This window comes from Sus scrofa, chromosome 2 (genome assembly GCF_000003025.6).
Source record: "Sus scrofa isolate TJ Tabasco breed Duroc chromosome 2, Sscrofa11.1, whole genome shotgun sequence".
In the NCBI taxonomy this organism is placed as follows: domain Eukaryota; kingdom Metazoa; phylum Chordata; class Mammalia; order Artiodactyla; family Suidae; genus Sus; species Sus scrofa.
This window is the reverse complement of record NC_010444.4, coordinates 26,573,026-26,785,865: the sequence shown is the minus strand read 5'-3', so window position 1 is coordinate 26,785,865 and position 212,840 is coordinate 26,573,026. Positions and strand designations below refer to the sequence as shown.

Sequence of the window (212,840 nt, the reverse complement as noted above, 5' to 3'; positions counted from 1 at the left end):
CACGTGGTGGTTCATGTGCCTTTTGGAATGTCTGATGGTATCTACTTTGCGGTCCCAAATCCGATAGCAGGTTCTTGAAGCCTTGGCCCCGCAGGCCCTCTGCTGGTTCTGTAGGACTGTTGCTCGCCCACGTCACCGAGTGCTGGCAGAGCTCAGCGTGGAAGTGGGCTCCGTGGTCCTCGCATTCTGACCGCCTCGCTCCCTGCCTCTGCCTGTGAGTTGATGCCGATCTCATCGCAGCTCCCTGCCCGTGTCAGACTTTAGCTTGTGTGTGTCTCCTTATTTTTAGTTAAAATGTTCATGTGGTGGCCTTGGTTACTGATCTTTGTTCTTCATAGACTTGGAAAGGACTGCTCTTCTGTGAGTCCAGATAGATCTTTCCTCAGCCCTGAGGGGTCATCTGGTTCCTAGAAGTCAAGCGCGTGGATGAGGAAAGAAGGGGAGCTTCTGGACCACAGAGGATTAAACGTGCAACTCCCAGGACAGAGGCCCACGGGGAGAAGATCGGATTCTAACCACTGCACTTTTCCTCGGGGCCTCCTGCCTGCTGCATCTTTGGCTTCTTGCGACTTTCCTGTCAAAGGGAAGACCCCCTGCAGGAGAATTTAATGAGATGGAAAATGTTTTTCACCATTTTTTTCTCGGCTAAGTGCCTGAGCCTGACTTTCGAAGAGGATTTCCTTCAGGAGTGGCTAAAAAGCAAATGCACAGTTCCGAATGGTCAGAGCCGGATGGCATCTTAACCTCTCCTGCCGTGTCATCCCACAGGTGCAGCTTCCAGGTTGGTGGAGCCCTCGCTGGGTATTTCTAGCCTGATGTCCTTTGCTCTGTGCGTGGAGCAGGGGAGGGGCTCTGAAGCCAGACTTCCTGCTTGACACTGGCTCTGCCTGGCCCTTGCTGTGACCTGGGACACACCCCTTCCTCCTCCCTGCCACCAGGTCCACACCTTGTCTAAGAACTGTAGGTGGCAAGGACAGCACCTCCCTGGCAGGCCACTGTCAGGAGCTGAGAGCGGTGCCCGACGTGCAGCAGGCGCTCTCCAGGCCGCTCTGGGTTCCGTGGCTCATGTCAGCACTAAGTTGTACCGAGTGACTGGCTTTGTTCTAAAACCACAGCCTGCGCTCACGGAGTCCTACCAAGGAGCGTGTCGGTCAGACCTGTCCAGCTCTGTGTCCACGGACAAGCGTCTCCCCTGACGGGGCCTTGGGCCTTCCCCTCTGCGCACTAGAAGGAAGTGAGCATTTCACCTACTGGATACAGTCCTGGCTTTTTATTTGCAAAGCGTGTGTTCCTAAACAGGTGTCTGCACTTCGTGGTTGTGATCTTGGGTTCTCCTCCAAACCCAAAAAGGCAGCGCCTCCCCTAGACCTCACCATCTGGCCCCCAGACAGAGCGACATCTGTAAAGCTCGCTGTCTCAGGAAATCTCACTTGCAAAATGAATTCAGATAGGCCGGCTCTGAATGCTGTCGCCGGGCTGGGAAGGTGCTGAAGAAGCCTGAACAAAGAAGATTCCTAAATGGTCTCCATCCCACCACCCCCCCAAGCCAGGAGGGGGCCAGGGCTGGCCTGCTTCAGCGCTTCCACTGCTCATCTGTCCCCCATGGTCCCGGAGGACGACGGAGTGACCAGGAGACCACACAAAGGGAGCTGTTGAGGCTGGGGGAGGGGAGGAAATGAGTAACCGTCACCTTGGGAAAATGTAGCCTCATTATCTGAGGCCATTGCACCAGCGGCTCCTCGGGCCTGAAGGGGGCGGAGCTGGCACCCCCCCCCCCCCCGCCCGGGGCAGGTTTGGGGGGGCCGAGTAGGCGCTTCAGGCTCCAGACCTGGGAGCAGGGCTGCCCTCCCTGCTATAAACAACTGGTGGAAGTTGAAAGGTGGTGTGGTCTCTGCAGAGGGCTGGGGGCGGCAGGAAAGGGAGATGCTGAGGCTTTTCTTGTGTGGCCTGCACCGCTTCTGCTGTGCTAATCCCAGCATCTGGCTGGCGACTGGACTGGCGGGAGCAGGAAGGGCGGGGAGTAACAGAGGAGGAATGTGGGGGGGGTGCAGGGGTAGGCACCGCAGGACGGCAGACTCAGTGGCAGCCTTGGTGGCCAGCCCAAGCCGGACTTGGGCTCCCTCCCGTCTGGGTGGGTTTCCTTTAGACCCCCAGCCCGGTCAGCCTGGCTTAGGGCTGCCTGCGGCCCAGCTGGAGCAGAAGGAAATCCCGCCCGTTTCCAGGGACTCCTGCTAAGGAGACGTTCGTTCCCCGCAGCCTGCTGCTGGCCGCTCACAGCTTGGAGCAGGCAGCAGAGGAGAAACGGCCCCACACGCTGGAGCCCTGGCCGGAGGAGGTGGCCCAGTCGCCGGGGCAAGGTAAGGGACCCAACATGCCTTTTCCTCGTCCTCGCAGCCCCTGGGGAGAACCTTTTTTTTTTTTTTTTCTAATTAGATTTAAGTGTCGCTCGAGAGTGTGTTCCTGCTACACGCGGGCTCAAAGGAGTCCCATCCTTCCCTTGTCACCGTTCCTTTACCCTCCCCCAGTCCTCCTTGCGGCCCCCAGAGGGCGCTGTAGGTTCGTGCCAGGCCCTCTCCCTACAGAGGCCAGAGCCCCAGGCTGGGCCTCAGGCAGCCGGGCCTGGGCCCCACCCTGCAAAGCCGGCAACCAGCCTTTCCCAGGACTGACCCCTTGAGGTCTCCTCCGTGTGCGTCTCCCACCTCCTGAGTCCCGGCTTATTGGTCACTGAACCACGGCCTCTCAGGGCAGTGTTCCCAGTGACCACAAGGCAGGAAACATTTAAAAAACCCTTTATTTCTGCCTGGACTTTACTCCTAAGACAAACTACAACTGACCCCAGAAAACCCTTGGGCCTGAGTTACTGGCTCCCGGTCCTCCCTCCTTAGCAGGTGGCACAGCCAGCTCGAGCTCCGCAGGTCCTGGAGGCAGCAGCCACGGAAGGAAAGGTCAAGGGTCCACTCATCAGACCCTCCCCTCACTGGGCCACACAGGTTTGGACTATGAGAGGTTTGCAAACAACTATTCAAACAACCCCAAAGACAGAGGCAGATCAGGACAGCCCCTGCCAGCTGCCTTATTCCTGTCACTGGGCTCCTGTCCTTCCAGCCCAGCTTAGTGGCCCTTGAGTGCTTATTAACAAAGGGAACTACTTCACATCAGCTACCCCATTTTTCTGGTGGGGGGTGGGGGTGTCTTTTTAGAGCCACACTCATGGCATAGGGAAGTTCCCAGGCTAGGGGTCAAATTGGAGCTGCAGCTGCCGGCCTATACCACAGCCACAGCCATGGCAGTTCCAAGCCATGATAGCAGCCTATACCACAGCTCATGGCAACACTGGATCCTTAACCCACTGAACAAGGCCAGGGATTGAACCTGCGTCCTCATGGATGCTAATCAGATTCGTTTCTGCTGAGTCACAACAGGAACTCCCAGCTCCCCCATTTGACAGAAAAGGAAACCTGAGGCCCAGCAAAAGTCCTATCTGGATGCAGGTCCTGCGTGAGGCAGGGCAGGGGGCTGGTGGGTGACCACAGCCATTTTGGGTAGGAAGTTCTTTCCCTCTGAGACGCGGCTGTCCTACGTAACTAGGGCATCGGCTCTGGGTTCCCTTCCTGGTCCTAAATGGGCGGCTCCCCAGGTCTGACCTTTGAGTAACCCTCTACCAGCTGCCATGACGAGGCCAAGGTCATTGTTAACGAGTGTTTATTGTTAATGAAACCGTAGTACCTTTACAATAAGTGACAACGTGGAATGTACAGTGACAGTATCATACAATATTACAGCAATAAAATAACGCCTATTCCTTTGTACATCCAGCTGAAGCAGCTAGTCGAAAATATTTTCCAGGGCTGCGAGCCCCTGGGGGCTTTTCAAGGTGACCGAGGCCACACCTCCTCAAGTGCCCGGGGCTTCTGTTGAATAAATAATTTCTAAGGTACGGCCAGATAGCTGAGGGCTCCGTCGGGCACAAGCTGTGGGGAAGTCACCCCCAGCCTCCGGTCCATAAATACGAGTGTCCCAGCCCCGTGTTGCGTCTCACCCCAGGAGAGGCTGGAGCCGGGGGAGGTGTAGGGGAGGAGAGGGGCCTCCTTGCTCAGTCCTTCCCCTCCTGCCCTGCCCTTTACACCCCAAGACCTGAAGCTCCCAGGGCACAGTGTGGGTGGGGCCCTGCTCTCCGATCCAAATTAAAGGACTTCCACTGGAGAGACTAGACCCGAGGGAGGGTTAGGGCGCTCTGCTTCCCGAGCCCGCAGAGGCAGCCGACATCTAGGCGTGGAATTTCAGAATGGACCCCTTTACCTTAACCCCTGAAAACAGCAGCAGCAACAAAAGCTCAGGCCCCCAGGCTCCTCCATCGTACCTCCTTGGCTCAGACGGAAAGATGTGCAGGCCGAGCTGCCTCCTCCCGCCGCGCCACCCGAAGGGGGCCTCTGTAGATCCAGACACCAAGTAAAGGGAGGCCCAGGCGCCTGGAGGCCCACATCAAGTCTTTGAAAGGCCTGGCCTCAAAGAGGCTGAGTTGGGGCAGGCTTTCTGACATGACGTGGAGGAAAAGTATCAGCGTTTGACGGAAGGGACCTGGGGCCCAAACAGAGCATACATTCTATAACCTTCCAAAGGGTGCCCACAGCCCCAAGAGCCCCCATGAGGACAGTCTGAGCTCCCTGAGCCCTGGGATGGGGTAGCAGAGCCTACAGAAGCCACATAGAGCAGCACTGAGTCAGGATTAGTGCTGACCTTGAGAAGGGGCAAAGGGGCACACAAGGCTGAGTGCCTGGCAGCCTCAAGGTGGAAGCAACAGCTGAGGGGTCAGGGGTTGGGGAAGGCACCTGCCTTTGGCCCATGCCTGGTTAAGCAGATGGTTAGCTCTGGGGCTGCCCCATGACAGGTGGGCTCAGGGCACATCTGCCAACCCCTGAATTTGGCTCTAAGAGGGCCTGTGACCAGCCTCCACCCAGCAAGGCTCCAGTTATGTGCTGGCCCAGACACCCTGGGAAGCACCTGTGCCTAACCTTTCCCACCTGCTGGAGGCTGAGCGACAGAGCCGGGCCCAGAGCAGGCTGGGCCCACCCAGCAGCCGCCCGCTCCTCACACCCGGGAGGTGACATAGAGAGAGTGCACGCGCTCGGCCAGGGTGCTCTGCAGGTCCTGCAGGGGGTCCAGGCCCTGCACCTTGCTGCTGCGGCCGTAGATGAGCTGCCGGAAGGAGTCCTGCTCCAGCAGGGCTTTCATGTGCTTGAGGAAGAAGCCTTCACAGAACAGGGCCAGTTCGGGGGCGTTGTGGATCTGTGGGAGCAGGAGACACGGTGAGTGAGACCCACAGCTTCAGCACAACCCCGAGCGAAACTACCCCCTGGCCCTCCCTCCCACAGAGCAGCCGTGGGCTAAGGCCCAGCTTCAAGCCTCAGCCTCCCCCTTCTATGAAATCCTTTCATAAGCGTCTCCTCGGGGTTAGACTGATCTGGGTTCAAATCCCAACTGTGCCTCCAGGAACATCCCTGGATCTTATTTTTGGCCCACGTCCCGCTGGTGATGGGTTGTTCCGTGGCAGTCGTCCCCACTGGACTGGAAGCCCCCTTACTAAGGACGGAGACTGTCTGCTCGGGTGTCCAGCATCCAGCACAAGGCCCAGCACGTGAGGGGTCAGGGGCAAGAGGCTCCTAACGATTTGAGTTCAACAACCATCGCGGGCCTGCTCTGGGCCAAGCGCTGGGTGCAGTCCCGAGGCCAAGGTCGCAGAGCTGTCTCAGAGCTGATGTTCTAGTTCAGAAAGACAGAGAAGCCTAGGGACGGCAAGGCCAGGCGGCCCTGGATGGTGGTCAGTGCTGTGAGGGAGTAAGAGCGGGAGCCGAAGCAGGGAGGTCAGGGGGCTCGGAGGAACTTTATGGAGGAGGGGATGCTGGGCACCAGTGTCCTGGCATACGGATGAGGAGAGAGGGATGAGGGCTGAGTGACTGGGGGAAGGGAGAGGGAGGCATCGGAAGGGAAATGAGGGCAGGGTCCTGAGAGCCTTGTAAGGGGTGACAGATAAGGGGCTACGTTTTATCTAGTTTGCAAGCAGGGGAAAACCTGGAGGGTTTAAGCAGGGGAGTGATGTGGTCTTTACAGTTTTCAAAGAGCCTTGAGGATCGCAGGGCGCAAGTCAAGCAGCAGGGTGGCCAGCCGATGCAACCGTCCGAGAGGGGACAGCAGGGACAGAGGGAAGGGGAGGGACTGCTGATGCATTCCGGGGGTGTTTCTAGGTGTGGGAGAGGATGGTGGCACGCAGTGAGATGAGGAGGCCTAAGGGGGCCAGGCTCAGAGAAAAACCAAGCCCTGCCTGGGGAACTGATTTGATCAGAGAGGCACAGCGCCTCGCCCCAGGCCTCACAGCCAGGGATCCACTTGGCTCAAAGTGCGGCTCCTAAGCTGCTCTGCTGCCTGCTGGGCGGCAGTGACCCCAGGTTGCTGACGGAGCTCCGAACCCTCCCTCGGCTCTTTACACTGCCCTTCACGGCTGCCCGGCCAACTGCATTTTCTAGCCAGGCCACAGTGGAGCCAAGTTCACAAGCAGAGCACATGGCAGGAGGTGGCGGCGGGCATCAGGGTCCTCACCTTGGCATACTTGTAGGTGCTAACGGCGCTCTCCACGCTCAGGGTCTGGGAGCACAGGATCTCGCAGTGCCGCTGCAGGGCATCCAGCTGGAACAAGCTGGCAGCTGACAGCAGCTGGCGGAGGCAAAAGAGGCTGTGGGCAGGCACGGCCAGGCCCTCGGCCCAGGCAGCAGGGGACAGAGAGCTGCTTCGGGCTGTGCGCCCTGCTTCCTCCCAACCTCCAGGGCCCCGCCCGCTCCCGGCAAGTCCAGTGGCCTTGACTTATTTCTGTTCTAGGATGTCTAGGTATTTGCTGCGATGCCACAGGAGGTACCAGATGAGTGACTGGGTGACGGGTGCTGGTTGGGATGTCTGACAGCAGGAGACCTTCAACTCTACGCGACATACGACATAACCTACGTGACCCGACCAGCTCTGGGTCCTTTTTCTAAGCAGTGACGTGATGAGGGCAAGGCCCCGCTGCCTTCTGAGCCTCCTGGGCCTTCCTCTAAGCCCGAGGGGTGGCCCAGGAGGCTGGGCTTGGTGGGTGCACAATTTCTCCCCATCTCAGAATGGCCCTTCCCATCCCACGAAGGGGAAGGACCAGCAGGAACCAGGAGGTCCTTGCTAAGGCCACGTTCCTTCTCTCTTTATCTCTCCCAATGCTGCCTTCCTGGGAGTGGAGTTGAGACCTGGCAGATGTCTCAGGCTGGAGACAGGCCTGGAGAGAAGGGGAACTAGGCTCCCAGGCTCTCTGCTCCTCCCCCCACCCCCCCGGGGGGCCCAGGGGACCGGCCAGGCCCTCACCTCCAGGATGTCACCGGTGGGGATGTCCATGGATTCCGTGCCCCCGTAGTACAGATACCGCATCATCATCTGCAGGGAGAAGAGGCCCGTGAGAAGACCTGATGCACTTGTGCACCTGGCCTTGGCCACCCCCCAGGCTGCAGTGCGCTCGGCGCCATCGGCTCCCAGCCTCTCCCCGCCCTCTGGCCCCTGTGTGCCCGGATCCCCCAACTCTCATCCGTTTCTGTGTTTGCCCTGGAAGGCGTGTGGCAGGCGTCCTTCCACAGAGTGGGTTCGCTTCGATCCTCACCGACCTGGCGCCCTGGAGGGGAGCTGGTATTCAGAGCTGGGGAAGCTGAGGCCAGGCAGGGAGGCAGGACCCCTCCCCAGAGCAGGTGCCACACGACGCAGTTCTCCCTTGATGACAGTTCTAAATGTCTAACTGTTTACCCTCAGCGGCCTGACTCTTAAATCCCCATCTGGCCAGGCCTCCGCGTGGAGCCGGATCCCTGCTTCCTCCTGGATTTGCTCCCTTGGAAAGAAAGTGCAGAGCAGGGACAGGGATCTGGCCCAGGGGTCACCTCGCTGACCAGCAGACCAGCCCAGACCCCTCTGGGTTCTTGGGGGCAGAGGGCCCGGGGACACTACAGAGGTGGGAGTTGGGGGCTGCCTTTAGTTCCTCTGAGGTCTAAGTTTTACGAGCTCTACCATCACGCTGGAGACGGGGAGGGTTCTTCCCAGTTGGAAAAAGAAAGATTATTCTCCCCGGTTGGCTGAAAAAAAACAGCTCTAGCAAGGAGCTGGCAAGTGTGTAAGAAAATACGGTTCCAACTGCTACAGTTGGGCTGTTAGGACTGGCCCCCGGGCTGGAAGAGGCACCAGAGCGGCTCGGGGAAGGAGCCCAGCCTTGCAGGGAGAGGCCCCCCTGCCCAGCCTCATCCAGGAGACACGGGTCCCTCCCCCAGAGGAGCCGGGGGGGGGCTCCCATAGGCCCCACCCAGCCCCTGCCAGAGCTCGCATGGCCAGCTTACAGTGACACATGTGTGTCCATGGGTCCTTCCACCCCAGGTGGTGTGAGCCTCAGGCCCAGGCCTGCTTCCTCCGCCACCCCTGACACTGGGCGCAGCACCAGCAGGACAGCCCTGGACAATCAGGGCCTAGGCCCAGGCTTGTGGGTGCATCAGCTCTCCCAGGTTCTTGGCTAAGGGATGGTCCCCAGGGCAGCGAGAAGGGGGCCCAGGGCTGTGAGCTGGGAGACAGGACAGCTGGCAGCTCCCTTTCCTGGCCTGGAAAGTAGCCTCCTGCTGCATTTTGGGAGCTGGTTCCAGCCAGGCCCAGCCATCTGTGGCACAGAGATCTCCCTGAGGTCACCTGAATGCATATAAGTCCACAGATATCAGGGAGAATTGCTCCCGTGGGGCCTTGCGGAGGGAGCTGGGCTGCCAGCAGACAGAGGATTCATCTCCCATAGCCGGCAGCCCCCAGGTGGGACGTGGGTCACCTGCCTCCCAAAGCAGGCAGCCGAGGGGCCCCAGGGAGGACCAGCTGCAGGGGCAGCCAGGCTTCCTTCTGCCCAGAGTGGACCACAAGGAACGTGACCACAGGGAGGCCACTGATATTGCAGGGACAGGGACAAGGGTCACGCAGCACATCAGAATGGCAGGGCAATTCCCCCAAAGGCCTGGGTTTAGTCAGCAGTGACCCTGGCAGGTGCCTCGACCTGTGCCGCCTAATGCAATAGCCACTGGCCGCATGTGGCTTTTGAGCATTTGGAACTTGGCTGCTCTGAATTAATACGTGTAAAAGAATGTAAAACATTTTGTTCATTTTTTTTATATCTACCACATGGTCAAATGATAATTTTGGCTACATTAGGATAAATAAATTAAAATTAATTTTATCTGTTTCTTTTTACTTCTCCCTGTGGCTATTAGGAAATTTTAAATTACCTGGGTGGCCTGCGTTATCTTTCTATTGGACGGCACTGCTTAGACCTCCTGGGGGCCCCGTTTTTCTGCTGTAGAAAAGAAATAATGACCTCCACCCTGCTCTGCAGGCTGAACAAGATGCTCGGGGGCTGCCCTGAGACTTTCAGGTTTTGTTAGGGAGCCCTGGTGCTGAACCGATGGCTTCATGCTCCCCCCTGTGATGGCACAGCTCTGTCCCCAGAGAACCCATGGCAAGGCCAGTGGCTAACACTTCCCAGGCCCACGTGCACCCTGACCATAGACCTGCTGGCCCCGTCTACCTTCTCGAGCACGCTGAGAAGTCCTCAAGGGTGGCCACCCTGACCTGGCACGGCTGTCCTCCCCTGCTGAGTGAATGCCGCCTTCATGGCCGTGGTCAACCGTGTTCCACATGTGCCCTTACCTCCCACTCCCGCCCAACCCCTGCTGCCCTTCTCAGACCCGTCTCTTGTGTCTGATTGTGACCCCACCTCATGCTCCAGCTCTCCTGGACTTCGGGCTTCCCAGCCAAGCGAGTTTCTAGAGCTTGGAGTTCGGATCAAGGGATGGGAACAGGGGAAGGGGAGGGACCCTCCGCCAGACCCTGGCCTTCGCTCCCACCCCCTCGTCGGTCACCAAGTCCCATCTTCTCTCCCCTCACCCACCTCCTTCCATCCCGCTGCCACTACCTTGTTGCCAATATCACTCAGCTGGATTTCTCAACAGCCTCCTGATAGTCCCCTGGCTGCAGTCCTGGCCCCTCCAATCTCTTCCTCACCCTCCAGAGTGAGCTAGGTAAATGCAAACTTGACCGCTCCACACATCCTAAGAGTGAATCCTGGCGCTATCACCTCCCAGCTGTGTGACCTTGGACAAGTTACTGAACTTCTCTGTGCCTGTGACTCCTCATCTACCAAGAGGGGATAATACTACACCTGCGCCTCCTAGGACTGTGCTGTGAAGCTTAACTGATGAACAGAAGCAAAGCACTCAGTACCGAGCCTGGCTAAGTGTCAGTGATGATGCTGACTTTTTAGTAGTTTCCAACTGCCTTGGGTTAAAGGTCAGGCCCTTCACACTATGGCTCCTTAGGACAGCTTCAGCCTCGTTTCTGGACGTCCTTCGAAATCACTGCCACACCAGGGGGTGCGTTTCCTGAACAGGTCACGCACGGTCTCTGGCTTCTGGGCCCTGCGTGCACTGCCCCCTCCTCCCGGAGCTTCCCTCGTCCTCCGGGCAACTTCCCCCTCTCAGCCCTGGGTCAGAGGCCCCTTCTGCCCTCCCAGTGCCTTGGCCCACACCGACCGCACTCATCCACAGTCCTGTCTCCGGGAGCGCAGGCTCCCTGACCTGTTTACTGCTGTCTCCGCAGAACCCGAAAGTGACTAAATGCCAAGAGAGACTAGAAAGAACGTGAAGGAGGGACTTAAACCCTTCTAGGCGGTGGCTTCTTGGAGTTCCCGTCATGGTGCAGTGGAAACAAATCTGACTAGGAACCATGAGGTTGCGGGTTCGATCCCTGGCCTCACTTGGTGGGTTAAGGATCCGGCGTTGCCGTGAGCTGTGGTGTAGGTTGCAGACGCAGCTCGGATCCTACATGGCTGTGGCTGTGTGTAGGCTGGCAGCTGTAGCTCCAATTCGACCCCTAGTCTGGGAACCTCCATGTGCCCAGGGTGCAGCCCTCAAAAGCAAATAATAATAATAAAAATAGATGGTGGCTCCTCGTGCGTCTGTGAGACTCTCTCCCATAAAGTCACAGGTCTGTCCGGCGCAAGGCCAGGTCCTGGACCCACACACCAGCTGCCTTTTGGCCTCAGTCTCAGCCCCTAAGGGGGTCACCCTTGCAGCCTGGAGACCATTTTCCAGAAAGAGCTCTAGGGCGGGGCTCAGCTTAGATCCCAGCCCTTCTCCTCAAGACCTCGCCCACCACCCCTGGAGGCCGGCCTGCGGGGTTTCCATTACACAACCTCTGAGGTTCTCTGCAGCTTAGACATTGAAAGCCCTGACCTTGATCTCCAACCAGGATGGGCTCATCCTTTTCTGCTTGGCAGGGATGGTTGGGGTCTGACGTGCAGGAGAAGAGACGCTGCCTGCACCAGTGCGTGCGCGCATCTCCCTCCGCCCAGGGGGTCGTGTTAACATGTGGGGGCGTCTGGGACAGGGCCTGATGCTCTGCATTTCCAACAGGCACTCAGGTCAAGTCTGTGCTCTGGGAGCTCGCACTGAGCAAGGGCTCGCACACTTCATGTGAGGTGTGTGCCTGTCCTCGCACGTCCGTCAGTCTGTCCAGACCCCTCGCCCGGTGGTGAGGGCTCAGGGCCCATGAGAAAAGGCTCTGAAGCTACAAACCCTCAACAGAGTGGCTGCCTTTGCCCGGGAAAAACTCAGGTGCCCAACGCGACCACTGATTCTGGCAAAAACACAGACAGCTTTGGGGATGGAGTGGAGATTATGACGGACTCACAGCCACCACCACCCAGATGGACAAGCCCAGGCGGGGCTCCTGGGGGAGGGGCATCCTTCAAGAAGCTTGAGCAGCAAGGCCCACACACCTGAAAGATGTGGTACTTCATGTCGCTGATCTCAATGGTCTTGCTGCTGTCGCCATCTTGTTCTGATTTGTTGGTCATCAGCGTCTTGAACCTGGAGCAAAGGAGATGAGAGAAGGTGGGTCTTGAACCCGTGGCAATGGCGCCATCCATCCCCTGAAAGTAATAAGCGGGAGGCAGGGACATTTTAGAAACTACTGCTGTGCTCTCAACACAATCCTCGGTGGGTGATGTTTGACGTTGTCCTGGGCTGACGGCTGGGCTGAGCCCTGTTCCGACCATACAGGCAGACTGACCTTCCTGCCAGAACATTCGTGTTTTCTAGCAATCAAAAGCACTAACCTAACCAGAAAGAAGACAGCCTGCGAGCTCCACCTGGAGAACCCTGGGACCCAGGTCAATGGTTCCCTCTGTCAATCGGCCTTGGGCGCATTATGTGGCAGGTGGGGGCTCGGCTGCTCTGTGACCACCCTCTCTGGTCCAGCCTGTCCATCAGCGCGTCTCTAAAGGAAGCTGCCCTGCCTCCCCCAGGGGCCGAGACCGTCCTTATGCGGGGCAGCCTACCTGTTAGACGCCGTCACCAGCAGGACTTTATGTGCATAAAACAGCTTTCCCTCCACGAGGAAGGTCACATCCGACATCTCCTTGTTGTTCAAAAAGTGAGGATCTGCCAGGTGGGAAGGAGAAGAGGATGGCGGAGGAGCCCGCCTGGCATGGAGCAGGTGGGGGCAGGGGGCGGCAGTTCTTCAGGGTGTGATGGGGGATGTGGGGCGGGGGGTGAAGGGCAGAGAAACCACGGCCAGGCTGTGGCGCTTGGAAGAGGAAGGAAGACAAAGACGAGAGGGAGACGGAGAGGAGAGGGGAGGGGAGGGAGGTCCGGACAGGGCGGGCGGCTGGGCAGGCAGGCCTCACCTAGCCTGGCGGGCAGGGTCTTCCGGAGCTCGGGGATGCTGGGGATGGGGCTGCTGCCGTAGCAGTGCGTGAAGATGGTGGCCAGCTGCTGGATGACGGAGTCGTTCTGTGGGGGGACAGGCAGGGAGGGGCCGTGAGCTCATCCGCACCTGTGGCCGTCTGTTTGCAGCAGCCGATGCGGTGGCGGCAACTTCAAAAAGTCCAGGTCGGGCAGTTCCCATTGTGGCTCAGTGGTTAACGAGTCCAACTAGGAACCAGGAGGTTGCAGGTTCGATTCCTGGCCGTGCTCAGTGGGTTAAGAATCCAGCGTTGCCGTGAGCTGTGGTGTGGGTCTCAGACACAGCTCGGATCCTGCATTGCTGTGGCTGTGACATAGGTCAGCAGCTGTAGCACCGACTGGACCCCTAGCCTGGGAACCTCCATATGCCGCGGGTGCAGCCTTAAAAAGACAAAAAATAAAGTCCAGGCCAGGATCAGAGAAGCCTCTGCTTTTTGCTCCTCCTGGATCTGGCTCAGTGAGGGATGCCCGTTTCTTCGACACCGATTCCACATTGCTTTTTTGGCCAGGCTCCAGCCCGGGCAAACCCACGGCCTCCACGCAGCCAGGCAGTGAGAGTCTGGGTGTGGGGTGGGCGTCCACCTGCGTGCCTGCGTCCCTCTGTTTGCGTGGGGTGTCTGTGTGTCTGCCTGAGTGTCCGTCCGTGTGCCTGTCCCGTGGTCCGTCTAGGCTGTGGGCTCTGGAATCTGGGGTTCTCTGAGCTTGGGCCGGGGACCTGCCTGGCGACACTCACTCACCTTGCTGGTCTTGAGGATGTCGAACATGAGCTGCAAGCCCTCGGTCACCAGCTCCTCATTGTATTCCTCCTCCTTGATGGAGCTGAAATCCCGCAGGAGGCTCTGCACCACGGAATACCGGGACTGGGAGAAGGATGTCCTCAGAGACTCGATCCAGACGTGCAGCTTCCAGGGGACGCCTGGGCCCGGGCAGGGGGAAGGAGAGGAGGGCAGTCATCCCCTGAGCCCACCCCACAACGACCCCCCCCCTTTATTTCTGTTTTTCTTTGCTTTTGAAGGCCACACCCACAGCACATGGAAGTTCCCAGGCTAGGGGTTGAATCCGAGCTACAGTTGCCGGCCCACACCACAGCCACAACAACTGGGGATCCAAGCTGTGTCTGCGACCTATACCACATCTCATGGCAACGCCGGATCCTTAACCCACTGAGCGAGGCCAGGGATCAAACCTGCATCCTCATGGTTCCTAGTCGGGTTTGTTAAGCACTGAGCCACGAAGGGAACTCCCAGTTTGAACTTACATTTGCCAGTGCAACAGCTCCTATTTGCAACCACCATTTATGTGGCCTGCACCACAGACACAGCAACACAGGATCTGAGCCATGTCTGCGACCTACACCACAGCTCATGGCCATACCAAGCCTTAACCCACTGAGCGTGGCCAGGGATTGAACCCGCATCCTCATGGATACTAGTTGGGTTGGTAACCCGCTGAGCCATGACAGGAACTCAACAGCGACCCCCATTCTGAAAGGCTCTCTTGTGATGGCACCCAATGTCTGCTGAGCAAGGAGCACCAGCCCCGCTGCCCTCCGCCACCCATGCTGAGGGACCCACTTTTGTTCACCCTAACAGGCCTCCCTGGTTGATGAGAGGGGATTCCAGGTTCCCATCGGAGAAGGTGGAGGAATGGCTCCTGGCCAAGTGCAGGGAACCTGAACTCTGCAAAATCCACCGCTCAGCCTGGGGGGCTTCAAGTGACACACCAGCATCCACACTGACCCCACTGCTTTTTGGCCCTGGAATGACTTACCGAGGAGAACCTATTGTAATTATGAGGGGTGACCCAGGATACCTGAAGAATATACAGCGCGCTTGAGGACATGGGGGCCCCTGTGGAGAAGCCTGAAATGCACCTGTCCTAGTGCAGAGGGCCTTTCCCAGCGCCTGGCTCCCTGGTCTGTTCCTGAACACCCAGTGCTGGGTAATTACTATTTACCAGCTTCCTGGAGTGTGTCAGTAGGGCCACAGAGTAATTTAAACTACTTAAAGGGAATTCCCGTCGTGGTGCAGTGGAAATGAATCCGACTAGGAACCATGAGGTTGCAGGTTCGATCCCTGTCCTCAGTCAGTGGGTTAAGGATCTGGTGTTGCCGTGAGCTATGGTGTAGGTCGCAGACGCAGCTCGGACCTGGCGTTGCTGTGGCTGTGGTGTAGGCCAGCAGCAATAGCTCCAATTAAACCCCTAGCCTGGGAATCTCCATATGCTCTGGGGTGCAGCCCTAAAAAGACAAAAAGACCAAAAAAAAAAAAAAAAAAAAAAAAAAAAAAAAAAAACTGCTTAAAGGTCAGGACAAAAACCTGATAATTGGAGACATCACTTCATACCCCCCAGCCCCACTGAGTTCACAGAGAAGAAGGCGGAGGCTGGCTGCTGAAGAAGGATGTTGGCCTCCCGCTCCCCCTGCCCAGCGCTGGGTGTTCAGGTGCTGTGGCCCCAGGAGGGCAGCGATGCCGCCGTCAGGCACTGGGTGCTCTTGGGGAGCTGGCACCCAGCCCTGTGCTGCACGTGAGGACATCACACTCAGAGGAGGATCATTGGCACTGGAGAGCATGCACAACTGGGATGTCACCCAGGCCTGCCTGTCTGAGCAGCCACACGGGAGGAGAGGAGAGGGCTGCAGGTTTGCAGACCCATGGAGGGGAAGGGGTTGGCCGGGGACTGGAGGGCATCTCGTTGACCAGAAATGTAGACCCCTAGTGCGACAGACACTCCCAGAGCCCCATGTCCCAGGCTGTAACCAGGGCAGGGCATTGAGGACCTCAAGACATGTCCCTGCTGAGGACTGTCTGAAGCTCAGGGAGCCTCCTGTCCTGGTCGTCAGCCACCAGGCCCTGGGGGGACCAAGCCCCAGGATGCTCAGTAGCTCCGTGGCCTGCCCAGCTCTCTGGGCCTGAGGAGGGAGCAGCAGGACGTATGTGTGCGTGCATGGGCATGCATGCCACATGGCCTCACCCAGCGCCCGCAGCTCCATGGTGATGTCCACATAGCCATGCTCCGCGCTGTAGTACATGGCCTCCTGCAGGGCCTTGGTGCGCGTCCGGCTCAGCCGCACGGGCCCCTCGCTGCCGCTGCCCTGGCTCGACGCATCGCTTTCCTCCACGCCCTCCGCCAGGATCTCCTCCAGGGACAGCACGTCCGCCTTGGCCTGTTGTGGCTGCGTCAGGAGCTTCCTCAGGACGTTCCTGCGGGGAAAGGGACAAAGGAGGGTGATGCCCGAGCCCCCCACCAGGGGCAGGGTCTGCCGAGCTGCCTACTGGGGCATCTGTGGGCACAAAGTGTTCACGGTCCTCCCCTCCCAGGCAGGTGGGGCCAGGGCTCCCAGGGACCCCACCCCCCGCCACTCGAGCAAGGCAGGGGAAGGTATGGGGGACCTCCCCCCTCTGCCATCCAGGGACTGCTGAGAAGTCATGGGCTTTGGGGCTAAGCAGGCTCTGCCATCCCGTGTGACCTCAGACAGGCTGTCCCACCTCTCTCAGCCCTGGCTGCTTTGTCCTCTGCAGAACAAGGTGTCAGCATCATCCTCTCTTGGTTAATGGGAAGCATCAAATGCAGAGTCAGATACGCAGCACCCCTAACAGCAGCTGACTTTACACACATAAAAGTGTCTGGGAATTCCTGCTGTGGCACAACAGGATTGGCAGCGTCTCTGCAGCACCAGGACACAGGTTCGATTCCCAGCCCAGCACAGTGGGTTAAAGAATCTGGCACCACGTAGGTTGCAACTTCGGCTCAGATCTGATTCCTGGCTGCGGAACTCCACATGTGTGTGTGTATAGCGGGTGGGGAGGCATGGCCCACAAAAAACCCCCAAACAACAAAATAAAAGTTCCTGAAACAAGGATGTGCTTATACTCATTCGTTCCTTTCCTCTCACTAATAAGAATGAAGTAAAGATGCATCTTGAACAACAGTCATTCATATGCATGGACGTGAGAACACTGGATGCTCCACGAAGCAGGTTCCCGTGCACCGCTGCATTAACCTCACAAACCTCGCCATTGACTACACCTCGTTCAAGGTCATGCTGAGCAGGATGCAGCCTCAGACCCAGGACTCCAAGCCTGAGCCTCGTTCTGTCCCATCCTGTGACCTGGGACTCTGGGATGGCTATAGCAGGGGCAGGAACCTCAGGTCACCTGGGGGCTGAGCCTCCTCCCAGCAGCCCTGCCCATTCCCGCAACCCCTCCGCGCTCCCTGGTGTAGGCCAGGCTGTGCCAGGCGGGCACCCCCTCCGGGGACCTGGGCCACCCTGCTGTAGCTGTGTGAGCTCAGCCAGGTTCTAGAGCACTTATTCTGGCGTGGGCCAGCCTGTGAAGATGAGTGACCACGGTGCCCGTTCTAAGGAGCCATGTTCCAGAGAGAGAGAGAGAAAAAGGCAGATGAGCAGATGGGCAACCTTCATGTGGGGTGAAGAGGCCGCAGTGGGGGAAAGAGGGCCCTGGGTTGGGTTGTGAGGCCTAGCGGCTGTGACCCGCAAGGTGGTGCCTGAGGGCAAGGCTGGCGGTGGTGTGAGCGTTGGGGCAAGGCGCAGAGGGTGTGGAGGAGGGGCACGCCAGGGAGGGCACCACGGTAAGGGCACAGTCCCGGTTTGAGGTCGCGAAGTAGGTACCTCACTTGCCTTCCCTGCCTCTACTGACCTCTGCTTCCCTCTGCCCCATGGCTCTGGTCTCATCCCTGCCCTGCCACCCGCCCTGGGCAGGCCGAGCCCCCACAAAGCAAGGTCCGCCGTCTGTTCTTGGAGCAGGAGGGGATTTTCTGCAGCGCCAGGAGTGACTTCATGGAGGAACCATATGCAGTGTGGACGGCCTTCATGTTCTAGGTGGCTGCGGGCACTGGAGGAGCACCCAGGCCTGAGAAGGGATGGGGTCCCAAAGCAGCCCTGGGCAGCTGCGGGTTGGAGAGTCTTTCGGGGAAGTAGGAGGACCTGCTCTGGGCATCAGGAGCTCCAGGCTCCAGGCCGGGTCTGCCGGGAACTGGCTGTGGGACTTCTAAGCAACCCAGCACTGCCTCTCCAAGCCTCCAACCTCTGGGTCCCTGTGTTGGCTGTATCTTCTTTCTGGTTGGCTTGCCTACAGCCACACCAACCCCCACCCCAGGAAGATCTCCAGGTCCAGCTCGTCTGCTCCCCATTGGGGAATTGAGGCTCCTTGGGCTCAGTTGAGGCTCCAGCGCACATGGGGCAGGATCCCTGGGTAGGTACCTGTGGCCATGGGCGGCCGAGTGGCTGAAGCAGTTCATATCCTCGTGAAGGGAGGAGGCTATACCGTTGGCCTCGAGCATGCTGAGGAGGGGGTCGGCGCCTCGGCTGAGCAGCAAGCTGACCAGCTCGTAGTTCCCTGAAAGACACGACAGACCAAGGATGCTTCCACCACGCCGTCACCCTGCCCCTTCTGCTGGGCCTGTCAGGGTACTGAGTGTGGCAGAAGCTGACAATGAGGTGAGGGGAGCCCCCGGGGCCCAGAAGGAGGGGTCTCAAGGTTTGCCACAGGGGTCTTCGTGTGCAGATCAGCCAGGCTGGGTGACCCTGAGGGGCGGGACAGGTGGAGCTGGAGAGCAGTCGGGGACCCTGGCTGGGCAGGGTGGCAGTGCACCTACCAGCTGCAGAGGCGAGCTGCAGGGGCGTCTCGGCGAAGCTGTCCTCACCGCCGTTCACGGCCGAGCCCTCCACGTGGGCTCCGGCATCCAGCAGCAACTGCCAGGGCACAGGGAGGGCACTTCAGTAAGGCGGGGAGTGTATGGGGTGTGGGCGGGGAAGGCTTGGGGGAGGGACATGTAGGGCCCTCCTGGCATGCGACCAAGACCCAGCTCACCTGGGCAGCTGAGCGACTAAATCTTAAGAGCTCCAGGGTACCTTCACTAAGTGTCCACTCTTGTGGCCTTGGACCAAGCCCCTAAGCTGATGTGCGCTCTGAGCTATTTCTCTCTTTCAAACAGTTTCCTACCCAAAGGCCACAGCGATTTTCCTAAGAACCTACACGATGAGCAGAAAAGAAAGCACCTCCTTCACTCAATGGGGCAAAAGTCGGGGGAGAGGTGGCAGAGGTGTTAGAGTCAGAAAGAGCCGGGCAAGCGCCAGTGCTGGCCACCCACCAGTGGGTGGCCTGGGGCAGGTACCTCAAAGCTCTGAGGTTGGGCTTCTTCATCTGGAGAATGGGAAAGAGGCTGTCGTGCTGCATTGAGGGGCGTTATGTGACACGGTGCTCAACATTCCATGGGGCTCCATAACTAGAGGCTTGGGGGGTTCTTGTCATAGAGGTTTGGAGAGCCCCCCAAGGCCAGGATGTGGGGGCTGGGGCAGAGCTTCCCTGTCTGGGGCACCAGGTGGCCTCTCCCCATTCGGACAAGGGCGGGCCTTATGTGGGACAGACAGGGCAGGGTTAACAGATACCAGGCAGTTCCAGCCCAGCCGGCTTTGCCCTGGGGCAGGGGTGGTGTCTGGACTACAGGAGACCTGAGTTCCTGCTCACCTTTTCAGCAGCCTGCTCTAGAGGGAGCTGCCTTCTGACCTTCCCAGGTTTCTGGAGACCAGAGCCTCCTGAGAGCCCATGCTTGGCTGTACCTGCCCCTCACTTGGAGACGAGGTGCGAGGGGTCCAAGCTGACCTCTCAGCCTCCCCACAGTGTGGGAGACTCTCACCAGTCAGAGATCGGTCGTGGCGCCAATGCCTGAGCCAGTGCACCAAGGTGGCAGAGGAAGAGGCCTGCTGGTTGGGGTGAAACTGGGCACCAATCCAGGCAAGTCCAGGGCACAGCCCTGCAGGCCAGTCTGGGTTAGGGTAGGACTCACTCAGGGCCTCCCAGGGGACAGTCACCAAAAAGCAGGCAGGAATGTGGCAGCCAGCCTGCTGACCACCGCCATCTACAGAGTCCCTCCTATAGGCCAGGGCAGGGTGGACAGCAATGGCCAGCCTGGACCTGACCCTTAGCCTCAGAGGACTGCAATCTAGCAGACGGCAATCGTGTCATTCAAACTCCCAGGAAGGAGGGCTGGATCCCGTAGGCCTGTAGCCTGAGGGGTGGCAAGACTGGGAGCCAAGTGGCAGTGTCACTGTGTCCCGTCCACGGCTTCCACTTCTAGGCCTGAACCCCACCTCACACCAGCTACAGCTACTGGGCCAACATGGGCACGGTGTGGCTTGGCTTGACAGGTGAGTGTGCCAATATGAGTCCTGTCTCAGGAACTGGGAAGCCGAGAGATGAATCCTGCTAATGGTGAGGGAAGAAGCGGAAGGACAGCATGATACGGAGCCGCTAGACTCATGAGGGAGTAGAGAAAGCTAAGGGGGGAGTTCCCGTCGTGGTGCAGTGGCTAACGAATCCGACTAGGAACCATGAGGTTGCAGGTTCGATCCTTGGCCTTGCTCAGTGGGTTAAGGATCTGGCGTTGCCTTGAGCTATGGCGTAGGTTGCAGATGTGGCTCGGATCCTGAGTTGCTGTGGCTGTGGCGTAGGCTGCAGCAACAGCTCCGATTAGACCCTTAGCCTGGGACCCTCCATATGCTGCGGGTGCGGCCCTAAAAAGACAAAAAAAGAAAAAGCTAAGGGTAGGAAAGATGGTCAGAGGAGAGAAATGAAGCTTGTACAGAGTCCAAATTCTAGCACGCCCTGGGACTCGCCCACAGATGCAAAGATGCCAGGCAGGCCTGGCACTGTTGGGCTTGTGTCCTGCTCCCTAAAATCCCACACATAGCCTCCCATGAAAGCCTACTCCTTGAGGCAAACCAGGTAGGTCTCTGCCCTGCTGACCAGGTGAGGCAGCCTTAACCAGCACCTCTGGCGTCTGATCCAGGCTGCTGCCCACACGGGTGAGGCTGCGACTGCACGTGGGGCTCTGCTCATCTGGCAAGTTAAGGGCACACTGCACACCTGGCAGGAGCTCACCTGGACCACAGAGATGTGTCCGTGCAGCACAGCAAATGTCAGTGAGGTCCAGTGCCGGCTGTCAGGGTGGATGGAGGGGTACCTGGGAGAGTTACTTGGAACCTGAAAAAAATTCCACAAATGATCAGTGTTTCCGAGGTGAGTGACATTCCTGGGTACATGACACAGGCTCCTGAGCTAAGGGGAAACTCTGCAGGGATAGTGACTAGGAGTCAACTCAAGTGCTTTCTACATTTGACTGTCAATGTCTGCCTGGAATACCATGTAGATGGGGCTCAAAAGGATGTTCAATTAGTGATGTCTGCCCTGGGCAGGGAGATGGCAGAGAGGAAACACTTTATGCCTCAGAGGGAGGTACAGCTAGAGCCGGCGAGGTAGGGATGCCTGGGGATTAGGGTGGTAAAGGGGAAAGGGGCTAAAGTAACAGAATCATGGCCATTCTCTCAACTCCTTGCTGAGATCACCTCCTCTCTGACAGAAAGCCCAAACAATCTTGAAGAAAAACCCTCTTTGCTAACTGTGATCTCTGTGCATCTTATATTTCCTGTCCTCTGAGACACGTTTACCCGGTTGTCCAAAACATCGTACCTGGCATAGATTAAGAAGACCTTGGGGTGTTCTCTTGCTGGGCTGGCAGCCCGGTGCAGCCCCCTGGGGCTTTCTCACCTGGATATCCAAGTTTGCTCCAGCATCAATCAACATCTGGACCATGGCTTCGTCCCCAGCAGCACAGGCATACATCAGCGGTGTCATACCCTACGTGAACCAAAGGCAGATGCTAAACTGGAACAGAACTTGAGAACACAGCTTCCACAGGCATCTGCCCCAGAAACCACAGATCCAGGTCTCCCGCTTTAACCATTTTGTGTCTTGTGCTGGACAAGACAGCCAGCCCCTCCTAGGCCCACTGGACATACGACACCTGAAGGATAAGTAGGGGACATTTCCATGAGCATTGCAGGTCACCAGAAGGGTGAAGGGCACAGACCCTGACTTGGTACAAAGGCTACCTCTGCTCTAAACTTTGTACAAATTACCTGTTCTCCTTCGTGCCTCGGTTTCTATTTATTTATTCATTCATTCATTCATTCATTCATTCTTTTTATGGCTACACCTGTGACATATGGAAGTTCCCAGGCTAGCAGTTGAACTGCAGCTGCAGCTCTCAGCCTATGCCACAGGCACAGCAACGTGGGATCCAAGCCACATCTGCGCCTACATCATAGCGGAGGGTAACACTGGATCCTTAACACACTGAGCGAGGCCAGGGATTGAACCTGAGTCCTCATGGATACTAGTTGGATTACTAATCGGCTGAGGCACAACAAATAACAACAGTATCTACCTCGTTGGGTTGTTGTAAAGAGTAAAAATTACCATGTATAGGCAACAACCTAAGTGTCCATTGACAGAGGAGTGGATAAAGATGATGCGGTACATATACACAATGGAATATTACCCCACTGTTAAAAGGAAAGAAAGAACAGCATTTGCAGTAACATGGACGGACCTAGAAATTATCACGCTAAGTGAAGTTGGTTGGACAAGGAGACACCAACATCAAATGCAATCACTTACATACTCAATCTAAAAAAAATGAAATTCTTTGCAGAATAGACACTGACTCACAGACTTTGAAAAACTTATGGTATCCAAATGAGACAGGTTGGGGGGTGGGGGGGATGCACTGAGGGTTTGGGATGGAAATGCTGTAAAATTGGGTTGCGATGATTGTTGTACACCTAATAAATGTAATAAAATTCATGAAGTAAAAAAAAAATAAAATCAAGCATGTCAAATCAAAAATAAATAAATAACGTAGTATATCAATGTTATAAAAACCCCTAATTACCATGTATAAAGTGCTCAGTACAGAGGAGGCTTACCTTGATGGAGCTAACTAATGAGAGGAACACAACACCACCACTGCTACGTAGTTATAGGTCTGCACCCACCCCAAGCCCCCGCTGGTAAATAATTGGGGAAGCATTTACACGCATCACCTCATTTAATTGTCATAACATCCCTATTGGGGAGGTTGTTCGTATCCCCCTTTCACAGATGAGGAGCTGAGGGGATGAGCCTGCCTCACAGCCACACGAGGAGTAAGAGGACCAACTGAGATGGAACCCAGAGCTGCCTGAGCTTCGAAGCGCCCCCCCGCCCCACTTCACTGTGAGGGGCGCCTCCCAGAGGGGGGAGTGGTGTGTGCCTTTACTGCTTGTGCTTTGAGCCGTTCTGAGCTTCTGCAAAAGCCGAGGCCCCGTGCCTCCCGGAGCTGAGGCGTGCGGTGAGCAGCGCTGCCTCTCTGGCCGGGGATCTTCCTCCGTGGCCAGCAACGGCGAAGGCAGTGGAGGGAAGTGTTTGTTATTCCACAGCTGGATCTTGGCAAGCGTTTCTCTGGAGCCCCGTGATGTTATTTATTAGGTTATTTGTGTGTAGACAAGATCCCCTTACCTCATAAATCCTTGTCTAGTGCCCAGAGATAAAGCAATGGCCTGAGATTAATCATAGGTGAGAGGCCTGTTTACCCACAGATCATTCTGTAAACACCAAGGCTGAGGGAACAAACAGGACCAAGCATTTAGAGAAAAGGCCACTGCCAGCGAGTGAGAATTTGATTTTGTTTTATTTCCCTTGGTACATGCTGGACTTCTTTTTTCCCCACACATCTGCACACAATTCGGAGTGTAAACCAGGTGACAAGCCTTGTGAGGAGAAACGACTTTTTTTTTTTTTTTTTTTTTTTTTTTTTTTAACGTTGGTCCCTCCTCACTGCAGGTACCTAAAGAGGCTAAATCAAAAGAGGCTGGTTAGAAGTTTCCGTGTTGGCTCAGCAGTTATCGAACCTGACTAGTATCCATGAGGACGCGGGTTCAATCCCTGGCCTCACTCAGTGGGTTAAGGATCCAGCATTGCCATGAGCTGTGGTGTAGGTCACAGACATGGCTTGGATCCCGCGTTGCTATGGCATGGGCCAGCAACTCAGCTCCGATTCGACCCCTAGCCTGGAAACTTCCATATGCCGTGGGTACAGCTTTAAAAAGATAATAATAGTAATAATAATAAATAAAAGAGGCTGACTAACAGATTTCAGGGCTAATTATCATCATATTGACTAAAAAAAGGCAGGATGAACATTTACTGAGCATCTACTACGTGGGTGCTGCGAAAGCCTCAAAATAACCCGGTGGACAGGTACTATTATCCCACAAGTTAGAGATGAGGAAACAGGCCCAGGGGGTAGAGTAGCTTGTCTAAGATGCCACAGCTGGACGTGACAGACTAAACGCCAGGTCTCTCCGAGGCTTGTGTCCATGGGCCTCCCTACTGTGCAGCTGGCGGAAGATGACTCCCCTTGGATGAAAGCTCGCATTGACCGAGGATCTGGGGGGATCCAACACCCAGGCTCTGGCCTCCTGGAGCCTCAGGGTCTCCCATCCCAGCACATGCCCTCCTGTTCCGCCTTGACGTTCTGATCCCAGCACCTCCCAATCCTGGAATGCCTTCCCCGCTGCTCTCCACGGATCCAATCCTCCCTCAGCTCAGCGCAGACCCCCCCAGAAGGAAGCCTGCTCCTGCTGCTCCTGCCCAACCTGTCGGAGTGCACTGCGGCTTGGAGTTCCCACTGTGGCTCAATGGGATTGGCGGCATCTCTGCAGTGCCAGACCCAGTTAGATCCTCAGTCCAGGATAGTGGGTGGAAGGATCTGGTGTTGCCATAGCTGTGGCAGAGGTTTCAACTGTGGCTCGGATCTGATCCCTGGCCTAAGAACTCCACCTGCCACGGAGTGGCCAGAAAAGAAAAAAGCAAAACAAAGGGCATTGTGGCTTGGGTTCGCTGGGCTTCATTCCACCCTCTGCGATGCTGTCATCTCATCTGAGACTGCTGCGTGACTCCCCTAGCTGCCATTTAACTTCCCCCCATGCTTCTGTGTGGGTTTCTCCACCACGGGGCCATGACTTACACTGCCAAAGCTCACAAGAGAATCAAATAAGCAAACTGGATCATCCAGAGCGGAGAAGAGCCTGGGCTTGAACTGCTTGGGTTTCTTCTAATCTTAGCTCTGCTGTTTACCAATTATGTGGCTTTAGGTAAATCGACTTTTTTTTTTTTTTTTGGTCTTTTTTTGCCTTTTCTAGGGCCGCTCCCACGGCATATGGAGGTTCCCAGGCTAGGGGTCTAATTGGAACTGTAGACTCTGGCCTACTCCAGAGCCACAGCAATGTGGGATCCAAGCCTCGTCTGTGACCTACACCACAGCTCATGGCAACGCCGGATCCTTAACCCACTGAGCAAGGCCAGGGATCAAACCTGGAACCTTATGGTTCCTAGTCAGATTCGTTAACCACTGAGCCAGGATGGGAACTCCTAAATCGACTTCTTATAACTCAGTTTCCTCATCTATAAAATGGGGAGGAGAGTAATAGCCATTTCATAGGACCGTGGTCAAGATTAAATGAGTTAATCTGTGCAAAGTACTAAGCACAATGCCTGGAATACAGTAAGTGCAATATAAACGTTAGTGATTCACTGCAAAACAAATAAGCAAGCAAGCAAACAAACAAACCCAAAGCAAACCAAGACTCAAGTCAATTCTACCTAAAATTGTAAATCCCCTCCAACACTTCTATCCCCCCTTCTGGCTGCATTGAATTCCCTAGCACTCTTTACTAACATGCCCTGTGTATTTTATGTGTTTGTGTTTCTCAATAACTGTCTCCTCCTCTTGAATGTTAATTCATAAAGGCAAGGATTTTTATGGGACGGGCATGTGCATGGCACGGAGGATGCTCTAATGCAAGTCTCAGGGATTGCTGTCCGTAGCTCGCTATCAAGCCGACTCCTCTGGACTTTTTCCCAGCCCTGCACCATAGGGGACAGCCTCCAGCCTTGCAGTGAGGGGATGCACAATGCTGGTTGGAAAGGTTTTCCAAGGGGGGTTAGGGAAGTCTCTGAGCTGACATTCTATCTGGACGGCAGGGGACATGATTTAGGAGGCAGCCTACATCTCAGGAGCCCAGAGCTGAGAGTGTGGGTCTCAGGTTCGGGACAGAAGGGACTGTGCCACCAGCTCTGGCAGTCATGAATCCCCTCAGACTCTGGTCCTGGGCCTGGCTGGCAGGGGAGCTGAGAACACACCTGGTCGTCCATGGTGTTCACCCCGTCCGGGCCCAGGGCCTCGATCGCCTGGCTGATGAGGTCTGTCCTGCCGCAGTTGAGCATGCGGAAACCCAGGTCCTGGTTGAATTTTTCAGTAGCCGCTCGGGCATCCAGCCTCCGGAAGGAGCTGAAACAGCACTCAGGTCTGCATAGAAGAGAAAGGGGCATGTGAGCATGGCTCTTTTTGCTAGGACTCTGCCTCCCTATGAGAGGTGACACAGCAGGGCGAGGCTGATATGTGGCATGAGAATCGGGTGGGAGGTGAGGGGGAAGGACTGGCCTTGCCATGCTCAGTGACATGAAGAGCACACATCAAAGAAGGGCTCAGAAGTTCCCATTGTGGTGCAGCCGAAACGAATTGACTGGGAACCACGAAGTTGCGGGTTCAATCCCTGGCCTTGATCAGTGGGTTAAGGATCTGGCATTGCCATGAGCTGTGGTGTAGGTCACACATGCGGCTCGGATCTGGCATTGTTGTGGCTCTGGCGCAGGCCAGCAGCTAAAACTCCGATTAGACCTCTAGCCTGGGAACCTCCATATGGTGCGGGAGCGGACCTAAACAGATAAAGATTAAAAAAGAAAAGAAAAGAAAAGAAAAAAAGGGCTCAGAGTGCTTGGGAGCTATCAATTGTCAGAAACAATTGGTTGTTGTCTCTCAACAGACTGTACCAAGGAGGGAGGAGCTCCAGCCCGGGGCCACTGCACTCAGCTGTGTAGTTTTTGTATGGAGCTGGCTGCACTCATTCTCTGGAATGAGCATCAAGGCCAAATTCCAGTTCCAGGCTCTCCATCATCTCCCCTCAGTGCTTCCCGGTGAGGCTGAGAATCCCTGCAGAAGTGGTGGAGAGTGGCCCAGACTTCCATTGCAGCTAAGCTACCCTCCCAAGGACAGTCACAGAAAACCTGTATCTGCAGAGGGCACACCACTGGCTTCTGATAGGTGGCTTTAGCCTAGAGCCTTGGTTGGGTCAAAGAGCAAAAAGGACACGCCACAGAAGAAGGTCCTGGCATTTGCCATGGAGATAGAACAGGCCAAAAAAAAAAAAAAAAAAAAAAGGCAAGGCTCTCCCAGGTCAAGAATGGCCATAAGAATTCTCTGGAACCACTTCAGGAGGCCAGTCCAATCCAGGGGAGGCACACTGGGAAGGAAATTAAGAGCTCGAGCTTGGGGCCAATAGGGCCTGGGTACAAATTCGAGCATGGTCACCTTGCAAGCTGAGTACCTGTGGCCAAGGCCCTGTTCCTGCTGATCCTTAGCTTCTCTACCTGTCACATGGGCGTTATAGCCCCCCTCCTCTGAAGCTGTCAAAGGGACCAAGAAAATGCACGGAAGGAGGATGGGCTCAGCGCCACACCCGTGGTGGTGATCACCGGAAGAGAGAGCCCACTTCTGCTGTGGACCCCAAAATATCCTGGAGAGTCAGACTGTGAGAGCTCTCCCACCCAAATGCAAACAGGAGTCTGCTGTGTGCGCCAGACCAGTGGCTGCAGGAGACGCATCAGAGAGCAGCCAAGGTCAAAAACAGCCCAGTTCTAACAGGTGGGCTCTGCGTCCTTAGAGCAGCTCGAGCGAACGGGCTGCGGCCCCTGCTTGCTGCCCCCTCTTGATCCAAGAGGAAGAGGGAGCAGAGGGTCTACCCAGGGCTGGGCATGGAAGCTGGGCCCCCCGCCTCTCTCCTCCCGGTTCCGTACTTGAGCTGCCGGGGCTCACAGTCCAGGCCGGGCAGCAGCAGCCGGGCCGCCTGCCGGATGTCGCCGCTGTCCACAGTGAGGCTGCGGCGGTGCTCTGCGTAGGTGATGGCCACGCGCATCCACTCCATCAGTGGCGGCAGCAGCATGAAGGGCCTGGAAGGCAGCAGAGAGAGAGGGTCAGGCCTGGGCAGGGTGCTCGCTGAAGCACAGAAGGGAACCCCCTTCAGGGGACAGGTGTGGAGGCTGGGGGCTCAAAGCCCTCAGGCCACGAGGTGTGGAGGGGACCCGACCTTTCTCCCCACAGAGACCCCAGTCTGTCCCATTCTGTAGACACTTGGCTGTGAGTCAGAGGGAATTCCTGCCATGGCCCATGAGCAGAGCCTGGCGGGGGAGAGGTGTTAGGTGGCCAATGAAAGAAGGGGTTTGGCAGCATGTGGAACTGGGGACTCCTGCCCCCTCCAAGGAATTCACACGGGGTCTCCAGGTCCCCTCTCTGCAGAGGGGAGAGGCTGCCTGCCTCCTGGGTGGTGGGCTGTGGAGGGGAGAGTCAAACAGACCCAGGCTGCAAACCCAGCTGTGACATTGGCAGCTGCGCCCTTTCATCACTGCAGACAAACACCTCGAGGCCGTTTTCTTCTTCATTTGCGAGGCAGGGCAATCCCCATTTCTCAGGGTCGTTGTGAGGCCAAAAGAGACCATGCATGGGGAAAAATCCAAAAGAAAACAAACAAAAAAAAGGAGACACCATGCATGTCACACTACAGGTGGGTGGCTGATAGCCACTCCCTCCGCACCTGGCACACAGGCTGAGGTGGGCCTACATCACTTCCTGTGCAAGGCCAGGGTGGCCCCGGGCCTGGTGCTTCAAGTCCTTCCGGGAGGAATGGTCCCAGGACTGTGTCACACCCGGAACCATGGCTACGGTGTGGGGCGGCTAGGAGAAGCCAGGGGGAGGGGTTCGGCAAGGTCTCCGAGCGACACACTGAGGGGGCACCTGCCACAGGTGTTCTTTGTGTCAGTGGGGCATCATTTGCACAGGAGGTGACTAGTGCCCCCTGGTGGTGAGCAATCCTGTGGCACTACCACTTGGGGCATGTTCCTCCCCTCTCCAAGCCCCCATCAGGCTGGACTCCTGCCCTCCTCCTGTTCTGGCAAGTCTCCCACCATAAAGACCTCGGAAGACCAGTCCAAGCCTAGCAGATCCCAGGCCGCAGAGGGGTCCTGACAGCTGGTCCTGGCTTCATGCCTGCTGCCCTGTCCATGCTTCCTTTTCAACTCGTCCAGGGGCTGCAGCTGAGCCCCCTCCACACGCCACTTCCGCCGATACCCAGGGCCTCTTGTGTTTTAGGCCCTTCTTTCCCCTAGACATGCCAAGAGGTACCCTGTCCAGGAAGACGACGTCCATTCTCTCTCAGCTCCTGAGTAAATCGACTGCAGGGAGTCACCCAGAGACTGCTCTCACGTGACTTGTCTCGGATTCCAAAAGCTTAGGGCATCCTCAAAGTGCTCAGAGCTTCTCTCCTTGAGGGCAAAGGATGCTTTCATTTATTTATTTTTCAAACAAAACAATCGGGAAATTCCGCTGTGGTGCAGCAGGTTAAAGATCTAGCATTGTCACTGCATCAGCTTGGGTCACTGCTGTGGCAGGGGTTTGATCCCTGGCCTGGGAACTTCCACAGGCTGTGTGCACAGCCAAAAAAATAATAACTAAATAAATAAACAAACAAAATAAACAGTCAGATGAGATTCTTGAAGGTGGTTCATTTGGGAGTTATTTTGATGTTCTGGTCCTGTCATTTCAGAAAACATACCTAAGTTTGAGTCATGTCACTGATGTGCTCTGTATACCAGTCGCTGTGGTGACGAGACAGCCCCAGGCTGGGAAAGCCTCGAAGCCCTGACCTTCAAGGATGCCCAGAAACTCACCCCAGCCTACTTTCTAGCCCTGGCTCATACCTTTCATCAGAACTCACCAGACAACCAGGCACTCATGGTTTTCAAGTCCATCCTGCCTGTTCCCTCCTCTTCACGAGAACGCCGCAGCTCTCACCTCTGCCCGTCCCAATCCTCTTTACCCTTCAAGGCTTAGTTCCCATGTCACTTCTTTCTAGAAGCTTCCCAGATCCCTTCTCCAAAGAAAATGATCCCTTCCCTCTCCAAGATCTCTTAGAACTCTATTCCAGAATGCATGTGTCTCAGCTTCCTGACTACACTTTCCCTCTTCAGCACAGGATCGATGCCTTCAGCATCTCTGATTCTCCGAAACATGCCCGGCACGGGGCCTAGACACCACAGACCCTCTATACACCAAAAGACTGCAAGGATGGCTGAGCATCAGGAATGCAGCATAACGCACCCAAGCTTTCAGTTCTCTGAAACTAACGTCCCGTTTCTGCCCAGAAAAGAAGGGCACATACTTCTCAAGGGCACAGAATGGATTTGGAGTGGGAAGCCAGGACTCTATGGGGGGAGCCTGTAGACTCCAGGAAGGAATAATAACCCATTTTGGAATTACCCCCCCTGTTAACAAGATCTTTCAAATGCCCGCTTGAATTCCCCCCAGATAGTTTTACATTTATAATCTGTACACTGCAACGCTACAAGGCAAGCTCAGAGACGTATTTCTACATATCAGTCCTTCTGATTCAAGGGGAAGCCTTTATCTAAATCACTAGCACTGAAGACTGAAGCATAAACAAAAAGACAGTTCGGGGATGTGCCAGCCATCCTTCCCTATTGTGGCCAACAGCCAAGACAAAGAGCCAAGTGCAGCCATGAAAGCTCTCAGCAGCATCTTCCAGCTGCACCAGGGGAAATCCAAGAGGGAATTCAGGCAACCATGAAGTCTAATCAGATGGTGTCATGATTCATTTTCCTGCCTTGTGCCTCTTACAACTTGGCACATGAAAAAAATGCATTATTGATAATTGGTGGGCAGTTTACTGGGGCTTGGTTCATTCTGCCTCCATTTTTACCATCTTAGTTGGGAACATGGAAAATGGAAAACTACATTTCCCAGACTCCTTTGCAAATTAGGCCTCATCATTAAGACACAGCCACACGAGATCTGGTAAATGGATGTGAGACGGAGGCCACTTTTGCAAGCCAAGTCATAAAACATGAGGTCTTTTTTTCCCCTCAGAACATCCCAGGGTCTATTTTCTACCTTTTTTGACTCCTTCAGAAGCAGCAGTACTGCTATGGAAGGCCAAAGCAAAAACTTTTTTTTTTTTTTGTCTGTTGTCCTTTTCAGGCCGCACCTGTGGCGCATGGAGGTTCCCAGGCTAGGGGTCTAATCGGAGCTGTAGCCACTGGCCTACACCACAGCCACAGCAACATGGGATCCGAGCTGCGTCTGCGACCTATACCACAGCTCTCGGCAACGCCGGATCCTTAACCCAATGAGCGAGGCCAGGGATCGAACCCACAACCTCATGGTTCCTAGTCAGATTTGTTAACCACTGAGCCACGATGAGAACTCCCAAAGCAAAAATTTCTTGATTCCAACTTCAATCCTAAAGGCAGCTCCCAAGGTTATCTCAGAGGGTGTAGCCCCCCTGATGACAAGTTTTGTATTGTCCTCAGAGTCATTCCTGGAGGTTCAGCCTTGAACCTGCTCCCTGAGCCCTTCCAACGATATCTTTGGCACCTAGTTCCCACCTTAAATTCCTTCCTGGAGTTCCCACTGTGGTGCAATGGGATGGGAAGAGTCTTGGGAGCGCTGGGACGCAGGTTCAACCCCCCAGGCTGGCACAGTGGGTCAAGGATCTGGCATTGCCACAGCTGTGGCTTAGGTCACAACTGCAGCTCAGTTCTGATCCCTGGCCTGGGAACTCCATATACTGTGGGGCAGCCAAAAAAAAAAAAAAGAAAAAGAAAAATCCCTTCCTACTTAAAAATTCCTAGGGTAGTTTCTGTTTCCTGAATTGTACACTGGTTAATATCCTCAACATACAAAAACCTTGCAGGGTTAAGACTGTCTCCCTGCTTCTAGGGTGGCGGCTGGTACCCACCTGTCCATAAACAGGGCTATGCTACTGCAGCCCCCAAAATGACCTCCTCTGGCCTTCCTTCTTGGCCTACCCACCTTCCTGACCCATGGCCTATAGGAAGATAAAATGAGAAGCAATTCATGAACTTTCTCAGTTAATATCCTTCCCTTGGCCTGTGGGTTCCAGGCTACCACTTCCTTTCTGATAATTTCATCTAGCCCACCCGTCATGCTGAGAAGCTGGCCTGCATTACTGGACATTCTGGAAAATCCCTAGAAAACTCCCATCTGCACCAGTCCTGGCTATGTCCTAAATACGGGGTGAAAAGACTCCAGAGAAGCAAGGCTGGAAATGACTGATGACACATGGCCCCCAGGGTCTCTGCTTGGTTCCTTCCCAGGGAGAAAGGGCTGTTTCTCTCTTCTTTCCTCCCCTGAGGCTGAGTTTGGCTGCAAGCCACTGATTTTCCCCTTTGCTGGGCCTGGCACCTTGGAATAGCGGCTCTCAAGCGCCTTGGTCTCAGGACCCCTTCTGTACTCTTACAAATGACTGAGGCCCCCAAAGAGCTTTTGTTTATAGGTGTTGTTCTATCACTAATTACTGTATCCGACATTAAAACAGAGCGTTCAAAGAGCAGCAGAAGCTCTGAATACACAAGCTCCCATCCCATCAGCCATCAGAGTGATAATGGGCCCGCATGTCACATGGCCTCTGGAGAACTCCCCTGGACACTTGTGAGAAAATGAAGGAAAAGGCAAATAAGACTTTATTATTATGAAAATAATTTTGATCCTGTGGATTCCTGGCGTCCCCAGACCACACTCCGAGAACCACCGCCTTAGATAAACATAGCAGATCCCTAAGGCAAAGCTGCTCCCAGGTGCTGGGCTGGGATTCTGCCCCCGTCCCGACAGTTCTAGAGTGATGCATGGTTTACATGCATGTTCTTGGTCTCAGGCTCTGAGGATCCTACACGGATCCTCGCTGGGAGAAAGTCTGAGTTTCTGGAAGCAACTGAACTGGCTCTATAACCTCGGGTAAATCATTCCCCAAGGTTATAGTTCATGAATTTCTTCTCATTTTACCTTCCTATGGGCCTGGGTTTCTTTTTTAAATTATTCTTATTTATTTTTTATTTTTTAAGGCCGCACTGGTGGCATATAGAAGTTCCCGGGCCAGGGGTTGAATTGGAGCTGCAGCTGTGGCCTAGGCCACAGTCACAGCCACACCGGATCCTTAGCCCACCAAGCGAGGCCAGCGATTGAACCTGCATTCTCAGAGAGATAACCTTGGGTCCTTAACCTACTGTAAGCCACGATGGGAACTCCGTGTTTTGCTTTTTTAAAGATTGGGTTAAATCAGTGGTTTCCAGACACTTTCCATCATGAGCACCCCTTTTGCTGTGATTTCACAGCCCCCACATGACAACAGCTGTACCTACTGTACCGTGGTCTAGACCATGGGCTCTGGAGGGTGACTGCCTTAGGACGGAATCCAGTATACACACAATGAATTAAATTGTGATTCTCTGCAAGTTACCTTATTCCTTAGCCTCAGTTGCCTCATCAGCAAAATGGGTATAAGTAATAAGGCCACCTCACAAGGCGGCCGCAAGTATGTATATAAACTACTTAGCACAGAGTTTGGCACCTGGTACGTCATCGGTAAAGGTTAACTATCACTACCATGTTAGGGTCTGTTGATAGAGAAACATAATAGCAGGAAAGACTCTAGGAATCTGGTCCCATTAAACGCCTCAGCTCCAGCCTTCTTCAAGTCCAGCCAACTCCCTCCCCTCCCCCCTACCTCTCCAGCAAGTATAAACATGTAAAGCTTGCAAAAGCCTGCCAGCCAGCTGCCCACCACCCACTCCACCCCAGCTCATAAAACGGAGCAACAAACGCCACCACTATGTCAAATGCGATCACTATGTGATCTGGAAACTGTTTCTGGCAGTGCAGGCCCTTGGCCTTGACCGTCAAGAACCTTGAACAGGGGAAGGGGCGAGGACAACACAGACCCAGGGGCTGCTGGGTCAGGACCATGCAAGGTGGTGAGGGGGTGGGCATGAATGACTTTGAGGGACTTGTACCCCCAAGTGCTGTCGGAGGCCAAACCTCAAAACCACCACACACACGCAGGCCAATGCATCAGTACGGGCTGCTATTCTGACAAACAAAGCCACTTAAAAGGGTCACTGACTGGGAACATTTGTCTTTGTGTGCATAAAATAACAACTAACGTCATGGGGGGGGTGCATAAAATACACCAAAGAAAAGGGGTCTTTAACAGGAAGGGGAGTGAGAAGAGGAAATAGAAACCCAGTGAGGTCCAGTGTCTTCCCCAAGGTCACTGAGCCACTGGGCAGCAACAGGCCCCCGCCCCGCCCTGCACGTTGTGACTCAGTTTCACTTCCTCTCTCTTGAAATTAATCATTTAGATAAGTCTGAGTATATCAAGCCAACAGTCTCACAAGATCCTTCAACAGGACCAGGCCTGCAAAAGCCATTTTTTCCCTTTTAAAATAAAAAAAAAGAAAGAAAGAAAGAGAGCAAACTTCTTAAGGTTTTGGTTTTAAGAGGTCCCTGCAGCCTGGAAAAAAAAAAATAAATAAACCCTGCCCCACTCAGCAAGCGTATGATTTACTGGGATCACAGTCCTATAAGCGGTGTCTTAACAACATGAAACAGGAAACGCCTCCAATTTCCAGCTCAAAGCAGGCTCTGTTCTTCCCCGAGGTGGGTAGGGGCCTCAGGGAAACAGTAAGGTTGGCAGATGGGGCACAAGCCTGTAACCAGAGGCCCAGGCACGAGAAGGCTCTGTCCCTCTGTTCCCAACCAATGGGCCAAGTCTGGTACGTCCCCTCTGTGCCCGCCCATGAGGACTGGGGATAAGTCCTCAGACAGGCAGACCCGGGAGGTGCCCACCAGCTGGGCGGGGCCTCGAGACCCAGCCTGAGCTCAGCCCTGAGAAACCTGGGCAGTGGTTTCTTTTTTCTTTTCTTTTTTTTTTTTTGCTTTTTAGCTCTGCGCCCAAGGCATATGTAACTTCCCAGGCTAGGGGTCCAATTGGAGCTGCAGCTGCCGGCCTGAACCATAGCCATAGCAACTCGGGATCCGAGTGGAGTCTGTGACTTATGCCACAGCTCATGGCAACGCCTGATCCTCAAACCAATGAGCGAAGCTAGGGAGCAAACCTGCGTCCTCATGGATGCAAGTCGAATTCGTTTCCACAGTGCCACAATGGGAACTCCCTCGGTTTCGTAATTTCCACTGTTGGCTGGGAGCACAGAGGGGTCTGGGGTGCCAGCCTGGCTCCCAGGGCTTGGGTTTGGGGAGGTCCATGATGCCTTAGGCTTGCTCCCTAAGGAGACACTTCCATCACCCTGTAAGCTCAGTTCACTCCTGGTCTAGAAAAGGAATCTAGACCAGCTAGACAGAAGCAGATGATGGTCAAGGGAGGGGGTGGCCAGAATGTCCCCTACCTTCAGCCCTAAATTCTTCCACCGACCCTGCCCCGCCTTCACTGGGAGCCACTGCTGAGCACTGGGGTTGGGGATGGGGTGACCTCTCCCCTAATCCATCCTTTCAGAGACCTTGCTGGGAAGCTTGCTGCTCCCACGCCCCTCCTGGCCATGCTGTCTGGGCTGAGCCTGGCAAGTGGCACCATCAGGAAGCGGCCAGGATTTTCCCAATCAAGTGACAGCGCTTCAAGAAGAGGCTGCTCTGGGAAGGTCAAGGTCAGCTCTGCTGTCTCAGCTCGGAGGCCCTCACCACCGGGCCCCCGAGATTTCTGGAGGCCACGGTGGCCTAACCCCAAGCCAAACAGGGAGAATGAACCAACCTTGTCCCAACCGAAGTCAGATTCCACTCCCAGCACAAAGGCAGCGATTCTAGTCCGGTTCACATCTTGGACTAATTACTTTTCTAGAATTGCTTGGTAAACCAGAATGGTTTGGCCCAGCTTGGAGTCAGAGCTGGCAGGCATCTCTCTCCTGACCCCGAGGCCCATCTTCTCTGGCAGCCTGGCTGCCTCAGACCCCGCAGCTGAGCCCTGGCAGAATCTCTGCGTGGGGTCAGGTGACTTTTGCGAGAGGTGGGGCTTCGGGGTTTCTGTGGGAAAAATACACTTTTCTTATTAAAACCCATCTGGTACAGATTAGAGGCACTAGAAAAACCTCCACTTGCCCAGATATGCATATGGATATAAATTTAGATGGCAACCCAGTCGTGATTAGCTGTCAGTGATTTTCCTGCCGCCTTCTAGTGGCTGCCCCTCAGGGAGCCTAAATGTAAGCTGCAGGATTCGAGGCAAGTGGGTGACAACTGGGGCATCCTGGCCTGGCTCCCAAGGCATCCAGGACTAAGAGGACAACACGACGAACGTGTACAGAGGATTTCCTAAGCACCTAGCACTGTTTAAGCCCTTTACATCTGTTGACTCAATTAATCCCCATTTCTGGGGATTATGAAACTGGTACTATTTTGTTTTTGTTTTTTGTGTCTTTTAGGGCTGCACCCGCGGCATATGGAGGTTCCCAGGCTAGGGGTCCAATCGGAGCTGAAGCCGCTGGCCTATCCCAGAGCCACAGCAACATGGGATCTGATCCGCGCCTGCGACCCACACCACAGCTCACGGCAACACCAGGTCGTTAACCCACTGATCGAGGCCAGGGATCGAACCCGCATCCTCATGGATGCTAGTCAGGTTCGTTAACTACTGAATCATGACGGGAATTCCTGAAACTGGTACTGTTATTACCCCCAGTAAACACATGGGAAACGGCAGGCTGGACAGGTCACACACCTAGTAAGTGGCACATCTGGGATGTGGTCCCAGGCAGGGTACCACCTGTGTCCAAGCTCCCAGATAGTACACTCTACTGGCACTCAGCCTAGTGAGCTGGCCCTAGCCTTCATTTTCCGGACCCTACCCCACCTATTTCATCTCAGGGGTGATGAGTTTTAGGCACAGCAACCATGTCATCTGTCACCCATGCTGGACCACTTTTGAGAGGGAAAAGGAGGGCTATTACCAACAACACTGGGACAGGCGTAAACTCTCAGTGTCTCCAACAAACACAAACACCTCGGCACCCTGGCACTTGGGTAAAGCACCCCTGCCTGGCTCATGTGTCCCCTCTGGGCGGTGGGAGGGCCTCTCTGCCCACTCGCCCAGGGCCTGCTCTCCATTCTGCCCTCAGCATTGCACCCTCACGGCACCTGCCCCACTTGTAATCATTTTGCTTATGTGGGGTTTTTTTGTCTGCTTTCTCAATCAGATTATAATTTCTCTGAAGGCGAGAGACTGTTTTACTCACCAATGGTGCCCATCCCTCAGCACAGAAGCCTATGTTAGAAACTCAGTCTTTGAAGGAGTTCCCGCTGTGGCTCAGCGGGTTAAGAACCTGACATAGTGTGTCCGTGAGGATGTGGGTTCGATCCCTGGCCTCGCTCAGGGGGTTAAGGATCTGGCATTGCCTTGAGCTGTGGTGTAGGTTGTAGACGCGGATCTAGCATGGCTGTGGCTATGGCACAGGCTCCAGTTGCCGCTCCTAGCACCTGGGAATTTCCATATGCCATAGGTGTGGCCCTAAAAAGGAAAAAAAAAAAAGAAACTCAATCTTTGAATTCAGAAATGCATAGCGCGGCATGTTTCTCTCTCCTGGAGGCAAAGCCCTCTGGCTGCTAACATGTTTTCAGGGGTTCATTCTTACCCTGCAGGGCTCCTGAGCTCTAAGTTAGGCGAATGAGTGTGTGACATGGGGAAGTGTTTTGTCTTCAATTCTTAGAGGCTGGAGCTGGCTTGGGCATTACGGAAGGGTTCTCTTTGGGAAAAAAAGCAACCATTCTGATAAAGAGATAACCATGTCACAGGAGCATTTTCTACCGGCGAAAGGCTGACTGGGGCAGCTCAGCTGACTGGGGCTAAGGCAGTTTCTGGGAGGGCAGAGGGGATGGTGGGTGGAGCTGTCTCTGGGAGGGAAATGGCAGGTGTGGTTCTGCAGATGTCGATGTGGCCTAGCGCCACGATGGAGCGGATACAGCCATCTGTCTTCGGTAACCGGGCCCGACTCCAGGGTGGCATCTTATGTGGGTGGGATGGTACAGATTTCAGGGGAGACTGCATGTGGGCCACCACCCCTCCTGCCCTCCCCCAGGGCAGGGAGGGCTCTGGGCTCTTCAAGGTCCAGGGCATCTATCTGGCCCATTTCTCAGGCCAAGGCTCCCTGTGGGGTGGCCAGGCTGGCAGCCAGCTGGTCCAGCAGGCCAGAGGAGCGCTGCTTCTCACGCACCTGGAAGCAGCGCTGTGAGAGGGGGGCCTCTCCCCGCTTGGCTGGGGCGTGGCTCCCTTGGCCTACCGGCCGCACCTCACCCACAGGGCTCACTGCGGCTTGAAGGTGCAAGAGCCTCCGAATTACCCAGGCTTGGCGTCTGTGATGGTTGACAAGAGACCACAGCCCTCTCACCATGCAGCAGCCAAACAGGCGAGGGCCTCCAACCTGTTCAAACACAGGTTTGAACGCCCCTTCTTTTGAACACAACACTTTCACAAACACGGTGAGGGGACCTGCCACCACCCATTGGCCTCTGCCAACAAGTCAGGCTTGGGAGGACCCATGGTTTAGCTGTCCTGCTTCATTGATCCCACATACACCTGCTGGGTGGGGTGGGGTCTTTCATGGAGAGTCTCTGAATAGCTATTCCTCTCTGGATTCAGCTGAGTATAATCACATGGCATTGGCTTTCCCCTAACCCTGCAATCTAAGGCAGAGAGGTGAGCCATTCACACCATGAGGTAGAGTTTCCAGAAACTTCTGGGAGGAGCCTGGGGCTCCTGAGGCCTGACAGAGATGCACAAACGTAAGGGTGAGATTTCCGACTGGTAATGAGTGGTTTTGACCTGAGCCATGGAAGGTGGTGCACGACGACCCAGCCAGCGAAAAAGGCTTCCAGGACTGGACCCCGCTTTCTGCACCCGCAGCCCAACTGCAGCTGCAGGGAATATTCTAGCACTGGCTTCTGAGCAGCAAAGCCACATTGCTAAGATCTGCTGAGGGCCTACTATGTACCAAGTAAAGTTGAGGCCATTCTACAAACATTATCCCCTAATACAGCCACCCTACAAGGAGGCCTAATTATTAGTCTGTATTTTACAAATGTGGAAACCGAGGCTTTGAGGGGTTTGGACACACATTCAAAGCACATAGCCAGCCAACGGCAATCTGTCTAGCTCTAAAGAGAAAGAGATTCTGGGAGTTCCCGCCATGGCGCAGTAGAAACAAATCCGACTAGGAACCACGAGGTTTCGGGTTCGATCCCTGGCCTTGCTCAGTGGGTTAGGGATCTGGCATTGCCGTAAGCTGTGGTGTGGGTCACAGACATGGCTCGGATCTGGATCTGGCATTGCTGTGGCTGTGGTGTAGACTGGCAGCTGCAGCTCCGATTAGACCCCTAGCCTGGGAACCTCTATATGCTGCAGGTTTGGCCTTAAAAAAAAGACAAAAAAGAGAAAAAAAAAAAAAGAGAGATTCTGGAGTCTTTCCTGAGACCAAACTGCCACATATGTAATGCTCTGAGCCGGAAGGCAGGCGCAGGGGAGGAGAGGCTGCCCCAGTGTGCCACTTCCCCGCTCTGCACAAACTCCAGCTTTTTTTTTTTTCTTCTTTTTTGGCCACCCCATGGCATATGGCGTTCCTGGGCCAGGGACCAGATCAGAGCCGCAGCCGTGACCTCAACCCACTGTGCCAGGCTGGGGATTAAACCTGCATCCCAGTGCTCCCAAGACACCACCGATCCCATTGCACCACAGCGGGAACTCCCAAACTCTAGCTTTGGCACATACAGCTTCATCAGTCCTGAAGGCAGCAGGGGCGGATGCTGGGCTGGGCCCCAAAACCCCAGGGGGACACTCCAGAGCTCTTAAGTGCCTTCTTCCCCCAAATCTCAAATATGAAAGCAGCAAAGGAGGCGGCTATCAGAGGCGGTTGGTCTCGTGGGCGGAGGGAACTCTGGAGAGCTGGCTGGCAGGCAAGTAGGAGCAGGCCAGAGACCAGCCCAGCCTGACTCCAGACAGCGCCTGAGCTCCTCTCCTGTCCCCATCCTCAGTGTCTGGCAAGTCCACAGCTCGGCCTCGGAAGACGCCTTTGCTAAGAAAGCAAAGCCTGTTCCCTCTGAGTTGGGACTTCCCAGCACCGAGGCATTCGGTGCAGACAAAGGGGATTGTGGCTGCCCCGTTACAAAAATACTCCAACCGAATGAAGCCCCTGGGCCTGGCAGTTCCCACCTCTTCTCCTCCTCTGTGGGGACTGGTGGGCGCAACAATGGGACAGGAAGTCATATGCAACAGGCAGCCCCTAGGGCACTTGTCAACGGCTGGGTTGAGATCCTGTGCTGTCTCCAGCCCCTGTTATCTGGCACTGCCACTTCCTTTGTCTGCCCCCAGCCCTGGCTCGCTCCTTCTCGGATGCTGGACAGATGCCACCTTTGCTGGCCCCCGAGAGCCAGCGAACTCAAGTCTGATGGGGAAGAGGCCCCCAGATGCTGAGAGCGAGCAGCCCATGTCACATGGGGCAGGGGGCTCGGACAGAGAGAACAGCTTCCAGGGTCTTGCCCCCTCCCCTGGGAGGCAGGAGGAAGGTATCTCCCTGGATGCTGTGAACTCAGTGCATTTTATCATTGGACCTCCCTGCCCGTGCCAGATCTGCCTGTTCTAGCTGTGACCCTGGGTGCCCCTTTACCCTCTGAAGGCCCCAGTCTGCTCATCTGTAAATGGGAGTGGAAACCGCTTCCTGAGAGCTTGGGAGGACCTGCTGGACTGCTGTGTGTTTAAAGTGCTTTATGGAGTTCGCATTGTGGCTCAGCAGTAACGAACCCACCAGGATCCATGAGGACACGGGTTCGATCCCTGGCCTTGCTTGGTGGGTTAAGAGTCCGGTGCTGCCGTGAGCTGTGGGGTAGGTTGCAGATGCAACTGGGATCCCGCATTACTGTGGCTGTGGCGTAGGCCAGCTGCTGTCGCTCCAATTTAACCTCTAGCGTGGGAACTTCCATATGTCACAGGTGCGGCCCTAAAAAGATCAAAACAAAACAAAACAAAATAAGTGCTTTATAAACTGGAAGGCTTCATCCAGATTCTTCCAGACCATGTAAAAAGACGTCAAATCATATCACTCCCATGCTTAATGCTTGACCGTGGCAGCCCATGATGTGTAGGCACCGTGGCCAAACCAGCAGGCGAGAGGCCTAGGACACAAGTGACGTCACTAACTTCAGCGTGTTTGACTCGCTGCTTGGGCTTTGAACCAGTGGGTGGATGAAATCCAGGTTTTAGAGTTCTTTGAGATCCGTAGGGGGTGGGTTGCAGTAAACCCAAAGTTTGTACATATCTCTGTTCAAAACAGTCCTCACCCAATTAGTCCTCTGTGACATCTGGTCTACCCCATCTTCTCTGTCGCTTGCCTAGCTCCCCGGCCACGGTCAGGGGTGGGGTGAGAGGGAGTTAAGGGCAGAGGCTGAAGGCAGTATATAGAGAGGGGAAAAAAAAGACATGCATTTTGAGTAGATGTGATTTTTAAATTCACCCTTGTTTTTGGTTATTATGCATTAAACACAGTTTAGTCCTTCCACTGGTTTATGAAAATAGTAATTATACGGATAATAGCAGCCACCACATATGAAGAGCTTACTCTGCGTTAAGTCCTATCAGTGGATTACCTCATTTGATCCCCACAAAAATCTTTGGAAGTAGATCAAGCCATTTTCCATTCAAAGCTGGGGAAACTGAGACCTGAGAAATTAACTTGCCCATCGTTACACAGCTAGTAAATGGCAGAGCAGACCCCCCACGGGTGGTCTTTCTGACTCCAAAAGTCCAACTTTAGGTGCTATAGTCTGTCTCATTACTGGAGAAGATACCTAACTGCCTCCTCTGTGCCAGGGGACATTCTATGTGCTGGGGTCCCGGTGGGAACACTGACCCACTGTGCTTATCTTCTAGGGAGGTCAGGATGGCGCAGAAAAGGCAGTAAACAAAACAGACAAGGTAATTTCAGACAGAGGAGGGTTCTCGGAAGAAAAGCAGATGAGGTGATGGAGAATGACTGGGGTGGGAGCGACTGGTCCCTGTGTGCACCGCAGACTGCAGACAAGTCCCTTTGGAGGTCGCTGGACGCACCAGCCTGGGAGGTACATGGAAACAAGTACTTAATTCACCCAACAGCTACTTTTCTTTCCTTTACTTCTATTTTGGGTAAACAGATGGAAATTTAATGCACAAAAGGGGGGAGTGGAAAGAGAAAAGAGCTTAACATTGCAAATCTTCTTGAAATGGTATTTAAGGGAACCAGAAGTCAGTAGCAGAAAGCCACCACTGCCATCATCTCTATTATTTGATAAGAAAACACTTTCGCAAGCTGAGCAAAAGATTAACGAGCCCACTTCTTCAGACTGAACGCAGAGCTTATCCGCGGGCGCCTCCTATTTATGTAAAGTGCTCATCTGAGGGGAAGCATCCCCCTCCTGCATCTGGACTGCAACAAAGAGGGCCTCTCCTCGCTGGGTACCTCACATGTGAAGGGGACCCGGCCCCAGAACCTGGGGGGCTCCCTGGAAGTAAGCATGCTTAGGTCTTCACTCCACATGGGAGGAAACTGGGGCTCAAACGGTAAGAAGTGTCCAGATCACAGAGCTGCAGGAGGAGGGGCTGTTTGACCCTCACACACAGGCACCTCTGAGCACACATCTCCATGGAAAAACAGCTCGAGCCCACCTAGCATTTGCCTAGATAAGCAATAATCAGCGATGACTTACAAAACAAAACAAAACAAAACAAAACGTTTAATTCTGTGGTTCTGATATGTAGATCCATTTATGCTGTGAAATATATAGTTGTTGCTGTGGTTCTGATATGTAGATCCATTTATGCTGTGAAATATATAGTTGTTGCTTTTTTTTTTTTTTTTTGTCTTTTCTAGGGCTGCACCTGCAGCATATGGAGGTTCCCAGGCTAGGGGTCCAATCGGAGCTGTAGCCACCGGCCTACGCCAGAGCCACAGCAATGCGGGATCCAAGCCATGTCTGTGACCTACACCATTGCTCATGGCAACACCGGATCCTTAACCCACTGAGCGAGGCCAGGGATCGAACCTGCAACCTCACGGTCCCTAGTCGGATTCGTTAACCACTGAGACACGACAGAACTCCCTGAAATATGTACTTTGAGGTAAGAAAAATCCCTTTGTGACTTCTACTGCCCACGCTTCCCCACTAGTCTTAATGTCTCAAGGTTGTCTGGAATATGAGGAGGAAGAAGAGGAGAAGAGAAAGAGAAGGAGCAGAAGGAGGAAGAGGAGGAGGAGGAAGAGGAGGAAGAGGAAGAAGAGGAGGAAGAGGAAGAGGAGGAGGAAGAGGAAGAGGAGGAGGAAGAGGAGGAGGAGGAAGAAAAGCAGGAGGAAGATGAGGAAAAGGAGGAAGAAGCGGAGGAGGAGGCGGAAGAGAAAGAGGACGAAGACAGCTGACATACCGCGTGCCAGGCACCGGTGCTTCATGTATATGAACTCCATCCCCGTAACGCCCCTCTGAGGTGGGCACCACCAGTCGTGTGCTAAGCAGCAGCTGAGGCACAGAGGCCGAATGACCCGGCCACCCAGCTCCTAGGTGGCAGAGCTAGGATTGAATCCAGGCTAGTGGCGAGGTCTGAGGGTCAGCCGAAGGCAGTGTCATACAACCAAGCTTCCTTTTGCGCTGTCTGTTGGTTTGTGCTCCTTTTCCCCGCTTCTGTCTTGTTTTTGCCTCTCTCATGAGCGTGAGACTCAACCACATAAGCCGCTCTTCCTATTTGTCTTACCTCCCTTCCCGGCTGATCCGCAGAAGTACAAGAACTATGAGTCAGTAAGTAAAGCACTTAAGATGGTATCTGTCACTTAACATGCGCTCTTGAATGCTCGCTCTAACTGGCAGGGGTGTTTGTAAGTAGGAGTAATATTAGGAGCTGCTTTATTATTACTCTTGGTAGTGGCAGTGGATACATTAGTAATATCAATAATGGTAGCAGTAATTGCCTTAGTAGCAGTTGTGTTACTAACCCAGATGCTACTTTTTTTTGGTTTTTTGTCTTTTGTCTTTTTAGGGCCGCAGCCACGGCACATGGAGGATCCCAGGCTAGGGGTCCAGTCGGAGCCACAGCTGCTAGCCTATGCCAGATCCGAGCCTTGTTTGCGACCTACACCACAGCTCATGGCAACACCGGATCCTCAACCCACTGAGCGAGGCCAGGGACTGAACCCCAACCCCATGGCTCCCAGTCAGATTCACTTCCACTGTTCCACAACGGGGACTCCCCAGATGCTAATCCCCAGAACCATATTTTAAGAATCGCCATCCTATAACAACAACAACAACAACAAATAAATCTTTATGCAGTTTTATAAAAAAAAAAAAAAAAAGAATCGCCATCCTATATCAATGATGAGAGACTATTCTGTGTCAAGCACACCATCTAAGCGGATTTATGACCACGTTGACAAGAGGGTTGGGGAATGGCACCCACCGTTTGTAAGGACTTTTATGTGTCAGGCACTGAGTGAAGTGCTCGCCTGTATTATTTAACCCCAGCAGACACCTTGTTATCGTCACCACTTTACTGATGAAGAAACAGGCCTAGAAAGATGGGCTGATGTGTCATGCTGCTAGAAGGTAGCCAAGAGATGCCTCTGGGATGACCTGAGAGGCTGGTGGGATCCCCCTATCCTTGGGCCAGACCGAAGACACAGTGTGGACTTCAGGTGGAGTGGGTGGGACCTGTACAGGGTGACACCTTTGCTAAGTCCCGCTCTTCTGAATTCTGTGCACATAACCCAGGAACTGTGGGAACCCTCTTGGCCAGCACGACACGGATCAAGACAGCCAAGACCTGGGCCCACATACAGCATCTTCTGCCAGGATCTTACTTGGTCAAGGGCTTGGATCTCTGAGCAAATACAGCTTCAGGGGAACAGGGATTAAGATTAGTATCAAGCCAGCCCTCTAGGCCCCTTGTCCCTCCTGAATCTGCCGGAGGTGCAGGACCTACCAGCCAGGTGGGCCCTGGCAGCAGGAGCACCTCTCCTCACAGCGCCTTCATTCTCAGAGAGGTCCAGGCACTGAGAAGGGATGTGTCGGGAGAGGGCAAATGAAAACCAGCCAATCACAGAAACCACAGAGCTGGCCGGGTGGGGCCTCTAGGCCACAAGCTCCACCCTCCCCTCCCTGTTTTGGCCCCATGGAGGTCCCAGCTACCTCGGGCATCACACTTGTTCATTCTCTCTTGCAGGTACTGGTTCTCTCTTGCCATGTGGTCTCAGCATACCCTATTCCTTCTGCCTGATATTAATCATCATAGCAGCTGATACTGAGCGTTCACTGTGCCCAGGTACCATTCTAAAAGCGCTATTGATAGTAATTCTTCAGCGCTCACACCTTACAGTGGCTGTGAAGTCTAAATGTCCGCTGTCTATAGAACCTGGGCTCTGGGGAGGCTGAAGCTTCTAAAATCAGAGAGCGATAAGTTAGATCTCAAACGCGTGTTTTTGAGTCACCGTTCTCCCCTCGGATGGGGCTCCCCTGGCTGCGAAACATGACACCAGATATTTCTAGGCTCCGTCCCAAATCAGACTCTCCCCCTGGCTTAGTGTCCTGAACACCAGCAGACCCCAAGCCCTGGGAGGGTGCTTCTCTCCACAAAGGGGCACCGAGCAGGGCTGGTGAGAGGGAAGCAAGGGACCAGTGCTTGACACCTAAGCCAGCGGGCTGGTTTATGGACGTGTGGCCCGCCTTCCCTGCCAGTATTCCCAGATATTCCGCAAGGGCCTGGCTTCTCTGCTGCTGCCGGCAGCACGGCCTGGTGAACCTGATCCCCCTAACACCCAAGGTTCTGAAGCAGAAAGTCAGATCAACCCCTGTCTACCTCAGCATCCCCTACTGCTCTAGCTGCATCTCTCTCCCTCTGTGCTCTGCTGGATGAGGTCTCCTTCCAGCAGTTTGCTGGTGAGCCAACAGACCTCCCTCGGCTCCTGCACGTCTACAGAGCCTTCCTTTCCACCTCCCCACACTCCTCATTCCCAGGCGGACGATGTCCTCTGCCCAGGAGGCTATCCCAGCTACCCACTCCTCTGCCTCCCGGCACGACAAAGCAAGGACCACAATTGGCCAGATGGCTGCCCATTCCCCTCTAGACCTGGGGGAAGGAGGCTCCCCCCGATCTCCCTGGGTAACCCTGGATCTCTGACAGCAAGTTCTTTCACTTTCTGAGCTCAGTCCCGGGTGATGACATGCCTCCAGGGCGGCAGCTGTGACTAATCCTGTGTTTGAGATCCTGCCTGGTGCCTTGATGCAAAGCTGCCAGCAAGGAAGGGATCCTGGGAGGGGTGTGGGGAGGTTCCAGCTGCGAGGCTCTCCCAGGGTGGCAAGGGAGGCGTCCTGGGAGAGGAGAGGCACAGCCAGGAGGTGACCCAAGGGCCAAGACCCACCCAGGTTCTTAGAGCTTTAGGAGTGGGTCTCAGCAGCCGAGTGGAAAGCTGTAGCCTGGCTTGGTGAAGGGCGAGGGCTTTCAGGTCAGAGAGACCTGATCTGAATCCTTGCTCAAGTCCTCAGCAGCTAAGTGCCCCCAGCCTCATGCCCTGATTTGTGATATGCAGGTAATGCTAGTACCCACCTTGCTGATTCACTGTGGGCACAAAGGAAACAGAAGCAGATAGAAATGCCCTTTAAAAGGAAGATCTGGCAGAGTTCCCGTTGTGGAGCAGTGGAAACAAATCCGACTAAGAACTATGAGGTTGCAGGTTCGATCCCTGGCCTCGCTCAGTGGGTTAAGGATCCGGTGTTGCCGTGAGCTGGGGTATAGGTCACAGACGCGGCTTGGATGTGGCGTTGCTGTGGCTGGCAGCTGTAGCTCTGATTAGACCCCTAGCCTGGGAACCTCCATATGCCGTGGATGTGCCGTAAAAAGACAAAAGACCAAAAAAAAAAGGGAAGAGCTGGCTCATTTCACATGTTATCTTGCTTCACCTTCCCTGATGGGGTCACTTAGCCCCATTTTACAGATGTGGAGCCTGAGGCATGAAGGCGCCTGAATGGGAGGCTGGATCTGAGCTCAGGCCTCTGCTTGGAAGCCCGCAGCTTTTCACGACTCACTGTGGTGGCAGATACAGCGTGCCTCCCTGTGCCTGCAAAGCTGCCCCTTGCTGCCCAGAGCTCCTGCTGCTTCTACAACTCCCTCCTCCCTCCCACACCCAGACAGGAGGCTCTGGGGAGAATGGTCCTTATGGAGAGATACTGAGGCCCTCATGACCAGCGCAGAGGTGGCATGGGACGTTGCAGGGAACCCAGGATGCGCATCACACAGAGGGATGAGCCATCTGCCCTTGGTCAGCATGCTTGTGGTCATGCAGCCCCCAGGGGGAAGAAAGAAAGGTAATTTCTTCAAAATCGAAATCTATGAACACATACTGGAGTGGTACCAAAATTGATGCCGTGGGCCAAACCCAAGCCACAAGACTGAGCTCTTAGGCCATGTGTGCGAGGCCATGGAGAGGTCCCTTCATCCCAATGGACCAGACATCCCCAAACCATCGAACCTCCAACAGAAGGCCTCTGGGCCCCACACCCACCGTCACACCAGACATCAGAGGCTCTCTGGCTGAGGGACCTGACTCCCGGGCTCTGGTCATGGGACAGAGGGAGGAACTTTAAGGGAATGAGGTGGGGGAGGGGGAGAAAGAGACAGACATCCTCAAACTCACAAAAGCAAAGCTTTGTCACGGTGGGGCCCTAGCAAACTCCAGCTCCTTTGTGCACAGAGCTCTGCTGAGGGTATGGCAGTGGCGGTGCCTCCTGGGGTCAGGCAGCCCAGCCTGCAGTGGAAATGCTGGCCAGGCTGTCTGAGGCCTTGTCACAGTGAGTCTGAGCAGCCAGGAACCCCTCCACCAGATCGCTGTTGGGCTGTCTGCAGGCCTGGGTATTTTTAAGGGGTCCTCCATCTAGTGCCCAAATCTAAAATCTGGGGATTCCTTTTTCCGAGGGGTAGTTCCAATTTCCCATGCGTCTAATACTCATTTGAAATGATTCATGGAAAAATGCCTCGGGAGCCAATTACTCTGAGCCACAGACAGTGCGGTTTGTAAATAATGAGCCATCGAAACATGGCCTCGCGTCTCTGTGACCACTCGAGCTCAGCCATCACAATCACAGAGAGACCAGCAGCTCGGGTTACACCGAAACCCTGATGCCGTGGTTTAGAGCCTCAGGAGCTGGGAATCCTCGTGGGAGGAAAGCCAGAAGGAAGCCACAAAGAAGAAGAGCGTCTCCCGGGCCAGCACCACAGCCATGGTCAAGCTGGCAGGTCAAGCAGCCCTGCCCAGGGCAGCGGGTCCAAAGAAGGCTCCTTGTCCTCCTCTCCCGGCCACCTCTGCTTGGATGGCCCAGCCTTAGGCTCAGTCTAGCCCCTTGGGGAAGCAAGCCTCCTCTGCCTGTGCCCACGTCCTCCAGATGTCTTCCTTGCCCTTTCTCCCTCCCAGCCAGCTCTGGCGACCCCAGCAACTTCTCCACAAAGCAGAAACAGCTGGAGCATGGGGCCCGTTCTTGGCCTCCACCTCCCCAATGGATGCTGCTTTCAGGAAACCCGGGGCCACCACCTGCCACCTTTGTTCTGTGTCAGGCCCAGGATGACTGGTCTTGTCCTGCATTTACTGTCTAGATCCCAGAGAAATAAGACAATGATGATCGAATACTGATACCATAAATAACAGAGCAGTGGCAGCATTTACTGGGAATCTACTACCTGTGTGTACTGGGCCACTATTGCTTTCTATCTCTTGTAATGACAAAAGGTATGGTACCCTGGTCATGAGCAGAGCCTGTGTGGCCTTGTCAAGGCACTAAATCTCTCTGTGCCTCCACTTACCCATCTGTGAAATGGGGTTGCAAAGAGCACTTATTTCCTGGAAGTGTGAGCCCATGTGTAAAGTGCTCAGCATAGCACTTGGCAAGCAGCAAATACTCAATAAACGTGACTGATCCTCCCTGAATCGTGACAAGTGCTTCATTCTGCCCTGTGTTGACAGCTGAGGACGCTGAGGCTCAGGGAGGTTAGGAACCTTGCATAAAGTTCTCAGGGTTCATGAATGCCAGAGCTGCTATGTGTGCCCAGGCCACCTGACTCCTGGGCATCTCCCCCTTTCCAGTTTTTGCAACCTGTCTGCAGGATTGCCAGTGTTTTCATGATGGCTGATGGCCATGTGTGTGCCCGACTCATGCCCCTCTCCTTGAGCAGTGTCCAACCTACACATCTGTTCTTAGTGACCCTTTCGCCAATTAGGAAAGGGCTGGGACCTTGTGGAGAGCCCTAGACTGGAGGCCAGCAGGCCTGGATGCTTGGGCTCTTCATCCACGAAGCTGCTAGAGCCATGATATTCTCAGCTGTAAAATGAGTGGACAGGGCAAAACATGCCTACGATTCCTAACGAGGATGATGGTAATAGTGACATCACTGTCATCCAGAGAGGTGACAGCTGCCACTGATAGAGGGTCCAGTTATCACTCAGACACTCTCTGTTTTAAGTGCTTTATCTGAAGAGCACTAGCTCACTCGATTCTTACTACCACTTTTCTTGATAGGTGTGAATAACTCATTTTATAAAAGAAGCAACTGAATTTCAGCGAGCCCAGGTAGGGACCGCTAGCGCTGTGAGACAGGCCAAAGCCCAACTTCTGAGCCCCAGTGACCTCACACCACATCAGGTTAGGGTAAAACAAATCCCACTGCATTCCAGGGCCAGGGCTTTTTTTCTACCTTGTAGGTCACTCAGTCAGTCAACACACGTTGGGTAGCTTGGCCCACCGGGGGTGCAGCCCAAGGTAGATTCCTACCGTTCATTGTTCAGGGCCATCCTTGGGGGGTCCAGGTTGGGGTTCTCCATGGACTCCATCTGTGGACACCGCAGGAAGTAGTAGAGCGTGTGGAGGGCATCAGGGGACCAGGTGATGGGCTGGGGCGGCTGGCGGGCCTGGCGGGCGGGGCTGGAGCCAGGACACAGGGGGTGGCGCCCCTGCATGTGGTGCATGGCACGGGAAACCAGGTCACCTGGCAGGGAGGGCAGAGAGGAGGAGGAAAAAGTGAGAAAAAGTCTCAGTTCATAGCCCCCATTCTTCCAAGGATACTTGCGAAAGAGAAGCAGCTCCTAAACCGCATGCAAAATTACTGTTTACCCAGAGGCAGCAGGCGGAGGTGGAAACTGTCACCCAGACACACGATAGCAATTTCAATTCCCTTTCACTTGCAGTCCTGCCTTAAGAGCAGAACGAAACCCTTGCCAGGGCTGGGCTCCACCAGAACTTATGCTAATGTGGTTTCTCTTTCAACATCCTCACTCTCTCCACCACCTCACAGGCTTTCCCCAGCTCTGACTGCGCGAATCTCTCTGGACCTGATCTCCCAACCTCTTGGTCCGGCGCCAGGCTGCATGGTGATTCTTGCCCCGCCTCGTGCTGTCAGGTGCAAAGCCCAGGTACGTCTGCAGAAAAGGTACCTCCCTTCTTCACGGCCTCAAGAAAAACTCCCACCACCGCCCCACCACCATGGATGGGCTCACTATGTGCCAAGCGTTCGGTTTCCTAGCAACAGGATTTAATTGGCTGGGTCCCAAATATTATCCCTATTTTACAGATGAGGAGACTGAGGCTTAGGTGGTGAGCAAGCATTTACTGACCCCAGGCATCTCCCAGGTCCCTGGGATGCCTCGGTGACCAGAGGCTAAGTAACGGGTAGAGCCTAAATCCGAATCCAGGCTTGTGTGGCGCCAAGGTCCCTGAATGGAACTGCGACCCAGGCTGTGGCCTTCCCTCCTGAAGTCTGTGGGGTCCTCGGGTCCCCATATCCTGTGTTGTGTTTCTGCCCAAGTCAAGTCTTTTCAATAACCCACCAGCCCGGGACAGGAAACATCCCATCATTGTATGAGGCCACAATGCTGAGGAAGGATGGCGGAAATGGTCCCGGCACCTGTGGGCCCTGGTGCTAAGAAAAGTGGTGCCTCCTATTCTTCTCGGGTCTGAGAACTCAGGTGGGGGGGGGGCATCTCCTGTGGGTCAGCTTCCCCCCTACCCCCTGCCCCCGTGATAGCCCCTTGGAGGGAAAGCCTCTGGACAAGGCTGGTGCTAAGGTGAGAGAAGTGAGTAGGTTTTCACATGGTGAGGGAGGTGTCATTTGGCAGGAGTGAGTCATTCACTGACTCGGTTAACCTTCCCTGCCTGGCGTTGGCCAGCCTGGTACCCGCTCCATGTGTCCCTGGAGCTCTGTGCAGGTTCTAAGGCATAACAGGTGCTCAGCGAACTTTTGGAGCATGACAAAAATAGCCTTACACATTCCTTTCTGCCAAGTTGTCCCACGACAGCCACAGCAACGGTGTCTGGCTTCCAAGCAGGGGCAATGACAGCCCTGGAATCGGGCTCTCCCCTGGGAGAGAGCCCTCCATGCCTCCCACCTCCAAGGCTCACTCCTGTCTGCGCAGTAGACCCCACGCATCCTGTAGCTCTGACTCAGCTGCCTGGTACCTCCGGACAAACCCCAGCACCAAGAGGGCTGTGGGCACTGAGTTCCTGACCCTTGGTCCCCAGCCCCCAATTCTGAGTTGATTGGTCTGGGGCAGGACCCAGGAAAATCTGCATTTTGTAAAAGTTCCCTTGGTGAGTCTAACATTCAGTCAGGTTTGAGAATCACCAGGTAAGTGGATGCAAGCATAGATTCCCGAGTCAGACCTCGTTAGCTTCAAATCAGGGCTCTGCTACTTCCAACTCTTATGTAAGTTACTTCTCAAAGGCTCATCTGTAAAATGGGAATAATCCTTTCTAACCTAAAAATTCTAAGGGTTCAGGAGTTCCCATTGTGGCTCAGAGGTAATGAATTGAACTAGAATCCATGAGGACACGGGTTTGATCTTGGCCCTGCTCAGTGGCTTAAGGATCCAGTACTCCTGTGAGCTATGGTATAGACAGCAGATGTGGCTTGGATCCAGCTGCGGCTGTGGTGTAGGCTGGCAGCTGTAGCTCCAATTTGACCCCTAGCCTGGGACCTTCCCTATGCCGAGGGTACGGCCCTAAAACAAACAAGCAAACAAAATTCTGGGGAGTCAAATAAATAATAAACATAAAGCACTTAACATCGTGTTTGGCACCGAATGAGTTCCCGCCTGGTAAGTTAAATACATCACCGTTATTATTACTGTCCTATTGTTATTATTCTCTACCCTACAGAGCGCCTACCCTACCCCATGGTGCTCTTCCTTCTAGGACCTCTGCCTGCTGTCAGGCACTGCCCCACATTTCCCAGGAAGGAGGAGTCCAGCCCTGAAAAGCCAGACCCAGCCCTGCCCTCGGGCTCCTGGGTGGTAGAAACTGGCCTCAACCACCCCGGGCCAAGCCGCCGCCCAGCAGCCAGTTGTACAGCGCCATTGGCAGCAGTAAGTTGAAACCTGGCTCCCGTTTCTCCAGGTCTAAATGTCCTAAGTGTTGGCAAGACCACAGGACCACAAGGAGGAGAATTCAGAGTCCTCCACTCCTAACATCAAGGAAATCTTGTTGAAGTATCATTTCAAAGGCTCAACAAGCAGAAGTCATTATCATTAATTATGTTTAAGGCCGTTTCACTGTTACTGGTGTGGAATCCTTGGCAGCACATTTCCAGCCAGGATACAAGCAAGAAAATCCAGGAAGGAATAAAAGTGTCTCCCGAGGGTTCCCAAAAGGGAAGCCAGGAACAGAGGGGCCTCTCAAAGGTTTGGAAAACCGTGAAGGCAGCAGAATGGTCACTGGAGATGAAGTCCCTGGACGCTTTGCTCCAAGACCAACTGTGGGCTGTTAGTTTCCCTCAAAGACCAAAGAGGCAGATGCCTGCAGATAACTCTGATCAGGCGTCTAAAAACTTACACTGTGCTGCACCCCTGGTTACAGCTAAAGGCAGCTGCTTGCTTTGAATGTTCTCCCAGAGTGATTTTCCTCCCAGCCACCTTCTATGTGCGAGGCTTTGCGATGGACAGAAAAAGATAGACGGAATCTCTCATCTTTACAACAACCCTGTAAGGGAGGCATTTCCATGTTACAGATGAGGACACAGGCTCAGAGACAGTAAATGATTAGTCCAGCTGCATGACAAGCAAGTGAAGTAGCCAGGACTTGGGCTGGGTCCCTGGGTCCCAAATGCATGCCCTCAACTATTGCGACACTGCTACTTGAAGTGTGGTTAGCGAGGTGGGACAGGTCTGTGACCTGGTGGTTACTAGTTCACAGATTCATTTCAAAAACTGAGTCACCTTGAAATAACTTCCAGGGCAATCTGACAGAGTGACTTTAAGCCCATTTAGTCTAATACTAATTTTAAAAAATTGGCTCGCATCTTACCTGTTCATTAGCTCATATTTCTATATGTTTCCTTTTATTATATTTTATAAAAGTTGCAGTGTGCAACAGTGTTGGGGGGATATAATCACTGGCCTGTCACCCCAGAGAGTTTGAGAAGCTGTGGCGGAAGGGGCTGTCTTGGTTTGGTGCAGCCAGGAGGCGTTTCTGAAGTGTCCTTGTGCTTGAAATCAATTGATCCTAAGTTTGAGGAGACCTGAGTCAGAAGCCCAGAAACACTGGCGAGCGTGAAGAAATAAGCCCTCTTGCTTGTAAATCACAAGAGCCTTGATCGGAGGGGCTACGAGTTCCGCCTGGTCTGTCCTACCTGCATCAGGAGCTACGGAATAAAAGCAGCAGGGGAAAGCCTGGAATTCAGCACTGTCTCCAAAGTGAGGCACCCATACCATCCGGCTCCCTTCAAAGAGACATGTTTTGTTTATTTCTTATTCCCTCCCATTTACGTTCTCAGGGCAGAGAGCGACAGAGGAAAATACAAGTGCCCAAGCTCCTTTGCAGCTGGACTTAAAACAAGAATGAACTCCTCAGCCTCCCTGGCAGGCTGGCCTTGGGAGGTGCAGGGGTGAGTATGTGTTAGACCTGGTACGAGGTTTTAGGTACGAGGTGCTCAGTACCAAGTATCACTAGCCTCATTAAGCTCTCCAGTCTCGGAGAGAAAATCTGCAGTCCCTTCCTCCACCTTCGTCTCCTCCCTCCCTCCCTCCCATTAGCAAAAACCTTGGTTTCAGGGCAAGGGAGCAAGTGCAACTTGGCACATGACACAGCCTGCTTGGCTGTCTGGGAAAGATGCAGATGCTCTGGGGATGCTTCTTCCCCTTGGCCGGAGGAGCAGCTGGACCAGGATGGGGACCAAGCCTAGGCAGGTTCCAGGAGGAGAAAGCTGGATGATGGAGAACTCATTCCTACACACCCACCCCACCCCTCAGGTACTGTTCTCATCACAATGATACAATACAGCAGGGGACACAGATACAGCCTCCATTCTCATGAAGCTGATGTTCTAATCACATGAGAGAGATGACCACCCACAAGTCATCATGCAATAAATCCCAAACATCGGCTAGTACTTTGAACAAACCAAAGCCATAAGGTAGGAGACAGAGGAACAAGGGTGGGACCCTTCGTCTCTGCAGGGTGCTCAGGGAGGGCCTGTCTAGCAAGTCATTTGGGCAGAGACTTGAAGAATGTGAAGGACTAACGTGTTTGGGCATCTGCAGGAAAAAGGCAGAGGAAGAGCTGGTGCAAAGGCCCTGGGGTTGGAGGATCTTGGTCAGGAGCCCGGGGTGGCTGGAGCAGGTCAACAAGAGAAGAGTAGAAAGTGATGGAGCCAGATCATATGCCAGATCTGGGATTTCACTGAGGGTGCTGGGAAGCCATGGAGGGAATGGAGGGGATACTGAGCAGCCCCCGTTTGGGTGGAGTTGGTAGCAGTGAGGTGATGAAGGGAACAAATTAAAACGTAGAATATTTTTAAATTTTATGATTATTTTTACATTTTTAGGCCCACACCTGCAGCACATGGACGTTCCCAGGCTAGGGGTCGAATTGGAGCTACAGTTGCTGGCCTACACCACAGCACAGCCTCGCAGGATCCAAACCTCGTCTGCGACTTACACCACAGCTCGCGCCAATGCCAGATCTTAGCTCACTGAGTGGGCCCAGGGCCCCAACCTGCATCCTCATGGATACTAGTCAGGTTCATTACTGCTGGGTCACAACAGAAACTCCCTAGAAGAGTTTTAGAAGGTAGGACTGATAGGACTCGGTCCCTAGGCTGAACGGCAAGGACAGGGTGATGACAAGACCTTCCCCTGAAGGAAGTTTCTGACTGCTCCCCTTGGGCCTGACCGTGGATTATGAGGGGCACAGAGGCCACTACAAGAAAAGGCTCTAGGATAAAAGCCACGATCACACTCTGACCTTGACCTCAGCTGCCCTGAGATGCTGGTGGCTGGGTTGCTAGCCACATCTAGGAAGCCCACAGCCCTAGGTAAGTAAGACCTTTGCTAAGGCCAGACACAGCAGGAGACAAGCCCCCACTCTGATTCTTCCCATTAGCAGTCTGACTTGGGGAAAATGACTTTTTTTTTTTTTTTTTGCTTTTTAGGGCTATACCCTTGGCATATGGAAGTTCCCAGGCTAGGGGTCCAATCAGAGCTACAGCTGCCGGCCTCTGCCACAGCCACAGCCACGCCAGATCCTAGCCTCGTCTGTGACCTACACCACAGCTCAGGGCAACGTTGGATCCTTAACCCACTGAGCGAGGCCAGGGATTGAACCCGCGACCTCATGGTTCCTAGTCGGGATTCGTTAACCACTGAGCCACGACGGGAACTCCAAAAATGACTTTTCTTCTCTGAGCCTCAGTTCGCTCATCAGGACATGCCGCGCTGAGTTGCTCTGCAGAGTAAAGGAGGTGCTTCATTCCCACAGTAAGTGCTCTCGTAATGTTCAAAATGCAAAACAAACCCAAGGTGATCTCCAGGGGACAGAGGGCTAAGTGTGTCCCTCACTGTCCTCAGGGCAGGAGAGCTCACCAAACAGACTGTGTAGGACCCCAAACACAGCTCACTGTTCAGGAGGCATTCATCTCAGGTGGAGATCAAGCCACACACCCGAGTCCACTTCCTGCAGGGTCCCCAGGGGGCAGGGGGCCCAGGTGGCCATGCCGTAATGCCCCCAGGAGGCAGAGAGCCCGGAAGTCCCAGCTTTATTACCAATCTGCTCTGTGACCTTGAACCAGGCACCTTCACTTCCTGTCTTGGGAAGAGGAGGAAGACTGGGGGGAGGGAAGGAAGAAGCTGTGTCCTGAAGAAACAGAAAGGCTTGCCAGTCACTATTCAGGGGCCAGAAAACTCAAAGAACTCATGAGCGGAAAAGGCTGGAGCAGAGTGAAACTCCATCTGCTTCCACACTGCGTGCTGTGACCCCCACCCCCGCCCGGGGCAGGCGACTCACCCTCCGCTGGGGAAGGGGGGTCTCAGGACACCTCGAGGGAGAACGAGGAGGCGCAGCGTGTGTGGTTTGATTTCTTCAATAATTGGAATAATGAGAAGGAACGATGGGGAGGCGTGGGCAATCTTCCGCCTCCTGACACACTCTTTTGAAGCAGCTGTCAAATGGTAATGGCCTAGACCCAGGGGTTTCCCGCTGTGTTCCAGAGTGTTCTGAGGTCCTGGGAGGTGCCCTGGCCACTGCACGGCTGAAGCCACAGACCATGCCCTCCTGCAGCCAGAGACGCTCTGCTTTTCTCTTTTCTCTCTTTTTTTGGTCTTTTGGCCTTTTCTAAGGGCCACTCCCATGGCATGTGGAGGTTCCTAGGCTAGGGGTCTAATCGGAGCTGTAGCTGCCAAGCCTACGCCAGAGCCACAGCAACTTGAGGTCTGAGCTGCATCTGCAACCTACACCACAGCTCACAGCAACACTGGATCCTTAACCCACTGCGCAAGGCCAGGGATTGAACCCACAACCTCATGGTTCCTGGTCAGATTCGTTAACCACTGCGCCACGACAGGAACTCTTCGTTCTTTTTTATATGTTGAGGTTTCAGGAGGTGACTTCTTTCTAATACCGACTATAAATGTAGAGTCTTTGGGGCCAGGCAGGGAAAATAACTGAGACAGGGCAGCTGTGGATACCGAGGTATGTGACAATGTAAGGAACGCGTGCTGTCCCTTAGCCGCTGCTCCCCACCCCTACCCCGCATGACTGTCACGTAGGAACAGGGCGCAGCAGTGCCAGATCATCTGATGTCTCTAGAAAAACCAGAGATATCTGGATTTGGATGTGATTAAGTGCACGGCTGGCCAAAACCATCGGTGTTTATGGGCTGCCAGTTGGCAACCTCTGGCCTTGAAGGATGAATGGAGCTTTCAGAGAAGGCAAGGAACATACAAGAGGGGGAAGCCAGGACCCCAAAGGTGGGCTCTTCCTTGTCTGTCCCATTAAGGCAGTGGGATGTGGATGCCTCACTTACTCAGCTCCGAGATGCTCCCCACGCAGGTGGCCAGGAGCGACTGCTCCAGGGTCCGGAGCTCCAGCTGCGCGTAGGCGTCGGCTCGCTCATCATGGCCCAGGGACCCGCCGTTGTAGGGACTGAAGTACGCAGGGAGGGACAGGACACCTGTGGGGAGACAAGGTGGGCAGGTCACCTGAGGAAGGATGCAAATTCGGCGGGTCACGACCCCTCCCTGTCCAGTCAAGAGCAGTCCTTGGGCAAATCTCAAGGCTCCACTGAGGACAGCTGACTTTTCACTGTGAACAGTGCTATAGAAGCCAGAATCAGGGGTGGCCCACCTGCAGATTTTTTTTTTTCCTTGCTTTTTAGGGCCACACCTGTGGCATATGGAAGTTCCCAGGCAAGGGGTCGAGTTGGAGCTACCGCTGCCAGCCTACACCACAGCCACAGCAACGTGGGATCTGAGCCACTTACACCTGTGACCTATACTGTAGCTTGTGGCAATGCTGGATCCTTAAGCCACTGAGCGAGGCCAAGGATTGAACCTGCATCCTCATGGATACTAGTTGGGTTCGTAACCTGCTGAGGCACGAAGAGAACTCCCTGTAGATGTGGGGTTTTTTCCTTTTTTCTTTTTTGTTTTTCTCTAGGGCCACACCCACGGCATATGGAGGTTCCCAGGCTAGGGGTCGAATCAGAGCTGTAGCTGCCGGCCTACACCACAGCCACAGCAATGCAGGATCCAAGTGACATCTGCAACCTATACCACAGCTCACGACAACGCTGGATCCTTAACCCACTGGGCGAGGCCAGGGATCGAACCCACCACCTCATGGTTCCTAGTTGGATTCGTTAGCCACTGAGCCACGATGGGAACTCCTGTGGATGTGGTTTCAAGCAAGAGGGGACCATCCTTTCTTAGAGCCGCACAAGGAACTGGCCTCCAGAGGCTCATGGGCCACAGAGGACTTCATTACTTCCTTCCCTTCTTCAATCGCTAAGTGCCCCACTGGTCTAGGCACTGTGTTGCCTTCAGCATCCGGGGGTGACCAAGAGACCTGGCTTTGTCTTCACAGAGTTCAGGGGGTGGGGAGTCAGAGACAAAGGCCTCCCTGCCCACCCCAAGGGCAGCATCGCCCTCACACACCTCTCCCTCCCTCACGCCGCCCCCTTTCCTCCTTCAAGCCAAGGACGGGACTAGGAGAAACCACAGAAAAACACAGGCTGCCTTCTCCACTCCAGGAAGGGGAGCCTCCCAGCCACTGGCCAAGGCCAATTAGTGTTTTTCATTAGCACTTCAACAACAGAGGAGCAGCGCTGTCAGAATCAATCCCAGAGGGTGACAGCCTGTAAATTTCTCCAACTCACTGTGTGGCTTCTTAGAAAGCACCAGAAAAGCAACATCAGACTGGCTTAAAATGACATGTTGGTGTGTAGGACCTGTGGCTACAGAGATTCCCAATTTTTGGTAACGGCTGTTTCTTTGATCAAGGCATCTTTGTCTAACTTCCTTGAACTTTTTTTTTTTTTTTTTTTTTTTTTAGCCAAATACACACAGGAATTGAATCAGTCACTTTTGGGAAAATCTCTTAAAATTCCTTGAGATAATGGGAGAGCCCCTGGGATGTGGCCAAATCCGGGTTAGAATCCCCTAACCTGAACACAGAAACGTCACAAGGATGACAACAGCCATAGGTCATAGAGCAGAGCAATTAAGACAGGGCCATAGAGCTGCAACGTTTGGGTTCACGATTCTGGCCCTGTCACTTAACCAGTAGTGTGATCTTGGGCAAGTTACTTCACTTCTCTGTGCCTCAGATTCTTTGTGTGTTAACCAGAGGTAAAGGAAGTTAACTAGCTTCTGGAGTGGGAGTGAGGAGTAACTAGTAACTGTTCTTCGGGGGCTGTTGCCTTTATTTTCACCATGTGCCGGGAATGCTGGCTTTATTTCCACCGTCTCATTTATTCTTTCAACATGGTAGGCACTGCTGTCTCCTTGTCAGATACTGGGCAGCTGACAAGGTGAATAACTTGCTCTTCTAAGCGGCAGAGCTAGGATGCGAACCCAGGTCGAATTGCCTCTGGAATGTATATACTTCACCCCCCTGTGAGCCCAAAGCTAAGGACCATGCCACAAATTCCCCTACTGCTGCCCGAATCAGGCTTGTGCACACGACAAGACTGCTGCAGTGCTATTCCCGCTCGGTTCACCCATGGCAGCTTTCCTCCTGCCCAGATGCTGGCAGCTTCTCAGGCCACTTTATAGGGTCAGCTGACGGTCAGCCCTGCCCTTCCCTTGACCCAGCCTCCCTGCCCTCCTCAGTGCTGCCTTGCTGCCCTGCTGCGTGGTTGAGACGTGCCCCCACCACCCCCAACACATCCGGGCATCAAAGCACTTCCTCAAAGCTCTGTTTCCAGTGGAAGGAGGTGGAAGGCTTGACGGGGTTCCCCCTGCCCGCAGCCCTACTCCCCAAAGTGGCACCTCTCCCTGGCAGCTGAGGACCCAAACACCTTAGTCTGGCTCTGAGCCTTCATCCAAGTAAAACAAAAGAGAAACCCACCCCAACCCCCACCACAAGCTCAAACCCACGGACATCCTGAACATTTGAAAAGGTTTCTCTCTTTTTACGTACAAGTCCTTAAGCAGGCCCCCGACTTCTTCTCCTCTCCATGATTAATCCGCAGAAACAATGCTGGGGACATGTGGACCGAATTTACAGCGCTTAGGGCAAGGGAATAGGAAATTCAGCTGAATTGTCAAAGGATTCCCAGAGAGAAATATTATGTCAATGGATCTAGTAACAAGAGCTGGCAGCTCCATTAATAATAGTTCCCATTTTCCCCGTCATCGCCCACCCAAAGGGGCTTTCACTTAATACCGTGGCAAAAGTAATTATGAGCCTATTATTAATAATAGTAATTGATAGCATCACAGCTTTTGCATAACACCTTTTGCTTTTAAGAGACTGCTAACACCGAGTGCGTAATTTATCCTTCTAGCAAGGGAGAGAGGGCAGTCACTATCAATAATAGCCACCGCTGACTTTTATAGAAGGCTTACTATGTGCCAGGACTGTGACAACTTTATATGCATGATGACATTCAATTCCCAAGACTACTAGCATGAGGTGCTATTAGCACCCATCTTATAGGTGAGAAAACCAAGCCCTCCGACCCCCAAAGTTAAGTGACTTGCCCAAGGTTACGGAAGGTCAGAAACTGAACTGGGGCTGGAATTTCCATCTTGTGGATTCTCAAGCTGTTGAAATGAAAGATCCTAACTTTGGCCACCTTGTCCCTTAAAGAGCATGAGGATATTTGTGAGAAAAAGATTTCTGTTTTGTTTGGGACTGGGGTCTGCTAGGAGGAAATATAAAGAAGGATCCAGAAATATATCTTTCCTTTTTTTTTTTTTAATTTATAATTTTCTTTTCTTTTCTTGCTTTTTAGGGCCACACTCTTGGCATATGGAGGTTCCCAGGCTAGGGGTCGAATTGGAGCTACAGTTGCCAGCCCACACCACAGCTACAGCAACGCAGGATCTGAGCCACGCCTGTGACCTATACCACAGCTCATGGCATATGTCCTTTTTTTTTTTTTTTTTTTTTTGGTCTTTTTGCCTTTTCTAGGGCTGCTCCTGTGGCATATGGAGGTTCCCAGGCTAGGGGTCGAATCGGAGCTATAGCCACTGGCCTACCCCACAGCCACAGCAACGCAGGATCTGAGCCGCATCTGCAACCTACACCACAGGTCATGGCAATGCCAGAACCTTAGCCCACTGAGCAAGGCCAGGGATTGAACCCACAACCTCATGGTTCCACGGCGGGAATTCGCATATGTCTTTCCTTTTAATGTGTCTCTAGGCACGGCCTGCCAAAGATTCCTGGAGGTCTCACATAAAACTCTATAGACAGAAGGGTGTCTCTCTTATTCCCTCTGATCCTTCCAGCTTGTCTTTTGAATCCACCCCTTAAGAAGGCCTTTTTTTATGTCAATCCGAAATTCTTCTCTCTCTCACATAAGTCTGTTCCTCAGCTTCCTCACTGGAGACGGAAAATATTTGCCTTAGGTCCTCTCAATACTTCAGTGCCGCCTTTGCCCCACACAAATCCCCAGCTTTATGAGATGGGCCCAGGGCAAGGCCACTCTGGAAAAGGGATTTCCAAAAAGACAAGGGAAAAGATATCTCTCTTTTTCCCCCTGTTTACTAAAATCCTCAGGAAAAACTGTTTACTCCTATCATGATGGAAAAGAATGCATGCTGGAATGAAGCCTTTATCTCTTTCTTAGCTAATAAGGACAGCCGGAATCAACCCCTGCTGAACTCTGTAAACGTTACACCCGAATCAACCCCTGCCCAACGTTACAAAGAAAACCCGCACCCATCACTCAGATCACTGCTGTGAAATGAACTAGCGAGCAGCAGGCATGATCGAGCAGCAGGCATGATCGGGGCATTCTCTGCCTCCCTCGGCTATTAAATGGGCCTTTCTTTCTTTCTTTTCTTTCTTTCTTTCTTTCTTTTTTTTTTTTTTTTGTCTTTTTAGGGCCACACCCAAGGCATATGAAATTCCCAGGCTAGGGGTCGAATTGGAGCTACAGTTGCCGGCCTACACCACAGCCACAGCAACGCCAGACCTGAGCCATGTCTGTGACCTACACGACAGCTCGCAGCAACACCGGATCCTTAACCCACTGAGCGAGGCCAGGGATTGAACCCGCAACCTCATGGATGCTAGTCAGGCACGTTAACCGCTGAGCCACGATGGGAACTCCTAAAACGGACATTTCTTTTGAAACAATGTTCCATGCCCATGTGCTGTGACGTAAGAAAATATTCGAACAATTGCTGTCAGAGAATGTTTTGCCTATGTTCTCTTCTAGGAGTTTTATGATGTCCTATCTTATGTTTAAGTCTTTAAGCCATTTTGCGTTTATTTCTGTGCCGGGTGCAAGGGTGTGTTCTAGGTTCATTGATTTACATGCAGCTGTCTAGTTTTCCCAGCACCATTTGCTGAAGAGACTGCCACCCCAGGGTGCTATGACTGTATATGAAGCCTCTACATTTCTCAGTCTATACACAGAACCACAATCTTCCATCGCTCAATTTTTTTCTCAAGCTGGTTGCCCAACCCTTGAATCTTGGAACTCATTATCTCATTCCCCGACGCCACCTCCTCCAGTCCCTTCTGAGTGTAGCACCACATCCACCCAGTTGCCTGAGGACAGAGCTCTGAGTCACTCTTATCACCTCTCCCTCTCCTCCCCCATACATCCCATCGGCCCCCAAGCTCCTCCTCTTCTCACTGGCTTCATAGCTCAAAACTCCGTCACTGCCAGTTCAGGCTACTGTCTTCTCCCAGTGCACACTGCAGCAGCCGCTCCGCTGTGCCTGCCTGCCTTACTCTGCTCGGGGTCTGTTCTCTGGCTTTAATAACTCCCTACCACCCTCATGAAGGGGTTCAACCTCCTTTCCGGAGATAAGAATAACTAATAGTCTTCTTTCTCTCTCTGAAATTTAGGGACAAAAAGAATTCTGCCTGTAAGTGGGGAGATTTCCAGCACCCCTCAAGGAATTAAGAAGAATTCAAGAATTCAGAAGCCTAGGCATACCTGATCCTGGTTTCTGCAAACCGTTTTCAGAGTTTGGTCACTTGGCTCTGCTCCAGCCCTGGGCTCCTTCCCAGGTGATTCTCCACCAGTGCCCAGAGAGGGCGCTGTTGAGTCAGATGGGAAACCCAGTGCCCAGAAGCCTGGGAACCCTGCCTTTTGGCTGGTGATTGCCAACCAGGAATTCTACTTGGTTTTCAGTTTGCAGAAGTATCAGCTCCTCCAAGCAAGCAAGCAACATACCAGAAGCGGATGGACTGCCTACTGGGTTGACAAACCAGAGTTTCAGTGGTAAATTTTTCAGAAGTAGGGCTCAACCCAGAGGCCACGTTGATGGGGATTTCATTCTCTTCTCTGTAAAACATGGTGTCAATCAGATGGCCTCTCAGGTCTAATCCAGCACTGGGATCTTGCACCCCAATTGGCCCTTCTAGCACTAAAGTGCACCCCTCAAAACCTTTTCCACTACTTTCATTCCACTGTTTCACCTCTTTTTGTTTGTTTGTTTTTGTCTTTTTGCCTTTTCTAGGGCTGCTCCTGTGGCATATGGAGGTTCCCAGGCTAGGGGTCGAATCAGAGCTGAAGCCCTGGCCTATGCCAGAGCCAGAGCCACGCAGAATCCAAGCTGCATCTGCAACCTACACCACAGCTCACGGCAATGCCAGATCCTTAACCCACGGAGCAAGGCCAGGGATCGAACCTGAAACCTCATGGTTCCTAGTCAGATTCATTAACCACTGTGCCACGACGGGAACTCCCTCCACTGCTTCACTTCCGAACTGTCAACAGTGGAAACAAACAGACCCTGTTAGTATTATTTCCTGTGCTTTAATTGTAGATGTAGGAGTTCCTGCTGTGGCATGGTATGTTAAGAATCTGACTGCAGCAGCTGGGGTCACCACGGAGGTGTGGGTTCAATCTCTGGCGTTGTGTAGTCGGCTAAAGGATCTAGCGTTGCTGCATCTGCAGCATTGGGTCACAGCTGTGGCTTGGATTTGATTCCCAGCCTGGGAACTTCCATATGCCATGAGTGTAGCCATAAAATAAAATTTAAAAAAATGTAGATGTAAATGTGTCCTTTTTTGGTGAAAACTGGATAGATTGATAGTTCAGTTTTTCTTTTTTTTGGGGGGGGTATGGGCTGCACCCACAGCATATGAAAACTTCCGGGCTAGGGGTCAACTTGGAGCTGCAGCTGCCAGCCTACACCACAGCCACAGCAATGTGGGTCTCATCTAAGACCTATACCACGGCTCACAGCAATGCCAGGTCCTTAACCCACTGAGCGAGGCCAGGGATTGAACCTGCATCCTCATGGATACTAGTCAGGTTTGTTACTGCTGAGCCACAATAGGAACTCCTATAGTTTGGTTTTTCTGACCAGTCATCCAAATGCCATCAAGACTATAAGGTAACTGTCCCCCAACTCAACAACCCATTCCCAGTGCTCTCCCTAAACTTGCAAATGTTCTTTTCAGGGCGCTGTGATGACAGTTGGATCAGATACCTGTGCAAGCCTGTGTGCCTCGCACCCTCTCCCAACTCTGCCCCCAGCAGTTCCCACCAGACTCACTAGCCACTCAGCTCAGGGACGCTCCTTCATTAAGGCAGCAAAGGCTACCGCCACCTGTCTCCTATTTCTTTAAAACGAAACCCAGGATGCAGAGGACTCCTCTTTTACTGCCCTTGAGAGGAAACTTGGCAGGGCATCTCCTGCCAGTTTTCGTTGGAGCTGGAAAGCTTGGGTAGGGTTCATTCCATAAGCTTCTGAAAATAAAAATTATATGGCCCCACTGAACAGTTTCCAAATAGCCCACATAACCCAACCCATTTTATTTTATTTTTTTAAGTATTTCCAGTCTCTGGCCTGGAATTTTATATATAGTACATTTAATGCCCAGTTGTTGTCTATTAGTCATACTGAAACAAAGTGCTGAAGAGTTAAAGCAGAGAGACTCAGAGGGAGTATCAAGACAGTCCATTCTAAAAACAAACAAACAAACAAACAAACAAACAAAAAACAAAAAACCACAATCTACTTCACTGAATGGTATTTGTCCAAAGACACTGGAGCAAGGGGAAGATAAAGGAAATAAGGAGAAAAACCTAGACGTGGAATGAAATCTGCCAGACTTGATGAACTATCATCCATGAAGGCTGATCCATCAAGTGTAATTGAGGAGTTTTTCTATGGCACAGCAGGTTAAGGATCTGGTGCTGTCACTGCAGCACCTTGGGTTGCTGCTGTGGCTCGAGTTCCATCCCTGTCCTGGGAACTTTTGCATGCCAAAGGTAATGCCAAAAAAGAGTAATCCCAGGAGTTCCCATCATGGCTCAGTGGCTAACGAATCTGACTAGGAACCACGAGGTTGCGGGTTCGATCCCTGGCCTTGCTCCGTGGGTTATGGATCTGGCGTTGTCGTGAGCTGTGGTGTAGGTTGCAAACATGGCTCAGATCCCGCATTGCTGTCACTGTGGTGTAGGCTGGCAGCTACGGCTCCGATTCGACCCCTAGCCTGGGAACCTCCATATGCCATGGGAGTGGCTCAAGAAAAGGCAAAAAGACCAAAAAAAAAAAAAAAAAAAAAAAAAATCAGCTGGAACCCACTACAGAGGAGACTGGATACTATGAGGCCCAAGAGTTCAAGTTAGGAGCAAATATTGGGAGACAGGAAGAGAGAAGAGCGGAGGTCTAAATTGAGTTCGGGAAGCAGGTTCCAACCATGGGTTAACAATGAACGGAGATGAGCTACCTACACCCAGCAGTGCTCTGGATAAACCAGCACTGGAACCCACGTGAAGGCCGAGCGGTGGTCTCATTGCCATCAGCTAGTACCATCACTAGCCCTGCTTACCAACGAGGGATGCTGAGGTTTCGATGGACTGGGTCGCTTGGCAAAGGTCACAAAGGTAGAAAATGTCCAAGATGGGATTCAGACCCAGCTCGTCCAATCCTGGAGTCTACACTGCCTCCCACACGGGGCTCTGCTATTCAAGCCCAGAAGGCCTCCCTCACCCCTCACCAGCCCAATGAGCACTGCCCTTTCCCTGTCTCCTTCAAGGTCAGGAAATTAAAAGCAAACATAATCACGCTCTGGTTAACACCTCATTCTAAGTTATCAGAACCCCACTAGCTGGAGGTGGTCTTCCGGTTAAGAGAGGCCCAGAGGGCCAGGAGCTTACCATTAAATGGTGAAATAGTAAGGCACATTTACTATGGCCCAGGGAGCCAGGGGCCAGAGGACCCAGTGCGAGATTAAAGGCTGCTGAAATACAGCATGATCCTTGCCAGCATCCTCAATTCTCTTTACAAAGATGGGTCTTTTTTGTTTGTTTTGTTTTGTTTTTAAAAAGAAGATGGTGAAAAGCAAACCTTACAGTGAATCCAGGGCTGGAATTCATCTCTCTTTGGAATCCTTGACAGTCCTGGGCCAGCTAGGGGTGGACGTGCTTGGTGAGCAGGCCTTGGGGTGCCTCTTCCCCTCTAGCTGGCAGCAGCACTGCTGATCTCAGGTCCAGCTCATCCAATTCTCAGGGGGGCTCAGACAGGCAGAGAGGAGCCACCATAAAATCATAGCCCAACAAAGCAGTGGGGGGTGAACCCAGAATCTCCACCTGCAATGCTGGCTTACTGGCATTTCAGTCATTTGTTTAATTAAGGTTCACTTCAGTTCCATCATAGACCCAGCGATGATTATGTCTGTAAAAGAATAAACTGGTAGAGAATGTGGACTGCTGCTTAATTTTTTTGAAGTTCAAAAAGACCCAGCAAAATGAAGCCTGTTCAGTGCCATTTCCCCCCTTTGCAAGAGAGTAAAATAAAGCCTGAGTAACCAAGCAGATCAATTTCAGGAAATTAAACCTAAAGGTGAACTCTGGAAAACCCGGCAATAGTCACAACATCGGGCAGAGTGTGGGGCAGAGAACTCACACGTGGACCACTGAGCTTTTTCCAGTGGAAAAAAGACCCCTGTGGTGTTCAGAGAACTTTTTAAGAGATTCTGGGTGGCCGCCCTCCAAAGCATTGATGTAACACATCAAGAACTTGAGTGACCCAGGAAGCATGAGTCTTAGAACTGCTGCCTCTTAAAAAAAATCCACCGCATGACCACAGTTCTTTGTCAAATGCCGTCCTTGACCCAGGCTGGTTGAGCACACCAGGTCCTGTGAGCCAAGGGCAACATCGAGGCCCTTTTGTATGAGGGCAACACCGTCAAAACACAAACCCAGTCTTGATCCCAAAATATCAGCCCTTCCCCCAACTCATGCATATAATCACCTAGGTGAGAGCGCTTCTCTCTATGCTGGGGCTATAAATATGTTTAGAACTACTGTGCTTTCTAAACTTCTTAAAGTGAATATGATTTACTGGTGCAGTAAAAAGTGATTGTTATAAAGAAACGGGATGTGATGGGGGAGATGCACTTGGAGCAGAGGGTGATAAAATGTTTCCTCTGAGCATGGGAATATCCATAATTTCAAAAATGACAGAAAAGTAGTTAGCTCAAATTAAAAAAATTTTTTTGGCCATGCCCATGGCATATGGAAGTTCCTGGGCTAGGGATTAAACCTGTGCCACAGCAGTGACCCTAGCACTTCAGTGACAATGCCAGGTCCTTAAACTGCTGCACCACAAGAGAACTATGACATTAAATTTTTATATAAGAAAACAAGGGGAATGTTTAAAAAAAAAGTACTATGATCTAACTACCTACAAACTCAGAATGGAGGTCATCTAACATAAAAGATAGTTATTTCTGCACGGGAGAACTTCAGATGACTTTTTTCTCTATTATTCTTCACATCTTTTTTTTCCTACAGAATAAATAATGAACACGCATATTTTAATAGGATTCATTTCCCCTGCACCACAATGGGAACTCCTAAACAAAATCATTATTACAACATTTTTGTGAGCTCACAGTGGCAAAAAAAAAAAAAAAAAAAAAAGGAAAACTTGTTTCCTATATAGACAGTACTTTAAAAAAAAGAAGAAGAAAAAAAAAAAAAAAAAAAAAACACCAAGGGAAAGAAATTCAGGAAGTTCCCGTCAGGGCGCAGCAGAAATGAATCTGACTAGGAACCATGAGGTTGCGGGTTTGATCCCTGGCCTCACTCAGTAGGTTAAGGATCCAGCGTTGCCATGAGCTGTGGTGTAGGTTGCAGACGTGGCTCAGATCCCAAGTTGCTGTGGCTGTAGCTCCAATTGGACCCCTAGCCTGGGAAACTCCATTGCTGCGGGTGTGGCCCTAAAAAGACAAAAAAAAAAAAAAAAAGAAAGAAAAAAAGAAAAAAGAAATTCAGGCACAAACTGTCCTATTTCCTAAGCAGGAGGTGAGATTTTTATCTGCAGGTCTCATTCCCAAATCAGCCCCTCTGAGAGCCAGCCCATTCACCTGGCCAGATGGTGGTGACTCAGGGGCCACCTCATGGGGGGTGTTGGGGGGACACCCTTCCTGTGGCATCCTGCTGACACTCAGCCCAACTGCATACTCACTGCGTTGAGCCTGCATGATCACGGCGCAGCCACGCAGTGGCCTGGACCGCCAGTACGGGGGCAGGGTCAGGCTGCAACATACTGGCACTGAGGACAGCGAGAGCCAGGGAAATCCTCATGCCACAAAGCCCAGTGTCACCAAGCATGAAAAGGTGACAGTGTTGCCAGTGCTGGGGGTTGGGAATACAGGTGGGTCTGGAGACGGGAGAGGAGGCAAAGCTTGTCCTGGGAGCCAAATCTGAGCTACATCCCCAGGGAGAGCAGTGCTGCTGGCAGGAAAAAGAGGGGAGCAGAAGTCTCCACGTGTCAACCCAGCAGAAGGAGAGGGTAAATGAGCCCGAGCACCTGTAATACACACACGTCACTCCTTGGGAGTTAAAAAAAAAAAAAAAAAAAAAAAGAGGCAATTATCACAAGGTCCAGGGCAGGAGGCCAAGATATTTATTAATAGAACATGAGTGCATTAGTCAGAAATGTACTGTGCTAGAGTCCTTCTAACAAACATAACCTGCTTCAGTCAGCTTTGCTTCCCATTCCAAATGGCTCTGGCTATTAGACACTCCAGATGATTTAATAGCATGAGTCAGAAGGAAGAAGGTTCAAAACTTAGCGCTCAATCTTATTGGCTGTGTGATGTTGGACTAGTTACTTAACCTCTCTGAGCCTCAATTTTTTCATCTGTATAACAGACCTAATAATAGTTCATAATTCACAGGATTATTTGAGAATTAAAAGAAGCAAGCATTTAGCAAAACATTTCATAAATATGTAGTAAATATCCTTCTATTGTAATATTCATATAAGTGGCCTGATTCCCAGGGCCAGTGCCTCTGGGATAAAGCCATCAGATATCATATAAAAGTATTTATCAGTATCCAGAGGAAGGGATGGACCCGATACTAATCTATCCTATTATTTCCTGAAGGTCTGTGCTGATAAAGAATCATGCTTTGCTCACCACGCAAGGGTCATTTATTCTTTACTCACTCACTCATTTCTTCAACTAATGAGCCAATACTCTGCTAGAAGTGGCTATGCTCTGAGGATAGAAAAATGAACAGGCCATAACAGATCTAGCCTCTTGATGTTTGCAGTCTGGTGAAGGAGAGCAAACAGTACACAAGCCAAGTCAATAATATGTGCAAAGGGCCACATGGAGTCAGACCAAGGAGCCCAGGAGGGTCTCTAAGCCAGACTACCTAGGCCTAGTAGTCAAGGAAGGCTTCCTGGAGGAAGGGACGTGGCTGATGAATAGTTATCAGTCTGGCGAAGGGGTTGTTCCCATGCAGAGGAAGAGCCTGTATAGGGAGGTTCTGGGACAGTGATAGGTTGGGGAGGGGCCCCTGGGCTTGTCACGAAGCTGTGTTTGTAGAGTCAGCACATTATTCAAACTTAGACTATGTGTTTATTTGGGGCAGCCTGGGAGGTGGCTGATGGAGATCGTTGCCCTCTCTCCACCCACGCTTAGAGCCACTATAAAGCCAGGATTAGCGGACTCTTCCTGCAAAGGGTCAGAGAGTAAATATTTTTGGCTTTGCGTGTCTCTGTCGCAACTACTCAACTCTGCCAGCATAGTGTGCATTTGAACAACAGATAAACAAAGGGGCACAGATCTGAATTTTACATCATCTTCATGTCTCATAAACTAGTCTTCTTTTCATACCTTTTCAACTGTTTAAAAATGTAAAACTAACTTTTGACTCGAGGGCCATATGAAAACAAGTGTCAGGTAGGATTTGGCCCCAGGACTCTGCTGGCTGCCCCTTGTCCTAATCCAGAGCCCCTCAGAGGGATGGAGAGGGGGTAGCTGGGACAGAGGCTAAGGGGCCGGGACTCTGTCCTGACAGCAATGAGGACTCACTGAAGGGGTTTCAGCAACTAAGTGACAGGGTCATAGGTGCATTTTGACAGACAAATCCAGCAGCAGTCTGGCAAAGGAGCATCTAGATTAGAGAGTCCCACTGCTGCCTGAAAACTTTTTTTTTTTTTTTTTTTTTTGGTCTTTTTGCCTTTTCTAGGGCCGCTCCTACGGCACATGGAGGCCCCCAAGTTAGGGGTCCAATTGGAGCCGCAGCCACCGGCCTACACCAGAGCCACAGCAACTCGGGATCCAAGCCACGTCTGCAACCCACACCACAGCTCATGGCAACACCAGATCCTTAACCCACTGAGCAAGGCCAGGGATCGAACCCGCAACCTCATGGTTCCTAGTCAGATTCGCTAACCACTGCACCACGACGGGAACTGCCTGAAAACTCTTCTTTGCTGAGGAATTCACAGTCAAAAAATTCACTTGGGCCACTGCTGGGCTCTTATTTCTAAAAAGCTGTCATTCCTTTTAGCTTTTGCCCCAAGCACTTAAACATCAAAGACGGAGGTGGCAGATTACATTTTTTGGAGCTAAAATTCATTGAGGGATCATTTTAAAGCCCAAATAAGTGAAAACCATGTTGCTACCTTTCAAATTGGTGATGTTCCTGGATCGGCATAAAACCGTCAGCAAATTTCAATCTCAGTCTTTACGGCTCAAAAAGGTCATTCACCAAGAATGGGAGAAGTCAACACGTGCCTCGAAATCTGGGCTAGAAACAAAGACACCCCAAGGCTAAGTGCGTTGGGGACACCAGAGTGCAGAGTTTAAGATACTCCCTTTATTGTAACTCATACATGGCACATATGGACATATCCTTGAACCACACTGCCCCTGCTCCCACACACAGAAAGGGGGGCTGGCAGGCAGTGAAATCCTGCAGACAGAGAGCACATTCTCTAAGGCTGTGGGACCTCTTGTCCCAAGGTTGACGGATGGCTTCAAATGTGGAAGAAGTATCTGAGCAGGCTTGGGACATCTGAGCACTCATTCACGGATCCCATCATTTACCTACTCAAATATTCATCACATGCCTATTAATTACACTGAAACTCGTGCCGAGAAGATAGAGATAAGGCTCTAGAGGAGAGGAAAAACAAGTAGAGACAGATAACGGCACCCTAAGGAGTGCTGAAGGAGGGGTCTGCAGTAGGTATGAGAAGCTTGGGAGGAGTCTGAAGAGAGGGCTTTGGCTATGTGCTGTCATCAGCAAGGGAGGAAAAAATAACAGGATGTTTCAGAAAACCCCGCTCACTCCAAGGACCCCACAGGGATTGTACAGACTTGATGAGAAGCAAACGGTCCCTGCTCATCTCACACAACACCGGGGTGGGTTGAAGAAGGGAGGGGGTGCAGGGGCAGAAGCTTACTTGCAGAAACCAAGTACCCGCAGAATGTTCATTCTCGGGATGGGGACATCCCAAACCTCCCTGTGTCCCTCCCAGGACACCGTGACCTTTCCCTGCAAAGATGTATGGAAACAGCCAGCCTGAAACTGCGCCCTTGCTCTCAGTGACCTTCCCTTCTCCTCTCCTGGCGCACAGAACCGCGATGCTGCCTGGAGTGGCTATGCAATAACGAGCCCTGGGGGGCCCCTTCCCAGACTCCCTTACAGCTGTGCAACACGGTTGTGGACGATGGAAAATAAATTCAAGACGTCGGGGGTTCTGGAAAACGGTGCTGTTCTTGATCTAAAGGGACAGCCTGTCCAGCTGGCAGGGGCTTTGTGCTTCTTACTGCCTCGAATGTGATACACTGGCTGAAGAAAGTACAACAGCAGCCATTCTGCCAGCAAGAGGCAGGCCCCCTGCTGTGAAAGCTGGAGTGGGGGTGGGGCAGGGGACATCTGGGGCTGCCATTCAGGGGCCAGAGCGGTACTGGGGGACAAGGGCACCATCAGAGCCAAATGCTAAGGAGGGCAGAGAAGCAAGCAGAAGAACCTGGGTCTCTGAGGGTCTCACCGAGCAGCCACCCCCCCTCCCCGCCCCCCGCAACGAAATGCTTATCCTTGAACTTCTTGTTACAGGAGACAAATGCCACAGAGCAAGTGGCTTGAACAATAGGAATTTCTTTTCTTGTGGCTCCGGAAGCTAAGAGTCTGAGACGAAGGTGTTGGCAGGTTCTTCTGAGGTCTGTCGCCTAGGTTTGAAGATGGCCACTTTCTGTGTCTCACATGGTCCTTCCTGGGTGTCTGTGTCCTGATCACCTCTTCTTACAAGATCACCCATTGGACTGGGTTCGGGCTCATTTGTAAGGCTTCAATCACCTCTGTTACCTCCTCAAAGACTGTTTCCAAATCCAGTCACAGGCGAGGTACTGGGGTTTAGGACTCCCATCTATGAACTTGGCAGGGGCACCATTCAGACTATAGCGCTAGGGTTCTCTGCCACCTGCAGATGAAGCGATTTCTCTAATACAAGATAGTTTCTATAAATCATTAGGTTCCCCCCCCCCCCAATTTTTAAACCATAGAACGCTCTGTACAGGGAGTTCCCGTTGTGGCTCAGCGGCTTATGAATCCAACTAAGTATCCATGAGGATTCAGGTTTGATCCCTGGCCTCCCTCCGTGTAAGGATCTGGCACGGCCGTGAGCTGTGGTATAGGTCATAGAGGTGGCTTGGATCTGGAGTTGCTGTGGCTGTGGCACAGGCCTGCAGCTGCATTTCTGATTGGACCCCTAGCCTGGGAACTTCCATATGCTTCTGGTGCAGCCCTACAAAGCAAAAAACAAAAACAAAACCAAAACCCTCTGTTGAAATGGAATCACATGGAGAATGAGACGATAAAGCTGTCTTTCGACTACCAGGGCTCCCATCTCTCCATGGAGGCTGAAAATGTGTGCTCACCACCCTGGCTCCAGGGCGGCTGGCAGTGGACATGCCAGACTCTGGACGCTGCCGAGAACAGAGCCGTTCTGGCCCATGAGGCCAAGTGTCCAGAAGGCCTGGGGTGCTAGCAATGATTCCAGCCCTCATTTTGCTCAGCCCAAGGGCTGGAAGCTCCCTTCATGGAGCAATCTTCCTGGCAGATTTGGTTGCTGCTGGGTGAGTGTCTGCAGAACACCACTCACGGTCTATTTTAACTGGGGGAAAAAATGCATTTAGGCAAAAGGAGAGAATAAAAATAGTAATTTTACTGCCCTGAATCACCATGGACATTCTGGTTTCATAACCTTTCAGACTTTTGAATATGCACCTCTGCTTTTGAGTGGGCATCCGTACTTCTAATTCAGGAACTTAATACCGTAATGACCTCCTTTTCCACTTAATATTTCACAGACATCTCTCCAGGGCCCCAAATATCATTTCTGAGTGTTGCTTTCAGTGGCTGCAGCACCCTCCCCTTCTGCAGGGTCACAAAACCCAGCGCTGCAATTTTGGGTGAGTCAGGAGGGCTCCGAGTCACATCAAACCCAGCGCTCCAGCACTGAAGGGACCCCTGCTTGCTGTCCCAGCCCTGGAAGTGAGCCCTGGGCAACCATGTGGGAGGGGAGGCCCCTCGTCTCCCACCTGGGACCTGCTAGCGAGAGGTGACCCTAGTCGGCCCCTCCATGTCATTCCAAATTGGAAATCCAGGTCTCACAAAAACCAAATTCAAGACACAGGAAGAGGGGACGTTTCTTTGCAGGTGTCTTTGGGTCACAGATTCTTGCTCCCAGTGGCCTTGGAGAGCTGCCAGTGGGGCTGCCATCCAGAGAGGGGGCACCTGGGCTGCCTGGTCCACTGATCTCCAGACTCGGACTTGCACTCAGGCCCACTTCTTTCCTCCCATCAGGAAGGCCAGGATCCTCTAGTGCTTCTCAGACAGAACCAGATCAGGAAGGTCTCTTGCTAAGTCTCCAGGGGTTTCTGCAGGACACTGCCTGAAAAGGGAGGGGCCTGTCCTAGGGTGGGGGGCGGGGGGAGGCCTTCACCCCGCTGCCCTGGGCACTGCAGAGTCTTGGCCCATCTGCCGAGCTCTTTGTGACCCTGTGTGCTTCGATGGCAACTTGGGGCTTTGGCCCACGTCCCTGTCTGTTTGTTTTACCAACTCCTACTTAGAGTTTCAAATTAGGCTCATTAAAAAGCCAGCTCCCCGTGGGGCTATAAACGTCACATAGACATAGTGGAGAGTGAGTTTATGAGGCTGGCGTGTGATCTGCCCACCAGGACGGCCGGGACCCCGTGGAAATAGGGAACCGGCTTGTTTGGGCAGCACCCCCTCCTCGGCTGAGGCTGTGTCGGCCACAGGCCAGAGAAGAGGCGGACTGTGTGTGTCCTTCCAAGCCAGCTGCGCTGGATCTTTCTTGGATTTGAGGAGCATCACTGATAAAGAGGGGGATGAACTGCCACGGATACGCTCTGCCCCCTCCGCTTTTTCTCCCTTTATTTACAGCACCCCAGCTCCATGCACTCCCCCCCGCCCCGTAATTTTTAGGCAGAGGCTGCTGCCCACGGCACAAGCCCCCACATTCTCATTCAGGCCCTGAGCAGATTATCTTTGCATGGGGTGTTTCTCCTGCCTGGGTGGCCTCCTTGGCTCCCAATCTAGCTGCCGTGTTGCTTTGCAGCTCATGTCCCTATGAGGGGTGGTGCCTTCAGGGGCGAGGCTGGGGTGAGCGGAGGGAGGGGGAAAGTAGTCTCCTCTCTGCAGCATCAGCCTCATTACTGGAATCATCGATTAGTCAGCATGCGCCAGATTACACTGAAGCTGAAACAGTGTCACCTCGGAGATCTTACCATACATCCGCAGGCACCTGCCAGATGGTGAAGGTGGGAAAGCATCACAATCCTTTAACCTCCTGGACTAGGTTTCAGGAGGTAACCCCTCTGTCCCAGGGCTTTACTAAAACACACACAAACAGCATCACTTCCTCCAAACCCAGGAGAGCCCAACACATACTGATACAGCCAAGATAGAAAGAACTACAGAGATGACACAGCCTCCGACTCTTTTCCTGCTTTCCCATAATCCATCGTTATTATTTTTTTTCCTTCCAGCCCAGCCCCTCTTTTTTTTTTTTTTTTTCCCTTTCTTTTTTAGGGCTGCACCTGCAGTGTACAGAAGTTCCCAGGCTAGGGGTCAAATGGGAGCTGCAGCTGCAGGCCTACACCACAGTCACAGTAACACCAGATCGGAGTTGTACCTGCAACCTATGCCACAGCTTGCAGCAACCCTGGATCCTTAACCCACAGAGCAAGGCCAAGGATTGAACCTGCATCTTCATGGATATTAGTTGGGTTCTTAATCTGCTGAGCCACAACGGGAACTCCCCCCCATTGTTTAAGACGCTGCCCCCGTGCTATCAATATTCACCACACCCTCCATTACTTATGGCACTCTCAGTTTTTATTTATTTATTTATTTATTTTTGGTCTTTTTGCCATTTCTTGGGCCTCTCCCGTGGCATATGGAGGTTCCCAGGCTAGGGGTCCAATCGGAGCCATAGCCACCAGTCTACGCCAGGGCCACAGCAATGGGGATCCGAGCCGCGTCTGCGACTACACCACAGCTCACAGCAACGCCAGATCCCTAACCCACTGAGCAAGGGCAGGGACCGAACCCGCAACCTCATGGTTCCTAGTCAGATTCGTTAACCACTGCTCCATGACAGGAACTCCCTCAGTCTTTTTTTAAAACTGAATGAATTTGGAGTTCCCGTCGTGGCCCAGTGGTTAACGAATCCAACTAGGAACGAAGAGGTTGCGTGTTCGATCCCTGGCCTTGCTCAGCGGGTTAAGGATTCGGCATTTCCGTGAGCTGTGGTGTAGTTGCAGACACGGCTCGGATCCCGCGTTGCTGTGGCTGTGGTGTAGGCCGGTGGCTACAGCTCCGATTAGACCCCTAGCCTGGGAACCTCCATATGCCGCAGGAGCGGCCCAAGAAATGGCAAAAAGACAAAAATAAAGAAAATACTGAATGAATTTATTACATTTATAGTTGTACAACTACACAGCATTTCCAGCCCAAACCCCCAGCCCATCCCCCCCCCCAATCTGTCTCCTTTGGAAACTGTAAGTTTTTCAAAGTTGGTGAAGTCTCTGATGTTTGACACTCCCTCTACCCTAAAAGGATGCCGTAGGGCACAGTCTCAATGACCAGGAACTCACTCCCCACTTATGTGCAGCTCCAACTGCGAGAAGGTTCTTATTTAACCCAATCTGTCTTATTGCAGCATCCACCCCACACCAGTAAACCTAACCCCCTGCCTGGGGTGGGGAAGGGAGGGAGGGGGGCTCCTACATCCATCACAGGTCCTCACGTGGCGTGACCCCACCCTGCTTAAGTCTGGGAGCCCAGGACTCACGCACATCCCGGGCTGTGTGGTGTGTGTGTCTGTCCTGATTGGTTCAGAAGAGGGAATGGTCCACACGCCTTTCCGGATTCTGAAATGCTCATGATTGCAGCCTCCACATTGGTGGTGTCCCCCACCTTTGTCCTTCCTCCATCTACCCAGCGACTAGCAACACCTTCTTCCCAGAGCCTCCCTGGACCACAGTGCAGTGGTTACAAGATCAAGTTCACATGTCAGGAAGACCCAGCCTCAAACATGACTCCACCACTTGCTATGCGGCTTTGGACATGTGACACTTTCTCTGAGCCTCAGTTTTCCCGTCTGTAGAATGGGGATAACACCTGCTTTCAGAGAGCGAGAGTGAGGAACAACTGAGACAACACGAATGCACAGTGCCGGGCACAGAATAGGGACTCAAAGGACAGAGGGTGTCACTGTCAGTGCCACTGTTTCCACCAGCTCCTTGTGACTGCTAACCCTCACTGCACCTGGCCCCCTCCCAGGGCTCTCAGGCTCCAGATAGGAGTTATCTGCGATTGCAACAGCCCTTTTACTAGGTGACTGGCTTATGAAGGGCAGACACTATGTTTTTCATTTTACTCCTTCCTTCTCTGCCATCTCTGCAGTTCCAAGAACATGGTAGATGCTTAATAAGGATGAAAAATCCATGTTCAGAGAACACAAATTTATTTTAGCGCGAAGCCTTAGTAAAAACACTGGACAGTCTTAATACTAGAGCAAACCACAGGGATGGCTTTGGCTTCAGATGGCGTGACAAGATAAAAACCGTCTCTGTGACAGCAGCCTCCTCCAATTGCCTGGTTAGGAGACGGCCGTCTGGGAGGTAGATGGCGGAGGGCGGGGTGCTGACTGCTTGGGCACAGGCAAGAGGGCAGAATGGCAAGAGGGCAGGTGTGTCAGCCTGGCCTCCAGCCTCAAGTCCCCCCCAACCCAGGCCTGGCCCTGGTCCATAGATGGGCTGGAGTGGAGCACGAAGGTACATCGCAAGGCCCTGCGCAGTCAGGATGACGTCTCTAAACAACAGCTCTGATTCTACACTGTGTTTGCAGACCGCAGAGCCCAGCCTCAGCTCCCTTAAAAAGGAAGAGAGAGAAGAGGAGGAAAGAAGGAAAAAGGAAGAGAAGAAAGTGCTTGAGAAATAAATGTGCTATACGAGTGCCTTAAGCTCAGAAGCCCAGTGACACGTGCATTAACTGAACGTTTCTGAAGATGCTACTGCCTGTTGGATTTTTTTTAAATTTTTTTATTTTTTTGCCTTTTTAGGGCCGCACTCAGGGCACATGGAGGTTCCCAGGCTAGGGGTCTAATCAGAACTACAACTGCCAGCCTACGCCAGATCCAAACCACGTCTGAGAACTACACCACATCTCATGGATCCCTAACCCACTGAACGAGGTCAGGAATCGAACCTGCAGCCTCATGGTTCCTAGTCAGATTTGTTTCCACTGTGCCATGACGGGAACTCCTCTGCCTATTTGATTTTATTTCTTCAAGCAAACACTGGAGACGGCTTGACAGGAGGAGCCATCACGACCCCTCCTGACCCATCCCCCCGCCCCCCAGAAACCCAGTCTCTTAGAAGGGGAGGTTTAATGGAGGGGCCCTCTGTGGGAGTGGGATGCAAACCCAATATCCCCTTAGATGAATGACAAACCACGTTCTTAGGGGGCAGTTAGCAGCAGCAGATTAGAGGAGGATGGGAGAAGGGGTCTGAACAAGACGCGCAAGGACACTGGAGTCACAGATACGGCTTTTTTTCTTTAACTAGTAAGGCCATCTGGCGCCAAAGCCATTCTTATGGTTTGCTTTCCTATTGAAATTATCCAAGATGTCCCAAGAAAACTGACTCTAACAGGTTAAGCAAATTGCCCAAGATCACACAGCTAGGAAGCAGCAGGGCCCACTTTCTTGATTGCTCCATTTCAGGGAATCTGGGCCCAGCATTTATAAATCTGAATTGGGAGACTTAAAAAAAATAATGAGCTAGGGGGCTCCCTCTGTGGCACAGTGGATTAGGAATCTACCTTCTGCGGCTTGGGGTGCTGTGGAGATGTGGGTTGGATCGCTCGGCCTGGCACAGTGGGTTAAAAGATCTCAGATTCAACCCCTGGCCTGAGAACTTCCATATGCCACAGGTACGGCCACTGAAAAAAAGAAAAAAAAAAAAAAAAAAAAAAAAGGAGATAATTCACATATCTTTAAATCTACCCTTTTACTATATACAATTCCATGGTTTTTAGCATATTTACAGCATTGTGAAATCGTAACCACTATGTAACTCCAGAACATTTTCAACAGCCGCCAAAGAAACGCCTTTCTGCCTCCAGACCCGCCAACCAGCAATCTGCTTTCTGTCTCCTTGGATTTGCTCATTCTGGACATTTCATGTCAATTGCATCACGCAACATGCAGTCTTTTGTGTCTGGCCTCCTTTGCGTGTGTGGCACAGTGTGCTCAAGGCGCATCCGTGCTGTACCGTGTCACTACCTTACTCCCTCTTCTGGCCGAATGATCTTCCCTGGTATGGACAGACCACACTTCATTTACCTCTTTGTCAGCTGGTGGGTGTTTGGACTCTTCCCACTTTCCCGCTATTGCAGAGAATGCTGGAGTTTCTGGCGGCCTAGTGGGTTAAGGATCTGGCGTGAGAACTACTGTAGCGAGGGTTCGATCCCTGGTGTGGGAACTTCCATTTGCTTCTGGTGCATCCGAATAAATAAATACATTTTGAAAAATGACAAAAAAGATAATGCTGCTGTGAATACTTAGCTAGAAGTTTTACGAGTACATTCATTTTCATTTCTCTTAGGTATAGACCTAGGAGTGGAACTGCTGAGTTGTATGGTAATTCTACATTTGACTTTATAAGGAACTACCAGGATATTTTTGACAGTGCCTGCTTCGTGTTACTTTTCCACTAGCAGTGCATGAAGGTTTTGATTTCTGGTTAAAAGCATCCTAGCGTGTATGAAGCAGTATCCCACCATGTGATATCTCTCTATATAATTATTTATTCTTTGGCAACGACTCTATGCTAGAATACACTTCCTCAGAAGGAGTGCCATCACAAAAGACATGAAAGAAGCACAGAGAAAAGACAAACAGATCTAACAAGAACTCAGTCCCAGGAGACTTAGGATGATCCTAAGAATGAAGCTTCCTCACCAGCTTCACGGTAAGTTACTTTTATCATTATAAGAATAATTAATGCAAGCTTACTGCAGAAAAATACCGAAAATATCATCAAGTGCAAGGTAGAAAATAAAAATCACCCATAAGCCCACCATTTAGAGGGAGGTACTGATATATTTTTTAAACAGTGTTGTATCATTTCACCTATACGCATTTTTTAAATGCCATTAAATGTCTTTTAAATAGGCCTTTAAAGCTCTATGCAGTCACTGCTACCTGTTTCAGGTTCTATTACTAGCTTGGCATTTGCTCTTCTACCTGTGCTCACTTTCTTCTAAACTCCCCATCGTTCTGCTCAGGAAGCAGGGTCTCTGGTTGGATACCCTACCTGCCAGGGAGGGGGCGGGAATCTGCGAAACCCTAGGGAGCCTGACACACACAGCCTTCCCTTTTCCCTGAGGTGACCATTCTGATCAGAGAAAGCCGAGAGTGTTGACCTATGAGCTTGGGGACACAACAATCCACTCAAAGTTAGTGAGTTCACAAACCACATTAAGGAGCACTCAGCTCAGTGAAGGAGAATCCGAGAGCCCCACAGAGGTGTAAATGCCAGGTGCACCACTTACCAGGGATGCTAGACAAGTCATCAGTCTTTCAGCAGTGAAACTGGGCTGAATAGTATCCACTTAAAGTTGTTGATTGGGCAAAAGGCTTGGAGACTGCCTCTTCCCTCTCGTTTTCATCACAAAACTTCTGTATGGGAGTTCCCACCGTGGCTCAGTGGGTTAAGAACCTGACTAGCATCCATGAGGATGCAGGTTGGATCCCTGGCCTCGCTCCGTGGGTTAAGGATCTGGTGCTGTGGTGAGCTATGGTGTAGGTTACAGACACGGTCAGATCCTGAGTTGCACTGCAGCTCCGATTTGACCCCTAGTCTGGGAACTTCCATATGACAGGTGTGGCCATAAAAAGCAAAAAAAAAAAAAAGAAAAAACCATAAGACTTCTGTACAGATTTGGCTCCTCTTTCCCTCGTTTCTGAAATTCCTCTTTCAAAACAAATGTCCCAGGCTCCCCAGTAGCAACCAGCACATCCCACACCCAGATCCTGGCTTCTAGGACCCTTCTCCAACACAAGGACCCAGAGCTCCTTGGAGAAATGGCAGATTCTAGAAAAGGGGCAAGAAACACACAAGATGAGCTTGGAGCATCTTGTAATGCCAGGAAGTAAGACGGTGCTCAAAACACCCAGAATGATGGGGCATGTCAAAGGAAAGAAGGAGCCAACCGAAAGAGTCCCCCACAACCCAGGCTGGAAAAACGTAAGCCGTGAAGGACTATAATCTAAAGCATAAACTAAAATTGGTGTAGCCATATGATTAACAATGACGGAATGACTGAATAATTGACTAAATACATAATTGAGCGGAAATAGACAAATCTTTCACACAAATAACGCCAACTAATTTATGTAGACTCATCCCCCTCAAGTTGCCTTTCCCTTAAGTGTGGGATGCACAAAGTGAGTTCATTTTAAGGAGTATAATACAAAAAAGTCCAGAAAAGGCAGGTGGAGGAGGGGGAAGTACATTTATAGCAGAGAAGCCTGACAAACATCACAGCCAGGGGGTCAAGGTCAACCTCACCAGTGCTAACATGTCAATAGCAGGTACCCCGGACGTGACGAGATGGGAAGGGCATTTCACCTCTGTGGTTATCTTCCCCCAGAACTCCACAATCCCAACCTAATCATGGGGAAAACCTCAGATAAACCCCAATTAAAGGACAGTCTACAAAAAATACCTAACGGGTATAACTGTCAAGCTCACCAACAGCAAGAGGAAGGCTGAGAAACTGTCATAGCCAAGAGGAGTCTAAGATGACAGGACTAAATGTAGTAACACAGGATCCCGAGACAGAACAAGGACATTAGGTAAAAACTAAGGAAATTCTAACAAAGTACAGACTTTAGTTAATAACACTGTATCAAAGTGAGTTATTTGTTGTGACAAATACACAGTGTGACAAATGGAAGATGATACTAGGGGAAACTGGGTTTGCGGTATTGGGAACTTTAATATTCTTACAACATGTCTACAAATCTAAAACTGTTCTTGGAGTTCCTTTGTGGTGCAGGGGGTTAAGGATGTGGTGTTGTCAGCACCGTGGCACGGGTTCGATCCCTGGCCCAGGAACTTCAACTAGCTGTGGGTGCAGCCAAAAATACATACGTACAATAAAATAAAAAAGAAAAAGGCTGAGAACTAATATTAAAAAATATAAAACTGGAGTTCTCGCTGTGGCACAGCAGGAGCGATGGCACCCTTGGCCCAGCATGGCAGGTTAAAGGATCCAGTGCTACTGCAGCTGCAGAACTCCATATGCCAAGGGGTAGCCAAAAAAAAAAAAGTATAAAACCATTCTTAAAAATTTATTAAATTTTAATAAGTAAATCCTTTAAAAAAAAAAAAAAAGGAATGTCTCAGAAATAGCATCATTCCTAATGGACTTCCCTAACTCCTAGTGAAGTGATCTTTCCTCTAACCTGCAGACACATACCTCACACAGCACTTGCAATACTTGATAGCATTAAATCTTTTTTTTTTTTGGCTTTTTAGGGCCACCCTTGCAGCATATGGAGGTTCTCAGGCCTGGGGTCAAACTGGAGCTACAGCTGCAGGCCTACACCACAGCCACAGCAACACTGGATCCAAGCTGCATCTGCCACCTACACCACAGCTCCTGGCAATGCCGGATCCGTAATCCACTGAGCAAGGTCAGAGATGGAACCCACAACCTCGTGGTTCCTAGTCGGGTTCGTTCACTGCTGGGCCATGAAGGAACTCCTACATCTTTTGTTGAAATAACTCTAGGCCCAAGATGGAGCCACTCCAGCCCAGGATGCCACACCAGCACACCAAAACTTTGATAGCTTTTTGTCCCTGTAAACGCTTTACTTGAACAGAAACAGTATATCCAGTCAGCTGATTCACAAACTCCAAGCCAACCCTGGGCCTTTTCATCCCCAACAAGGCTGACTCTGGGGCCCTGGTCAATCAGATACCTTCTATTTTTCTCCTCCGTGTTCTTTAATCTTCCTGCCCTCCATCATATTTTGCAGTTCTCCCAAGAACTGTAGGCTTCACAAAAGGCTAAATTTGTTTGTATCACCCAAGTCGTTCATTATTTTAAATTGTATTTATGTATTTAATTTATTTATTTTTTGGCTGTGCCCATGGTGTGTGAAGCTCTGAGGCCAGGGACTGAACCCACACCGCAGCAGCACCCGAGCTGCTTCAGTGACACTACCAGATCCTTAACCCACTCCTCTGCAAGGGAACTCCTTTCATGATTAAACACTATTCATTTACATATCCATTCCAAATAAAACATTTTTATTAAGCCCTCACTGCAGGCCAGGGACTGTGCAGAGCTCAAAAGATGCACAAGTCCAAAGAATGGGTGTTTTCCTCTCTCTGCTGTACTGAGGCCATGAGGAAGTGGCTTGTTCTGTGGTTAGGGAAACAGCTGATGTTTGTTGAGTGAATATTAAGTCCACCCCAGTTACCTGAATTTAATGGTCACCCTTGAGTAGTTGCTAGGCATTTAACAAGCCTGACACCCTTTAGGACACTTGGACTTGGTTTATTAGGATTTTTCCACTTTTTTTTTTATTATAATGGTACATGTGGTTACTATTTAAAAATCAGAAAGGCAAAATGAATAGTTTTCTGTAATCTAATCTTTCAGAGATAACTACTGTTTCATATACACACACACACTAATATAGTATATATTTTTTCTTCAAATAGGGTTCTTTGTGCATAAATTAATCAATATTTTTTCCCTCACAGATAGGACTCTAATGACATTGTTTTTCACCTAACATTGAATCCTATGCTTTGCGGACATTTTTTCAGGTTAATACATTTTACGATCTGCTCAGTTTTCTGCTGCAATTGCCTCCCTAAATTTGAACTGTATGCACAGCTGACCCCCGTCTCTCCAATATCTAGAAAAGCTGCCAGCTTCCAGGTACCTGAACCAGAGCCAAGTTGGGGCTGCAGGTATTTTCCAGGCAGGTGCCTCAGTGAGGGATTTTCCCCTTTTCCTGGCTCCTCCCTTGCGGGGCTGGGGGCAAAGGTAGGAGCCTCTCCCCAGGGGAGATGCCCACAGCAGGCCATGAGTCAGGCAGATGCGCTTCCGGAATGCAGTCACGCTGGGGAGCTATTTGTAGACACCCCAGCAGGGCCAGCTGAGCGCTGACTCAGTGAGGTGGGAGGGGGGGCTCCCAGCTCAAAGTGGGAACGGGTATGAAACAGCTGAGAATGAGAACTGTTGGGTTCTCCCCTCCCTGGCCTTCCTAGAGCAGGGGCTGTAACCAGATCATCAGAACCACAGTAAATTCCCCAGGGCTTCCCCATGAGGGGGATTCCTATGCTACTTTCACTGATAACCAGACTATCTACGTCTAGTGTGAGGCTGGGCAAGGGTGGCACCAGGGCTGGTCCCACCTTGCGGAGGAGCGACGCAATTCAAAGTTCTGGCATCATTGTGGGAACACCTTCGATGCCAGCTCTGGCTCTCATCGAACAAGGCATATAATCATTTCCTAATGCAAGCACATGGCTACCAGGCAGTTCTAAGCCTAGGGACATTCAGGTGACTAACTCTCCCTAGGTTACATACAAGGGGGTGCGGGTGATTCTTGCCAGCCTCAGAGTTCTGGGAATCCTGCTCTGTCATGAAGAGAGCTCTTTTAGTTCCCATGAAGCACTTACAGAGAGACTGCTGGGTCGATTTATTTGCTTAGCCATTCAGTGCCTGGCGCGCCCCTGCAAAATACAAACTCCTTCTGGAAGAGGTTTCCTGAACGATGTCCGGCACATAGTAGATGTTCAATAAATGTATTTTGGGGGAAAAAATGATTGTCCTCCACTATCTGTTTGATCGTGACCTGGGTAAGTTACTTGACCTCTAGACCTCAGATTCTTGAGCTGTAAAATGGTCGTGATTTCTTCTCTCTGGTGGTTAAAAAGGGCAAATGCACACGAAACCCTAAGCCCGTGCATGCCTGACCCATGGCAAGAGCTTATCCATCAACCAATAAACGGATTCTCTCTGTCATCATCATCAGAGGTGAGGAAAGGATCTGGGACCCTTCAGGAGACAGCCACGTCTCCAGTTTTTTTAATGAATTAAGCCTTTGTTCAACCAGTCCCACAGGAAGGGAGTGGCAGAGGGGAAGATGAAAAAGACCGGGTGCCTGTGATCGCTGCATCCTAAAAGGATGTGCCTATCAGCATCATCCAGGGGGGATCCAGCAGTGTGGCTGGTGAGCCACGAGCCACGGGTCCTGCTAACATCAAGCAATCCATCACTAACTGTCATTTGGCACAGCTTTTCCTGATCCAGGCTGCTCAGGACAGGGGAAGGCACTAATTGGCTGCAGGAGGCCGGCTGTTGGCTAATTGAACAGTCTTTGTGCCCCAGGGAACCGACAGAGCCGGGAAGGCAGAGCGGAACCCACCCATCTCCCCTTGCTATGAACCTGCTGAGGAGCAGAGCCTTAAACCGAGAAGACGGTTTGGCTGAGGCAAGAGCAGCACCCCTTTCTCCACTGCCCAGGTCCTGAGCAGGGTCCCTTTCCGGGAGGGGAAAGAAGTCTGGCAGGAGAGGGCGCCCGCTCGTGCGGACAGCTCTGCAATGGAGAGAAGAGGTGCCAGTGCGAAGTCCCTGGAGACCCTTGTTAGGAGAGGGAGATTAAAAACAGAAAAGGGGACAGGCTGGAGCAAAGGAGGAGGGAAAATAATCAAAAGAGAGCGAGTTCGTTCCCTTGAAAGAAGAGGTCATTTGCAACAGTCTCTTCATCTGAATTCTTGAAAATGCATTTTGAAACAGCTGAGAAAATATGGAAATTTTCTCCTTCCTTCACTCTCGCAGTACAAGTTTAGAAAATTCATGCTTCCTCCTCTGGCCTTGTGTGAAGGGTGGAAAATACAGGATTCAGTTCAATAGGCTCTTTAAGAAAAACAACAAAAAAACCTCTTCCTGATTGGGGCTGATGCATCTGATGGGTTTCAGAGACCTGATTTCTAGGGCTGCAGGAGGACTTTTCGCTCCAGATTTCCCTGAGGGCAGCTCCTTGCAAGTGGGGAGGGGGAGATCCTCTCCCCTCATCTTCAGGATAAGGAGCAGACTATGGGTAGCTGGAAGCAGAGAGGACCCCATTCTCTTTTGATCCCTACTCTGCACCCCTCCCCCCAATTTACTGATTTACTCTGGGAGGCCTCAGGGCCCACGGCCAGGCCTTGATCTCCAGGGGAAGCAGAAGTGATTGAGATGCCAATGCATCAGGCCCGTGTGCAGGGCCAGGAGGGGGTTGGAAGGAGAAAGAGACAAAGAGGAGAAAAGCGGGGATAAACGAGTTCAACATCGGCAGCAAAGTGCCTCTCCCCGAGGGATTAGCCCCTTCCCATGCCCTAATCATTCTGGACGGCCGCTGTGTCTTGGGCCAGTTGGAACCATCTGGGACCCCTTAGGGATCCAGGCTCTCGGTTCCCTGGAAATACGTTGGCAGTTAGGACCTGTGATCCTCAAGTTTACAAGAAAGCTGAATGTAAACATAAAGACAAAATAAATCATTTAGGAGTTCCCGTCGTGGCGCAGTGGTTAATGAATCCGACTAGGAACCATGAGGTTGCGGGTTCGATCCTTGCCCTTGCTCAGTGGGTTAACGATCCGGCGTTGCCGTGAGCTGTGGTGTAGGTTGCAGACGCGGCTCAGATTCCATTGCTGTGGCTCTGGCGTAGGCCAGTGGCTACAGCTCCGATTCGACCCCTAGCCTGGGAAACTCCATATGCCGCGAGAGTGGCCCAAGAAATAGCAAAAAGACAAAAAAAAATTTTTTTAATTAAAAAAAATAAATCATTTAAATTATAAGAAGGAAGCAAGCTGTTTAGAGGTATCTTTTTTTTTTTTTTTTTCTTTTTGAGGCCGCACCTGCAGCAATGGAGGTTCCCAGACTAGGGTCGAATTGGAGCTGCAGCTGCTGGCTTACACCACAGCTAGATTCCAGCCGCATCTGTGCCCTACACCACAGCTCATGGCCATGCTGGACCCTTAACCCACTGAGTGAAGCCAGGGATTGAACCCGCAACCTCATGGATCCTAATTGGGTTTGTTAACGGCTGAGCCAGGAAGGGAAATCCCCTTTAGAGTATCTCAAGTAGTGGTAGCCAAGGGACTTTGGGATCAGATCACTACCTCTGAATTATTCTGGGCAAGTTACTGAGTGGTGTGTGTGTGTGTGTGTGTGTCTGTCTGTCTGTCTCCCTCCTGTAAAACAGTCCACAACACCACCTCTAAAGCATTGTTATGAAGATTAAATGTGCTAATGGATACAGAGTAAATCTTCAATATTGGCTGTTTTGATATAACAATTGCTCCAACTATACCCGCATGATATTCTGCATGTTCTAATTTCAAATTGTTTTTCTGTTCTAACACCCCTCTGGCCAGGCTATGTATAGTTGTCATCACGGTCAGAATATGCTCTTTGTAAAGGACAGTCTCACCTCCTGGACTATGATTTGTGTACAGGTGAACTCGCCCGGCTCAGGCTGGCTGAAATGGGGACCCAACTCAAGAAGAGTCCAAGGCCACACAGGAAAGACGCCAGGGGTCTTCTAGAGGAAATTCGGGATCTGTGTCTCCTTCCCTAAATTAAAGCTACGTGTGGGGACAGGGTGTGACCACAAGTGTAAACAGCTGTGAAGGCTCGGAGAAGCCCCAGAGAAAACAGGGTCCCAGCCAAAGGAATGAAAGCTTGCAAACACGCCTTTTCTGAGGGGTGATCCAGCCCACCTGTACTCCTATAACCCACCTGTATTTCTATAACTTTTTTCTTGTTTGGAGAGAAAAGGGTTAGTTTTAACTTTCTGAGCTACTCAAGGCAAACTGGCAGGAGCCAGGACATCCCAAGGTCAGGGCGCTGTGGTTGCCATCGACTTCCTCCGATCTTGAGAAAGGTCAGGATGGGAGAGAACAGACCACTTCTACCCAGAAATGGAGTCTCTTCCCCACGAGGTCACTTTCCATCCTCCAACCTTTCCTGATGCCACCTGGTCCGGGAGACTCTCCTCACTCACCTGGCTTCCCGCAATAGCCACGCGGATCCCGCTGCTTCTACCTACTCCATTCCCAATAGAACAAAGAGAGGGATCCTGTTCCCACCAAGAAGCCAAGTCGAGCCTGACACTCTTCTATTCAAAGCCCTCCTGTGCTCCACCTTCTGTGCACCCACCCTCACCCAGCACAGCACACTCTGAATAAGTCTTTCAATTGGCCCCAAAGCCCTTTGTCATCCCCCACACTCCCACCTCTGGGCCACGGCACACGGGCCTCCTTGCGGTTCTCAGATATGCCAGGCATGCTGTGGCCACAGGGCATTTGAACTGGCTGTTGCTCTTCCTGAAATGCTTCCCAGGTACCTGCCCTGGCTAGCTCCCTCGCTTCTTTCGGCTTTTCACAACTGCTGCCTCTTCAGTGAGGTCTTCCTTGACCTTTATCTGCCCACCTCTGTCTCTCCCTATTCACATGCCCTTCATTATCTGTCTCTATAATACCACTCACCAAATATGCTATGCATTCCTCTTCATTACTGTATCACCCGAATAGGGTATAATCTGTAAGAGGCAAGGCTTTTGTCTGTTTTATTCATACTTATATTCTTAACATCTAGAACAATGCCTGAGGTATAGAAGATGCTCATAAGTACTTGCTGAATGGAGATTTTCCATGGCCATATTCATATTCATTCATGCATTCGTATAAATATTAATCCGGTTCCTACCATATGCTAACAGTGTAACATCTATAATCCTAATAAGCCTTGCAGTAGCCTGTGAGGGGAGATCTGACCCCTACTTTACAAATGATGAAACTGAGATGTGGAAGCTGAGCTGGGCTGGTCTCTTCCATTGTGTCTGATCTCATTACTCACCTCATCCTATTGTGATCATTGGCATTTGTTTTCCCTGCTGGACTGGAAGCTCTGCCAGGGCTGAAGCTGTGTCTGACCTGTTCTCTTCACTGCATCCCTGGTGCTCAGGACAGCGCCCTGTACCCAGGAGGTGCTCAGAAAGTGCCCATGGAATCCATCTGATAAAAAGTGGGGGTGTAATTCACTGCCCGGCCCTTTAGCCAGCTCCTGGCTTTGCCTTCCTACCTACAGAGTTGTGTAGAGGCATGTAAAAGAGTTTGCCCTGAGGCTGAGCCAAGCCAAGAATACATCTTGGGCCTCTACCTCTTTCCTCTCCCACCCACCCCCACCCCGGGCTTTCTGCCAGCAAAGAACAACCACCCAAACAGACTCTCAGACAGGCCTTTTCCTGTAACTCTGACTCTGCACTAGTACAAGGTGGGTCTATGGGAAGAACTTGGGAGTTCCCATCGTGGCTCGGTGGAAAAATCTGACTAGCATCCATGAGGATGCAGGTTTGATCCCTGGCCTCGCTCTGTGGGTTAAGGATCTGGCATTGCCGTGAGCTGTGGTATAGGTCGTGGATGTGGCTCAGGTCTGGCGTTGCTGTGGCTGTGGCCAGCAGCTACAGCTCCAATTCGACCCCTAGCCTGGGAACCTCCATGCTGTGGGTGTGGCCCTAAAAAGACCAAAAGAAAAAGAAAAGAAAAAAAAAAAATCTAGGGGAAGAACTGATGTTTGGGCAGCAAACAGCTTATCCTGCCCCCCCCATCTCCCCACCTCTTGGCAAGGATCCACCAGAGACTCACTGCCATTCTAAGGGCAGGAAGACATTCTCTCCTCTGAATTGACCCTTTCCCAGAGAAGCAATCTGCCTACCTCCATGGAGGTCCCCCACCCCCTCCCAACTATTGGATAAAGAGCCAAGAGCTTGGGGAACTGAGCTCTCACTGAATAGCCCGGTGGAGTTTCTTATTCCAGTTACACGATCAATTTCCTCACCGCAAAAAGAGATAGTTAATGGACACTGACGATTTGACAATTCGTAGGAATATCATCATAACCTCAACTGCCACTCATTACAGACCCTTACTTTTGTTTCTGGGCTTCTGAGAACAAATGAAAAAGATGGCATGTGTGACCGCCCCCCCCACCCCGGCCCCCGCAACTTAAAGTCAAGAGAGCTCTCAAAGCACAGCCTCCTTCCCACAGTTTCCGAAACATTTCCTCTTGATGACCCAACTCCATCCGCTTGGCAGCGAATCCACGCTGCTGACAGCAACAGCTCCAAGGCCAGAAGAAGATCCAACCTGGCCAAAACATATGGGGTGACCTCACCACTGAGAGGGGTCCCAAGAACAAACAGGGCTTCGCTTCCTTCATTGCCAACCACCCCTAAGAAGGGTCCCCCGCCCCGGCCCCAAGCACTGCATAAGCAGCAACGGGAGATTTTCTCATAATAAATCAACGGTGCAGCCATAGATGCTCAAGTCACTCTCATCTCTGTGCCCGGTCCTGGCTGAGGGGCCCGACTTTGACTGCCTGGGTTGAAATCTTCAGAGAGGCCAAGTTCTCAAGGTTCAGGGGCGGGGGGACAGAGGGAGGAGGAGTTGAAGGCTTTTCCATCAGAGTTTCCTTTTTTCTAGAGGAGCTGCATTATGGCATGGTGGTTAAAAGGATTTTGAGAGCCTGCTGGTTTGCGGTCCAGTCTCAGCTCTACCCATTACCATGTGACTCTGGGCAAATCACTTCACCCTCTATGCCTCAGTTTCCTCATCCATGCAGTGGGAACAACAGTAACCCCCTTCATGGGGTGTTAGGAGGATTAAATGAGTTAATATTTCTGCTTCTAGAGCATAAGAGAGGGGGACTAGAGAATGTAATTAAACATCCCCAAATGCATTTCTGGGATAAAGGAGGAGAGTGGAGAGGGAAGGTGGCATCCACCCAGGGACAGCCTACTTTGTGCTCTGAAATTCCAGCCAGATGACAGCCCTGCTGCCTGTGAACCATGGAAGCGGGGAGAGTGGGACGTATTGAAGGACACATGAACCACAGAGGCATCTCTTTGGGAGTCAGGATTGAGCCTGGAAAAGAACCACTGAATGAAGGCAAGCGTTTAGGATCCGAGGTTGAATTTAAATACAAAACAGGGAGTTCCCGTCATGGCTCAGCAGTTCGCGAACCCAACTAGCATCCATGAGGACTCGGTTTCAATCCCTGGCCTTGCTCTGTGGGTTAAGGATCCGCATTGCCGTGAGCCGTGGTGTAGGTCGAGGACACAGTTCAGATCTGGCATGGCTGTGGCTGTGGCGTAGGCTGGCAGCAACAGCTCCGATTGGAGCCCTGGCCTGGGAACCTCCATATGCTGCGGGTACAGCCCTAAAAAGATAAAAGACAAATAAATAAATAAATAAATAAATAAAACCAAACAGGCCACGGCTCCCAAAAGGCTGCTGTGGGAGCTAAACCCTCTGACATGGCTGGCGACAGTCCCACAGGAGGATCTTCCCCCTCAGCCCCTCGTCTGCGTTAATAAACAAGAGACTCACATAGAGGAGGATACTTCCCCCGGGCCGGCATCTGAAATCTCTCTGCAGAGTCACAATTTACCTTAAATCCTCCTGGAGCTCCCCCCCACCCCCAACTTCCAAGACTTCACGATGATTCTGTGTAGAAAGCACGCGCTTTGCCTTTTAAAACATTTTATTTTTTTGTCTTTTTAGGGCCGCACTCATGGCATATGGAGGTTCCCAGGCTAGGGGTCAAATCGGAGCTGTAGCTGCCCGTCTACGCCACAGTCATAGCAACATGGGATCCGAGCCAAGTCTGTGACTTACGCTACAGATCCTTAACCCATGAGCGAGGCCAGGGATCGAAACTGCGCCCTCATGGATGTTAATCAGATTTGTTTCTGCTGAGCCACGATGGGAACTCCGGCTTTGCCTTTTATAAATGGAACCAGGATCCATTCAGGTCTAGTGATGCTGCTTTCTTGTTAGGGCTGCAGATAGGTGAAAGGTGTCCGTGTCACCCTTGAGTCAGACCCTGCCACGCCCTCCTGGTCTAAGGTGTTAGTTACTGAACTAAGGGGCCAAGAGGCCAACATCTCCCATCCGGAGGAACTCCCGGGCTTATGACTCTTGGAACTGTGAGGTCTGGTCTCTGAACGAGAGGATGACTGGCAGTTTCTCAGTCCAGAGTATCTGACACTCGGGAGTCACGCTGAGGGTGGTGATGATGGGGGGGGGGGCGAACACTGGCACCAGGCAACCAGCAATCCCCGAGGCGCTCAGGGAGTGGGAGCTGCTGCTGGACTGGGTGTTTATTCCTTGAGGGGAGAGGTGGCAGAAGGCGTAGGCACACTGGAAGAGGGCTCCGGGGCAGCTGTAACTGTACCAACTCCGAGGAAGGAGAGGGATTGATGTCCTGGGGGAGCAGGCTGTGGACTTGTGGGAAAAAATGACCAGTTGGAACCTTCTGGCAAAAGGCATATGATGGAGCCAGCCCATCACCACAGGTTCTGAGCATTTCTGCAGCAGGCTGAGCTGAGGGCTTTACCTCAGGTGTGGCCCCAAGGAAACCAAGGCTGGGAGGGACCTGGGCTCCTCCTCCCCTCCCCTCTCCTCAGCCCTACCCCCACCTCTCCTCATCTCCCCCCCACCTCTCACTTCCCCCCACCTCTCCTCATCTCCCCACTCCCTACTCAGCGCACAGATGTCCTGTCAGGGATCCTGATGAGGAAGCAGAGGCCTGAGGAGGGACATGCCTGCTGGCGGAATTTTCTACCTTTCCTCTCACACCCAAGATAACATCGGCTTCTCCAGAACACTTTGTAGCTGTAGGCAGGGAGGCTGGTTATCACCCCACTGAAGGGGGAAGAGAGGTGTGAGATGCGGGCCCTGTCAAATCCTGCTTCTGCTAAGGACAAATCACTTAACCCTTTTAAACCCCACTTGCCTCATCCAGAACCACTCCCTCTCCCTCCGCCTCCAACAACAGAAATCACAAATTTTGAATGAGCCTTTAGTTCATTCTAGAACCCTTGCTAAATATTTCCCTTCCATGGCTCATTTAATCCTCAAAAATAATCCTAGGAGACAGGCTTTAGTCTTATGCCCATTTTACAGATTGTTACAATTTGTAAGAATGAGAACAATATTGATTCTCTTAGGAGGCTTCTATGAAGACCCAGTAAGATGGATCATGGAACATGCCCAGCACAGACTCCGTGTTTGAAAGGTGAAGACTTGAAGCCCAGGGCCAGCCCTAAGGTCAAGCATCAGGTCAGACCGGAATGGAGCCCTGAGGTGTCCAGAGTTGGGCTTTCTGCAAGGACACACCCCAGCCCCAGGTATCGGTGCAGTGACTCAGCAGAGGGCATTCCGCTGGCTTCTATGTAATTGCCCTGGAAAACCCTGCCTGCCTGCGGCCAAAACCCATCTGTTTGTGGCCAAAACCCTAGGAGAAGAGTGGGTGCATCTGGAGACTGGATGGCATTTGAAACTTTGGATCCTAAGTTAACACTGCTCTGTGGGGCTGTAATTCACAAGCCACCTCTGTTCCTTTCCACGCCTGTCCCGTGCCAGGCACTGCGCTAGCCCTGGAAATACAAAGGGAAACCTGATCAGCTACTTTCCGGACAGACATCCCGGGTACCACTGGCCACAGCACACCTGCCCTGGGAGCCCAGATGCTGACCTCTGGAGATGTCACTGTTGGCCCAAAGAGGTCCTTTCTATCTTTTTAAAAAATCACTTCCAGTTGTTAAATGAATAAACAGCTCTAAGACGCTTCGAGATAAGGGGACATTCTATCAGGACTCCCCTGACCTTTGAAAGCATAAAGTGAAAATGCCATCAGGCCTTGGCTGGCTGGCTGTGGTAAAAGCAGATAACCGGCAGTTTTACCAGCAACAAAGAGACTGAAAGCCCTGCAACATTTTTAGCCTGTGACTAGAATACCCCACAGCTGGGCCCCAGGCACCAAGTGCAGGGTAATAAAGCGGGTGCCGCAAACAGTGGGACTTAGCATGGAGGGAGGCTCACTTTAGGTCTGTTCTAAGCCTTTTATGCAAATCATCTCAGTTAACTTCATCTAGTCCTCATCACCGTGTCCATGAGCTGGGTTACAGTCAGTCTGGCTGTGTTAGTCTAAATGTTCCCTCCTGGCTGGGTGACCCTGGGCACCGTTTTTAACCTGTTTAGGCCTCGAATCCCCATCTGTAAAACTGTGTTACTGTAAGACTGCTTTTGTTTTGTCCTGTTTGGTTTTTTTGTCTTTTTGCCATTTCTTGGGCCGCTCCCACGGCATATGGAGGTTCCCAGGCTAGGGGTCCAATCGGAGCTGTAGCCGCCGGCCTACACCATGGTCACAGCAATGCAGGATCCGAGTCTCGTCTGTGACCCACACCACAGCTCACAGCAACGCCAGATCCTTAATCCACTGAGCAAGGCCAGGGATTGAACCCACAACCTCATTGTTCCTACTTGGATTCATTAACCACTGCGCCACGACAGGAACTCTAAGACTGCTTTTTTTGGTTTGGTTTGGTTTAGGGCTGCACATGTGGCACATGGAGGTTCCCAGGCTAGGGGTCCAATCGGAGCTGTAGCTGCCGACCTACACCACAGCCACAGCCATGCAGAATCTAAGCCGCATCTGTGACCTACACCACAGCTCACGGCAACACCGGATGCATCACCCACTGAGCGAGGCCAGGGATGGAACCGGAGTTCTTATGAACACTAGCTGGGTTTGTTACCGCTGAGCCACAACGGGAACTCCTGTTAAGACTGTTTTAAAGATTAAATAAATAAATCCACAGAACCTAACTTAGGATGTGGGACACAGTCTTCCAGAAGTGTTAGCTTTTACTGTTGTCACGATGACTGTTGAACAGCCCTGTGACTGGCTATGCGTCACCTCTATTTTACATATGATGCAACTGAAACTCCCAAGGTCGGAACCAGCTCAGACTCTGCAGTTTCCTCTCGGTCATGATGCTCGTACCCAGCTCACCTCCCTTGGAGACGGCGGGTGAGACCATGGAAGTCACCTCCCCACGAAACCTGCCTCGAAGCCAGAGGATGGCTGATTCTTTGGGTTTTCCCCTTAGGAGATCACCTCTTAAGTGGGACGCCGCTGGGGGATCCCCTAGGCAAGCAGACTGCAAACCAACCACCGACAACGCGTGCTGGGCAGACCTGAGGTGCTGAGATGCCTGAGGAACCGCGGTGTCTGGGAGAGCAACTGGTCTCCAGTTGTACCGGTTTCTGTTTGTTTTTCTCCTCCGATCCAAAGAGGGCTGGGAGAAGCAGGATGGGCAGGAGCTGGAGTCAAGGTTACTCACGGGGAGGCCTTTTTCTGGCCACAGGCTGCTGCCTCCTCCTGTAGCTCCTCATACACGTCTACACGCCTGGGCTCCTTTCCAGGGCATGAAGGCTCGTGATGAAGACAAACAAATTTTCTGGCAGACTGGTTCCTCTGCCCTGAACCCTGGGCCACACCTCAGTTGCCACTGGCGGAGCCCAGAGCCCTATCCTTAAGATGAAAGCCCAGGATGCTGCCCTCACCTCCCCGTTCCTATCATATGTGAGACCACAGGCCCCAGCACAGCGCCCTCCATTCATTCACTGCAAACAAAGGATGGTCTGCCAGCTGCTGGCATTAGAGCAGCAGAACGGGACCACAGTCTGTGCCCACAGAAGGTCTTCCATCTAAGAGGAAAGAGATGTGGCTCAAGAGATGCCAATGCGGTCATCCCACTTCTAGACTCAACAGAGCACTCAAAATTACCCTCCCGACAAATACTGCAGATCACATTACCCCTCTGCTCAAGGGCCTCAGGGGAGCCCCATCTCCCTCTGAGTCCAAGGCGAGGCCTCACTGGCCCTGCGACGCTGCCCAGAACCCTGCAGATCTCACTGCCTGTGTCCTCTGGAACCTGTCAGGCCTGTGGGCTGTCATGCAGGCTGTCCCTTTTGCCTAGAATATTCTTCTCCCATTTTTCCACACGGCACAATCTCTCCCCTCCCTCCAGCCTGTGTTTAACAGTCATAAGACCCACCCTGACTACTCAGTCGCAAACCCTAACACCACTCCGCACACCCCTGTGCCCCCAACCCACCTACCGTGCCCAGTCCCCCTTTCCACCCTGTGTTTACTGTGGATCGTCTTCCCATCTCCCCCAGCCCCACCTGGGGGCGAAGACAGAAATGTGCATGTGTTTTAGTTCCTTATATATCCAGGCACCCCAAACAGTGTCCAGTACATCATAGGCGCTTGGTAAATACACGTTGAGTGAATGAATGAACGAGTGAGTGAATGAATGGGCACTAGGAGAGGGGAAGCAGCGGGTGCTGTGGGCACTCAGAGCAGGAGGGCTAATTCAGTGTAGGGGTCAGGAAAACCCAGGGTCTGAGGGGTTCAGGGAAGAGGAAGGCTGGACTCCCAAGAGCTAGTCTCTAGAGTGAATGCAGCGCTGCCAGTCCCTCCCCAGAGGGGCGATTCCACCTGCAGGGGGTGACACCCAGGCCTGACACTGGTCATCCCAGGTGCTTCTGGCTGTCTGGGTGCATTTCCACTTCAGAGCTTGAAGATCCCTCTGGAGATTGCTGCTCTGTGAAGCCTGGATCTTTAAAAGCTCTTATCAGCCAAATCCCCACTGAGGTTTCTCAAGTCAAAGAATAAACCAAGTCGAACGGTGGCCATGAGGTTGCAGGCAGAATGGAAGCACCAACAGAAAATTAAAAATAAATGGTATTTACTGAGAGCACATTATGACCCAGGCACTACTATAAATTGTTAATGTGCTTAATTACTGAGGACTTGGCGATAGGCAGATAATGACAGGACCCACCTCCTAGGCTGGTTGTGAGGAGGGCAGGAATTCAAGTACGAAGGACTTCGAGCTCTTTGTCTGTCACCATCCTCAGCTTACAGGTGAGAAAACTGGGGCACAGAAAGGTGGCATAACTTGGATGAGCTTTGCCAGCTAACTGGAAGCCAAGCAGCAAGCCAACACAAGCCATCGGATTTCAGGACCAATTTCCTTTTTTTCTTTTTCAGGGCCTCACCTGCAGCGCATGGAAATTCCCAGGCTAAGAGTCAATTCGAAGCTGCAGCTGCCTATATCACAGTCACAGCAACGCCAGATCTAAGCCACATCTTCGACCTACACCGCAGCTCATGGCAACGACAATGAGTGAGGCCACAGATCAAACCTGCATCCTCATGGATACTAGCAGGATTAGTTACTGCTGAGCCACAACAGGAACCTCCAGGCAGGGCTGATTTTCTCTACCCTTTACTAGAGTATGCCCAGAAATCAGGCTCCTCATAGAACGCTTCTTCCTAAGGGACAGAGAGGCTCCCCAAGCAGAGTTCTTTCTGACAATTAAATTGTGCTTGGCCTTATTTGTAGGATATTTGTAGGATATTGATCCAACAGCCACGGGTGGATGAAAAACCCAAGACCCATCAGCTCCCTTCCAAGCTCCCCCCACCCCCACCCCAAGTGTCAGGAGCCCGAGTATGATCCTGGAAGGGTTAAACTAAGGAAGAATCCTAGCCCTCAACACTGCAGCCGCAGGAACACATACACCCCAGCAGAGAAGAGAGGCCTCATCCTGGGACCACAAATGTCCGTCACTTATAGGTTGGTCTTTGCTGACAGTTCCTGGCAAAGCATGTCCACCAGTAGCTCCGCATACAAATGGCAGTGGAGGGGCTGGCTGAGTGCCCAGGCTTCTTGCTCCCCTGTCCCCAACATCCTGAGTCAGATGCCCTCACCGCTCCTGGAGCACCTCCCGCCTAAGGCTGCCTCGTTCATATCCACACCCTTGGGATCAGCCTTGGTGTGGCAAACAAGCCACCAGACACACTGGAAGCTGGGTAGTTTGTAAGTGTCCCCGATGCCCCCAGCAGGACTGGCACAAACCCTCAGAGGACTTGAGGGGTATGGGTGGGGTGTGCTTGACCAGGCAGGACTTTGAAGGCCTAAGTAGCCAGAGTCACCACTTGGTTCTCAACTCTTCTCTCCCTTCCTAAAAGGAGAAGATTCTGTTCAAATGAAGACTCTTCAGCCAAACAAAAAAGCAAGAAACCAGAAACACCATCAAGGGGGTTTCTTTTCTTTTTGAATCTTTTTTTCTTGTTTCTAAGGCCGCACCCGCAACATGTGGGAGTTCCCAGGCTAGGGGTCGAATCAGAGCTGCTTTTGCCGGCCGACACCACAGCCACAGCAACGTGGGATCCTTAACCCAATGATCCGGGCCAGGGATGGAACCTGCATCCTCATGGATACTAGCTGGGTTTCATAACCTGCGGAGCCATGGTGGGAACCCTCTTGTTTTTCTTTTTAGAAGATGAATCCGCTATGGTGTAGGTTGCAGACGTGGCTCGGATCCTGTGTTGCTGTGGCCCTGGTGTAGGCCGGCAGCAACAGCTCCGATTTGACCCCTAGCCTGGGAACCTCCATATGCTGCAGGAGCGGCCCTAGAAAAGGCAAAAAGACCCAAAAAAAAAAAAGATGAATCTGCTGTCTGTGACCTTCTCCGTATCTGCATACCTAGCCATGCTAACTTGCTTTGCATCCTCTTATGACAGGACATCTCACTTTTTTACTTTTTTTTTTTTTTTTATAGAGTTCACATCAATATCACACAATTGAATTTCTTTGTATTGAGCCTCGGTACGCTCAACAGATCATTTTTTGTCAGAATTTCAATTTCTTAAAAGCTGGGCCAGTGCCTCCTGTGTGAATCCACCAGTGGACCAGCTGGAGCTATGGCCACGTGGTCGTCACAGGCTGCTGACCGAGTGAGCTTCTCCCACCACCCCTCACCCTGCTGCCCTCAACAGCCCTGAAGGTGAGTCCTACAGACCCATCATCCATCTGGGGCTGCAGAGCAGGCCCAGAAATCTTAGCAAACCAGAGACTCTCACCTCCAGCCACAGCAATAGCTGGCGGGGATTATGCATTTGCTGCAAAGCGGATGCCCTGCTAAGCACTCCAGAAGCGTCACTTCATTTAACCTCCTGACAACTCTGTGAGAAAAGCTATTATTGGCACTATTTCGTAAGTGAAGAAGTAGGTGCAGAGGCATAGGGGAGAAAGAAACTTAAATTGCAACATCTTATCTCAGAGTGTTATGCTAGGAGAAAGACACATAGGCACTAAGGGTGAACACAGGCACAGAGAAAGAACCACACCTGGGAGCTGGGTCCTGCTCAGCTAGGAATTGAGGAAAAACCCAAATTTACACAATGGGAATGCCAAGGAGCAATGCTTCATTTTTTTTTAAAGGGTAACTGAAAGTTTCCTATAAAAACGAGACTGCTTCACTGCTTTTTTTTTTTTTTTTTTGCTTTTTAGGGCTGCACCTGCAGCATATGGAAGTTCCCAGTCTAAGGGGTCTATTCGGAGCTGCAGCTGCTGGCCTATGCCACAGCCACAGGCAACGCCAGATCGGAGCCATGTCTGTGACTGACACCACAGCTCATGGCAACGCTCCTGGATCCTTAACCCACTGAGCGAGGCCAGAGATTGAACTCGCATCATCATGGATGCTAGTTGGGTCTGTAACCTGCTGAGCCTCAACAGCAACTCCCTCACTACTTTTAATTAGGACTCCATTTTCATTCCACATTCTTCAATCCCAAGACAGCTGTGACCCAAAGTAGGAATGACAGAGAAGCAGCATGTGAAACAGATTTGTGGCCCAGTCCACTTTGGATGTGGCTCTATCTTCAGAGACAACCTGAAGGCTCTGCTTAGGTCCCTGATGTGATCATAACCCCCTCCCCTCAGCTTAAGGGTGTAAAACAAGTGAATATAGTGCACAAGTGTGGTTTCCATAAATGAATGCAAATGAACAACTTTTTTTTTTCTTTTTAGGGCTGCACCTGTGACATGAAGGTTCCCAGGCAAGGATCGGAGCCGCAGCCACCAGCCTACACCACAGCCACAGCCAAGCCAGATCCAAGCCACATCTGGGACCTACACCACAGCTTGCAACAATGCCAGATCCTTAATCCACTGAGGGAGGCCAGGGACCACACCCACATCCTCATGGATACTAGTCAGGTTCTTAACCTGCTGAGACGCAACGGGAACTTCAAAATGTACAGCTTTTTTTTTTTTTTTTTGGTCTTTTTGCCATTTCTTGAGCTGTACCCGCGGCATATGGAGGTTCCCAGGCTAGGGGTCGAATCGGAGCTGTAGCCACCAGCCTATGCCAGAGCCACAGCAACATGGGATCCGAGCCGCGTCTGCAACCTACACCACAGCTCACGGCAATGCCGGATCGTTAACCCACTGAGAAAGGGCAGGGACCGAACCCGCAACCTCATGGTTCTTAGTCGGATTCATTAACCACTGCGCCACGACGGAAACTCCAAAATGTACAACTTTTTAAAAGGGAGATATGTTGAATGGGGGGGGGGGTATTTCAATTGCAAAACTCATTGAAGGAGTCATAATATAACGTGTATCTCAAAGCCTAAAAACTCGAGCACACGGTAGAAATGTAAGACACTTGCAATGCAAATTCACCCCAAGGTGTCTGTGACTTGCAGGTCCGTGGATGTTGGCCACAGGCCAGGGTCGGGACCCAAGGACCAGTGCTGACTCAGTGATGGAGGCTCAGCAGGGCCTCACCCCTGTGCTGACTGTGCCTTTACGGGCGAGTCTGAGTCTGGCCCCTACACTACAGCAGATGGAATGTCACATAGGTTATCAGCAAGCAACTAAAAAGTTGGGGAGAAGAGGTGAAATACTAGTTTTACACCAAACTAGCCATTCTTGGGTAGACATTTAAATCAAATTCTACAAACCAGCTTTAACTGTCTTTGACCAGAATAACACTCTGAGGCGTCTCAGGGTTCTCAGGGCGTCAGAAGCACTTTGGGAATATCTCTAATATGAGGAGCCCTTACAGCTGAGACCCAGAACACTGGCAAAGGAGGGGGCCACCTGGGGAGGTCACGTGATGCCCTTCTGAGAAAGGCAAGGCCAAGGCCTTTTGAGCCCGACCCCACCTGAACACCTAGCTCAGAGCTTTGTTCCAGTTGGGAAAATACTTCTTTTTTTTTCATTTTGGTCTTTTTGCCATTTCTTGGGCCACTCCCATAGCATATGGAAGTTCCCAGGCTAGGGGTCTAATCGGAGCTGTAGCCACCAGCCTACGCCAGAGCCACAGCAATGCAGGATCTGAGCCGCGTCTGCAACCCACACCACAGCAACACTGGATCCTTAACCCACTGAGCAAGGCCAGGGATCGAACCCACAACCCCATGGTTCCTAGTCAGATTCGCTAACCACTGAGCCACGATGGGAACTCTAGGGGAAATGCTTCTTAAGCACCATCACTGCACACCATCAGCAGAGCTGAGGTGGCCCAACTCACAGGCCTATATGGCAGGCGGGACAGATCTCATCAGGGTCAAGGCATATGCGTGGCCCCAGGAGAATAACTCCCGTGGTGCTCAGTGGCCGGGACAGCTTCGTGGCGGACTCAACAAACACTTGAGCTGGCCCTAGGAGAAGCGCTGGGAAACTCAGGCAGACAGAGGCAGGAGCAACCGCAGCCAAGTGCCAACCGCCCTGGAACAGAAAGAAGGGGGATCTTGGGGAGTAAAGCGCCTGTGAGAGAGTCAAGCAGGAAATGCCAGCAAGACAAGTGGAGGTGGCAGGCACCAGGCGACAAGGGGCTTGTATGTCACCTGTGGGCAACAGGGAGACACTGAAGGTTCCAATGCAAGAGCAGGGTGTCCAGGTCTCCCGAGAGTGCCTTCCCAAGCCTCCATGGAGGCGGGGGGCTCAGTTCCAGCACCCACAAAAATGCCTGGCACATGGTACACACAGTAAATGCTTGCTGAATACAGTCATGATAAATGTGAGTCTAGAATGCCTTCCCTCCTGGCCCAAGGAGGAAAAGAGGGGGGCTTTCTAGACGTCAAATGACCCCTAGGGTCCGCTTTCTGCTCCGTGGGGATGAAACTCAGTTCTGGGAGAGGAGGGATGGATGTGGAGAGTGAACGGCTGGGGCACAAAGGCACTGCATCTTTCCAGTCTCCACGCCAGCTCCTCTCAAACCCCAGTGGCTTGACTGGAATTCCCCCTCAAAGAGGGACAGCCCCAACCCCAAGCTTCTTTTGGCAGCACACAGAGCAGAGGCCTTCCTTCATATATCTGCAGCTGCCCATCGTGACACCATAGCGTGTGTCAGCACTGTGCAAATCACCCTCTGCTCATTTAATCCTAAGGACGATGCCACGAGGTAGATACCACCATCCCCATTTTATAGATGAGAAAACTGAGGTTCAGAGACATTAAGCAACGTGTAAGGCCACACAGCCGGTTGAGGGGCAGAGTGGGACTCATACTAGTCTGCCATCAAAGTGCATGTCTTCCACCTCTATACTCAGCCCTCCTGAATCTCGGACACTGCGTCCAGGAGGAAGCGGAGGAGGGCAGATGCCCATGCACTGGCGAGGAGAAGCTGGCGGCTAAGAGGTGCGCTTGCTCTGCTGGCAGGAGCAGGGGCCAGCCTGGCTTGTGGGAGGGAAGGTAGGAGGGGCCTGTCAAGAGGCCAGGAAGGTGGCTCCTCCTTTCTTCTATGACAACCACACCACAACAGGGGCGAGGCCGGCGGGGGAGGGGTGGGGGCAGGGGTGCGCATCACTCCCAAGTGAATCATGCCTCTGAAGGGCGAGGCGCCCCAACAGATGGCTGATGCTACGTCTGCTCTGCCAGCGTGAGGGCCGGGCTCTCTGTCCACACTGCGAATACAGCCAGAGATACCCCTGCCCTCTGCCCCAGGCACCAAGGGGATGTTGGGGTGACCGGCTTTGTGGAGGATGCTGTCTGCCCTCTTCCCCTTGGTCACTGCTGACCAGGTGTCCACTCCCACGCCCAGCAGGGTGTCAGGGGCTCTGGGGGAGCCCCATACCCTCCCCAAGCCGCAAGAGACTTGGCTGTGCTAGAGGGATACCGCCTTTACTGTGTCTTATGCCACACACTCCTCCAGCCCCACCCCCTCCCCGGGGACCCGGTGCAAGGCAGACAGGTTAATATGATCTTCCAGTCGGAGCACTGCAGAGAAATAAGGCACAGGCCAGAGGAACCAAAATGGAGTTGAGGACACAACGGTCTCTAGTGAAATAACTGAAGGACAAAGATAACTACGGTGAAACAAGAAGTGACACGTTGCAAATGCAACCAAGATGGAGAAACAGTGAACTGTTCCCTGGTCATCATGCTTGTGTTCATGGGAACTCGGGAGCCAAGAGCACCTGCCTCACCCCGTCCCACCCTGAGCGCTCACGGAGGGTGGCGTGCAGGGCACCGGGAGATCTAAGAGTCCCCAGTCACCCCCTGTACACAGCTCCATCCCCCAAGGGGCTCACAGCCCAGCGGGGGACAGGAGACTTTCCTGAGAGAAGGGCCCTGAGGGTCAGTCTCAGGTGGCTGCTCCAGGGCCCAGCAGGAGGCGGCGGGACACCCACCTCAGGGGACCTGGTCCCCTCGCGGGAGCCCCAGGACAGCACCCCTGGGAGGTGATGACTGGGGCCGCAGTGAGGGGCCGGGCACCCCAGCCGTTCCCGAACCTTCACGTTTCCCCACTTTTTTTTGGTCCGTCCTTGAAGTGGCCACGTCTGCGCCCTCCCTCGCTGGGGCCAACTTCCCTTAGGGGGAGGCCCTTTGCGGGGGTGTGGGCAGCTCCAAGGGACCCCTGCTTAACTGGCCCTCCTCGGCCACAGTGGGAAGGTGCCATCTGGAGGGCAGAACCCAGGCCCCACTGGACCGTGGGTAAGGCACTGACCCTTCCTGGAGAATGTGGAATGGGGACCCGGGGAGAGGGACAGGGTTCCTCAGAGTGCATTTAGGGCACCCCCGCCCCACCCTGCAGCCAATCCCCGAAGAAGCTCTGGAAGAGAGGGAAGCAGAAAGGAGAGGTGGGGGTGGGGGAGAGGGGGTGGGTGCGTTATCCTCCCAATCCTTGGTCCCCGTGCTGACCCTGCTTAGTTTTCCTGACCTCTGGCTCCTCCTACTCCTAACAGCCCTCCTCGCTTTCAATCTCCACCTTGTACTCCAGTACGTTTTTCATAATTTGCAACCACAAGAGTCCTCCCTAATCTAGTGCCAGGGCCTCTGAAACTATCAGCTGAGCCAGAGGAAGCTGGGTGGTCTCCAGGGACCCATAAGGTGACGGAAACTGGACATCTGACCTTCCCCCCCCACCCTGCCCCCAGCCACCATGACCTCACCCCCAGGGGGATCGTCGCCTGGGCCAGGCACAGCTCAGGGCCTGGCTCCATCCCTCCATTCACAGGAGAAAGAGCTGCCGCCATGGGTGGAAAAACCTCCTATCAGTGGCGGCCCTAAGTCCCCGCTCCCCGCTCCAGCAGATCCCACGTCCACCCTGGGGAAGACCCAGCCCCGTTATCTCCTCAGCATTCTTCCCAGATGACTGCAGGGCTTGCCTGCTGCCTGGTCAAGCCCGCCCACCCACCCCGGCCCCTTCTGGGCTGGGAGGCTCACTGCTACTGTCTCTCATCTCAGCACCTGCTCCAGGGTCTCGCGTGTGCCTGGAGGCCTCACCTGGACCAGGAGACACGGGTGCCTAAGATTCTTCACTTCCTTCCCTCAGAAGACTGGGGGCACAGTGACACAGCCATGCCCCCGCTCCCCCGGCTGCCGCTACGCACTGCAGGGGAGCCGCAGAGGAAGCCGAAAGTCCTGGTTATCTCGGCTTCTTCCTGCCTGGAAACAGGGCCTTCCCTCCAGCTCCCACCCACTGGAAGGGAGTTCAATGCCTGAAGGATGGGCTTCTTCTCTGGTTCAGGAAGAGACGAAACTGGAGACAAAACTGCCTTGTCTGGCCATCACCCCCTTGGGCTTAAAACTACAATGCTTCCTCCTTCATTCTCCCAGAGTGAAGTTCACGGTCCTTCCCTGGGCAGAGCGTAAGGACAGCGACCGTGTAGACTTGTATTTTCCCATATGGTATAGAGGCAGAGTGACAGCAGCACCCACAGCTTAACAAGCCACGATTTAAATAACTTAAGATATCACCTGAGTACTTACAAAGCACCAGAGACTGTGTTTCAGAGGAAGGAAATATTATTATCTTTCCTGTGTTACCCATGAGGAAGCCGAGGCTCAGAAAAACCAGGTAACCTCCCTTGGCCTGTGGTGGTGACAGACCCACCCCAGCTGCCATGCTGAACTGCCCTCAGGACTGTAAGCTTCCCAGCACCCATTCCTTCTGACCCCAGAACAAGGGGAAGCTTCTACTGCCGTTCAACATGTCTGTATGATGGCGCTAGTGAGCAGGGTAGCCACCAGCCACTACCTAGCACTTAAAATAAGGCCAGTGAGTACCAGGAACTACATTTTTACTTTTAATTTTTTTTTGAGGGGGAGGGTCTTTTTAGGGCCACACCCTCAGCATATGGAGGTTCCCCGGCTAGGGGGTCGAATTGGAGCTATGGCTGCTGGCCTACACCACAGCCACAGCAACGCCAGATCTGAGCCGAGCCTGTGACCTATGCCGCAGCTCATGGCAACACTGGATCCTTAATCCACTGAGCAAGGCCAGGGATCGAACCTTCGTTCTCATGGATGCTAGTCAGGTTCGTTAAGCACTGAGCCACGACAGGAACTCCTACTTTTGCTTAATTTTTATTTTATTTTACTTTTGTCTTCTTAGGGCTGTAGCCACTGCATATGGAAGTTACCAGGCTAAGGGTTGAATCAGAGCTATAGCTGCCAACTTACACCACAGCCACAGCAACTCGGGATCTGAGCTGCGTCTGCGACCTACACCACAGTTCACAGCAACACCGGATCCTTAATCCACTGAGCGAGGCCAGGGATGGAACCTGCAACCTCATGGTTCCTAGTCAGATTCGTTTCCACTACATCATGACGGGAACTCCAATTTTAATTAAATTTTAATAGAGACATGTAGCTAGTGGCTACCACATGAGAACATAGGTATAAAATTATATTTTTGTATAAAGTACTTCATTACATACCATAACATTCAACTTTAGCGAAAGCAAGGCAGGTTATATTCACCCCATTTACAGATGAGAAACCTGGAGCTCAGAGATTTGCTCAAGTTCAATCGAACCCTTCACTCTCGAAGATTCCAAACTATTCCCATTGCTCGGCCTTTACGTGCAAACTTGACTTTGACCTGAGGGCCAGGGGAGATGGTAAATGGTGGAACCCCACCTGGCTCCACCACTAATGTGATGGTTGCTTTCTCACCTTTCCCTCCTCTAGACTGAGAAGGAACAGGTTCCAGAGAGCCTGGGGCCTGGTCCCCTCAGACCAGAAAGGCAAAGCGCTCAGGATTCAAGATCCTTCTAAGCTACTGTGTGGTTCCAAGTTTACTTTTCTAAAAACAAGGAAAGTGGGGAGTTCCCACAGTGGCTCAGCAGGTTAAGAACCTGACTAGTATCCATGAGGATACGGGTTTGATCCCTGGCCTTACTCAGTAGGTTCAAGGATCTGCCATTGCTGTGGCTGTGGCATAGGCCAGCAGCTGCAGCTCCGATTAGACCCCTCGCCTGGGAACTTGCATGTGCTGCAAGTGTGGCCCTAAAAAAGGCAAAAAAAAAAAAAAAAAAAAAAGGAAAGTGGGGCAGAAATTAGATAAATTTCCCCACTATTGTCCTAGGAGTCTTAACTAAAGGGGAGGAAAGACAGCGATACCATACTGGCTTCAAGGACATGCCAACATCTCCTTAAATGAAACTCATTTCCTGATCATTTCCTTATTTATTTATTTATTTATTTATTTTTGTCTTTTTGCAATTTCTTGGGCCGCTCCCGTGGCATATGGAGGTTCCCAGGCTAGGGGTCGAATTGGAGCTGTAGCCACCGCCTACACCAGAGCCACAGCAACGCGGGATCCAAGCCGCATCTGCGACCTACACCACAGCTCACGGCAATGCTGAATCCTTAACCCACTGAACAAGGCCAGGGATCGAACCCGCAACCTCATGGCTTCTAGTCGGATTCGTTAAGCACTGAGCCACGACGGGAACTCCCCTGATCATTTCCTTTAGAGTCAACCCCAATCCCCAGGATACGGCCATTCCGCCAAAAATGGTATTATGCACTGAGTGGGCATTCAGCCCTTACCAAACACCCTGGCACTAACCCAGTACTCATCCCATTCCTGTTCCTTCATGAAATCCAGGTGATAAGTCTCAGCTCGTTGTGAGGCCCATTCTATTATCAGTTGATAATCTTCTGAGGGGGTTGGGGGACATCCAGAGGCAGAAAGAAATCACACGAGGAGAAGTCAAGGGAAAACTTGAATTTAAGGAGTTCCAACTGTGATTGGCGGCATCGTGGGAGCGCTGGGATGCAGGTTTGATTCCCGGCCCAGCACCGTGGGTTAAGAATCTGGCATTGCTGCAGCTGCAGTTTAGGTCACGACTGCGGCTCAGATCTGATCCCTGGCCCCATACGCCTCAGGGCGGCCAAAAAAGAAAAAAAAAAAAAAAATCACGTAGCTAGAAAACTTGAATTTAAGAAAACACAGACAGAAAATAAACCACTAGCTCAGCCACTAGTGACCAGTGCAGTGTTATTTTTTTTCCCACTCTGGTCCCTGATGAATGCCCCCTAATTCTGGGAAAGTCTCCCTTTCGTCTTCGGAGTCAGGCTTGAAGGAATACTGCAGTATTTCAGCCTTGGGTTTCTAGCAGAGAAACAAACCCAGTTTTGTCATATAATTTTCTGCACCTCTCCTATAACAACACATCATTTGTGGATCTATGCTAAAGCAAACACCATCTGGTGGCTGTGTAAAAAGCTGTCCAGGGTTCTGACCTTCAAGATGTAAGGGGTTTGTTTGGGCAAAGGGGGCTGGGTCAGGGGCGGGTGGGGTGGGGGTGGGGGGAAGAATCCAGGAATGATTCAGGGTCGGCAACCTGTAGAGTGGGACATTTGGAGGCTAAGCGGAGAAAAATGAGGCTGGTGTCCCGTTCCAAAGACTCAAGCCAAAATCGCCGAAGAGTCTTTTTTTCTCTCCCAAGTGAAAAATGTTGCCAGTCTATTTTCCCAGGCTCTGACTCAACACACACACACACACACACACACACACACACTCCACACACTCACTCATAGGAGAAGAGAGGGTACAGGGGAGCCACTGGCTCTCCAAAATGAAAATGACCTCCTGAAAAACCGAGCTCCTGGAGTTCCCGTCGTGGCGCAGTGGTTAACGAATCCGACTAGGAACCATGAGGTTGAGGGTTCGGTCCCTGCCCTTGCTCAGTGGGTTAACGATCCGGCGTTGCCATGAGCTGTGGTGTAGGTCACAGACGCGGCTTGGATCCTGTGTTGCTGTGGCTCTGGCGTAGGCCAGTGGCTACAGCTCTGATTCGACCCCTAGCCTGGGAACCTCCATATGCCGGGAGCGGCCCAAAGAAATAGCAAAAAGACAAAAAAAACAAAACAAAAAACGAGCTCCTGAGTTCTCCATATCATGGACTGTCCCAGCTGTGCAGCTGCAAGAATGAGACAGACTCTGCCCTGTCTGCAGCCCAGCACGTTGCTCTGAACCACGAGTACACCACGGTTACACGAGCCAGGTACAGGGCACTCCTAGAACTCAACTGCCATCTCAGGGGCTGAGCTGCTTACACCCAAGCTTGTTTAAAACGTCTAAATGCAAAATAAAACTCCATTATTCCTCACACATGAAATGATCTCCAAGAGTTAATAGGAAGGGCAGTTAGTCCTAGTTCCATAAGCCGGCTTTTCATGAAGATATATCTTGGCACTGATCTCTGAATTCTTTTTTCTTGCACATTTACACATCTGTTTTTTAATTTGTATTTTTACATTTTTATATTGGGGTAGAGTTGATTTACAGTGTTATGTTAGTTTTAGGTGTACAGGTGTGTTAGTTTTAAGAGATATGCACACATATCTCCATTCTTTTTCGGATTTTTTCCCATATAGGTTATTACAGAATATGGAGTAGAGTTCCCTGTGCTTTACGGTCAGCCCTTGATGGTTACCTTTTCATATATAGGAGTGTGTATATGTTAACCCCAAACTCCTAATTTACTCCCCCCATACCACCACCGCACCGAACTCTGAATTCTGACTTATAAGCAGAGTCCATTCTGAGCAGACGTGGAGGACAACTGCTCCAGGATGAACTCACACCCTTTGAACCCTCAACATGGGAGGGAGAAATTAAAAGGAAGTGAACCCAAGAGCCACATACAGCTTAGGAAGACCTGGTTCTATAGCATCAGAGAAGAAAACACATGACTGAAATATTTAGAACTGGTTAATGGGAAACAACATGGAGGTTCCTCAGAAAACTAAATATAAAATTAACATATGGTCCAGTAATTCCACTCCTGCACTCATATCTGGACAAAACTATAATTCAAAAAGTATGTACACCGCTATGTTTATTGCAGCATTATTCACAATAGCCAAGACATGGAAACAACTTAAATGTGCACTGACAGACGAATGGATTAAGAAGATGTGGTGCATATATGCAATGGAATACTACTCAGCCATAAAAAAAGAATAATGTCATCTGCAGCAACAGGGATGCAACCAGAGTTTCTCATACTGTCAGAAAGAGAAGAACAAGTACCATATGATATCACTTATATGTGGAATCTAAAATATGGCACAAATGAACTGTTTCTACAAAATAGAAACAGACTCACTGATACAGAAAACAGACTTGTGGTTGTCAAGGGGGGGAGGGGGAAGGGACTGGGACGAACTGGGAGTTGGGGTTAGCAGACAGACGCAAACTACTTCACTTAGAATGGATAAGTGATGAGGTCCTACTGTATAGCATAGGGAACTATATCCATGATGAAAAATAATGTATACATATTAAAAAGGAATGTATAAATATGTATGACTGGGTCATTTTGCTATAACTGCAAAAATTGGCACAACACTGTAAATCAACTGCAGTTCATTTTATTCTATTTTTTTTTAGGGCTGCACCCGCAGCATATGAAAGTTCCCAGTCTAGGAGTCAAATCAGAGCCATAGCCACTGGCATACACCACAGCCACAGCAAAGGAAGGTCAGAGCCTCAACTGTGACCTACACCACAGTTCACGGCAATACGGGATACTTAACCTACTAAGCAAGGCCAGGGATCGAACCCTCATCCTCATGGATACACTCAGGTCTGTTACCACTGAGCCACAACAGGAACTCCTAACTCAACTATACCTTAATAGAAAATTAAAAAATGAAAATTTAAAAAATAGAACTGGTCAAAATTAACTCAGAGCAACTAAGTCTCCAGGATGCCTCTGTGACTCTAAGAGATGAAGCGTTTTTAGATTAGAAGGGGCCACAGAACCCAGTGCAGGGAAGAGCAGGCTTGCTGTCATAAACCCAGAATGAGGCAACTGCTAGAACTTTCTAGAAGGATGACCATGTTCCACATCTGGGCTGTCCAACGCAGTGGTCACTAGTCACATTTGACTACAGGCACTTGAAATGTGACTCATGGAATTCCCGGCGTGGCACAGTGGTTAACAAATCTGACTAGGAACCATGAGGTTTTGGGTTCCATCCCTGGCCTTGCTTAGTGGGTTAAGGATCTGGTGTTGCCATGAGCTGTGGTGTAGGTTGCAGACGCCGCTCGGATCCTGCGTTGCTGTGGCTCTGGCATAGGCTGGCAGCTACAGCTCCGATTAGACCCCTAGCCTGGGAACCTCCATACGCCACAGGAAGTGGCCCTAGAAAAGGCAAAAAGACAAAAAAACAAGAAAGGAATGTGACTCATATGACTGAGGAACTCAATTTTTAATTTTATGTAATATTAATTAAAATGTAAATTGAAACAGTCACAAAAGGTGAGTGACGACCATATGAGATCAGACCGCAAAGCGCTCTTTAGGAAAGAGCCCAGGAACTCTCTCCAGCAAAGCTACCCGACAGTGATCTTTTTCCTTCTTTTTCCCCTGGGCCTTCGGGTCCGCTCAGTCAAACCCACATCTCCTAACGCCAGGATGCCCAGCCCAATCCCCAGGGGGCTGACTCTGATGTGCATCCCGGAGGAGACATTCTCTACCTGGGGGTGCTACCAGTCATGTGAAGCCACCAACTCTCCCCAGAGCACATCCCAGGGACCCACGGGCCATGCTGCCTCCCCGAGTCCCTCTGAGAGCAAAACTGGAACAGAGGCAGCACCCGGCTTCATTCACAGCTGGTAGGCAGAGAGCTCTCACAACCCTAGGAACCCCAACCGGTTTTGTCCCATAAAACTCTCAAGGTTAGAGATGAAGTCCCGGGGTACATCTTACGGATGGTCATGCTGGCCTTTGTGCGACTCATGCTATAAGTTATCAATCATTAGAGCATACCCTTTACATGCCTTCCCCACAGCACATTCATTTGTTATTAGTATAACAAATTTCTGTTTCATTTTTTCTTTTTCAGCCACACCCACAGCCTATGGGAGTTCCCAGGCCAGGGATCAAATCCGAGCCGCAGGTGAGACCTGTGCCACAGTGGCAGCAATGCTGGATCCTTAACCCACTACACTGGGCGGGGAATCAAACCCTCATTGCCTGAGAGACAATGCTGGATCCTTAACCTGCTATGCCGCAGCTGGAACTCCATCTGTCTCATTTTCTCTTTTTTTTTTTTTTCCCCTTCATTTCATCCTCACACTGAGAGAGAAGCAAAGGGAGGTATGCTCACATCTGTTTTGTAGGAGAGAAACACACGTGTCAAGGGTTCATAGAGGTGGAGGTAGCGACCCAGCAGAAGACTAAGGATGATCTTGGGTTGCTCTGGGCAAGTCACTGAACCTCTCAGTGCTGCAGCATCACCTGGAAAATGCGAAGAAGCAACACCTGCCTCTCGGGGCTGTTCTGAGTTAAGGGTATGCACAGCACTCAGCACCAAGACAGCGCTGCAGAAGCACCTGCTCTTCGTGAGGAGGCTGTAACGTGTGTGTGCGTGGAGGGGGAAGAAGAGGGCACAACTGGATGTTTCTACATGTGGTTGTAGAAAGTCTTTGAGGCTTCCCGAGAGGCCCCGAGGACCAAGGAGGAGGACAAGTGGAACCAGGAGAAGCAAGCTGAATACAAAACGAGGATCTTCTGAATTCAATCACCCAACTGATCCCAGTCGATAATAAAGCACCTGCCCTCGCAGGGCGGAGTACTTCCTGAATAATACATGCACGAGGTCACCACTGCTGATGGCAGCGTAATCCAATAAGGGGTCTCAGAAGAGGACACATCAGTGTGCGCTGAGGTTCCGGGGCCTTGAGCAGGCAGGATTTCCAGGTCAAGGTTCTCCTCAGACCTCTGTCCAAAAACATGCCTGTATCCTTCCAAGGATAAACGTGCACTGATAAGGTTTAAAAATTTTTTTTTCTTTTGTCTTTTTGCCTTTTCTAGGGCCGCTCCCACGGCATATGTTGATTCCCAGGCTAGGGGTCTAATCGGAGCTGTAGCCGCTGGCCTACGCCACAGCCACAGCCACAGCAGATCTGAGCCGCCTCTGCAACCTACACCATAGCTCACGGCAACGCCGGATCCTTAACCCACTGAGCAAGGCCAGGGATCCAACCCGCTACCTCATGGTTCCTAGTGGGATTCATTAACATTGCGCCACAATGGGAGCTCCTTATTTTCATTTTTTGCTTTTTAGGGCCATACCTGAGGCACATGGAGGTTCCTAGGCCAGGGGTTGAATCGGAACTCTAGTCACCAGCCTACATCGCACCAGCCACAGCAATGCAGGACCTGAGCCATGTCTGTGACCCACACCACAGCTCACAGCCACGCCAGATCCTTAACCCATTGAGCAGGGCCAGGGATCAAACCTGTGTCCTCATGGATGCTAGTCAGAATCGTTTCCGCCAAGCCACGGGGGGGAATTCTAAGTTTGTTTTTTTTTAAGGGACATTTGGCTCAGCATCAGCTCACTGGAAGAATTCCATAGGAGTTACTTACTTCATGGGTTTTCTTAAATACTCAAATCCCTCATGTTACAGATATAAAAGACACGTTCAAACCCTCTCAGTTACCCTCACTCAGGTTTAATAACCTGAAAGATTTTTTTACAGGAAAGGTGTAAGTTGATATGAAAACAGAAATACGGCTGGAATGGCTGACCTATTGACTTGCGCACATAGTCCGGTAATTGTGGAGGTGAAAAATCCAGGTTTACCTACACGATGAATATACATATGCGTCTTTGCTTTACAAAACTATTTACCATAGGATTCCAATGAGAAGCCTGTTTTCCCCATGTGTGTGGAAGGGGATTTAACCTACAAAAATCCTCCTCCCTCTAACAGTTTTGGGTTTATACCAATTGAATCATGTGGAAAATGTCCTTTTTTTGCTCTGGCCTGACTTATTTCTGAGAAATCAAGGTGGTGATAAAAGGATTATGAAGGAGGATGATTCCTGACAATGATTAGATTCCCATCTCCCAGATTAATAGAGAGGTCGGAATTGAATTAGAAACCCCGGAAGAGAAGAGGCCGCAAGGAAATCTGGTGCCTGCTTGGCTGTAATGAGTTATCCACGTGGACCTTACGCAGCATGGCCATCATGATACATTTATACTTATCAGCATTTTCAGTCTTTTAAAATGCTATCACCCATTCTCCTCCGGCTTCTCCCACCCAAGGCACAGCCATTTTCACAGATGGATGAATAAGCCACAGTCTTCTGGTTTTTAACAAACACCGCACAGTCTGCCCCCCAAATTAAGTCAGACTTGTTGCCACACAGCTGCAGCGACGGGCTGCCAGCGTCTCTGGAGGACAGCGGGACTTCCGACTTGGCAGGACGGGCTGCTGGGTTTGCACAGAGCCTGTCCAGCCCTGAAATGCCACCACACCCCTGGTACGGCAGTCCCGGCACCCAACAAGAAAACAACACGGCCCCACAGCCTCATCTGAACAGCGTGATAGCCGTTGTTCTGGCAACCGCTCTCTTCCCGAGAAGTAAATCAGGTCCAGAAACGCAGCAGGCCTGGTGCCTGGCACACAGTCGTCTCTCAATAAATGGTGGCAATAGTTACAGCCCAGCGTTGCATCTGGGACTTTCCTCTAAGTGATACGTATAAGGGCCTTCTAGCAAGTTTTCTGGTTTGGGCAGCTGTTATTCCCTGAGCAACTCGAGGGGCTGATGCCCCCATGATCTCTGATCTGGGGGCTCACCCACAGGTGAGGAATCAGACTCAGAAAGAAAGGGACCTCAGAATTCCTGCTGTGGCTCAGCAGAAATGAACCCAACTCGTGATCCACAAGGCTTCGGGTTTGATCCCTGACTCTGCTCAGTGGGTTAAGGACCCAGCATTGAGTGAGCTGCGGCATAGGTTGCAGATGTGGCTTGGATCTGGTGTTGCTGTGGCTGTAGCGTAGGCAGGCAGCTGGAGCTCCAGTTCAACCCCTAGCCTGGGAACTTCCATGCGCTGCACCTCAAATAATAATAATAAATTAAAAAAATAAAAACTAAAAAGAAACTTTTTTTAAAATGAAAGAAAGAAAGGAACCTGTTGTGTCAGAAGTAAGATTTAGACCTGGGTCAGCCCAACTTTATCCTCTCTCTTTTCAGAGCCTGGGAGGGGCTCAGATCTGGTAGAAATAAAGACAAAGGAGGGGCTGGAGACATTTCTGCAACAAAGCGAATGCGGATGCCTAGTGAGACTGTGGGCATCTTCCAGTTACACCCTCAACAACTATAGCATCTACGGGACCCGCCCCCACCACCTCCCCATTGGACTTTTGTCCCCCACCAGCCTTGATAGATTACAAGTTCCCACAACAGGGACTGTTTCTTCCTCTCGGCTTTGTTTGGAGCATTGTTCTAGCAAGGCTCAAATAAGGGGCCATTATTAATAGTGATAATAATGCAACGCTCTTTTCTCAAGGGCCTGACAGACCAACAGCATGCTGCTTCCTGCCGCCTCTCGCTGGCGGTTTTCACCTACGAACCCTCAGCTGCCCGGGCAATAGCACCCAGCATGCCCTCTACATCATGCTGCCTGAATGCCATCTCATCAGATTCTCCAGGGCCCCGAACACTGGGCAGAGGCCCGGCAGAGGACGGACGAGACAGCCACGGGAGACACAGCAGGCCAAGGAGATAATGGGCCCCAGGTTTGTTTTGAACTGAGCTCACTTTGCAGCCCAAGGCCTAGAGCCACACAGCTCTGGAACGGGGTCAGCTTCAGGAATGCTCCGGGGAGCTCTGGTTTTCATTAGACACTTTGGGCCCGTGGAAGCTGGGACCAGTTAAGGGTTCATCTCTTGAGAAAGGCTGCTAGTCGTGATGGAGTGACTCAGAGGGAGCCCCTGTGTGTTGGGGCTCAAGCATGGGGCCCCATGTGCATGTGTTTCCATGAGAGCTGGGCTCATCCTTGGGGTTCGGGCTAGACATTCATTCAAGGCTCAGTGGAGGAAATAAGAAGCTTTAATGGCCACGAAAGCAAAGGGCAGGGTGGGGCCGGGTTTAAACAAAAGCTCTTTTGCAGGTTCTCAGATTTTAATTAGCATGCCCCTGGGGACAGAGAACTCACTTGTACCCCCGGGGTTACAGACATAAGGCCTGCTCAGGTGTTACTGCTACTGTCCCCTGGGAAGGGCCCAGGTAAGCAAAGTTAATCTGGGTCAGAAGCGCTTGGCTCTTCCCTGAGGGTCTCATCTGTGCGGCTGGCCTGTTCTCGGAGAGGCTGGAAAGGCAGGAGGACATACGCGCCTTCGGGGACTCACATTCCGCTCATTCCCCAGGAGGTCACGAGCTCCCGCTGTGGACAGAGTTCAACTCCAGAGCCAGTGTGGAAACAAAGATGCATGAGCCTACATCTGGAACCCTCTTTGAGTCCAAAGAGCAAGATCACGCATCTGCCGCGCACAACACACATGGCCGCCACCCTGCTACACCCCAGCCTCCTGCTGACGTCTGTGCGGGAGGCTGTGATCTGGGGGCAGGACTGTGAAACCACCTTGGTAAGGCTGGTGTGGGGGTGTTGTGGGCCCGGGCAGCTCTCCTTTCCATACTGCCGTCTTTATGGGGTCTGCTGGTTGATGGGCTTTGCTCTCTAAGATCAGCCGTCTATTAGAGAAAGCCTCCCAGCGTCTTCTCTGAGGGAAGGTCCTGATCAGGCTTCTCCAGCAGGACCAGAAGGGAGGGAGTCCCAGCTCCATCAGGCCACCAGATCTTTGAGCAGCAGCTTGGAGGGAGCATAGGGCCCAAGGTGGGGGGGCCTAATCTAGGCTGGGATTCTAATCTAGACTCCCCCTCCTCAGCTCTCTCAGTCCTGACCTCTTCCTCTGCTGCCCGTGTGATCAAGAGCACATGGTGACACTGGGACATGGCTCCTTCTCTGGGACTGTGGACAGGGAAGAGGCACAACCACTTCTACAATAGGCAAGGGAAGCAAGAATGGACTGAGGCCCTTGGAAATCGATTAATGGCCCAAATCCATGGGAATTTGCCCACTACTCCAAGAGCTTTCAAACTGGCTCAGGAAATCTGATTTTGTTTGACTTTTTTGCCACCAACATTTACCTGAATTGGTTGGTGGCTCTGTTTCTTTCTTTCAGTTTTACTCCTTAAAGCTGAACAAAGAAACCCAAATAGAGATTCAAAGCCAAGAGTTGCTGCAATGCTCTCCCAAAATAGGAGCAGTGAGGGCTGTCATGGACTGGCCATTCTTCAGTCCCTGCGGACACTGAACTATTCCAAGTATGTCCCAGGGTACCATCCTGGGTGGGGTGATGCTTAGGCAGGACTGGTACTGTAGGGTACTGACTGGAAGGCCCTGGACCAGACCCTTCCCATCTGGCCCATCCTCAGAATAAGGGTCTTGGCTTCACTTGCCTTTGAATCCTCTTCTAGCCTGCAGATATCACAACCCCTCCACCCTTCCATGTCCTTGGTCACCAAAGGGGGGTTTTAATGCAGCACGACGGGCCAGGCAAGAGGCAATGAGCATCACAGACCCAGTTCCTCCCTGATGGAACCTCCCCCCCAAGTCCTCGTCCTTCCTGATGATTCATGAGCTTCATTTATTTTTTATTTTATTATTTATTTAGTCATTTTGCCTTTTCTGGGGCCGCTCCCGCGGCATATGGAGGTTGCCAGGCTAGGGGTCAAATCGGAGCTGTAGCTGCTGACTTACACCAGAGCCACAGCAACACAGGATCAGACCCACGTCTGCGACCTACAACACAGCTCATGGCAACGCCGGATCCTTAACCCACTGAGCAAGGCCAGGAATCGAACCCGAAACCTCATGGTTTCTAGTCGGATTCGTTAACCACTGAGCCATGACAGCAACTCTGGGCTTCATTTAAGAATAAGGGAAAGGGCTGCCTGATCCGTTCCCCCCAAAACAGACGCAGGGGTGAAAGAGAACAGAAACAAAGGCAGCGAGTTTCTGAGGCAAGCCTTTCATACTCGCCTGCCATCCTCCACTCCAGCTGAGTGAGAAGACAGAGGGAGAGGCTGGACCTGCAGTTCTGTGGCATCCACAAAGCAGCAGGTGTGTCCCTCTGATGGCTCAGGGTCGCCATGGCCATACAAGAGATGATGCCCTTAAAACCCAGACATAGCCCCCAGGGGTCCCTTATTCCAGCAACTCTAAGCAGACTTATCACCAGAAGAAAAACGCCCTTTTATTTTATTTTGCATTTTAGGGCCACACCCTCAGCATATGGAGGTTCCCAGGCGAGGGGTCAAACTGGAGCTGTAGCTGTGGGCCTACACCACAGTCACAGTAACACCAGATTTGAGCTGCGTCTGTGATCTACACCACAGCTTATGGCAATGCTGGATCCTTAACCTGCTGAGCAGGGCCAGGGATTGAACCTGCATCCTCACGCATACTAGTCAGATTCATTTCCACTGAGCCATGGCAGGAACTCCTTATTTTATTTTTTTGCTTTTTAGGGCCACACCCACAGCATATGGAGGTTCCCAGGCTAGGAGTCCAATTGGAAGTATAGCTGCTGGCCTGCGCCAGAGCCACAGCAATGCAGGATCCGAGCTATGTCTGCGACCTACAGCACAGCTCACAGCAATGCCAGATCCTTAACCCACTGAAGGAGGCCAGGGATGGAACCTGCAACCTCATGGTTCCTAGTCAGATTTGTTTCCATTGTACCATGATGGGAACTCAAAAAAATGCCCTTTTATTTGTCTTTTTGCCTGTTCTAGGGCCGCTCCTGCAGCATATGGAGGTTCTCAGGCGAAGGGTCTAATCGGAGCTGTAGCTGCCAGCCTACACCACAGCCACAGCAACGCCAGATCTGAGCCACATTTGCGACCTACACCACACTCACGGCAACGCCAGATCCTTAACCCACTGAGTGAGGCCAGGGATTGAACCCGCAACCTCATGGTTCCTAGTCAGATTCATTAACCACTGAGCCACGAGGGGAACTCCAAAAAATGCCCTTTTAGAGTGGGGAGGAGGAAACACTGACAGAGCAGTGCCAAGGCCTGGAATCTAGTCCCTCCTCTGCCACAAATTCACCCTAGGGCCATGCTGAAGTCACGTGTCCTGCCTGGGTCTCGGTTTCCCCACCTGGAGCCGAGCTATTTGATCGGAACGATCCCTTCTCGCTGGCACCGCGCACTCCTCAATGGAGCGGGCAAACAGTAGTGTGTCTTGTTGTTTCTGAGCAAAGGCCCTGATTGTTCTCTACAGCATGAGCTTTTCTATCTAAAAACCACGACCTCTCCCCTCCCTGCCTCCCCGCAGCCGCCCCCTTCCTCTGAGACCCACAAGACTCTCACAGAACATTCATTTATTTTTCTTCAGTGCTCGGGCTGAAAACGCTGATGACTAAGCCATTGAATTGCACGGTGCTACTGTGCTCCTTGGAGGATCCCTCCCCTTCCCCAGCCCCCTCCCTGTGCCCTGCACCCTCCTGGACATGTGGTAATCGTTAGGAGCAGTTTGATGGCGTTTAGGTTTGCAGCGCAAAGGAGGGTCGGGGGAGGGCTGGTGGCGAGGCATGATAAATGGACACAACAGTCCAGAGAGCCACTCCAAAAATAAACATAAAGCTCCTTTTGAGTGAGCCCACTAAAAACAAATTCTAAAAAAGCCTTTTCCCCTCTTTTTTTTGGGGGGGGGGTGCAGGTCACAGTGGAGGTAAGAGAGGGAAGTTCTCTTGATGTAAAGAACTCTACTCAGAGAAAGAAAGAATTCTCTCTCTGGGCAGCCACCAAAAGAGGCAGCCGCCCTCAGAAGAGCCGGCCAGTGCTGGCAGATTCCATGGAGAAACCTGGGTCACCACTCAAATGGCCAGGACTGCCCCACTTGGCCTCAGTCTTGCTGACTTTTCTTTCCCTCTTTTTACGGCCGCACCTGCAGCATATAGAAGTTCCCAGGCAAGGGGTCTAAGGGGAGCTGCAGCTGCCGGATCCTTAACCCACTGAGTGAGGCCAGGGATCAAACCTAATTCCTCACAGACAAGATGTCAGGTTCTTAAGCCACTGAGCCACAACGGGAGCTCCATGGCTGGCTTTCTAAAAGCCCCTCAAGGTCCAAGAGGACTTCCTCAAATCTCTTCCTAGACCCCAACCCCAGGCTCTTAACTCTCCCAGTGGCATTCCTCCCCCAGCCATAGCTCTGTCCACATAGTTTAAAACCTCTAGACCTGTACTCTGAACACGAATTGGGTAGCATGGGCACCGAAGACTCCCTATTAACGGGTTAGGCATGATGATGACGCTGTGGTTAGTAAAGCAAGGGCGCTTTTCTAGAGAGGCCTGCTGCAGCAGGGGGCCCAAGATGACATGGGCTATGCTTTCCAATGCTTCAGCAGCAACAAGGATGATGCACTAGCTGAAGTGGGGCAAAATCCCCCTAAGCACTGTGCCTGGCCAGTGGGTAAGTGGGAAGTCTTCATACAGTGCTTTACTCTTTTGTCTGTGCGTTGGAAAATATTTAGAATTGAGAAAAAGACCCTCTTCGAGGAAACCCCAGACTTTTCAGGGTAAGATTTCCCCTGCAACCTGAGTTGTATGGGCTGGGCTCCTTCAAGGAAGTGCCCCTGTGGAGAGAAGCACAGCACCTCAGGAGCTCTGGGTGCTGATTTCATTTAGGGGCCACACACATGAGCTTGGCCAACCAGATGCTACCTGAGAAGGAAGGATCAATGTTCTCAGGCTTTCCAGGAGGCCACTGGAGACTTCCTTTATTAAATCGTCTTCCACGTTGGAGTTTTCTGTGTGCCTTTTCCCCAAGGATCTCTCAGGTGCATTCGTCAGATGCACAGTAAGCTGGCTATGTGAGGCAGGAGGCACCTCACTCTGGGGGCCAGCCCTTCCCTCCCTAAGGATGCTATGGACCAGCCAGAGCAAGGCTCTTTCCTGGATCATCCATCGTAGCAGCTTGCCTGGGTTTCAATCGTGCTCTGCCACTCGCCAAAACCTCAGGCAGGGCACTGAAACTCACGGCACCTCTGCGGCCTCTTTTGTCCAACAGTGGTAGCACCGAGTGCTTTGAGCAGCATTCGAAGGCTGCACCAAGGGTGGGCAAGCTGCCTGTATGAGCTTCCTAGAGCTGCTGTAACAAAACACCACGCATAAATTTGTTTATTTATGGTGGCTTTAAACAACAGGAATGTATGCTCTTACACTTCTGGAGACTGGAAGTTGGAGAGCAAGGTGTCAGCTGGGGCATGCCTCCTCCAAGGCTCTGGGGAAAATCCTTTCCTGCTCCTTCCTAGCTTCTGGTGGTGGCTGCCAATCGGCATTCCTTGACTGGGGTGTCTCTGACTCAGTGGTTCAAAGTTCCCTCTTATTATAAAGACGCCAGTCATTTGGATTTGGAGGCTACCTACTCTAGCAGGATCTTGTCCTTAACTAATTACACCTGCAACAACCCTATTTCCAAATAAGGTCAAGTTCTGGGGTGCCAGGGGTTAGAACTTTAATGTATTTGGGGAGGATTGATTCAGCCCGGACACTGCCCTTGCACGCAGTAGCTGACCCCTGTCAGTCCAGGGACTGCAGGAAGCTGTGCTGACCAGGCCTGTTCAGTGGTTAATATGCTGGAGAAATGCCCACTGTGACAGGAACAGACTCTTCTCTTTTTGTGGTTGCTGCTAAAAGGAGGATTTGTTTTTAAAAAATGCTGTGGTTTTCATCAGGAAGTGCCCCTAGCTAGAGCCCAGAGGATGGGAGTGTTGCTCCATGCAAGTTAAATCCAGAGAAATTCTTGGTTTTCCACCTGAAACCATTCCTTGGGCCACTTACTGGCAACAGCACCGAGTCTGGGCCGTGGAAGACATGAAGAAAGAGTTGGAGGGTCTGAGTCACGGCCCCTCTAGGAACCACCCTAGAGGTTGGCAATTTTTTATGCAAAGGATCAGAAGGTAAACACTTTTATGCTCTTTAGGCCATCTGGTCTCTGTCACAAATACCCAACTCCGCTATTACTTCGTGAAAGCAGCCACAGACCACACTTAAGCCCAGGGATGTGGCTATTTTCCGATGAAAATTTATGTGGACACAGAAATGAGAACTTCATAGAAATTCTATGCGCTATGAAACGCTATTGTTGTTTGATTGTTTTTCAACTGCCCAGTTAGCCAGTGGGAAAGTCAGACTCAAACAGGTCTTCTGACTCCCTGTTTGGCACCCCAGCTAATATTCCACATCATGTAACTATGCTCCAAGACAACAAGCATGCACCTACAGATTAAGTTCGTACCCACGACACCCCAAGTTCATCACGGGTCGTCCTCTCAATCGCTTCTTTCTTTTTTAAGGTTGGTTTATTTTTATTTATTTATTTATTTATTTATTGGTCTTTTTTAGGGCAGCACCTGGGGTATATGGAGGCTCCCAGGCTAGGAAGTCCAGTCAGCCGTAGCCGCCAGCTTACGCCACAGCCACAGCAATGCCATATCTGAGCCTCGTCTGCAGCCTACACCACAGCTCACGGCAACACCAGATCCTCAACCCACTTGGCGATCATCCCCATGGATGCTAGTCAGATTCATTGACAACTGAGCCACGACAGAAACTCCCTTGATCACTTTTCCAGGAAGTCTTACACCACTTGGGTGCTGGTACAAAGCCAAGAGCTCTTCTTGAAAATGCCCAGCTTCCTAACTAAGACGACTAAGTGTAACATTGACAGAATAGAAGGATGGACAAGGCGGTGCCCATTGTTCTGCTGCATCCACACGCAACAAGGAGCAAAGCCTCAGGATCAGCTGGGACCAGTCAGCTCCTGAACCACAGGCTGCACCTTCAGAAAGAGATTCCTTTATCTAAGTCAGGAGTTGATGACTAGATGCTAGTGGGTGCCAGGCATACAAGACGAATGAGTGACCTTGGGGGATGAAGGCTTAGAGCAAAATTTTTTTTTCTGCTTTTTATGGCCACACCCACTGCACATGGAAGTTCCCAGACTAGGGGTCTAATCAGCGCTGTAGCCGCCAGCCTACGCCAGAGCCACAGCAACATGGGATCTGAGCCACATTTGCAACCTACACCACAGCTCATGGCAATGCCGGATCCTTAACCCACTGAGCAAGGCCAGGGATCGAACCTGCATCCTCATGGTTCCTAGTCAGGTTCGTTTACCACTGAGCCACGACGGGAACTCCCATCTTAGAGCAAATTGGAGAACATTTATTCCATCTAAATGGGGCAGATACCACTCAACTGTTGCCAGATCTGGAAATCTCCTAATTGTTTAATAATAGCCTAAGAATTTTGTTTTTAAGACTATTGGGTCAAAAGATATCCGCAGGTCCCTTCACCCTGTGCAGCTTCTGCCTTGAGGTCTCTAGACTTCGAGCAGCACCTGTAGTGCTTTCCTAACTATGCTCATTACTGGAGATGGGTACATTTTGGGGGAAACAAGCAACCACATAACCCTGAATAAAGCAGTGCAGGAGCTAGAAGGCGGGGAAGCGTGGTGTCTCGAAGTAGATGGACCCTGAATTATTCAAGACAGGTTCAGCCTGGGGCAGAAATAGAAAATAAATCCTTGCTGTGTCCTGATTCAGACTAAATTGAACTTGACGATCCCCTGTCACAAGACACCTTTGATGGAAATGAAGATGATCATCACCGGTGCCATCCAACATGGTGATTGATCATGTTCCCTCTTCCAAATCGCAGCGATGTCCTTGAATCCAGGAAGGGGCCTGGCTCCGGTCCAACACTCAGCCTCTGTCTGGATCCAGAGGAAGGCTCGGTGGGCGCCCTCCCCCTGGTTCATTCTCTGTAACTATTTGGAACTTTCTTTTTGCCCCACGACCCATCACATGCTCCTTGATGGCAGAACCATAGCGTAGTTGCCCCTGTATCCCTGGCAGCCTCTATGCCAAACCTCAGCAGAGGCTTCGACGGGCTCATGCGTACTGGGCGCAGCGCCTGGCAGGGCTCAGTGTTTGCTGAGCAAGCACGTGGAAATCAGTACTTAGGGGCATCTGTGCAGCTGGATATTTGTAGTAAAACAAGGAGGTAGGTTATTATGCCTGGGTTTTACAGCCTTTTTTTTTTTTTTTTAAAGTAACTTTCTCAAAGTATAAAAGCTCGTGAGAAGCCCAGCTAGGCTTTGAATCCAGGTCTGAACCCAAAGTCTGCGCTTCCACTGAGATGTGAGGAACACTTGCGATTCAGCCAGAGAAACATACCCCTAGGGCTGCTGAGCTTGTATGGAAAGCCCGTCCTTCAGGGACCCATAGGCGGAGGGGCGGGGAAAGAGAACAGATCCAGATGATGGCAAGTGACTGACTGGGTGGATTCCTTCTCAGGTCTGTGTCACAGACCAAACAAGGTCCCAGGGCTGCTGTCACCTGGGGAACTTGACCCTCGCTACGGCTGAGCTTGACACAGAGCTGGCCCCCACGTCCGCGCATTTTTAAATATTCATACATCCAAAGAAGCATGATGAGTTCATGTCCTGGAATCAGAAAGATCCAGTGGCCTCACCACTTTCCTTCTTTTTTTCTTTCTTTTTTGCCGCACTCATGGCATGAAGAGGTTTTTTGGGCCAGGGGTTGAACCTGCGCCACAACAGTGAACCAAGCCGATGGAGTGACAACGCCAGATCCTTAACCTACTGTGCCACAAGGGAACTCATCACGTTCTATTGACTTTATACAACCTATTTAATCTTGCCGACCTTCAGTTTCGTCCTACCTGAAGATAACAAAGCACCCATACTTCCCTGAGCTGCTGGGAGGATTCAATAAAATAATGTGTAAAGTGCTTATTAGCGCAGTGCTTGATGTACAATCCAAATTCAGTACAGCGCTGGCCATAGTTTGTTTGTGGGAACCTTTTATTCTGAAATAATTAGAGATGCAGTGGGAAGCTACCAAAATCATATAGAAAGCGCCTGTGTACTGTGCCTTTCACCTAATTCTCCTAGGTGGTTATGCCTTACATAACTACGGTACAAGGGCAAAACTGGGAAACTGACCTAAGAAAATTGTGTATTATAGCTCTCCGCTTTTTAAAATCACATGTACATGTAGTTTATTTTTTATAACTATAACTATAATTTATAACGATCATGGAGGCAGTACAGGGCTGTGGTGAACACGTGCAGCGTCTAATCCCAGACTGGGTTCTAAGACTGATTTGGCCTTTACTAGCTGGGTGACCTCCAGCAAAGTTACTAAACTCTATGCTCTAGTCTCCTTACCTGTGGAAGAACAACAACAGTAATAGCACTTCTCTGACAGGGTTGTTAAGGGGATTAAATAATGTATGGAAAGTAGCAGGTGGGCACTTAAGTACAACTCCATGATTTTTAGCTACTAAGAGGTTCACTATTTTGGCCATTCCTGGGACCTGGGAAGGGAGTGTGGAGAATAATTTTCATCTAATTTTCTGTCTATCACAAGGCTCAGATCTTTGTTTCCTTTGGTTCACGGTTGTGATGCTTTATAGAAGTGAGCCAGGAAAACACTGGGGGGGGTCTGCTTTTGTTGTTTGGTTTTGGAATAAACCCAAGTTGCTAGTGGAAGAGAAAACTCAGGCAGTCCAGGCCCGAAGAGCCAGCTCTTGGAGGCCCTGGGGTCTCTGTTGGGGTGCCTCGGCTAATCCAGGTTCAAAGTGTGGGCTGGCAAGGGATGTGGGAGGGGCACAGCTGGCTCTGCTGGCCTCTCCACCCTGCAAAGGCCAGTGCTTGGCCCCAGATAACACTACCCCAGAGTGCTCACACTTTAAGACTCCTCCAATCCATCTGAATGGTGGATCTCACAGCTGCGCAGTCCTAGCAGAGATGGATGAAACTGGACCTGATTCTGCATTAGGCCCATGGGAGGGAAATGACAGTGGCCACAAGGTCTGGCTTCAAGGTCACAGCTCCTAAGAACTTATATGCCCCTATGCAGTGGTATCGGAGAGAAAAGAGGAAGGAAATCGACATTCAGCTGCATGGAGGGCATCACCCCAAAACAGGCTGTTGCTATGGGAGAGTTGATGACAATCATTATGCCAGCAGCTTACAAGTAGTAAGGGCTTACTTCCTGTTAGGCACACTCACTTCTCAGACCAGATTATGGTTGGTACCATCTATTTTTTTTATTTTTATTTTTATTTATTTATTTATTTTTTGTCTTTTTGCCATTTTCTTGGGCTGCTCTCGAGGCATATGGATGTTCCCAGGCTAGGGGTCGAATTGGAGCTGTAGCCGCTGGTCTACACCAGAGCCACAACAACGCAGGATCCGAGCTGCGTCTTTGACCTACACCACAGCTCACGGCAACGCTGAATCCCCAACCCACTGAGCAAGGCCAGGGATCGAACCCGCAACTCCATGGTTCCTAGTCGGATTCGTTAACCACTGAGCCACGACGGGAACTCCAAAATTTTTCTTTTTTGGGGTGGGGGGGCGCACCTGTGGCAAATGGAAGTTCCCAGGCTAGGGGTCGAATAGGAGATGCTTATGTCAGCCTATGCCACAGCCATGACAATGAGCTTTGCGTGCAATCTATACCGCAGCTCACGGCAGCCCTGGATCATTAACCGACTGAGCGAGGCCAGGGATGGAACCTGCATACTCATGGATACTAGTCGGGGTCTTAACCTGCTGAGCCACAATGGGAACTCCTAAAAATTTTTTAAACTGAAGTATAGTTGCTGTGCAATACTATGTAACTTACAGGTATACAAATAGTGAATTCACAATCTTTAAAAGTTATACATCATTTATAGTTATTATGAAGTACTGGTATATTCCATGTGTTATACAATATATCCTTGTAGCTTATTTTCTACTTATTTGCTAAGAGTTTGTACCTTTTACTCCTTTACCCTCTACTGCCCCTCCCCCATCTCATCTTATAATAGGGGGTCAGAAGGTTGGAGAGGCCAAGGTCACAGCCAATAAGCCACAGGGCCAGGATTCAAACCCAGGCTCATGGACTCCCAGGTTGGAGCCCTTAGCCACCAGGCTACCCTCTCCACCTTAAGACCACGACTCCACTTAGGCTGTGCTCTCACGGTGGCCCTCATTGATGCTATGATTCTGTTTTGGTTACAGCCCGTCTAGTGTGATCTTATGCAGCCCTGCATGAAGCAGTACATTGGAATGGTTATACTATATATTTAAAACAAACAAATGACAACGAAATGCACATCTCAGCTAGGTAACATTTCAAAAGAAAAGAGCAAGGTCATTTGTTTTTTTTTTTCTGGCCAAGCAGGTCTCTGTTCTGGTCGGGAGGTACAAAGTCAGACCAGCAGATGTGCAGATCCGCATTTCAGTCTGGGATCCCATGAGACACGTGTCAGCCCGCTCCAGCCCGGCCTGGTGCAACACAGAGCAAACGAGCCTCGAAAAGCCACGACGCCTTCCCGCTTTGAAAAGTTCTTGCTTCCCACTTCCAGCCTGCTCTCCTCCTCAGTCATCCTCCACTTCAGGCAGCAATGATGTCAGGGGAGAGAACTGGACCAGCAGCCTTGACCGTCTGCCTCCTGCCTGGGGCCCCAGTCCCGGCACCGCTGAGCCGGGCAGAGCGGACGAAGGTTCCCCCGTGGCCCTGACTCTCCCGCGCTCCACACCGGCCACGCGCAGCCCGGAGCCCCATTCCACGCGTGGGCCTTGAGCAAATGTGAAATAAACAAACAGGGTAGCGGGGGGAGCTAATTGCACCACACACTGACTCCCTCACCTCAAAACCCAACAGAAAACAGCCGATTCCATCATTTGGAATCTGTTTGGCTTGGAGCCAGGACAGCATTCCTTACTCAAGACCTGCATCAGAACACGGCGGGAACCCACAGGCTGAGGCTCTGTGCAGGAGAGTGAGATGCAGGCTTCGTCCTCCTCACCCTCCTGGACTGAGGGCCCTAAGTTATGACAAGAGAAAAGCTGGTAAACACCCAGTGGAGCCGTTCTGCACTGCCCGCTGCAGAAACAACACATGCTAGACTTTCTCCAGAGCCCTTTGGTGCGGGGACCACGGCACGCTGCAAGCCCCCCCTGAACACTCGGCCTCATTTCCCTCTTACTCCGCCCTCAGAGGGGCTAAAACAGCAACCCCATCTTGGGTTTCTTGCCTGGAAATAACTAGATGGCATTGGTACCAACTGCAGCCATGGCTTTTATGAGTAGCCAGGTCCACCAGAAATCACCCCCATGTACGGGGAACCCAGCTCGGTGCTTCTTTGTATCATCTGTCGTCTGCTTTTCCTGGCTGGCATGGCCAGTTTTCGCCGGGCTTCCAGCTCTAGTTAAAGGTGCTTGCTAATTACACTCGGCAAGCTAGGGACTAACAATACTTTCTGCCAGCTTTTCAGGTCAAGGACACCAAAACGTCCAACCCCAAACCACCTGTCAGGTGAGCTACGTGAATTATTCCTTTGAGGTCAGCTGGACAAAACTCTGTGGTTGTCTTTACAGGTGGGCAGGGCCATGGGCAGGGAGAGTAACTGTCCCACTGGAGGTGGTGCCAGCGGCCATTGCTGGGCCAAGCAAGGCCACCCTCACACACCTGAACAGAGACCTTTTCACGTTTTGTTTGTTTGCTTTTTAGGGCTGCACCCGCAGCATATAGAGGTTCCCAGCCCAGGGGTCCAGTTGGAGCCAAGCCACAGCAACACCAGATCCAAGCCACGTCTGCAAGCTACACCACAGCTCACGGCAACGCCAGTTCCTTAACCCACTGAGCGGGGCCAGGGATCAAACTTGAAACCTCATGGTTGGATTTGTTTCCACTACACCACAACGGGAACTCCATCTTTTCACATTTAATTCAGCAACTCACTGAGCTTCCAGAAAACAGAAAGGCAACTGGGCATTACCAACACCGGGAGGGCTTGGAACTGACAGCTCAGGGGTCAAAGCCTTTGTTTCTTAGGCCTGGGCGGTGGGGTGGGGGGCAGGGCTTTTGAACGATACCAAGTGCCCTCTAATGAGAAAAAGGACATGTTCAAATAGAAAAACAATTCGACACTAAAGAGAGCCACGTCAAACATCCTGCCTCAGTGTGACTAATAATTCCCACGACCACACCACACCGTTGGAGGGTCCTGACCAATTTTTAAAGTTTTAAAAAGCACTTAAAATAGATCATCTTCCTGCTCCCCAAACTTAACCGGTTATTCTTGGCTGTGAATAAAACCGATGCTGGTACTTACTTAAAGCTATACTTCATAATCCAGTTATTATTCTTAAGGGAAAATATTAATACATAAAGTCTTTCTTGGCTCTAGATACCATGCAGAAAAAATATAGGGCAACAGGATTCTTACACACACACACACAACTCCCCCACCACTCAGCTCCCTCCTCCTCCCCCGGGCTGAGCCTGCCATTTCATCTCCTCTTTATTGGCATGCACATCTGGATTACATAAATTTCAAGTATGGTTTTCAATATTAGTACCGCTTAGGGTTACAATACTTGACAAATCTCGAATGCCAGGATGTCAAATCAAATTAGTTTGACCAGCCGCAGGAGCGAGGGGACGAGAGGGATGTACAATTGGAGGCCTTTAATAATAAACAAGGGCTTGCAGCGGATCCATTGTTTCTTGTTGAGTTGGCACAGAGGTTTTGGAGGTGACCTAATGAACTCTCGGATCCAGGCATAACATGTGACCTGCAGCCCCATGCTTCCATTCCTTATCAGAACAGACTGAGCAAGTGAGCAGTGAGGCTTCTGGGGAGGGAAGGGTGGGCGGGGAGGGGGTGGGGGGATGGCTCTGGTCATCCCCAGATCCATGGTCCAGGATTACGAGAACACTCTATTCTCAAGTGATTCTTGTCAAAGCAATTCCGTTGCAAGACAGTTCTGTGGATGAGTGCCATTCCCCAAAGACACAAAGTATATGAGAAATATTTTTCAGGATAAGTCGACAACCCTGAATGTTTCACCCTGCTCCAATCTAATACTGCTTGATCTAGCTCTTCCAGCTAGGTCAGGGGCAGGCTCAGGAGATGCCCACTTAGCTGAGAAAGTGAGTTCAGAGGTTCAAATGAAACTACTTGAACCAACAACCCTAGTTACTAACCCAGAGTCTCTTAAAGAACATCTTTGAAATGCCATTATTTTACCTTTATTACACGTTCAAGTCTTACCCCCATTGGAAGCATCTTCTAGCAGGTCATGACCCTGGTATTTCAGGAGGGCTGCAGGTTGATGAGATACTGAGTATTTTAGGGTCGAATGTAAACGTGACTGGCTACCAAACAATAAACCAACAACAACAAAAAAAAAAACAACAAGAAGCACTTTTAATTCTATTTTCTAAATGTCTTATTAAAAAAATAACAAATTCTCCTTTCCTAATAATATTCACATGTCGCTTGTTAAAAACTCTTTTGTGATAACCAGATATCTTCAGTGTTTTTACCTAGCCCCTAGGGATATTAATAGATGTCACGAGAAAAAAAAAAGTGTGTTCACAGTGAATTTTATTTGGGCATTACTGTGTTAAACAATGTTAAGTTTGTTCCTTTACTGCAGGACTTCTCAGAGCCTTGATGTGCAGAAGCGTATTATAAAACGCCAAGAAGGAAAGAGAGTGTAAGGCATTTTCTGAACACATTTGGCCATGGAAGCTTTTCTTGTGGTGCACTTCACATGAGCAGCATTCTGAGAATTACTTGGGGGATTAGCTGATACTGAAGTTTTCTATTCAATAATCACCACCCTGAACTCACAGAGAAGCCAACTAAAGCTGTCCAATGTGCTGGCTTCCATTGTGATGCACTAAGGGAATGGCTGAGTGTCACCAGCCCCTGTGGGCACACAGTGGACAGAGTCGGGTCCTCAATCTGACTCCACCTCACCCCCAGCTTTCTGTAGGGTCAGAGCTTCTGAGTAACAGAGCTCACTACCTGCCAGGTCTCCCAAATGGCCAACACCCTGGTGGGAGCGGACATGGCCCAGGTACCTCCGTGAGAACTAAATCACCACACACACAAGGCTGTGCATCGTAATTTCCAAGCAGGACCCTCGGCACCACCTTGGAAACAGGAAGGTGCTTCAAGCCAGGCTATCACCACAAAGAGGTTGGGAAGATGCCCAATGATCCTGGCCACTATGGATGCCCAGTGAACTCCAAAGGCCACAGTTAACCCCAGGGTGATCTGATATCTGATGATGGCTTTTGTGTGAAAAGTACATACAGAAATGCAGCTCTGGGGAGTTCCTGTTGTGGCGAAGTAGATATGAATCTGACTCGGATCCATGAGGATGTGGGTTGGATCCCTGGCCTCACTCCGTGGGTTAAGGATCTGGTGTTGTCGTGAGCTGTGGTGTAGGTTGAAGACATGGCTCAGATCCTGTGTGGCTGTGGCGTAGGCTAGCTCCGATTCCACCCCTAGCCTGGAACTTCCATAGGCTGTGAGTGCATCTCTGAAAAAGCAAAACAAAACAAAACAAAAAAACATAAAACAAAACAATGCAGCTCTCTGGGCCTGGCTATGAGAGGTGGGAAAGGATGCCTTTAGCTCAGGTGTCCTGTTTGACTTGCTACATTCTGACAGTCACTGGGGAAAACTAAACAGAAACCAGCAATCATCCTCTTACTGCAAAATGAAACCTGAAAAAAATGCACATAGCACCTACTTAATGAGGTAGACCGAGCATCACTGGGGCACTATTGCCCTCATCAGCAATGGCACCACTATTTCCTGAAAGCTCACTACTGTCATGTATTTACATGTGTCTAATCTTCACTAAAACCTCAGAAGAGTCTATTTTACTTCATTTTGCAGATGAGGCCGGAGAAGTCAAAGGTCCACAGACGGGGGCAAAGTTAGGATTTGAACCCAGGTCTATCTGGGATCCTAGCCTGAGCCTCCAACAAATATTTAGGAATCCTTACTTTGTGGGGGTTAAATGGATCAGACAGGATTCTGCTCTCAAGAAGAAAGATGCTGAGATGAAAGGCCTGAGGCAGACAGACAGCATTAGCGAACACTGATAAAGAAAATGCCTTCTATCAGTTACTACTCTAAATGCTTTTTGTAAATAAACTCAATTGAACCTCAGCGAGACCCTATGGTCTCTTTTATTTATTCTTCTTTCTTTTTAGGGCCCTACTGGCGGCCTATGGAAGTTTACAGGCTAGGGGTAGAATCAGAGCTATAGCTGCAGGCCTATGCCACAGCCACAGCAATGCCAGATCCAAGCTGCGTCTTTGACCCACACCACAGCTTATGGCAATGCCAGATGCTTCACCCACATCCTCAAGGACACTATGTTGGGTTATCAACCCTCCGAGCCACAGTGGGAACTCCCTGGGGTAGGTACTATGGTCCCCACTGTATAGATGAGAACTGAGTCACGACACGGTTAAGGACTTGCCAAAAGTCACAAACAGAAAGGATGAAGCCTGGATGGGACCCTGGCGTGTGCAGGGTTGACCAATGGACTACACAACGCGGCAAAAGGAAGATGGGGATGAGCCTGGAGCTGATGCTGAGGCCAGGCCAAGATCCTGGGCAGTGAATCCGCCACCTGCCTGGTGGGCTGTTCTGGCTCCAGCATCCAAGTCAGAGAGGAGACCTTCACTGGTCCTCCCTGTGCGGGTCAGAGGCCTTCCTCAAGTCTCCAGTGACCCAGCAACTTCCGAGCTCCGATAGCTCCCCTGGAGCCCTCTCTCTCTCTCCTTGTGAGAAAGGCACAGCTCAATCATCTGTTGGCCATGACTGTCTTCCCAGCCCAGGTCTGGGAGGCAGGAGGCGGGCTGGCTGTCCTAAGCCTTTTGGCCTCAGGGCCCCCATTATAACCTAACAGGCATGGCTAGTGGGATCTGCCCACAAATAACGATCCATCAACTCTTACAGACTAGACTCATTAAGTCTTCAATAAAAACGGGCAAAGAGTTCCCGTCATGGCTCAGCGACAGCAGCGAATCCGACTATTATCCATGAGGATGAGGGTTCGATCCCTGGCCTTGCTCAGTGGGTTAGGATCTGGCATTGTATGAGCTGTGGTGTCGATTGCAGACAGCAATGCTCAGATCTGGCATGGCTGTGCCAGTGGCGTAGGCCAGCAGCTGTAGTTCCGATTCATTCCCTAGCCTGGGAACCTCCATACGCCGCGGATACAGCCCTGAAAAAGCAAAAGCAAAAAAAAAAAAAAAAAAAAAAAAAAAGGCAATTTAAGCTTACTATCCAGCTAGCTACTTCCGATGTCATCACTTCTCATCCTTACAACCACCCTATTTTATAAATGAGGACCCTCAGGCTCAGAGAAGTAACCTACCCAAAGGTGAGTCAGTAATTGGAGGAGGCAGCAGGCTAAGTGAAGAGCTTGGTGGACTCACAATCCCTGGCGGCTGTCCCTACATCATCCTGCTTTTCCGGAGAAAATAGAACTACAGCACATAACTAATCACAGCATAGTGAAGAAAATGGGAAAGCCCGGGTTGTGCCACACATAAAGCAACACTGCAGAGGCAACACCTCCCAGCCAGGAAGAGGTGGTGGCATTTAAGTGGCCGGAGCTGCCTTCTGGAGGGGAACATACTGCCGCTAAGTTCTTGGCACTCCAGGAACGAGAACCTCCACCCCAAACCACAGGCTTAGCAACGGCAGGACACCCAGTAGACTCTCTGCCAGGGCAGGCGTGGGCATCTAGGTTCTGATGTTCCTTCCGTGTACAGGGGAAGTTCTCCAACACCTGCCCCCCTCCCCCACCTGAGACAGCAGATCTTGGTTCTACCCAGGCTAGCTCGTGAATCCTTATCTACCCTTGGTATGGAGGCCATGGCCCTCTTCCATCCTGGCTGCCAGCACTGCCCTGGCTAGAAACCACCTCTAGTTCCCCTTTTCGCATAGCCACCCACACCACCCAAGCCTTGGATCGCTTCTCTCCAGGGTTTGGCGTCAGCACGTATCTATAGCGTCATGCTTCCCAGTCACTTACAAGAGCCTCTGTACCTCCCCTGGTCCCTTCTGTTGAGACAGTCCTATAACTATCACTGATGCCTTGCCAACCAGACTTTGACGTTCTAGCACGGCCCTCTGTGGCTGCCTGCTGGGAGGGCCACTGAGCTGCAGAACCCAAATAATTTGTTTTCTTCAGAAAATCCAGATGACTCCTAAAAGCCATCTGCCACAATGAAGCTGCACCACCTCATTCCAGTATACTGGGGGCTTAGTCATCTGAGGTTGATGTTAATAGACACATAATAAAGCTACATCTCAGGATGGAATCGAGACTCATAGTCAACCTTCTCGTTTTTGGAACATTGTCTCTCTATATATATATGTATTCAAAAATTATTCTAAATAAATCATGAAGACCATTTGCGAATATTTTGCTACAGATGAAGTTCATGGCAATGCTGATGTAACAGAAAACACTATAAACCCAAATGCCCATAAGTGGGTGATGAATTATATAAATCCATTAAACAGAACATCCTGTATAATGCAACACTTTGTAAGGCATTAAAAATGAATATGTAGGGAGTTCCCTGGTGGCCTAGTTGTTAGGATTCAGAGCTTTCAACCGCTGTGGCCTGGGTTCAATTCCTGGTCTGAGATCCCACATTAAGCTGCATTACACTGTGGCCAAAAAAAAAAAAAAAATGTAGAAGAGCTCTATTTCATGACTTGTAAAGATACTGATAACATATTGAGCAATATCTTGAAGAAAACCAGGTTCTAAAATGGTATGGAGAGATCACATTTTTTAAAGGTTTTTTTTTTATTATTATGCATAACATAGATAAAATTATTTAAGTCAATAAACTTTTAAGGATTCTCTTTGCACTGCTTTCGCCCATGTTTTGGGTCCTTTCAATACTTCCATCATTACCTTCAAGGTAGCCCCTTCAAAAAGAATTTTTGCTCGGTGCATACATGAACCACATGTCATGTCAGGCCACTGTTGTTTCAGTGGGGCTTCTTTCGTGTCAATGATCTATGGACCCACTTCAAAATTCCCCACTTTCAAACATGCATTCAGTTCAAATCATATTCACTCCTAAACTATCACACCCTGCAACAGTACAGATCCTTGGGATAGGCCAGTACTCAAGACAAAAAAGGTTTCCCTGTTAGGTTTTTTGTAGTTTATTTAGCAGCTGTCTTGTAGTTCTTCCCCACAGATCTAACATGTAGTTTAGTTCTATGAGTAAAGGAAACCACAGAGTTGCACTATGAGGTGTTTCCAACGATGCAGGTTTATAGAAAAAGCCCCGTCGGGATAGACCTCAACAGGATCACAATTTGTAATGAAAACCTCTGTACTTGCCCCAGCACCTTGAAGACACTATCTTCAACTGTGAGAGTAGAGACGACTTTAGTCTGCTGGGGTTTTTTTTGTTTTTTTTTTTTAAGAGCCACACCGGAGGTATATGGAGGTTCCCAGGTTAGGGGTCAAATGGGAGCTGTAGCCACCGGCCTACATCACAGCCACAGCAACTCAAGATCAGAGCTGCATCTACACCACACCTACACCACATCTGCACCTACACCACAGCTCATGGCAACACCGGATCCTCAACCCACTGAGTGAGGCCAGGGATTGAACCTGCAACCTCATGATTCCTAGTTGGGTTCGTTGACCGCTGAGCCACAACAGGAACTCCAGTCTGCTTCTTTTTTGATGATCCATATTTTAAAATGGTGTCTACCTTAAACATAGTAGTTGTACAATAAAAGTTACTTAAAAGGCTTTCTTTTGGTTCAGGAAGCAAGGAGCAAATTCCATTTAGTGTATGTTAAAATACATACTGAGGGAAAAAAAAAATACCATCCCATAAACCCAAGCTTCAAAGTTTCAAATTTAACCAAAGGCAAGTAGTAGTCATTTAAGGCATGGGTCAAGACATAAAAATCGTCACCAGCCAAGCCAGAGGGTACCATCCAAGCTGGCCCTAGAGGACACTGTTTCTCAGATGGTCAAAACGTTTCCTTGAGAATAAGGAGAAACTGCCAAGAAATGTAGTCCCGGAGGCCCAAAACCTGTATTTGGTTCCTTAATCTTGGCAAACACTACAAACTGGTTGTTTCCTGACCAGGTCCTCCCCCAGCCAGAAGGAAGGGAGAACTCTTCACCAGCCAGTTTGATGAAAGTTGCTGAGTTTTCTCACTTCTTGGCAAATCCAAAGGAAGGCTTCCTTACCAGACTTATGTCCTGGTACAGAGTTTCCCCAACTGCAGTAAACACACGATCCCTGCACGCAACAGAGACTCTGAGTCAGGAGGTCTGGGGTGGGGCCTGAGATTCTGCATTTCTAATAAGCTCCTAGGTGATGCTGCAGCTGGTCCAGAGAGCCCACTTGGAGCAGTAAAGCCCTCCCCATGATTCTCAGAGAACTCGGCTTAGCCCAGGGATGCTGAGGTTAAATGAGGCGATGGGCCAAACCCCATCATCCAAGAGGGCAGAAATAGCCTGGCCTTTGGAAAGCTCTTCACCTTCTCTCAGGCTACTGGTGATCAATTAGCAAAAGCCTAAAGGACCTCGCTAATTTAATGTTCCTATCAAAATGGGCCATTTACCTGAGGGAGCTGCCCCACTGCTTGGGCTGCCTTCCAGAAATTCTGTGTAGAACCAGAAACACCCGTGGGGTGCCGGAAAAAGACAGGCAACCCCAAGGACTCAGAAGCAGAACCCTCGTCGCATCAACAAATCAACCCCCAAACAGGAATTCTGACTGGCTGCTCTGAAAACTGCCCCTGGAAGAAAGGTGTGAGGGTGGAAGACAAAGGTGAGAAGCCACAGTGAGGATGGATTAGAGAAGCATGAACAGGAAGCAGAGAATGGGTAACCCGAGCAGGAACGAAGGAGAGAGGACAATGAAAATGGTAAGAGATGGACCCAAGCAACACTGCTGCAGCTGGACACCTGTCCCCGAGGGCCCGAGCCATGGCAGCAGGCACTGGGCTTGCACACACCCCACTTGATACTGCCTGGACCCCGAGGGGCGTTAATGAGGCTGGGTGGCGAGGCCGGCTCCATTTTTCATCACTGACACTCAGACGGTGGGTCCTCGGCCCAGGACCCTGGCCAGTCAATCAGCCCCGGGCTCGGCTGCGTATAAACACCTTCCCTCCTCAATCAGCAAGGGAGGCAGGTGCTGGAGATCTGGTCACGGTCAGTTGGACAATCTGATAAAGCCTTCCTGGGGTCGCCAGGACCCGAGAATAGAGCCGGCATAATTAGACCGGGCGGAGAGGCTGTCAGGCAGCCCAGGCGGAAATAACAGGGCCTCTGCCAATCAAAGGGAAACCCCACCACGGTGGCGGTGGCGGGTGGGGAGGGGACATTTGTTGTAGAAGTGGACAGTGGGGGAGGGGAGGCTTCCCCGAGGCAGGCTGGCAACCCTGGCGGGGCCGCACAGCTCATTATGCGAGCCCCAGAGCTAGGCGGCCACTATCGATCACTATCGGGGGGTCTCTGAGGACCTGTCATTATGCAGCGGGACCCGGTGTGTGCTTTGCTCCGGCGGTAACCAGAGGAACCCGGCAAGGCATCCTCGCTAATGGAAAAACAGGTTGGCCTTTTCTTACTCCCCTCCTTTAATGATCGTGCAGGCCTCTTAACCAGGAAGGTGCAGAAATGGACAAGAACAATGAAAAGACCGCAATAGGTTTGGGGCTTACAAAGTCGTTCGGCACACGTGATCTCAGAGAGGCACGAGGAGGGTGGGAGCTCCAGAAGCAGAGGGGCTCACGGCCCCGCCCTTCGGTCCTGTCACACTCAGCCCGTCACACATGTGCACAAACCGCTAGATCCACTCAGGGAGTCTGGCTTTGTCGAGAACTGGCCAGAGCTCACCAGCCCTTCTCCCAGCCCAAGCCAGCAGCCCGGCCGGCCTCTCACGACTTTTCAGGAATGGGGACCCAGGTCACAGGGAGGCAACAGTGCTCCTCTCCTTTTAGTCCACTGTTTCCTGTTTAAGCCAAAAGTTGCCCCCCCCCCCCCCCCGCAGCTTGTATTTTGGATGGAATGGAACCCAAAGCGCAGCCTTGGTCCTGGACTCCCGTGTACCTGGCAGGAGTCAGCCCTGTGGGCACGTTCTCCAAATAAATTCAACTCCATAACCCAACCTCCTGTACCCGAGGTTTCTTGGGGGAAAAGCAAAGATTGACACCAAACCTTTCCAGGAGACAGCTTGATGCAACCTCCCATTCCACACCAGGTTCATTCTCCTCTCATCCTTTCCCCAGTGCCCACCTCTGCGTCCCCCACTCCTGTTTTTGGTTCTCACCATCAGTTGCCATTTTCATGCTGCCTTTCCCCTGCTTCCCTCACGCCCAGAAAAACAAAAGCTATTTGACTATCATTCTCAACATGCCCTTTGGGGCTTAAAAACATATTTCGTGGGCACTGTGCTACATGAAAGAAGCAAACCTCAAAAAGTTACACACTGCAGGAGTCCATGTGTATGATGCTTTCAAAAGACAGAACCACACTGATGGAGAACAGATCCGTGGTTGTCTCGGGTGGGGGAAGGGGGTGCTGTGACTATTAAGCCTAGCAGGGGGAAGCTTTTTGGGGTGAGGGAGCTGTTCTGTATCTTGACTGTGGCAGTGGTTATCCAAATGTATACAATAGAACAGTATAAACGTCCCCCAGAGCCCATTTTACTGTATGATAATTACAAAAATATATGCATCAATGGAACTGAGCTCCTGGGATGGGGGTGGGAAAATTCTACAGCTATGAATGATCAGCTGACCCCAGTCACCAAATAGATCTTTTTTAAACCTCTTCCAGTGTTTGGAGACAGTTTTTATGCAACACACACAGCCTCTCTGCCCAAGCCAGGGCCCTAACATACATTATTCGACTTTGGGGACCCTCAGTCGTCATTTGCAAGGTGAATGGTACCCTGAGGTCTGCCCTGCAGGAACCGCACCTGCACCCCCGCCCCCCGAGCTTGGCTGCCTCCTGAAATTGGAAGAACATTCCAATTCCATACCTTGTAAGCCTTGGCTACCTCCCCTGACCTGTCTCTCAACCACTCTCCTCTCACCCACTGGCCTTCTTTCCTTCCCTCCGGTCCGCTAGTGTGTACCGCCACTGGGCCTCTGTGGAAGCTTCTCCCCACCTGTGCTGTGCCCCTGCCTTCATCCTTGCAAGGCTAGTGCCTCCTGGTCACTCAGATCTTGGCTCAGATGCCTCTTCCTTGGAAGGGCCATTCCTGAACCCTCAGTACACAGCAGCTCAAGCCCCCTCCTCACTCTGTGTTTCCGTGATCATTTAAAAAAATTTTTTTTCTATAGAATTTTTTTTTTTTTTTTTTTTTTTTTGCTTTTTAGGGCTGCACCCGTGGCATATTGAAGTTCCTAGGCTAGGGGTCGACAGCCCGGGCCAGCTGACACCATAGCAACAATGGATCCTTAACCCAATGAGCAGGGCCAGGGATGGAACCCAAGTCCTCATGATACCAGATACTTCATGAAACCACTGAGCCACAGTGGGAACTCCACATAGAACTTTTTTCACAAGGGCTTGTCCGATCTGCCCTCGAAATAATGAAAGCGCATGTGTCCCACAGTCAGAGGACACTCTTGCCACTATTGTATCCACATCACTTAGAACATGCCCCCGAGTGTCCCTAACAGTGACTAGGCCATGAAGACAGAACTTGAAAACAATGGGGAAACCATGGTGGAGGGTGGGAGGAGATGTGGAATCCCCAATTCACAAAATCCCCAGAGTTTTTACACCCGAACACTTCATCTCATTTCCAACCACATTCGATTATTAAAATCTTCAAACACACAGCGATATTGAAAGCATTTTACAATGAACACCTGGATAGCCACCATGTGGACCAGAGTTTGTCCCTTACATTTGACTATTCGTATTTATCACACATCTATTCATCTGTCTGTCCCACTATCCATCCTTGAACCCATCTGACTTTTTCTCCACCAATTTCTAGTCCCTCATCTAAAAACACCTGTTGCATAAACAAAGCACACGAGCCAGAACTGAGGACACAACTGGGGGGTGTTCTAAGTGCAAGAGTCGTGAAAGATTTCCAATAGCTGGTTCCCTAGAAGCCAAGTGCCCTTTCCAAGTTCTGTGATGGCTCTGGATCAGGTCTGTGGGAAAGGAACAGAGGGACAGAGCACTGGATGCGGTATTTTCCCATTGCCTCATTAATCTTCTGAGTCATGTTTTCAGCCCAGGGAAGGGTGACATGGGAAGGGGTGGTTAGGGACTCACAGGGGCACAGGGGTTGACTGTGAAAGACAACCCTCAGCCATGTGCCCAAGGCCACTGCCCTAGGAGCCGGGCTTCCACGCTGCTGTAGAAATCCCCCTCCGGGTGCACAAGGGAGGTGGAGGGAGGGGTCGCAGCACCAAACACCAGAAACGCTCTCCTGTATGGCCCCTTCATGAGGCACAGCCTTCCTCTTCTAGACGCTCCTGCATCTGGTCATAACATCAGCAGTGACCGTCACAGTCCCTCTGGGGTTATTCATCACATACCCCTGCCCCTATCCCTGCCTTCAAATGGAAAGCCAGCAACACGGCCATTCTTGCAGAGGTCACGTTGGCTGACTGAGAATCTGCTTTTCCAATTCTGACATCGGCACCGCCTGGAAAACTGGCTCTGCCCTTGGAGAAAGTGGGTCAACTGCATAAATCTATGATCAGTCAAGTTCTGACGGGGATGGAAAGAACGAACCAAACTCGACTTTGCCCTTCCAGGTCTAGGAGGCCCTGCGTGTCAATTCGTCAACCTCTGGGTCCTGGGACAACTTCCTCAGCAGCCCTGAACACCAGCGTCCCTACGCTGTCGTGGTCTGTGTTGAGAATCTCACGAAAGGTAATGGATCCTCTCCCCAGGAAAAATAAAGTGCACATCAACACAACATTTTGCCATGACTTGTAGGAGTATCCACCATGGCATGTCCACAAGGTCTCTAAGTCCCAAAAGCTACAGGGCTGACCATGTGCTGGGCTCTGAGCTGGGCATGTTCCCAATCTCATGAAAACCCTTTATCCTTCTACCACTCTCAGAGGTAGAAGGCGAGGCTTCGACAGGCAAAGCACTTTGCCTCCTGCAGACATACAACTGGTAAGCAGCAGAGCTGGAATCTACCCAAGCCTGACTCCAGGACCACCAGAACACTCATGGCATTCTTGAGACCCCACAAACCCACGCTGCTCACGCTCTAACTTGAGGCTACCCTGACCCCAAATCTTCCTTCCTATTCAAGTGGTTTACTAAAGTCAACTGATGCGATCGATGGTCCTTCCTGGCAGGAGCCAGAGTAGGGCCCGGGACATGAGCCAGGAGCACTATAGCCTGGGGCCTAAACAAGGCAGGGGGCAGGGGAAGGTAACTAAAACCTGAGAGATGGCAAAGGCAAAGACTATCCCAACAAAGGACCATGGCTTCAGAGGAGATGTCAAATTGCACCTATGAGCCCAATTCAAACCAGGTAAGTGTTGTGTGGCCCTCCCAGCTTTGGTTTTGTTAAAGTTGAAATGAGAATGGCCTTTGGGCAGGGCCGGCAGCTGACTCCAGTTTCCACTATTTCCAACCGCCTTCCCTTCAACACCTTCATGAGAAACAAATTCCCAAAGATGAAAGGCCTAGACCCTGAAGACCTTTGAAAAGGACTCCTAAGTCACAGCAAATCAGTTGTATTGACTTGACTCTACGATGGAAATTTGAAAAAGGCCCCCAAGTTTGTACTATAAAAATTTTCACGAGTTCCCATCGTGGCTCAGTGGTTAATGACTCCGACTAGGAACCATGAAGTTGCGGGTTCGGTCCCTGCCCTTGCTCAGTGGGTTAAGGACCTGGCGTTGCCGTGAGCTGTGGTATAGGTCGCAGACACGGCTCGGATCCTGCGTTGCTGTGGCTCTGGTGTAGACCAGCGGCCATGGCTCTGATTAGACCCCTACCCTGGGAACTCCATATGCCGCGGGAGCGCCCCAAGAAATGGCAAAAAGACCAAAAAAAAAAAATTTTTTTTTCATACACAAAAACAGAATTGAAAGATGATTCCAAACGGATTCATTGTAACAGGGGTTAAAACATACCGGGTCGAATAGAACAAAACAAAGCCCAACCTAGTCTTCTGCTTTAGCCTGTTTTAGTCCCTTGACATTAAGAATTAAAATATTTATGCAGGTTAATAGCTTTTTACAAAAACCTAGCAAGAGAGAGAAGCCATTTTCCATAAAGAAAGCACATATAATATGATCACACTTGTTTTAAAGGTGCATCTCCACAGACATAAAGACAGGAAGGATATACAATGACCTACCCATCCAGACGACTACTATCCAAAAATCAGCTGTGCAGCCCGGGGAACTATGTCTAGTTGCTTATGATGGAGCATGATAATGTGAGAAAAAAGAATGCATACATGTACGTGTAAAAAAGAAACTGTATTGGGGAAATAACAATTAAAAAAAAAAAATCAGGAGTTCCCGTCGTGGCGCAGTGGTTAACGAATCCGACTAGGAACCATGAGGTTGCGGGTTCGGTCCCTGCCCTTGCTCAGTGGGTTAAGGATCCAGCGTTGCCGTGAGCTGTGGTGTAGGTTGCAGACGCGGCTCGGATCCCGCGTTGCTGTGGCTCTGGCACAGGCCGGTGGCTACAGCTCTGATTGGACCCCTAGCCTGGGAACCTCCATATGCCACGGGAGCGGCCCAAAGAAATAGCAAAAAGACCAAAAAAAAAAAAAAAAAAAATCAGAAAATAGCAAGTGTGGGACAGGATGTGGGGAAAATGCAACCCTATGTGCACGGTTGGTATGACTGTAAAATGGTACCACCACTGTGGAAAATAGCATGTAAATGCCTCAAAATATTCAAAACAGAACTACCATGTGCTCTAGCAGCCCCACTTCTGGGTATACCTCCAAAAGAACTAAAAACAGTGTCGGGAAGAGATTATTTGCATATCCATGTTCATAGCAGCACTACTCTCACAATAGCCAAGAGACTGATACGACCCAAGTGATCACCAGTGGTTGAATGGATAAGCAAACCGTGGCCCATACATACCATGGAATATTATTCAGCCTTAAAAAGGAAGGAGATCCTGTCGCATGCTACAACATGGATGAACCTTGAGGATGTCAGGCTAGGTGAGATAAACTAGTCACAAAAATGACAAATATTGTCTGATTCTAAGGTATCTAAAGTAGTAAAATTCATAGGAACCAAGTAGAGTGGTTACCAGGGGCTGGAGAGAGGGCAGAAGGGGAGTTGTTTAATAGGTATAGAGCTTCGGATATGCCAAATGAAAAATTTGTTTGACACAATGTGAATATATTTAACACTACAGAACTGCACACTAAAAATGGTTAAGAAGGTAAATTTTATGTGTTTTTTTTTTTTCACCAAGGTTCAAAGTATATATTGAGATATGAAAAAAATCATAGAAGATGAGAAGGATGAATATTGCTAAAGTTTGGGGGTAGGATCATGGAATCCAGTTGCACCCTCTGGGGGTAGGATCATGGCATCCGGTTGCACCCTCTGGGTTGCTTGAATTTTTTACAATGATTGAATATTATCAGGCAAAATAGGTAGAGCTATCCCTTAACAGAAGGGGAAAAAAAAAAAAAAAAAAAAAAAAGGACTGTCATGTGTAATAAGGTTCCAAGGATAGGACATGGAATTGTACATTCATAAGGGTTACTTAGGTGAGGTACTGCTCTGTTTGGGGTAGCTGGCCTAAGAGGGTTCACCTGAGACACATGGGCCAGCCTGCTGGCCACTGAAGTTCTGCTTATTTGAAAGAGAGTGAGAGCAAGAGAGAGCCAAATACACTCATATTAGGGTATAAACATACAAGTAGCTGGGACACATGACTGATTGTTGGAATGAATGAAGCATTTTCTTAGCCTCTTCCTCCCTTCCTTCCTTATAATTAAACATCTTAAATGGTGTAGAGATCCTAATGATTCTATTCCAAGCTTTATTTTGGTTCTATCTTGAACCATACTTCTAAACGTTCCATTTTCTAGATTCAGAGAGGGCTCTGCAAATTCCTAACTTTTGTATAGAACCATGATGTTCTTGTCTTGAGTTTTTGCATTTCTTGTGTGTGTGTGTGTGTGTGTGTGTTTGCCTTTTCTAGGGCCTCTTCCTCGGCATATGGAGGTTCCCAGGCTAGGGGTCCAATCAGAGCGGTAGCCACCAGCCTACGCCAGAGCCACAGCAATGCCAGATCCAAGCCACGTCTGCAACCTACACCACAGCTCATGACAACGTTGGATCCTTAACCCACTGAGCAAGGGCAGGGACCGAACCAGCAACCTCATGGTTCCTAGTCGGATTCATTAACCACTGCATCTTCTAATTTCCCCAAAGTAATACCTAAATCATTGTTTCAGACAAATGGCACCTATACTAAAGAAATACTGGAGAGCCTGTTGTGGCTCAGGAAAAAAACAAAACAAAACAAAAAACTGACTGGTATCCATGAGGATGCAGGTTCATTCCCTGGCCTTCCTCAGTGGGTTAAGGATCTGGCGTTGCCATGAGCTGTGGGGTATGTAGGCTGCAGAAGAGGCTCGGATCTGGCATTGCTGTGGCTGTGGTGTAGGCCAGCGGTTACAGCTCCTATTCGACCCCTGGCCTGGAAATCTCCATATGCCACAGGAGCAGCCCTAAGATAAAAAAAAGAAAGAAAAGAAAAGAAATACTATGCTAAGTGCAGTGCTGGGAAATTCAGTGGTACTTGGCTGCATATTAAAAAAATTAGTAGTAACACGTAATGTGTGTTTGGGGAAAAAAAAAACAAGTTCATCACAAACTTAGTGCTAAGGATGGAGTTTCAGAATAAAGCTGCATTTTGAAAAATTAGAGAATTAAAGTATAGAAACAACTGGGAGGGGTGGACATGTGTCCTTGCAGAATGGGGTTGCATTTGGGCGGGAGTAGCTACTGTCTCTTGCCCAGTCCCATTGAGGGCAGTAATCTGCATTTTTAAGAGGGCAGCTGGATTTCCCATTGTGGTTCAGCAGTAAAGAACCCGACTAGTATCCATGAGGATTCGGGTTTGATCCTGGCCCTGCTCAGTGGGTTAAGGATTCGACGTTGCCATGAGCTGTGGTGTAGGTCACAGAAAAAGCTCAGATCTGGCGTCACTGTGGCTGTAGACCAGCAGCTGCAGCTACAATTCGACCCCTCGCCTGGGAACTTCCATATGCCAGGGGTGTGGCCCTAAAAAGCAAAAAAAAAAAAAAAAGTAGCTGGAGTTAGAGGTTCCACTGTGGACTGGGAATAGGGAAGGCTCAGCTATCTCTTGTCAAGTGAGACACAAGAAAAGTGTGCGCCAGAGAGCACAGAATAATTGGGACTTAAACACAGATGGCTAAGTGTCTCCAGGAATTCCACAGTCGGGACTAATGGCTAAAATTACCAGCTTAAACTATTTCCCATGTTCATTCTCTGAAGTGCTATAAATGGAAACTTATACATTTCCCCCCAATAAAATGTTCATATTGTTCTTTCTAAGACGCAAGAGACTAACACTCGCTTAAGACCAACTGAGGAAAAACAGCATTTGACAGCCACTGTACGAACCCTGAAAACCTTCATCTGCGGCGTAGACAGGAAGTGAGCGGTGCCCAGCTTCCCAGGCTCCCTGCAAGTAGGAGAGACGGGGGTCTGTCAAGATGTGTGCATATCAATGAGCTTCAGATCTAAGTCAATGCCACAGCGATCCCCAAGGAAACTGGCTCAGTGTTTATAACAGCCTGCTAACTTTGGGAATTCAGAGAACAATAGTATCCTTTTCTAATTGGATCAGAATCCCCTTTGATGTCTTCATCCCAAGTGGACCAGCTTCTACTTCCTGCCAGCCTCTTCCACGGAGGGTGAGGGGCTGTAGGCACATTTGCAGCCTGGAAGGAGCAAGAGCTGGAGACCCCTTTGTGGGCTGAACCCGTGGGCTATAAAGCTGGCAGGTCTGCTCTGCAAGATCACAGGCCAGGACAGTGACGGCTCTGTGCTCTCTGGGGCTCGGACACAGCAGTGAAAACTGTTCTCAATTGTTTTGAATAATATTTAACGCAAGTTGGCTTTTAGTTGGGCAAAATGGTCTGCAAAGAAACATCCCTCCTAGTAACTAGCATTTTTTTTTTAAGGTTTTGAGCGGCTTACACAAATAATACAAAGGTACATTGAAATGAATGCACTATGCATCTGAGTGCCACTGATTTGCACGCCTAAAACACAAGCCATAAATACTGATTTGTTGAGTCCCAAACCCAGCCCATATATCTTCTAGATCTAATGAACGGGGGAAGGTGGGAGGCACATGGAAGTTGACATTAAATCAAACAGCTACTTCATTCTGTGTGAAGCCTGGCCGAAAGTCCACTGGATCGGCACCAAGGCTGCATTCCTTCTCTTCATCCAATAATCCCAACTCCCCGCACCCCACCCCCACCCCCCAGTAATGAAGGAAGGAAAAGCCACAGTGTTCTGAGGACGGACTGAGAACTTAGGAAAGACTTACTTGAAAACTTTTAAAACAGTTGCCAGAAGCGGCGTGCCTTGTGGCACAAAGATGATCTTTCCTACTTTGCAAATTGGTAAAATGTTGCCCTTGACCTGAAACCAGCCCGTTTCCTGGAGGATTCTTTTAGTCATGGTCTGGGACGATGGCAGCCTGGCCAGGGCCACTGGTTTCTGCTCTTCTCAGAACCCAGTCGGGCCTCAGGCCTTTGCCCCACTGGCAAGTGGAATACGTTATGGAATGCTTCCTATGTGCCAGGGCGTTTGCTCGTAAGCAGAAGTCCTGCCTCGAGGGCCTGAGAGAATATTAGCAAATACATAGGGCAGATGGCAGGTGCTGATATGAAGAAAAATTAAGCCCGGAAAAAATGGAGAGGCATGGAAGAGCAGCGCTCTCTCAGAAGGAAGTCAGGGAAGGCTTCTCGGAGGAGGTGGCAGGGAAGCAGACATCTGTACCAAGTGAGGGAGCCTGGGATGGGGCCACCTGGGTGAAGGTACAAAGCCCTGAGGGGTGTTAACAAAGGGGTCACCCAGGAAGGCAAGGGCCAGATCACCAAGGACATGGAGGCCATGAAGGACCTAGGGTTTTATCCTACGTGTGATGAGAGGCCTTTGGCCAGGGGAAGGCAGGGGACACTCTGGTTTCCAGGGAACAAGAGTGGGGGCAGGGACACAGGTTAGGAGGATGCAGGGGAGCAGAGAGGAGACATGGTTTAGATTAGAGAAAGAGCAATGGAAACAGAGGGGTCTTTGAAGGTAGAGCCAACAGGCTGGCTAATGGATTGGGTGTGGGGTGTGAGAAAGAAGAATGGAGGGTAACTGCTGGGTTTTTGGCAGAGCGACTAGAATGTGCCATTTGCTGATACGGGGAGGCACCGGGCAAGAAGCAGGGTCTGAGAAGGCACAATCAGGACCTCAGTTTTGGGCGTGTGACATGTGACAGAGACCTAAGGAGGCAGGAGGAGAGCCTGAATTTGAGGGAGAATGTCCAGGCTGGAGGGATAAAGTGAGATCTCAGAGCCAGTCACGATTCTGCAGGGGTTCAGCACAGACGAAGAAGCCCCAGGGCTGAGTGCCAGGGAGCTCTCCCAGCTCTGAGAGGAGGAAGGACTCACAAAAGGGACCGCGAGGCAAGAGGGTGGTGCCCCAGGCGCCAAGTGAAGGAACAGTTCCAAGGAGGAACAAGTGACCAGCTGTGTTGAATGTTGCTGAGACACCCTCCAAAGGTGCAGGCACACACGCGCACAGCGAGCGATGGATGGAGGGAGGTAGGGATACAGCAAAGGTGGCAAAATGTTAATTAACAGCTGAGGAGCTAGAGGAAGGATATAAGGATTTTTTTGGTTCTACTCTTATAACTTTCCCTACATGTGAAATTGTGTCAAAATAAAAGTTAGAAGAACACGACGCTTACGAGAGATCTGGTAAGATGAGCACTGAGAATGGACCAGTGTCTGCCCAGACAGAAGTTGCTGATACCTTAACAAAGGCAATGTCAGCAGAGGGGTGCGGATGAAATCGTGACTGCTGATGGGTGCTACCAAGAAAGAGGAGGGAGAAAATGACAACAATAACTATTGACGATGCTTTCAGGAGGTTTCACTATGAATTGGGAGGCAGAAATGGGAGGGGACGGTGAGCACGGGGTCGGTGAAACCAAAATTTAAGATGACACTTGTTTAAGATGGTGTGTTTGTCTACTGATGAGAAGATCTTGCAGAGATGAGGGAATGGCAGGAGCAAAGCTCTTCCGTAGGCTGGAGGGGGTGGGAGGTTGATGCACAAATTGGGGGCTGGCCATAGCTAGGAGGAGAGGCAGGTCACCCACTGGAGGGGTGGCAGGGTATATGGGTTCAGATGCTGGGAGATCATTCTGTTTGGCAAAAGAAATTATAAGGAGTGTCCCTTCTGATCCTTCTGTTTTCTCAGTGATATATAAAACAAAGGCTGCAGCTGAATGTGAAAGAGAGAGTAGGTGTTTAGGTTTCAGAGAGAAGAGGAGGTGTGGGAAAATAAAGGAGTGAGCTGATGATGGAATGTGGTAGGTTTGCCAAGCAAAGCAGAAGGCTCGGTTGAGGTATGTGGCTATAAATTTAACATGAGTCCCATCAGCATGGTTGTGTGAATGTCCTTTTCAGCCACACTGAGCTGCTTGGGTGATGGCGTGGAGAAGGCAGAATTGGAAGTTAAAATCTTCCAGACAGTGTAAGATAGAGTGAAAGGCCAGGCAGCGGTTACAGTAATGGGCCATGAAATCTAAGGCGAGTAGGGAAGGAAGAAGAGGACGAAGGGTCTTCATGGGCAGTGGGGTCAAGGGGTTGGAGGTCCCACAAGAATTAAGCTGGAAAGACAGGAGGCAATGGTCAGAGAGAAGGAAGCTTAAAAAGATGATTTCAGGAGTTCCCGTCGTGGCTCAGTGGTTAACAAATCCGACTAGGAACCATGAGGTTGTGGGTTCGATCCCTGGCCTTGCTCAGTGGGTTAAGGATCTGGCGTTGCCATGAGCTGTGGTGTAGGTTGCAGACACGGTTCGGTTCCCGAGTTGCTGTGGCTCTGGCTGGCAGCTGCAGCTCCAATTAGACCCCTAGCCTAAGAATCTCCATATGCTGCAGGAGTGGCCCTAGAAAAGACAAAAAAAAAAAAAAAAAAAAAAAAAAAAAAGATGATTTCAGAGAGGATGCAGTTATTGGTCATAACACGGCTCAAGGTAGCCCCTGGGAGCGGGTGTCCGAAGTCAGATAAAGACCCTTGGCAGTGAGGAGGTGAAGGAACCCAAAGACCAGCATCCTCTGTTGATGATGATGCAGCTCAGGATGAGCTGGAGTTAGCTGGAGAGAGGTGGTAAGGCAGGGCCAGCATCTCCAAGGAGGGGGCTGGGGTGGGATCTGAAGATGTACAGGGACTGAAATAAGGGGGGAGAGCAGGTGACATAACCTGCAATGCTGTAGGCTTCAAAGAAACTTTTTTTTTTTTTTTTTTTTAAGGAGGGGGAAATGGTCTGGAAATGACAAGAAAGAGCAGGGAAGGGTCCTGACCTGTATCCAAACCCTGTGTACGTAGACTGTGGGAGAAACACACAACCACGGCTTGAGAAGCTGTAGGGGCAGTAATGTTCTCCAGATTCAGGCAGATTTTGGGTTCAGCAAGATGGGGAAGGAAATGTTTCAAAACAACAACAACAGAGGCCTGGATTTGTGGAAAACTTGCTCACAGACCTTGAAAAACTCACCAACTTTCATACGGAGTCTGAGGAATACTTTCACTAACTTAGGTTTTTATTCATATATACAAATTGGCTGTGTGTATATGGCTTACCATGCCAAAAACAAAACAAAACAAAACACCCCCCAAAACCCCTGGCATATGGAAGTTCCCAGGCTAGGGGTCGAATAGAAGCCACAGCTGCCGGCCTATGCCACAGCCACATGTCTACAACCTACACCACAGCTTGTAGCAACACCAGATCCTTAACCCACTGAGTAAAGCCAGGGATTGAACCTGAATGCTCACGGATTCTAGTCAGACTTGTTTCTGCTACACCACAATAGGAACTCCCAAACCCATGTTTTAAAAGTATTTCACTGGGGTGGTCGATTGTGGTTCAGCAGTAACAAATACAACTAGTATCCGTGAGGACATGGGTTCGAACCTTGGCCTCGCTCAGCTGGTTAAGGATCTGGCATTGCTGTGAGCTATGGTGTAGGTCACAAATGCGGCTCAGATCTGGTGTTGCTATGGCTGGCAGTTCCAGCTCTGATTAGACCCCTAGCCTGAGAACTTCCATATGCCATGGGTGTGGCCCTAAAAAGCACCCCCCCCGCCCCCGCCCAAAAAAGGTATTTCGCTAAGAAAGATAGACTTAGTTTTGGTCATTTATGTACCTACTCATTTTATATTCCCACTTGTTCACCTCATACTTGGCATAGGTGCTCTGTGACCTTAGAAATGAGTTTGCTTTTCCTGAAAGGTCTCTGCCTCTCTGAAGCCTTCGAGTCTCGTGTTTATTCTCTCTCCAGTCTTCTCAACTACACATTTTTTTAAGTCGTTAAAGAATGCCAGCCAGATTCTGGTGAGCTTTTCCTATCTAAACATGAAACTAACTACACCAGAGAATGTGCAAGCTGAGTGTAAACAGACCATCTGTCCTATTTTTATCATCTCACTTAGACTCGTAGAGGTTAAGGGACCTATCCAAGATCACACGTGGTGTGTAAGAAATGGAACCAGAACCCAGGACTCTTGGCTACCAACTACTCCAATACACATCATGAAATACGTGCCCACGTTTCACTGCAACATTACTGACCAGACTCAATCACTCATGGTGTATCCTTGGCGTAAACTCGTCTTAATTTCTACCTTTAAAATACAGAAGAGGGAGTTCCTGTCATAGTGCAGCGGAAACAAATCTGACTAGCACCCATGAGGACGCAGGTTCGATCCCTGGCCTCGCTCAGTGGGTTAAGGGTCTGGTGTTGCCGTGATCTGTGGGGTTGGTCGAAGATGTTGCTTGGATCTGGTGTTGCTGTGGCTGTGATGTAGGCCAGCAGCTACAGCTCTGATTAGACCCCTAGCCTGGGAACCTCCATATCCCACAGGTACAGCCCTAAAAAGACAAAAAAATAAAATAAAATAAAATACAGAAGATTACAGGGGGAACAACTCAAAGGGGGAATCTCATTTCTTTTCTTTTAAACCAATTGCTTTTAAAAGCCATTTTATTTTCTGGTCTTTCCATAAAAAAGTTATTTGCCTTGAGTACACCAAAGCAAAAAAGGTTATAGAGTTTCCTACTTACAACTGGGCCTGCATAAATGTTTAAGTTAATAAAGATCCCTGTTCTAATTTTATTTGTGGTGCTTCCTCACCTTCTTTCAAATTCTGGTCCTTGAATGGTTCAAGTGATTGAAGATGCAGCTTAAAGTTTCATAGGAGCCTCTCAAGGCCGCCTGCATTAATCCTCTGCTCCATACAATGTAGAAAACATTAAGTAAAATTGTCTGAAGTTAAAATATGTACTTAATTCCCACTACAGGGGATAGATCTTTTCAGCAGATGTTTTTCTGGAATGGCTGGTGATTGTACAATAGGAAGAACTAAAAGAATCAAAATCAAAGCAGGTAAAGAGGATGGATTGGGCAAGGGTTTGGACTGGGAGGCAGGAATGGCACATCAATTAAATTTCCAGACTACTGCTTATGAAAAATAAGCTGTCTTCAGATCATTTTTAGGACACGGCTATACGTGGTAGCCATGGACCGGAGAAAATGAACCCAAATTGATGTTTAAAAAAAAAATCATTTAAGCAAGACGGTCCTATGCTGTTTAAGTCAAGATCTCCGAGGGGACTGGGTTCCCTGGTAAAAGGACTGCATGTTTGTTTGGGAAGCCTTCATGGTGTAGCCCTCACGGAAAACAATGAAGGCGGTTGTCTGCAAAGCCCAAGGAGGCCGCAGGTCTGCAAATCCTGCTCCACCGGGGACCTGCCAGTCCACCACTCCTAATGGGAGTTTCTGGCCAGCGGAGGAACCCTGTCTGAGCCTGCAGGGGGATAGGCCTTTTCATTTGCAAACCGACATTTGTTCCCAGGCTCAGAGTGACAACAGCTATGCTTTGGGCCCCGGTGCCAAGGGCATTCAAATTTGCTCATCTGGGGCTCCCACTCTGCATGGCTTACATCAGGAGTAAGAGAGAAGTGAGCCACCTGGGAGGGGCAGCAGATTGTGGTCAAGGTGGGCATCCTGGCTCCATCACTTACCAGCTCTAACCTCTGAGTTCCAGCTTCGTCTCTGTAAAACGGGAATAACATTACTGCTGGGAAGATTCAATGAGACAGGAATAAAATAGATGGCACAGTGTCCGGCCCCCAGCCAGCACTTCTCCCTCTTATTCATGAGGTTCGGGCAGGTGGTTTGAAGGTGAGGGATGCAGGCACCTCCAAGGTGAGGAAGGGGCTTCCTGTACAGCTCTTTAAAATGTATTGTTTTCTTTCAGAGGAGCTATTACACAGCCCACTGAATCTAAGAGCCACGCTAGCTCAGCTTGAATACCCTACATTAAGAATCATGTCACACTTGTTTCACGAGTCTCGGAAACCCAAATCAGACTGCATTCAGCATTGGGGAGTGGGAGACACACTGAAAGCCTTTCAATTTCCCAAGCCATGATCGGAATGAAATGTTCTCGCATCAGGCGTTTCACATTTTAGAATTCAATTATAAGACCCTACCATTTAGCCTGTTAGGCTGGCAGCCCCACCCCAGAAAGAGTGACAAAAGACAATCTTTACAGCCAGCCTGAAAGTTCCAGTGCTGTAAATCACTGGTTATAGGATGGTATGGAACTCATTAATATAAACGAGAAGTCTGAAAGGCACCCATTAGCACGCTATTAATTTGTTTGACGATCTACGGCGTGGCAAGAGCTAAAATCGTTAGGCTGGGCACTACGGCGTCTTGTGCAGAAGAATAATCTGGTCCCATTAATTTTTGTCTTGGGCTTGCCAAATGTAATTGGGCATAATCAGGGCTCATACATCTCCTCAAAGCTTTTTCATCCTTTCTTTCAAAAGAGGAAAATCGGGGTGGGGGGGATGAGCTCAAACTCGGAGGACTCAACAAAGGTAACCTACGACAAGAGGTCTTAAGTGGCAACAGCCCTGTTAAGGACTCTAAGGGCTTCGACCGTTCTGTTTTCTAGCCTGCCTTGGCTCTGCCTGTCCTGTGTGTTTGTTTCTCATGAAATGAAGGTGAGTCACAAACCCTTTCCCAGGCAGGTTAACTTTACTTAAACATCCATCCGTCCCAATTGGAAAGGGAGGAGGGGAGAGCCCATTCTATCCCATCGTATAGATAGGATTGTCGCCAATCTTGCCCATAAAGAGGGGGGCAGGAGGGGAGTTCCCAACATGGCTCAGTGGTTAATAAATCCAACTAGGAACCGTGAGGTTGCAGGTTCGATCCCTGGCCTCTTTCAGTGGGTCAAGGATCCGGTGTTGCCAAGAGCTGTGCGTTGCAGAGAGCTGTGGTATAGGTCGCAGATGCAGCTCAGATCCAGCGTAGGCCAGCGGCTACAGCTCCGATTAGATCCCTAGCCTGGGAACCTCCATATGCTGAGGGTTCGGCCTTAAAAAGACAAAAAAGGGAGGGGGGGGCAGGAGGGAAGGAGCAGGGGTGAAGGAGCTTATCTACCTCTCTGTGATCTCATGTCCTTCCACCCAGTTAATTCAGGATATTTCTTTCTCTCTTTTTTTTTTTCAGGCTGCACCCATGGCACATGGAAGTTCCCAGGCTAGTGGTCAAATGGGAGCTGCAGTTGCCAGCCTACATATCACAGCCACAAGCAATGCCAGATCTGAGCTGCCTCTGAGACCTCTACCTCAGCTCATGGCAACGCCAGATCTGAACCCACTGAGCAAGGCCAGGGATACTACTTGGGTTCATAACCCACTGAGCCACAACGGGAACTCCCTGCAGTCAGATTCTTAACCCACTGTGCCACAGCAGGAACTCCCTAAAACATATACTTTAATGGATGCTAATAATGGCCACACATCATTGTGAGTGTACCTAATGCTCCAGACGCTACACCTGAAAATGTTTAAAATGGTGAATTTTATGTATGTTTTACCACAATAACAAAAACATACAAAAGAGCAGTGTCTTTTGTGTGATGCCATTGCACTCCAAATTTTATAAACATATGCAGTTTTACGTTAAAAAAAAAAGGTATTCTTTAAAGACTGGATATATATCACCATATCCAAGTCCTATGATTAATTTAACAATTCTCAGATGACAGACAGGATTTTAATCTCTCCCTGGCTTCTTAACTAAAATTAAGCCCTTCCCTTCCTATCTGAAACACATGACCAAATTGATTCAAATCCATCAAGGGACAGTCTACTGGGGAAACTCGACAGCAGGAATTCTTGCATAAAAGTCTCTGGCATGAGAAGGCCTGCTGGTTCCTCAAGCCACAGAGAGACTCAAGCTACAGCCAGAAAGGTTATCAAGGCCTGAAATCACTGTTGGTCTACCTGCTATTTCTGTCACCAACTGGTGCCAGTGTTTGTGTCCTTGCAAAACCATGGGGCAGCAAGCAAAGCCAATGCAACCAGCCAACACTAAGGAGCCTCCAACCCTGCCACAGGGACCCCTTGAACCCTTCCTGTCCTGGAAGCCCCAGTCAGAAGGAGAGCTGAGCCATTCCTGGCAGTTTGGTTTATGACCCAGAGGCATTATAGATTCACCAGGGGGTTCTGAGCTACTCAGGGGTCTGGAGCGGTCAAGCTTCCAGATGAAAATAGAACCTAATCTCTAGATCTGTATCTTGGGTTGATGGTGCTTCTCTGGGAGGGTTAAGATCAGCACCTGATAAGACACCTTTGCTTCCATTTCCTGCCTCTGGAAGATTCATTCCTGATGGGTTTCACTCTCGACATTCCTGTCCCTTGATTTAAGGCAGAGGCCCCAGGACACTTTCTTAGGTGGGAGTCAAAGAGAGAGACCACACAGCTAGCATCTCCTTCTCCTATCGGCTTTGTGGTACTTAGGAAGATGACACTGGTCAGTTCACTTCACTGGGCAAGAGCAAGAGCCACAGGAAGAGGGGCAGAGGTCACCTCCTGAGCTGAGCGCTTCCTCAGAGCAGCACCCAACCAGTCAGCCAGCCATCACCACTGACAGCTCACAAAGGTTTCCTTCCTAACTCCATCTTCCGTTTTTATTATCATCGTGTTACTACACGATGATAAAGAGGGTCAGAAATGGCCTCCCCACACCTAGGGTGACCTGACTCAACTGCAAGGAATACGTGAATGGCACAGCATGGATGCTTCCTGTCCAGAGGAAGAAGAGATCAAATGTCTGTCTGTCTGTCTTTCTTTTTCTTTCTCTTTTTCAGCCACCCTGAGGCATATGGAAGTTCTCAGGCCTGGGGTAAATTTGGGCCACATCTGCCACCTAAGCCACGGCTGCAGCAACTCCAGATCCTTAACCCACTGTGCCACAGCGGGAACTCCAAATGTTTTCTTTTTAAACTGCTGACACTGCTAATGCACACACTCTAGCCTTTACAGTGGAATTGCATTTTAAGTGCATTTAACATACGGGAATGCAAATATAAACATGTGAGAGAAGAAACACTAGTAGTAAATACTGACATGAAACTAATTACATGCCAGCCCTGTTGCAAGCACTTCCTATAATTTAATCTTTCAAATAACCTATTAGGTAGGTATGATTCCCATTCCACAGATGAGAAAAAAAGACACAGAGGTCAAATAAATTGTCCATGGATGTACAGCTAGGAAGTGGTGGGGCCAGGATTTAAACCCAGGCAATCCAATTGCAGAGGGCTCTTAACCACATGGCTGCAGTGGTCCTGCCCATTGGCACCTCAAAGGGCTCAGGCCCCAGAGTGACTGTGGACGGGACCATGAATCTGTGCTCCCTGTTGGCTCGGTTTCCAGGTGCCTCACCTGGTGTACATTGGGGGCCACTTAAGAGATTTTTCAGCAGAAATGTTGGCCATCCATGATTTCTGCTGTGTGCACCAACAACAAGCCTCACCCCTGAGTAAGTGTAGGGCTCCTTGGAGCAGAAGTGCAAAAGTGCAAAGTGTCCACATCACAGCACATGTTTCGGGCTCAGGAAAACGTGGACTCTAAATGAAGATCTGATACAGGTGCACTTGGTCTAGAAGAGGTCTCTGCATGTGCAGGTTGAAAATCAAAATGTTAAGCTGGGTCTCCACAGCAAACCCAAGAGACTCCTGGGGCCCCTCCCTTAACTCTTGGAGGTGTTTTCCCCAAACATGTGAGTGGGGAAGCCCTGGTGAGACAAGCTGCTCCCGCCTGCACACATTCTCTCTCACACATGGTGGTTTTCTCTCCAAAATACAAAACCCTGCAGTTTGAGACACTTGATACTCACAAAGGCGTCACCATGGGGGCAGTAACACCACATGGACCTCTTTCCCAGCAAACCAAAAAATTGACTCAACAGAGCCATAGAGATTTTTTTGCATTCCTGGCAGAAAATTATCTTGCACAACATCTAAATGACTATTCCACTGGTGGGAGTTCCTGTTGTGGCTCAGGGGTAGGTAATGAATCCGACTGGTATCCATGAGGATTCGGGTTCGATCCCCGGCCTCACTCAGCAGGTTGAGGATCCCGCATTGCTGTGAGCTGTGCTGTAGGTCGCCAATGCAGCTCAGATCCTGTGTTGCTGTGGCTGTGGTGTAGACCAGCAGCTGTAGCTCCAATTGGACCCCTAGCCTGGGAACCTCCATATGCCGCACGTGCCACCCTAAAAACAAAATAATAATGATGATAATAAAATATTCTACCAGTGGCTTTGAGGCTTGGCTGTTCACGGGAATGGAGTGGAATAAGGGAAGAGGAGGCTTATGAGACCTGATCTCTCACTATATTTCATTCATGATGACTTCTGTCTTTGAAGACAGTTAAAGGACTGGACAAAAGGATGAGAATTTTACTTTTTTTTCCCCTTCTAACTTTCCATTTTGTAAATGTTCAAACTGACAAAGGAATGGAAGGCCCAGTGCAGTGACTCTCCACATACCCCTCATCTAGATTCACTGGGTGTTAACATGTGGCCACATTTATTTTCTTTTTTGCTAAACTACGTGCCTTCCTCTATGGATAATTTATCCCATGCTGCCTCAGATGCCATTCTTCTCTATAACACCGCCCATTCTCAAGAAAGTGCAAAATGATACAATAATGTCATCGAATTTTTTTTACATATTTATTTCTGATACCATGTAATAGCATATTATTATAAAGTCAACATATGTACTTGGAATATAAAGTATATAATTATATTTACTTCTAAGAGTCAGTAAAATTTCATTTAAAGACAACGATACAACTCGGATTCAATTAAACCATTAGAGGGAAAAATAATTCTACAAGGTACAGAGCACACTAAGTACAGTGTCATGAGTAAAGTAACTTTCATATGGGAGTTCTCGTCGTGGCGCAGTGGTTAACGAATCCGACCAGCAACCATAAGGTTGCAGGTTCGATCCCTGGCCTTGCTCAGTGGGTTAATGATCTGGCATTGCCGTGAGCTGTGGTAGAGGTCGCAGACACGGCTTGGATCCCACGTTGCTATGGCTCTGGCGTAGGCCAGGGCTATAGCTCCGATTCAACCCCTAGCCTGGGAACCGGCCTTAGAAATGGCAAAAAAAGACCAAAAAGAAAGTAACTTTCATACGATGATTAGGTATTTCCAAGGGCTCAGCACCATGATTCTAAACTCATTTTCTCATTATACAATACTGCAGACCCCGCAGGGGTGATAAGCTCAAAGAGCCTGGATCCTACCCCATATCTGGGAGGTTGCTTTTGCAAAGACCTTCACTTATTTGATTGCATGCTTGCCTTTCGCCATGCAGTAAACAGTATTTCTACTGTAGGAAAAGAAAGACTGGAAGGTGAGCCATTTTCTTCAGTGGTCACCTTTTCCTTGTTATAAACGAATATTATTTTATTATAACACTTAGAAAATTCTGCTCTAGGAACGTTCAGATGAGTTCCATGCCTAGGAGGAACTAAGTGCCTAATGACAGAACCACAGCTTGCTTGCTTGCTTAGTTTTCCAGCCACAGCAAGAAAGGACAGCTAACAAGCTAATAGCATGAGAGGATGAGAGGCGACTTAAAAAAAAAAAAAAAAAAAAAAAAAAAAAAGAAAAAAGAAAAAGCAGAACAAAACTTCAATCAAGACTCTAGGAGGCCACTGAGGGTGAAGCTGACTTTCCCGCAGGCCTTCTCAAATGGATCAGAGCTTGGTATCCTAAGACCCCTTACAATGACTTCCTGAATCATCCAGACTTCCTCCTGGTGCTGCCAGGATTGTTCAACAATATCCAGCGCTCCAAGTGCTTCAAAAGGGCAACTGTCGCTAGGTCACCCACAGGAGAAGTCCCCAACAACTAGGTCACTTCTCTACAATACTCAGGTGATCGGGACCAAGACATGACCTACCCTGATCTTCTTTGCCCCTAGGTTTCCCCTGATTTCGTCATGCACATAACCTGTGTTACCGCTACACCCTACAACGCCTGAATAGCTCAACACCCCACACACCCAGAACCCAGCCCCTCAGCAATCCCACCATCCAGCACTCAGCTACGATCAGGAAATGAAAGAAAAGAGACCAAGCCATCAACAGAAATGCCATGACCCTCATTCATGGCTCTCACAGGAAAGCCCTCCAGACTCATGCCACGATGCTTTCCTTTCTCATATTCGAGAATGCGATTTCCCTGGGCACACAGATCACGTTCTCTGGGTCTGACTCTTACACTATCAATGGTTATTAAGTCTGGCCGCATAGTAGATGAATCTGAGTTCAACATGGTAGAATAAAAAAGGGAGATATTTTGGAATTGGTGTCTTTGGGTAGGTTACTTTACTGAGTTTTGATTTCCCTCTTCTTCTTTTTTTTTTCCTTTTTAATGCCATACCCAAGGTATGTAGAAGCTCCAAGAGTAGAGGTCAAATCAGAGCAGCAGCTGCCAGCCTATGCCACAGCCATAGCAATGCCAGATCTGAGCCACGTCTGCAACCTACACCACAGCTCATGGCAACGGTGGATCCTTAACTCACTGAGCATAGACCAAGGATCAAACTCGAATCCTCATGGATACTAAATCACGGGATTTGCTACTGCTGAACCACAGTGGGAACTCCTGATTTCCTTATTCTTAAACTATAGTCTAGGAGTTCCCATCATGGCACAGCACAAATGAATCCAACTAGTTCCAAGAGGATGCAGGTCCAAACCCTGGCCTTGCTCAGAGGGTCGGGGATCTGGCGTTCCCATGAACTGTGGTATAGGTTGCAGATGTGGCTCTGATCCTGCATTTCTGTGGCTGTAGTGTAGGCTGGAAGCTATAGCTCCGATTTGACCTGTAGCTTGAGAACTTTCATATGCCATGGGTGTGGCCTTAAAAAGAGTGTGGCACTGGAGCCAGGACTGCCTGTGGTTGAATTCCAGAGCTGCGCCTGCTATACCTCTTTTTTTTTTTTGGTCTTTTTTTGCCTTTTCTAGGGCCACTTCTGCAGCATATGGAGGTTCCCAGGCTAGGGGTCCAATTGGAGCTGCAGACGCCAGCCTACACCAGAGCCACAGCAATGTGGGATCAGAGCCTCGTCTGCAACCTACACCACAGCTCATGGCAACGCCGGATCCTTAACCCACTGAGCAGGGCCAGGGATGGAACCCACAACCTCATGGTTTCTAGTCGGATTCATTAACCACTGCGCCGCAATGGGCACTCCGTGCTGCACCTCTTGCTCTGTGACCTTGGAGACGTCACTTTACTTCTCTGTGCTTCAGCCTCCTCTCCTGTAAGATGGGGATCATGACAGCACCTGCCCCTTAGGACTACAGTGAGGATTAACTGAGTGCACACATGTGGTGACATGAGAAGACCTGGGGTGGAGCAAGCACTCCATTTATACCCCTTAGCACTAGCCATGAGCATCATCATCATTACCATCATCATCTTTTCGGGGCCATACGTGCAGCACGTGGAGGTTCCCAGGCTAGGGGTCCAATCAGAGCTGTAGCTGCCGGCACACGCCAGAGCCACAGCAATGCCTGATCTGAGCTGCATCTGCAACCTACGCCACAGCTCACAGCAATACTGGTCATTAACCCACTGAACGAAGCCAGGGATTGAACCCATGTCCTCAAGGATGCTAGTCAGATTCGTTTCTGCTCAGCCATGACAGAAACTCCTACTAACCATTATTATTCTATGTACATTTCTCAGCCCATCATCACCCACCACATAACAAATACTCAGAAGAGTCTATCAACTGAAAGGAAGCTGGCTGGTTTTGTTTCTCCGACCACAGTTTGTTCAAAGCAGCAAGAAATGACAGCTGACGGCTTTAGAAGGGCTGAAGAATGTACAAAAAGAGAAAGCGGGTATAATAACACAAAAGAAGACTTAGTGTGGGGTCATTCAGCATTGGGATCAACTCCCGGTCACATCTGGGGTCCTTGGGTGAATCACTCCATTAGAGTAAGCGCAGTGCTGTACAAATACGCATACGACAACCCTGAGTCATCGAAGAACACATTCACGTCCACACCGCTCACTCTGCTACAGAATCTGCTTCAGAAAACAAAACTGTGTGAAATACTTTAAAAACACCCTGGCCCTAAACAGTGAAGAAGTTTTCCTGTGACGAGAGCGTGAAGCGTGGGCACTCAGAGGACACCAACGTGCAGCCGTTCTGGATGACCTGTGCCTGTGATCTGATGGGTGGAGAGTTCCAGCTGGGGCAGGTGCACTGCAAAGCTAAGGATGCTTCAACTTCAGGCAGCCCCCCACCCCCACCCTTGCAGAGGACCCTTCCAGAACCCAGGAGGGCGGGGCGGGGGGGGGGGGAATGGTCCAGCAATGTGTTCAGGTGGACATGTGTTTTCATAAAATTCGACCCATGTAACATCACCCACATCAGTTAGGACCGCTGTCTCTCCCGACTCCCACTGATCCTCCTCTACACACCCCCAGGCATCAGGTGGGCATTTCTGGAAGTCCATTGAAGGGAAGTTGGGCTGGGGACACAGGGAGCTGAATTCAGTGGTTGGTAAGCAGTCACTTCCGAGTCCAGTTAATGCATCACTCGCCGCCCCGGGGCACTCACGGCACCCGGAAAGAGCCGACAGTCAAACGTGTCCTGACACGAGAGTACAGGTCATTTCAAGACAGGAATGTGCACCACGGTGCTCACGAGAGGTGCATAGGGAGTGGAGAAGAAATGAAGCCAGCCTGTGAAAACCCTTCCAAATCGCACCCTTCCAAATCACAACGCTACTTAAATGAAAGAAATGCCGTGTCCCCAAATTTGACAACCCTCCTAATACCGGACATCACCCCTCATGAGTTACAAAGCCAAAATAAAGTTTTCCAAACGATCGGTGATAAAAGAAAAACACGAACTTTTGATGATCTCTTCTTTAAAAAAAGACTGACTTATTTCCATAGGAGAGTGTATAGAATCATAGTTATACGAAAAAGCAATCCAAGTCAAAACACGTAGGGGGGGCAGTATTGGCAAATATTGACCCAGTGTGCCAGGCAGTAAATAAAATAATTTTTCTGGACTTTGCGACACATATCAGCTTTTGAAAATGAGAAAAGATACTATTTCCCTCATTCTCAATAAATATTCTTATTTATTTATCAGCCCCACCTGCAGCATATGCAAGTGCCCAGGCCAGGGGTGGACTCAGAGCTGCAACTGAGGCTCACGCCACAGCCGCCAGATCCGAACAACATCTGCCAGATCCTTAATTCACTGAGCAAGGCTAGAGATGGAACCCGCCTCCTCAGAGACATTAGGGTCTCAGCTGACTGAGCCACAATGGGAACTCCAATATTCACGTGTATGCCTCTCTTTGCATTTGTAATTTTGGATTCTTTTTTCTTAACGGCTAAACTTTAGCTCTCACAAAGCCTGCACTGCCCCGGACGGTGGAAGAGTGTGAGCCTGAACCTGAGACGAATTAACTGTGTAGTAGGAAAGGCGCCTCCCTCCACCCCAACGCGCCTCCACTCTCCTTCCTAAAAGAGGGGTAATAAGCACAGTGTGTGTGTCTTGTGCCTGTCAAAGCAATGAGACAGGGTGTAGAAAGCCGGGACGGACTCCAGAAGCAGCCCCTCTAAACACGGCTCATCTGCATGCTGATGATTCTCAAGTCTTTATCTTCAGATCCAACTTGTTAATTACAACTCGATTTGGCTCTCTCACAGATATATTCTGGGCATGTCCCAAACCTGGTCCTCTCCCTGTGGGCCCCGCCCCCCAATTCAAGCTTCTATCCTGATGTGAAGGCTGGAAACCTCAGTCCAGACTCAGCAATCCCTCACCTCAACACATCCAGCCTCCGACCACTTCCAAATCCGTCCCTCTCGTGTCCTGCAAACCACCTACCTCTCTCCACACAGTCTCCTCCTCACACCCCCACCCGCTACCCATCCACCCTCCAGCTACAGCAAACCTTTCTTTCGAAGCACAGTTCTGACCAGGTCAACCTCTCCCTCAAGAGAGACTGTGTCAAAATACCACCTCCCCGGCGGCCAATCCTGTACTCAGCTTTGGCCACTCCAAGTCGTAAGTCCTGGCTTCTTTCTGCCTGGGGCCCTCGCACAGGCTGTTCCTTTCCCTGCACCCCCTTCCTTTCAAGCACCTACACCCTGCCTAGTCAAGTCCACCCCAATCAGAGCCCAGGTCTAGGAACCTTCTTGGACCCGGCTGGGTTCGGCACCTATGTTTTAGGTGGCACGTGGCTCTCCTCCAGGGGACAGGCGGCATCACAGGTAGGCTGTTTAATGCACGTCCCTGCCACTGACCTCCCTGTCATCCTGCCCTGCCATCTTCTCAGTCCCGAGTACAGCTCCCCCCAACACAGAACACTCAAAGACAGCTCTTAGAACAAACATGCCCAGAGGTGTGAAATTTGGGGAAGGGAGGCAATTCCTCATGGGCTCTCTCCTCAGCCCTGGTCCCGAGGAAGGAGACCAGTCTGACCTAGGATTCCACCGTCTTGAGGGTCATTTCATCATTTCCACAGGGAATGCAGCCTGACCCCTCCCACTGCCCTCTGGTCTGACCTTCTTGGTCTCTTGAGACATCCTGCTTCTTAGCTGTCTGCCTATCAGTCTGCTCAGGGATCCTGGACCTCATTCAGGATCCTGGCAGGCCTCACGCACACCCTGGTTGTCAGGCCCCGGAAGGGCTGCCTCGGGCCTCTGAAGAGCTGCAACCTGTGAGATGAGGCTGGACAGAAACACAGCACTTCCGGGCTACAGACCCAGAGAGGCATCTTGCAAGTGCTTCTAAATTTATATGCCGCCGAGAGGGCTAAAAATACTGAAGGTGATGCTTAATCATGCAAGTACCAGAGTGGCTCAGACAAGGCCTCAGCTGGCCTCATGGTGCCCCCTTGGCTCCAAACCAACCCAAGTTGATTTACCGTAAAAGAAAACCTTAGGCCCCCAGCATACACGAAACTTCACGCCAACCCCTCAACCACTCCCTAAAACCAGATTAAGGCTGAGAACCTCACCTAAGGAAACTCTGGAGCTGCCACTGATAATTTGAGAAACTGAGAGAACATTTCTTTCAGAGACAGTAGCTGAGGCTGCTTTCCAGGGCTAAGTATTTTAAGCAAGATGTCCATTTTTCTTTTTTCTTTTCTATTTTGGCTCTCCTCAGCATATGGAATTCCCAGGCCAGGGAGCAGATCCGAGCCACAGATGTCGCAGCTGCAGCAACATGGGATCCATTAACCCACTGCGCCGAGCTAGGGATCAAACCTGCGTCCTGGCGCTGCAGAGACGCCACCGATCCCATTGCGCCACAACAGGACTTCCAAGATGTCCATTTTCAGTGGGAGGCAATTACTAAAACACAGCCCTAGTTCCTAGGGTTCCGCCTCGGGGTAATTATACCATTTCTCATTGGAGAGGAAGCGTAGAGTCAAGGAGGAAGCCATCAATTGCTACCTTCTGTGGAGATGAGACTTCTGTCAGTTTATTCAGAGAAAGTGACTCAAAAGGTGGTTCTGCCTGGACCAGCATCTTCAAACAGACCAAGCACATCCAGATGGACCCCAGGCAGTCCGCTGTTTGGTTCAACACTGACACCCCAGGAAAAATTGTCTACCCATTTCCAGAGGGTTTTTGAGGTGAGAAACACTGGACTTGGGGGTCAGAAGCTTCTGGTTCAAATCTCCAAATGGGACAAGCGTTCTCAACTCTAACCAGGGCGGTAACTACCTTGAGAAAGACAGAGGGGAGCTGCAGACACTGCACAGGGCTGAGCAAATATTTGCTGCATCAGAACTCCATCTCTGGGAGTTCCTCTCATGGCTCAGTGGTTAACGCATCTGACTAGGAACCATGAGGTTTTGGGTTCAATCCCTGGCCTTGCTCAGTGGGTTAAGGATCTGGCATTGCCGTGAACTGTGGTGTAGGTTGCAGATGCACCTCAGATCTGGCGTTGCTGTGGCTCTGGCGTTGCTGTAGGCCAGCAGCTACAGCTCTGATTAGACCCCTAGCCTGGGAACCTCCACATGCTGCGGGAGTAGCCCTAAAATGACAAAAAAAAAAAAAAAAAAAAAAAAAAAAACCACCTCAGTCTCTGGCTTTTATTTCCAGTAGAGTGTTTGGTATTTTATTTCCAGTAGAGTGTTCAGTACTTTATTATCTCTAGATCACAAAGACCACTTTGAAACATCCCTGTTCCTAACTGGTTGGTAGTCCTCGGATTTCTCATTTTTGCTTTCCTCTCTCTCAATGGATCTAAGAAAAACTTGCCTCCCCAGGAACACTGCTTTATCTCAGACTGTGCTGAGCAGCAGCCACCAGCATTCACTGAGCACTCACCATGTGCCATGAACTATGTAAGAGTGTTTCATGCATGATGCCACCCAGTCCCCTCTAGGGTCCTGCCTCCTAGCTTCTATTATTCTCATTCTATAGGAGGAAACAGCCTCAGAGGGAGTCAGAAACTGGTGTTAGTTTACAGAGCTGGCAAGTGGCAACACAGGGCTTCAAACACAAGCCTAAATGATTCAAAAACCCATGTTTTTAAACACACTCAACTTCCTCAGTGAGATATACACATTATAATCCAATCTATAGCCTTGATTTGGGAATGGGCCAGGGACTGAAAGGGTTAATAAAAGCTCATTGCCCATTGGGCGATGTATACAGGAGCCCATGTGTATTGTCTGGCTCAAGAAGTTCTGGAGCTTTCTGTGGAGGGAGGCCTGCATCTGGAGTGCAAGTGGCTGGCGGGTAAGGGGGGGGTGACCAGACACCAGTCACAAGCTCCTGTGCACCCCAGCTGTCTCCTGGGGAGGAAGTGGTCTGACCGCATTCTTTCAAGTATCTGGCAGCTCCTTGAAGGCCACCTGGCTCAGAAAGCGAGCCAGCACCTGAGCTGCATGCAGCCTACATCACCAACAGACTCACCGAAGAATTCCAACCTCCTGCCTGGTTAAGTCAAGGCCCTTCCTTCTCTGTAAACAAGCTCGTCATTGTAACCAGGAGAGTCTGACAAGTCATCTCAAACACCCAGAGGTGGAATTCCCGTTGTGGCTCAGCAGCAACAAACCCAACAAGTATCCATGAGGATGCAGTTTCGATCCCTGGCCTCGATCACTACATTAAGGATCCGGCATTGCCTCGAGCTGTGGTGTAGGTCGCAGATGCGGCTGGGATCCCGCATTGCTGTGGTGTAGGCTGGCAACTGTAGCTCCAATGCGACCCCTAGCCTGGGAACTTCCATATGTCGTGGGTGTAGCCCTAAAAAGAAACAAAGGGGGAAAAAAAAATACTGCCCAGAGATAGTAGTTGGTAGCACACGTGCACACACACACGAACTGTCTCTGTCTCTGTCTCTCTCTCTCTCTCACACACACACTCGGATGAAGATATCAGCCCCCCCCACTACAGTGGAAGTGAGGCCACTGTGAGGACTCGGCAGCCTCAGTTTCTTCCCCTGTGAAAAAGCGTCCACAGTAGGACTTTGCACCTCTAGGCAGAATGAGTGGACGTGTGTCAGGCCCTCAGAACTGTGCCTGTGCTTCTTTACCATCCAGCAAGTGCTGCTGGCTAGCATCACTATTACCACCCCTGGGAGGAACAGCAACAACTCATAGATTCACTGCATAAGAACCTCAACCCCCACTGCCCCTGGAGAGGGACCCCCCCAGCACCACCTACGCCCAGAAGTCAAGGTCGAGTTCTCCTCCAGGCCGGGGGCGGATCACGAGGGCATGACCCGGCTGCCACGCAGCGCTGGGGTTGGGGGGGCATGGCCAGCGGGGCGGGGAATGATTAAACATGCTCAGAAACAGAGGGCCCGAGGTTTCCCAATTACAACAGCAAGGGGTGGGGGGGGCGGTGGCTCACGCCAGCGAGAGTGATGGCAGAAAATACTGCCTGGGCTATTTCCAGGCACGTGGCTTGAATTCTTTGATACGTAGCATCCCAGACCCAGCAAGGGTACCCTAGAGGGCCATGGAAGGCTGGCTGAACAGCCGTTCCACATGCCCCGAGGTCCCATGGACCAGCTGGTCCCATCAGACTTCAAAGCTGTTCTTCCTGGATAAATTGAGACAGGACAGTGACTTCAGCAATCTGCTCAGGGAGGGAGGAGTGGATCTGAGCTATTTTATAGCTCAACCTCAGTGAAGGCAGGGACCATGCCTATTTTAATGAAGTATCCATATATTCCAAGTCTGATCCAGTGCCTGGCACATAGTACCTTGTATTTTTTTTTTAATTACTCAATGAATTTTATTACATTTATCGTTGCACAACTATCATCACAAACCAAATTTTATAGCATTTCCATCCCAAACCCTCCGTGCATCCCCCCACCCCCCAACCTGTCTCATTTGGAAACCATAAGTTTTTCAAAGTCTGTAGGTCAGTATCCATTCTGTAAAGAAGTTCATTGTGTCCTTTTTTTAGATTCCCCGTGTAAGTGATGGCATTTGATGTTGCTGTCTCTTTGTCTAACTGACTTCACTTAGCACGATAATTTCTAGGTCCATCCACGTTGCTGCAAATGCCATTATGTCTTTGCTTTTAATGCATAGTGCCTTGCATTAGTCAGCTGTTGCTGCTCTAACAGAATACCACAGACCGAGTGGCTTAAACAGAAATTTATTTCCTCTCCCTTCTGGAAGTAGGAAAGTCCAAGATCAAGGCCCAGCAGGGTTTGGTTTCTGGTCAGAGCTCTTTTCCTCTATCTCTCCCTCTGTCTCAGTCTCTCATCCTCTCTGTGTCTCTCTTCCTCTTATAAGGCCACCAATCCTATTGGGTTAGGGCTCCACTTTTACGGCCTCATTTAACCTTCATGACCTCCTAAAAACCCCATCTCCAGATACAGAGTTGGGGCTTCAACAGATGCATTGGGGCTGGGGGTGCTCACAGTTCAGTCCACGGCATACGTGGTCAACAGTGTCTGTTGCATGAAGCAAGGAATGACTAGAAAGGCAAGCCAGCTGTGTGCGTTTCCGAGGGGCTGCTGTGACCCGCACCCCGTTCTAAGGGCTGCAGGGCACGATCTTCTCTTCTCTCTCCAGCAGCTCTAGGGGAGAGATGCTGGGTGGTTCTCATTTGAAAGGATACTGCAACAACGGGGCCGGTGTCCCTCAAGCCTCCTGGCTGGTGAGTGGCAGAGCCCAGCCTTCACCCCAAATATCCACCCCCTGATCCTGAACCCTCTTCGCAGGACTGACTAGCTGCCTGTGGGTCCCAGGGTGAAATAAAAATCGGGGCCCCTCCACTCAAAATGATTAAAAATTTTAAGACAGTGATGACAGGTCATTGAGCTAAGTATGGGGTCCCTCTAAGTATAAGGCTCCCAAGACCCCACAGGTTTTATGCCCGTGAGGCTGGCACTGAGACGTGGAGGGTGACACGGAGTTTACAAGGCCTAATCAGCCCTATAACAGGCCCGACTTTCATTCTGCTAAGCTCCAGCCCATCTCTCCAAATGACTTCTCCAGAAAGGCCGCCACGTATTATCTTACCCTCCTTTCAAAAAGCAAAGACTGGAAAATTCCCTGCCCAGAAGACTTTGAAATTCCACATTAAAAGGAGGCCTGCACTTGGGCGAGTCTGTTTTCTGGACGGTCTGCATTTGCAGGAGGCCACGTGAGCAGCAGACACTCTCTCTGTGGAAACGAGCTTGCCTGGCATTTGGAAACCTAAGTGGGACCAGATCCTTGGTTGAGGAGCCCCAGTTACCACAGAGCCAGTGTCCTGATTAAAACCAGCAGCCTGAGGTTCCTGGATTGCCCTGAATAAACACACCCAGTTCGGGCTGACTGGTTTCTGCTGATAGAGACACTTGAGGACCTGAAACCACCTGTGTCTGGGGCCTTCCTGACCCCTGGCTCCGAGGGGTCTGGGACTTGGCTCTGTGAGGTCCAAAAACCCACCTCTGGGAAATTCTGAGATGAACTCTGTTTGAACGTGGCCACAAAGCTTTGGGGAACCCAGCTCCAAATATTCATGAGGAGGAATGGAAGCAATTAGGTTGATTCCAGGGATGAGTTCTAGGTTCTCATTCGCCCCTTTCTCCATCCTCCTCCCCTTCCCCAAATCACAGCTCTCCCACAGCCTGGGCGGATGCAGATAAAGATGCAAGACACAGATGCAGTGGGGAGGCGAGGGTGGTCCTGGTTGGCCCTGGCCCTGAGGCGCTTCTGCACCGTGACTTCAGTTCTGAAGTGTACAGGTGTCCTCGAATTCAATTTCCCTTTTCGTGCGAGAAATGACAGGAGCAGCAACCCTCATGGTTTAGACCACCTGTCACAGCAGCATCTCCATGCTTCTGATACACAGATGGAATCCCACAGCACCTGTGCCAGTCAGGCCCTTTACAGAGAAGGGACCTGTGTGCCATAGACCTCGTCCCACCCACATACACAGCAATTTCTCGCCAACCCATGTCCAGCTGCTAATTAAACACATACGACTCAAGGTTAAAGGGAAGAGGAGAATGAAAAGCAAGATATCATGGAAAATCTTAACACTGTGCTAACACTAATATTCACATGATAACTAACATTTATGGAACCTCTGCTATGTATCAGGCTATAGGCTAATCACTGTACCTTATTTAATTATCACTACACTATAATGAGAAGTAGAAAGGCTATCTACATCTTACTCATGAGGAAATAAAGTTTCTGAGGTTAAAAAAAAAAAAGTTTAAAGGGAAGAAAAAAAAAATCTTACTTTGTTCTAACACTTGACCAGAACCAGCTCTGGGACCAAGCAGGCCACATTTGTTAGAACAGGGCTAAACATGTTGATGTCCCTCTGTGGCCTGCCCAGCAGGATGGAAAGGACCATTCCGGCCTCCCCGGGGTGCTCCCTGGGGCAGGATGTGACATCAGCTCTCAGCAGAGGGCATCCAACATAAGGCTGTGTCCCGTGTACTCTGCCCTTCACGGGAGCACTTGTCACATGGGTATTTGAAAAGCTGCACATGGCTCCCTGTTATCCTTTTTGGGAAGCAAAAGATACTCCTTGGATTAACTCCTACGGTCGGCTCATTTGCTCCCCCAAAACCCACAGGCTTAAGTCAGTGACCAAGGGCAAACATGTGTTTGCCACAAATATTTCATCAGCTACAAACACACCAGGCCGAGTGGTGAAAACAGTAAGGCCAAGTTACTACTTCCACTGGTGCTGCTCAAATGCAACTTTACAGATTATCTGGGAGCTTCAGAATATAGTTAAAAAATATCTATTTTAAAAACACACTCTGTACTTGAATGTGATAGAACTGTAACAAGACAAGCCACACACAAGGGAGTTCCCGCCATGGCTCCAGGGAAATGAATCTGACTAGCATGCATGAGGACGTGGGTTCAATCCCTGCCGGTGGGTTAAGGACCTGGTGTTGCCGGAAGCTGTGGTGTAGGGTCGAAAACATGGCTTGGATCCTGAATTGCTGTGGCTGTGGCATAGGTCAGCAGCTATGCTCTGATTTGGCCCCAGCCTGGGAACTTCCATATACTGCAGGTGTGGCCCTAAAAAGACAAACAAATAAACAAAACCACACACACAAAGTTTCCAAGAACAAAGCTGGGCTGGGCCTGTCATAACTGACTACATGACAGGTAGACTAAAAACCTATAGGTGCCTATAGCAGTTAGTGGGCCCGAGACTGTGGGATCAGTTTATGACACAGTCCCCATGCTCTACACTCCAATGACCTCTTTGGGGAGACCCAGAAAGGCACATGGGAAAAAAAGATCTCGGTGCGACACCCAGGCCCCATCGGCATTCACTCCCGGATTCCTATGCAGGAGGTGCTTAGGGCAGGAGGGGCGTAAAGGGCTGTTTGATTCCCTGACACCCGCAGGCAACTCCTGAATCAATAGAGCTGGAGTAATTGTCATCAGAAATGCATAGAAGAGCCCTCGGTACTTCAGAGTGGATTTTTAGGTATGTCATAAACATCTGGCCTGTCTTGGGCAGCTTAAACATGTCACCTGTGAGACTTGTCTCAGCTCCTGAGGGGCCTGATGTGGCCTAGCTTAGGCCATCCTTGCCCTCTGATTCTGCTACCCTTTGCTCGCACGGTCACTAGGTGCATTGCTCGTGGGCCTGTCTATCCTGGAGACGACAATCTTCCTGTGCTCCAGGGGCTGGTTCTTGGGCCCTCTCCCAATACCGTATTCTTACGTCTCAGCACAGCAGGTGGCCCACGGCTTGGTGAGTAGACGCTGACCAGGAGAACACATGCAGCCGGGGACAGAAAGGGAACTGTGCACCAGCAAGATTAAGAGCCACTGATTTTTTTTTTTTTTTTTTTTGTCTTTTTTTTTGTTGTTGTTGTTGTTGTTGCTATTTCTTGGGCCGCTCCCGCGGCATATGGAGGTTCCCAGGCTAGGGGTCTAATCGGAGCTGTAGCTACCGGCCTACGCCAGAGCCACAGCAACACGGGATCCGAGCCGCGTCTGCAACCTACACCACAGCTCACGGCAACGCCGGATCATTAACCCACTGAGCAAGGGCAGGGACTGAACCCGCAACCTCATGGTTCCTAGTCGGATTCGTTAACCACTGCGCCACGACGGGAACTCCCAGAGCCACTGATTTTAAAGGCAATCAGAGACCACCTAGAGAGGTCACACCCCAACACTTCCCCAAGGAAAAAACACATGGGCTCTGAGGGGTCAACGGACTAGCAGAGGTCCCTCGGCCCATGGGCAGCAGAGCCAAGACGTGACTCCGAGTCTCAGCCACTAACAACACAATGGAGCAGTCATCAAAATCCAACTTGAAGTGCTGGGCAGTCCGAAAGAAGGTGGTTTTAGCAGATCATGAGTCACTGAGTAAATACAGAATCGAAAAGCCCAGGGGATTATTTTCCAGCTGGTGTCAGCCGAGGGGTCAGTACGCAGTGTTCGGAGTTGGGAGGTGACCCAATGATGTGATAAGGATCCAGCATGCTGCTCTCAGGTCTTCCCAAGTCATCCATAAAACCCACTGGTTAGGAAAACAAGATGTTTTGATGAAAGATTACCAAGAAGCATCATCTCATGGCTAAGGAAAGAAGCTGGCATGCCTTTCAAAGGACTGCCCCAGTTATTAGCCTGAGTCAGCTCTACTGCCAAAGGCATCTCTTTGCCAACCTAACATTCTTTTTTTTTTTTTTTTTTTTTGGCCTTTGGTCTCTTTTTTTTTTTTTTTTTAGGCCCGCGCCCACAGCACATGGAGGTTCCCAGACTAGGGGTCGAATGGGAGCTATAGCCGCTGGCTTATGCCACAGCCACAGCCATGCCAGATCCAAGCTGTGCCTGCAACCTACACCACAGCTCACGGCAACGGCAGATCCTTAACCCACTGAGCGAGGCCAGGGATCGAACCTGCTACCTCATGGTTCATTCCACGACGGGAACTCCTGCCAGCCTAACATTCTAGAGCCAGACACCAGCACTGCCTTAGCGAGAGTGACAGCACAGGTTCCTGCAGTGGGGCGATCTTGTCAGGCTGGCAGAGTGACAGAATCAGCACCAGAGTGGAGACCACCAGAAACTCCAGGAGCAGAAAACAGGGGCAAGGCAGTGCAACGAAGCCCGACTGCCTGGACCTGGCAGACAGGAAGTCCAATTCAAGCCTTTTTACCCACAATCCCATGGACTTCAGGTGGTCTCGCTACAGCCAAGTGGAGGAGGTCACAGAGTCCTTATTTGAGCTTTCTTCCAACCTTGTCACAGAGGAATAGGTCCAATCAGGACCAGCCGATGCCTTGGCTGGTCAGTGTCTAGGAGGCAGCGTATGGAAAACTGAAATTTGAGACAGCTTCAAGCCAAGGATGGGCTATGGGCAAGAAGTGAATGGCCAACACATACCAAGTAGTTGCCATGCTGCCATCTTCAGGAAGGAGTTAGCAAGATGGGCTCTGGAGTTAGCCAGATCTGGGTGGGAATCCCCTCACCTTTGGGTAAGCTATTTAACCCTTCCAAGCCTCAGTTTTGTCATCTGGAAAATGAGGCACCACCCCCTCTTAGAGACCAGGTACATTATAGACTTACTGGGTATATAAAGCCTTGAGCCTGGTACCTGAACATAGTTAAGCCTTTAACACATAGTAAACCTTTTCTTTTCTTTTCTTTTTGCACCTGCACCTGCGGCATATGGAAGTTCCCAGGCCAGGGGTCAAATCAGAGCTGCAGGTGCCAGCCTACGACACAGCTGTGGCAACACGGGATCCAAGCCACGTCAGCAACCTACGCCATAGCTTGCGGCAATGCCAGATCCTTAACACGCTGAGTGAGGCCAGGGATTGAACTCACATCCTCACAGAGACAATGTCGGGTCCTTCACGCACTGAGTCATAACAGGAACTCCACATGTTACCTAATCATATTTTTATCCTTAACACACGGCTTATTCCCTGCGATCTCTACCAACACAGGCTGGACCTGATTCAAGGTCAGTCTCCCTTATGTACGTGCACAGATGACCCAAAGAAGGATTCGTTCTAGCTTTGGAAGGCACTGATGTTTTCATTTAAGGAAGGAACAGATTTTCTTTCTTAAGGATTTTAGGCTTGGGCTCACATTTAAATATTTTGCATTTCCTGGGCCAGCCATGTCGGAAGACAGGGTCCTAGAAACGTACTCAGTGGCTGAAGCCGTCTAGCAGATGATGAGAAATGGTCTCAGGATAATCCCCAAGTGGAAAGACCATGGGCCATTTCAACTCACCAGGTGCAAAGACTTAGGACAACAAGTCACGTACATGGACATGACTCATCAGAGCAGAATCCTCTCTTCAAAGCAGAGTATGACCTGGTGGTTCTTGGTAGATTGAGTCAAGTGCCTTTCCCATTCACTCGCCTTACCTTCACTATTCCACCCATACCACGCGTCCACATTAGAGAGTTGCCAAATTCTCACTTTGCTTCCCCTGAGCACGTCCTGCTCGCTGAAAGCCATCAGCAAGCGGCACACGCGAGCTTAGCCAAGCTCCAACACAGTTTTTATCTTTCTTGCAGCCATGAGTGCTAAAATCTTCCATAAAGTTTTACGTTGTGCTATTTAAAGATGGTTTACCTTAGGTTAAGGCTTTGTCAGGAGAGAAGGAATACACCTCCCATTCCACAGGAGTCAAACCTTCATAAATATTTCTGGATAAATCACAGAGAGCTTGACAGGAGTGCAAAGGAAAAGGAGAAACATTCACCAAGCAATTTGAAACAAACAAACAAAAACAGGGAGGTGTAAGCGGGAGGATAAGGACGGGGTGTGAAGGACAAATCCCCTTTTCTGATCCAAAGAAAATTAAAACTTATTAGGGATGAAGTTCCCATTGTGGCTCAGTGGTTAACAAATCCACCTAGGAACCATGAGGTTGTGGGTTCGATCCCTGCCCTTGCTCAGTGGGTTAATGATCCGGCGTTGCCATGAGCTGTGGTGTAGGTCAAAGACGCGGCTTGGATCCCGAGTTGCTGTGGCTCTGGTGTAGGCCAGCGATTAGACCCCTAGCCTGGAAACCTCCATATGCTCTGGGAGCAGCCCAAGAAATGGCAAAAAAAAGAAAAAAAAAACCAAAGAACAAACAAAAAAAACTTATTAGGGATGGATATTTCTTTTTCTAGAAAGATGCCAATGAACGGGATATATATAGTATTAGGATGCTTCTGAGCACAAAAAGTGAATTATCTTATAAAAAGACATCCCTGGTAGAGCAGCTTCCAGAAGGTTAGTTCTGTGACTCAACATTGTTATCAAGGGCCCAAGCTAGTTCCTTTTTTACCCCTGGGGCTACATCAGGACAGGGGGTTCTACCCAATTTTCCCTGCCCAGTCATTCCATGGCTGCTGCTCCAGGGCCAGACATCTCCATGTGACATCCAAAAGTCTGAAAAGACGACCCCATGCTGGGTTAGCCCTTTAAGAGAGGAAAACCTTTCCAGAAGCCCTACACAGAAGATGTCCGTCAATGGCCTGAGCTGGGTCACAGGCCTATTTCTCCATCAGTCACTGTCAGGGGCACAAGAGCCACACCTGTCAAGATAGTAAGGACTCAGCCCTGGAGCAGGAAGAAAAGCCCAGACTCATAATGTGCGTGGCTTCTGACTCCTGGCCTGGGCCACTGCTCTGTTAGCAAGAACAAAGGATCAGGCAGTTTGGGAGACAATCCAACAACATTCACAGTAGTTCCCGGTCCTCTGGGGCGCCTAACAATTTAAACTGAGTATTGAGCCAGTGCAGCATGCAAAAACCATCACTAGTGCAGGTCTGATTGCAAATACCTTTCTCTTTGTGCTCCTCATGAAAACATTTGGGTTGACAATTACAATGTGTGGATCTTCTTTGGAATCTGATTCAAACTACCCAACTTAGATAAGTTGTTTTTTTTTTTTTGTCTTTTGTCTTTTTAGATCTGCACCCACAGCACATGGAGGTTCCCAGGCTAGGGGTCTAATCGGAGCTGTAGCTGCCAGCCTACACCACAGCCACAGCAACTCGGGATCCAAGCCGCATCTGCGACCTACAACACAGCTCATGGCAACGCTGGATCCTTAATCCACTGAGCAAGGCCAGGGATCGAACCCGCAATCTCATGGTTCCTAGTTGGATTTGTTTCCGCTGGCCATGACAGGAACTCCTAGGCAAGATATTTTTGAAGCAAGCAGGTAAATGTGAATATGAACTAGGTCCCTAGGAAAGATGACACAATTGTTGTTGTTATGACAGTGGGTGGCACTGTTACAATTAAACACCAGAAGTTACATTAGCATGTAAGCAAAAACTGTTTTTTTAAAGGATGCATACTGAAGGATTTAGGGATAAAATATGATGTCTGGGATTTGCTTTAACCTATTTCAGTCAAACAGAAAGAGGTATCAATGAAGAAAGCCTCAAAACGGTGGTAACTGTTGAATCTGCATGTGGATATACCTTTGTTCATTACAAAAGTTCTCTAGGCCTTTTTTGTTTGTTTGTTTGTTTTTTAGGGCCTCACCAGCCTGTATCTGGAGATTCCCAGGCTAGGGGTCAAATCAGAGCTACAGCCGCCAGCCTACACCACAGCCACAGCAACTCCAGATACGAGCCGCATCTGCAACCTATAACACAGCTCCAGATACGAGCCGCATCTGCAACCTATAACACAGCTCATGGCAACACCGGATCCTCAACCCACTGAGCGAGGGCAGGGATCAAATGTGCATCCTCGTGGATGCTAGTCAGATTCATGTGCACTGAGCCACAATGAGAATTCCTCTACTCTTTTTAATGTTTGAAAAGTTTTCATAAATTTTTTAAATATTTCATAAGGTATATATCTCTGAGCTTGCCTCCTGAAAGCTCACCAAGCCTTGAAGCTGTTCCTCTTCAAGACCCTTTGCAACTTTTCCTTTTTATGGATGCACCTGCAGCACATGGATGTTCCGGGCTAGGGGTCCAATCAGAACTGCAGCTGCCAGACTATACTACAGCCACAGCAATCCCAGATCCAAGCCACATCTCCGACCTTACACCGCAGCAGTGACAATGCCAAATCCTTAACCTCTCGGCCACCAAGGAATTCTGAGAAGGTACTTAAATAGTTAAATGAATAAACTGAACTTTTCTTCTTAAAAGCCTTTTACCAAGGCTAAGCAGAAAACTACCACTTAATGAGCAGCTTACATCTATTATTTAATCTTTGCGATAATCCTATGAGGGCAGGGAGTACTGTGTTACAATTAAAATCCTAGGTTTCTTTAACCTCTACACCCAAGATGACACACACCTGGCAGACATGCTTCCAGCCTGTTTCTGGGCCCAGGACAGACATCACCAATAGATCCCCAAATTCTTTCCACTGAGTCTGAATTCAACACAGGGCTGCAGGCAGTGATCGTCACTTGATTAGGTTTTGGTCCATGAAGTGATATTTACCTGCCACTCCCACACTAGGTCTTGCTATTAAAAAGCCAGTATCAGTGTGACAGAACCACCTCTCCAGTAGTTCTGGGGTCCATTCTTGCCTCTTCAGGAAATGCAACATCTAAGGTTCCAAATAAGCCTTGGCCTTGGTGAGCGATACTGCCAGACCACTGGATCAGCCTCCAGAAGGTTTCTAAATAGCAGAGCCCAGCTGCCAAAGTCCTCAGAGGCTTGGCATGCAAGGAAGGGCTCCCCTGTGGGGACCGCTGGCTGTCCCTGTCAGTTACAGATCAGAATTTCCAGCTCAGCTACTCTTCAGCTTCCCACACCCTCCTGGCAAGAAGGCACACGGAGGCACAAGGACCACAGGCAGGAGTCAGGAGGCCTTTGTCCAGCCCGGCTCTGCCTCTCCTGGCAGACCTCTCCTGGCGCACCCACGGGCAGCCTGCCTCGCTGCCTCCCACCTCAGATTCTGTATCTGAAAGGTGCACTGCTTGAGCCATTTTTAGAATCCCTTTCAGATGCAAGGTTAGATGCTCCATTTTCAGAGCTTTGGAATTATGTGCATAACCCCCAGGGCACAGAGGAGGTCTCCTATCAATGTTTATAAGAGGGTGGGGAAGAGGACCAGTTTGGAAACAAAGGAGCATCTTAAGTGGACCATCAATGGGCTCCAGCAGAAGAAGGTCTGAAGGTGGTAGAGCGTACCAGGTCCTCAAGACACATTAGGAGTTCATAAACCTTCCACTATGTTCTTCCCGCATTGAGGCCTTCTGATAATGGGATCAAATCCATGGGTCCAAAGTCTGCTGTTTATTGCCCAGGTGACCTGGAACAAGGAAACTCTCAGTGTTCGTTTCCTCATTTATAAGAGGAAAATAATTATAGCATCTACTGTGTAGAGTGGTTGGAATAGTAACATCATGCCTTAAGGAACTTAGAGCAGTGCATGACAGTACATGCTCAAAGTTAGCTATTACTATTGATGAAGTAAAATTCATATTTATGGCAAGACAAGAAAAATTAAAACATACCATTTTTCCTTGCCTATTTGGGCCTCCCTCCTCCCTTTTATGGTACATCTGCACTAACCAGACTTCCTCAGGAGATAATCTTCCCTCTTAATCTCATCCAGGGCCACAACTCCTCAAGAGATAACCTTCCTTCTCAATCTTCTAAGAGGCCATGACCCACTACCCTTCGTACATGTAGATTCTGTAGACCATCAATAATATGTCATTGAATGTACAGACTCCTGTCTCAAAAACTTAGAAAACTGTGCTTCCACCTCTAATGGGAAGAACAGTTCTGAGAGCTTTCTGAAGGGCTATTCCAGGGTTATGATCCTCAGTGTGGCTCAAATAAAATTTTCCGTTTCTTGGAGTTCCCGTGGTGGCACAGTGGTTAACGAATCCGACTAGGAACCATGAGGTTGCGGGTTCGGTCCCTGGCTTTGCTCAGTGGGTTGAGGATCCGGCGTTCCCATAAGCTGTGGTGTAGGTCACAGATGCGGCTCAGATCCCGCGTTGCTGTGGCTGTGGTGTGGGCTGGTGGCTACAGCTCCGATTAGATCCCTAGCCTGGGAACCTCCATGTGCCGTGGGAGCGGCCCTACAAAAGACCAAAAAAAAAAAAAAAAAATTTCCATTTCTTTCTTGGATTGACTGATTAATTTTTCATTGATAGTATTAATACTCTTATACTAGTCCAACTACAAACTGGATTATCCAACCCAGAAGGGAGATTCTGCCACCTGGTAGATGCTGGATAAATGTTACTAAGTGAATGAATGAATGAGGTAAAAAACCACTCCTCATTCCTCCCAGAACTTCCTCCTTTCTCTGTGCTGACTGATGGATTAGGATGGTTTCCTCCAAAACTAGATTTTACACAGAGGGACCCACATGGTTGGGAGCAATTCTCATCGCACTTGAGGTAAGAAAATATCAATTCCAAGTGGATTGTGAAACCATACTTTTTAAACTTTAGAGCACCTACTTAAAAAACCTAGCAATTCCCTGGTGGCCTAGTGGTTAAGGATTCAGTGTTGTTACTGTTGTGGCTCAGGTTCCATCCCTGACCTGGGAACTTCTGCATGCCACAGGTGTGGTCAAAAATAAAACAAAACGAAACAAAACAACCCCCCCCCAAAAAAAAAACCTACACAATAAAATATAGTCAAAAAATACAACTAATTTGGGAATACCCATCATGTCTCAGCAGAAATGAATCCAACTAGCATCCATGAGGATGGGGGTTCAATCCCTGGCCTCACTCAGTGGATTAAGGATCCAGCTCTATTGTGAGCTCTGGTGTAGGTTGCAGACGTGGCTTGGATCCCGCACTGCTGTGGCTGTGGCATAGGCTGGGAACTTGCATATGCCACGGGTATGGCCCTAAAAAAGCAAAACAAAAACAAAAACAATAACAATAACAACTAATTTAAAAGCAAGGAATGAAGAAAGAGAGGAAAAAAGAGGAAACAAACCAACAAACAAAAAATGGTAGTACCCAGGTCCAAATATATCAATAATTACATTAAATGTAAATGGTCTAAACACACCAATTAAAAACAGAGACTGTGAAAGTAGATAAAATACAATACTATGCTGTTTATCAGAAACTCACCTGGTGTATATATAAACCAGTTAAAATTAAATGTATGGAAAAATACACTAGGCAAACATGTTATCAAGAGGAAACTGGAGTGGCTACCATTACGATCAGATAAAGCAGACTTCAGAGCAAAGACAATTATTAGGGGCAAAGGGGGCATTACAATGCTAGCTTTTATATAAAGCATCAGAGAAGTTTCTAGCAGAATAGGGTGGGAGCCATTCAGAAAGGGCATCTTTTCCCCACTCAAGAGGCAACACTTCCAGTTCCCCGAGGGCCCAGGAGCAGAAGAGGCACTTGCTCTCCCTCCTGGGGCTTAAGGCACATTCAATTGTCTTCACTCTCTCCCAGTTCCCTTCCTGCCTCGATTAGCTTTTGAGGGAAAGCAACCTCACAGGTGACAGGAGTCAGTGACTTTGTTGGAAAAGCCACCCCCCATCCCCAAGCTTGCGGGAAATTCTTAGCTCAACATCTTACAGCATCAATGGGGCTCTACATCCGTACTGATAAAAATGGGGAGCAAAAACCTTCCTCACTTTTACTCCTTCTCCTCTCCCAGATAAATTTCTCCCAAGAGAAACTAGATACTAAACTAGAAACTAGAAAAAAATAAACCTTCAACAAGCAAATGATCCTGCCCAGGAGAAAGGGTTCTGGATTATGTTTTCTGCTTCTCTGACCTTGGCAGGGTCTGGTTTAAACAAGCCCCTGTGGCGTATTGTCTGGATAGGATGCACTCTGTCTGTTGTGTGGCCTTCCAGGCCCAGCTCCTCACAGTGGGTTTAACACCTCCAATCCTCAGGCTGCCTGCAAATGTGTCATCCAGTCCAGCGTGTGAAAATACAGAGATTATTGCCTGGGGTCGGGGGCAGGGGGCGCTCCACAGCTCTGGACAACCCTGATTCCACCCAATTCTAGAAATAAAGATTTGGTTTGTGCTCAGACTGGTCCTGCTGTCCTGGCTGTGGACAGGCTGGGTTGGCAGCTGAGAGTCAGAAGTCAGACAGATGGAAGTATCACGTGGGTCAGACAGGCTGGCAGGAGGCCCACCCAGTACTGTCCTTCTGGAAAGGCACTGGCCTCAGCCAGGAGGCAATCTTCTTTCTTCCCAGGCCTGCAGTTTCATGAGTGATGAAATCTGCTATCAGGGGAGAACTCATTTTTTTGACTGTGAGAAATCCTGCAGTGACAGTCTCCATCCACGGCGCTGGGGTGAGGGACGTGGGTACTGCAGCTGGAGAGAGCTGGGCGTGAGCCTGACTTTGCTGCTGCTCACTTGCTGTGTGACTTGGGGAAGGTCGCTTAAGCTCTCCAAGCCTGTTGCGTCTTCGGCAAACCTAGAACCTAGCATCTGTCCTCCTATCAGTGTTGTAAGGATTGAAAGAAATGAAGCATGCAAAATCCTGAGCACGGGGCCTGCCCAGAGTAACTGCTGAGTAAACAGGTCCTGTTATAATTGCAATAGGATCATTCATTCCTCCAGGGCACAAACCACTCCTTCTGTGTCCTTCATGGTGCCTACAAGATGCCGGCCACAGGGCAGCCCATCAAGGAGCCCTCTTTGGCTAAACACTCCCACTATCTGGATCTAGTTAGCTGTAGGTACTTCAAAAGGAACATTTAATAACACCCTTCCTTGTCTGGTTTAGTTCTGAAATGGAAAGCAAATTAGCCACCAAGCCATTCAGGATTCTGAAAACATGTGGTTTCTAATATTATCACACCTTCCATTTGCATCTGCAGCCGATTAAAAACAAGGCTCTGAGAGATGAACGTGTCTATAATACTTGACAACGCACAGCTCAGACCAAACGTTCCCACTAAAACTTGAAGCATGTCAAAGTGGCATCAAGTTGGAGACATACCGAAGAAGAGAAAGGGCGCTTCAATTCATCTGGCATGATTTAAGAGACCATTAAGGCAGAAAGAAGCCCAGTCGCCAGCTATTCAGAACTTAAATGGCTCTCTCCCTCAAACCTTTAATCTGAATGTTTAAGAGGTATTCCAAAGAAGTGCTTTTCTTCCAGAAAGGAAAGTTTACATTAGAACCAATATCCACTGAAGTCAGTGGATATAATAAATAATAATTACTCTAATAGCTGCCACAAAAAGATATTTGTAAGCTTCTCGTTCTCATTAATGGTCTGTTGAAACGCTCTTCAAATAAAAAAATGTACCATTCCCAGCCTAATGTGGCAGACATCTGTCTCTACAGATTCCACTTTTCCCTCTGTATCTCCCAGTCCACCCACCCCCACCCCAGGTCTCCCAGGGCCTCATCTCCACCGCATCCACTCTTCCCCTCTCCCACCCCCCAGAGACACCGATGGTTCTCAGACCAGAAGGACCCCAGGCCTCCTTCCCAGCATGGGAGCAGCATGTGGCCACTGGACTACAGTGATGAGTTCAACGCTGGGCCCGTGACTTAAGTCAGGCCAATCAGAGCACAGGGGGGACTCAAACGAAGGATGTGGGGTTGAGTTGTCAGAGAAGCTGACTTGACCCGTTTGCTATTCGGCTTTAAAGCTGAAGCTGCTGCAGGCTGTTTACGATCACAAAAGAAAAGCCGCTGGATCATGGAGGCAAACCCAGGAGCAGAATCCAGAGGAGCCGGCAAACAGGAGGAAACGGGGTCCTGAAGACAACACTGAACTCCTGAATCAACACCCCCCTGAGGCCAACCCTACCTTCAGAACTTTTAAAGTAAGCCAGTAAATGTCCTTTAGCTGTAATCGGTTTGAAATGTGTCTGCATCCTGCAGAGTCCTGATGTAGAAACTTTAAATAGAAGTGCATTTATAAGTGGCAACTTTATGGCTTCTTAACTTCAGTCTAATTACTTGGAACATGAGAATAATGCACTAGATTCCCAGAATTCCTTCCTAGCTGCCTGCCTTGAAGGAGGAGGATAAGGACTGGCCTTTTTTTTTTTTTTTTTGCCATTTCTTGAGCTGCTCCCACGGCATATGGAGGTTCCCAGGCTAGGGGTCGAATCAGAGCTGTAGACACCGGCCTACGCCAGAGCCACAGCAACGCGGGATCCAAGCTGCACCTGCGACCTACACCACAGCTCACGGCAACGCCGGATCCTTAACCCACTGAGCAAGGCCAGGGATCGAACCTGCAACCTCATGGTTCCTAGTCAGATTCATTAACCACTGAGCCACACAATGGGAACTCCAAGGACTGGCCATTTCTGCCCAAGTGGCCACAGGCTTGGGAATACTGACAACCTTGCTTGGTAATACCATTCAGGTCAATAGGCCTTGGGTAATATAAAGCACTGGACCTTAGGACACACGCCTTCTGCTCCTGGCTGGGTATGTTTGGCCCTGGGACCTCAAACAAACCCTCAGTCTCTTCTGTAGGAGAATGAAGCCATCCACTTCTAACACAGGGAGGACACCGCAGAGCCATTTTCCAGGGTACCAGAGGTACTCAGCAGCATGGGCTTTGAGTCAGGAAGATTTGGATTCAAATCCCTAGTCCACCCTCAACTAACTAGATTTTTTTCTGGTAAGAGGCTTAATCTCTCTGAGCCACAGTTCGTCTGTAAAATGGAAAATAATCAGGATTATCAACTAGGGTTAAAGAGAAAATAAGATAAAGTCTGTGAAGTGTTCAGCCATGTACATGGTATAGAGTAAAGACTCAATAAATGTCAGCTATTAGAGCTGGGAGATCAAATGAAAAAGAATATGAAAATCCTTCGTAAAAACCCTAAGGCGTGGTACCCCTGTTAGGGATTATCATCGTCACCTCTCCTCACCCCTAAACCGGTCGGGGTTATCATGTCACAACGTGGGGGAAAGGCAATACACTCCATGAAATGAATTCAACTCCTCAAGTGCACCGATCCAGCAAAGCGGGAGAGAGAGCCGGCAGTGGGGGATGGGGGAACAAACCCACCCCCACCCCCTATAACTGTCACCTTGTCTACAGTGTAGCCCAGAAATATATCAGGGCAGTTCACGGAAACACGATCAATAGCGACCTGTTAAATGTTTCTCTGGAGGCCTGGAACGGATCCCACACTCTGAACGGTCTGGCCCGTTCTGAACTTTTCCAGAGCTCCATCTGCAAAAGTACAAGTAAGATCCCCTTCCTGATTTTTCAATTTCTTTTAACAACTTCATGGGCAGGATGAAAACGGGCTTCTTTATGAATGAGAAACTTCAGTTGCCGGACTTGGCAGCACGGGTTTCCAAGAAACCCCGCCGCGAGGTGGGCTGCCTTACAGCGGACCCCTCCTATTTTCCACTGGCACCTCCCATAAAATGAGTGAGGACTGGGTTTCAAATGGGCTGCTCGCAGGAAAGAGACCCCGGGGTAAAACCAAAAAGAGGTTCCTTCCAGGTGGTGGAGAGAAAAGTCCCCCCAGACTGAAGGGACCCTGGGTCTTTTTCAGTCGGGGCGCTTTAAAGACACACACACACACAAAACAAGCCTAAGCAGGGCTCACCACGAGCATACAAAAGGGTCACTTCAAATAACCTACGGATTGCTTAATGTGGAAAAAATTAAAGCTTGAAAATCAGGTCCATAAAATGGAAGGAGTCTTGGAAAAACAACCGCAGTTGATTCTGCAGTACCCGTTCAGGAAAATAGATAGATTGTGCTCGGACTCTCTTTTCTAACTGCAGCCTGTATACCAGCCGTGTGTATTTTGGACTCTTTCCCATCCTGCCATGATTTCCTGTCTCAGTCTGGGTCCCATGGTAACTGGAGAAATTTGGCGTGCGGGCCCCCTTCGCAAGGACTGGCCACCCGGGGCCAAGTGGGTATCTTCTTCCACAACAGTCTCTCTTCTGGGTCTGTGCAGGGTTACTCTCTGCCTCACAAAATCTTACCAATAACATCTTCAGTTTATAAATGAATCTCCCCACCCAGCCTCTCTCCCCCACCTCACAGGAAAATGAAAATCTTTTGCAGAGTCAGAAGACCCGTGGATTCACAATCCCATGGCCCAGGCGAGAGGGGCTTACAAGGTTGCCCAGGGGTGGGGGGTGGGGGAAACCCAACAGTGTCACCCTAAGCAGAAGAGTCAAACAATTTAGTAAAAATAGAATCTCATTTATGGAACAGACAGACGTTATCCTTACACATGCATTTCCTGAAGGTCCCAAGCATACACTGATGTGAGTCAAATGGTTTAAATGTCTGAGGGTTAACTTCCAATTATCTCAGATCTCAACCCAAATGGCACCACCACCTCCAGGACCGCGATAACTCAGTGCCCCCCATCGGGCTTAGGGAGCGTGGTCTTGCAAGGACAGCCCGGAACAGGATGTCTGACAAATGCCTGTTCGTGTTTGCCCCTTGCCCCCAGCTGGAAGCTTCACCCTGAAGGGCAGGGACCATAACTTTTCACCTGTATTGGGACCCAATGCTTGACATGACGTAGGTGTTCTGCAAATGTGTGTAGCATGTCCCGTGCAGACCATATGGTGAATAGAGAGAATCTGCCTGCACAGGCTCTTTGCCTCCTATGTCGTCACAGCCACCCACCCACTGCACAGTTCCACCTCCTCCTTCGTAAAGACCCGCCCCCAGGAAATGACGTGATCAGACACATTCAGGGGGAAGATCAGATGGAATCAGACATCATTAAACTATGACCCCACCACACACAATGGCTCCTCACCTCCCAGGCCAGGACACTTGTGCTTCCCTCCACCCCCTACCCTTGACCTAAGGAATTAAGTTATAATTCAAGAATTTCAGGCAATCACAGGGGAAGGTCATTTGAGGGTTTTGTTTTTTGAGGATGCACTGGAAGAGACGACTCCTGAAACCTCCTGAAACCAACTCCTGGCACTTGGGAAAGCCTAGCATCTGGGATCCCCCCAACCCACCCCACCCCACCCCACCCAGGAAGGCTGTTCAGTGCAGCCTCTCCAGCAATGCTGCTGTTGATCTGGCTAACAGAGCAAACAGACCCTCTTTGAAAAAGAGGCAGAAGCAGCCGGACTCCGCTTTCCTGCCCATTTCCTTTGCCTTATTAAGTGAGAAGAACTGGTTTCAGTTCGCAACCCTAAAAGCCACAGAGGGAAGGACCTCAGAAGTATGTTTGTGGAGGTCCCAGGGTGTGGATGGGCACAGAGCATCACTCACAGCCTCGAAGCAAGTGCCCAGGGCGAGAACCTGCGCCCCTGGGGGAGGAGCAGGCGATGACGGAGTCAGCCACCGCAATAACCCATCATCAACAGCCCTGCCTATTAACTGTTTTACGAACATTTCACTAATGGCTTTACACATGTTGCCTCATTGATTCTCTAAATTTAAAGCTAAAATAGCACAAGCACTACAATTTCGGAGTTCCCTTTGTGGCACAGCAGAAATGAATCCGACTAGTATCCACGAGGATATGTGTTCAATGCCTGGCCTTGCTTGGTGGGTTAAGGATCTGGCATTGCCATGAGCTGTGCTGTAGGTCACAGACGCAGCTCGGAACTGGTGTTGCTATCTATGGCTGTGGTGTAGGCCGGCAGCTGTAGCTCCGACTTGACCCCTAGCCTAGGAACTCCCATATGGCCCTAAAAAGCAAAAACAAAACAAAAACAAAAACGAACCAACCAAACAAAAAAACCTCCCCCCAAAAAAAACAATTCACTTAAACCCAAGTGTTATGTCTGGGTAAGATTTCATCAAATTGTACCCTTCAGATTCTGCCTTTCATGCTCCTCAATTTAAAATTAGGGGGCAAGAGTTCCCTTCATGGCTCAGCTGTTAACGAACCCAACTAGGATCCATGAGGATGCAGGTTTGATCCCTGGCCTCGCTCAGTGGGTTAAGGATCCTGAGCTGTGGTATAGGTCGCAGACAACAATGCTCAGATCTGGCATTGCTGTGGCTGTGGCATAGGCCAGCAGTTGTGGTTCTGATTCAACCCCTGGCCTGGGAACTTCCATATGCCATGGGTGTGGCCCTAAAAACACAATAATAATAATAATAAATAAAATAAAATTGGGGGGAGTTCCCTGGTGGTCTAATGGTTAGGATTCAGTGCTTTCACTGCTACAGCCCAGGTTCAATCCCTGGCCTGGGAGCTGAGATCCCACATCAAGCTGCTGCATACCATGGCAAAAAAAAGAAAATTAGCAAAACAATATGATACCTCTTCCTCAAATCACACTAGATCTCCTTACCTCCAAAATCTAAGCTCTTACCTCTTCTACTTTGTCAGATTCAGAGGAGAGAGGCAAGACACGAGGATCATTCATTTATGCCCAGAGGCCTGGACCTTTTCTTTAGGGAAGGAGCCACAAGTTAAAAAAAAAAAAAAGTCACAAGCAAAGGTCATGATGCTCGGTGGTGGCACTGGAAGCAGAGAGGCCTCAGATCATACCAAGGCAAACACCATCAGATCCAACCCAAACATTGCCTTCCCTCGGAAAGAAAACCTCCTGGCCAACACCAGTGCTCCTCAAGCGATTCCAGTGAAAGCCTTTATATCTGGCAGGCCAAGGGCAGAACAACCCTGTCTTTGTCCAGCTGCTTTAGACACACACAGGAGCTCATGCCCAGGACCTGCCCCAAACCTAAGAAACAAGGCAGCTTAAACATCCCCAGTGTTCCATGTTCCCATGTGGAAGCCACTGTGGCTGGAGGTGGAAAAGTGTGGTTCTCAAGGCAATTTGCACAGATGATAGGCAATCTCAGATGCTATTAATGGTGGCCTGTGGCCTGGTCCAGGTGGTTCACGGCATCACAATAATAGTTACCACCTAATTTTTTTAGCCTCAGGTGCACAAACGGGGTGTATCATCACCCTTGCTTCATGACCCCTCTTAGTTATCATAATGTGAACTCACCTCCGAAACAAAAGCTGGAGCCTTGACAACCATCTCCCTCCCCCAGTTCAAGCCTTTTCCTCTCCCCACCCAAGCATCATCCCATCATCTCTGTTCACCATCCCTCACTTGCTCCTGTCTACAGTATTTGGTGTGGGAGTGATGAACTCCTTCATTACACTTAAAAAATTTCACTTTGGGAGTTCCTGTCGTAACGCAGTGGTTAACGAATCCGACTAGGAACCAGGCGGTTGCGGGTTTGATCCCTGTGGCCTTGCTCAGTGGGTTAAGGATCCGGCGTTGCCATGAGCTGTGGCGTAGGTCACAGACGAGGCTCAGATCCTGAGTTGCTGTGGCTCTGGTGTAGGCCGGCGGCTACAGCTCCGATTAGACCCCTAGCCTGGGAACCTCCATATGCCGTGGGAGTGGCCCTAGGAAAGGCAAAAAGACAAAACAAAAAACAAACAAACAAAAAATTTAACTTTGTAAAACTTGGACCATGCTTGATGGTTTTTGTTTTTTTGCTTTTTAGGCCTGCACCCACAGCATATGGAAGTTCCCCGGCTATGGGTCAAATTGGAGCTGCAGCTGCCAGCCTACACCACAGCCACAGCAATGCAGGATCCGAGCCTCGTCTGTGACCTACACCCCATCTCATGGCAATGCCAGAATCCCGACCCAGTGAGCAAGGCCTCATCCTCATGGATACTAGTCGGATTCGTTTCCACCACATCACATAGGGAACTCCCTCTGTGTAATCTTTTGAGACTGATTTATCTTTTTTGATTACATTGCCAAGGTTCATTCACTTCCTATTTTCCCTCCTATTCTTGCTTTGCCAGTGGAGCCCACTCACCTTGTCAGCAGCTTTGCTTACATTTTTGCATTTCACCTTTATAACAGTAACTATAGTTATCCCTACTTTATAGATTAAAAACAAAAACAAGGAGAGAGGCTTCACACTTAAAAAAAGAAAAATCAGTTTGGCTGGGATTAAACCCAGATTTGTCTCCAAAGCCCTTGCTGCTTCCACTATAATAGTCAGGATGTGCTCACATACAAACGGACGCCCCATCATCCTACACAAAGGATCCCCAAGGACCTCTCACTCCAAACAGTCATAACATGCTGGACACTTACATGTCTGGCAGTTTCAGGCAATTTTTTTTTTTTTCCTTTTAGGGATGCACCTGCAATACATGGAAGTTCCCAGGTTAGGGGGTGAATTGGAGCTGCAGCCAACAGCCTACACCACAGCAATGCAGAATCCGAGCTGCGTCTGTGACCTATACCACAGCTTGTGGCAATGATGAATCCTTAACCCACTAAGGAAGGCCAGGGATTGCACCCACATCCTCATGGATACTGGTTAGATACTTAACTCACTGAGCCACAATGGACATTCCTGTTTCAGGCTATTTATTTATTTTGCTTTTTAGGGCTGTGGGAGTTCCCAGGCTTGGGGATGAATCAGCGCTACAGCTGCCGGCCTACACCACAGCCCCAGCAGCCCAGGATCCGAGTTGCGTCTGTGACCTACACCACAGCTCATGGCAACGCCAGATCTCCAACCCACAAAGCGAGGCCAGGGACTGAACCTGCATCCTTATGGATGCTAATCAGCTTCGTTTCTGCTGCGCCACAATGGGAACTCCCTGTTTCAGGCATTTTAGAAGGTATAATTCCTTTAATCCCTGCAACTATCATTTGAGGTAGGAGGTATTGTCTCCATTTTACAGACAGATTAACTGAGGCACAGAGATGTGAAGCCATTTGTCAAGGAAGGAATAGATCCAGGATGTGAACCCAGGCAGTCCAGCTGCACATCCAAACCCTCAATCGCAGAGCTGTGTGCCTCTCAGTCTCCAGAAAGGGACAACCACCTGAGTCCAAGAGACTAAGACAGATGCTCGCAAAGATGAGGCCTGTGCTGAGTCTGCCTCTGGGTAGCAACTATGGCACCCCCAGAACCTGACTGATTTATGGATTGAGAAAGGTCCTGACCCTAAGCCTCCATCCCAGGAGAAGAGCTGCAGGTGGGGCCCGAGAAGGGAAGGAGGAAGATGGTGAGGGGGAGGAAGACCTGACCAAAATACAGCCATCCCCACAGCGCCCAGGCCTAGGGAGGGAAATGACCAGGTCATGAAAACCAGGGCTGCAAAGGGCCAAAGGACAATGCCTTGAAGGAAGAGGGCACAGAGGATCCTTCTGGAAAAACTCTGACATTCTACTTGCAAGACTCCTATTTGATCTGCTCCCCATACCCGAAGGATTGTGATTAAAACCCTAGGCAGCTTCCAGAAATGTAAGCCATAGGCTTTGAAGTATGATAGCACATCCCACTTCTGTTACCTGCTACATGTGACCTTGGGCAATTCATTTCAACTGTCTCCAGGCCTCAGTTTCCTTATCTGCAAAGTGGGAATAAATAATAGCACCTACTCCTCAGAGGCTGTCATGGGCATTTCATGAGATAATTGGTGCATCTGGAGTCTTGTCCCATGTCACAGTTGGCATCCAAGAAATATCGGTCCATGGTCTTACCGCCACCACTCCATAGTTTGGTGGAGAGGATTAAACAAAACAGTCTGACAAAGGTTGGCTACCATTATCTTTTTCAAGGCAAGAGGCTTCCCCACCCCCTCCTGCACAGTGACCCTAAGTCTGCATCCCACTGGGCACAGAGCAGTCTCATCCGCCACCACTAAGAGGGTCTTTGCCCAGTGCTCACCCTCAGCAGAGCCCCAAAAGCAAACCCCAAGTCCAGGTGATAGAGGCTGAGATTCACAGATCTGAACCACCTGAGGAGCAGGTTCAAAACGCAGATGTTCCGGCCCCACTTTCAGAGGCTTTTACATGATATCATCCAAGGTGGGTTCCCAAATATGAATTTTGTTTGTTTCAGCCACAAGCCAGGCATGGCAACAACTGATCCAAGGGTTTCCTGTATTTTAGGAAGGAGGGGGAGAGTGTGGGCTTGTGCTGCACATACGCACGTGTACACACATACCTCACCAGCTTCTTCTGAGGTTTCGGGGGCTCCACTGATAATAGAGAAGACCGCAGCGCAGATAACTAACAAAGCAACTGTTTGCCAAGAGGAGTCGAGTTACCCATTAACCATGGGTGATCAGTCAGTGCCAGGCAAGCCACACAAAGGACAAGGCTTTGGACAGCCTGGGAGGGCCCACGTTACGCAAATGTCAACACGATGATGTCACATCCTAGCCTCTGTCCTTTTCTTGGAAGCTTCTCGTTGAAAGCAGTGCCTCCTCAGCAGAACCATGAAGAGAAGGAAAGCAGGGACGTCACCACTGCTCCGTGGCATTTGGATTCCCCTAATTTAAACTCAGCTCTTGTAATGATTGTGATGAAAAGCACTCGATTCCCTACATATGGTTCCAAGCCATTTGGATTTCATTATAAACAGCAGATTTAGCACATTCTGGATGTGGGTAAATGAGTGGCAACTGCATAAGTAACTGGGCATTTCACGCCACAAATTTATCCCATAGAAATGATTGGCTCTGCCTGATTACACTGTTTGACTGGTGGTACTGGTTACACAGCCCAAACCAGCAGGAAGGAAGCAGGCTGGTGGTTACCAGGTGAGGTACTGAAATGACAACTGCACTGTCATGCCTTTCACCCCTGCTATCCAAAAGAAAGAAACAGAAGGGAAAGAAGAAGGAGGAGGAAAACAAAACAAAACAAAACCATGTGGAGGCCCATGACATACAAATTCAACTTAGACATTCACTTAAAGAGCTAACACTCTCTACACCACTTCTAGACTAGACAGTTGATACATCCTGAAGTAACAAATGCAAACACCACCTGAAAGTGAAAGCACACCAAATGCCATTGCCTGGAAGCCACAATGATGAGGATGGCAGTGGCCACACATGCCTGGTGGTTGCCATGTGCCAGATACAGGCTAAGTGCTTTATTTTGCACTTAATGCTCACAGCCACCATGCTGGGTAATCTCTAGTATTGTCCTCACTTTGTAGATGGGGAAATTGAGGCAGAGAAAGGTTAAATCACGAGCTGTAGGATCTGGGCAAGTGAGCAGTGCAGACAGGGTTTGAACCCAGCCACAAGTGTGAGCCAACATCCTCCCCAACCCCTCTACCCATCAGAGGGGCCTCTCTTGGTCCTACTCTTCGCAAAAGTTACTCCTTTCAAAGCCACCCTCTGCCAGGATCCCACTGAGGGTTCTCTTAGGCGCAATCCTCACAGCAAAGGATGGTAAAAGGACCACGGGGCATGGGAAGCACTAAAGATCTTAACCTCTTGGGTAAACTTCCAAGGAGCCACAGCTTCTGGCAGGAGATCTCCTGGTCACCTCTCCAAGGGGACATGGATGGGCTGACTTTAGGCAAAACACCACTGAAAAGAGCTCACCTCAAATGGTGGAAGGAACAGGCAGTTCCTGAGTGAAAATGAGCTTAGAAGAGCTTCTACTCAAACAAACAAAACAAATTTAAAAATGTCCTCTGATTTACAAGGGGATATCCAACCAGCCCAGGAGCGAAGTAGAGCCTTAAGAGGAAAAAAGCAGAACTCAAGTTCAAGTCCTACTACTTGGTGGTAGATGTAGCAGATACAGTAGCAATAACATCCTGGAAGCCTGTTTCATTGTCTTCAAAATGGCAACAACATCTCTGTCCAGATTACTGTGTTGCTCAAATGAGAAAAACCAATGAAAAACTTTGTAACACGTGCTGGAGTTCCCGTTGTGGCTCAGTGGTGAAGGAACCCAACTCACATCCATGAGGATGCAGGTTCGATCCCTGGCCTCGCTCAGTGGGTTAAGGACCTAGTGTTGCCATGAGCTGTGGTGTAGGTTGCAGACGTAGCTCAGATCCCGTGTTGCTGTGGCTCTGGTGTAGGCTGGTGGCTACAGCTCTGATTCGACCCCTTACCTGGGAACCTCCATAAGCCACCAGTGCAGCCCTAAAAGACAAAAAGACAAAACAAACAAAAAACTTTGTAACACATGTAAGTTCTTACTATGTGGTAAGCATTCTGCTGAATGTCGTATTCATACTTGGTCATTTCATACTGGGTCATTTAACCCTTCCAAAATCCCTAGGAGGTATTTTAAAATCACCATTTCACTGATAAGGGACAACTTCAGAGAGTGGCTTTGCTCTCGGCCCTCCAGCTTGGAAATCATAAAACCTGACCTTGTGTCAAGGGTCCAGAGGTTAGAACCACACAGATCGATGGCCTCAATCTCTATGTCCATGAATCTTCTTGTGTCTGCACACAGAGGGCTTTAGAGAGGCTGGAGAAGGGTTACAATTTTGAGACCTGTGAAAATCCGGAAAGCTGGCCCCAAGTGACCAAATGGTGACCCACTCTAATGGCCACATGTCCCACAGAAGTGTCTGTGGTGATGGAGATGTTTCATATCTGCCTTGTCCAATCTGATACCTGCCAGCCTCCCGTAATAAATGAGCACTAGAAATGGCACATGTGTGATGGAGGAATTGATGTTTTAACCTTACGGAATTTTATTACATTTCAATAGCCTCACAAGGCCAGTGGCTGCTGCGCTGAATAGGGCAGGTCCTCTCACTCACAATATGTCAGGTCTCCTGGCTCCACACCAGGAAGCTGTAGGAAAATGCACACTTCTCTGAAGGAATCAAATAAATTCTTCCCACCCCAGAGCAAACATCATTGCTATGATTTTGGAACCTTTGCAGCTGGAAGAGAGAAACGACGGACTCCAAAGCAAATGGCCTCACCTCATTTTCTTCGTTCCTTTTAAAAGAACACAATGAAATGTGTAAGGAGCCCCCAGTTAAATTACTTCGGAAAGGTTGTCACTTTTTCTGGTGACAAACTCTTCTGGCTTACGATGACACAAGGGCTGAAATACGGTGGAAAGGACAAGCCAGAGGGTAAACAAGAAGAGGCCCAGCACTCTCTAAGGTCTCATAAATCAGGAGGAAGTAGACTCAAGAAACTAACAGCTTCCAAACGCTCTTCCTCTGGAACTATTTTAAGCAACCCACACAATCTCTCAGAGGCTGTTTCATTCATACCAACAGAAGAGAAGCAACATGCTCCACAGACTATAGCTTTAAACATTCAGAGAAACAAATACCTACACCACAGCCCTCAGGCCGGTCAGGTTGGCCACCCCTCCGAGCGATGTTACGATTTAAGGCACCTGAGCTCAGTTGCTCAGAAGCAGCAAGGGGTGCTTCTCCTCCCTCCCTCTGGAACCAACCCGTTCATTTCTTCGCTCAGGAAATCACTGCATGTGCTCTATCCTCACCCAGGCCACTGCCTAGGGCAGGAGGAGGGGAGGACAGAGGCAGCAGGGCAAATGAGAACTTGGGAGCCCTACCCATCTTGGTTTGAATCCTGCTGTGTGTCATTTACTAGCTGTGCAACCTTGGCATCTCTGAGCCTCTGACTCTTCAGATGGAAAATGAAATGAGGAAGCATACGTACCTCATTGGCAATTATAGAAATTACCTGATATTATACTCGTGAGGCACATGGTTTAGGGTGGGAACTTTGTAAAGTCTCAACACAGGGTAGGTATGTGCTGGGGCTCAGGGCTGAGGATGGAGCCTCCTGGCTTCTCTGGGCGGGGAGGGACCAGGGCGTGGTTGCGAGTGGGAGAATCAGCCGTGAGGCTGCCTGGGTTTGATAAGAGTCTCCACCACTCACTAGCTGTATGACCTTGGGCAAGCGACTGAACCTCTCTGTGCCTCAGTTTCCTCCTGGAATTAATAGTACCCACTTCCTTTAGCAGCGGGATAAGTAGCATTATGATATGGTACTACTGCCATTCTTGAGATCTAACTTTGCCCTTTTTGTGCAGACCTAACAGGTCAAGCTTCTCTTGGTTTTCTTTGATGACTCCTCCTGAGAAGCAAGCTGAGCAAGCCGCTCAGCTGTGAAGTGGAGGAAAGTCGCCATCCTGTGTGGGGCAGCCGTGAGCCCTCCAGGACGATGATTCTTTCACCATGAGTACCGGCTAGTGTCTGAGTGCTCACTGAGCGCTAGACTCTCCCAAAAACTCTACCCACATGGTCTGGGCCCTACTCCAGAACATTTATATCAGAATTCCTGGAGGTGGGGGACCTTAGAGCACATATATATTTTTTAAGCTCTCCAGGTGATGCTAATGCGAATCCAGAGTTAAGAGCCACGGAAACAACTCTGAGAAACCACGGTATACCCATTAAACAGAAGAGGAACACTGAGGTTCAGAGACTAGTCTGGCAGGGGTGACTCTCATATTCCATCTCTCAGCCACCTGTGTTACCTGAGGAGCAGAGGCCAAACCATCTCACAGGCACCCGGATCCTCCCTAAGCCTTTCTGAGACTCGTCCAAGCCCCTGTATCCTCTCAAAGCACCCAAGACCATTCTCTTTCTGGCTATATTTCCGGCCAGCCTTGACCTCCAGGAATCCAAAGCTGCCTGGAAATGGAGTCTCACTTTCTCAGAACTGAAGGACACATGCCCAGGGTCACAGCCAGCCACTGAACAACTAGACCTAATTAAATAGTCCCCACGCTAATGATGGGAAGCAAAGGATTCGATGATCTTCGTTCAAGGCTGCTGGCTGCTTATGAGGAAGCAAGAAAGCCGAATTCGGGGGGCTCTCACAGCCAGCAACCAAAGAATTATGACTGAAAATGAAATTTCCATGGCCTGAGCCCCTATCGCCACACTACTATGCTGTGCCTGCCCTCAGGGAAGGCAGAGGAGGGCAATGTTTCTGTCCCTCCTATGACTAAGGACATTCAGGGAGGCCACCTCCTGCTTGATATCTCTGTATAATAAGTTTGAGACAAGCAACCAAAACCGCACTCAGATCTTTGGCTCAGCCCTGAGTCTTCCACACATAGCTGTTCCCATCTCAATCCACAGCCACTCCCGCCTTTCAGGTGCTCAGACCACAAGCCTTTGGTTCCTAATTTTTTTTTTTTTTTTTTTTTTTTTGCTTTTTAGGGCCGCACCAGCGGCATATGGAGGTTCCCAGGCTAGGGGTCTAATCGGAGCTGTAGACGCTGGCCTACACCAGAGCCACAGCAACACGGGATCTGAGCCGCGTCTTTGACCTACACCACAGCTCATGGCAACGCCGGATCCTTAACCCACTGAGCAAGGCCAGGGATCGAACCCACAACCTCATGGTTCCTAGTTGGATTCGTTTCCACTCCGCCATGATGGGAACTCCCCATTGTTGGCTCTTATTGCAAATACATTCATCACCTCCTCCACTGACACCAGGTCCAAGCCACCACCATCCTCTCACCTGGATTATGGTAACAGCCTCCTGAGAGGCCATGTCGTTTCCATGCTTGATGTTACGGTCTGTTTCCAACACCACAGAGAGGGAGATTTTGTTAAAATGCAAATCCTGTCATGCCTGGGCCTTGGCCCTCCCAGGATTCCCAGCAGATGCAGAATTGAAAGCCAAGGTGCCACACAGTGACCTACGAAGCACTATCTGACTAACCACCTCTCCCTTCCCGCTCCATTCAAATCTCCTACCCTGCGCCCTGCTCTCTCACACTCACCCCACCGGCCTCCCTGGCTGCTCCCTCTGCACGGAGCCGCCTTCCCGGCCTGGCTGGCCTCACTGTGACTCCCCCAGCAGGCCTTAACTCTTCCTCGTGATCCACTGGGCCTGCACCCCCTCCTCCTCCATGTCTCTTTCTTGGCCTCTCCTTGGATCCTAATTCCCAGAACTCCCGGCATATACACACACACCACAACCACCTTCTGTCTGCTCGAAGACCAACGTGGTAGAAGACACAGCCGCCTCTCCCAGGATACTTTATAAGCATCCGCTGGACAGGTGGGGGGGGGGTCACCATGATGACTTTTAAGAGGCGGCTCTACCCTGGAGGTCCTCTCACCTGCTACTGAATTGGGTCCCGGCACAGTTCTGGCCTGCCCGGCTCATCCCGGGGCGATTGCATCCAGAAGAACAGCTGCAAGCAACGTGCTTCCAAATGCTGTCCCCATGCACAGCCTGGCTTACCCAGCTGCTGAGGGGAGTTAAAGAAGCCGCACCAGGCCTCTGGTGTTCACGGAAGCCCCTCTTTTTCTGGCCGTGGGCTCTGCCTTCTCCAGAACGTTTTAGTGATCTGCAGCATGGGGATGGGCAGAGGGGCGGGGAGAAGGGTCAAGCCACCCGCTCCCCCAGCCTCCCGTGGTGACCCTCCTGAGCCCTACGCTATCCCTGTGACTCAAGTAAATTGGGGTCCACCACCCGTACCCCTGGGAGGGCTGAGCTCCCCATGGGGCCCTGGAATTCCTGGCAGCCTGACATTGTCACTGACTCTCTCTCTCACTTTCCCTGCCTTTGAAGAACCGGCCCTGCCAACTGCAACAAACAGCATTTAAAAATATCTTGCTGGATTATACTGCCCTGCCTTCTGAATTCCTCACAGTGCTTGTCTCTGTCCCACGGAGTAGAGAGAAGGGTGTATGTAGCATATTTCATTTTTTTTTCCCTAGCTGCTCCCTTGCTATAAATATCCGAGGCTGGGTAGGCGGGCTGCAGACGCCGGCGGCATGAAGTCACCTCGGGGCCGGCCTCACCACCGTGCGGCCTGCCAGGGCCTGGACGCGGCCGCTGAGAGAGGCAGTGGTTAAGGCGGCCAAGAGGAGGCAGAGGTCATCCTTCTGAGGAGAGAGCATGAGGGGACAAAAACTCTAGGTAGACAAATCATAGTCAACCCCCCTATAAAAAGGATGGCTTTCAGTCCTGCTACCTGGCCAGGTCTTCTGAGAACACGGCCAGCCCCCTCCCCGGCTCCCCCTTTCCCAAGGATGCTAATTACACGGCTCGACCTTAGGAAAGGGATTTCGCAGCATCCATGTGGGGTCCAGAAACATCGGAGACAGAGGGGCCCTTGGAGAGCCGAGAACAGGCTCTTCACACTACAGATAAAGTCATCAAGAGCCAAGAAGACGGAGTGATTCATGCCAGGTCATGGAGAGGCCAAGCTCCAACCCAGGATTTTCTGGATCCAAATCCCTTGCTCTCAGAACTAAACTGGCCCAGACGATCGGGCTCACACCCTTGCTTGATCTGTGACGCTCGCCTTGTGTGTACGAAGAGTTCTCCTCACAGCAAATATTTGATTTCATATCTTAAAAAGGTACAGACGAAAACACATTTGAAAATGTTCAAATTTGGCCTCAGTTGTAGGGCTGATTTTCAGGCACTAAAACACCTGTTGCACCCTTCCGGGGGTCCACGTTAATCTCGCCCCACCCCTAAGCTTACATCTCTAATGCTTCCAAGTTCATCTTTCCTGTTTCATTTTTCCATCATGGGCCTGACCCCCACCCCACCCCCAGTCTCTCACCCCCCAGTTCACTCTTAGAAAAGCAAAAGGATTATATACATATTTTTGCAAAACATTCATTCTCTGCTTCAAGTGACAAAATTCTGTATAACACTGGGGTCAGGAAAAGGTCTAACACCTGAATTATCGGTTAAGCCATTGATAACCTATCACATTTTATTACTGTCAGCAGAGTGCAGCTGGACCCTAGGGAGTTTGATCCAGATGGCACCGAGCTAAAAGGTGGTTCCACAGTATCAAACATTTAACATGACTGAAATCTTTATTACCTCTCTCTCTTTTTTTTTTTTTTTTTTTTTTTGCTTTTTAGGGTGGCACCCACTGCATATGGAAGTTCCCAGGCTAGGGGTTGAATCGGAGCTGTAGCTGCCAGCCTACACCACAGCCACAGCAATGCAGGATCCAAGTCTTGTCTGCAACCTACACCACAGCTCACAGCAACACTGGATCCCTAACCCACTGAGCAAAGCCAGGGATCAAACCTGCATCCTCATGGATGCTAGTTAGATTCTTTAACCGCTGAGTCATGACAGGAACTCCTGAAATCTCTATTATCAATGCTCTGGAAACACCTTTGGCAAGAATTAGGAGATGACGACACCTCTCTGAGAACTGAGCTGTGATTTTTCCCAAACGGTAAACTCTAAACTGGAAATTGAACCTATCAAGCCAGACTCATAACCAAAGTTCTGAGACCCTCTTGCCTCATCCTCTTTTCTGTCCCTCTCTGCCTCCATGTTTGAGGATCCTCCCCTGGCAAGAGCTGGTCCAACCACCTCACTTAACAGGTCTGCCAGCCTGGACGTTCATTCTATCCTGGGATCGCTTTGGCCTGAGATGCTACTTTCAGGGGCCCTGCAAGAAACACCAAGTCAGAAGCCCGACTGAGTGGGAGAAGCGAGGCTGATGGCAGCCTCGTTCTTCATGCCCTCTCAGCCCAAATGCGCTGGCGGAGAAAGTCTTCTTTCATTACGTGTACTGCCAGGACAGCGGCTGGGGGCATTTTTGAGGTCAAGCTCTCAATCAACAAGAGGGGGTAATGGGAGGTCTGGGGCTGTGTTTAAGATGCGCTGGGGAGCAGACACACTCCATTTCTGAATTATAAAAACGAGTTTTGGAAAACTCTCTTCCTGCACTCTGGCAGGCGTCTTAACATCTGGATAAAAGATGTGGGAAAGTTTTCCCCTTGACTGTGTGTTATCTGCCCTGCTCCTCCTCGTTGTCTGAAACTTCCAGCCAAACAGGGTCACTTGCCACTTTCCAGCGCACTCACACACTTGGGCGTCCAGGTCTTTGCTCCTGCTGTTTCCTCTGCCAGGAAGCCTGGGTGCTCTCTGCACCTCCTCCCCTTTCCTGCCACAGCTCCGCCTGCTCAAGGGCCCCTGGCTCAGCCCAGACCCCCCTCCCAGCCATCGTTTGGCCAGGGCTCGCCTCTCCCTTTGAGAGAGGGGCTGGCAGGGGGGAAGGGAACAGCTCATTGAACAGCTGACGGGGAAGACGAGGCTCCAGCACCATCACTTTCGGGACCCTAAACTTCCCCGTAAGGATCCATGGAAGTGCTTTGCTGTCCCTACTAGGTGCGAAACTCCTTGACAGGCAAGATCAACTCCTGTCCTTCTCTGATCTGCCTCCGTGGCCTTGGACATAGCTGGCGCTTGGCAAGCAGTGGATTAACAGGCCTGCGTGGCATTCCTCAGGCTGTGTGTCTGAAGCTTCTCCTCCCCGCTGGGCCTGCAGCTCCAAGTCTACCGCCAAAGCTGCAAAACCATTTAGGCCCTTTTTAAAACAAGCAAGACGACCACAAAGTATGTTTACATGACAGGCCGGCAAAACACAAAACACCTGCTGGCCTGTGGCTCGGGACTTGGCAGCTGCAACAAGCAGGGTCCAATATCCACAGCAAATGACTCCCCAGGGCCTGGAGCTTTGCGTTTGCACCACCGCTGTCCTCCTGGTAGGGTTGGCCTTGAGTTCAGAGGGAGGGGTCAGATCTCAGCGCCCACTGCCAGCCTGCTTCTCCTGGAGGGCAGTGAAGCCATCACTGCGCAAGGTGCAAAGGTGCTTTTTCCAGATTTTGTAACTTCTTCCTACCTATTAGTCACCAAAGAAAAGCCTTGTGACTAATACGCTTCACCCTGGGGTGTGGGTTATGATCCTCTTCCTCTGCACTCGAAACACCCACTTTGGCAAAAGCAAACATGACCGGTGCATCCAACACAAGTTTGCAAAAAATACGGCAGTGATTAGAATTATGTTATGTGCCGTACAGAGACTTTTAGTAAATGTTCACAACCATCCTATGAGGTGGGTCCTCTTTTCAGTCCTATTGCAAAGCAGTGTTTCTCAACCAAGGGCTATCTGGCCCTCCAAGGGACAGCTGCCAAGGTCTGGGGACATTTTTGATTGCTGTGACTGGTGGGCGTAGGGATGCCACTGGCATCTTCCCAGCGGATGGAAGCTGGGATGCCTTTAAGCATCCTCTAGAGCACAAGACAGCCCTGCGACAAAAGTTCTCCAGTTCGAAGTGCCGCAGTGTCAAGGTTGAGAGACCCTGTGATAGCGGAAGAAGCTAAGGCCCAACAATGAACTTGCCTGGGATGGCACAGCTCAAAAGTGGGGGCACCAGGAATTACACCCAGGCAGCCTTACCCTGTGCTATGTTCTCTGCACTCAACCAGGAGGCAGCTCGGACATCCTGGGAACACTGGGTACGCACGGGCTGCAGGTGCCCCATCTATAAGCACCAGCCCCTCACTTTACAGTAAAAAAAAAATGCAGACTTGAAGTAGCTTATGCAAGGCCCTGGTGAGAGGTCAGGCAATTTGGGGCCCAACTCACACTTAAAAGCGGAAGCATCTCAGTGCTTGCTCCGCAGATTCCTTCTCTCCCTGAGCTCCTGGCACGGAGATCTCACCAACAGCCCAACACCCTAGGAGTGGACTCAGAGGAAATCAAAGGCTCCTTCAGGAAGGCTTCCCACCCACTCCAGAGCAAATGAGTTGCCTGCCCTGAGGCCCGTGGCCTAAATATGGGCTCCCTTCGGGTTCTTTCCTGCCGGGGGTCCTCCTTCCCTGGGCAGGAGAGCATCGCGGTGGAGGCCGCTTTCCCCTTCAACAGAGCTCATTGATCACCCGGAGCTGACACTTGTAAGACCCTCCCTGGGCAGAACAACCCCCGCCCCTCAGGAGCAGCAAAAAGACTCCTTAAAGTCGATGGCACCTGCAGGATACACTCTGGGACCACCAGCAAGCAGTATTTAAACTAACCCAGGAGTTCCCGTTATGGCTCAGTGGGTTAAGAAGCCAACGAGTATCCATGGGGATGCAGGTTTGATCCCTGGCCTCATTCGGTAGGTGAAGGATCTGGTGTTGCCACAAGCTGCAGCGTATGTTGCAGACTTGGCTTAGATCCCCAGTTGCTGTGGCTGTGGTGTAGGCTGGCAGCTGCAGCTCCGATTGGACCCCCACCCTGGGAACTTCCATATGCCGCAGGAGTGGCCCTAAAAAAATAAACAGCCTAACTCAGCCTTGTTTGGAGGAAGATCCACACCTGGGCTTTGATGCCTGGTCTTCAACTTGGTTGTGAAGGCTCCCTGGCCTGAGGGATGTAAACTGCCTGGACAGCAGGCCGTGAACAAACAAGATCTGTAACAGGCACTGCTGTTGATGTGCGTCTGATCCCCGCCCCCACTGGTATGGGGTTGAATATGCCCCATTCATCATTACCTCTGTTTCTGTGGTTTTTTTGCAGAAAAGGCACAGGCCTAGGACTTGAGCAATACAGGGCGTGGTCCTGGCCCGGCCAGTATCATACTATGGAACACGGAGACCCTTCCGTGAAAGGACATCCCGTCCCATGGATTTTCAGGGGCACCTGGTAAGATCCCAGAGGAAAGGAGTTCAAGGAGCTGCACAAAGGTCAGGCCTATTGCTGCAGCAATGGAAATGCAGAAGCACTCAGCCACTGCCCCACCTGGCGAAGGACAGGTGCTGACAGGGCGGTGCAACAGGAGGATTCGAACCCGTGTCCCTGGCTTGTTTCAGAACCTTAGGTGTTGTGTGCGTCCCAGGAAGTCTCAGTAGTTGGCTGCCTTGGTGCCAACCTCGGACTGGGGGCAGGTGGGGTGCAACACAGATGCAACCTCTTCTGTGTCCTCAACAAACTGCCCTCGAGGACAGCGCTCCAGCCGGGGGTGGGGGGTGGGATTAGTATTGCTATTCTTAGGGGCATAGCAATTGGTATTGCTATTCTCAGGGCAACTCAATCCTCCTGTGGATCTGTTGCCCATGAGACTTCTGCTGTGAAACCCCCACTCTGGGTACCGCACATTGAGAGAATCCTGCCCCAACCTGAAATCCCTGTTTCCATGATTCATCACAAGTGACCTTGGGAAGCCTGCTAGAAATTAGGGTATCAAAAGGTTGAAGGATGTCCGTATGGTTTGGGTTCCCCCAAAACGCTGCCTCTGTTCATCAAGAACTTGAAATTCTCGGCCATGGTAGAAACAAGAGAAGAGGCTTCGAAGGGGTCAAAGGATTCTAATGAGGTTCCTAGAATTGAACGTTTTGGGTGGTGGTGGGATCAACATGTGCCTGACCGCCATTCATGGAGCCTCTGTTATGTGCCAGACCCAGTGCAGTGCAAGGCACAGGCGTGACAGCCACACCCATGTCAACAGTGTCATGGGACAGACAGACAGACACGGGCAGAAAATGATTCAAGAATCTGCCCTGGGGGCTGTGGAAATTCACGGAGCGGTGGCTCTTCAGAGGGAGGTGGAGGCAGGTAAAGCCTTCTGGAGGAAGCAGAACGAGCTCGCCTTGTTCTAACTACTTAAGGCGGGGTTACATTTTGTTTCTATGGCATTCGAGGGAAAGAAAATATTAAGTGTGCACTTCCAAAGCTTGCTTTGTTTCAGTTTTACCAGCTTTCCGGGCATCAATAAAACAGTCAAAGAGGAGGGAACTTGCCCCCCACTCCCAACCCAGACTACCCAGGTGTGGAAACTTGATTAAACAGCAAACTAGCAGCTCAATTAACCCGTGCTCCTGTGGTTATTACGTTGATGGAAATCCATCCTGTAATCTCCCTGGTAAATGAATCCTCCAACGAGAAGAGTTTTCGTCCCTGCTGTAGAGGCAGCCCTTTCATTTCTTGGCTGTAAATGAGAGGGTTGGGACTTGCCTCAGCTGATAAATAACTAAGTAATTCAGAAAGGTCCTTAGTCCCTTTCCCCCACCCCAAGAGGTCCTCAGACAGCAGTGGTATTGCTATATTACCTATTACTAATGAAATTTCCGTGGGGCCTTCCTCCGCTGGCATTTAAAACAGCCCCAGTCAGACTATCCCATCACTTTGTTTTGCTGTTGTTAATGACGCTACTAAAAGTAAACCCCTATTTATTTTTGCTTATCTCTTCCATCTGTTTACAAACTTCATAGACCCTCCCCTTCCCCCACTTAATCCACAGGTTTGTTTTTTGTTTTGTCTTTTGTCTTTTTAGGCCCGTACCCACGGCATATGGAGGTTCCCAGGCGAGGGGTCGAATCGGAGCTGTAGCCACCAGCCTGTGCCAGAGCCACAGCCACACGGGATCCGAGCTGCACCTGTGACCTACACCCCAGCTCATGGCAACACCGGATCCTCAATCCACTGAGGGAGGCCAGGGATCGAACCCGCCACCTCATGGTTCCTAGTCGGATTTGTTTCTGCTGCGCCACGAAGGGAACTCCAAATCCACAGCATTTTTAACACTGGTGTGGGCAGGGTCAGTGCTCAATAAATATTTGTTGAATGAACTGCAACTACTTATTAAGCATTTACTATGTGCTAAGATCTTTAAAGCTATGATATCACCTAATCCTCATACCAACCTTTAGAGTTAGGTGCTGTTATTATCACCCCCCTTTTTCAGATAACAAAATTGAGGCTTAGAATGGTTAAGAAATACGCTCCGGGTCACTCATACACACAGCAGAGAGGAGCTTCAAATCCTCACTGCTTCCAAAGTTTTCGCCCCTCATCATTATGACAGAGCTACCTTCGTGCACATTCTGGCTACTGCTGTGGAGTAAGCATATCCTCACCCAAATCCTAGCATTTTAACCTAGAGTCTCAGAATGGGAGTTTCTCTAATGCCATCCACATTCACGAAAGTGTACCAAGAAAAATGGCCAAGAAGAAACCGGAAGTGATGCTCAGCATCAAAGTGACATACGAAGATGGGGATGGGGGGGAGAGGGAGGAAGGAGTGGATGAGACAAGTTTCTATTTTCCGCCGGCTCCGCCTTTAGAAATACTACGCTATTAAAGTGGTTTCTCTACCTCCCATAAGGAAGCCACGAAGATATCATCACTTAATGACATTGCCCTGGGAACAGGGACATCGATACCTAATGAGCAAGCAATATAGAACTCTGGCTGCTCTATGAAGCTGAGATCATGTTTTATAAACACCATAGAACTTTTATCATCTATCTCGGGCACAACCATCGCTGCCCAGCACTCTGAGTAATGGATGGGAAGAGATGGATTAGGGCCCTTAAATTCCTGGTTGGAAGACATTAAAAGTTTAAGAGCCCTATAGAGCTGACTCAGATGCATGCGCCCATGCTGTATAATTAGCAGGAATAACAACAATAAATACAGAATTTAAAGGGAAGGTCAGCAGGACAAGACTTCGAGCCAGCCGTTTCCCACTTAGACTTCAGCTGTGTCGAGGGTAACCTTGCCGGCCTTGGCTTCTTTTACTATGACAGAGGTTTAGGAGCCCTCGTTTTCTTAGCAAGGCAGTTTATGCTTCCCTCTGAGGTCAGCTCTCAGGCATAAGTAATTCATTGCTCCTGTACGAAACATTCATTTCACTTTGTCTAAAGAGACTTGAGAAATCAGCCTGGTAATTGTCTCCTGGGGCCACCCTCCAGTTTTCATGCATAAAAAATGAGCATCCAGGTTACTCAGTGGAAGCAAGTGTGGTCACCTGTCTTGCAGGAGAGCTCCCTGGAGACCGAGGAATGCACAGAGGACACACTTGCTCTGAACATCCCAGAGACATGCTGTCGCATAACCCTGCTGTCTGCTCTACTATGGCTTAAGAAGGATGGTTTGGGGTGGGGGAGGGGAGGGGAGGGAAGAGGTCAAATCATGGGGTCGAAAGCCCATCCTGTAAAGAAAATTCCAAGGAGTGATGACCCTAGATAAGAAATGGCCCTTTGGGATAAGCCCTTTAGTGGAAGACACCTGTGTTCTAGCAATTTCAGTACTTTCAGGGGCTCCTGGAGAGGCAGCTGCTCTTACTAGCTTCAATTTGCAGTTAGAAAAACTGAGAAGTTCCTCCACCTAGGGGCACTGGTTCTGCACGAAGGGGATGGATTTGTTTTGTTTGCTATTTGTTACACACCTTTATCCTAGTTTGGCCTTGTTGGTTTCTCCTAGGAGTTTCCCCTTCTTTGAGTTCAGTCTGGGCCTTCCCTCCCCAAAAGTTCAGAATGCTTCCCCTGGGCTATGAGAATCCCATGGAAATCCCCCTACCTCCACTTCCTCTCCTGGAGCTCAGGCTCCTGGTGTTGATGCCACAAACCTGGAGGGCAAAACACCATCATCAGCTGTGACATCATCAGCTGAGATTCTGGACTGACCTCAACTCTGCCCTAAGAGGAGGAAAATTAAAAGGCAAGTGCTCTTCCTCCCATTCCAGGCATCTTCTTTTGACAGTGCCAAAATTAAAAACAAAACAAAACCCATGACAGTCAAAATCAGCCATGCTGGTGGATACAGACTGTCTTCAAAATGAGGCCCAAGGTGTCCAATGCTCTCCGTGGAACCTGGACCAAAGAAAACAAAGCCGTGTTTTTTCCTCTAGTGCCTTGCTTGAACTCTGGAGCCGGCCTGGGTTCAAATTCCAGCTTGTCACATAATGGCTACATAATTTTGAGCAAATCACTTAACTGCTGGGTACCTCGGTTTCCCCATCTGTATAATGAGAATAATACTCTAGGTACCTACCTACCTAATAGGGTGGCTAGGGTTACTTGAGTTAACATATAAAGTGCTAAGAACAGTGATTGACCCATTGTTAAGTGCTACTTTTAAGTTTTCGCTATTATGATTATGCTAAACCACATTTAAACTGGATTTCCCTTATGCCTTTCCAGTACCCACCTGGCCTCTCCACTGCCTACTTACTTGCCACTGAAAGCTGCCCCAAAATGGTCTTCCCATCAGATTGCAAGAATGTCTAGCCAAAGTACCGTTCTAAATAATGGATGGTTTGCTGACTTCTGAAGGTGGAGTCTGGTAGGCAGTTTGCTACTGAAGGTACAGCACACCCTAACCTCTCCAGGAGAAGGTCAAATGCTTCCCTACCACCCTTTGCAATGAAGCCATGTCATCTTTCAGAGAAATGCAACTACCCAATGGTTTCTTTTCTGAACTTGACACCATGGTGTTGCCCATTTCCCCCATCCCTCTTCCCCATACGTAGTTTACTAACTGGGTCATCATTTCTTTCCAGAAAGCACATAAGGTTGTGTATTAATACAAAACAGGGTTTTAGTCAACTGCTCACTTGGTGAAAGCTTGGAAAGTCAGGTCCAACTACAGATCCATCAAGCAAGGCAGAGCGCGACAAGGCAGTAGTAAGCTTCACGCCAAGAGAGGTTTAGGGCTGCTCAAGAGGTTCAATTAGTGAACAGCCGCCAATAGTGACACCACCATGCAGAACAGGTTGCAAAAGATCAACCACGACCTTGCCCCGCAAAAGTCAGTCGCCCAAAGAACACGCTCAGCCAAAAGCCTGTTAATAAACTTCTCCACTGGTAGACCAAACGTCTTCTTTCAGGTCCTGAATTTCTTTTCTTTCGCCTTAGGACATTCACCCCCTGGGTAGCCCAGGGCGGATTCCTCTCCCACCCGTACGAGGGTCGAGGGTCGGGAGCCCGTGTGCTTACCATTGGCGTTCTTGCCGCAGATGAGATGCTCATAGGGCTGCAGGACGCCCCAGAGCTCGGCATCATTGTTGATGACCATCTCCAAGGCCTCAGCGGACACCTCTCCGCCTCCAGCACCTCCGCCGTCGGGGCTCTGGCTGGCCAGCACCCTGGCCCGGATCTCCTCCACCAAGTTCTCCATGCAGGCGGTGAGCGAGATGGCCGCGTACTCGTGGATGCGCACGGAGATGCGGGTGTCCACCATCCAGCGGAAGAAGCGACCCACGGAGAAGGTGAGGCCACAGCGTGCCGACTTGCCCCGGCGCAGCCCATCGCCAGCGCTCATGCTGTACAGGGACAGTGCCTTGACGGCGGCCAGGGCGCAGCTCTCGGCCAGTGCCCAACTGTGAACCAGGCGCACGGCGCTCTGCACCTCGAAACGGGTGCACTTGGCGTGCAGCACGCTCAGGCGCTGCGCCTCGCGGGCCACACGGATGAGCGCCCGACGGAGCAGCCCCGCCAAGCGCCTGACCGCCTCGGCGGAGAATAGGGGCAGTCGCCGGGCGCCCGCACCTTTGCGAAGCACCCGGGCCACGTCTCCCTCGGTCCAAGGGAACTCCTCCAGCTCGGGGAGGCGCGGGCAGCGCGAGAAGAGGTCTGCCACCTCGGGGTCCTCGGGCAGCACCGTGTTCACCGTGTCCCAACTGTTGTGGCGGCTGTTCATGGAGCCAGAATAGCACCACCAGGCCGCCCCGCGGTGCTGCTGCGCCGAAGAGTTGAGCGCCTGCGAGTTGGACTTGGAGGACGAGAGACTGAGAGAGCGGCACGAGTCCCCCGCCCCATACCCGGAGTCCAAGGTCAAGTCCTCCAGCGTCTTCAAAGTGGAACTGTACGTCCCGGCCATGGGGAGCCTGCCGGGGGCGGCCTCGCCGAGCGAGGGGCGCTCACAACTCCATGCGCCCTTCCCCAAGTGGGCAGAAAAAGCTCTAAGCTCTCCCGGGCGCCCTCCTTCCTCTTGGCGCCGCGGGGCTTGGCCGCCGCATCGCCCGCCCGCCTGCTCCGGCGGCCGCGGGAAGGTAGGCGAGATTCCCGGCTGCCGGAGCCCCCCGCGTCTGGCGGCCCGATTCCAAGCTGTCACTGGAACGGTCCCCCGCTGCTCGTCCTCAGCACTCCCCAGTCCACTTCAACTTCCCCCAGGCAGAGCGTCTATCCTCCGTAGAGAAGGAATCCCGAGAGAACAGGGCGGCGGCGGCAGGAGAAGGAGGCGGCTCCCGGCGCTGCGCGAGTCCCGGACCAGCCGGCCTGAAAGCGCTCGGCAAACTTCTGCGCTGAACCGGCCGCCCGCACAGCTGGGTACCCGGCTGCTGCCGACATGCAAATAACCAGCGGCGGGCCCACCAATCATCGGCCGTGACGGGCAGGGGTTGCACCAATGATCTCCCACAGGGGCGGTCACTATGCAGATTGCACTCAGCCGCGGGTGAAACCCCGCGGCGGCGGAGGCGGGGCTGGAGGCCGAGGGTCGAGAAAGGCGGCTGGGAGGACGTTGGAGGAGGGGGAAGAGAAGGAGAATGAGAGAACTGGGAGCTGGGATGTGGGGAGCAGAGACTGGGAAAGGAGAGGTTGAAACGCGAGGCTCGGGAGCCCACGATTTAAAGAAAAATATAAAGGAAAAGCCACTGTGCGCTGTCCTCTTCCCGCCGTCCGGGCTTTGAGTGTTCGCAGCTCCGTTTCGAGCCTTCTGCTGCCGAACGCCAATGCTGGCGTGGGTCGCAGAAGGAGGTTGAATAGGGAAGGGGACCTCGGCATGGGGGAGGGGGTCCAAGCCTGGCGCTCCACCTCTCCGAGGACTTTCTGCCAAGTCCCTCCCTTTTTCTCCGAGACGAAACTCCAGTTGTGTTTGGAGAGAGGAGGAACGCCCCTAACTTGCCTCCCTTCCCAAATCCGTCTGGTTTTCTTGACGTTGCTATCTAGGCTCCAATCAGAACAGAATTTCTTCTTAACCTGGAAACTGATAGACCGACGGGCTCCAGGAGGCCTGCGATTCCGCCCCTGCCTCCCCAGGCACTTGAAATTACACACGCAATAGTCGGAGTATTTCTCTGGGGAGAGGCCCAGATCAGATTCTCAAAAGTGTCCTTGACTCCCCTGTTACAACTGTGCAACGCTGCTTGCCATCAGGTGCCTTTCTGATCGAGATGCCAGTGTCCCACAGTGTCTATGTGTAGGGTTATTACTGGAAGAATGTGAAGGTGAGAAACGTCCCTAGCGCTGGCCTGGGATTGGAACACCTGGCTGAATTTAGCTCTTCCTAATGATGTGACAAGGGAGAAATATATGCATCCCCGCCCCCAGCCCCAGGACTTCCTTCCTCTGAATAAAATGAGAGCTGACATCCAAGAAACACCATTGTAAACCTGTCTCAGATGCGTCCTAATCAGAGCTTTATTGGTTCTAGCAGATCCACGCCCGCCCCACTCCGTCCCGCAGTTGTCCTGTAACTATTCACACACGTGCACGAACGTGCATGTGCTGTGCCCCCTCCAGTGTGAAACCGCAAAATCAAGGAGACTGCGCGAGTTTCCCCCAAGTCAGCCTCCTCCCGCACTCTGGAATAGAATAGCTCCTTTGTGCTGTATCTTACATGGCCCTGACCTTGGGCCTTGAGTTGATACGAACTAGAAATGTCTGGTTTGTCTCTTCTTAAATTAACTGCCTTTTCCTGTGAAACTCCTTTTTCTTGGGCAGTTTTGCCTGATTGTTTTTTCCTGCGGGTCTTTATTTATGCAATATCGCCGCCTCGTGGTTAAAACTGGGGACGGCTTCAAGGGTGGGCGTACTAATGAACCACCCAAGTCCGCAGAGTCTAAATCAAGAGAAGACACAAAACTACATCTTAAGCAGGAGCGACAAGTCGAAGTAGGTAAGGAGGTTCAACTTGTCAAAAATGCGAAAACTCATTTGATGCAATTTAAAATGAACTAGGGGAAATACAACAGCATTAAGGCAAATATCGCCCTCTAACGGATATTTAGAGGAAATAAAATACACAGGTTTTTTTGTTTGGGTTTTTCCCTACCATTTTTCACTTTGTTGTGCATTCCCTTAAAAAGTTATGCAAATGACTTAACTGGAAATTTAGGGCGGGGAACTCAATGAATGGAAAGGTTATCTGGGAAACTATCTGAAATATTTCTTGGGGGAAAGAGCAGGTGGGGTTAAGTTACTTGATGACCAGAAGTGTAAAAATAATCAACCATGCCTGTAACCAAATTTCAGAATCCTGTGGATGTTAAATTGCACCACAAGGATTTTTCAGAAAAATTCAGTCATGGGAAATGCTACTGGACAAACAACTGGAGTTTCCTTAGTAAATTGCACAGAAAGAAATAGATGGAGAGGAAACCTATACACTGAAAGAGACTTAGAAGACATGCCAGGTAGTTCTCTTCGTGGTTCAGAGGAAACGAATCTGATTAGCATCCATGAGAATGCAGGTTTGATCCCTGGCCTCGCAAGGTGGGCTAAGCATCCAGCGATGCTGTGAACTGTGGTGGAGGTCGCAGATGGAGCTTAGATCTGGCATTGCTGTAACTATGGTGTAGGCTGGCAGCTCTAGCTCCAATTGGACCCCTAGCCTGGAAACCTCCATTTGCCTTGGGTGTGGCCCTAAAAAGACAAATAAATAAATAAATAAAAATAAAGAAGACAGCCAATCACAATGTGTGGAACAGAAAAAACATTTGACAAAGTCCAACATCCATTCATGGTAAAAACTCTTACCAAAGTGGATATAGAGGGAACATACCTTAACATAATAAAAGCCATTATGACAAACCCACAGCAAAAATAACACTCAATGGAGAAAAGCTGAAAGCCTTCCCACTAAAATCTGGAAGAAGACAAGGATGTCCACTCTCACCATTTTTATTCAACAGAGTAAGTATTGGAAGTCCTAGCCACAGCAATCAGACAAACAAAAGAAATAAATGGCATCCAAATAGGAAGAGAAGAGGTAAAACCGTCACTGTATGCAGATGACACGATACCATATATAGAAAACCCTGAGGACTCAACCCAAAAACTACTCGAAATGATCAACAAATTCAGAAAAGTAGCAGGATATAAGATTAACGTTCAGAAATCTGTCACATTTCTGTATATTAACAATGAAGTGCTAGAAAAGGAATACAAAAATACAATACCTTTTAAAATTGCACCCAAAGTAAAACTATCAGTATTTGCAGATGACATGATACTATACCTAGAGAATCCTAAAGACTCCACCAGAAAACTGTTAGAGCTCATCCACGAATTTGGCAAAGTCACAGGATACAAAATTAATACACAGAAGTTGATGGCATTTCTATACACTAACAATGAAAGAGCAGAAAGAGAAATTAGGGAAGCAAATCTGTTTACCATTGCATCGAAAAGAATAAAATACCTAGGAGTAAACCTACCTAAAGAGACAAAAGACCTGTAATCTGAAAACTGAAACACTGATGAAGAAATCAAAGATGACACAAATAGATGGAAAGATATCCCATGCTCGTGGATTGGAAGAGTTAATATTATCAAAATGACTATACGACCGAAGGCAATATACAGATTCAATGCAATCCCTATCAAATTAGCAAGGACAGTTTTCACAGCACTCAAATAAAATATTTTAAAGTTTGTTTGGAAGCACAAAAGACCCAGAATAGCCAAAGACATCCTGAAAAAGAAAAATGTAGCTGGAGGAATCAGGCTCCCAGACTTCAGCCTATACTACAAAGCAACAATCATCAAAACCATATGGTACTGGCACAAAGACAGAAATATAGATCAGTGGAACAGGATAGAAAGCCCAGAATTAAACCCACACACCTGCAGCCAACTAATCTATGACAAAGGAGGCGACGATATACAATGGAGAAAGGACAGCTTGTTCAATAAGTGGTGCTGGGAAAACTGGACAGCCACATGAAGAAGAATGAAATGAGAACACTCCCTAACACCATACACAAAAAGAAACTCCAAATGGATTACGGACCTAGATATAAGACCAGACACTATAAAACTCTTAGAGGAAAACATAGGCCAAACACTCTGACATAAACGACAGCAACATCTTCTCAGATCCACCTATCAGAATATTGACAATAAAAAGAAAAATAAACAAATGGGACCTAATCAAACTGAAAAGTTTCTGCACAGCAAAGGAAACCCTCAACAAAACAAAAAGACAACCCACAGAATGGGAGAAAATCTTTGCAAGTGAATCAGCTGACAAGGGATTCATCTCCAAAATTTATAAACACCTTCTGCAGCTCCATACCAAAAAAACAAACAACCCCATCAAAAAATGGGCAGAAGATCTAAAAAGACAATTCTCCAAAGAAGACATACAGATGGCCAAAAAACACATGAAAAGATGTTCAACATCACTCATTATTAGAGAAATGCAAATCAAAACCATGATGAGGTACCACCTTACACCAGCCAGAATGGCCATCATCCAAAAGTCTACAAACAACAAGTGCTAGACAGGGTATGGAGAAAAAGGAACCCTGTTACACTGTTGGTGGGATTGTAAATTGGTGCAACCACTGTGGAAAACAGTATGGAGATTCCTCAGAAAACTAAAAATAGAACTACCATTTGATCTAGCAATCTCACTCCTGGGATCTATCCAGAGAAAACCATGACTTGCAAAGACACGTGTACTCTGACGTTCATTGCAGCACTATTTTCAATAGCCAAGACATGGAAACAACCTAAACGTCCATCAACAGAGGAGTGGATCAAGAAGATGTGGCACATACACACAATGGAATATTACTCAGCCATTAAAAGGAACAAAATACCAGCATTTTTAGCAACATGGATGGACCTAGAAATTATCATGCTAAGTGAAGTCAGCCATACAATGAGACACCAACTTCAAATGCTTCCACTGACATGGGGAATCTGAAAAAAGGACAGACTGAACTTCTTTGCAGAATAGATGCTGACTCACAGACATTGAAAAACTTATGGTCTCTGGAGGAGTCAGTTTGGGGGGTGGGGAGATGTGCTTGGGTTATGGGATGGAAATCCTGTGAAAATGGATTGTTATTATGATCATTATACAACTACAGATGTGATAAATTCATTTGAGTAATAAAAAAAAAAGAACTAGAACAAACAATCCAAAAATTTATATGGAACCACAAAAGACCCAGAATTGCCAAAGCAATCGTGAGGAACAAAAACCAAGCTGGAGACATAAATCCCATACTTCAGGCAATATTACAAAGCCACAGTAATCAAGACAGTGTGGTCCTGGTACCAAAATAGACATATCAATCAATGGAACAGAACAGAGAACCCAGAAATAAACCCAGACACCTATGGTCAATTAATCTTTGACAAAGGAGGGAAGAATATAAAAATGGGAAAAAGACAGTCTTTTTAGTAAGTGGTTGGGAAAACTGGACAGCTGCATGCAAATCAATGAAACTAGAACACACCCTCACACCATGCACCAAAATAAACTCAAAATAGCTGAAAGACTTAAATATAAGACACTCCTAGAAGAGAACATAAGCAAAACATTTTCTGATATCAACTGTATAAATGTTTTCTTAGGTCAGTCTCCCAAATCAACAGAAATAAAAGCAAAAATAAACCAATGGGACCTAATCAAACTGACAAGATTTGCACAGCAAAAGAAACCATAAAAAAAAAAAAAGACAACTTACAGAATGGGGAGAAAATAGCTTCAAACGACACAACTGACAAGGGCCTAATCTCTAAAATATACAAACAACTTATACAACTCAACAGCAAAAAACCAACAATCCAATTGAAAAATGGGCAAAAGTCCTGAATAGACATTTCTCCAAGGAAGATATACAAATGGCCAACAAACACATGAAAAAATGCTCAACATCACTGATTATTAGAGAAATGCAAACCAAAACTACTATGAGGTACCACCTCATACAAGTCAAAATGGCCATCATTAATAAGCCCACAAATAACAAATGCTCAGAGGTTGTGGAGAAAAGGGAACCCTCCTGCACTGTTGGTAGGAATGTAAATTGGTACAACAAGGATGGAAAACAGTATGGAAGTACCTTAGAGAACCATATATAGAACTACCCTATGACCCAGCAGTCCCTTGGGCATATATCCAAACAAAACTTCCTTTGAAAAAGATATATGCACCCATATGTTCATGGCAGCACTATTCACAATAGCCAAGACATGGAAACAACCTAAATGTCCATCGATTGATGAATGGATTAAGAAGATGTGGTGGGAGTTCCCATTGTGGCACAGTGGTTAAAGAATCTGACTGGGAACCATGAGGTTGCGGGTTCAGTCCCTGCCCTTGTTCAGTGGGTTAAGGATCCGGCGTTGCCAGGAGCTGTGGTGTGGGTCGCAGACACGGCTCGGATCCCGCGTTGCTGTGGCTCTGGTGTAGGCCGGTGGCTACGGCTCCAATTGGACCCCTAGCCTGGGAACCTCCATGTGCCGTAGAAGCGGCCCAAAGAAATGGCGAAAAGACAAAAAAAAAAAAAAAAAAAGATGTGGTATATATATACACAGTGGAATACTGCTCAGCCATAAAAAGAACAGAAGAATGTCATTTGCAGTAACACGCATGGAACTAGAGACTCTCATACTGAGTGAAGTCAAGTCAGAAAAAGACAAATACCATGTGATATCATTTATATCTGGAAACTAATATATGGCACAAATGAACCTTTCCACAGAAAAGAAACTCAAGGACATGGAGAACAGACTTGTAGTTGCCAAGAGGGAGGGGGGAGGGGAGGGGGAGGGAGTGGGATGGACTGGGAATCTGGGGTTAATAGATGCAAACAGTTGCCTTTGGAATGGATAAGCAA

The 212,840-nt window shown here is 50.3% G+C and overlaps 1 protein-coding gene across 1 annotated transcript; it reads right to left on the bottom strand.

The window, feature by feature from the left end:
* ABTB2 (ankyrin repeat and BTB domain containing 2) lies at positions 3,686 to 206,340 on the bottom strand. Its single transcript, XM_003122881.5, has 17 exons — positions 204,979 to 206,340; positions 56,992 to 57,138; positions 49,476 to 49,689; positions 27,581 to 27,733; positions 25,868 to 26,033; positions 21,392 to 21,481; positions 20,726 to 20,827; positions 18,441 to 18,537; positions 18,046 to 18,181; positions 15,798 to 16,027; positions 13,562 to 13,740; positions 12,767 to 12,872; positions 12,419 to 12,521; positions 11,858 to 11,948; positions 7,381 to 7,449; positions 6,595 to 6,708; positions 3,686 to 5,286 (listed from the first exon to the last, which is right to left on the bottom strand). The coding sequence occupies exons 1-17, from the start codon at positions 205,859 to 205,861 to the stop codon at positions 5,089 to 5,091; spliced, it is 3,078 nt and encodes a 1,025-aa protein (XP_003122929.2). The 5' UTR covers positions 205,862 to 206,340; the 3' UTR covers positions 3,686 to 5,088.

What these genes read in the sequence shown, in the direction of transcription:
- ABTB2 (XM_003122881.5), bottom strand. Translation starts at nt 205,861, where the DNA reads ATGGCCGGGACGTACAGTTCCACTTTGAAGACGCTGGAGGACTTGACC. An exon ending in TGTGAGCCCCGGCAGCTCAA is followed by an intron (nt 26,034 to 27,580) that starts GTACGGAACCGG and finishes TCTTCTATGCAG; the next exon opens with ACCTGAGTGCTGTTTCAGCT. An exon ending in GCACCTACAAGTATGCCAAG is followed by an intron (nt 5,287 to 6,594) that starts GTGAGGACCCTG and finishes CTGCTCCCACAG; the next exon opens with ATCCACAACGCCCCCGAACT.